The 283,553-nt window shown below is 48.7% G+C and overlaps 7 protein-coding genes and 2 long non-coding RNA genes across 26 annotated transcripts; 6 read left to right on the top strand and 3 right to left on the bottom strand.

Annotated features, from left to right (window-relative positions):
- The first annotated feature begins 9,944 nt into the window (after window positions 1-9,944).
- Window positions 9,945-32,500, top strand: hs6st2 (heparan sulfate 6-O-sulfotransferase 2). The gene is made up of 2 exons (XM_069193680.1): window positions 9,945-11,015; window positions 30,465-32,500. Exons 1-2 carry the CDS (start codon window positions 10,450-10,452, stop codon window positions 31,234-31,236), a joined length of 1,338 nt encoding a protein of 445 aa, XP_069049781.1. The 5' UTR covers window positions 9,945-10,449; the 3' UTR covers window positions 31,237-32,500.
- Window positions 32,501-40,035: 7,535 nt separating this feature from the next.
- mbnl3 (muscleblind-like splicing regulator 3) lies at window positions 40,036-86,106 on the top strand. Of its 11 annotated transcripts, none has more exons than XM_015351635.2 (11): window positions 40,037-40,461; window positions 58,343-59,700; window positions 70,552-70,716; window positions 72,174-72,371; window positions 74,170-74,409; window positions 76,707-76,760; window positions 78,714-78,864; window positions 80,704-80,739; window positions 83,688-83,782; window positions 84,644-84,666; window positions 86,016-86,106. In XM_015351635.2, exons 2-10 carry the CDS (start codon window positions 59,527-59,529, stop codon window positions 84,647-84,649), a joined length of 1,119 nt encoding a protein of 372 aa, XP_015207121.1. In that variant the 5' UTR covers window positions 40,037-40,461; window positions 58,343-59,526; the 3' UTR covers window positions 84,650-84,666; window positions 86,016-86,106. The 11 variants fall into 11 exon arrangements, 10 of the variants coding, with proteins under 10 accessions (XP_006632937.1, XP_015207121.1, XP_015207122.1 ...); XM_015351632.2 differs by having other exon boundaries at window positions 40,038-40,461; window positions 84,593-84,666; XM_069193677.1 differs by having other exon boundaries at window positions 40,127-40,151; window positions 84,593-84,666.
- Window positions 86,107-96,520: 10,414 nt separating this feature from the next.
- Window positions 96,521-106,245, bottom strand: LOC102695397 (uncharacterized). 2 transcript variants are annotated; one of them, XM_015351522.2, is made up of 11 exons: window positions 106,118-106,245; window positions 104,091-104,242; window positions 102,144-103,613; window positions 101,733-101,825; window positions 101,454-101,558; window positions 100,312-100,421; window positions 99,789-99,983; window positions 99,078-99,240; window positions 97,922-98,087; window positions 97,669-97,763; window positions 96,521-97,184 (listed from the first exon to the last, which is right to left on the bottom strand). In XM_015351522.2, exons 2-11 carry the CDS (start codon window positions 104,239-104,241, stop codon window positions 97,084-97,086), a joined length of 2,649 nt encoding a protein of 882 aa, XP_015207008.2. In that variant the 5' UTR covers window position 104,242; window positions 106,118-106,245; the 3' UTR covers window positions 96,521-97,083. The 2 variants fall into 2 exon arrangements, with proteins under 2 accessions (XP_015207008.2, XP_069049775.1); XM_069193674.1 differs by lacking the exons at window positions 96,521-97,184; window positions 97,669-97,763; window positions 97,922-98,087; window positions 99,078-99,240 and adding an exon at window positions 99,252-99,340.
- Window positions 106,246-116,540: 10,295 nt separating this feature from the next.
- On the top strand, window positions 116,541-127,038 carry rap2c (RAP2C, member of RAS oncogene family). The gene is made up of 3 exons (XM_006632871.3): window positions 116,541-118,043; window positions 120,645-120,967; window positions 125,648-127,038. The coding sequence occupies exons 1-2, from the start codon at window positions 117,771-117,773 to the stop codon at window positions 120,921-120,923; spliced, it is 552 nt and encodes a 183-aa protein (XP_006632934.1). The 5' UTR covers window positions 116,541-117,770; the 3' UTR covers window positions 120,924-120,967; window positions 125,648-127,038.
- Window positions 127,039-130,374: 3,336 nt separating this feature from the next.
- On the top strand, window positions 130,375-147,736 carry LOC102695203 (heat shock factor protein 1). 2 transcript variants are annotated; one of them, XM_069193672.1, is made up of 13 exons: window positions 130,375-130,635; window positions 133,414-133,522; window positions 134,004-134,128; window positions 134,529-134,659; window positions 135,590-135,665; window positions 139,125-139,186; window positions 139,410-139,515; window positions 140,151-140,284; window positions 142,834-142,989; window positions 143,755-143,854; window positions 144,350-144,415; window positions 144,800-144,857; window positions 145,470-147,736. In XM_069193672.1, the coding sequence occupies exons 1-13, from the start codon at window positions 130,543-130,545 to the stop codon at window positions 145,628-145,630; spliced, it is 1,377 nt and encodes a 458-aa protein (XP_069049773.1). In that variant the 5' UTR covers window positions 130,375-130,542; the 3' UTR covers window positions 145,631-147,736. The 2 variants fall into 2 exon arrangements, with proteins under 2 accessions (XP_069049773.1, XP_069049774.1); XM_069193673.1 differs by having other exon boundaries at window positions 130,381-130,465.
- Window positions 147,737-150,888: 3,152 nt separating this feature from the next.
- On the bottom strand, window positions 150,889-253,964 carry LOC102695009 (connector enhancer of kinase suppressor of ras 2). 4 transcript variants are annotated; one of them, XM_069193667.1, is made up of 24 exons: window positions 253,657-253,964; window positions 226,456-226,619; window positions 217,135-217,337; window positions 215,492-215,579; window positions 211,885-211,926; window positions 209,061-209,180; window positions 207,978-208,037; window positions 203,189-203,257; window positions 193,447-193,593; window positions 185,290-185,420; window positions 184,633-184,844; window positions 183,857-183,943; window positions 178,667-178,917; window positions 169,069-169,106; window positions 165,235-165,283; window positions 163,683-163,731; window positions 163,114-163,289; window positions 162,215-162,288; window positions 161,310-161,381; window positions 156,014-156,084; window positions 155,670-155,770; window positions 153,584-154,064; window positions 152,501-152,697; window positions 150,889-151,893 (listed from the first exon to the last, which is right to left on the bottom strand). In XM_069193667.1, the coding sequence occupies exons 1-24, from the start codon at window positions 253,718-253,720 to the stop codon at window positions 151,672-151,674; spliced, it is 3,168 nt and encodes a 1,055-aa protein (XP_069049768.1). In that variant the 5' UTR covers window positions 253,721-253,964; the 3' UTR covers window positions 150,889-151,671. The 4 variants fall into 4 exon arrangements, with proteins under 4 accessions (XP_069049768.1, XP_069049769.1, XP_069049770.1 ...); XM_069193668.1 differs by having other exon boundaries at window positions 163,114-163,286; XM_069193669.1 differs by lacking the exon at window positions 193,447-193,593.
- On the top strand, window positions 236,179-238,143 carry LOC138241062 (uncharacterized). The gene is made up of 3 exons (XR_011190276.1): window positions 236,179-236,485; window positions 237,470-237,615; window positions 237,913-238,143. It is a non-coding gene; the product is annotated as an uncharacterized lncRNA (long non-coding RNA).
- A 133-nt stretch (window positions 253,965-254,097) lies between the features above and the next one.
- Window positions 254,098-278,759, top strand: hdx (highly divergent homeobox). Of its 3 annotated transcripts, none has more exons than XM_015351617.2 (10): window positions 254,098-254,283; window positions 263,065-263,211; window positions 264,364-265,578; window positions 266,596-266,649; window positions 268,343-268,489; window positions 272,855-273,056; window positions 275,191-275,273; window positions 276,002-276,097; window positions 277,805-277,927; window positions 278,434-278,759. In XM_015351617.2, exons 2-10 carry the CDS (start codon window positions 263,065-263,067, stop codon window positions 278,572-278,574), a joined length of 2,208 nt encoding a protein of 735 aa, XP_015207103.2. In that variant the 5' UTR covers window positions 254,098-254,283; the 3' UTR covers window positions 278,575-278,759. The 3 variants fall into 3 exon arrangements, with proteins under 3 accessions (XP_015207103.2, XP_015207101.2, XP_015207104.2); XM_015351615.2 differs by lacking the exon at window positions 254,098-254,283 and adding an exon at window positions 259,835-260,068; XM_015351618.2 differs by lacking the exon at window positions 254,098-254,283 and adding an exon at window positions 260,889-261,081.
- LOC107077914 (uncharacterized) lies at window positions 256,132-260,755 on the bottom strand. Its single transcript, XR_001478893.2, has 2 exons — window positions 260,216-260,755; window positions 256,132-256,437 (listed from the first exon to the last, which is right to left on the bottom strand). It is a non-coding gene; the product is annotated as an uncharacterized lncRNA (long non-coding RNA).
- Window positions 278,760-283,553: the final 4,794 nt, after the last annotated feature.

Here is a 283,553-nt window from a genome sequence, read left to right as displayed (position 1 = left end):
GATCAGATCAGGAAGAGCAGCGGTGCAGCAAATCAGCAATTCAATCCCGGCACATCTCGGTCCTTCCCCTTCTCAGTCAGCGTCTTCACTGCTGATGGCTTCGCCCCAGGAAAGTTTGCCCATCTCCTCAGAACACGGGTCACCGGAGGGCCGCAAACTGGCTGTCGGATTTTCCTCGGGCCTCTTCTGCCAACACGAGCTGTTGGAAGAGGGCTCTCGCATCAGGTCTTCTTTCTGCCTGTTGTGGTATTCGGCCACAGGCCCGTGCTGAAAGAGTCCAAACAAGCAAAACTTCAAATACAAGCCGCAAACGTTTTGCACTGCCTTTCTAATGTTTTATACCAGCAAAGACAGCTCTTTTATGCTTCTGGCTTCAAGTGGGCTTGGTATGCACAGTGAGGCCAAGAGCATCAGGGACTTTGTGCGTGAGGTTGAGGTGACTGGTTAAGGGCAGTCCATCCTTGCTCCAGCCCTTCCGTTTATCCTAAAGCCCAGCAGGGAAATTAAATCTCAAATCAGCTGGTGAATGTTCCAAAATGCTTTCAAATGTTCATTTTTTCTTTGGGGCAATCTCTCTCAACTCATCTGAATCCCTAAACATTCCTAACCTAGCTTCCCCTACCGTAGGAACATGAGACATGAACATGAGTCTGGGGCTCCCCTTCAGTGCACTCCATGAGAGTGTCCCAGTACTGGAGTGAGTCTCTGGAGTGCTCAGAGAGGATGTTTGTTCCAGTACAGTTCTGGAAACCGTAGCAGAACAAGAACAGACTTCCTTTGTTTTTTCTTTGCGTAATCAATATGTACTTAACGAAGCAAGTGGCTCAAATAAAAAATCAATATGGAACAAAATAGCAAATCAGGCTTTGCTTTATAAATTGAACAAAGAGGAACATTTATTTAAACTTCTCATGGAACCTGTTCATTTTCTCTGTTTTGTTCTGTACCTTTTTTATTGCAATTGGACCAGAGAGAGAAATTTCACTTTTTAGGTAAGAGTGTGTTTTCTCCTATATAGACAGGTTACAGCTGAAAAGGGAATTTCAAGTGCATCAAATTGGCAATTGACATTTCACAAAACTCGCAATTCCTATATCAGCAGGTAACACGGTTGTTAAAGCGAAGCAGATGCCTTTTCCAAGGTTTCTATCATTGTTACATGATGACATTGGACGAGCTGTTTTTTCGAAGGGAAAGACACAGTGATTCTGTAAAGGATCAAATAACTAGGAGATTGAAAATGTGCCCAGACCAGCCTTTGCCATGAACTGAAAACAGTACAACTTCCATGAAAAGGAAATTTCCACACGTGATGTTTTGCAAGAATACAGTCAGTAAACAATGGCATTTAGGATTCTTTTTTGTTATTTTTGTTCCTAATAGCTTCCTTCTCAATTTCAGTATGCACCAGTTGTCTTTTACAGAATGCCATGTGCTTGAAACCAAACATGGGCCAGATGGAGGGATATAATTTTTGGAGCTGGGCTATTTATTCTTTGACATGAAACCTGCAATTGTCTTAACGCCCAGGCACCAGTCTGTGGTGTCGCAGACAGTGAAATTTTACACTTGTCATACACAGCATATTGAGCAGAGACACAAGCCTACCCACTTGTGTGCCCACTCATATCGATTGTGAGTGACACTGCTGTCTGAGATGCTCTGGGCAGAGGGCTAAACTTCTCCAATTGCACAGCGATGAAATCTCATCTTGGACAGGCCTGGAACGCTGTCTGACCTCATGGCTAACGAAGTACCATAAGCGCCCCCCCCCAGTGTGCAATGTGGCCAGAAAGACAGGAACGCCTTCTTTGCAACAGACTGATTATTTTCACCTTGTCAGAATGTTTTTTTAAACATTTTGATATTTCTTTCCCAAAATGAGTACATTCGCAAAGTGCACTGCTTTGGTGTGAAAGCAGATGCTTGTATTGAACCAGGGGACTGGTGTCTGTGGCTGTTGGCCTGTGACCGCTGAGGAGCAAAACCGATGCCCTCCCGTGTGTGCTGCTAATTTCCACGTTTCCACACCTATTTTCCATCCTTCGTGACATTTGTATGTGTTCCAAAGTTCACTGCAAAGTCGTGCACCAGCAGGCACATGTTGGACTGGAGGGGCTAATTCCATAAACGTCCCGCGTACACGAGCAGCACAGTGTGCTGAGGTTGTGGGAGGCAGAGCAGATGCCCCCCCCCATCAGAGTGCAGGTCGCAGAAGGGCAGGCGCTCTGGGCTGCTCAGAAGTTCTGCTGCTCATGAGGAACTGGCCCAAGACTCACACGTGTGCAACTCAGGACTGACTGGAGTTTTCAGTTCCTTCTAATCAGCCTCCAGTACGTCTGTCTCTCCACTGACCCGGGGAAAAGTGTTTCGGCACATTTGAGCGACAACCCCTACACCACTGGGACATCAATACTCAGTGAAGGGAAAGAAATAGATGGGTTTAAGCTGTCAAGGTCCGAAAGCTGAAGGCTTAGAGGAATTTCAGAGTGTTAACGATTTTCTTTGAATAGATTTGACTTCAGTAGCTAATCTTTTTTTTAATACATTGTCATTGCTCTTTTCTTCTATCACCTTCCCTGGCTGCGAGACATGGAAATATAACTGTGCTTCAGGGTCTGCTGAAATGTCAGGGAGATATGAAAGAGAAAGAGAGTTCTCTCGGGCTTTTAACCCTGTGAGGTCTGGGTTAGAAAGAAAAAAGTCCCAGTACGTTGTAGGAAAGCTTCCTTTAAAAGAAAAACGAAAGTTATCATTGTTGTACAAGATACTTATGATGAGAGAGCTACAGAACAGCTACAGCTACAAAAAAACAATTTTGTGAAGTGGAAAAAAAAAGTTATTTTTCCCATTCGTGCTGATTAAAACTTTACAGCATGTTTCCCTTGACCGTGGAAAAGATCCTGTGGGTTTTTAATGGTGTGCAATTCCCCCCTCTCTCTTTAGGAGAGGAACTCTGGCTGGTGTCCACCTGGATTCTGCAGTCTGATGTCTTTAGGCAGGACCCTGCTGTCCTGCCAGGCCTGGAGCCCAGATTCAAAGCTCATCATCTTGACCGTACTGGCAGGACATTCAGGTGTTAAATTGGTCCAGTTGAGCTAACGATGAGCTCAATGAGGCCGTGCACTACAGAGATGATGGAACACAATCCTGCAGACATTTTGGTCCTGAATTCCTTGGGACTTACAGGAGGGAAGAAAGCAGCATGAAATTGTTATGCCTACATATATTAGTGCATTGTTCCAGCACCACATCATTTCATTTTTTATGTCGTGACATAAAAATGCCATTTATGGAGCAAGACGAGAGCCGCAAGATGGACGCTAAGTGCTGGAGTGAGTGGGCGAGCCCGTCGGAGGGCCTGTGGGATTTTGTGTCTGGAACAATAAAGCCGTTGCTATTGTGTTTCCCATTACAGGACAGAGGATGGAGTCGTGTGTTGGTGTTGATGGATATCTTGAAACCCCGCGTGTGGCGAGCTGTGTGTCAGGCGGGGGTTTGGTGGCCTGCTGTCTGGCGTACCTGGAATTGCAGTGCAAAGTTCACTGGTGATGCGGCACCGCCGTTGTTGTGGGAGACTATAACCTGCTGCCAGACACCTGTGACTGCACAGGTCTGCAGGACGATTGCAGTGAAACGTCAGAGCAGAAAGTCCACCTTTCCACGAATCCCTCCTTTTATCCCAGGGCTGGGCGGCGGGACGAAATGGCGATGAATGTTGTGCTAAATGGGTTATCAATTAGCCAGGCGACGCCGGCACGTCTAGACACTTTGACAAAGTCTCTAATTAAAAATACTGGCACGAAACTCGCAAACTAACGGGAAGAGGGAAGATGGAGATCAATAGCAATTTATTTATCATTTCAGAGCCCCTCGTAGCTTTTTTTGTTCTTCCAAAGAGCGGACCGCCTGGTGCAGGAAAGCGAGGGGCGGCGCGGGGCAGGTCCCAGGGGGGCCGGGCGCGGCGGCGGTGAGGTGCGGGACTGGGAGGGGAGAGAGCGCTCTGCTGAGGAGGCCCACAGGACGCGCAGGCTCCCTTTCCAACAGCGTGACGGGGGGCGAACAGTTCACAAACCCCGTCTGCCCGTGAGCACCTCTGCCCAGGCTGGCATGGCCCTAGCGCGCAGACAGCCCCCCGAGAAGAGAGTGTTCTGCAAGTGAGCCCTCCCTGGTGGGGCCAGGGGCGCCCCGGTCCCAACCTGGCCTCGGAGACGACATTTCTACCTTCCGGTGGCCGCGCCGGCAGACGCCATCGCGCTCCGCGGCTCTGGGCAGCCCCGAGAGCAGTGTGCCGCCGCACGGCAGGGCTGGTGGGTCACCCTTCGGTCAGCGGTGTGCCGAGACCTGGAACTCCGGCACACGGGTTTCGATCGATCCACAAAGAGAATTGGTTCAATTACTCCAGAAATGGTCAGCCGTGGGCCCTGAGAGCTACGGGCTTTGGGGATTTAATTTTAAACCGTCTCCAAGCTACTTATTCAAGTGCTTAAGTGGTCAAAAGGGGAATTTTCCAACAGTTTAGAATTCAGTGATTGAACTTGGCTAATTGACCAATAAAAACAGCTGAATTATGGTGCTACAGGACCAGGGTTAACTACCCTTGTTATGTAGTATGCACACAACTGATATTGTATTCGTGCAAAGCCGTGTAATACACATGCAAACCCATGCATTAGGGCCGGTCTGGCCTCTCGTGAGGTACCCTGTTGTCTATTTTTAACTTTCACTGCCATTCAGATCAGCATAGTAGACTTGTTGTTAGACTGGGGTTTGGGTATGTCTACCTCCTGATCATTTTGCTACCTAAACAGCAGAGGTGTGTGATTCCTGGAAGAAGGAGTTCCACGGTCTGGGTTTACTGGATTTTCAAAATGAATTCAATGAGAGACGTAATTCTTCATTTCTACTTTCTCTCACGCAGTCGGCTGGGTACTGGAGCTGACGTGCATCAGCCGGGAGGAGGCTACGCCTCTGGAAAACCCCTGTTTGCAACGAGGAAGCACTATGCAGATGCAGAGACTTGTTGGATAATGAGAAAAGGAAATGGAGGAGACGGGTGAGCCTCAGTCCAGTGCCGTGCTTTCTCCTCTGAAGCACGAATAGGGCGAGTCGTGTTGTAGGAGTCCAAGTGCGGTGCTCAGCCGGGTGGCCCTGGCACGGAAAAGGCGAATGGACACGGGATCAGAGAGGGCGTGGCAGCGTCCGGAATCAGAGCCGGTGGGTAAGTCAGTCAAAGACGGGAGCAGCCTCAGCTTCCCCAGGGTTTCTCCAGACGGCATCGTCTCCCAGGTTTGCAGTCGTTTCCTGTGATTTACATGACCTGACATCTCCTGTAATGAGCTCCCCTGTGCAAAATGCCACTGGTGATGTGTGGCGCTCAGCTAATCTGTCAGCTCGTGACCCCTCAAGTGCTGGGGTCGTGGATTCAATCAGGTAAATGTTACAGGATGTAAATCATTAGACTCTGTACCTAACTCACCCCACCCCTCAGCAACCCTCCTCCCTCCCATCCCATCATCACAAACCTGTCAAACACACACAAACAGATATCCAACCCCTGCCCCCCCCTCCACCAGCTCTGACCCCACCCCAGAAAATGCACTGCAGCTCCAGACTGCAAGACTGCACAAATATTAAAAGCACCCTGAAGTGTGCTGCATTCTGCCACACTGCCACTAATCATCATTGATTTAATTTACTGCTGTCTGGCAATTTACATCTCTCTTCTCAAGCATGGTTTTTTTTTTTAAACCTCTAGATTATTAGATCTGTCTGATGTTTGGGGTGAAGAGGTTATTAGTCACAAATGCAAGCCATGTAATATAATAGTTTGTTTGTCTGCAACATTTAAAGTGATTTGTTTTTTCTAAGCCCAAAGAAGAATAGATTTCAACCACTTGCACCTGCAAGAGGATTGTTCTCATGCTCGCCAACGTCCAAAGCAATCTCTTCCCCAAACATGGGAATGATTCTGCAGCACCTCCCCCTCTGGACTCGATTTGGATTTTATGGCTTTGAGTTCATGTTCTTTCGCTGTCACATTTCAGCGTCTCGGAGAGACGTTCTTTGTCCCCGTGCCTCTTCGCCAGGGTGTCTGTCTCTTAACGTTTCGGCTGACGTGACAGAACAACAGTTTGCTCTGTTTTCTTGAAAGCAGCAGGTGTCCTCAAACCCTCCGCCCGGTTACAGGTCTTCTTGCAGAAACGCCTTGTAGCCGCTGCTTGCTAAGGAATTGCAATCTTTGTCCCCGGCGCCCATAAATATTTATCAAATCACACCAGCGAGCTGCGTAATTTTAAGGGCTCCCTGATGCCACTATACATCAACCCGAAATGATTATGCAACTGCTTACCGAGAGCAATTTCAGATGCATGCCACGTGCTTTTTTTTTATGGGGTGGCGATGACAGGGATGGTGATGAATGGCAGGGCTGATGTCTCTGCTCGGGCTGTTCCACAATGTGCTGCGTGGCGCAGACAAGGGGCAGCCCGGGGCAGCAGGGCGCCACTCCGGACAGCACCTGGGACAGCGCCTCTTGGCCTCATGCTTTCCTTAAGGAGGGCACAGCTCCCTGGGGACAAGGCTGAAGCCCATCCACAAAAGCAGATGTCCTTTGTGGGCTGTTGGGGTTGAAGTCTTCCCTGGTTTCTGTAGCACTGAGATGGGAGGGGGGTGGTAGCTCTGTTCCCAGAGGGCCGCTGTGTCTGCAGGTTTTCATTACTGCTCGGAGCTTAACAACTCAGTGGAATCGGCTACAGCCCTGAATTAAGGCGGTTTAACAGCTTTCATCAGCTGTGGAGATGCTGCTGATTCACGGAGGCCAGTAAAACTGGCCGGGCTGCAGCCTCCTGAAATGGGTCACCCCCTCAGCTGGATCAAGCAACCAGCCGCTGGCCTGACCACCCAACCGAACCGGATCTTGCACGACGGCACAGCAGCAGCTGAGGATGGTGACAAACGAGGGGACACCATTCAGTCCATCTAGCTCGTTTGGCTCGTTAGTAGCTAATTGATCAGAAGATCTCCTGTAGCTGTTTCTGGAGCCGGTTGGACTAACCCAGTGTGTCTCTTTTATCATGTGTTCTGAGATGCTAGACAGTAAACACACTCTGTACTCAAACATGTCGTGTGGTGTATAGTGCTGCATTGCTGAGCTTGGGAGAATATGGTGAAATATGGCAATTGCTCCCATCTCCAGGCTGACATTTTGTGGGTAGAATTCCACTATGGGCTCTTCCACCATGGTTTAGAGATGACGGCATGATCTGAAACCTCACCGCCCTGCTAGTCGGACTCTGCTGCTCCTGACAGGCGCCCCTGTGCTGCCTCTTGGGAACGCGTTTTGAAACGCTATTTTTCTTGGGGTTCCCTAACCTGTCTGCCGTTGTGTTGCTCCAGCAATCTTGTAGCTCTGAGAGTGTGAGAGACAACTTCACGTGAACCACATGATGTTCATCCCAGCACTCAGGTCCGGGGCCAGTGAAATTGGGCAATAGTGACCCTTGCACCACTGTGCCACCCCAGTGAAGGTTGATTCCATGAAGAAACAAAATCTCTTTCGCTGTTGAGTCTTCAAGAGGCGCATCTTCACACTTGCATGTCTGAAGCAGGCTCAACAGCCAAACCATGGTTTCTTCTTGCTTATTGACACCGGATGCCACTGTTAGGAGCACTGGTGGACCAGTAGGTGTCACTCTTACATCCAACCAGACCAGAATGTCCAAACCAGCTCCCCAGTATGGAGACGTTTTCTGTGCTGCATTTCATGATCAAATATTCAGATCGCAGTATGACTGCAGTGTGTGTGTGTGTGTCAAGCTACAGTCTTTCCTATAATAATCATTTTAACCTTTCAGCACATCACTGGCTGCGAAACATGTCAGTACAGGTTTGCAGAAATCAAGTGCACAGCTCACATTTAAAAAAACCCAGAGCCCTTAAACTGCTCACTTCTGTAGATCAATACCTCCCCTGCTCCGAACAGAGAAATAGTCTTTTTCAGTCAGTTATTGACCTCTGGATGTAGTGTTCCCTGTTGATGACTTAATATTGAGGTAGGAGCCTGTTTTCTATCTCCTGCAGGGATTTACTCAATAATTCCCTAATAGACACCTGAAGATCCATTCTGATGAACTAATTGTTTTTTTCCCAAGAAAAAAATAAAGGTCTTTTATTCCTGGTTTACAAAATAGCATGATGGAAACGACAAAAACTGAATCCAAGTAGAATTAGAGCACAAAGCAGAAACATAAATCGTTTACTGCCACATTTTGGTTTAAACGTAATAAGATGGTTATCAGTCATAATAATAATAATAATAATAATAATAATAATAATTGCTTACACTTATATAGCGCTTTTCTGGACACTCCACTCAAAGCGCTTTTACAGGTAATGGGGATCCCCTCCACCACCACCAGTGTGCAGCCCCACCTGGATGATGCGACGGCAGCCATAGTGCGCCAGAACACTCCCCACACACCAGCTCTCAGTGGGGAGGAGAGCAGAGTAATGTAGCCAATTCATAGATGAGGATTATTAGGAGGCCATGATTGGTAAGGGCCAATGGGGAATTTGGCCAGGACACCGGGGTGACACCCCTACTCTTTTCGAGAAACTCCCTGGGATTTTTAATGACCACAGAGAGTCAGGACCTCGGTTTTACGTCTCATCCGAAGGAAGGTTATCAGTAGCCTACGTTTATTTTTCTGTTTTCTTTGTATACAGTTTTGGATGTTAGTCTGTTGCTACCATTCTGTAGATAGGAGTACATGCATATTAGTTACAGAGCTCTGTGAAAACACATCTGCAATTTCTCCCCATTAAAAACACCGAAAGGAAGGGGTGGTCAATTCTAAGTGAAAGCAGCCTCCTCACGCCGGATAGGAATGTACACTAACTAGTTTTCATCCCAACCTGGAATTCCCACGGAAGATCCTCATCACTCCTAACACACCCAGCTGCTGTTGCATGTGTCAGGGTAAGGTGACCCCTCCAACAGGAATTACTCTTGCTTTGTGCACGACTACACCACCTAGCAATTATAAAGGGTGCTTTATAATCGCTACCCCCAGAGGGTATATCATTTTTTTACCCCTTTTGTACCCCTATATTTATTATAAAAGTAGAATTTGTACCCCTCTTTCCTGGCCACAGGTTCTGCTCATCTCCCAGAATCACCGCCAGAAACAGCCACTCCCAATGGCTAAAGTGTGCTTTTATTTCCTAGTGGTTAACAACATCCAACACCCAGAATACATTATAAAACAACACACACCCCTAAAAGACACACATTCCAGACTGCCCACAGGCACCCTGTCGGACCCCAGTGACCCCACACATGTCCCAGAATACTGCAGTCGTCTGTGTGGCTCCTCTGGCGGCTCTTGGCTCTCTCCTCCGGTCCAGGCTGTCCCAGACAGTGTGGTTCCTACTTGATTTGCACAAGTCCAGTGTCGAGGAGGGGGGCGAGGAAGATGATGCCAGAGCCTTCCCCGGTGTCCGTGTCCTCTCCTGGGTCCACCAGCTCTCCTTCTTCTCCAGGTCTGTGGTGACCGGGGCTTTTTCAAGCCTTCTAAACAAAGGCTCTCGACTGACCCCCCCAGGGGGGGGGGGCGTTCGTGCAATGGTCAGAGCCATCTGGCCAGGGCTGGTTCAGGCCAAGGCTGTACACAGATGGTCAGAGGTAACGTGCATTGTTCCACTGCTCACCAGGGCGACTTACAACCCGAGACACCTGGTGCCCCGACACCCGTTCTTTTCGCTCGGTGACCCTCGGGGGAAAACCGATTTTTGCACGTTGTCTTTGTACGCGCAAACGTGCATTTTTATGATTTCAAAACACTCGGGGTGTACACTCATACTGCGGCTCAGATGAAATGAGAAGAAGATCATTCGCAAGCGCTTATGTTTCTTTATTGTGGATGCTCATTCTCTGAACCTATTCTCAGGTTTCAAGTGTCAAACGACAATTTAAAACAGCCTGAGCCCACGTATAACCCGTGTCCGGCTGTTAGTTTTATCCGAAACAGTGTGCCGCGATGAAGTCCGCCTGTAATTGAATTACGGCGATTGGACGCATCGAGCGGCGCTGGGGGCAGCCGCGAGCTGCTCGCGCCCCTTCCTTCCTCCAGTCACGGCACGAGCTCTCGGGCTTCGGCAGGGGCTGATGGGATAGCACACACACACACAAAAAAATTGGATTGGCTCAGATCATGGAGGTACGAACGGGAGAAAGAGACTGCAGCGGTTAAACAAGTGGGGGACGGGGAGGGGGGGGGAGAGGCGATTTTTTAAAACGGGAAGGCAGATCGGCGGCACCACCCTCGCCTGCTTCGTGTTTTTGTTTTGTTTTCGCTGTTGACGAGGAGGGTTGCAACAGCTAGCCCGAGTCAGCGCTGGGGGCTCCACGGCAGCGGCGAGTAATGCGTTTGGATCTTCCCCGCGAACATGGATGAGAAATCCAACAGGCTTCTGCTAGCCCTGGTTATGCTGTTCCTCTTCGGGGTGATCGTCCTGCAGTACGTATGCCCCGGCACCGACTGCCAGCTGCTGCTCCGCCTGCAGGGAAGCTGGGCTTCGTCCCCGGCTGCGGGCGGCGCTGGGGCTGCGGGCGGCGGCGGCGGCGGGGGTGGGGACCCGTACGTCTCGGAGGACTGGACCCCGGCTCGCTTTGTCCCCCGCTACAACTTCACGGCGGCCGAGCTGCGCCGCGCCGTGGACTTCAACATCAAGGGGGACGACGTGATCGTCTTCCTGCACATCCAGAAGACCGGCGGCACCACCTTCGGGCGGCACCTGGTGCGCAACATCCAGCTGGAGCGGCCGTGCGAGTGCCGGGCCGGCCAGAAGAAGTGCACGTGCCACCGGCCCGGCAAGCAGGAGACCTGGCTCTTCTCGCGCTTCTCCACGGGCTGGAGCTGCGGGCTGCACGCGGACTGGACCGAGCTCACGCGCTGCGTGCCCGCCGTCATGGGCGACCGCGAGGCGGCGGCGGCGGCCGAGAAGACCCCCAGGTGAGTCCGGGCGAGAGAGCGACACAGACGGGGCGGGTATTTGATGTAAAACGGGTCAGGAGGGACGGGGGGACCCCCATAATAATTGTCACCCGGTTTCAGGCGGTAGGTAAACCTCGACTGGTCTCTTCAGAAATCCTTTTAGGAGCCCGCTTCATATGAGCTGTGTTCCGCCAAGTAACTCTCATATTATTATTATTATTATTATTATTATTATTATTATTATTAGCTATTAAGCGAGTTATGGACTGTGGCAGCTCGGTGGTAGTTCTGCGCACACGGGGATGCGTCGATCAGGAACTTTACAGTAGCTCTCCTCCCGCGGCTCTCCTGAACTGCAAGGAGTCGCGGCTCTGTGCGCCAGGTCCTCCGAGGTGCAGTAAGCGTGTCCCGCTGCGCTCGGAAAGGCCACGGTTAGGCTTAGGAGTGCATCCTTTTAAAATCACCGTCCCCGTGTACATCGAGAGCAGTGGCCGAAACTGTCGATGCCCTCTGCGTAACGCTATACAAGACTGCTCGTGTGGTTCGGGGGGGGTAGGGCTGTTCTAGAGGATTCGGGGACATTGGCACACTGCGCGTCTGTGCTCCGACCTGCCGGCCGGCCAGGTGTGTTCACTCTTCCGACTCGGTGGGAACCGCGGGCTTCAGCCTCGGTACTTGAGCCACAGCAGAGCTGTCGTCCAACAGACGAGCGCGTCCATCTTCTATCTGAACAGGGCTCTGCGGGAAAGTAAACCGTTTGAAGTTTTGCTTCTTCTTCTTCTTCGGCGACTCGATCTGAGCTGGGGTTTTATTTTCCTGTGTTAACCGAATCGCAGAGACTGTTCCTGTAATCGAGGCGGCCGGGCGCAGCCGTCGTCTGGCAACGAGGATGAGATGCGTCGTTAACGGCGCCTCCCAGGGCAATGTAACCGCTGAATGCACGGTAAATGTTTCACTTCGTGGAATCTCCCCGTTATCCGAGGCTCCCTGAAGCTGGACCGCCATTTCTCCATTGAGTGTTTTATTTTTACACCTGGGTTCGGATTGACAGAGCCTAGTGTGTTCAAGGCTCTTTGAGCTCGGCACCGCTCAGCTGTGTTTGCTGAAACGACAGCCACAACTGTGCGCCGCTGGCGCTCTCCGGTCCTGAATTCAGCGCTGCAGCGGACGGACTCGGGACCCCTGTGATGGCAGGGGCTCGGTGTGAAAGGCATGCGTGAGGCCTTCCGGGGTTAAAAAAAAAACCCCAAAACAAAACAAACAAAACATCTCTGTCATTTGTATTCCAGCAGACGAGCGTTTTGGACTCGTCTGGAAACGACACGCGCGGGGGGGGGGGGGGGGGAACTCATGTCAGGAGCCTGCCCCCTCCTCCCCGGCAGATGCAATTTAATTTGAATGTATTCACTCGCTCCTTCCAGGTAGGCGCAGAAGGACCGGAAGGAGCGCTCGAAAGGTTTCTCTCGATACTTGGAGTGACACGACCTTCCTGTCCTCGCACGCGCGCCCCCGCCTTCGTGCTGTGAAACCGCTCGCGATGTCCGCGCGGAAGGTGTGGAAATCTCCCGTGACTGGCCGCGCCGGCCTCGCTGCTCCGAACAAGCCTGTTAATTGCTGATGAGGGGTGATTCAGGTTTTTAATTGAGCTGCTGGCCGCATCAACGGCAGGGCCTGTACCCGTCTTTCCTTAGTCCAGGGCTTTCCGAGCCCTGGTGCCATTGGCTCCGGTATCCGTTTGCGTTTTTCATCCCTCCCGAGCTGTCGTTTCAATCGAATTAATAATGCCTCCGATTTCAACCTTGATCATATCTGGAAGGAGCGGTACCTCTTGAAGTCTCGCTAAAAGATCGCCGTTAAACTTGAAAACCCTTTCAAAATTAACCCTGGAGATGATGAAACACTTGCTGGCTTGGTGGTTATCAGTTGGGGTCCGTAACTGGGAGCCTGGTGGTGATGGAGACATAGAGATGATGGGGTCCCGGGGACCCCAGGGTTCTAGAGTTTCCTGGTCTGAAGCAGGTGGTTCCCTGCTCTGGTCCTCAGGGGATGCAGGAGGTCTTCTGGGCCTGCTTGTTACAGACAGACCTCCTTTGACTGGGAGAAGTGTTCAACCGTTCTCAGCAATGTGTCTGCTGATGTAAAGCAATCCGCTGTACTCTGGACACCCAGACGTAAAGTTCTGGCAGCGCATATAGCAACTGCTTTCAGTCCAAAGAAATTGTTGCATCTGGTCTTCATGTCCCAGACACCTCTGTCCGTGCTGCGGTAGCCCCCAGCTCACCCAGAAAAGAGCCGCATGCCCTCGATTTTCAGGGGAAGTCCAATGCAGAATCCCCCCTCTCCTCTGTTGCGGTATGGTGACATAACCAGCAATTGATTGCTTGATTCGTAAATTGAGTATTATGATTAAGGAGCTTGTTGGACTGCAGGCAGCTGTGCTGCAGTAAGTTCTTAGTGGCCCCAGGACTGACCCAAACTGCTCCTAACTCTGGCCCTGCCAGAACTGCTGTGTGGGTGTCCCTGATGCTACACCTTCCTTGTTCCAAATACAAGCCTGAACGTCTTGAATGTACTTTGCCGCGGGGTTGAAGTTAGTCCTCAAGTTGCAAACGCGCCTTCCTCATTCCTGGTCCTGGATGTCCGCTTTGCCTGTGGGATCCTGGAGTTGTGGGAACCGTTTCGCATCTTGAGGCGGATCTTCTCACCAAGCTTCCCTGCGATGGGGGCTGAGGAGAGGGAGCGGGTTTCGTGCTGCTTCCAGCAACAGGCTGGGAAGAAAGGAGATTTCATCCTTGGCAGAGAACGGGCTGGCTGAAAGGTCACTGCTGCTCGCTTCGAACTTCCTGGTCAGGAGCTGTTGGTGCATGGCTGGCCGACATGCAGAGCACACAAGAAATATTGCCTTTTGCTGATGCACAGCCTAGAGAACATTGCTTTCCCTTTCCTGTTCCCTCTTCAAGAGGCACCGCCAAAAATGATTGCTCTGTAAATCACATCTGTTCCCACTTTACAGGAGTGAGTCGGGACTTCGAGCCGGCTGACACGTCGCTGAAAGTTTAATTAGGGCCTTGTCATATTTATATGCCATTAGGCACTGGAGGGCAGGTTTCCTCTAATCTAATCAAGCTCGCGTCATTGCCCCGTCTCATAGGGAATGTTAAAAGAGGCCAAATCTGCATTTCGGGCATTTGTCTGGGATCTGTAGCGTTTGTAAACAGGATGCGTGTGGCTGAGGATCACTGCGGAGCTTCACGTCGTTTGGCTGTGCATTGGCGAGGTGATGGGACTGCTGTGTGTGTGCCTGCCTCTCTCTGTGCAGCAGCTCTGCCTGCTCGCCTGCCTCTCTCTGTGCAGCAGCTCTGCCTGCTCGCCTGCCTCTCTCTGTGCAGCAGCTCTGCCTGCTCGCCTGCCTCTCTCTGTGCAGCAGCTCTGCCTGCTCGCCTGCCTCTCTCTGTGCAGCAGCTCTGCCTGCTCGCCTGCCTCTCTCTGTGCAGCAGCTCTGCCTGCTCGCCTGCCTCTCTCTGTGCAGCAGCTCTGCCTGCTCGCCTGCCCCCCCCGTTCCAGCTCTGCGGAGCTCGCCTGCCCCCCCCGTTCCAGCTCTGCGGAGCTCGCCCCGCATTTCCTCCCTCTCGGCCTCCCCATCCCACCAGAGCACCCCGCTGAGATCTGTTCCCCTCCCTCCCCCCTCGTGTCCCGTCTCGGTGTCCCTCTCGTTTCTGCAGCTCCGACAGACGGACCCTGCATCTGGCGTCACTCGCTCGGCGACGTTTGTAGTGGCAGGGCACCCAGTTCCCCCAGTTTCTCAGCTGTTCTCTCCCCCTCCTGCAGACCTCAGCCGGCTCGCGTCTTCCAGCGGAGCGCTCACTGACACAAACACTTCGTACAAAAGTTGTAGCCGCCGCAGTCGTCGGTGTGAACGATGGCCGTCATCGCCTCCTTATGAATTTCCAGCTGTCGGCGCAGAGAGCAGCACCCTCACGGAGCTGAGCCAGGCGGGGAGGTGGTTTCAGGAACGCTGTCCCCTCTGAACCCCAACTCTCCCCGCCCCCCCCCGGCAGGGAGGCCAGGACAGGTATCACAGTGGGCAACAGTCAGGGAGAGACTGGTTACGCCTCACGCTGGCTCTATTTCTCTTGTGTACTACGTCAAAAGTCAAATCTAAATGCCTTAAACTTACTCGTTGTGTGCAGAAGTCCCGGCTCGTCTGAGGACTTCACCGTGTGCCGAACATTCGGATGTTTTCTCTAAATTCGTTTGTTCCAAGAGATGTTGCACCATTACAGTGCACGTTCTGGACTGATTCCCGTCCGCTCCTGATTCAGAAGCATGTTTTATAACTTCCCAGTGGCGAGGGGGTGTGCTTCCCCTCCGTCAGGCTCCATGTAAAGTCACATCTGGGCTGGAGAATCTGGTACTGGGGTCACTGGGATCCTGGTGGGGGGGCGCTGCAGGAACATCTGTGTGGTTCCCAGCAGAACAGCGCAGAATCCACTGAAGTGTCGTTTTCGGACACGATGAAACCACGTGGGTGAACACTGCTTTCATTTGTCATCCTCTTCTCTCATTCGAGATAGCTGGACTTGGCCTGTCCCTTGCTTATACAATGGTGCATTAATGAAAGGAAATTGCTTTCAAGGCTGCTGAGTCTCGCTGCTGCGGTAGATGGCGGACAGTAGATATTGAAGTGATATTGGAGTGAAACTCTGCTCTTCTTTAAATGGGTGGTCTGGAGGGCGCTGAACTTTTGTACGGGTCAGGAGGAGCGTTCCTCGCCCTCCGCTGTTCTCGTCTTTCTCCGGCTCGGCCGGCAGCTGCGGTTAGCGGCGTTCCGGTCAGCGGGCTTCCTGCCGGAACCCGGGACCTGGGCGACTGCCCGCTCGCTCGCTCTCTCTCACATCCTGTGGCTTTGCGCTGAAAGGGCAAGACAGGAAGGGTCGATGAAGCAGCGCGATGTTAAAAGCTCTCTCCATCTTCTTGGCGAATTAAGCCTGAAATTAGGTTATGAAATGAAAAGAGAAACTTTTCAGCGATTAGGTTGCGTCTGTTTTGTTTTGTTTCCCCCCCACCCCCCCCGCTGCCCTTATCATCATTTCATGCTAATGTGTGTGTAGGGAAACAGTCAACACGTCTGTGTGCAGCAATGCCTGTCTGCGCTCAGGAAGTGTTTGCTGGCGTGCGCTGTGCAGTCTCGTCTGCTGAAAAGCTGTCTGACTTTTCTCTGCTTAGTACTTCCTGCCCTCGGCCGTCGCCACGCTGTTCTGGCCACCTCGCACTTGAAGTCTGCTTCATTTCGCTGTCTCCCGTTCGCACGCAGTCTGTCCGTCAGCATCTCTGTGTGCTGCCCGTGTATGCAGTCATGCACCGCAGGTATGTTTTGACAGGTCTCCGGAGTTGTACGTCAGACGTGCTACATGCCTGGAGCCTCCACTTTAAAAGACGAAAGGGGAGGCATCTGGCATATCGACAGACCAGATGACCCAAGAATCGGAACTGTGCTGCCAAATTCACAGCCGGGAGGGGTGAATGGGGAATGTGGAGAAGCAGTGTGCCTGCCCGTTTCTGTGTCCAGTCAGTGTACGGGAGCCCTGTGACAGGGGCTGGTTACTTGGTGTCCTCTGTGTCATTTCCCCTCGACCTAACACAAGCACGCTTTTCCGAGAGAGAAACAGAGAGAGAGAGAGAGGCAGTCTCGTCAGCCAGTGACTCCGCGCCTAATGAATCAATTCAATGTACCATCTAAAGGAAAGCTGAGCCATTTAAATAAGAAGCACATTGATTTACATCAAATAGATTAGGCCTTTGTGTGCAGCCGAGCTGCGTTCGCTTAACTTCAGCAGCAGCAGCAGCAGGACGGAGTCTGGCCTTGCAGGAGGATATGCTGAAGTGAGCGAGTGGGTTTATTGGACAAATGGGAAACTGATGGGTGGTGGTGGGGCTGGCGTATGTGTGCTGGAAGATTTAGAGGAGCCCCTTGGTGCAAAACGCAAAACATCAACTTCGACTAGTGTTTTATCTGGGCGGACATGACGGATGAGTAAAAGGCTAGCACCAGGTGGGCCTCTCTTATCTCCACAGGGGACATTGAGATCCTGAAGCCTCTGACATCTCGTGAGAGCACCAGGTCCTCAGATCCACATGCAGCTGGCTGGGGCTGGACCAGCTGAGTCTGGACGGTGAAGCGGTAGCGGTTCTCTGCCAGAGGTCCTGCACGCCTGCATGCGTGACCTGGCTGCGCAGAGGGTTGTTGGCGTCGTAAACCTTTGACCCCAGCAGCCTCTGACCTTGGAGCATTCGCATTGTGAGAGCAGCAGGGCTCTTGAGCATCGCAAGCTTGATGAGAGCATGACGCTGGAGTTGTGATTTGGCTGTGTGCAGCAGTGTTCCTTAATTAACCCAACCGTTCAGGCTCCTTCCTGCGCTGCACAGGTTTCTCCAACCCTGGGCACACGTCTGCGTAGGTTTCCCTGGAAAGAACTTGGGAATCATCTGTATTTACGCTCCGTTGTGCTGCTGAATGAGTATACGCTCTGGGGGCGGTCTGAGCTCCATCATCCAGATGTCGCAGGTGCAGGACCCCGTTGTCACATCGCCGTCTGCCTGCGGCTGGGATTCCTCAAGCAGCAAGGCGCTGTTGGGCTCAGCGCTGCTGTGGGTCAGCTGCCATACCTCGGCCCGGGCACTGGCGGCTCCCGGTGAAATGGCGACTCTGGCGCCAGCAGGTCGGTGGTGACGTCACCGGGGGAACGTGCCGCTCACCGGGAGAGGCGTGTTGCCGCAGCACGCCGCGGGGCTGGAGTGGGCTGGTGGGTTGGCGGGCTGACAAAGGCCGTGTGCACGGCCCTGTCTACTTTGGGCCATTTCCTATTGGTTGGGTGCAAAGCAGTCGGTTTTCTAGTCGTCTGTGGAGCCCCTGGAGTGTGCAGCCGTACCCTGGGCTTACAGACTGGCAGGTGTGCTCTCGCTGGGTCTGGGGGTGGGGACGAGACCTGACGAGACCTGACGAGACCTGACGAGACCTGACGAGACCTGACGAGACCTAACGAGACCTAACGAGACCTGAGAGAGAGAGAGAGAGAGAGAGCGCGGGCCTTCTCGTCTTACAGTGGCAGGGATGGAAAGGCATTAGTGAGCGAGTACAGAGTGAACTGCAGCACTCCATAGCAAAGGCAAAAGAGCGGCGTGGGGTTGCAGAAGAGTGGGAGTGAGGGGAATCCCTCTCTGCCCACACTCTGTGCAACTACTGCTTATAGTTGCCTCTGCTTTGCAGCAAGCTTGCAGATGTAGTTCCTCTTATTATGACTTAGGACACCAGTGGAAAATCAGCTCTAGGCTGAGTCTGCACGCGCTTGGTAATGTTCCTTTTGAGTTGGGCTGGAAGCAGGAGCTCCGTGAACACCTGCGTGAGGGGCAGAGGGAGACCACCTCAGGACGTGCTGCACAGCTGACTTCCGGGGCACGATAGCGGAAAGCTCGAATTGGGGGCGGGAAACAATCGCACCTCTGCATGGCTCCGGGGACACGAGGGGGCATCGGGAAACGGGGCACAGGTGCAGAGAACTTCTGGTTGTGCCTTCGAGGAAGGAAATGAATTACAGTGTCAGTGTGTGCAATTCAGTTCGTTTATCGTCTCGGGGTGACAGGAAATTAGCGGAGTTCGCAGGAAGGGGAGGTGTGTGCACTGTTATTGGGACGGTGCAGAGGTTAATTGATTATGCTTGGGGGGGGGGGATTCAGCACTTCAGTTGAATCGATTTAGTAGGTAATTACTCTGACTTCCGTTTGTGTTAAATTTGAATGCGGGGTTGCGCACAGATTCCTCAAAGCTTCTAATGAGAAGAATTTTAATTAACACTTTTTTTAACAAGTTTTTATTTCCTTTTCTTGCCTGTTCCTGTAGTGAGATAGAGCCACGTGCTATCAGAATGGAAAATGCTAGCCGGTGATTGAAAAAGCAAAGAGGGTATGTGCAGAGGTTTGTTTTTTATTCGGTACCCAGAGCCTTAGCCAGCCACTCCATGCTGCTCTGCTGGCCCCCCTGACCAAAGATTCTGGATGACAAATGCAGTTGTTGGGCGCCGCCAGATGCATCATTCAGGAAAGTCAAGGACAGCTGAGCAATTTTGGTTTTGATACGCAGATCCCCTGCTCAAACATTATCGTTTGGTGACATTTGCAGCTCTTCCATTGGCTGTCTGTACTTGACCAGTGCATCATGGCCTGTAGGGTTTGCTCTGACCTCCAGACGTACACCTTTAATGATTGAGCTGCTGTGCTCGGTTAGAGAGCAGGTCACTGATCCTCCCTGGTAATATCCAGCACTGCGGTTCTTTTGGCACAATGAGTAGGCCCGTACAATGATAGTGTGTGGCCAGATTGAGAAGCGTAGTTGCTCTTTCTTGCCCCACACGCAATCTCGGCTGGAGCTCACAGCTCTGCCCCCAGATACGCCATCTCCCCTCAGCACAACCTTGACCGAAGGCCAACCTTCCTTGGGGATCCCCAGCGTTAAAAGGACTTCAGCACCTCGGGGAACGTGTGTTCACATTGGACCTCGTCCAGTCCCAGCTGTTCCCACCGCCAGCAAGGGTGCGAAGCAAGGAACGTCCCCGAAAAATTGGTCTGTGGCGTGGGCAATGCACTTGCTAAAAATGAATATCCAGATTGGGAAAACAAGCAGAATTCCAGTGGTCCGTCCTTTTGCTGTCTTCCGAAATCCGATGCAGAGGAATCCCGGTCGATGGCCTGGGGTGCGTTGGGTGGATTCCAGGCTTCATCATAAGAGCAGGAGGTGGGATTGCACAAGCCGCTGGTTCTTCTCCTTAATCTTGTGGGGAAGATGAAGAATTAATTGTACGGAAAGTCATTTTTCTGCCATGAATAATTCAGGGGCCTTTCAAGAACGCTGTCTCTGAGGCTTGTGCCTCCCAGCTAGATGTAGTCCTGTCTAAACCAATCCCTCTGCTGACAAACATGTGGGCCGATACGTTCTTTGTCTTTCGTTCCCCTCCCCACCATCCATGCATTCTTCACATCTGTTTCTGCCGGGGCGAAATCGCTATGCCACTGTGTGGGTTGTAATGGAGTTAATAAAGGGCAGTGATATGGGATATGGTAGCATTGGTAGGATACGGTAGAAAGGTGCAAATGACAGACTTTGTGTTTTAGTCCTTTGTTAGCAGCTAAGGTGAAACTTGGATTTCCTCTGCTTCAATCAGAGCCATACATGTGAAAGTCATGCTGGTTGTTTTATTGTTAAGTGTAGGCTATAATCATCGTGGGTCCTGAAGGAAGCTTGCTCTGGGTATATCATCTTCCATCGTCCAGGCCGACAGGACATCGGTGCCTGACCTTGAGTTTCCAGCGATGTGCGGTTCTGCCAGTGACAGCAGGCTTTCTCTCGGCCACGCGAAAAGTGGCCGAGAGGTTTTTCGGCTCACCTCATCGCGCCACAGAAAGCTGGTCACGGAACAGCACAGGAATTTGAGACTTGCATCCAGCTAATTGCTCGACAGCCGGTTGTTCCTCCTCTTCTCCCCCCGTTTTCGGTGCTGTCTTGAGGCCCCGGCAGCAGGTGCTTCCTGTGCAGTGCCGCTGTTTCGATGTCTTTTTCTGCAGGGCCTCCAGTGCAGCGCAGCACAGCCTGCGTGTGGACGGGCTGGTGGACCAGGCGGGAGGGTGTGGCTCTGTTCTTCAAGCCCTCGGTCAAGGTGGCTTGTTCCCGCCTTTCAGAAGAAGCAACGTTTTATAGTTTGCCCTGGAAGTGGTCTTTGCATTGCAACTGTTCGGTGGTGTAGCTGGCGGAGGCGAAAGACCCTGTCTCCTTACTTCCCCTCAAAAATGAAGGCCTTCCTCTCTTGCTGAGGGTGTGATCAACTTAAATCGTTTGGGTTCTTGGGTGTTGTGCTGCGATATAAACCCTTTGAAGCCACACGCGGAACGGGAGAGAGAAAGGTGGATGTGCAGCACACGGCCGTGTTTCTGTACAGAGGCTGGCATGATCAGCGCCTAGATGAGCGATGCCACGCTCAGACCTTCATGCCCCACAAAAAAACCTGTGGATTCTCAAAATAAGTGCAGGTTACATGGAGACAAATCTCGCATCTTAATCATTCCAGCATCGTTCTTGCAGTTCTTTGAGCTCCGGCACACTTTGCTATTCACCGTGAAATGATCGCGTCATTGGAGGTGGCTCTTTAGGTGATGGCTCTCATAGCGAGCTTCTCCGGATTACTGCAGCACATTGAAATATTTATCCCATGCTGGTTGTGGAGTGGAGCTTGCATGTTCTCCCTGCGTTTCCTCTGGGTGCTCCGGTTTCCTCCTCCAGGCCAAAGCCATGCTGGTGGGTTAGTTGGCTTGTGGGAAAATGGTCCCTATGCGGTCGTGTGTGTTTCTACCCATCTGCCCCTGCAATGGAGTGGCCCTCTGTCTGGGTTGTACCCTCCCTTTGGCCCTTTCTTGCCAGGATAGGCCCCAGCTCCCCGGCACCCCTGGATTGGAAGAGATGGTTAAAAATGGAGGAATGGTTGTGAAGCAGCGCAAATGTAGGAAAGATGCTTCAAAAAAACGAATGGGGATGCAGCAGCAGGCTGGACCGGGCAGCCAGTCGTGAGGCTTGGTTCACTCGCGTGTGAGGAGTGAACTGTGGGCGGCCCCCTGACCGAAGCGCACTCCCCGGGCGCCGGATCATCTGGCTCGCGAGCGGGCCCGGGTGTTAACGAACGCGTTTTGCGCCTCGCCACCCCGTCGGGAGCCGGCGTGCTCCTGAATTATACACGCTGCCCTACTTTCCCCTCCCTCCGCGCGCGCTCCGCTCCCTGCCTCCCTCCCCTCTCGAGCCCCTCTCCCGCGAAACGGCCGCGGGCAGCGGCGGAGCCCCGGGGCGGTTCTCGGCGGCGAGTGTCATGAGTTCAGTTTCTGTGGGCGGGAGGGAGGAGGGGTGGGGATCCCTGCTGTGAATTAAACATGGGTGGCACTCTGGGTGAACCCGCTCTGAGACGGGACGTGGAGGGGTCAGCAGTGCCTCTCCGTGTTTCCAGTCAGACGTCGGAGTGGAACAGAGGGGTTTAAGACTCTTCTCTTTAGCGGAGTTTGAATAATTCAGACCCGGACAGAAATCACTTAGCACTTTCTCCGAGAGGCTGAGCTGAGAGTCTCCTCTCTCGGTTAGCATCCTGGAATCACGTCGACGCCAGTTTGTTTTTTTCCTCCCCCCCCCAACGTCTTTTGCAGAAAGGAGGCCACTCTGATGGAGCCCTCCACACAGGCCGAAGTAAAATCATAACAGAAAAAGTAACTGGCAAGAGATGGTCAGGACCAGTGTAGTTGTAGAGATCTGATTGGCAGTGAAGTGGATGTCGCAGCGGGTGACATACAGAGCCTGGATGGGATGGGGGGGCGTGTCTCCAGTCTTGGTCCAGATGGGCTGGAAGTTGAAGTGTAGTCAGCTTCTGAGAACCGTGCTGTGTCATCCTTCAGCGAGCTGGTGGACAGGGACAGAGGGTGTGGAGGGATGTTCCCAACCCTCAGTCAAGTCTCCCAACCTGGGTGTGGCATGTCCGATAACGCCGGGCAGTCTGTCTGCCCGAGGGGCCAGGGGGTGTCCTTCTGCTGGGCTGGCTGCGTCCATCTGTCTGCGGGGACGACCAGTGTCCTATTTCTACCTGTCTGTGTGTCTGAGGGGGCGATCGGTGTCCCGTTGCTGCTCTGTGTGTGTGTCTGAGGGGGCGATCGGTGTCCCGTTGCTGGGCTGCGTGTGTGTCTGAGGGGGCGATCGGTGTCCCGTTGCTGGGCTGCGTGTGTGTCTGAGGGGGCGATCGGTGTCCCGTTGCTGGGCTGTGTGTGTGTCTGAGGGGGCGATCGGTGTCCCGTTGCTGGGCTGCGTGTGTGTCTGAGGGGGCGATCGGTGTCCCGTTGCTGGGCTGCGTGTGTGTCTGAGGGGGCGATCGGTGTCCCGTTGCTGGGCTGTGTGTGTGTCTGAGGGGGCGATCGGTGTCCCGTTGCTGGGCTGTGTGTGTGTCTGAGGGGGCGATCGTTGTTCCGTTGCTGGGCTGCGTGTGTGTCTGAGGGGGCGATCGGTGTCCCGTTGCTGGGCTGCGTGTGTGTCTGAGGGGGCGATCGGTGTCCCGTTGCTGGGCTGTGTGTGTGTCTGAGGGGGCGATCGGTGTCCCGTTGCTGGGCTGTGTGTGTGTCTGAGGGGGCGATCGGTGTCCCGTTGCTGGGCTGTGTGTGTGTCTGAGGGGGCGATCGGTGTCCCGTTGCTGGGCTGTGTGTGTGTCTGAGGGGGCGATCGGTGTCCCGTTGCTGGGCCAGTGTGGGCAGCTGCGGAGTCCGGTTACTGGACCAAGCAGAGAAGCCATGAAACCCAATGAGGTGAGCATTCCCCAGCACAGGAGCCTGGCAGACAGGCTGCAACCCGCACGCTGTCGGGGGAATCCCCTGTCGGCTCATCATGTCAGCAGTAACATCAGGTCAAGTGTAGAGATAGGACACGGCGAACACGAGTGGCCCTTGTAAATCAGTGCACTTGCCGGCACCACAACAGGCACCGAAGGAGAGGTGTAGCTGCACGCTTCACTGTGGTTCGTCCTTGCATGCTGTGCCTAAAAACACATAATAGTGTTTTTTTAAAGCAGAGTTCATTGTACATTTTTAGTAGTCGTGGCTTCCAGCTTGTTAGCTATGTTGTCGGTTTTAAGAGATTTTGCAAAACACGAGCGAAAATTGGCCTGAGTGGTGCCAGTGTTGCTTGCTTACTTTGACTTTTATTGTCCCAGATGGGGAAATTTGCTTTGCAGGCAGGTAAAAGACACAACAGAATCCACAATACATTGAACACACCATGGACCCATTAGCAAACATGTATGTTGAGAAAGAGAAATATATATTAAGTAAAATGTGCAATCAGTTGTCCAAATTAAGCTGGCTGATTGCTGTAGGAATAAAAGGTAACCTGGTCCTGTTGAATTTCAGTCTGGGCAGTCTGATGCCCGGGTGGAAGGAGCTCAGACTCACTGTGCTGGGGGCGATCATGACAGTCGGTGTTTATATTGGCCTTCCACACTGTTTGTTTCACCGTACAGTTCTGAAAGCTGTAGCTGTTGTGCACCAATAATTTTGCTGGCTGCCTTCGCGGTCCGGCACAGTCTGTTTTTATTGTGTGTGTGTGTGTGAAGGTTATCACGCCAGTCTACCGCAGTGAACACAGTGACGGTGAACGTTCTGTAGCATAAAGTTATCGTTGTAGTACACACATTAAAAGTTTTCTTATGGCATCTGTGTTTTCCTCAAAGGGTAGTTTGTAGTCAACAACAATGCCAAGATATTTGGAACTGTTGACAATTGCAGTTTCTCGCTCCTCAGTGGCTGTTGTCTGGAGCTGGTGGGTGCTTTCCATAATCACAGAACATGTCTTTGGTTTTTGACACACTAAGTTGAAGGAAGGAGTTGTTACACCATTCAACAAAATAATCCAATACGGGCCGATGATCAGTGTCTATATCTTGGAATTGTGAATTTTTTCGATCTGTTTTCTTGTTATTTTATTGTACTTGTTGAGCAGTTTGGGTGGCACCATGGCTAGTGCTGCTGACTCACGGGTCTTGGGGCCCGGGTTGGATTACTGGTTCACGGTCTGTGTGGAGTTTGCATGTTCTCCTCACAGTAATGTGAGTCTTCTCCAGGTGCCCTGGTTCCTTCCCAGCTCCCAGAGGCACTCTATCCAGTATAATTGGTTCTTGAGGGTGTGGTCCTGCCCTGATATCTGTGCTTCCAGGTCAGGCTCCAGGTTTTTCCAACCCTCACCAGGAATAAGGGGGTTGAAAAAAACATTTTAATTGGTTTATTTAGTATTGTTCATCTGCACCTGAAGAAGCTGGACAATTGTATACCTTTACAGCCTTTAGGATTGTTCAGTTTAAAAACACATACAGGTATGTGTCCCTAAAGATCAAAACACTGCTTGGGGCATTAAAATAAACTTCAAGGTACTCAAAACACAGCACGTGATCATTGCAAGCGTTTGTGTCGTTAATATTTCTGTGTATAGTTATACATATGCATAGAAAAACATCCCTAATCACTGAAAATAGGTCTGGATATGTTTATCCATTTTTTTGCAATTGTTTGACTTCTACAACAATATGACATAAATAGCCCTATTTGATTTTCATAGTTTTCCACAGTGTATCACTTCCACTGAGAGACTTTGAAGAATCGATACAAATGCTTATCTATTATACCGAGTATAAAAATAAATCCAAGAAAAATAGGGTCAAATATTTGTAGAATATTCAAAGTATTCAACACATTATAGTGTAATTTTTGTATCTTCCGGATATTAAATGCATTTCCAAAATGATATACAGTATGAAGTCTTTTTAAAAACATAAAAGTAGTCTCAATTTAGTCTGGCTTACGTCACAGTTTGTTTGAAAAAACACTTTGAAGCAAAGAAGAAAGTGTTTCGACTTCTGTGATGAAAAATTTCAATTTAATACTTTTCACGGCTGTAACAGTCAAGTTGGTTTATATGTAAAGTTAATCGGTTTTGTTGGGCAGATTTATTTTGGAAGGTTATCTGAAGTTATTTGAAAGGTTATTGGACGTAAAGGCTTATCAGAGCTGTAAAGATGTACTGTAGTTTTGCATTGAAGATTGTCACTTTTTTAGCTGGCAATTTCCCTTGTTCTTGTTTTGAACTTTAAAAAGTTTCATCACCTTGTGACGAACGGAGTGAATTTGGGCTCCGAGGGTCTAATTGCACTTTCAGCGAAATGGGGTGAGAAATTGTCAATTTCTCAATTGCGCGAGCCGACTATAGCAGCGACATGATCTTTCGCATGGCTGCTCCCCGTCAGATTATCGTTCAGAAAGACTCGGCTGCCTTTCGGAAAGTCATGACATTAATTTGCAGCAATGCAGTAACTATAGGTCATGTGAAATAGACACAAACCACGAGAAACATTCTTTCCAGTTCAGATGAAACTTGTCCGTTTCTTTTCATTTTCCCTTGAGTTTTTTTGTTCCCCTTTTTGTCTCGGGCTCTGTTGTTCCCAAGTCTGATCCTGCTGCTTCACGTTTCTGGACCCTTCTAGGAGTTTAAAAGCCTCAGCCCTCAAAGCCTGAAGCTCTTTTCATCTGTGTGCCATTTCCTCTGCAGTATTTCCATCTGATAAGGGAGGGAGTGACACAGCTCTGTGGAATAGAGAGAGTGACAGTCCTAATATGTAGCAGCACCAAATCTACAGATCACTTGGCCCAGATACTTGATCTTTCTAGCCTATCATGAGATGCTGTTCCAAACGCCAAGCTAGGAATTAATTTTGTAAGCTACCCAAGAGACTAGAGGCTCGTCACTTTGCGAAGGCTTTTGTAATGCTGAGCCACGATGGAATTGGTCATGATTGAAGTGTCTGAACAGGAAATCGTCCAGTTTCTAACAGGGCACTTTATAGAGAAACCAATCATCGTTGGTGTGCCAGTATGCACTCCACAGAATGAATAACATGTTTTATTTATGACTGATGTGGCCTGTAGAACTAGAATGTGACCTACTATCCTGAGGCGGCCTTGAGTCTGGTTTCTGGGGCTCTAAAAGTGTGGATGCCTATCTCGTCTAGCACATTTAAGGTGTCTGAAAGGCAGCTAATGCAGTTGAAATGCATGGAATGAAAAGGGCCTGCATTTTTCTGTTCCCAATCCGTCTTGACCAAAGGTGTATTATTGTTTATTCCAACACAATATTGTGTGCTCGTCTGTGGCCGTGCAGTTTCTTGTAATATGCTTCTATGTTCACACGTCTGTTGTTTTGTACGTGATTTGACACATTCTGTTTTGGCAGTGCAGTGTTTGTGTACTGCTGTAATGATGAACTGAATGGACACGTGACTAGTGTCTGCAGTACCTTGGCATTCTGCACGATGCAGGGCCTGGTGCAGATGCTCGTCCAGAAGGCTGATGTTTAGACCGCTGATGTGAACAGTTGCAGCAGTGCCTGTCCTCGCGCAGACTCTCGGCTCCTTCTTTGGATTGTTGGTTTCTTGATTATTTTAATGACACAACTTCAATGTTCCTGCGTCTTTTTTTTTTTTATCCCTTCAGTCCTTAACCCTGCTAGAGCCCTCTGTGGTTCAGTTGTTGTCTGATAGACTCAATCCCAAGCAGCCCCCACCCTCTGCTTAAAGGTACGTGAGCGCCCCCTGCTGCCTGTGGCGAGTCTCTTCAGCACCTCCTGGCTCTGCCTTGCCTGGCTGTAGCAGTAAAAGGTGGCCCCCCTGGCTGTGCACTGAAGACCGCCGCTGTATGGAGCCAGTATGGTGCAGCTCCCAGGCTCTTGTAAGTTCTCTTGGACACCCCCCGTCCCCCCCGTCCCCGGGGAGAGAGCGCGGAGGGGGAGCGGGTGTCCCGTTCCAGAGAAGAACAGTCGAATCTGACGGATCTAGATGGTCCCTGGAGGGATCGAACACACAGCTTTATTTAGACATGTCAGCATTGTTTAGCGTTTTGTTTTATTTGTCCCGTAAAACCATAAATATCGATGTCAGGGGTATTTACTGGCTTGTTTTAAGACTGCTTACATGCCTTGTCAAAACGCATTCCTTGACCGCACTCCCAGGAGGGAATATAAACTAGGATTGTGCCACTGTCACGCTGAAATGCGAGTTTTAATACCGGTGAGGTGCAGCTGCTGTGACTCTTTGCCACTCTTCCTGAACGTGGCCTGGAATCGATCAATGGAAAGGCTGTTAGTGGGCCCGGCTCGTACTGTTCCCTAGCAGAGTGAAAATACAGAATCAACGCTTTTTTCGAAATCGCTACGGTTTTGATTGTTTTACAGCTCGAGAGATCGTTATCCCATATCCCGCATGTCAGTGCAAATCCCGTTTTGTTGCATATAGCATATAGCTTTTCTGGGGCCGTGGCTGCTCGGAGCCAGTAGGAATTCCGTCCCCGGATCGATGTGGATCCGATCAGCAGACAGGCTCTTTATTGTCCCCGGCACACGTTTGTAATTCCCTTTCTCTACCCAGAGACGTGGCTACATCGCGGATCGGAAAATCGATCCGGCAATCAAGGCCTAATAATACAGCGGCCAAAAACGCCTGATCAAGCAGATTAGTCCCAGCTCGAGCGCTGTGGAGCCGGCCGGGGTTTCAGATTCACCTCAGCAGACGTGTAGATTTTGGGTGTGTTTCAGCAGGTGAGCACACGGACCTGTCCGACAGGAAAACGGCAGCACAGCACAGGGGAGCTGATGTCCTAGGAGGGCCGTGGTCAGGTTAAAGAAAGGTGTAGCAAAGTTCCGAGCAGCACATGCTGCTGTGTCCTGCTGTTGGGGGAACCCGAGAGAGGCTGGGGGCGTAGGTGTTGAGGCATTGAGTCCATCTTGCTCATTTGGTAGTTTAGTAGCGAAAGCAATCTAAATTTTCCATTATCCTGTAAACTACTGACCTGAGCTTCTACACTTCCATCGCTATTGTCGACCTGCATTATTTTTTGCCCGTGTTGCAATATTCTTTGCTCTCTCTCTCTGTGAATTTAATATCTTTGTCATTTCTTCCTGTAGCTGGTCGTGCTACAGTCGTATATACACTATGCACAGCGTGCTCTTCCTTCCAGTCGATTTGGCTTCATTTTCCCTTTAGGCCATATGTTCCTATACTTCAACTGATTTTTTGAGGACTTGGTTTTGAGCCTTGAACATTGTTTTTGATGTATAACCATGCTGCTGCCTCTAAATCCATCTGTTCCCAGTTCACCACCTGCTCTGCCTCTTCTCAAACCATCCTGCTCTATCCTCAAACCTTAGGGATTTAAAATCTACTGAACATCAAAAGCTCTCATGCTATAAGCACGTTTTTTATGGTTCTCTCACATATCCTCTGTTAATTATTTCCCGGTTCTTTGGAAAAAAAAAAACATAAGGACTTAAGCGATGAGACTATGTGGCATGATTAGCCTTTTTGGTTGTCAGTGGCTAATTAATTCCAGATTCTCATCCACCTTTTTCTTGAAAGAAAGCATGATACATGGCTGGGTAGCTTGTTCCACACTCCCACAGCTCTTAGTGTAAAGACGTGCCTCCTGTTCGTGGTCTAAACTAGATCAGTAGCAGCAGGATTTTCCCAGTAGGTTCCTTTTCCAAGAAGCTTTAATAAGGTCAATAAATGTCCCATTTCAGCCATTTCAGTTTCAGCATCTGTATTTCCCATCCCAGTGTCCCAGCATTTGTGTGGCACATTGAAATCTTTCAGTAATATCACCATCCGTGTCGTTAGACATTCATCCTCCCCGATTCCACAGTTGGCTGAGTGCTGTTGAAGGGAGGGTGGGATCAGTCCACCAGAGGGGTCTCGGGTCTTGGGTCCTGGTGCAGGACGAGCCTCTGCTCCATTTAGCGCTTTGGAGCCTGCGACATCTTAAACGATGACAAACAATGTCTTAAACATTTTGTCTTTCGCTGCAGCGTAGCGCAGTTTTCTTCTCCGACCAGAACTGGCCTGTTGTGAGCTCCCCGCTCCCCCAGTTCCCTGGTGTAAAATGAGGAAATTGCTGCTAGTTTTGGCTAGTCTCTCTGTGCCAAAACGCTCCGTTTCTGCAGTTTCACCTTCGCCATTCCTTTGCGCTGACCGTCTGTCTTTCCCTATTTGCCCGTTTTCCCCTTTCTGTGAGCATCTTTGCTCAGTCTGATCAAAGCTTCACACCCCTGACAGCTGACAGCGGATAGCTCACACCAGAACGAGCTCTCAGCATGACAATTGTTCCCTTCGCAGCCAGATCTTTTTCAGTAAATGCAGCAGCAAGCCCCTCAGTTGGTCTCCTCCGGTATCATTATACTGTCTGTGCTGCCCCCTAGTGCCTGACCGAGGCATTACAGGACGACCATTTCTACCAGTCTGTACTCCCGTCCTGGTTCTGATTTCGAACTGTGGAAGGAAGCCGCCCTTAGGTCTTGAGACTGGTTTTTATACAGCTTTAGTGGCTTTAAGTGGGTTTGCCGCCTCTTAATAACACCCATGAGAGGGAGTTTATATTGCCTGGATATATAGTGTATATTCTTTCACAAGAGGGTGTGGTGCTGTATTGAATGGTCAGTGGAAGCCAGAATGGCCAATCACTCGGAGCAGAACCGCTCGTCTGCGGCACCTGTGTATTTTTAGTCTGGGGTTTGGAAAATGTACCTCTCCAGATGTTTCCAGATTGCATGATACTGCATGATCCTGCCCGGAGAGCTGTCAGCGCAGGATTTGTAAATGGGTGTAATTGCATCGTAGAAGCAGAAGGGTTGGTTTCCATCACATCTCTAGATGAACAGGAGTGGCCTCCTCGGCGCTCTTCCTGAACCGCGTCCTTCGTTGGGACAGCAGGGTCCTCCCAGGAAACCGGTGGCGCCGGCTGAGCCCAGCCTTCCCGCGCCGCCCTTGCTTGTGGTGGGACTGACTCTCTCCCTGCTCTCCTCCCCCTCAGGAACTACTACTACATCACCATCCTGCGGGACCCGGTGTCGCGCTACCTGAGCGAGTGGCGCCACGTGCAGCGGGGGGCCACCTGGAAGGCGTCTCTGCACGTGTGCGACGGCCGGGCGCCCACGTCCTCGGAGCTGCCCAGCTGCTACACGGGCGACGACTGGTCGGGCTGCACGCTGGAGGAGTTCATGGGCTGCCCCCACAACCTGGCCAACAACCGCCAGGCGCGCATGCTGGCCGACCTGAGCCTGGTGGGCTGCTACAACCTGACGGCGATGAGCGAGGAGGCGCGCGGCCGGGTGCTGCTGGACAGCGCCAAGCGCAACCTGCAGGGCATGGCCTTCTTCGGGCTGACGGAGTTCCAGCGCAAGACGCAGTACCTGTTCGAGCGCACCTTCCGCATGGCCTTCATCTCGCCCTTCACGCAGCTCAACAGCACGCGGGCCTCCGGCGTGGAGGTGGCGGCCGCCGCGCAGGCCCGCATCCGCCGCCTCAACGGGCTGGACGTGGAGCTGTACGACTTCGCCCGCGACCTCTTCCTGCAGCGCTTCCGGTTCGCCCGGCAGCAGGAGCGGCGCGAGGCCCGGCGGCGGCGCCAGCGGGAGAGGCGGCAGCGGCTGGCGGGCGGGGGGGGCGGCGGCCGGCCGGGTGGGGGCGCCCCCCCCCGCGGACAGGAGGAGGCCGGGCTGGCCCTGGGCTGGTGGGACCAGGAGGAGAACGCCACGGAGCTGGGGGGCGACTACCTGGGCAACGTGGCCCAGTGGCAACGGTAACGAGGGACCCGGGGGGGCTGACCCGCCCCGCGGGCCCGGACCGGCCAGGAAACACCCTTCTGTCAGCACTGGACCGCAGCGTCCTGAACCGGCGTTTTATTTAAAGATACTGAGAAGACCTTAACGCTAGACTTCCGAGTTCCCCTCCGGAGTGTGGAAAAGCCTCCCGACCGGGGTGGTGGTGACCTCGATCGCCACGATCCCCCCCCTCCTCCCCCCGACAGAGAGGGCCGAACTCTGACCTCCCTTTCCTGCGCTCCACCCACAAGGAGACGCCTCTTCCCCTAAGTTATTACCGCAGATCAGTATGTGTGTCGTGCATCCTGTAGGTGTCTGTATTCACTACAGTACGTGTGTGAAGGTGTGAAGACTGGTTCATGCAAATTACAAAATGTTGGGGGGGGGGATTTTGCACCCCCTTGTTTCTGTCTTTTCCTCTTGCTTGGATGGGCCGGGATCTACAACCTGCTGCCCGATGAGTGTGGCTCTGCTGCCCCGGTCATCGTGTGCCAGATTCTCTCTGGGGCGGAGCAGTGGCTCTCTGGTTCAGGATCGGCGCCCGTGGCTGGAAGGTTGTCGCGGCCGGCAGAGGAATCCTACTCTGCTGGGCCCCTGAGCAAGGCCCTGAACCCCAGCTGCTCCAGGGGCGCCGTATAAAAATGTCTGACCCTGCGCTCTGACCCCCAGCTTCTCTCCCTGTCTGTGTGTCTCATGGAGAGCAAGCTGGGGTCTGCGAAAAGACGAATTCCTCATGCAAGAAATTGTATTCGGCCAATAGGATGATCTTATCTGATCTCGCCCCCCTTGTCCCGTCGCTGCACAGCGACAGAGCCAGCGATCTGTCCCTGCAGCCGGTCGCCGGTGCGGGGTGTTCCTCGGCGCCCTGCCCCCGCGGCGGGTCAGGCCATGTGGCTTGCGTTGGGACCGCTGGCCCGGCGTCGCCTGTGCGGGTTTGGATGATGCACAGCTCGTGCCTGCTGCTGCTGTGAGCCGTGGATGGTTTAGTGAAGCTATTTTACGACACAAGACTTTACAAAGTTTTAATTTGTGAGCCTTAACGACGAGTCTTAACTGATACAGGTGCTCGAAACCGGGGCTTATTCGAACACTTTTACTCTGTGTGCTTTTATCTTATTTTTGTACACTGTGGCGCGCATGGATCCCATCTCGTATTCTGTCTGTAAATATATCATTTTTTGTATATAGGGAATGGCTGGGATGAAGTACGCTTTGCCATAAATAAAAAATGGCTTCCGCTTTAAAAGAGTCTCCTGCGTGTTGCTGTCCAAGCTTTTGTACAGACTGGTTTTCAGCCACCGCAGTTTGATTTGATCTTCGCACAGACAAGCGGCCTCGCGTTTTGCATGCCTCTTTGTGAGGAATTCCCAAAACTTTCTGATTTGCACCCACAAGATTGAAGGAAAGGAAAGTTGATGCAGGACTACAGTAGGATCCTGCCCGCTGTTCCGGAGCTGGTCGACAGGTGGCGCTCAGGTGCTGCCCTGTGACGTCCTTCCGGCCCTGAGGAGGACAGACACTGGAGACCATAGATATCAGGAACAGCAGACAGAACGACTGTGACGCTTAATGCTTTTAAACACCAGAGGGCGCTCGATACAGGGTAAATGCTATCTTGACTTTGATATTTTGACTTGATACCTCAAATAAGTTATAATGTACAAGGTTCTAATTAGTTTTGAATTTCCTTCCCCAGTGCCCAAGTTAGATTTTCCGACAGGACGGTGTATTATAATAGCCCTTCTTGAATCCCACCTGGTCTTACTTGTGCAGTTAGACGATTTCTCTCTTCATCTGCAGGCCAATCACACACTAGTCAGGAGGACAGAGCAGTAACGGGTGCCCTCTGGTCCTGAGGGACCGGTGAGCCGGTGTGAAAAACTTCTTTAATCAAACCGCCAGCAGAATTATATCATAAACTGGCAGATAAACTGTAACAAGTAGATGTAATCAGTGGTTACCGGCGCTGTGGGCTGGTTTTTGTTCCAGATCAGCTCTAAAACTCTGCTGCTGATAGATGGCTTTAATTGATCAGCTTACTTGTTTAGACTTGTGATTTACTTTTGTTTTGCACTCGGTCTCTAGTTTCAGAAAAAGCCTACTTCGAGCGTGTTGTCTTCTGTAAGTTAGTTGTACAGTTTTAAAATGTCACTGCGGTCTCCCTTTCCTGCGGTGCAGAGGGGGCAGCATGGTGTCACCCAGGTGGGAGCTGACACGTCCCTCCTCCGTGCCCCCAGGGATGAGGAGTGCCACATTACATAGAAGGAGTTTTTAGGATTGTATGCCCCAGACAGAATAGCAGAGTCAATTATCCTGGAATTAAACACCCAGTGGAAACATTAATCAGGACATACAGCGTTCCCTTCGGATCGGGAAGCACTACTTTAAGGTAATGTCTTAGTACTTCATATATATAAAGAGAGAGTTGTCCTTTCACAATCCCATGGTTTAACAACTGTTTTTTTTAAATTAGAGCTCAACTGTGAGATCTCCTGATCAGATCTCTCTGGGTCTATGAATGCTGACCTCTGGTTGCACTCCTGCTCTGTTTTACATATCTGTCTAGTTCAGAATAAGCAGGTTTTGCATACTGGGATGTAAATCTACAGCACTGCAAGCTTGTACGTGAGGTTGCTTGTTTTGTTTTTTTTGGAATGAGAGGGAAAAGCTGTTTCCCTTGAAGCACTGGAGGAAAGAGGGCCCCGTGCTGGAGAACACATCCTGGTGAACTATGGGGCGTCGTTCAGCGCCTCGCTCCGCAGACTCCAGAAACAGTCCGAGCCGGGAAGGGGTCAGCTGGAAGTGCCTGGAAGTGAGCTTCTGGCCAGACCTCGGGGCTGGGAGGGCTTGTGTCAGTAGGTCATCCCAGGCTGGGACAGAGGGATGGGTCTATGAGGGCTCGCAGGGGAGCTTCTCAAGACCAGATTCTGCTTCTCGATGCACTCGGAGAACTACTGACTCCTGTTTCCTTTTGTTGCCATTTCGCACAGTGGAGGCTCAATACGGATTTTTCCAAACCCCTTATGATGCTGGAGCAGGATCGCTCGGTTTACAAGGGCCTTCCACACCTTCCCGAATCCCGGCACAGCCTGCAGCCTGTAACACACTCCTGCCTCATGGTGAATTTCAGGTGCTTTGCTTCTAAAGAAAAGTGAGTGGGGTGGGGGTGGGGTGGTGAGGGGGCAATTGCTGCTGGAGGCCGTCTGCTTCTGGAGTTGTGCTCCATGGGCACACGTGTCCTGCCCAGCGGCGGGGGGGCAGGAGGGATCCTGCTCTCCCATCTCTCCTCTCCTTCCCTGACCCTCTCCCCTCCTCCAGGAATGTGGCTGTGTCCGGGCAGGCCTGGTCTTGCTCCGGGAGGGGCTCTGAGCAGGAGATGGCCAGCTCTCCGGCCGCACGGGGACGCGATCGCATTCCACCCACGCTGGCCTCCGCCCTGGGGGCGGTGCTCAAGAGGCAGGTGCGAACCGCCTGCCAGCGAACAGCCCAATTTGAATGGAGAGCTGTGGATCTTGGGGCGATCCCCTGCCCATTAGGCCCGTGGGTCATTCGTGGCTGCAAGGGTGACTGGAGAGAAAGACGGGGAGAGGGGGAAACGGACTGCTGGGGGACACGCAAGGCGGGATAAGAGATTGTGCGGTGGAGGGGTGTGAGAGGCTGCAGGAGGACAGGCTGTGTGCGAGAGCAGGAGCGCGGAAGGAGCCCGAGTGTGTGTGTGTGTAGCTGGGGTGTTGGAGCAGTGGCTCCCAGCTGAGCTGTCGGCACAGCTGCTGGCCCGACTGCAGGTGCACAGAGCGCTGGCTTCCTGTCAGCACACCTGCGCGCTGTTGTGACATTTAAACCTCACTGACGTATCCTCCTCGCGTTCTCAATCAGAAATGTAGACGGACAGGGAGCTCCAGCTATCTCTCTCTCTTTATCTGTCCCTCTTCTCTCCCACTGCCCGTCCACCCCCTCGTGAGAGAAGGAGGCAGTCTGCCCTGACCATGCAGCTCAAGGGCAGGGAATGCTGGGAATGAAAGTGAAGCAGGATTCCTCTGTGGCACTTTTCCTGCTGTCCACATCCCAGCATGGGTGTGCGTAAGAGGGCCTGTTTGGTCCAATCTTGAGAAACTGAACAGTCACTGATCGGTTCAGAGGTAATGCGCTATTCCCCAAAATAATATTGCTGACATCCACTCATACTGTTTCACTGGCCTCGGTGGACAGGCTGAAATACAGGACTGCTTGACTTTAACACTGCAACCTATCAGGTAGGATGATTCTGGTAACACTACTGATTTTAAAACACACCTGTGCGAGTACTGGCACAAAAGCTGTGTTTTATCACTTTCTCTCCAAAATGACAGTAGCTGTCAAGGGTTTCTCCCACGAAGCTCTAGTGTTAAATTCCATTCCCAGGCGAGAGCTACAGGGCTGGGCTGTGGCGGAACTGGGCCATGGGAAGGGGGGGCACCCTCTCGGTCATGTGCTACCAGCTCCTAACGCAACCTTTGACCTCCAATCAGGCTGTGCAGGTTCCCTGAGCCTCTGGGGGGGCTCAGTCAGCAGTGAGAGAACAGCGACTTTCCTGACATGTGTCACACTGCAGGCCTCTTCAGCACTCACAGGCTCGAGTTTTGGCCGGGTCTGTGGTGACAAATGCTGTTCCCTGCACTGCCACAGGGGGGAGCTCCTACCGGTGATTCTCCAAGAGCTCAGGGTTCTGGTCGGCCTTGATACCTCCGTCCCATCCACTCCCCTGCACGTCTGTGCTCCAGCCCATCCCTAATGATCATGGCGATCTGCAGCATCCGGGTTAAATGAGCACTTAAGTTTCAGCTCTGCAATTTACTGGCACTGAGTGGATGAGCTAAGGCGGGCTTCCACAGAGCAGCTCTGTGAGCGAGCATGCACACCTACAGACAGATCTCTCAGTAACACAGCGTGGCGCCGCTGTGCATGTCTGTGATTAATGGCCTCGAGGACATTACCTCATTGCACTGGGCTCTGCTCTTTTCATGTAGGTATGAAGCTGTTGGTTACAAGCAGTGCTCTATCTATCTAAAAGGTCACTTTTCCATCAAGAGCCCCTGCACTGATAGAAAAGAGCAGGCAGGTGGGGCAAGGGCAAGATATCATTATATTATTAAAAGGACAAATCACTCACCTGCCAGAGCCCCCTCCCTGCCTGGCCCCAAGACCCTGCTCGTCTGTGTGAAGACGTGCCGGATCCTAGCTGAGCACATTGTTTCGCCTGGCGTGCAGGGGAACCTCATGAGTGTTTTCAGAGGAGAGGGGACGGGCCTTGCACACATTCAGAAATATCTGCAATGCAAAGGGACACAAATATCCACTGGCAACAGCCTGTCTAGGGGGATACGTGTCACTCTCCTTTGCTTGAGGACAGAAGGGGGCAGCAGAGCGCTCAATTGTTTAACTGAGCTAATTAGAAGGCTTAATTGAGCAGGTCATATATCTTCTCAGCAGTATTCTGCAGAGGATGATCTGAAAATATCCCTATAGGCGCGAAGACTGCTGCTGCCATTGCTTCACAATAGGGAAAAAAACAAACATACAGTAAAGACAAAACGTTATTGGAAATTATGCAGAAAATGATTTCCTTCTTTCTGCTTCTTATTTCCTTTAATTGAAATCTACGCCGGGTGCAAAAAGGGGAACTTGTTTGTTGAAACTATGATCTTCTGAAAAATCTCGTGAAGATCGTTAATGCAGATGTGATCTTGTTGCAAACAGCGCTAAGAAGAGGATCGAACAGTATTGCCTGATTGTAAACTGAAAAACGGGCAGGGTTTTGCAGGGCTCCTATAGCCAGCTACTGCTCCGGTTGGTGCACCATTGATTATATGGGCTCTGCGCATGCAGCCGTGATGAGCTGCAGTCAGCTGGGCAAAACCCAGAGGATCAGGGGCCGGAGCGGAGGGGTGTGGAGAGAGGGGGGGGCTCACAGTGGACCGAGTGCAACCAGCACTGATGGCGGCCTCTGTGAGGACAGATAACAAGGCTGACTGAGCAGAGAAACGGACATATTGAGTTAATGAGCACATAACTGGATAAACAGCCATTAAAACCAATCGCTGTGGTGCTCTTTACGGTTGGGAGCCTCGGGCTACAGAAAGAGAGCTACAAAGGGAGCGTCCGCGAGAGCGGATCTCTTTCTGCAAAAGGAGAAGCGCTTCTGCCACGGGCAGCAGGTCCGGGGGGGCCGGGGGACGAGCCGTTCTGCCCTGGGAGGAAAATCCGGAGCGCGAAAGGGAGTAATGGGCTGACCTCCCTGCTGCAGGCACTGGCGCCCGGGCCTGGGGGAAGTCCTGGCCTGACCGATCCTGCTCAGGTCGGTCTGGGTTTAGCCGAAGAGAAGGCGACAAGACGCCCCCCCCTCCCCGGGAAAAGAGCAAACGTTCCTCTCCAGAAGCGCAAGCTGCACCTGAGAGGAGGCCGTTCTGCCTGTGTCGCCTGTCTGGTAGCTTCATGGCTGAGCGAATCTAAACGCTTGTCCAGGCGTTTGTTTTTGTTTCAAAGGGCCCACTTGGGTCTGAGCACTTTGAAAAAAAAAAACCCTTTACTAGGAAGCCTGTTCCAAACACCCACAACTCTTTGTGTAGAGACTCATTTCCTACTGTCCTTCCTAAACTGACTCCATTTCAGTTTATAGATGTGACCTGATGTCCCTGTTTCGCTACTGGGTGTGAAATAGTCCCCTGAGTTAACCCTGACTGGAGCCTTTAGGATTTTACATACAGTACAGTACTTTCATCAAATCTCCTCTCTATTGCCTTTATTCTACACTGAAGAGCTTTCACTCCCTTAACCTGAATCTATATGACATGAGACCATTCTTTGAGCTGTTGTTAAGGATGTAATATCATTTTGTGGTAAGATCACATGCGTTATGGTGTAATATGGTAGTATTCTAAGTGAGGTTGCGGTGTTACATTGCAAAGTCTACGTATAACTGCCCTGAATTTCAAATCTCACACACATGTGTACTCTGAACCCCAGGCAGTCCGTGTGGCATTACAATCAGAGTGGTGGATGGAGATCAGGAAAAGCAACAGGCCTAAAACAGATCTGTGGTCCTAAACCAGACCCCCTGCTGACCCCAGCTTGGCACCCTGCTCTGAAACTGTGTGCAGACATTCTCTGGGATTCCTGTGGCTTTTAACTGGAGAATCAACTGGTATGAGGAACCTTATCAAAAGCTTTCTTAAATAATAAATATCCCACATCATTTACTCTGTTGTTATCTAACTTTTGTCCTTGTTGCTTGCACAAGGAATTCTAGATAGTTAAACATGACCTTCCATTTCTAAATCCGTGTCAGCTGTCTCTTTAAAATGCCATCTCTTCCCGAGTTCTTCTGATTTAGCATCGTCATTTCCATGGCTGTACCGGTAACCGAAGACAGACTGAATCTGGTTTTTAACCTTCCTGGCCCTGTAAAACCTGACTGTAAGTTCTGATAGTTTCGCCCAGTGCTGGTGGAGTTGGTGGGTGGGCATTTAGAACAGAGGACAGCAGGCTGAGGGCTATGGGAGGGAGGGACAAGCCACTCAGCCATGTTGTGAAAGCCAGCATCCTGGTTTCTTTCAGGAAAGAGCTGCGTGAGATCCTGAGATCAATTAACTACCAAATGGCTTCCCCATGCTTGTAACCTTCCCGACATTCCGACTCTCTAGCCCTGGTCCTGAAGGAGCTGCAGTCCAGTGGATATAGGGACACTTGTTCGGACAGAAGATCAATTACGCAGTTCAAGCTGGATGCTGAAAGATGTCCTGATATCTGTTCCAAATCATCTTTGCATTACTCAGGTGAACAAAGCCGCTGTTGAGCTGATCAAGGTGAAACTGTTCCAGGTCTGTAAACACTGAGGATGTCAAGACCTACCTTAAACTCATACCCCCTGTCTGTATAACAGAGCCTGTTATTGACACCTTCTACTGTACAAAAATGGGTGCAATACTCATTTATTTGTTACTTCATCTTCAATTATTAATCCCCATTTCTTGTTTTCTCCCAGTTTAGACATGTAGAGCATCAAGCTGTTTTGTAAAATAAAAAGTCAGTAACAGACTGTTGAAGTATTGGGTTAAACGACATCATATATCATACAACACATCTCCCGTGGAAAGCGCGATCGGTTTCAAGAAGGCTCTGCCGGACTTTCATCACCGCATTCATCTCTTACAGTACGCTGTGCCACTGACCTCTATAGCTCAACGACTTCATGAAACGTTTCACCTTTTTTTTTACTCAGCACAAATCAACATTCACGACGGATGCCCTTTCCATACGGGTCCGGGTCGACTCGTGTCTCCTCGCGGCCGGCCGGGCCGGGCCGGGGCGCGTGGGTGGGGTCAGGCCGGGGGGTTGCCATGGCAGCAGCCGCCCTTCCCCGGCCACCGCCGGGGCGCAGTCACGCGCGCTCGCGGAGTGGACTGAGCGGCGGGGGGGTGTGTGTTGGTTGTTTTTCGTTTTGTTTTTTGTTTCAATCGATAAGGTGGGGAGGGGAGGGGAGATTCGAACAAATCAAACAATAAGAGAAAGCCGCGCTTTGATACACCTCCCAGAGAAAATGATCAGAAACTTGCATCTCTGAATATATCTAGATCGGTTCTGTCACGGTTTAAGGTCCCGGCTGACGACAGCCCCGGCAACCCCACCACACCCCCTCCCCCCCGATCGGTAATCGTGACGATCAGGAATCGGCGGGCGGCGGGGATCAATGGGGACCGTCCGCGCCGCCGCCGCCGCCGCGCGCGACGGGGCTGAGCCCAGGCTGGCGCTCGCATGGCAGCCAGCTCGTGCTCCCTGGAGTCCCCGCCCTCGAGCCGCGCGCAGAGAGGGATTCCCCTAAAATGGAGGCGACTCGTACTGCGTACTAGCGCTATGAAACGGTAACTGACCAGCGTTTCTCCCCACCGCTCGTCTAGACTTTTTAAAGGGCGTTTCCCCCCTCTTCTTTTTAGTCAGCTTTATAGCTACGGTGGTTGCTCAGTTTCAGCGCGGCCGTTTTTATATATATATATTTCTTTTCTGGTGCGGTTCGCGAGAGCTCCAGTTTTTTTTCGCACGGTGTAGCCTGGCTTCGACAGCCGTGACGTCTCGACGTTATTATAACTAAAAACATACAAGAGAAGAAGTGCGGACCGACCGCCGAAGACTGGCTGAGGAGTCGGTTGGATTCTGCGGGCAGGGAGGATTCAGGTGAGGGTTTTTTGTGGAGTTTTATCGCGCGTCGTGCTTGGGTCCATGTGATTTATCCGTGCTTGAGACATAACGCGAGCCCTGCGTGTCATTTAAAAAGCACATTTTCCCCTTGTAAGCCGATGCCTTTGGACGTGTGTTTTATCAGCGGGCAGCTGCAGTGATGCGTTGCCAGTCGGGTTATATACAGCTGTGACAGAGCCCTTGGCTCTTGACTCTCGGGTCTTAATGGAAGATACGTGTTGCGCACCAATTCGTACATGTGACAGCACGCCGACATCGCACTGCTTAGAAAACCTAATAGTTCTGGGTTTTTTCCACCCCACATAGAATTTCAGTTAAGGTCACATCTCCAAGTTCTGATAAGTAATAACTGTCCTGAGCGTACGTTAGAGGTGCATCTTAAAATGCCCCCAAAATACAGCATTTGTGCTGTTTTTATTATTTTTTTTAAACTTGGCAGTTTCAGCCTGGACTGCGTGTTCTTCAGGGAAATGATCTCGGCTGTAGCTGGTGTCATAGCTGTTGAGGTGTCATGGTGGTTAATCCATATCGTGTGCATTTCTGTTCTTTATACAGTAGAAATGCACTTTTAGCGCTGATTCTTCCCTGTCAGGTTAGCGCACTGTTGCAGATTTTGAGCTGGTGGCGGGGGGAGGGCAGCAGGCAGGTTGCAATTGAAGGAGCACTGGTGTGCGGCGGTAGGTGTGACACTTCGGCGATTTGGCCGTCGAAGTGATCTCCACTCTCCTGCGGGGGTCGGGTCGTGCCGCTGTCGATATCTCCGCGGGAGATACCGTTGCCTCCTCCCGCCCCCTGCGTGGGCTGGAGACGAACATATCCACTCCAGCCCTAACCCTAATGCCCACGGTGGCGAAATCTGTCTGAAACTCTCCCCTGCTTGTAAGCCAGGGGTGAGGAGCTCCACCCCTGCTGCGCTGCCTTTGTTCCTGGCTTACAGGGGCACCTTGATGTCTTAATTGGACGAATGAATTGGACGGGAAGGTCAGTGAGCTGTGCTTGCCAGCTCTTAACCCTAAAACCAGGTGGAACCTGACTCCTCAGGCCAGGGGCTGCTTGTCCGGAGGTGTACTCTGCAGCACCAAGGTGGATAGGAGCAGCTCCTGCGATTCTGGCAGGAGTTTTTACTTTCAACGGGGTCTTTTTTTTTTTCTGCATGAGTAGGGTTGGCTTCCCAGATTCCCAATCCAGTCCCTGGGGGGGGGATCCCTCACAATCTGGGATTTGCCCCCCCACCCAAGCTTAATGACCCAAATTGAAGACTTAATTGGATTAATGGTTCTCGGTGGCTCTGGGTTACGGGGGGGAGGGATAAAAAGAAAAAAAGCATGCTAGTTTCTCAAAAGTTTGGGGTTTTCGGCGGCCGACGTCCCGGAGCTTGGGAGGGCCGGGAACGGTCAGGCGGATCCTGTTAGTGCCCAGTCGGCTGAGGGTTCGATTGTGTGACGGAGGGCTTGGCTGGAACCAAAGCCAAAGCAGGTGTGTGTGTGTGTGTGTGTTCGGGCCTCCGGGACGTTAGGCCCAGGGCGGGAAGCCCTTGATCTAGGGGACAAGGGCCCAAGGACACCCTCAGTGTTTGTGTGTCCCGAGAGCAGACTCCGAGTCTCGGGCCGAGGTAGGCCCAGCCGGTCTGTGGCAGTGTGCTCAGGCTCTGCGGACGGCCTGCCCTGTTGCGGCTTGCTGCAGGTCTCTCTGTCGCAGAACAGGAAATCGGCCGCCTGGTGTTTACCCACGCAGGCCTGTGGGGTGGGGCTGCTGCGTTGTGCTTGCTCCTTTTTACCTGGTGACCCGGTGGCTGAGCTTGTAAAAAAAAATAAAAAAAAACAAGGGGCAACGCGTACTCGACTAGACCAGACGTTCTCCCGGGGTGTCTGCCACTGAGAGGAGTGTGCTCGGCTGCCACCGTTCCCTTTGTGAAAGGAGGGTGGAGCCTGTTTGTTTTACAGCTCGTCCGCTGGAAGGTCCCACCTTGCCGGTTGGGTGGGTTTACGGAGTCTCTGACCTCCACGAGCAGGACTGCATCGGCCGTGGCAGTGCGGTTAGGTGCTCCCAAACAGTCTGCGCCGCTCCTCTTGTCTTTTTTTTTTTTTTTTCCACTCCAGAGCTGAGCTACGGTCTGCGTGCTCTGGTCTCACTTCGTTGTGCGGTGGTTGAAGATAACTGTTAATTCCTTTCGGGGATGTTTCTAAATCCGCGGGCTGGGCGTTCACAGCTGCCGAAATGACTGACTGACTGACTGACTGACTCGGTGCCTTGTTTTATTGTCTTTAATTTATATGTCCGACACTTTTATCCCAAAAAGATTTACGGCGGTTGTATGGGTCTGTGCTGCTGGGCGTTTTGCTGGCACAGTCTCAGTAAAGAAGGCTGCTTTACTCAGGAGTCCATGAGCGGTGTCCCAGCTGGGACTTGAACTCGTAACGCTCCAGGTAGTGTGAGTCCAGGACACCCAATTAGCCACCCGGGCTGCCTAATTCGGGAGTGCGATTTCCGGTGTTGTGACAGAGGCGCGATTGATACGGCAGCTATGAAGTGGGAATATAGGACCAGCACGCGCAAAAAAAAAAAAAAAAAAACAGTGTTGAAAGGTATACAGTATGCTGGTGTCCGAAATGAATGCTGAGTTTTATCGGGCGAACAATTAATGATGGACAGAAACAGATACGTGTGGGGTTTTTGCTGTGTGATTAAGGGATTGCAGCTGACTGGCACGTGAGAGCATTTTGTAAATGTGGCTGAAATAATATTCCTCAGGCATTCTGCATATCAGTTTGTTTACGCGTAACCCACAAACAAAGTTTAGAAAACAGTGCAATGAAAGGCTTTTTTTTTTTTTTTCTGTGTGGTCATCTTTTCACAGCAGGGAGCACAGGATATTATTAAACGGAACAAAGATGGCTCTTCTACGCATAATTGGAACAGTATATAGGGTGCTTACTGTGCTGCCTGCTAATAGGAGATGTATTATCACATTCACGGATGCCACCCTACAGCACTGCTTCTGAACAGTCACTCTCAGGCTGGACCAGTGCACTGGGCCTCAGCCTGCGCCTCATTTATCACAGTCAAACCATCGCGCCGCTAAATCTTTTTCAGACGAACTCGAATGCCGGACTGCCTTCCACCTACGTAGCTCTCGCTAGGAGACGAGCTCTGGCCCGGCGGCTTCCCCGCCAAGATCCCGAGCGGCACTGCTTCCGGGATTTGCCACTCATTCTTCCCGTTTTCCGCTGACCCTCTTCCGCCTTCTTTCCCGGGGGGTTGGGTCGTGTTGCTGTTCCGGATTTTCACCGCTCGTCTCCCCCGTCCTCGAGCACGCCAGGCACCACGCCCCTGACCGTGTCCTCGCTTGGTCTTTCAGTCTTAGCTTAGGGCTACATGGCGGTTAGCTGTGTTGACACCTGTATGGTAATAGGTAATTAAGCTGCTGGAATGGTGTATTCCTATAATTAGAGTCTGAGCTAACAGGCTGCACGGCGTTTCTCCTGTATCGCATGTCCGCCAGTGCTCTCAGGTGTGACGTGTGCTGCTAGCCTTCTTCTCTCGGCGGGGGCTCGTAAGGGTTTCATGAAATGCGCGTTCGGTATTTCTGCGCTGGGTGTGGTTGGGGTGGATGGCAGTGTCACTCATAGACCTGGGTTTCCTAACTTTCACTGTCAGCCGGGCAGTTTGAAGGGGCATTGCTTCCGAAGGTATTTCAGCAGTACTCTTTTCTGTGTTGTGAAATTGGGAAACGCTGATATAATACCAGACAATTATTGCGACAGGTTTAGTGGAGAAGCTGGCTCATGTCTGTACAGTGCGAGATGGGCAGAAAGCAGTGTATTTTAATGCAAATGTGCAGAGTTGCCGGTATGTTTCTAGGTGAAAAGTGCTCAGATTAATTTTAATTAAAGCTCCCTGCTGTCCTGTGTTGTTACTTTTTATTTCCTTTATGTACACTGTCAGCCTAGTCTGAATTTCAGATGCTATCGAAAGAGAAATTAAAAACAAAGTAGTCTGTTGCTATATTAATGAAAGAAATGGCTTTCCTTTTTTTTTACAGTTATAGTTGATACCTTTATTTATAACTAGAGGTGTCAATGCCTTCCTCTGTAGTGCAAACCAGTGCTTGAGAAACCGTCTGACTTATGAATATTTATGAATAAGCTTGAAGTGACACACAGTTAGGAAATATCTTCCCAGCTAGCTTGACTTTACTTTCACAAAGAATGGCAGACATACAGCATGTTTACTGGTGTCAAGGAATATCTCTGCAGAAGACCACATGGTGAGTTAAGCTAAGGGCTTGTATATGACAACAAACCAGCATGGTAAGAGGAGTGACTGTGTAACTGAATTGAGCGATTGATTTGCACAAATTATTGAGGCTTGCCACTTAAAAAGCAAATTAAGCCTTGCAAAGAGGTGAAGTAATCTTTGCCTCTGTTCGTTTGTGTAGCGTTAATTAGACTGTACAGTTAAAGATATACAAACTATTGGGCTACCCAGCCGCTTGCCTGTCATTTTAATAAATTCTGCGAATGCAGAAGCTTTGTCGCTGCGGAAACTGCGGCACTGTAATCGATTCTACAGGTGCGGTGTATGAGATCTGCCCGCCATGCTAATCGCTCAGGTATTGTGTTGTATCGCTAATGCAACAGCATGGTTTCCCATGAGGTTTGTCTCCGCGCTGGGGAAGTGGAGCGAAGCTAAAACGTTCTCCTGGAGCCGCCTCCGAGGCAGGCCTCGTGTCGCTTGAACTCGCAGACGGCGGGAGTCTGCGGGAGCAGAGGAGCGACCGAGCAGGCTTGTGGAGTCATTGCTCGCCGTTTAAACCGCCGCCGTGTGGATTAAACGGTCCTCGGGGCTTGGTGTGCCATGTGAGGTGAGAGTGAGCACGAGCTGGTGGCACACTCGGCAAGCTGTTCGTGCAGATACCCCCCCCCCCCTTCCCCTCCCCCCCCCCCCCCCCTCTGTGAAGCAAAGCATGTGTCTGCTGCCGAAACCCCTGACTTCTCTTATCTGCACTTTCACTTTCCTGGCCCGGGAAAAAAAGAGAGAGAGAGGGAAGCCAAATGCAAACACATTCGGGTCCAGGAAGTAGGCAGCAAACACGGAGAAAAGCAGGCACTATGTATATAAGCAATGTAGACGAAAAGAGGAAATGCGAGGGGGAAGCAGTTCAGGTGGGGAGCTGCGTCAGCAGGCGTAGGCTGCAAAGGAACGTGTGATAGGTTTATTCCCTGCTGAAAAAAAGGAAGAAAGAAAACGCAACGTTTCGGCCATGGAGCCTTCTTCAGGTGTGAGGGAGACAAGGCAGTAGGCAAAGGTAATGTAGCAGGAGAACGAGGGGTGATGCAGGCCCTGGACACACAGGTGGGAGCAGCAGAGAGGCCCCTGAGCACACACACTCGGCGCCTGTGCATCCAATGAAATTGCGCAGACAAGGGAGAGAGGCGTGTGCAGCTGTAGTCCTTGGCATCGTACAGAAATAACAAATGCATGTAGCATGGTGTCCGTCAGTACAGTGTTGATAATGAGCTGGAAAGGTTAAGGGCGCAGGGAGCCTGTGTGCTGTGCATGCTCTGTGATCATGGACTCTGAACTTTCCAAGCCATTTTGTTCTAGCTTGGCAAAGATAAAACGCGATATCGCAGGAGCGTTGCTGTGCCCACTGGCTATGGTTATGCATGGACACAGTTTTATTTTTGGTTACCATTAGAGTTGCTGCGCGGTCAGTTCTCTGCCAGCCGGCCGCAACAGTGTCTGGCTTAAACAGAACCTGTTGCAGCTTTTAAAAACACAAGCATCTTTGCTAGAAATGGTTGCAGAGCTGCAGAGTTGCATAATAAGCCCCATTGTCAGTACTCTGTACAAATACACTTCATGTCCTTACGGAGAAATGGGGGTGGATAGTGTTGCAATAATATTGCACGCTGTTTTACTGAATTAAGAAAAAATAGATGTGCGACTGGAGCACTGGGGCACACACCCTCACATCCCCCTTCCTCTGCGTGGTATCTGTTATGGCTTTGGTGAGGCCCCAACAGAGATTTCATTGTGTCTGAACCCCTGCATTGAGATGTCACCTTCAACATCTGCGCGAGTACGGATGAGACCCAGATTACTGTAAACCCACCTTAAGCCTGAGGCCAACCGTCTGCCTGCTTTCTGTGCTAGTGCATTAATCTAATGTGTTGCATCTAGTTTTACTCTGCACAGGTGAGTGCAGATTTTAGCATGATTCCTGAAAAAAAAAATGCATGCAAGCAGTGGTCTAAAGAGCACATTACTCTTGAGGCTACAGTATTTCTCTGCCTTGTAACGCTGTGAAAATGGTGCTACTTTTGATTAAAGCTAATCGTGTTTATATATTAAGCATTTGAACACTTCCTGTGTACAGCCTTTTGCACCCTTGAAGGATGAGCTGGCTTTGCAATAGTTGTTATTTTCCACTGTGAAATTTTCACAAAAGATTGAAATAAGTATGATGCTTTATCCATTGCAGCATGAACTTGGGTATGTGTATTGGATGAAATAGGAAGGACAGGTTTGTTGTTTTTTTTTTACTAAAATGGAAAATCACATGGAATATGGAGGGCATAGTTTAAAGACAGAATGACTTCCTCAAAGCGTAAGGCCCTGTTGGTTTATCCTGCAGCTTGGAAGGGCAGAGAATGTCTGGTGTTCGTGTGCATCTTTAAACACACACGAAAACTTCTGTTTTTGTTTTTGTTCATGCATGTATGATCGGCATGTTAAGATGTTTTTTGAAAGGCGTTTGTATAGGCATGGAGTCCGTTTGAGTGGGAGGGGAGTGAAAGTGTCAGCCTGAGTGTGTGTGTGTGAGGGAGTGAAAGAGAGGGTGTGTGGGCGTCTTTGCACTGTGGGCTGCGTGGTGGGGGCCTGCGCTGGTGCTGGAAGGAAGGTGTCTGTGCATGAGAGCGGGAGAGACGAGCAGGCGCAGTGCGGTGATCATTAGCAAGGAGAGAGAGTCAGAGAGAGAGAGAGTGAGCAAGCCTTCTCTAACCTTCTGGCTGCTCAGCCTTGTCATCCTGTTTGGGAGGCGGGCCTTCCCCCCTAGACTGTGCCCGGTATTTTGGCGGCACATCTGAGCGAATGACTGGCTGGCGGCACTAGCAGTCATTACCTTTCGCAAGCCCCCGGAGTGGGTGTGGCTGTGATTTTTTTTTAAAAGAAAACTTCTGAGCGTGAGCGTGTGCGCGTGTCTGTGTGTGTGTGTGCGCGTGTGCGTGCGCGCGTGCGTGCTTTCTCTTTTGAATTTTTCCACGCACACGGTAGGTGTAAAACACAGTACCGCAGTCGAGGAGGGAGAGGATGAGGCTTTCCTCTGCGCGGGTCTGAGTGTGCAGGCAGATGAGCTCGAGCTGGGCGATAGGGGAATAGGCATGAGAGAGGCGCTGCAGCTGTTGCTACTCTGGGCTCCCTTCCTGCTGCATCCCAGCATGGTCTGTGGCTTCTTATGAATGGGACACGGGCACCGGCAGTTGCATGAGGTAAAAGGATTACAGTAATTCCAGTCTTTCTCTGTCACACTGTCCTGTGCTTGGCTTTCCTAGCTCTCTCTCTCTCTCCCCCCACCCGACCCCTATCTCCCTCTTTCTCGGGATTTTCCCTGTGCTTTTCCATGCTTCCTTTTCCCCCTCTCCCTCGTCGGACACCGGTGTGTTCTCAGCCATGCGTTTGGCCATGGGGGAAGATGCTTCCTTTCCCCACTCGCCCTGCGGGGGAGTAGGCGGAAGTGGGTGCGCCGCAGCTCGCCTGTTTTCTCCGGGCTCGTTCCGGGTGTAGAGTTTTGCTCCGTCTCGTGGCTCCCAGGGAGTTCTGCTGGCGCGCGTGCACTGACCAGCCTTGAAAAACGCGGACAAAAGGGGAGCGCTTTTTTTTTTTCTTGGACTGCACAGTGTTTATTGTTGTTGTGTTTTCCTTCTGTTGCTCCGAGACCCTTAAAAAAGGAGATTTTGGCTACGTACCGGAAGCATCGTGCAGGATGTGAGGGAGAGAGAGAGAGTAGCAGAGAGCTGTTTAAGTAGTGGGGGCCGCGGCCATTGCTACTAGTGCAGAGGTGTCCAGCCCAGAGTGACAGTGTGATGGTGGGAGACTCAGCTTTTTTCCCCAGAAGCACCACTCCCCTGCGCTGTTAAGTGGCAAACCCCCCCTGCTCTTTCTCCCAGCTCAGTGCTGCTCCGTCCTTCTTCCTTGAGCGCTTAGGTCTGAATCGATTCGTAAAAAATAAATTGACAAACGGTAGTTTAATTTTCCTGAACGCAAGGGGTTGGAGTGAAGAGTCCCCTTTCGTGCAGTAATAGTTCTGCTGTGGTGCTCAGCGAATAGAGGGGACTACTGTGTCAGTGTGGCTGTTTTTTATTTTTTTATTTAGCAAGGCAGGCCCAGATGAAATTAGACTGCGGAGACTTTGAGAATCTGTAGACCTTCCTAGTGATATTTACTTCCTCACGGAGCAGAGAGAAAGGACTGCATGGAACTTCTTTCTTTCTCAGCTTGTATTTCTTTTTCTATGGTCTCATGTGCTCAAGGCATACTCACTCTGAGTCATTTCCAGAAATGTGCTGTATGGGGACGGAGTGGAAATTCTCACATTGGTGGGAAAGTGCCGTGAAGAGGGAGACCATATTTGTCCTCGCATGGTTTTTAAGACGTAAGGTCAATGCTGTGTGAATTGCAGAAACACCCCCTTTCCTTTTTTTTTTACAGAGCTGCAGTAGCTGCTTGTGGCGGACTGTATGAGATCTCTTTTTAAATTTGTTTTCTTGTGGTTTGTGGTGCTTTGTTTATAAAAATAAAAAAGAATTCTACGTCTATGAACAGGAACTGATGCTTTGACATGGCTCCTGTAATGAGAAAGTGAAACCAGAGTAAATGAGAGTTTACAAATGAGAGGAGGCCTTTCTGTCACCTAAATCATTTGGTTTATCGTAGCGCATCGATCTGACGATCTCGCCCAGCTGTTTCTTCAGTGTGAGGGTGTCCGCTTTGACAGCCTGGCTGGATAGTGTGTTTCAAATGCCTGCCACCCTTTGTCTAAACACGTGCCTCCTGTTGTCGGTTTTTAACGTAGTTCCCTGCAGCTTCCACTTTGTTTCACTGTTGACTTTGTGATCGTGTTTCACTATGGACTCTGTCAGAAGTCTGCTCTTTTTTTGAGACAGATTTGGGGGAGTGATAACATAACTCCTCCGTACCTCTTTTTAATAGGCCTTCTCCCGATCGAGCAAGTGACATTTAAAAAAAACCCTGCATATTTTTTTTTTTCCCCATGTGCAGGCTGCGTATTGGCACACAGCAAGAGAACAGGTTAAATAAGTCCATGTCTGTATTTGCCATGTGAATCATCGCTGTTAACCAGCTCAGCACTGACCTCTTGGTCTTGCCCCCAGAGGCTTGTTCAAACATGGCCAGGATAGGCCAGTAGGGGATATGCTGGGTGTGCAGAAAGCAGCCATCTTTGTCAGGCGCTTTCTGCAAAAGGCAGTGCTCTGAAACAGTCATCTTAAAATTTAGTGCAGGTACGTGTTTTTACATGATACAATTTTTTTTTCTTTTTTGGAAGAAGTATTGAAGTTTGTTCTTGGAAGGCAGTATTCGTTATCAGAAAGGGGAGAAACACTGGTATCATCGTAGCGTGTCAAAATAGTACTATATTTAGCATGCTGTCTTGAATCAGCTGTTGTTTTGTTATATTTTATTTACCTCCAGATTGTTAATTTGTCAGCTCAATTTCTGTTAATATGGTTCGGCCCAGAAACAATTAAAATCAATAGTTGTACAAAGCTACAGACGTCTTTGACTTGTAAGAAAATATTCAAAGGTTAGGTGACCTAGAAAGTTAGTTAGGTTACGTTTGCATTCTTCGAGGTGAGATTTACAAAAAGAAGATTGCCTTCTGCCTAATCTTGCGGTTGTGATCTCAAGTATCCCTTTTAAGAGCTCTTCCGCCTTTGAGAATTAACCTATTATTATAACGCCCAGTCGAGCAAAAGGCTTGTCAGCTTTTTTTTGTTCATTTCAGCAAACGCCAGAGAGCTTGCTTATGCCCTTACTGCTGTACGCTGCACCTTACAGTTTTGACTTCATGGCCCAGTGTCACCACTTATCTAGTGTTTTTCTTACTTCTACAGAAGTGCTGAAGTCCTCTTTTGCACTGTTGATTGGGGAACTGAAACGGGTTTTGTTAATCGTGTTCTTCCCCTTCTGTTACAGCTGCTCTTTCAGTGGAACTCAACATTAAAATGAGCTGTAGAGACTTTCTAATCTCTAGTGCTAAACTGGTTATACACCTTTGCCTACTAACAATACAGACTGCCCCTCCAGCGGCCATTTGTCATTTAGCAGACAGCTTGCAGTCTCTGTCAGTCTGTCAGTGACCTGAGTTTCAAATATCTTTCGAAGGCCAGAGCACGAAGCAGGGCAGTAAATTGATCAGGGTAACACGTGGCGGGACTGTGCAACGTTTATTCTCGAACCTGGAGCCTCCTGGCACCTAGCTCACCCGTTTCGTCCAAGGGTCTTCGTGTTGGATGAAGGCCACGGCACCATGGTACCAGTGAGGTTGCACAGCGCGCGTGCCGTGACGTGGGATTTCTGTTTTGGGTGAATACGGCGAACAGGCTTTCAACACCTGGGTTTAAAAGTCTGGCAGCTCCTCTAGTAACCCTCTGTCTGCAGGCAGAGCAGAGTGACATTTCCTCTTCGTTACTTGTCCGGCCGAAAAGGTCCCGTTGATGAGGCCGGCTGCCAAGGCCAGCAAGTGGGTCACCTGGGCTGCTGTAATCACCATTTTGGTCGCGGCGAGGAAAAGTGGCGGGCAGCAGTTTTTGCCAGGGCTGGCTTTGGCCGAGGGCGTAGCGCTTGCTCCTCGCGGCGGCGTGTTAGAATAATAAGCGCTAGTCAGGAAGTGCTGGTCAGTAGGGGATTTCACTCCGACTTAATTTACAGTGAGGCCAGAGCGGGGTGTCTCAGTCTCACTTCCTGCCCAGAGTCCAGCTGCCTCTTGATTGGCCTGGAGAGAGCGGTGGGTGGGGGTTGGGAGTGGGGGGGGGGCCTGACGTGTTTGTCTGAACGTTCTAGAATCATTAGACTTCTCCTTCTGTTAATCTTTAAACAGGAGGGCAAGTCAAACAGATCTGTATTTATAAATAGCCCGTTATCTGTGAGCACCATCTATATACAGCAGGGGAAGGCAAAACTCTGTACCTCTCAACCAAACTGCATGAGGGTTTTTCGGTACATAGCAACTGTGCGCTGTGCACACCTTCGTGACGGGGGGGAGATGCATTTTAATTTTCTCCCGTGGGAATTGAAATGCTTAATAGGATCTAAACCCTTATTATTTGCATTTCTGTAAGTCGTTTGCGGGCACAGTTGAAAGCTGCCATACGGTGCTTCATGTCCTGTGTCGGGATATGATTCATACCAGACAACATTTAGGATTCAGTGCATTCCTACATTTTTAATTATATGGTTGCGCTCAACCAAAAATATAACGTAAATTTTAGGAGAGATGATGGTTTTATTTTCCCTCCCTCCTTGAGCAGTTCCAGGTACGTTGATGGCAGGTTCAATCTGAGTCTTGTCTGGTCTCCCACTGGAAGGACCTGGGGCCGTCGGTATGTCTTTAAATCGTGAGTGGCCAGTGGCCTGGAAACTGTGGAGACTTTAGGCCGCTTAAGTGGACAGTTCGTCCAGTTAGGAAAATAAGGCCCCGGAGTGGACAGAGGGCCAGAGCTTGGTTACCCCTGCGGTATGATGCACTGCAGGGCGTCCCAGAGAGAAGTTTTCTTTGGTTAACCAAGATACACATTAACAGCTGCAAGGCCGTTTTGTAATCAAATTTATTGCTTAACAGAAGGAGGCCGGAGGTGTGTAATTCTATGGATAGACAGAAGGGGTGATAAGCTGACCTTGTGATTCTAAAAGAAAAGGGCGCCCTTAATATACACCGTAAATATGTATTTCTTTCTACCTTCTTATTGACTTGCCTGAATGTCGTGTGGGTTTCCTTGCAGATGCATGAAGGAGTATGTGTTCCATGCTCTGTTTTAAAGATGGCCACGTGGTGTTAACTTTCACTTTCTTGCCCGAAGGCCTTGATGTGTTCGTGTGGCGCGGCTCTTCCCTGGACTGGGGGACCAGTATTCCTCAGGCGCATGTGTGTGGTGTGTTGGTGACCACCCCCCCCCCCCCCCACAGGAAATCCACTGTCCTGGTGCTCATCCCGCGGTCCTGTCCGCCGGCTGATGCCGATGCTGCAGCCGCCAGCAGCTCCAGGCTGGCGTCCCGGAGCCAGGACCGGGGGGGTGTCTAGAGGCACGTCTCCACCTCTGCGTGCCCTTTGTTTGGGGCGAATGGGAGGGAGGGAGGGAGGGAGGGAGGGAGGGAGGGAGGGAGGGAGGGAGAGAGAGAGAGGAGAGAGAGAGAGAGAGAGAGAGAGAGCGAGCGAGCGAGCGCGAGGGCTGCAGAGGGCTGTCGGACGCCGCAGGTCTGGGTCGCTGCCGTAGCCCGGGGAGCCGAGCGACAGACCGCGCGCGGCGGCGGGCTTGACCCACTTCTCTCCTGCAGCAGTGCGCTGCCACTGCGGGCGCGGAGATGGCTGACAGGCCTTATTCCTCCTGACAGCTGGAAACGTGTGCCGCAAGGAGCCCGTTCTCCTGAGCGCACTCATGTCCGCGCCGCGCTCCGGCTGCCTCCGCGGCCACGTGCCTGGGTCTGCGTCGGGTCTGCCCCCCCGTCTGTCTGGGTCGTAGACTTTACAGCACTGTCGTTGATAGGTACTGCAGGAAACCAGTTGTTTCTTTTAACTGGTGGTATGCTGTATTGGGGTATTTTTTAAAAGTGGGACTCAAACTTTTTTGATCAGTTTTATACGCAGTTGCTGTTGTTATTGTTTTGTAAAAAAGGGGGCTGTTCACCTCTTTATGACAGGCGATGCATAAGTTCTTTTCCAGACCTTCATTACTTTATTAGTGCCCTATTGTTCTGCTTTGGCGCCAAGCGGGTTCCAGAGGGCTCAGTGCAGAAACGGACAGTGTTTCTATACCAGCGCAGGTGATTGAAACGCCTAGCTCTAAATATCATGCTGGGTAAAAAAAAAAACTCCACAGTCTGCCCCTTTCTCACATAGGAGTGATAGCGCCTACGTGCCAGCCTTGTGCTGAGCCAGGCTGGAAGCCGTAGGCATTTAGCCTCAGCTCACACCCTGCAATGGATCCTGGCCTGCCTGCCTTGACATTATTTACAAGGAACTTTTGACTCCTGGCGCTGGTAGGGGAGGGGGGAGGTGGGTGGGTGGCGGAGACTTTTGATTGCTGCTGATGCAGCTAAAGCCTGTTCTGGCTCTCTGTATTTTAGGGAGACTGGTGGTGGTGGTGGGGGGGGGGTTTATGAGGGGTTTTGTTTTTTGTCGGGTGGCTGGGGAGTGGGGGTGGTAGCGGCGATGCGTTGGCTCGCCCCTGTGCAGTGAGAGCGCTTTCTCCGAATTCTTTGCCCGAGATGCAGGAGTGGTTAACTCGGCTACAGAGCGTGTCATGTCTCCCGAATGCAGGGGGGGATTCTAATGCAAATCAATATGGAAATGCCGTGGAATCCTGTACCGCGCTCTCTCCAGGGTTCCAGGTATACATGGATCACAGCCCTCCTCCTGCTTGCTCTCGGCCAGGCGTGGATGCGCTGTAATGCTCGCGCGGGCTGACAAATGGCGAGGCGCTTTAAACCGGGGAGATTCATGTGTGGCGTTAATCGCCGGGATTGCAGCTGAGGAGGCAGTTTCGAAACCCGAAAAGTTCATGCGCGGGTGGAGATGGGAAGGCACAGGCTGATTTATTGAAGCGCTAGCGCCATTGCAAGTGAATTAAATGAGCTAATCCAGTGCCTTGTGTGGTGGTTAATGTTTATTAAACAGGGGCAGCTAAGTGTAAAATTTCTTATATATCTAACCACTTGGGTTCAGACAGAAGCCCACAGGAAAGCCTGGCTTTCACTTCCCCTGCAGACCCAGGTACTCGAGTTCAGGCTAGCAGTCACGGTTGCTGAATACTGTTTCTAGCCCATCCCCTGGAACTGAGTGCATGATTTGCAGGACTGTAATTATCCCCCCCCCCCCTCCCCCCTTTTTGAAGCGCTGTCCAGTTGCATAATCCCTAGGTTGGTACCACCTGAATCAAGAACTAGGAACAGAGGGGCCGACCACATCACAGCTCCTGCTCGTTGCTGTTGTGAATGAAGCAGGAGCTGGGCTGTGTTGAGAGCCGTAGAGACACTGTCAGCAGCACTGCGCCGCCTGCTTTGCCAAGGACTGCGTATCAGGAGTCCAAGATCGCATCCGGTGACCTTGCACAGCAGGCGTGCATTCTCTCAGGCTTATAATTTGAGGCTGCTCAATGGTATAGGAGTACTTCGCTTTGCACTGCAGTATTGTTCTAGAATACGTTTTGCTTTCTTTGGCACCAGCAGGTGGGATGGGTTTTGGTGTGCGGTTTTATGCCGGAGGTTCTCATCCCAGAGTGTCCCAGAATTGCCTTTCCTGTAGGAGACCCACTACACCCAGCGCAGAAGCATGGCCCCCATCTGGCAGGAATTGCACACCTGCAGCCCCATTGCACAGCAGATCAGGTGGAGAAGTGAGCAATTGCTTCATCAGCTGAATTAAGGGGGGACTTTAGGTCCTGTAGATCCAACTGTACAAGCCCAGAGTGGAATTTAGCCAGGACATCGGGGACAATGACCCTGCTGTTATGAAAGGTAACATGGGATCTCTAATAACCTGGTAGTCGGGACCTAAGTTGCCATACTGGGACGTTATTTTGGAAATTCTGTTTGAGGTTCATTTGTTCATGTTGTCAGATCGTACACTTCCTGCGATATGATATTCTCATGTATATTTTGTTTTGTTCCTGCGTATCCTTTCATTTTTGTTTATGATTAAAAGATTATGTATGATTATTATTTTCTTCAAGAGGGGGAGTGTTGAGGATAATTCTGTGTGTGTTCACTAGAACGTGTGTAATTTGTAAGTCATATCACTTTATGTAAATTAGCATTATGGACTGGCATGTGCGGGTGAGCGCCACTTTGTAGAAGAAATGTCCAATTCGGTTGACTTGCAGTAGTGTTGAGCCAAGCTACTTTCCCCGTCGCAGAACCAAATAAAAAATGTTACCCTGTCTTTAGGCTTCCTCATAGCAGGCAGTAGCTACTAGCCTACGCCGTCTGCTAGGGCAAATAAAACTGCTTCCTAAAGTGCTGTGTCACATTAGTTTGAAAACTGTTTGAGGGGCGAGAGCCTGCAACAGCAACAGTCTGCTTTTTCCTTTGAGGTCCCTCATCCCGGTACTGACCGGGTCCAGCCTTGCTTGCTTGACCTTCTGCTGAGGTTTAAGAGGGTGGTGACACTGATGATTATAAGTGGTGATGGACCAGCCATCAGCGGCAGCATTATGAGCCAGTGTTATCCAGGTTTTCTTTGAAGTCTCCATGGTACCCACTGCTTCTGTCCTCCCCAGTCCCAACCAATCAGTGGGCCTAGCAATAACTCTTGTCAGAAGCATTAATCTTACCTTGAGATTAAATAAGTAAAACTGCTTTTTTGGAAAGGCACATTCAGTAGTGCACAGAAGGAGTGTTGAATATTTCCAGCCTTCTCCTTAAATCTAAATAGACCTTAATTCTACGCCACTGGAGAGAAGGACTAAATTGCCTTCTGTATTATAGCATTAAATCATCCATGTGTGGTTATGGTTTGGGACCTGTGAAAGCAAATACAGTACAATTTTGCATAAATTATTTGGATTTAAAAATAAAAAGCCTTCAAAACATAGACAATTTGATTTAGTAACATTGCAACTAGTGCTGTTTGTAGAGGTTTTCAGCAGGAAATCACTCATTTTCTCTGCTGTTGAGTGCGCATCTTCAGACTTCAAATTCTGTAATTTGTAAAAAAAAACACATCTTTGTGTTTTTCTTTTCTTTTGTGTTTATTACCCCTCCCTTTTCTCTGCGCTTTGCATGATCCAGATTTTTGTAGCTGTTTACACAGGAACAGAAGCAAATGCACCTACACGCGCTCTGTCTCTCACAGACACGAACTCACACCCACACACACACATGCTCAGCCTTTCTCCCACACACAAAACACACACACACACTCTCTCTCTCCGAATCTCGAATCTCGCAGGGTCAGGCTGTAAAACCCATAGCTGTGATGAGATTGCAGATCATGGTTGTGCTCTGGTTTAGCAGAAGTGCTGACTTGGGGGAGGGGGGTGGTGATCAGACTGGTTGTGTCAGGATTATATGGAAGCTGCATGGAGGTCTTTTAGGCCCTTCTTGTTCATGCATATTGAAATGATTTATTATATTCCTATGTGTTTCAAATTCCAGTCTCTGGTCTGACGCGGTGGTGATGACACTGTGGCTCCCATGAGACGATCTCTATTGATCAGGAGGGCCATAAAAGCTGGTCGTTCTTGCTTCTCCTTTTTTTTTACTTCTCCCAGTGCATGCCTTTGTTTCAGTGTCTGAAAGTGGGCTGGGTATTTTATCTAATTCCACCCTCCCTTTACTGCAGTGCTACCTTGGGGCATCTAGTGCATCTCTCTGCTCCCTGCTCTGGGGGCAGATCTGTCTGGCTCAGATGCCACCTTCCTGCTCGGCTCTGCTTGTTGTGTGTCCTCTTTATACCCTTGGATTGTGCATTTTGCAGTGTTTTGCTTGTTTATCTTTTCCTTTCTTTCTCCCAACGTTTAAAAACAAATTGGTAGCTGTTGTTTCACAGGTGATAAATTTTGCCCTCTACTTTCCAGTAGCTCTCACCTGAGCTAACATCTCCACCCCAGCCCTCCCCCCCTCCTCGCCAGTGTCTCTGACAGCCTCTCTGTCTGCCTCTTCTGTCCTTTTCCCCACCCAGTCTCCCACTGTCTGGCTCCCTTAATCATTCCCTTCCTCTGTCACCCCCCTCCTCCCTTCTTCCCATATTACTTTGTTCTGAATCTCCTCTCCTCTCCACTGCTGTCTTACTCTCATTCAAGAGTTCTTCCAGGCACTGTCAGCTAAAGCAGCATTACAACTCGACCCATCCCTTCGCCTCCGTTTCAATGACACAGTGTCTGCAGTGAAGCCCCATTACAAGCTGAGTTGCATAGATATTTGTCTAATGCACCAGAGAGAGACAGAGAGAGAGAGAGAAGTCTGAAGCGTCAGGCGCATTTTTTTTTCGTGCAGCGGGCATAGCAATGAGAGTGTCTGCCAGAGGAAAAAAAAAAAGATCGATATGAGACGACCCCGTTGATTGGTCCCTCTGCCCAGACGCTCTCTGCAATGGAGCTTCTGATTGGCTGCAGACGCGTACCATGCGCAGCAGCAGCTGCATGTGGAGAAATGCCCTTTCTCTCTTTTTCTTCTTTCTCCCCCCCCCCCCCACCCCAAACCTCTACAATGGCTGCAGACTCCCGTGAGCCGCCAGCTCTGTACTGCCGCCTGGACCGGGGGCTTTCCTGCTTCTACTTTAGATAACAGGTCTACAGCGTAGTCTGCAGCACAGCCAGCCTCATCTGCTCCGAGGACGTGCTACAGGGAGGCTCAAACTGCCGAGAAGCCGACTTCCCTGCCTGCATGCCCGTCTGCTGCTGCTGCTCTCTCTCTCTTTCTCCTGCTTCACTTCATCTTTTTACTTCTCTTGCCTTTCTCTCTCTCTCTCTCGCTCTGTATCTGTAAAATGTTATCTTTCTTTGTGGACCTTTGCCGCCGATCCGTAGTTGCCTGAAACGACCCGACTGCTGCCAGGGCCTGTTTTGATTGATTTTTTTTTTTATTTCTTACACTCTTCGTTGTCTTTCCACAACAGATTGCTGACGGGAAAACAAAAAGGGAAAAATCGGAAGAGAGAAAGTCAGAAGAAAGAAAAAAAAAAAAGAAGTGCCTTCTCCAAAAACGGCAACAGTCACAACTGCCTGCGCCATACAGCTCTCCCGTCTCTCCTGGCCTCCCAATTTTTAGTACCTTTTTTTTCCCCCTCTGTGCGTGTGTTCAGTTGGAGAATTTGGCCTCGTTTTGCAACCATCTTCTCGGCCAGACAGAGAAGTCATCCCTTCTGCCTCTGGCTTCGTTTCTCCTCCTTCTGCTGAATCCAGAATCCAGCGTTAGAAGACTTTAAAAAAAAATCATTCTTACTGGACTGCCTCATCTCTTTTTTTTTGTTGTTGTTGTTGTTGTTGATCATTTTTAAAAATATAAATATATATTTTTTCCTCCCCGATTCTCCTACCGGGAAGGAGAACAAAGTTGTTTTTGGCTGTTATCGTAGCACTCCCTATTCCCAACCCTTAACCACTCCCGACAACCCCCCCTCCACCCCACTCCTCTCCAGCACGCCAGCCCTGCTTTTCTGGGATTTATTTTTGGTTTCGGTGTTTTTGGACCGCGATTCCGCTAAGGGAGTTTTTGTGGGTTAAAGAAAAACCAACTGGAAGACAGTAAAAAAAAAAGATCTAGAGGAGATTCGGAGAGACTCCTGGTCGTCCGGGCCCCAGACAGTCCTCCGGCCAGCCAGTCGGGCACACAGACACGAGGAGGAAGACCGCACTGCTGGGACAGGGAAGCCGGGGGTTTTATTAACCCTCCTTGTTCTTTCCCTCTCTGTCACCAAGGTTATCAAGGTGGGGAGGGGGGGGCCTCGATCCCGGAACCACCCCAGCTCCTCCACGGAGCATGTGGGAGTGACTCCACCGTAACTTTCCCCGGATGCACTTTTTCGAAAGAGCTGGGCTCTGCGTTTTAATCCTCTCGGGAGATTTTATCTGTGACCAGTAGAACTGGGATACAGCACGCATTTCAGAAGAGGAAAAATCTATATATTTTTTTAACCAAAGTGTGAAAATACAGGCAACAGGTCATTTCTTCTGAAAGACTTTGCTGTTTTTTTTTTAACCTGACAGTATTTTTGGCTTTCCTGGCTTGTCGAGAGGGGGGCTCATCGATTCGGTCCCCTCCCTGCTCTTGGGGCAGCGCTTGCCACTGCAGTCCCGTACTATGGCTGTGAATGTAGCCATGGGCCGTGACACAAAATGGCTGACGCTGGAAGTTTGCCGGGAATTTCAGAGGGGCACCTGCTCCCGCTCGGACGCCGAGTGCAAATTCGCCCACCCGTCGCGGAGCTGCCACGTGGAGAACGGGCGAGTCATCGCCTGCTTCGACTCGCTCAAGGTAAGAGGAGCCCGTCTCTGCCCCCCGCGCCTCTCGGTTCTGCAAACGCACGCACAGACGCGCGTGCACACACACACACACACACTCGCTCACGCACCCTGCCCTTCAGCCACATCCTTCTGGACGGCTGCGTCCCTCCCTGCGTCCGCCACGGTGACTCCTGACACGCCTGGGCAGCCAGGTGGGGGAGAGCAGCAGCACGGAGGCTCTGTCCTCCTTCGCCTCACGCGCTTCAGAATCATAAAGACAGTGTCCTTTAGAAAAATGTGAACCGCAGTCAGCATGTGTGTAAATGTATCGCAACAGTTCCATGTTGTCATTTTGTTTCTTGACCGTGCGCTCCTTCTTTTTTTTTATCTGTGTAGTGATCTGGCAGGGCAACTTGCCAGCTTTGGCCATTTCAGGCATTGAGCTTTTAAGACTTTGCACACGCAGGGAGGTTTGCCAAGGGGGCGCTTGTTGAGCCAGGTGAGGCAGGGCTGATGTGGGTCACAGGAAATCGGGGTCGGCCTCGGATCGCACCGGTTGAGAAGCCTCGTCCTGCAGTGCACGCAGGGGTGCCCTGTTGAAGCCCAGACCCCCTTTTTTTTTGTTGCACTTGACAGCGCCGCAGACTTAATTCAAGTCTTCGTGGACAGGCTGAAATACAAAGCCAGGCTGTTAGCTGTCCCACGAGGCCCGGGATTTGCAAACTGCTGAATCACATCGTGCCCAGTGATGTCAGTGATGACTCTGCATCTCGCAGTTTGCACTCTTCCCTATCCTCATCTTCTCCGGCGTCACCGTCTGAATGAATAATAGCCGTAACAGTAAAAGAAAAAAGCCCTTTATTGTCAAAACTAAACTGCTTGAGTTAATGTATTGGTCTAGCAGTTTTTTTCATTCTTAAATAATATTCTGGCAGGTACCACTGCTCTTAAGTTAAGGCCTCAATGTTTATTGCCAGTCGGGCTATATGATGTCTTTTTGCCTTTTCCCTTCTCCCGGTGAACATAGGCTTATATTCATGAGAAGATGGGCTGTTATGAATCTACGCATCTCCAAGGGGGAAGATTAAAAAAAAAAGGTCATGGTTCTTTAAGAGGTACTGGCGAAGGGACCACCTTGTTTTGGGTGGTGTACAGGCCTGGCTGCTGAAACCTGTGGCATGAACGGAAAAGGACATGAGTGGCCTTGGTGTACGTGGACTTCGTACGTGGAGCTCCAGCCCCCTTCTGTATTGCGAGATGAATGTTATTGTGAAACACTTGGCTTTAGCACCAGGCAGAACATGTGTCTGCTCGTCTCCAGAAAGAGACAAGGGATCTACTGTCTCTGCGAACCAGCTGTCACGTTGGTAATAAATGATTAGTTTTCTGGTGGTCTGTGTCTTTATGCCGTGTGCTCTCTCCGTGTTCATGCGTAGGTTTTTGCTGCATCCATAAAGTTTCGTCGGTCCATTCACTGTTCCGTGTGCCCTCTGCTTCCGGTGTAGGCTCCATCCTGTTACTGGCCTTCCCAGAGTGTGCGTCGTTCTGATAATGGATGGATGGCGTCTATTAAGAGCGACAGCAAGAGAGGGAATAGGTCAAGCTTTCGGCAATCGAAATAGAAATCTGACAAGCAACAAAAACCCTCCTATTTCATAGCTCATTAGTCCATTCCCACCTGGAATTATTAAACCTTTTCCTGATGGAAATGACGGTAAAAGCACCATTTCAAGATCCTGCACTTTGAAGTGACCGGCCTTCTAGCTTCATCCTGATTTTTTTTTTATTATTTTTTTAAAGCTGTGCTCGCATGCCTTTTGTGCTAAAAATGAAAATGCTCTCTAAAACTTTGTGATGGCTTTGTGTTCCCATGGTCGTGTACTGCATCACCTGCGCCTCGTGAATCCAAAGCTATAACCCTGATCAGCAAGACTGTGGCTACAAGGCTGCCTGTCTCAGGTGTAGTCTCAATTGGCGTAGGTTTACAGTTTTTGCGGTAATAACAGAACAGCTGTCCATTACGAATAATCCTCACTGCAGTGGTAGTCAGTCTGCATGGAAGTATTCATTTACTATTCTATATTGCCTTTAATTTATCTGGCAGTTTCTGTGAAACAACCAGATTCTACCGCTTCATCCTCTGGAGAGCAGTGACTTGAGTTGTTAATCGTCTGCAACAGCCAGTGGGTATTACTCGTCTGGCTGTGTATGTCTGTCAAGAGTAGCCAGTCTCTTTACAGCCCTTTTTGGGCAAATAATTAGTGTAGGAAAGAACAGCATGGAGACGACTGAGGAAAGAGCAATTCATGGTTTGACTTTTTTTGCTGATCTCAGCCAGTTGTGTAGCTGTGCTGTATTTCACGCAGGTGTTACTCTCTTGAGTTTGACACGGTGGTACAGGTCATCTCAAAATCGGAGAAATGGCAGCCTATTGTACATTATGTTTGTAGATGTTCCTTCTTTTCCTTTTGGCAGTGCTGTATTTGAATATGGGCTTATGGGGAGAGCAGAGCACTTTTTTTGTGGCGCTGCCGTAGGGCAGAAGTCCTCATTTCCTACCGTTGTCCTGGAAGACACGGCAGGTGCATAAGACTTCATCATAATACCCAAGATGTGCGTTAGCAACAGGCATAGCATGCGTCAGGGTTGGGTGTTGATCGGTGTTCGCGTGCCATGCGGAAAAAGTATCAGAATGGATTATAAATTGTTATTATAAGGTCATATGCAGCCTCTGTGAAGGTGCTATGCAAAATACAAATGGTTGGAAATCTGCATAGCTAGTGGCGTCACAGTAGCTTTCAGGCCAGGCCTTCCTCATTACCCTGGTAATATATGTACGTCCTTGTACAACACTGGGAGGAAATTGATCCCAGGCAGGCGGCCTGTTTTGCCATCTCCTCCTAATTGGCGTTTGGGGCGATAGCGGTGACGTGTCCTTTTTCGGAGGTGTTGCTGGCGCGGCCTGTGATGCGCGCTGGCGTCTGTCGTTGTCGCCTTCGTGAAAAGGCCCGCTGGAGGCAGTTAACCTTTCGGCAAGGGGGAAGAACATGAATTATACGGCCCTCTTTGTGGAGCTGCAATGACGGGAAATTGATTCTAATGAAACTCAGTAGACAGAAGCTTTCAGGCGAGATCTGCAGTGAGCCTGGATTTGACGGGGCCGAATCCATTATTGTGGTTGGGGACTTAATTATTTATAGTTCACTGCTGATGAGGCAGAGCAAGACATGGAGATTTGTTCAGATGCTCTGAACTTTTCTGTATAAGCACGTTTTGCAGTTCTGAAGGCTGTGGTACTAAGGCACACTACAGTCGTGGCAGGCTGTAGTGGTTTAGTACAATACAACTGATTCTACAGCTGTCAGACACTGCATTTACAATGCATTGTCTGATTTCTTACTGTGATTGGCTTGGGGACTGTGCCAGATATATTGTACTCCAGAGATGTTTCTGAGACACCTACACACTAGCAGTTATTTACTCGAGTGCGGGGGAAATTATTACATGATGTAATACTTCACCAAAAAGCAATGTGCCATTAAAGCTGCATTATTTTGTTAAGGCTGTAGATGATTTTGACACATATTTATGATTAGATGCTTATATTGTAGTAACGCGTTACATCTTCAATGGCGTTGAAGTGATCTGATCTAGAAGGGGCCTTAATGCATGGAGGCCCAAAAGCCTGTTGCTGTCTTTTCGGGGCTTAGAACATCTTTTTTTTTTTTTTAAACTGTGAAGTCATTATAACTTGAATTTTAATGCTGTGGAGAGTTAAGTCCATGACCACACTTCTAACATGGAATGCAGCAGCTTAATTTCATTTAAGTACAAAAACCTCGTCAGGTGTCAGTGATGCCCTTATTGCGTCTCTAATTTCGCAGGATAGAACTTTGCGTGTGTGTGTGTGGGGGGGGGTTTAATTAGTGAAATGTCCAAATATTTTTTTATATATAGGTGCATTGACTAAAAAAGAATGAATCCCCCATGAAGGTATCTGGCAGAGTGATTCCGGAGAGTGCCTTCCCCACAGGCAGGGTCCGCTCAGCGCAGAGTTGGGTGTGTGTGTATGTGTGCTTAGCCTTGCTTTCCTGTGATGTATAATTACTCCGGGCGGGTTGGTGTATGGATTGAAGACTTTATTCACTTTCCGTCTCTCGCGCAATCTAATATTGCTTTCAGCAGCTGAGGACGACGCATGAAATCCTCTTGTAGCTCTTGCGTTTCCATGGCTACCGGGAGGAGATCCCTGACCTAATCTGCTATACTTGACATGACTGACTGCTTTTAATTTCTTTCGGCATTGGAAAAATAAAAGTGTCGGCGAGGAGTTGGAACGGTTTCAAAATTTCGTCCTCTACCTTAATTTTTCCTGGGACGAGTTATTCTTAAAGTTGGAAATCACTAGGATCCGTTTTGTTCTCGTTGCAGCCGGGCTGTTTGTTTAGTCGCTTTTGGTCAAGACTTTTTTTTTTTTTTTTTTGCATGTTTAACATCTTTGTTGGCTTATTCATCTCCATGTTTTTTTCCTGTTCGGTTTTTTGGTAGACTTTAGGAGCGCGTTACCTGTGTGGTTCACCTGTGTGGTAAATCCATTTTTGATGTGCTGTACTGCGTAACAGTAGAATAACGGAATCTAAAGCAAAAAGTCTCATGCAGGGACTTTTGGGGAATATTGGCTGAGCACCATGGGTCATCAGCGGAGTACGTTGCTTAACTGCCTGTGGCCTGTTTATCTCTCTCTGTGGCGCACTGCAACAGTTTTTCCAAGTGCCAGCCTGCGAGCCGTTCGTTTATACCCCTGGCTCCGATTTGTTGTTGCCTGGTTTGAGGTCCAGTCCTCTTGGCCTTGAAGGTCACGAGTCTGCTCTGCCTCTCCTTGACCACGAGAAAGCTTTCCTGTTCTGTGCTGACAAATGCAGTCTAGCCTTTCCTTGACAGGGAGCCACTCCCTTCAACTCCGTACTGCATTCTGCACGGCGTAGATTGTGATACCCGATGGTTGGACGAAAGGCTGTGGAGGCACTAGGTGAGGCTACACAGGGTAAAGACTCTTGGGGAGTACGGGTTTATTAGCCGCAGTTCCCTGGGCTCCTATGTGGGTGATGCAACGTGCGCAGTGCGAGGCATGTTTGCCGTTGTGTTGGAGACCGTAATGCCCAGGGATCGCATTATCTGAATGGGTACAGTTTTCAAGAACGGCGAGGATGATCAGCTCCTGCAGAGGCTTCTTTTTTCATTTCCAGCTGAAACTGGGCACTTCTGCGTAGGCCACAAAAAAAAAAAAAAAAAGCTGCTCTGCGTAGAAGGAGCATATATTGTCTAAATCCCGGTGGGCCGAGATCGATCAGTCACCAGTTCAGCCTCATTTCGTTCTGGTATTATGATGGAGAGTGCTTTACAGCCATTGCAATTGCAATTAGCGCCCCTCTGTTTTGTGCGGCCTGCGGGACCTGTGCAGGTATGTGCAGCCTTTGGAAAAGTGTGCTGCAGCTGGTAGAGTCCCAGCCTGCCCATTTGAGTCAGTGTCCTCCCCTGTGAACCGTGACAGTCTTCTTGACCACCCTCGTTCTGCTGCAGACCTGGCAGTGTTACAGCCCTGTAAAGTCAGCAAGTAATAGCTATTATGTTGAAAATATACCTGTTTTGTGAATTAGGTAAGGAAGCCACATGTTTAGGCTGAGTAAGTCAAAACAATAAAATAAAAAATAGTTTGTTTGAGGAAAACAAACCCTTTTAAATAGTCCTGGCACAATTGTTTTGAATGCCTGAAATTTTTTTTTTTTTAGTCTTCAAATTCATTGTCTGACAGCTGCTGTATCAGGTCTAGTGCTTCACTTGTCAGTGCCCCAGGGAGTTGATCCACATAGATTACAAAATTTCAAACTTATTTTTTTTTTGTCAGTACTTAGTACTGTGTAGAATGTGCTATACATAATGTATATAATGTACCCTCTGTCAGTAGGGTCACTGTGAGGTGAAATAGATTGTGTTGTTGTAGCTGATGGCCTACAGTGGTGGTTTCTGTTTGCTGGTTAACAAACTGCTGGTTGATTTGTATAAATGACCTGGCGCGATCCTGTTGAGATTTAGTGTGATTTAGTATTTGGCAGTTCATCTCATTCCTTGCTCGATTTGAATGGAACAGATTATGTTCAAGCAAAGTGAGGGCATATGGTGGTAGTAAGGATACATTGAAAGATCATTTGAAAAGTGAGCCAAAAATTAGAATTAAAGTATTTGAAGGACTTAAGGAATTATTTTATAAGGCTGGGCGGTGACGATGGGGTCTTGGGTGTCTGGATCTCCAGATAACCTCTTGAAACCCAGCACAACATTTCAGATTTGCTTTGAGGTATGCTGCAAGCAGTGTTAAAAAAAACTGGCAGCTGAGGTAGATTTCACCAAGATTTCACTGTGACACTGGAGCGCTGCAATCCTGACCTGTGAAACAACAGGGAGCCCAACTCTCCCGTTAATAAATACCCTTTCTAAGGGTCGCGATGCTACATGAGATGCAAGTGAGACTGTTTGACAAAAGGCAGCTCGCGGGAGCAGTGCGATAGGTAACCAGATAACTCCTTGCCAGTTACGTTGCGCTTTACATACAAGAGAGGACCCACCTCAGTTTCCAGTGGGGAAGGTGGCTATGCCATCCGAGTGACACATGCCAGTGGCCCCCACTTCTCCCAGGTGGAAAAGTGAGAATCTGTCTCACCAGTTGAATTAAGGGGGAGCTTTAGGGATGCCAGACTGTGCAAAGTCTAGACTGGAAATTAGCCAGGACACCGGCTAATTAACACCCCTGCTCTTGTGAACAGCGCCATGAGATCTTGAGCGACAGAATAGCAAGGACCTGGGTTTAATGCCTCATCTGAGGGACAGTACCCCACTGCAGCACAGTGTTCCCTGTTACCATTGTGAGCAACTGGTTTGGCAATTCTGGGACGGAGTGAATGGCGCCACCTACTGGTGTAGTGCGGCACCTCCGCTTTCTGATGCGAAGGTTGGTTATCTCAGCATAACTAGTTTCGTCCTGTGCCTTTGGAATGCGGGATCTGAGCTCGGTTCCTTGAGGAGAGACTGTTGTTAAGACCTGCTTTAACCTGTGCATGTCCATTGTTACCCTTGGCCAGGGGTGACTGGTGAGGTGAAAATACACCACATTGTGGCTTACAGAGAGACCCTGCTGATCTTGTTCTATTGAAGAAGAGGACATACAAAGCTGTGCTATGTGCAAGCCCCTATAACTGCAAACTGTTTAAAGAGTCCTGGGAGTTTAAAATTAAAATGTCTAATTATTGGCTCAGAGCTCAAATAAGAGTCTGATTTTTTTTTAGAAGAAAGGAAGAAGCATGGGCTTCTGTCCCAGCCTCGACTGCGGTGGAAGATAAGTCTTTAGACTGACTCCCAAAGGGATCAAGGTCACAGCCTTAACACACAACAATCAAACAGGCAGGTTTTTTTTTAAACTGTTTTTTTCCCAAGGACTTGCTTTCTTTGGCACTCAAGTCAAGTGCATTCATCTAAAAACAAAAGCAGCTCAATTTCTGTTTGAACTTCCTCTCTACAGAGAAGATAACAGCAGCTCCGTGTTGTGAAACGCGTTTTGGAGTTTTCAGACAAACCTTTTGTTATATTTATAAACTGGGGTGGGGGGTGGGGGTCTCAAACTCAGTTCCTCGAAGGTCCAGGAGTGCCTTCTGCTTTTTGCCCTCCCCAAACTCTTGAGTTGCTTATTTAATAAAATGCAGCATTTTAGCACTTCTGACCAGACTCTTGAGGTGTTTTACAGCAGTACCTGGGGAGCCTGAATGAAGTGAGCGATTTTGAGTCATCAGCTGTAAGAGACAAACATCCTTCACGTGGCTAACAAGGCAATTAGGCTAATTATTTAATAGGAACGAGGGAAGATGTGTTCCATGCTGAGAAGAGAAGGAAAGAAGCGTTTCTGCTGTGGACCCTTCTTCAGGCGTCGCACCTAAACCTTCACTTGTTCCTTTGCAGCCGACGCATGCTGACGCAGCTCCCTGCTGGAACTTAATTATTGAATAGACATCCTGCCCTGAATCATGAACCAGAAGACACCGGGCCCACCTAGGAGCTGTTGGAAAGTCAAAGTCATGTTATGAATGTTAGAAATGTGAGCTGTGCTTTAAGTATGGCGTCGGTGTCGGCACTAAAATGAAAAGGCTGCGCAGAAGCGCCGGAGCCGCAAGATGTAAGCTTATATTAAGTTTCAGCTAAAGAAGGTTTCTTTTCATTTGATAAACGGTCGGATGCAACCTTGGCCCATTTACAAGATGGAAGCAAGAACGTTTTTTCTCATTCTTCTGGCCACTCAGGCCAAATAAACTCTGCAGGTAGAATAAAGAGAGCTTGTGATTTCTTTGTTTCAGGTGCATTGGAGGACTCTGCTCGGCACTCTTACTGGGGTGTACCCGTTTTCTTCTTAAAAGAATAACCTTCGAAAAGTCTGCAAATGATAAACTAGTACTAATCTCACAAGGCCCTTATTTACAGTGCATTCCAGTACTGGATTATTACCGGTAAGGGTCTGCTTTTAACTGCTGTGGAAGATGTCCCATACAGTACTGTATTGCAACGGGTGATGCTTTAGTTAATTTGTATAAAAAAGGGCTTAGTCAATGATATGTTAAATGAGGGTGATATAATGTTATTAAAGCATCTACACATACTGTACATGGTCGTGCTCATCCTAATCCTAAAATTAACTCCATCCTGTATATCCGTGGATCCTTTATTAATTATTACGTAGACACCCATTTGATGGTAACTTAACTGATATTCTGTTAAGTCTTTTATAGAAATTAACTCTACCCTGACAATGTCATGCTCTTCATACTGCAATCTCTGGCACAGTCTGTTGAATACGTAGATGTAAACAAATTGTTCTGTGAGGATGTAAGTCCTGCCTGCCATGCATGCCAAATTAAAAACAGAATTAAGTCTCTTAGCTGGCTTTGAAAGATGGTTAATCCGATGTGTTCCCTTTTTTTCTCCGCCCTTCTCCTTTCTGCAGTTACATACAGTAGTACTTTTTCACCTTCGACAGAGAGTGCATTCCCAGGCCAGCCCCGGTGTACATCTGCACCAGTGCTTTTCTGTCCTGGTCCTGGGAGTCTCTGTGTTTTCTGGTTTCCATCCCAATTGGACTCTTAATCACTAAAGGCTCACAGAACGTCTTGCGTGACTCAGTCATCATTCTTTGATTTCATAAATACTCTGCTGCAGGTGTATTGTTGATAAGGAACTAAGGAACTAGGGAAACAGGTCTCCATCTGCTCTCTCTGGCTTGCCTGTTAAGTGCTTGCTGGCTTATTTTCGTCCCTAAGCAGCTCTTAAAATGTGACCAATTAATGGTGTCCAGACACAGGTGGGAGTGACACTGTGTCTGACAACTCTTCCGAAAAAAGCCGCTCCGTTACATATATTCCTCACACCTGAATGGTGAATGGTGTTTAACTGGGAAACTGGATTAATCAAGATCAAGATTAATTAATTAATAATTCCTTACACTTGTAGAGTGAGTGCTTTACAGGTAATAGGGACTCCCCACCACTACCACCAATGCGCAGCCCCCACCTGGATGTGATGGCCCGTTCTGGCTGCCATTATGCTCACCACACACCAGCTGTCAGAGGGGAGGAAAACGGAGAGAGGAAGCCAGTTCAAAATGGGGATTATTCCCATGATTGGTAAAGGCCAGGGGGAGGGTTGGCCAGGACACGGTGTTTCTCTCTTTGAGAAACTCTCTGGGGTTTTTAATGACCACAGAGAGCCAGGACCTCGGTTTTACGTCTCACCCGAAGGACGGCCCCCTTTTTTCCCCCAATTTTGTTTATTAAATATCACAGCAGAGACATCAATTTTTACACTTTTTAAGAGGATAACAATGAATGTAAGAAAAAGAAATGAAGAATGGAATTAAGGGGAAAAAAGTGAAAGAGGAAAGAAAAAAAACAAACAAACAGGAACAGGTACAGTCGCAGCTATATCGGAGTTTACCATAAAAAGGCATAAAGGTCATAGCATAATTATACATAATGGCTTAGGAGTATATACTGAGCTCCTCTTTTAAACCTAGTGCTCTCAAAGGCTTATCCCACAAATCTTTAAAATGGTCCAGTTCACCTTTTAGGATGAATCTGAACTTTTCCAAAGAGATCAAGTCTCTTATTAGTAATTCCCAGAGGGCTGGAGAGGGAGGCTCGTCACCCACCCACCCACCTGGTCACGATTGCCTTTCTTGCCAGCATCAGAACCAGCTGGACTACTTCCCCGTGGTTCGGCAGCTGAACAGCCAAGACTCCCAAGATGCATGCGAGAGGATGAGGATCTAACTGTCTTACAAAGATCAAAGATATTTTATTACATACCTCCCACTAGAACTTCTGGATATATGTACATTCCCACAGACAGGGGAACAGTGTTCCAACCTGGGTTTTACATTTAGGGACGGCCCCTTTTTAACCAGACACAGAACACAGGATGAGCACCCGCTACTGGTCCCACTAACATCTCTTCCAGCAACAGCCTTGGCTTTCCCAGGAGGTCTCTTATCCAGGTTGTGGGTTGCAGGGTGACGTACAGTAGGTGCTGGCTGCTAGGATTGATGCTAATGTTCGAGAACTAACACTGTGTTCAACAACAAAAGAGCCCACAAAAAGGTCTTAATTGACCAGTGAAGGGTGCACCTAAGAGCTCAGCTGAAACAGAAACCAGAAGACACAGGGGTCCTCCAGGGTTCGGCTTGATAACCACAGGGACCTCAACGTACCGAAGATGCATCAGTGCTCTGATTGTGTTTCTGCCGCTGTCAGAGTGGTGTAACAGGTGTGCTCCTATTCTCCTCCCGCAGGGTCGGTGCACACGAGAGAACTGCAAGTATCTCCACCCACCGCCACACCTGAAGACTCAGCTGGAGATCAACGGGCGCAACAACCTCATCCAGCAGAAGACGGCTGCAGCCATGCTGGCGCAGCAGATGCAGTTCATGCTGCCCGGAGCTCAGCTACAGCCTATAGTAAGCTGGGGTACCGGCTCAGTGCAGCGCTGGAAAGCCGGTCGTTCTTCTGCGAGTGTCATCGCCGTGACCTTCCCGAACGCGAAAGCTTTATCGCCTCTCTCTGACGCCACCTGAAAAAATGCGTCCGCGTCCGTATAATCAGGGGAACAGTTGGTGGTCTTGAATGTCTTGTTGGGACAAGAGGTGGCCTTACCCTCTTAATTGAGCAGGCGCCTAACCTTTCTGCAAGTATTTTGATCAAAGGAAATTGCTCTGTATGTTCTGTATAGCTGTAGCCAGTAATCCATGGCATAGCCTCTTGGGCTGGTATGGTGGATAGCAGGTTACAGCTCTGCAGCCAGGGAGGGGCGAGCTGGCGTAACCACCCCGTGCCCTACAGTGTGGGAAGCCCCAGACTGAGACCTCAAGAAGGCCAGCTTTGACTTTTCTAACACGCCCTGCAACAGCTATTCATGCAAATACATGTGTGTTGATCCCGTGTATACGGAGAGGCTTCAGACAGTGGCTTGCAACTGTATCCTGCTTATTAGTCCTTGACCGCGTCATTAGGCTGCTTTCTTTGCTTTGTCTCGTTATGGCCAGCTGCAATCCGTGATTATTTCTTCACTCAACATGTGCATCACTGTGGCAGCACGGTGGGGAAGGGGTTGGCACGCAATACAGGGGCCCTGGGTTCAATTCCGGTCCAGGGGTGCTCTGTGTGGAGTTTGTATGTTCTGTTTCTCTTGTGTGTTTATGTGAGTTTCCTCCAAGTTCTCCGGTTTCCTCCCACAGTCAAAAAACATTTGGGTGGGTTAACTGGCTTCTGAAGCAACTATTTAATTTTAAGGAGGGGCTGTGATCACCAGTTAGTGGTGCAGGAGAGGCCCTGTTCACCGTGGCTCACCCTCTTGACATTTTCCCTGGCAGGTCCACACCGCTGCTCCACAGCTCTCTCTTGGCTTTTAAGGTGTGGAAGTGTATTCTGTGCGGAGTTTGCTTGTTATGCTAGCGTTCACATGGGCTTTCTCTGGGTTCTCCCTTTTCCCCAAGGTCTCCGAGACACCCCTGCTAGCTTGAACAGTCTCTCTAATTGTGCCCCTGTGTGTAACCTTGTCCTGCGATGGGCTGCTGTCCCCCCCAGGGTGTTGTCCGGCCTTGTGCCCTGTATCCTGGGATGGGCTCCAGGTTGCCGGGCTGCTTAACTAACCCTGACTAAGCGGCTGCATGATAAAGGTTGGATGGTAAACCCCCGTGCTTGTTGCTTTCTTTTTTTAAAGCTTGTAGCTGCTGCATCATCCTTTTTGCAGAGACTGGATGAATGCTAGCCAAAAGTGATCACAATAAGAGTGTTCCTTCTGTTTTTGGCAAAGGCTACGGACTGTATGTTGGATGTAAACGACGCAGCTCAGACATCTTGTGGCTCTTTCCATCTGGCTCACTGCCTGTTTTTTTTTTTTTTTGTTCTTTCACAGACCACGTTTGCTGTGACGCCCTCCCTGGCCACCAGCCCCAGCATGGCCTTCAGCCCGTACCTGAGCCATATGAGCCCTGGGATGGGCCTGATGCCCGAGCTGCTGCCCAACACTCCCGTGCTGGTCTCGGGGAGCCCCACGGTCACCGTGGGGGGCAGCACGGCCGGACAGAAGCACCTGCGCACTGACAAGCTGGAGGTATCCACACTGTCCTCCTCCCTCTCTCTCTGGCCCTGCTCTCCCGCGGCGTTCCGTCCTGTTCGCTCTTCCTCTCTCAGCAATTATCGCTGTCACTCTCAGCCATCACCCCTTTCACAGTGTGAGGCTCCAGGATGCGCACATGTGTTTCTCACTCTCACACGCCCCTGTCTCGCTGCAGACTTGTCTTTTCACTGCAGTTCTTTCTGCGTGCGCTGATGCTCCAGGCACTGCATAGACATCCATCTTCCATCTGTTGGTGGGGGTCACAGCCGTTAAAGCAGTTAAAAGCATATGCAGTTAAAATAAAACATCTAAAATGTAACTTAGCAATATTAAAAAAAGATACTGTGTCACTACTTGCATGCAAAAAATGATCTCAGAATTCAATGCATTATTAATTGACTCTGTAATAAATTAAATAGCCTCTCTTACATTGCTGTCTCTCTGGAATCCATCTTTTTTTTTTCCTTTTTCCTTTATTTTTCTTAACCTTTTTGTCATTTTTTGTCCCTTTTCTATTTATGCGCATGTGATCCAAAACAAAATAATCTAAAAAAAAAATCCTTCTTTCAAAAATGAAAAAGAGTGTTTCTCAGCCTCGTGGTGGCATTGAAATAACATTGCACTAGGGATGGAAGGGTACGGTACGTGTCCCCATCATGGGATAGCACTAGTCTCTTCCTGGCAGCAGGTAGCTCACCAGGGTGCTGTTTTTGCCTGAACCGCTTTTGGGATGTGTAAAGAGCTTACATCACTTGATTTTGGTTAATACTTCCCCTGGGCACGGATACATTTTTTTCAGTTCTGAACGAGCATCCATTGGGACAGTGTGCTCCTGACATTGCAGTGGGCCTGAGAAAACACCTTTTGGTGGTTGTACTATAAACTCAAGACAGTCCAATTTCGTTACTTACATGACTTTATTTTTGTGGCAAATCTTCTTTAATGCTTCACCGAGCTACAGTCTGGTAGCAAATTGGCACAGCTGCTTTCTTTTGTTGGTTTTTCATTGGGGACAGTAGTACTCTTCAGGTACCCTGTGTGGTGTGCATTCATAACCTTTGTGTGGAAAATAGCCCCTGCTTTTTAAAGCCTTCAGCAACATGTACTAAACACTGGTGATAAATGCTCAGAAGCATATCTGTGTTGCTGTGGAGTGATTTGGACCCTGCATGTGTACTTTGAATCCTGCATACATGTGTTTCGGCCCTTGCGTGCATGTGGTCTGTGTGTGTGCTTAGGGCAGTGTGTGTCCACACTTGTGTTTTGGGCCTTGTGTGTACCTGCATCTGTGCGTGTGTGTTTCGGGCCACGCAGTGCACGCGTGTGTGTTTTGGGCCTTCCGTGCGTGCGCACGTGTGTGTTTTGGGCTTTGTATGCGTGTGTGTCTGTGCGTGTGTTTCGGGCTTGTGCGCGCGCGTGTGTGTGCTTCGGGCCTTGCGTGCAAGTGGTCTATCGGTGTGCTTAGGGCCTTGTGTGTCCACAAGTGTTTCTCGGGCCTTGTGTGTACCTGCATCTGTGCGTGTGTGATTCGGGCCACACAATGCACGCGTGTGTGTTGTGGGCCTTCCGTGCGCGTGTCTGTGTGTTGTGGGCCTTCCGTGCGCGCGTGCATGTGTGTTTTGGGCTTGTGCGCGTGTCTGTGTGTTGTGGGCCTTCCGTGCGCGCGTGCACGTGTGTTTTGGGATTGTGCGCGTGTCTGTGTGCTTCGGGCCTTGTGTGCATGTGCGTGTGTGTGTGTATTGGCCCCTGTGCCGCCCTGTCTCCATGCTGACCGCGCCTGCTGCCACCGCAGGTGTGCCGGGAGTTTCAGCGGGGGAACTGCACGCGGGGCGAGAACGACTGCCGCTACGCCCACCCCATCGAGGCCGCCATGATCGACGGCAGCGAGAACTCGGTCACCGTCTGCATGGACTACATCAAGGGCCGCTGCTCCCGGGAGAAGTGCAAGTACTTCCACCCCCCCGCCCACCTGCAGGCCAAGATCAAGGCCGCGCAGCACCAGGCCAGCCAGACCGCCGCCGCTGCCGCCATGGTGAGAGCCTCCCCAAGCCCTGGCGCCGCGGCCCGGCAAAGGGAGGGGTTACAGCTTCTCCTGTGCCAGTTGTACCCACTTTACCCGTGAAAGCACCCCCCCACACACACACACACACACACTTCAAATAGATCGTTTCTCCCCTCCTTCACTCTCCCTCTTCTATTGTCTTTGTTGTTGTTTTTTTATTTTGTTGTCAACTTCCTGTCTTGCAGAGGCCCCCTTCCTGTCTTGGGCATCTCTCTTTCCAAGACAGGTCGACACTGGTGTTTATCTTTTTTTTCGTCCTTTAATGATAGTAAAAAAAAAAGTGGGTATTTAAGTGCAGCTGAGAGCTGCGCAGGGTGTGTAGTTGGGATAGTCAGGGCGATCTGAGAATTTTTCTAACATCACTTGCGCTTGTGTTTGGCTGGAAAAAGAGCTGCGTGGTTGTATCTGTAAGCTGCAGCGTTTTTTGTACGTAAGCTCAGCCCCTCGCTTTCGACACTTCTCCACTGGGCAATGTGATAGTCCTCTTCCTCTTGTGTATAAAGACCCAGTGGCATTGCCAGCTAATGTTGGGGGGAAAAAAGAGTCGCTGCTGCTGCCTTCTCCAGCTCCTTGCCTCCAGACTCTTCCATTCTGAGACGTGTGACTCTGACCGGCCTGCTCGTGTGACAGTGCTGCACGTCTCCAGTCCTCAGGGGGCCACAATCCAGGATACATGACCAATGTTTTGATAATAAATCTCCCAGGTGGTTTGGAAGCGCAGGCCGATAGGAGGGAGAGGGGGGTGGTCATAGCTCTGTCACGTTTACTTTTTGTCCCATTTAAAGAAAATGAGAAATATTCAGTGACAGTTGTTCACCACTGACCCCGGACTCTTCCCGTTGATGTCTGGCACTGTCGTCCTTCTCAGGAGAAACCCTAGAGGCTCGATAAGGAAGGACGCCTGACTGGGGCAATGCTGTGAGCCACAGGTTGTCAGCAAAATAACAAATGCCATTCCTGCTGGTGGTGTCATGTCTTATTAACGATCCCCGTCAGATATTACAGCCAATTAGGTCCCATTGTCTTTTCTGAAGTGCATGATGTTAAGTATTAATCTGCGATTTGCCAGTATCTTTTTTTTTTTTGCAGTTTGTTTTTTTTTTTCTTTCCAAATCTTCTGCATCCTGGCTTTTATAAAGCATGTTAAATAATACATAAGGTCCTGGAAGGGCTGTGCGAGGGCTTTGTCTTCCCTGCCATTCTTAAATAATGGCAGATCTCTGACGTTGCAGTGTCACGCCATCCGCAGTGTTGTCGCAGGATGTGAGAAATTAGGCCTAGCAAGGGAAGGCGTGGAGCTTGATACCACAAATGGGTGGCAGTGATGCTACCTCATGCATTAATCAGGCAGAGTGAAGTGGAGGTAGACATCCTTCTGTAGTGTTACACTGGGCAACTGATGAGGCTTTTCGTCCCCTTTCAGTTAGATAAACATCTCCTATAGCTGGAAAATGTTAAACAATAATCAGCTGGAATTTATTGTGTTTTTACCGAACATGGAAGTGTTTGTCTGCTTTTTTCGGAGTAAAGAAAAGTTTACAAAGGTTACAAACAACAGAAGGCCATTGAGTGTGTTTGGTTCGATAATGTTACTTCATAGAAACATTACCAACAGGTTTAGAAATGTAAGTTGTTTTCTGCACCCGAGAATGCTGTATTTAACACAAATATTTCTTATGTTGAGGAGCTACATTTAGCTGGAATTTCCAGACATGGCACAGTCCGTTTTCCCGCTCACTTCAAAGCAGAGACCCTACTGAAGTGCATGGTGTCAGTTGGAGCCAGTGTACATAAGTATTTCATTCCCTGGTCGTTTCTTCAGATCTTACACGAATGCACTTTTTTTCTAGTTTCGTTCTCGGTTCCAAAAAATGAGCAAGAGGTGTTTGGGTTAAAAGTGAATAACATGGTGGATTTTGAAATTAAACAAAGCCATAAATCGTGACACTCCACAGCGCTGCCAATCCTCTGGTTTGCTCTAATGGCTGTATTTACCTGCCTTCCTTTAGGGTTTCTCCCTGGGGGTTTGCTTACTCATCATGCTGTAATTTATTTTGATTTGATTTTGTTTTGTTTAAAATAGTAACCACCTTCATGTTGTTTAATACATTTTTGTGTTTTTTCCCCCCCTCCCTCCTTCCTTGTCCTCTTCACCTTCCCCACAATGCATTGCTCTCCCTCCGACGCACCTCTGCTTGCTGTTTCTGTTAATATGCTTGAACCCCATTGGCTCATTGCCATCATGTGCTCGCTGCCTGCTAACCCAGACCCAGCCAGCTGCTCGACCCCTGAAGCGAACCCTGCAGCCGACCTATGACCTGGTACTTTGACCTTTCACCTTCTTGCTTTGCATGTATCTGTGTGTAGTTTGCATACCAGGCTCATTGTGTGTTGTGACCTATTTATTGCCATCTCACCCTGTTAGGACACTGCTTGTTTTTCCCCAGAATCCTTTGTGGTTGTTGCCATAGTTGGTATCCCATCTTTTTAAGCTTGCCAAGATATTTTGGATCCATGAAAGAAATATACAGTATATATTCGTTTTCTAATAATTGTTTTTTGAAGAAATCATCCAGAAAAGATTTACATAAGATTTCAAAGAGTTACTTAAATATAAATAATGTAATAACATAGGTGAAACTGAAATCCCCATTGACTCATCTGGCCTGTTTAGTTGCTAGTAGCTAATTGTTCTGAGGATCTCATGCAGTTATTTCTTAAAAGAACCCAGGTATTAGCTGGTCTGGTAGCTGCTTTCACTCCCCTACAACTGTTCATGGAAAAAAATGCCTCTTTAAAGCAGCCACTGACCATCTGGGACATGTAAACCTAACCTGTTTCCAAAGCTTAATTAGGGTCTGATTTTATTTCTTAAAACAGTTGTTTTTTTCATATCCTTATATATACAGCCAGAGTGGATGCGGTTTTATTTTTTGTGTTATTTTTTGCCATTTTTGTAGTTGAAATCAAATAGTTCGTGTGAACTTTCGGGCTCAGATATAAATTCACAAGCAAACATTTTCAAGGAGAAACATTTATTATGTTTGGTATTGTCTGTTCTTACTAGACTGCTAGCAGACGGGAGCTACAGGTGAAAATTTCAGACCCGTGTTGCAGGTGGTTTAGATGAGACATTATGATTAATATTTTTGCATGGAAAAAATGTTTTATAATATTTTTCTAGCGAATCCTAGTTGACGAAATCTGAAAACAGTTGAAATTTAACGTTTAAGTGTTCCACCAACAGGTGTGAAGTGAAAAGGACTCTTCCTCTTTCGATTAAGCATTTTAATGAGGAAGCTTGTTTACAGCCTTAGTCTGTGCACACAACTCCCTCCTGTGGGCTTAGAAGCTTAGGACTTGCAGTACTTTTTCACCAGCTGACTTTCAGCTGTTGTATTAGATATGACTGCTAAAAGGCCTGGGGCCTTGTTATTCTTGTGAGCAAGTTCATTTGTTACAGATTGAGCTGAAGGGTGTGTTCACATACCCTCCAAGGAGAAAGCCAGGCCAGCAAAAGAAAGTCATTGCAAGGCTGAAAACACAGCCTCAATTTATTCTGAAATATATTTAAATTATATGTAAGAGAAAGAAGAATTACAAGGAATCTGTTAAGTGTTTCTTGCAAGGTAATCATTTTAGGCTGTTAAAATATGAATTTCCTACATGCCAGATTAATTTTCTCTCAATGACAGTAAAATATGGGCTCTTCCATATGTTACCTGGAGCAATATTTGTTCCTGAAATGTCTAGTATATTCGATTCCTTGTTAAATGACTTTTCGAAGGACCTGCACTGCTTGAGGCTTGCTTTTAGATGTTGATACTTGCAAGTTTTGAGTAGCTTAAATATTTTTAGCCTTTTCTAAAACGTATTATATGTGTCATGAGTAATTTGCACCTATTTTTAATGAATGTTCTGGGGAGCTTAAGCAAAGACATCTTGTTGGTACTTATTTCTAGCTTTTAAGAAGGCTAAATAGTAGGGAAAACAGTCACTAAACAGTCTTAAGGTTTTACACTGTCCAGATTGTAGCTGAAATGAGTAAGTTATGCTTCTGCTCTGCAGTTACATAAGATGTTAGCACCAGCTGTTGTATTAGCTACATTACAGACACAAAAGTTTAAAGCGATTTGGTCACATCCCGATAATTTGCCGTTCCGAGTGGCACTGTGGCTGTGCTGTAACCCTGTGTCCGTGTCTGTGTGGAGTTAGCTGGCCTGTCTCTCACTTCTCTGCCTCTCACAGCTGGCTCTGTCTCCCCCCGCCCACAGGCCCTGCCCCCCGGGGCCCTCCAGCCAATACCAAAGAGGCCCGCGCTCGAGAAAACCAACGGTGCCACCACTGTCTTCAACCCCAGCATGTTCCATTACCAGCAGGCTCTGGCCAACATGCAGCTGCAGCAGCCAGCCTTCATCCCCACAGGTGAGTGAGGAGCAGGGAGCCCCGCGCCGCACCGAATCCTGCTCGCCTCCGGCCCCCTCCGTCTTCCTGCATCCCCGCTTTCCCTGGCTCCTCCTTCATTGCCCGCCAGACAAGGAGCGCTGGCCACCCGGTTTCCCCTCCTTTTTCGTTTTTGGTGTCGTAGACCGCGTGAAACAGGGATGCCAAACTCCGTCCCAGGAGAGAGCCTACAGTGCCTCCGAGCTTCTGTTCCGTTCGCGCTCTCGTTTGCCTAAGCGGTCCGATGTCCCGCAGTTCAGGTCAATCTTGAAAATCGGGATCTTCTGATCTGAATCTCCCAATATTTTTTTTTTAACCAAATAAAAAATACCCTCCGCACGCCTTACTGATCAGGTTGGTCATTTAATCTAGAGCTCACCATTGAGTTCGAAGACCCTGATCAAATGAAAGAACCGCGGTCTGGACTAAACATGCATTAGTACACTGTTTTCATTTCAATATCCCATCATAAGGATATTGGCCCTACAGGCTGCTGATAGGCACAGTATGTTGCAATAGATGTTTTGTTGAATTTGTTGCTAGTGTGCAGCTTGTGTTTTCTTCATAGTAACAGTGTTTTGCATGAACGGAATGTTGTTTGGATATGGGTTTTTTAGCCTAAAAGTTTCTAAATGACTGGGCTTTTATATCGCTTCACTGAATCACTGCTGAAAACATCCATCTTGTAAAGAGGGTGCTGTCAGTTTCACATACGCTATAGAGCTTCTTGCTAAACCAGTTCAGTATTAGACAGTATTCCCCGTCTTCCTGCTGCAGTTAAACTGCTCAAGAATAATTTGCTTAAAATAATCGGCAAATCCACAAGAATTCAAGAATTAATAGAAGTATAAAATATTTGATAGTATAGTCATTCTGTAATTGGTAAGATTTAGACTTCCTGAGGTCTTTAGATTTAGATGGAGTGTCAAGAGCAAAGAGTGTCCTGAATGCTGTACACAGAGGCTTGAGTGAAGGGAAGTCATCTAGACAGACTGTACTGGGAGCTCGTATTCACTGGCTCTGCAGCCTAGTTTGTAAACTTGAGCTTATGCCCTTCCCGGAAAAAGGAGCAGGTAGGTACGGTGTTGGGATGCAGGGTAATCTGGGAAAGAGAGAGTATCACTGAGTAACATTGTCTGATCTAGAAATCACACTCTCTGCATGCACTCTGGGTATGGTCTGACCTTCATCTGGCTGCTGTCATAGAAATGGTGTACAGGGACACAGACCCCTAGCACTGCCACACTGATGATGATGATGATGATGATAATGGGTTGCTTGCTCACTTTAATTTTAAACACGCTGAAAATGCTGGAAGTGAAGACTTAGCTGAATGCTGAATTAGCTGAATTTCTCTGTATTTCTGTACGGGTGATGTAACAGTATGTTTTTTACCTGTGCATTATATTAGTTTAAAAATTATTCCCCTTTTATTGAAATGAGCTGTCCCAAGGGAATGTGCAGATGCTAAAAAACGGGACATACGTGCTCCGTACCTCTAACTGCGTCACCCCTTTTGCTGCAGCCTTGGGGTGAACGCGGATGTACGAGACCTTCACAGTCTGCCGTAGCTGTTCTTTAATCCAGCCACCCAGAGCCTGAGCACGTGTAGCTAACAGACCCCAGAGCAGCCGTGACCGAAGACCGGTCTGTGCCTTTGACAGCAGCCTTTAGACTCTGTGTTCTTGTTTGGGAGGGGGGGGGTTGTATTGTTGTTGCTTACACTACTTTAGACTCACTAACCAATATATTTTTGTTTTGTTTTTTTGTTTTTTGTCCTTTTGAAATCCATCTTTCCCGCCTTACTGCATGATGTTGCAGGCTCTGTTCTGTGCATGACTCCCACTGGAGGCGTTGGTAGGTTCCCTTCTTCAAAGTCTCCAGCAGAGATCGCTGGGCTGTAGCTGGGTGCAGAGGTGGTGAGAGGCTGTTGCTTGCTCATAGCTAGGGCCAGGTCTAGGTAAAGTGTTATGCAGAATGCAGTCCATCACATTGCAGAGTATAGATGGAGCCAGGGCTTCCGTTACTCTGATCAGTCGACAATCGGGACCTTGCTTTTATGGATAACTCTACAGGAATGGATTAAAATGTATCTTGAAACACCTGTAAATCCTGAGGGACATAATCAATTTTCTAAAAACTACATAGTGAAAATTCAGAACAGAACACAGCTTACTGTTCTTTCCAGTAGGATAAATAAAAAATCCTCACAAAACCAAATGATACCGAGCAGTAGTTACAGCAATGCCCAGCTGTAGAAGCCCTACAGCTCAGCATGGCCCAGATACAGTCCTGCTGATCCTCTGTCTGTCTTTGCACACTTGTACAGTGCACCTCGTGCCCTGTGTGTGTGCTACTGAGTGTGTATTGCTCTGTGTGCCTGTGTAGGGGATGGGCCTGGTGTGCATACTGCTAGCCATCACGTGATCGCCTCCTGATTCACATGTACAGTGTACAAAACAGTCTTCCTAAACTGCTGCCTGACAGAGGCCTTCCTGTTCTTGCTGCAGTTTGGCACTGCCTTAAAAATCATGTCCTCTCGCTCCTCCTTTCAGAGCTCAGCTTGTGGGGGAAAAAAAAAACCCTCCCACGTGTCCCTTTTTCGGGGCGGGGGGGGAAAAAAATTAGCAAGGAGACGAGGTCTTTCACAAGCGAACTAACGCCCTCTCTCTTTATTCGAAGACTCGCAGCCACCAGCAAGGATGTGCCCAAGTTTGTGTAACAAATTCTACCCCCAAATTAAGCAGCTTAGACGAACACGAGGGTTTGAGCTGCAGCTTGAAGGTTTCAAAACTTTAACTCTTGAGAACAGTTAAAGATTTGTCCTGTGCAAATCAGATCACACAAGGAAGTCTTTGAGGCCTATAATGTGCCACGGTGGGCTTTGTGGAATTCAGCTTTCAGTTTGTTTTGGCCTGGTCCTTGCAGTGCCTTGTGCTTGGACGGCCCCTCAGGGTGTGTTTGCAGGAAGGAAGACTTGGTGTGTAGGCTGTATTGCTCCCCTCCACCTCAGCCTAGGGCTACTCAGATCCTCAGATCCCCAGTGCAGTGAGCGCCACAGGCAGAGGTGGGACTAGACGCCCAGCCGCTCCCTGTCAGTGCCAGGATTAACTGGTGAGGGGCAACTCGCCAGGTTCTCTGTTTGCACTGTTGGCAGGCGACAGAGGAGCCCCACCCCACCCCACTAAAAAAAAAACCCCACCGGTCGGCAGTACTCCCTCGGGCAGAGGGGGCAGCCGGGTTACCCTCTCTGGGCTCGGAACGAGGCTTGGTCCCTTACGGGCAAAGAGAAGAAAAGGAAAAAAAAGTTGCCATTTCAGTGCCGACAGCAGTGGCCTCTGGGAGTGTTTCAGTTTCCCCCAGCCAGCCCGCGAATGTGTCGAGAGCTGAGAGCAGTTCTCTCAGTGCCACCACGGACCCTGCCCGACTGTGCAGACGATTGTCTGTTGTGTAGACACTGCGTGGGCGTGCCATGCATGGTCTCACCCCGTTGTGCCATGTGCTTTGTAAACGCCTCATACAAAACCCCGAGCTGAGTCTGAGAGGTGGAACGTCTAGTCTGTCACGAGCCAAGGCTGCTGTAAGGTGTGGTGTGTGATGTGTGTCTGTGGTGGTATGTTGCTACTATTGGGGGTATTTTTAAGATGGGCATTAACCTCTGTGGGCAATACATTACAGAGGGAATGGCCATCGTATCATATAGACAGAGGGTAGTGATGTTGTAATGTAAGGGACATTTGCGTTCAAAAGATTAACTACAAATTAAGGCGGGGTCCTCCCGTGCTGGTTAAGATGGTTTCTGTGAGATGAAACAGATTGGGTCATAACTGTTCTATTTAAAAAATATGAATATTGTATCATCAAGGGCCATCAATGTAATTTTTACGTATTTTAACTTGCCAAGTTTCATTTGAGAAGTTTACGATGCTAACCAATGTTCAAATTTCTCCACATAGATCATTTATTTTTTTTATAAAAAGAAATTCCCGGATATACTACTTTTGCGTTCAAAGCCAAAAGAAAGCTGTTTTGATAACGCAAAAGACTTGTGGAGGCAGAAGGGCACTGCTCATATGCTGTATGTACTAATGGAGCGAACAATAAAGTGCCCGTAACGCTCATCATGAGAAATGGGACCTGGATGTCCTCTTCAGAAACTTCAACCAGCATCAGAGACCCTGGCCGACAGGCGACGGTCAGCGTCCAGTGGCTCGTGATCAGCTGACCTCGACCACAGTCTGTAACATCAGGCTAGACCAAGGGCTGCCAACACGCACTGTCTGGGGCCTCGGAGAGGAACAGTGTTGTTCACTAGCCTCCTTTCCTTACAAAACCTTCATCCCCCCCTCAGCCAGGATGATGGCTTTATCTGTCCGTGTTTTTGTGATACAAAACGACATTATTTTCCCCCTTTTTTTAGTTCTGTTTTTAATTCCTCCATTGGGTTATTTTGGGATTTTGCAACCATCCAAACTAAACTAAATACCTAACTTTCAGATGTACATCATTATTGTGTGCTAATGTACTAAATGGTTTCAGTTCCTTTCTTATTATGATTGTAATCCGCTTTTCCCTTTTTTCTCTTTGTGTTTTTTTTTGCCTTTTTTATTTTGGTGGCTCTGTTCTGTTTGGTTTTTATGTTCATTTTGCATGCCTGTGCCCTTCGTTAAACCATCATGGCGGTGTCACGTGACTTGTCGCTGCCAATCCTGCCACGCCTCCTCCTCCCGCACCCCACGCGTTGCCATGGTTACCATAACGCTCCACCCCTCCTGTCTCTCGCTCCCATGGTTCCCTTCTGAAAGTTCCCATGATGCACGGTGCTACGCCTTCCACTGTTACGTCGGCAACAACACCTGTCACGAGTGTCCCTTTCGCTGACACTGCTGCAGCCAATCAGGTTTGCCCTTTCATATGGCTTTGTTAGCGTAGAGCATTGTCTGTCTGTCTGTCCTGTCTGCTGTGTTAGATGCTGTCAGAAAGGTAGAAGCAGCAGGCGCTTCTTCACATCCAAGGTGAAATGAAAGCCATTAAGACTCGGCACTGCCTCCTCGGTCTTTCTGCTGTTTTAATTCGGACTCCCTTCTGTCTAATAATTCCCCAGATAACTTGCACAAAATTTAACACATTCACGTGGAGACTCTTACTACCAATGATAAGGTTTCACTGCAAAGCTTATTCCTGTTGAGATTTCCCTCGTCTCATGCCTGTATTATAGCATACGTGACGGTGAAAGCGACTCTTCCTTGTTTTCAAGATTTTGTGATTCCGGCATTAGGTATCTTAAATTGCCGTCTCTCTCAAGCTGAGATGGCTTGCTTGCAGGATGCTCGGGTTTCCTGGACCACGTGCAGTACCACTTCATACCTGCTAGATGTCGCTGTTGCGTTGCTGCTCTCCCACTATTTTAACGGCAATAGTGGAGGTGACTGGTCTGTGGTATTTCAATCAGTGCCTTCACTCCATCTCCAAGAAGCGCTTGCTGAAGTTACCATTGTTTGCTTGTGTGGAAGAAACTGAAGTACATGTGTTCTTATGAATGCAATGTAATGAAAAAGTAACTTAATAGAACAATGTGATTGAAATTATTATTTTATCTTGATGTTTGAATGCCTTATTCTTGTCTATTTACAATAAGCATTGCCATTGTATATCTTTAAATTATTTCTTTAGAGAACCTCATTTTAATATGAAGTCTTTTTCACTGTAGATTTCCCAATTATCTGTAGATGAACTGAATAGCAACATGTTTGTTTCACAGATGTAACCATTGCCAATAGAACAGTAAGTTATATTTTATATCAATAATAAATTGTTGAATTGGAGTGTATTCCCTGCAAGGCTGTCTCATGACAGGGCTGTGATGTCTTGGTCTGTATTAGCTCAGGGACTGATTGTAAATTCAATCGGAAAAGCCAGATTTAAAAATAAATACCTAATCGGCAACAAAAGAATGCATCATGCATCAGATTTCTTTTTCGTTTTAATGAGATTTGGATGAAAACACGATTTGTAACTTTTACATTTAAATTAAACAGCTGAATCCGGATCTAAAAAAATCAACCGTCTTAATTAACAATTTCTTTTGAGAAATTCAGCAGTGATTTGTTGTTCAGAAAGTGCGACCCTAGTTTAATTATTCCATTATTCTCCTCTCAATTTGCTGTTATATTTGGCTTCTCTCTTATACAGCAACACTCTCTTGTCATTAGACTGCCGCCAAGAGAATCCCTCTGGGTGAAAATGTTACAACTGCTTCAACCTCAGAGATTATTCTGCCTGTGACTAGATTTCTTCCTGGAATGTGTTGCTTTGCTCTGCAAAGAGGGTATTTGGGAGGGGGCATGTGCTTTTTGAATTGCTTGCTATGATGTTTGACACCCTTTTCCCCTTTGGAATGTTCTCGGCTTGCCTGCCTGCCCTTTGCCTCGTCTCCTCTCCTGCAGACGTGTGGAGCAGGTGCCCCCTTTACAGACCTGCAGGAGCTGTGTCAGTCGCAGCACCTTCAGACACGCATGAGGAGTACATCTGTGGGCCTGCGTGTCTGACACGAGCGTTGAGCAACAAAGCAACATTAAAAAAACAAAAACATGTAATCGTTGCGTATGACCACGCAGTGCTCCGTTACTCTCTCAGTGGAATGTTAACCGTTCCACGCTACCCGTGTGTTTTTGGATTTTCATTATGGACCCCCTGGTATGAACACACAACATGTACAGGAGAGGCATTAAACATGCAGCAATTGCTGCGGGCTCCAGTTCTCATTTCGTGCCGTGTTAATGCCCTCCAATGTTGTAGCTGAGATTGAATGCCCCGTCGAGCATGAGAACGGTTCGAGGTCACAAACCCGATTGTATGAAACGTGTCTCTTGATATTGATGTGCATGTGCCCCAAGACTGGCAGGGGCCCAAGCCTTGAGCAGTTCAAAACATCATAGACGCAAACAGCCTGTCGGATTTAAATGGGATCACCGACTTTTCCCTTGTTTGAAACCCGCTTTGTGCACTGTCCCAGTCGCCCAGTGTCTAGCCGTAGCTCACAGTCACGCTAGCCTTGTGTAAGACGCAAGAGCAATCTGGCCTGTACTCCGGAGGTCGCCTCGCCTAACCCCTGCCCCCCGGTGTCTTTCCAGTAGACCCCCCCGAGGTTCTGAGTGGCAGCGTGATGGACCTCCAGTGCGTTTCCATGGAAGCCCAGCCCAGCCCACTCCCCAAGCTCGTGCCAGTGGGCCCCACCGCCGTCTCCACAGTAAGCCTGGTCCAGCCCTCATGTTAGTCGGAGCCGCCCACTGGTACGGTAGTGCAAACCCACCCTGTAGTCTCACCGCTGAGCAGACACGTTTCCCTCACCAAGCGGACCTGAATGTTAGCAAAGGAAGCCAGCGACAGAGGAGACGGGAAGACTGGACCTTGTACTGTGCACAGAAAAGAAAGAGACTGTTGCTTTTTAAGAGCATTATTATACGTGGGTGGTTTTTAAACGTGCTGTATCTATTAGTTTTGATTTTTAAAAAAAAAAGTGTTATTATGTTATGTTTACATTGAAAGTACGTTTTGTTTCATGGTAAAAAAAAATCCAAACATGTATAGGTATATATACTAGAGATGGGGCCGATGAGTGTGGCCAATCCATTTGGTATTGAACTGATTGGAAAGGGAAAACAATGTAGATATATAGGATGCACAGGTGAATCACGAGGAGCACACTTAGCACCTAAACAGCATATATTTCTTAGTGTCCACGGAGTTCATTTGAGATAGTCATCACCAAAAAGCTCCCAGTGATCAAATCCAGCGTGCGTCTCACTACTGTCTCCTCAAGTGCTTTATCACTAGTGATGTGGGTGCAGGCCACCACCTGAGATCAACACCCCCTGCCCTGCTCTGGCGATCGTTTCCGTGACGCCGCGTCGTGAGGGGGGTGGCTTCGGCAGGGGCCCTGTGCTGCTCGCGGGATGTCTGCGCTGGCCTGTTAATGAGCCGCCTGCCCCCCTCCGTGCTGCCGCAGGGCCTGGCCTGGGGAGGTGGGTGCAGGGAGCAGTGGTCCGGTGTCGCGTCTTGGGAGGGGGCGATGCTTCGAGCTAGCCTTCTGTCCAGAAGGGTGGCTTGTTGTCACCCGACCAGGGTTGTAGGAGTAAAAGCCCAGCCTTAACCACACATGTGATTGGGCGCAGCTGATAGTCGAGGGTTTCTCTGCTGCGCAAACCGTATGTCTGTATATTCTAGCGTTGGGACTCGAAAGACGAGGACTTCTGCTCACTCGCTGCCTGCGTGTTGGTCTCGCACTCTCTCGCATTCGCTCGAACGCGTATCGCTAACGCACGGGTCCAGCTTGGTGTCTCATCTCTGGTTTATTATAGAACAAGGGTTCCCCTCACCTACCTATTAGAAGAAAAAAAAAACTACAGAAAAGGCAAATGGCTTTGAAATAAAAAGGCATCATGCCTTTCGATTCTCTCATGGATCAAAACATTTCTGCAGACTAGCAGATCAGCTCCCTTCTGGTGCTGGACATGGAGAGAATCCCAAACTATGAAAAAGGTCCCGTTTGAGAAGAACGGTCCCACGAGTGATATTACGATTTTGTCGGCTTTTTCTTTGCCCTTCTTCCTTCAGCACCAGTCACCGTTTAAACCTGTGGACACGAAACAATGTGGGTAAAAGCACTGTACACGTTCTTTGAGTGTGCCAACACTCAAACATGTGCCGTTTGAGCAGAAGCCCTGATGTCGCGAGCCCATGCTTTTCAGCAGCCTGTTTTAGTGCCTGAGAAAGGAGTGACTTAAAGATAATACGCAAAAACTGTTTCTTGTTGGTTATGGTAAAGGGTGGGAGGATCTGACACTCGCTGTCCCTTTGGACACGTTCTCTACAGAAAGGAAGTTTTATTCGTATCTTTTCGCTGTTTTTCCCTGCGGTGCTTTTTCAGCATTTTTGGTAAATATGGGGGGAGGAGGGGGGGTTGTTTAGTTGTTAATCTTTTTAAGATGTCCAAAAGAATAAGAGAAAGAAATGTATAAATCTTCGGTAAAGCAGAAATTGCTGTGAAAACGCACCTCGTGTTTCTGTCATTTTGGCTCAAGCTACTATATTGTATGATGAAACTTGATTTTGCCTTGGAGCTCTGAACAGTGACAGTTTTTTTTTAATCTCATTCTCTAACCTTAAATTGAAACTTAAATGAGGTGCGTGCAGAAAGTCTGCCTGACGTTGTTTTTGCAGTACAATCAGAGGGAAGGTGAAGATTTGTGTGTGTGTGCTGTACTGCTTGAGTGCTTTGGAGTGTTGATAATGCTGTAGAGGTGAGCTGTGTGACTGTGCAGCTCATCTCTAGGAAAACAGGGCTTAACTTATTTGGGATGGGTTTGCTTTTATCCCCCTCAATGCCCGTCTTACCCTTTCTCCCTCAGGGATGTCCTGTGGGTTGGTAATGTTAATGGGAATAGGGGTGTTCAGGGTAGATCATCCATCTCTTTACTGTTAATCTTTAGACAGCTTGGGACTGGACATCTGCGGCCAAATGAGAATCAGGGCAGAAAAAGAGCTCTGAAGTACAAAAAATGAGGTGTCCTCACATCAAGAGCAAAAAAATTAATTTAAAAGACATTACCTGAACTATCATCTTAAGGTCGCACTATTTTAATTGGTTGTGCAATCACTTGCTACACTTTCTTGTTCCTTTTGTTTTCTTTGGCTTTTTAATTATTAATTGTCTTCAATGTTATGAAGTCATCCAGACTTTAAATTGGATCTTAATCTTTCGTGCGTTCTTTTGCTTTCAAAAGTCGCCCAATTGAGACGGCGACTCTAAATGGCCACCGCAGGCTGGCGCTGTGCAGGTCCGGCGAAGCCGGACTGGGTGGGAGTGTCGGGTGGGGGGGCTCAGCTGAGCAGAGTCGCAAGGCCACAGAGCCAGGAATCTGTAAGCAGAGTCAGCCTGGGCTGAAACTCCCCACGTGTGTCACTGCTGTAGTCTGCTGTCCACTTTAATACCTCTGTACAAGACTTTCGCCCCTAGAACTTATTGCTTGAGTGTTTTTTTCAGGAGGCTCTAAACTGAAAGCCCAAAATAAAATATTTACGTGTCTTTATACATAATAGCCTAATTATCAGGCTCCCTCTGCAGCTGCAGTTATACATAAATCTTCCTGAGTTTTTTTTTATTTTTTTGTATAGCAGTTAGTACAAGGTGTGTATAACAAGCCTTTCCCTGCTTTCTGAGGGGTATGACAGACGTTTTTTTTATCCTTGTGAACATTGTAACGTGGGCTGCATCCAAGTGAGGGAACTGCTTTAGTTTAGTAGCTCTCCCCTCTTATATGTTTGCAGCAAAGGTTGTGACACAGACAAACTGATCGGAAGAGCTTTTTGCAAGGCCCGTTAATACATGAGTACAGCAGACTCTTGGGCAGCCTCCACATTTTTCAGACCCCTGAGAGCCCTGGAGAGGGTGGTCTAAGATGGGATGTCCTGTCGACGCCTGACAGCCAGGCCTCTGCTCGGTCCCTCCTGACACAAACACAGCCAGCACCAGCTGCAATGCCCGCTCCTGCAAAGATAAAAGACATAAATATATTTAACAACGTATCAAGGAATTAAATATTTACTGAAACACTGTCCGAAGTGGACATTATTATTTTTGTAAATGTTTTTTTTTTTTAAGAAAGAAATCCGATTCTTACATTTCATGCTTTTGAGTTTAATTTATTGTTTTTTTTTTGGACATTGGTATTAGTATTATTATTGTTGTTGTTGTTACGTTTCTTATTAATAGTCATTTTGTTGCTTTGATTGATCTCTTTCTTTCGGCCTTATGCAAACCATATATTCAAGCCATGCGGATCTGCAGGGCGCGTTACAGCCAAGAGGCGATGGTGGTGACGATCCGTTTTTAATTTCCTCAGTGAGTGCATGTCTGTGATGGGAGGGATTACAGTTATTTTTTTAAAAGTACTTGACAATAGATCTGCCATTCTGTTACTGACAGTGTGCCACAAGATTCTAGAAGGGAAGAATGCACATCTGATCAGAATAGTTCTGAAATAAATAATATTGAGTTTTGATGCGGCAGCAAACATCCTTCTGCAAAGACCATTTTGCTCTGTAACGTGAGACTCCCCACGTCTCGTCTGGGGAATGTGGGACCAGCTCAACAGCCAGCAGAGGAAAACAAATCCTGCAAATTGCCAGGCTTAGACGGTGCCCTTTTAATGATCGCATGTCCGTTTTGGGTTGTGATTTTAAGAAAACAAAAATCACTTCCGCTTCAACAGTTGAAACAGTTCTGTATTCTGGAGACAAGTACCCACAAAACTGGCGGTGAAATGCTCAGATCATCTGCTTTTGTAATGTTCAATGAGGAAACACTGGCTCCCAGTGAAGATTGGTACATCACGCAGCAATCCTCTTTCTTTATTTCACAATTTTTCAGTTTATTGATTTTTTTCTTTTTAAGCAAAAAAAAATGTTGGTTTTCTTAAGGTAAACTCTCCGGAGCTCAGATATTGCCCTTTCACTAGTGTGTCGGTCGGGGAGGTTTGCCACTGAGCGTGGAGGGCAGACTCACACACGCAGACACTGTGTCAATTATCCCAATTAAAAAAAATGTTTTACCTTCACCTTCATGTCGATGTTCATGTCGGTTTGGTTTTTTTAAAGATTTCGTTTTTTCGTTCTGGAAATGCTATTCCATCAGACTTGGTAGGTGGAATCTCACTGCAAACCATGCCTTTCTAATCCTGCAGTTTTGCTGGGAATAAAATTACTTGATTTTAACCATGTGCCTCTCTGGGGGCCTTAGATGTTCAAGTACAAGTTTTTAAAAATGTACTGTCCTTCATGAGGAGTTATTTAGCTAGAGTAATCCAAGTGTAAATACAATTATAGCACACTTATAACTGTTCTAATCTTTTGTCACCAGGTTCTGAATTCTACTTTCTGTAATTCTTCTTCTTTTTGTTTTGTAGCCTTTTTCATTATTTTCTAAATTGGAGTTAAGTAGTGACTAATATTTTGGAAGGAGTGTAAGTGATATTTTAGGGGTTTCAAACAATATGTATTTCTAAACAATTATAGACGTTTTATTTTCTGAACATCATAATATCTGAAAGCATGATAATGAAATATTAACTAAGTTCATACGTAGTTTGTGTAGTTTGCAGTTTAAGAACAAAAAAAAACAAAATTAAAAAAATAAATTTGTATGTTAACTCTTTACAATGATAGATTCATTGTTAAGTATGATATTAAGTTGTTGTTGCTATGGCAACAAAACTACAACATGGCTACCTTTGTATACCTTAATTGTGAAATTTTTCACATGTAAATTTAAATAATGTACAACAGCATTAACTTATTTAAAAGTAAGGGTACAGTTAGACAGTGTCAGATAAACAGATTGAATATTTTGTAAGAAAACAATCCAAAGGCCCTCGTGAGAGATCAGGTGTGTTTTATTTTTATTTTTAGCTTTATTGTTTTTGGGTTGGTTATGTACAAAACCAGGAGTTTTCTGTGATTTGGATTTAGCATCTGGGCTTTTACAGCAGCAAGGACCAGTCGTGGGGGTGAGGAGACTTTTTTTCCCGACGCTGGCCTTTGTGCTTGTTTAGTCTCTTGACACCAAAGCATTCCGGCTCCTGCCACCAGTTTCCGCGGAAAAGGCCTCGCTCGGCGCTCCTGCAGAACTGGCAGCGAGCGTGCAAGCGTGCACCAGGCCACACGCCCCCCCCAGTGGCACTGAGAGCGGGCTTGGGCCTGGTGCAGTCGTGCGATCCCTATTGTGTGGGCTTCAGCCAGCTGGAGTGAGGTCATCCTCCCCCTGCCTCCCCCTGTGTTGAAGACACTGGCTTCTGCTGAAGCCCAGGTGACTCAGATAGTGTACGAATGTGTGATATTCACCCTATTTGCACTTATGTACATAAATAATGAAAGAAATATTCAGAACTTATTTTGAATATTGAAAAAAACAGGACTGTATTGTTGTTAATACAGGCAAAGAGTTTGTAAAAGAGATAGATGCTACTATGGCTTTTGAGGGTTTTGTTGTTTTTTTTTCCTTTGCTATAGTCCTTATCTCAAAGCATGACATTGCTTTGCTGTTAAAATTTAAAAAAAAAAATCTTAATAAATAGCTTTGTAGTTTGCCATAGCTTAAAAATGTGACTTACAGGTCCATTCACACAGAGTCCTACTGTCACTGATGCTCGGAACTGTCCCTCTTTAAATTTATCTGGGTCCTTTTCTTTAGATTTTCCAAGGAAAGGAACTTGAAGGTGTCTCTGCCCAAAACCTTGAGTCTCCTCCTTTACTCGTCGTGAAAGGGAGAGGTAGGGTGTCAGCAACCTGCTCATAACTGAGGCCAGCCTCAGTCAAAATCAGGCTGCTCCATTTTCCTCAGAATTGGGTGGGTGTCTGTACTGTATGAAGGTCCTGCTGTCACCGCAAACCACGTTGTTTAAAAATCTAATCGGGTTTTCCCTAGGAAAACGATATGCTAATTTTATTACTGCAAAAAAAAACCAAACCTGAGATCATGCTTGGTGGTACTACATTAGAAAATTGTAATGCACACACACGTGGGAGGGAGACCAACTCTGGACACGCTGCTTGTGAGATCCCTGGGCAGTGTGTTCAGTGTGCATCGCGCGACATTGGCCTGAGGCCATTCCAGGCCCCCGTACGCAGATGTATTTCAAAAGCGCCACTGTTGACACCCATGGCAGCGAGTCTTAAGCTTTAATTGGGGGAAAAAAACGTGGTTTTCCGCAACGCGGACATAATTGCGCTTCATCATGGTAGTTTAGGGTGAGGTTCTCCTTTTCTTCGCGGTGTGATCGTGCATTTTCTAAAACAGACCCTGAAAACGAAGCTCGTTTTAACAGTTCATGGGGAAAAGTGGAGAACGGGGTGGAACTGGGCTCTGAACCTTTTAAGAAAACCTTTTTTTTTCGTCTTACTTTGTTTTGGATTAAAGGCTGGTGTTTGATCGATAAAGTAGGAGCAAGAAAGTAAACCAGAAGCCGAGATGGCCATTTTGGTCATAGTACGACTTATTGTAGGTGCGCCATTTTGGGGGGAAAATGAGGTGAAAGAAAATCGATTTGCACAATTTGATATGACTTCTGAAAAAGTAGTGGCCCTTGCCATGATCTCACAAGCACGGGTAAAGGTAATTCCTGGCCTTGATTGTGGTGCATTTCAGCCCAAGCGGCCTCCATACAGGAGGGGGACCCACTTCCTCCACTGAAGTGCTGCCCCCAGGGGGGTGATGCATGGTGAGGTGGAGAAGTGAGAAGCTTCTGACTGTATTAAAGGGGATATTTAGGAACTCCAGACTGTACAAGCCAAGGGAGGTCTGTAACCAGGATTAACACCCCCACAGGACCTTAATAACCAAGTGGTCCATTTAATGTCAGCACCTTCTTCAACACGGCGATCCCACTCACCGTACTATGGCATGGGTTTGGAAATTCTCAGCTAGAGGGAAGAGCGCCACCTACTGGTCTGCTCCATTAGAACGTCTCGGAGTGGGACCCCAGAGGCCTTATGCCAGACCCTTGCCATGTCTCGTCTTCACTGAGCATTGGGTAGTGCCTTTTGAACCCCCTTGCAGGTGGTGTGGAATTAAAAAAAAATCTACGCTAACAATCTTTACCAGCATCAGTGTGCAGTAGAGAACTCTTATACGAGTATTCAGGCAGTGAACTCATTTATTTATTTTCCTTTTTTTTTTTAAAAACCATAGTTTTTGTGCTTTCCGGTCAAAACAACAACAAAATCAACCTGAACACAGTAATTTTTTAGTCCTTATAAATTGGAAACAAAACACACACATACAGAAATAAAACCCAATCCAGGAGACAGGCTCTGTTTGTGCGATATTGTACATTTGATGCTATTTGATAGTGTTGGAAGCCAATAATTTTGTTGCCATGGCGCTTGTGTTCTATCAGAGGAGGAGAGGAGTCTTCTTGGGTTGCTAGGGGAGAGACCCCTGGACCCCAGCTTTTGGTTCACAGCCTTCATACAGTCCAAGATTGTAGACTAGCAGAGGCAAGCACTACATGTATGAGTGGACAGCTGCGTGAGGAATGAAAAAGAGGGACAGTGCATTACACTCTCCTCACATAGATGCATGCGCACAGCAAAAATGCAAACTTAGCACTTTTCTCCCACTGTGGCTGTTCTGTATGTTAATACTGTATGGAGAAGATGAATCCAGTAAATCCTCGTGTGCCTAAAACAATTCACTGCAGCGTGAATAACTCAGTACTGTGCCTCTGTTTGTCTAGTGCAAATACTTACACCAGTGGAAGTCGAAGGGGGTCCTTGCAAATTGCTGGGCCCTACAAGCCGCCATCCCTATCCAGGATGCCAGTCAGATGTAATGAAAATCGCCCATACCAGGCGAGAGAGAGAGAGCACATCGCTAGAAAATGTTTTTAGCAGAAAGTCTGTTTGCCCGGAGTCACGCGACTCAGCAGGGCTTCCCTGATGAGCGGCCAAGTGGTCAAGTGTGACTGGTAAGGCAAGTCAAGGACAGTTAGGATGACAGTTACACTGTATTCTATAGAGAAATAACTGCTGGTATGGGTAGTTATAAACACAGCCCTGGTGCCCTTCCTGGCTTGCTGCTTATCATACAGCAAGAAGAATGTCCTCATTGTCTCAAAGCCATATCTGACCAAGACCCCTCTCCTCCACTGCAGACAGCAAGAGAACTAAATGCTTTTGAGTTTTTTCTCTACTCTTTCTCTGTTATTAGCTGTAGTGCTTGTATGTGCTTTAGAATCGTGCTTCATGCTAATCTTTTCAGTATATATAAATATAAATATATATAAATATATATATTACTTCTGTTATTTTTTGACCTTTTAATAAAGCACTAAAGTACAACTGTTGTTCAGAGTCATTTTTCTTTGTCGTTTGCTCTCTGTCTGTCTAGGATATTTGCTTCATTCCCCACCAGTGTGTGTCTCTCGGGACGTCCTGATAATGTCTACTTTCCCCCGACCCCGTCCAGCATTCGGTCTGGTGCGGCTGTAAACAATTGACATCCTTTTTACGACGAGGCAGGTTTTTTTTTTTAAAAAAAAGGAAAACCATCCCCCTTTGACTGCTTGAGGCTGCCGCCGTTTCTATGGGGTTTTCCCTCTCCCCTCCACACGCTGGGAATGTGTGTTCAAGGGTGCTCTTTTCCGTAGCTCCTCTTTGGACACATTGACGTGTGCAATGAAGAAGACTCCCGTTGAAACGTATTTACTGTCTTGCCAGAAGAGGCTGACCTGCACATCGCAGGGGGCATGGCACTCAGTGGTGTACAGAAGCCCATGTGCTGTAAACTGTGGTGACATCGTCACCTTTAGTTATGCCATTCTGAATTTCTCCAGTTCATGGCGGCCCAAGGCTGTTTGTAACACACTGTCTGATGAGCATTAATGTGCAAGGGCTCTGGGTGGACACGGGGCGCTGGGCTGTGTCTGCAAGGACCTCAGTGGTTTGCGACCAGTTTTAGGGAACACGTCTAAAACGAAGAAGACGGCGCCTCAGAGGGTCAGACCCGAGCGAGACCGACAACGAAGATGTATTTACAATCTGAGGTGGACAGAGGGAAGGAAGTGACTGGACACGGTCGGGAAGTGAGTCAGCCACACGTTTCGACACTATATGACCCCCCACCACCCCACCAGTCCTCTTTTATTTCTTCCTCTTCTCTTGAGAGGTTTTCTTTATCACGGAAGAAAAAGATTAGAATATGCCAAGAGAGCACAGGTTAAAAATAAACTCCCACATTACAATAGTCCCATTTTATCCAGGGCAGATCCAGTAAACCGGAAGGCTGGTATTTTTATGAGTCTTTGATCAGTGGATAAAAATTCAGCTTATGTGTGTTATAAACTATGATGTTTTTGATGTGATTTAAGATTTCATAAGGGTTTTTTTTCATTGCACACTTTTTAAATGTTATGCCTGTTATGTAAGTTCTTGGTACAGCTAGGAGAGTTCCATTCTCTTATGATATCCAGTTTCTAGAGGTGTGTTTTTAAAAATATTTCCTGTGATTGTTATGGAGGTTAAAATTTATCTCCTTTTTGCCGCAATTTATTTTATGGTAATTACTATTACTTAGTTATTTGTATATAGTAGGTACATCATTGCTGTATCTGGGCCAAATTGGCTGCCATTAATTCAATCCAGATACAAGAGCATTATCTGCAGCAGGGACTTGAACCCAGAACCTGACAGTCATGATTACAGACTTAACTACTACCCTATGCCACCTCTGTTTATTGTATGAGTCCAATAATTTGAGAATTGACCAGTTAGAAATGCTATCACTTTCTATTCTTAGTGGCTAATAGGGATCAGGTCTGTTAATATTTAAGAGGAGCGTAAACAAGTCCGTGAACTTAATTCTCTGCTCAAGGTCTCAGATCAAATCAGTTGCTTTCCAACTTGTCTGATTGTAATGCAAGTTCTGCATATCGTTGTGTAGTAAAGCCTCAGATTGTTAAACAAGTCATTGGTCAATCAGCCATAAAAAGTTGAAGTGCCTACAAATGTTTTTATTTTGCTTAAATAACATATTTTTAAAACTTGTGCAGTAAAATCCCCTTTCAAGATATTAAGGGTAATAATTAACATACACAGCATGTTCGTGTTGAAAACATTTATTTAAAAAATACCCAGTTCCATTACTTTAATCACGTTTGCAGTCTCAGTCATTTCCCCATTATCTGAAGTTTAACCTGATTTAAAAAAAAAATATTGCACACCAGATACATATTAACACTTACAAAAATACTAACTGCATATATTTACAACGAAAACAATATATACATTTCTAAGGCTCCCTGACTCCAAAAAAGCCCCTTCAAGCAGATCCAATAAATTAAGTGAAGTGGTTTTTAAAACACTTTAAACAATTGCGTGTAGTTCAGGCGTGAGGTCTAACAAGCTGCCCTCTGCAGAAGGAACTGCAGTCTAAAGTTGTCGCTCTCTGTGAATTTGTGAAGGTACTGGGTAAATATTTCCTTCGGACGTGCCTCCTCTTTAGGAAAAAATCCGTCTTTGTTTAAAAAAATCGCTGTCTGCAGGTCTAACGCTGCGGTGCCTCTCTCTCCTCGCGGCGGCGCCTTCCTGACGCCGGGCTGCTGGTCAGGGGAGGAGAGAGGCACCCTGTCCTCCGGCTGCGGGCCTTCACGCCGCCTCGGTGGCGGCCATCTTGTTCCTGACGCGCTCGAAGATCTGCAGGACCTTCGCCGTGGGCACGGCGCCCTCCCTCAGGAAGGACAGCTTCCCTGCGAGGCCAGAGGGGAAGGCAAAGCAGCGGGGCTTCAGTTCGTTTCGTCTGGCTAACTAATAACGCAAAGGGTGGGGTGGGGGGGCTCAGAAAGTGGCTGGTCTGAGGCCTGGAGTCCACAAAACACCTGCTGGTTTTCTTTCCAGCCCAGCCTAAAGGCTTCATTGAGGCCTTAATTGATCTAAGAAGGTGTATGATTGGAAAATTGGCGAGTTCCCCCTCCCCCCATTCGGTAGTTTGCAGCTTTATGGTGCTTGTGACATGCAGCCGTTAAAAGGACGACGAGCCCTGCGTGTCAAAGAGCTGAGAACGGACGAAATCGATCCTGTTATTAAGTCAAGTGAGGGATCAACCCGCACACCTGTGGGACTCCCGCCCCAGCGCTGGGAACCCCTGGGTGAAGGGGAAAGAGAGAGAGGGAACACATGCTGCAGTGAGAGAGAGAGGGGAGAAGAGAGGTGGCGCCCAGCAGGGGGCAGTACCTTCGTCGATCTTGGTGCAGATGACCACCGTGGAGGAGACGAGCTCTGTGGAGTCTCCGTCGCACAGGACGCCGTCCAGCTTGTGCCCCAGGCGCCTGCAGGGGCGAGCGGAGACCGGCCGTCAAGTGAGTGGCTCGCACACCAGGGCCCCGCGGGTGCCGGCGGGCAGCTCTGGGCTCACATTTGCAGTAAAGCACATGACAGCGAAATCGGCCGCAGGGCTCTAGATGTCGGAGGGGGGGGTGGTACTCACGTGACGACCATGTCGTGGTGCGTGCTGTCGGGCTCCCCGCTGGGGTTGGCGGAGGTGATGGCCAGCGGCCCGGTCATGCTGAGCAGGTGGGTGGTGACGGTCAGGTCAGAGATGCGGATCATGATGGTGTCCTTGGTCCCCACATAGTCGTAGGCTGGGCCCACTCCTGCTCCCCAGGGGGTAAGAGAGAGATTGAGCCGTGTGACTTTGAACAGCAGGGTGCCACACAAAGGCCATAGGGCAAGGAGTTGGATTTCAACAGCCTGTATCGTTAGAAAAAGTGTTCTGGGGAACATCTCTTTATATGCCTGCATAAGACCTGGAAGATGGGTTCAAGGGGATAATTAGTTCCTTTGGTGAAAGGAAAGCCAGATGACTCTCTGGCCCATGAGACACGGCCCGTAGAGCACAGCTTTAGTGGCTGCAGGTCTTGGTGGCTATAACGCCCAGCGACACCCCCTTCTCATCGCGTGGTTACACTGTCCCCCCGGTCTGCTCTGCAGCTTGAGCAGACTTCACGCTCTTGCCCAACTTGAATGTGTGCAGTGACTGCGCAGCCATAGGTCTCATGTCCACGCGTGCCTTGCCATCTGTGCCCTGCTGGGCTGTGCCCTCCTCTCTATGCTCTGCTGCGCTGTGCCCTGCTGTGCCCTGCTGTGCCCTGCTGGGCTGTGCCCTCCTCTCTATGCTCTGCTGCGCTGTGCCCTGCTGTGCCCTGCTGGGCTGTGCCCTCCTCTCTATGCTCTGCTGCGCTGTGCCCTGCTGTGTCCTGCTGTGCCCTGCTGGGCTGTGCCCTCCTCTCTATGCTCTGCTGCGCTGTGCCCTGCTGTGTCCTGCTGTGCCCTGCTGGGCTGTGCCCTCCTCTCTATGCTCTGCTGCGCTGTGCCCTGCTGTGCCCTGCTGGGCTGTGCCCTCCTCTCTATGCTCTGCTGCGCTGTGTCCTCCTGTGCCCTGCTGGGCTGTGCCCTCCTCTCTATGCTCTGCTGCGCTGTGCCCTGCTGTGCCCTGCTGGGCTGTGCCCTCCTCTCTATGCTCTGCTGCGCTGTGCCCTGCTGTGCCCTGCTTTGCTATGCCCTACCGTTCCTGCCGTCCGCGCTCTGCCTACTGTGCCCTACTGTGCTCTGCTTGCCCTGCCATCCCGCCGACAGGCGCTCACCCAGTTTCCTCAGCCAGTCGCCCTTCCTGACGATGCAGCCGATGCCCCCAGGGTAGATGTTCCTCATGAACTCCCACAGCAGGGGGCTGAAGGGCGGGTTCACCTCCTCCAGCTGCGCCAGGCTGGCGATCGTCAGGCAGATCGGCTTTTCCAAGGGGCGTTCCTGCCGGAAGAGCAGCTGGTTAGGGCTCGGCCCCAGAGCACAGGTGCGGGAACCCTGCACACGTGTTCTTACTCTCTTCTTCAAACCAGGATTTGTGAAGCTGAAAATATTCAATGGTTTTCAGCTATCAGTATTGGAGGGCTGTCATACCTTCCTTGCTTCTGGCCTGTTTATATTTGAAGTGCACTTTAATTATGATTTCAATGGGCAGAGATGCTCTCTTAACAGTGCTTAAACACAAGTTTAAGAAGTGATTCCCAACCTCAGCACTTCTATTGCCTAGCATTAAAAAGCAGAATGTTTTGCCGTATGTAAACTGAGCACACTTGGACATACAGCAACAGAAAGTGTAGTCTCTTAGTTACACGCTATGATTCCTTCAACTAACTTGTCATAAAATTCAGTTATACGGTACAAAATGCATTTTAGAGCGAGCGAGAAAAGATCAATCACTTACTTCGAGTAACATAATCCTCTCTTTCAGACTTCCCAGCTGCGGACTTGCCTTTTGCTGCGGTTCTAAGAGTAGCCAGGAGGGCGGCGCTCACCTTGATGTTGTAGATGCGCTCGATGGCGGAGGGGTGCTTGCAGGAGGCGGACAGAGTGTAGACGGTGTCAGAGGGGATCCCACACACCCCTCCGGACTCCAGGATCCGTGCGATCGTCATGAGCCCACTGGTCTTCTGGGAGCTGGGGCAGGGGCAAGGCAGGGCTTCTGCGCTGGTTTTCTTGCTCTTCCCAGACTAGGGGAAGCAGAGGTACACAGGACATCACCCACTGTGGAGAGAGCCTAGGGGCATGCTGTTCCACTATTTCCACTAGCAATTTATCTCTCTCTTTCTCTCTCTCTCGGCCGGCGCAAACAAACCACAGGCAATCTTTGTCACTCGATCCCTCCCTCCATTAGAATCCATCACATGTTGAAGTTAAGGAAGAGAAGGCAGGATAATGATTTTGCTTTCAATTCCGAGTGCAAAAAAATAAAAGCTGCCAATCCCCATCTCAACTGATCTTTTTTGTTGTTGTTGTATTAGGCAGTAACCCAACCTGCAGTGTGTTACAGGACCGTACCTTCATCAGCTGTGGTCCCATGGGAATCAGTGGTTTCTCAAACAGGTAGTTGGCGAAGGACGCAGTGGCCCCATAGACGCAGAGCACAGTGAAGATGGCCAAGAACACACCTGAGAGTGCGATAAGAGGGTCGTCAGACGTCAGTCGTCTATGAATTGGCTACATTACTCTGCTCTTCTCCCCACTGAGAGCTGGTGTGTGATGAGTGTTCTGGCGCACTCTGGCTGCCATCACATCACCCAGGTGGGGCTGCACACTGGTGGTGGTGGAGGGGAGTCCCCATTACCTGTAAAGCGCTTTGAGTGGAGTGTCCAGAAAAGCGCTATATAAGTGTAAGCAATTATTATTATTATTATTATTATTATTATTATTATTATTATTATTATTATTATTATTATTATTGTCAGCAGTTCATGCCTTTCTCCCCCTTTCAGAATAGCGCTGCTCTGTAATCAGCCTGGAGAAAGAGCAACCAAACACGGTGGCCTCTTTCAAGAACTGGAGCAGACCCCTGCATCCCTTATCTGCTAAACACCAAACAGCACAGATGGGGCAAATGGCCTCCTCTCGTTTTGTTTTTACAGGAAAGTTAGAAGACTAACAGAAAACAAAGGTTCGCCAGACCACACTTTTTCCAAACTATTTCTATAAGGTATTTAGAATCAGCACGATTTTATAAGAACATCAACTGCGTATAAAAGGAAGATGGTTCTCAGATTGTCTCTGTAATGTATCATTCAGTGATAATAGCTTGCTTACTATGCATTAAAACAATCATTCACAGCCCCTGAGTTAAAAGTGTTGTGTTTCCAGCTGTCTGTAGAATTTCATCAGACAGTAATGGCTTCACACTGAGGTTACCCAGTAGTCCTAAAAAGCACGGCTTCGCTCATGTTATGCAACAAGACCTAGCTCTAAAATGGGCCCTTTTCTCAACTCCATTTTTTTAACTGAAATGACGAAACTCCTCTTGAACGGAAAGCGTTTTGCTTTGTTATGTTGCAAGACACCTTCCACAGAAGCCTGATTTCTGGCAGGGGCTTTGTGGAGCCCTGTGCCTTGTGAAAGTGTGCTCGTGGGACACGGTGTGGTGGAGAAAAAAAGGAACAGGAGGATCAAATCACTCGATTATCGGCCCTTACCTTCGAGAGGAAGTGGCAGTTTGTTCAAGGTGAACAGCAGGAAGCAGACAATGAGCACCTCCATTGACGCAGTGAGGGCCAGCAGCACAATATTGGAGTACGCAGCTGTGAGGGGGAACAGAAATCCTTTTACTCATGTGTGCCAGGGGGACCACAATTACTGAAACACCTCGCCCTCGCTCATTTCAACTGGAGGTCCAAAGGGAGGCATGTGGCGGCACAGGTATCCCGCGCGCATGCTGTAGAATGGAAGGAGGGTGGCAGCTTCCAGGGACCTACCAGTGATGATGATAAAGGCATTGATGATGAGGAAGGCCACAGCACCAGCAGTGAAGGCATGGAGAGAGGGCTCGGTGATTCTCAGGAGAGGGCCTGTGAGGAAGAGGGGGAGGGAGGAAGACTGAGGTTAACGAGGGCACCTGCACGCATTAATTGTGCACGAAACACCATCAATCCCACCCACTGATCTCCTTCACTCTTCCCTCACGGCACATATTGCACACTGTGCAGCGTTCATACAACACTAACATTTCCGTTCCATATCTGTATTGCTTTATAACCCTGCACATCATTGTTTTGCCCTCATCAGAACGTGTGAATTGCTCTGGGATGTGTGTTATAGGTGGGACCTGCAGACTGGCAGCCCTGCCTAGAACAGCAGGAGTGTTCTTCCAGGTGGAGACGCTGTACCTGCAAACCGCAGCCAGGCCCAGGAGGCCCAGATGGCCGCGTAGCAGAACGGCACCGTGGGGCCGAAGCGGCGTCCCCCTCGAACCTGCAGCCGGGCCACATAGAGCTGAAGTATCACACCCGGGATCAGCACCCAGGGCACGGAGAGGTGGGAGCGTGCGAGGTCCGGGCCGGAGAACTGCAGGGCGGACAGGGCAGCCAGGCCGTTGCAGAAGAAGAAGAGGGCGTCGGACAGCTGGGCGCGCAGCTCCTCCACGGGCGAGGGCGGGGGCAGGGGCCGGGCGTAAGGGGTGAGGCAGCGCTTGAAGCCGAACAGCGCCTCCTGCAGCTTGAGGGGGCTGACGAGACGGGCCCCCAGCGGGATCAGGGCCTTCTCGGCGATGGAGTTGACCAGGCTGACGAAGGAGATGCCCAGGCTGAGGACGGCGTACAGCACGCACACCACGCCGAAAAACGCGTAGCGGCCCTGCCCGCGGATCTGGGGCAGCGTGGAGACCGTGAGGCCGGCGAAGGCGGCGTTGTGGAGCAGCTCCACCCTGTCGCGGCTCAGGGAGAGAAGGCACAGAAGGAGGGCGGCGGCCAGGAAGAACCAGCCGCCCAGCATGGCCGCCCTGGAGTCGCCCACATCCTGCCCGGCCAGGGGCACCGTCACCACGAACTCCTCCCAGCTCTGCACCAGCCAGTAGGCGCTGTGGAAGGCGAATTTGGTGCCGTGGAAGACGTCGAGGCGCAGGTAGGCGTAGTAGCTGGCCAGGAGCTGGGCCACGCAGTTGATGCTCACCCAGAGGGTGCCCACCTGGAAGGAGCGCGGGTAGCCGAAGCAGTGGAAGGCCAGGATGGCCGCCGACACCGTGTCGCTCATGTTGCCCAGCGCCAGGGGCTCGGCGTACTTGCTGTTCTTCTTCTTCTCCTCCTCCTCCTCTCCCCGGCCCACCATCTTGCGCTGGGCGGGCTTGATCTTGGCGCCCAGGAGCAGCACGTCGAACAGCGCGTTGCCGAAGCCGGGCAGCACGTGCCGCTGGTACAGCCCCTTGAGGAGCAGGGCGGCCGCCCCGTAGAAGCCGCAGGCCACGATCACCAGCTGCGCCGCGCCCGACACGGCCAGCGCCCACTCGGCGACCAGCCCCACGGCCTCGAAGGCCAGCGTGACGGTGATGGCGCCGAACACCACGGGCATGACGTAGTTGGCGGTGGCCGAGCAGAAGGACACGATGAAGGCCACGCTGATGTAGGCCACCAGCCCCGCCACGGCCGACTCATGCACGGGCGGCGCGCTCGCCGCGGTGCCGTTCCCCGGCTCCGTCAGGTTGGCGGGGCCCTGCGCCCCCAGCACGATGCGCGTGGCGCCGTAGCTGCTCCACAGCGCCGCGAAGGCCAGGAACGTGGTCCCGGCCAGGTGGTCGTACTTCCGGAAGGTGAGCAGGCCCGCCACCAGCTGCACCACGCCCCCGATGAGGATGAGGTGCACCCCTGGAGAAAAAACACACACACAAGAGCCCCCCGTGAGACACGGACACGCACCAGGAAATCCGCCAGTGAGAAAACCGTGCCAGCGTCTAGAAACGACATTTTCTGTTTCACCCAGTTCGGGGTCGCCGGGGAGCCGGAGCCTATCCCAGCAGGCAACAGGCAGGGTACACCCCGGACAGGACGCCAGTCCATCACAGGGCGGACACACAGACACACGCTCACCCCAGGGCCCGTTTTCCCCAAAGCCTATTAACGTGCCAGCCAGCACGCCAGTAAGGCACCCAAACACACAGACGGCGCCCCAAGCCTGCAACTGAAGCCATGCCGCGGCAGCAGTGCTCAAACCCCAAACGAAACCAACCGCATTTAGGTTTCGCGCACGCCTTCTGGCGCGGGTTTAAAGCGCCTCTCCCGGACCTCGCTCCCTCGCGTTCGCCCACCTCCGCCAACCCCCCCCCCAACCCCCGCGGCGCTCACCTGCCAGGGTGTTCTCCACGCCTTCGGCTTCCCGGTGGGTGGCGACGTGGGCGAAGTTCTGCAGCGCCACGTAGAAAGCGCTGAAGACGTTGGCGAGGAGGCCGAGCACGGCGGGCTCGCTGTAGAACACGGCGGCGAACCCCTGGGCCATCCTGCACAGGCATAGAGACAACGTCCGTTACAGCTACAGGGGGGGGCCGGAGGACACGGCCAGGTGCACAGGGAGACAGCTTGTGCAGCTCCGTGTTTCGCCCAGGTGTCGGGGTGGGCGGGGGTCGTGAGTGCTCGAGTGTCATTAATAAGAGAGTTCGTGTGGACGGATGTGGAACAACCAGTCCGGGAGCCGACGAGACTGGTTGAAGACTGGGGTTTAGGGGGCGAACCCGGTGTTGTGAGCAGTTCCGGGTCCCTCCCCGAGCGATACCGGCGCCGGCAACATCGACCCCCGCAGCTTTCTTCAGGGCGAACGGCGGAGCACGGACCTCGGGAAGGGCAACTGACAGGAGAGCGGGAGGCTCTTCTTTACACAGAGGGTGGTGGGGGTGTGGAACAACGTACCCAGCCGTGTTTGTTGAAACCGATGCCCTGGCTTGCTTCAAGAAACCGCAGGATCTTGGGATCAATTTGCTACCAACTACCAGCCGGGCAGGAGGGGCTAAATTGCTCCTTTCGTTCGTAAGTGGGCAGTTATTTCCTCTGTCTTGAAACCTCCGCACAAAGTGAAGCAAGGGTTTCAAAACCGCCGAATTTCCGCTTTTTGGCTGCGCGGCAGTTCCAGTGTTTGTCGTCGCAGTCTTATTCAAGACCGTTAGTTGTCAACACGTCAAGATTGACTTAAGTAAACGTATCGCACTGCTTTTTAAGTGCCCAGATTTTTTTTTCTGAATTCGAATAACGTGTTATAAGATTATTATTATCATTTATAAAAGTTTCAAATCTGTAACGTCGAAGACGTCAAACATTTTCGCTAATTCTGCAACCGGTTTTGTTCAAATTTGAAGGCGCACTTCTAATGGAGTTTTGTAACTCCTGTACTTACAAAGTGCACGTACTGTAGCAAAACTCTAAAACACCGAATTATTTGACCAACTCGTAAATGTGTATCCCCAAAAGACTTGTTTCTTAGGGTGTTTTCTCATAAGGATAAACGGGCATTAAACGTCCCCGTTGTGTTAAATTAATGAACGCGTTTTTCAGCCGCTCAAGTCCGCGGGAAGCGAAGAGGGGCTAATTGCCGAAGAGTTTAAAATATAAAAGTCCTTTGATTACAGCAGCTTTCTAGTTTATTGTTGTTCACAGCTGGCTGATGAAACAAATTCAGGAACGTAAGCAATTCTTTTCGATTCACACAGCCCAGCGCTGTAGCAGAATGAGGAAAATTTAAAGCTTGGATTATACAGTACCAGACAACAGAGAGTCCTGTGGAGAAATGATTTGGATATTGTTATGTAAAATGCCTTGCGTGTGTCGGTTCTGGTTACGAAAAAAGACATTCTGATTTCTGGTTTTGATTTCTTTTAATAACAAACCCAGACAGCATGAATAATAATAATAATGCGCTTGAAAAGTTAGGTCAAGAAAAAAAAATAGCCCCCCTGTGAGCGCTAGACTTAAACTGTGAGATGACATTACTCAGAAATTCATCGTGCACCGAACGTCTGGTGCCATTGAGTCTGCAGCATAGTGTGAATATCAGTGAAACTAGGTGATACAATACTCTATTGTAGTGTATCACAACTGTACGTTTTTTGAGGTACCATAGTTATTCATAATGTAAAAAAAAGTAGAAATTTAATTCATTAATAATGTAAACCCTTTAGAATTCTACAATTTTAACAAACTGCTGCGATATCACATTTGAATTAAAAAATGCTTATGGAGTGTAGTATTTTATTTAGTGCCACAAAGGTACCAGAATGAGTTTTCAGGACTTGGTTGAACAAGCCTGGCTCACAGGGAGAGAGAAACGACACGTCTGTCACAACAAATCCGAGCAGTGATGCGAAGACAAAGGTAGGGACACTTACCTGGCTGTCGCTGGAGGAGAGTGCGGGGATGTTGCTCTTTGAAAGATCTGTCTTTTGATCTGGGCTGCGTTCTTCTGTTTCCTGGCTCGCTCTGCTCAGGCTGAGTTGTGACAGTCTTCTCCTCTGTCTGCCTCTGCAGCGTGTGATGCTCTGTGCTCCTTTGCAGGCTGTATTTATAACAGGGTCCAGGAGGAAGCACAGACTGTGAATTATTTCCTCAAGTGGATTACCAGTCCCATAACTATACTATGCTAACATTCCAGGTGGGACAGATCATCTTCTGAGGTATTTTTTGTAAAGGTAACATTTTTCCTTTTAACAATAGTAAGAAGAATTTACAAAGTAGGGTAGGAACCTTCATCACATCAAACCCTTTGGTACTGTAGCTAGTAGTTAATTAATCCCAGGATCTCATCCAGCTGTTTCTTGAAAGATGCCAGGGTGTCGGATTCAGCACGGCTGACTAGCTTGTTCCAGTCTCCCACCACCCTTTATGCAAAGAAGTGCTTCCTGTTCTCAATTTAATGTCAATGGGGACTCCTCTCCACCACTCCCAGCAGTGTGCAGGGCCACCTGCATGATGCGATGGCAGCCATAGTGCACCAGTCTGCTCCCCACACATCAGCTCTCAGCGGGGAGGAGAGCAGAGAGATGAAGCCAGTTCAGAGATGGGGATTATTAGGAGGGCATGAGTGGTAAAGGCCAGAGGGAAATTGGGCCAGAAAAGAGGTGTGCAGAGCCACGTACAGCCAGAGAGTATTCAGAATTTGACCTCCTCCTGAACTTCTGGTATATAACACCCATATACTCGGCATACCAGCAGTGTGAGAACCGTATAATCAGGAATCAGGAAAAAACCTCCACAAGGATCTGGGGATCACATGACTCTGGAGTCCTTGTACTGTGCGTCCAGTCTTTACCTCTGTTGCTTCACTCTTCCGTGTCCCTATTGGACTGTGGCAGGGCCTTGGTTGGTGTTTTTAAATCCAAAATTGAAAAGGTTTTAGACAAAGACTCTTACTGTTTGATTTATATTAATACTTATCTATCTCAAAGATGTATTCCCCATTCAAAATATTCTCTCTTTTTTTTAAAAGGAACTGCAATACATATCGTAAAAATGATTAGTATTATTAATAGATTAGTAATAAATCGATGATGATGAAAAAGATAATGTAATGTTTGGAGTGGTGAATATTCATTGGTGGTGCTCATAGCACATTATATGAGACTAAGTGGCACACAACTAGCTCCGGTTAGGTGCTCCTGTGTCCAAGCACTTCGTGCCAATGGGCTCAGAGTCTTAGCGGCGTGCCACTGCAGGGCTGTTCTCAGGTATGTGAACCCCCCCACTGCTGGGCTACTGAAGGGCTGTTCTCAGGAATGTAACCTCTCCCCCACTGCGGGGCTGTTCTCAGGCATGTGAACCCTTCTGGACTACTGCTGGGCTCTTCTCAGGTATGTGAACCCCCCCCACTGCTGGGCTACTCCTTGGCTCTTCTCAGTATGTGAAATCCCCCCTCCTGCGGGGCAACATCAGGACCTCGGCAGTGCAGGACTGTTTACCAGCTTTGCTTTGCTGAGGAGCTGCGGTGTGTTGTCGGCCCGGTGGCCCTCCCCCATCTCTGGGGATCCTCTCCCAGGGCTGGTCCGGCTGTGCTCCAGCTCAGGGCTCCTGCCCTTGCAGTGGGGATGGGGCGTACCAGGACTCTTCGGTGTGGGAGGAGTACTGAGGTGTTGCAGTAACTTCTCTTCACGGGTGGAAGTGCCTGGTCTGGCCTGTGGCGGTCTTGGGTTTAATGATACTACCAATAAGTGTAATGTAAAACATATTACTCCGTGCAAGACAAATAAAATGAACAGGACCAACATTTTAGAAAGAAAACCTGTTCCCGATACAGCCACTGGCTTTACAGCCCAGTTGTAAAAGTTAATGTTTACCCACGCCCGAGCAGTAACAGGTGTTGGCACCGGGCTCCTTTGTTTACAGAAATGAGGTAGCCAAGTCAGAAATAAATCTTCGAGTTAAAAATAAAAAAGTACAGAAGCACACATTGCCTAATCGTATGTAGAGTAGATTACAGAAACTGCAGGTATCTGGACCCAGCCATTAACGGAATAAGAAAACTGATTAGAATTAGTGAGGCTCCAACTCTGTAAAGGAAATGGATTCCCAGGTTCTTACAATGATAGAAGACCCTACTCAGGACAAAATCATTCCTTCAAAATATGGTATCATTAGCCTGATAGATATGACAAAAAGGAACTTGCAAGCCCCACAATTATAAGACAACAGACCCTTTGCTAAATCCTGAGGTCGGTGGCTTCAGCGCTCATATGACTTGGGAGATCTCTGTGGTCTGGTTTGCCATGGATGAGCCCACTCTGGATTCTACGCTTCTTTTAAGCCTCTCCTGTGCAGTCTTAGTCAGATTCTTTTAGAGCCCATTTTATACTGTACTGTCCCCTGAAATGCTGGCTTAATGATCTCCCAGGGATGGTAAAAATATTGTTAAATACCACTCAAATTTCCTTTGGCCATTGTGGCTGCCTCAATAGACCTTAAAAAACAGGTCCTCCAATCAGCCAAACCCAAACACTCCAAAGAATGACCACTGTCCTAAAGTCTAAACTTCAATAGATATTGATGACTGTAATAACCTCTTGAAAACCCATAATACTATACAGTATGCTGTAGTTCAGGTGGGCAGACTGCTGATGTCTCACCCAGTTAGTTCTGCACTGCAGTGATAGAGGATGGGGTGTCCCTTCATATATGTAAAGTGCTTTAGTATCCTAGTGGTAGTAGTAACCATCTACAAATGCACTAATTGTGTTAAAGAAAACAGGAATAATGCCTTGAAACCGCTTGGTGTAAAAAAGTCAAACATTTTTTGTCAAACATTTAAACATTTTTTTTGCCTTTCATTTCTCTGCCTGGGTGTGAAACTGAACCAGTTGTGAGTCAGTCTAAGGCATTATTTCCTGGTAAGGGCAAAAAGTTAAAAATAAACCTGATGACGTCGTAACCCACCGAACAAAAGAATTCTGAAAGATTAAGAATTTTAGATTACCCTATGATATTAAAAAAAACCTTACATGAGAACAATAACAAACAAAAAACTTTCACCAAAGCCTGAGAGACAAAATATTACCCCTCCAATATCTAAAAACACCAAGTGATCCTTTGGGATAGAAAAGCACTATGTATACAAAAATATTTTTAATTGGTGTTGCTATGATGATAAGGGTGGTGAATCATAGAATTGATTCTAGTAAACATAATAACGTGCACAATTATGGCTGCGCTTTAATGATTCATGAGATGACACACCTCAAGAAGTGGAAATCAATACAGATGTACTACAAAAATGTATCCTAGGCCAGAGATCTACATCCCTACAGATTCCAGAGGGAACTCAAATTAAGAGCGAAAAATAGGACCAATTACTGTAGGTCAACTAAGAGCTCTGGCAGAAAGACTGAGAAATATGTTAGGTTTGGTGGTCAGTGGGTCAGTGAGTTCAAACCACTGAGAAATATCTAGCTCCTTGTGTCCACCCTTTGGGAGAAATGTAGAACCCAGGTCCATTTATCCTGCTGAAGATGTGGAGTTGGGCACAGAGAGCTGGGGATGTGGAGATGGGTGAAAGTGACATAATTGACTCATTATTCTTGTTCTTCACCTGGTTCCTGCAAGTCCAATGCCTTCTGAGGGCTCTGATCCCATTGTCCTGTGGTTCTTGTGTTGCATCCTGCTCCATGGTTTTGTTATCGAATGGCTCTACCTTACCTTAACCTAGAGATCAAAAGGCCAATTCCTGCAGAGTCCCTGTAGGTGACCACTGAGTCTCCAGTTTCTAAAGATCAGGAAAAATTGCACTGTGACCATTTAACCAGGTAACTTGTTAGATTCTGTCATTAAGAGATAATTTAGGACTCATAATTACTTATGAAAATCTAAGTAAGGTATGTACTAAGGGCTGGGGTGTCTGCAGGGGTTCTAGGCCTATTCAAAGAAGCAACACCTGAAGACCTGGGAGAAATGATTGAACTGGTCTCACTAAGCCAATAATAAGCAAATTGATCCTGTCAATACATGAGTTAGAATGAAAACCTACAGACACAGCGACTCCTGCAGGACGAGGACCGCCCACCCCTGAAGGACCAGACGGCTCTTAGTTGAACAGATTGCTTGCTTCAAGCGTCACGCGATTACAGGTGGTGCCAGGCTTCAGAGAGAGGTGACCTGTCAGACTCACCGGACTGGGGCTCTCTAGGACCAGGGCTGGACACCCGAGTCCCCCCGAGGCTATGCAAATAAAAAAAAAGAACCTGGCACACAGAGAGAGAGAGCCCTTACCTCATTTACACTCATCACTGGTGGCAGCACTTTACCTTGTCCTTATTATCGGCTCTTTCTTCTCATTCATTCTCAACGTTTCAAAGCCTTTTAGTATCTTTGAGGGTTGACCCACAATATGAGCACCCTGTATGCTGCTATCCTGAGCTCTGACGTCTTTAAAGAGGGCGAGAGGCAGCTGTCGCCCCCCGTCTCGCTGGTGTGTCCTGGGCTCTGCGGGAAGAACTGCAGGCGGCTGTAGGGGTGACAGTTGTGTAACGAGCACACAGCGCCGAGTTGGTGCACCGCTTGGTGTGTGTTTCTTTCCAGGGGCAGAAATGGAAGAGCAGAAATGGAAGAAATCTGGTGAGCCTCTTCAAGAACGCAAATAAAGAGATAATTCTTTGGTAGTACAGCGTTTCGCTTCCTGCTACATTCATTGCGGATAACACCACCGCCAGTGGCAGCAGTCTCGCCATGCCTGTGCTGTAATCCAAGTCTTGTGTTAAACCGAAAGCACAAAGAGGCACAGCGTGTCGTACCGAGAGGGAGGCTGAGAGTGAAACTGTCTGAGGACGAACCCCATTCATGACTTGTGGACAGAGAAGACACGTTACATTAGCAAGCGGTTTGCTGCTGATAGGCCGGGCTGGCAATAATTTGAGAGGAAGTGCTCAAATTAATTTTCTCTTTATTGAATCCGGCAGCGTAGAGCGCTTTAATAATGGAGGATTCACTGGAACAAAACTGGAATGGAATTTTATAAAGTATTTCTTTTTCTGATTAGACATATAGCCAAAACACTACCTTGGCACTGGGCGAATTATTGTTCATAGGTGTGTGTATTCCCTGAGTTGTGTGTGTTCCAAAAATATTACTGAAGGTGCGTTTAGTAATATTTTTCATGAAAACCCACAGTCTAGTTATTCCTATAGTTCTCCCCCTAACTACATGTAATTTAAATATTAGGCACCATTGATCCATTCAGCAAGTAATGTTTCAGTGAAAAGAACACTGGTATTTAACGGCTGAACTAAAATCACATTTTTGTTCAAAATGATCACTAAATTATTTAATTGAACAGCACCTGTTTATTTGATAATAGTTAAGTTGCTCCAGGCCTTTAGAAATTGTGGTTTTAAAGGCTGCCCTTTAAAACTTGCTGGACTGGGTTGGAGAGGAATAATCTCTGAGTAGGACCCTAGTGCCTTATAGGTTTTGCCTGGCTGTGCTCTCAGTAACTTAAGCACGCGACCCTCACCAGGAGAGAGGGGTTATACAATGAGAGATGAGAGAATTGAATCTAGTTGCTCAGTTAGACAATGAGGGTGTTGTGGGAGAGACCATGTAGAAGGAATTGCAGTCAGTGATGCACTAGGGTGGGGATATATCTTAGAATACTATGCTTTCAAGTTTTTTTCTGATACAATGGCCACGCCTGGTCTGGATAGTAGCTAATGGTTGGTGATTAATAGATTTCTATCATTCCACTACAACGGAACAGTAAACATTTGTGCCAATGCAGATCACATACTGATTTATTCCCTTGCCCCCACCTTTCCAGTGCAAAATACCCTTTTTTATCCCTGCAAGGGTGTGGTATAACCCTTTCTGAGGAAAAGAGCAGGGAAGGAAGTCCACAGAGCTGCAGAAGAATGAGGAAGTGTGAGAATGGAAAGACCATAGCCTCAACCAAACTTGACCTCTGCCGTCTCCCTTTCTGTTTTGCGATCACAACTAGAACTCAGACATTTTTATTGTCCCCATTTCCTTATGCCCCATTTCCTTATAGGGGTTTCTTATGCAGGTTAGGTAACTGTTTATGCGCGTATCATTTACTGTAACTGTGCCTCTGTAGTTAAAGGAAATGTATGGTGAATCGGTTTTGTTTGTCCTTTAACCGTCTGTCCAAGCCCCTAGGAACAATATTGCTATTGGAAAGTGGCAATATGGCTGGAAGACAGCCATTTCCTAAAGCAGCCACGCTGTAAGGACAAGGAAAGAGGAGCCATGATACCCTCCCAGCCTGTTCGGTAGTTTATTGATGCAAAGATCTCATGCAGAGGTTTCCTGAAAGAAAGAGCAGCGGCTTCAACAACCTGGCGGGTGCATTTGTTCCACACTACTTTCCACGTGTGCAAATAACCTTAACTTCTTTCTTTCCAGCCAGCACACACTGAGAAACTCCCTCTGTGATAGCTTTACTGTACACGAGGCCAGGGAGGGCAGAGGAAGATCAGTGAAAACATTTCAAATGAATACAGGAAACTGTGATACAAGCGCTGCTGTGCACGTTCAATATGGTTAATGTCTACAAAACATCCCTCTAATTTTTATGGAATTACATAGAAAATCAGCTCTGTTTTCTTTCCTTTGTTTTGCATTCATTTTGCAATCCCATCGTCTTTCTTATATACCCTCCTAATTTGAGATTGCCAATTGATTTAGAAGTCATCAAGCTACAGCTCCCTGTGTACAAGTCTTGTAGGGGAGAATGTGGATGTGACCATATGCTCCTCTGACGATTGGCATCAGTCTGCCTTAACATCCAATGAGCTGCAGAATTACACCTACTGGTCCTGTAGCCAGTGCTCTTGTGATGATGCCTACGCACACAAACTGACTGCAGTGTGATGTCAGCTCCCTCCCTGAGTCTCTGCCTCTTCAGGGGAACAGGAGTGTGCAAATGTTCTGTTTAACCTACGGAGATGAATACCAGCCCATAACCAAGCCTCTTTCGGTTGCTGGCAGCAGAATGGCAGGTATAAAGAGGAGGAAGTATCCACTTATTCAGCTGTTAAATATTTTGACGTCTGTCATAAAATTCAAAAGAAGCCTGGAAGGGAGATAACAGTGACAGAAGAATTCATTGTTTCCTTATCTTGGAAAGTGCGTGTCATGTAAAAGGCAAAGAAGAAGGAAGTCTTCGCAGTTGTTAAGACTCTCCAAACCGGGAACACAGAACCTGGTTTTAGCATAATACTGTTTGTAGTACTACTCATCTTCCCTTAAGCAGAGGTGGGAGTTGGGAGTGGTCTGCTGCTTGACAGACAAGGGTCAGGAATTTTCCTGTGAAACCTACTGATTCTTGAAAACGGGCTGCACGTCACATTGCTACCTGTGCTACAGACTGCCTCCGTGGCACCCCAGTCCCTGATATGTCTTATATTTACCCAATACAAAACAAATTAACTGACTCCTGCGCACCAGGTAACTTAATCCAAAATAACTGATAACTACATTTCTCAAAAAGAGTAGGGGTATTACCCTGGTGTCCGGGCCAAACTTCCCATTGGCCCTTATTAATCAGGGCCTCCTAATAGTCCTCATCTCTAAACTGGCTTCATCACTCTGCTCTCCTCCCCACTGAGAGCTGGTATGTGGTGAGCATACAGTACTGGTGCACTCTGGCTGCTGTCGCATCATCCAGGTGGGGCTGCATATTGGTGGGGGTAGTGGGATTCCCCATTACCTGTAAAGCACTTTGAGTGGAGTGTCCAAAAAAATGCTATATAAGTGTAATTATTATTACTGTGGTCAGCATAGTGCAAATAACACACTGTATAGGCTAAATTGATCTGCTTGCTCGTTTAAACGTTTACGTAACTTGTTCTTTGCGAGTCTTGAGTGTCAAAATACCTTTCTCCCCATTCTCAAATCACAACGTTTCAGTACTATTGAAGATTTATCCAGAAAATGAACACCCTGTATTCTTCTGCGCTTTAACATCCTTAAAGGGTTTGCTCAAAACTACTTCTTCCTTCAGAAGTTTAGGCACGCTTCAGCACCTGACTGTCATTGCTTCTGATTAAACAAACCAGTTTACTAGTTGACCATTTCCTGCCGAACAGACGCAGGTGAATGAGACAGTATCAGACAGGCTCACGGTGGGCGTGACACAGAACTACCAGACGCGCCCAAGAGCAGTATTATTCCCTTCTGCTGAGCTCCAGTTGTTACATTTCAGACAACACCCCCGAGTGAGGGCGTTCTGAAGGGCGCATATCATTTGTGAGGAATAAATCTCTTTAAGATGCTGCATTCCACTAACACGTTTATTTCTTCTGGATATCGAGAACACAATTCATACTTAAACAACAAGTAATACAAATAGCAATGTTTATAGCACGGATTTCCTTTCGCTGTAATCAGACACAAAAAAGAACACCCCACAAACTTCACCATTCCCAAGTCCTTCGTAATTAGAGAACAAAGCCAGTGGTGCTCTGAAATTAATAATTCTCCCCATCCGCATATGAAAAGGTGAAACATGCAGTAAGCTGTACTGTACTGTACTGTACTGCATTTCGCTAGAGAAGGCTGTACACCGGCAGTGCCCTTATTTCACGCTGACGTCAGCAGTGTTTTGGTTTGATCTGATTGGCCTAATATTTCAGGGGGCGGGGATTTGAATGAGTGAGTTCCCGACACGAGGGAGACCCGTAGAAAGGAGCGTGGATCTCTCCTGCTGCAGCCGGACACTGACACCTACTGGCCAACGGTATTAAAGCACTTACTCTATGGGCTAAATTCTAAATGTAATTTTGCTTGTCGAGTTTAAGAACATAAATATCCAGATTTAACTGTCCTGGAAGATCAAGTCGATGTTATAACCCAGGGCTTACCAACCCTGGTTCCAGAGACTCACACACCGGATGGCTTTATTCTAGCCGATCTTAATGCCTTAATTAAAACCTTGTGTGAACGGCTAAATTGCTTGATTGCACTATTTGCAAGTTATTTTTTCTCCTCTCAAAAGCTTGTAATCTTCTGCCACCTGTGAAATACGGCAGATAAAATGTGAGCCTCTTGTTTCAGAGCTGAACGCAGTTCGAATGACTCCTGTCCCGAAATCAATCGATTACTTCAGGGTGCAGTGGTGTATACAGCGAACAGCCCAGAACAGCTGTTATGTGGCCTTACAGGACTGGGAACCCTTGCTTTAGACATCTCTTTAATATAAAAGGTCTTGGGTGAAGCCAAAACAAGAACTATGTCATTCCGGTGAGCATGTCCTCCCTGAACCTTGTTGAACCCTGTAGTGACACGTGCTGTCCAGCTACTGGTTACCAATCTTGTTACCACGCAACATCGCTGTCTCAGGCGTTCTTCATTCATATAAATAACTGTATATATGGCCCTTTTTTGATAAGGCTAAACTTATCAAATGGAGGCTTTCAGATTCGGGTGTTTTAAGAATCACCTCAGCAGGATAAACTTTGAGGAACGTGGGTCTCGCTCAGAGGCAGTGAATCTTGAAACCCGGATCCCATCTTATTTCAGGACATTCCAAATAAGCACTGAATTCATTTTTTTTTTGCTTAATGAACCCTGTAACCTTCAAAGCACTCCAATAATTAAGATTTATCTGGAGCAGAGAGTAACAATAGCCTAGAATCCAGGTGCCATTTAAAGCCGCTGGTGACGAGAAAGGAACGGAAATGACGCATCCTTGCGCTAACCGCGTGTTTCAATGACGTCACGCAGTGGACTCTGTATGAAGCGGTTCCCTTTTGGTATCGGTGTTAAATTCTGCGGTCTAGAGCTAATGTGGCGCTCAGACTGAACAGGTTGGGAAAACAATATGTATCGTACCTAAAAAATACATTCAGCCTCTGTTGTCTGACCCGGTTTTAACGCACAGCCTGGTGTAAACGACACACGTTATTGGCCACGACTGTACCAGGAATGTAAAATGTAATCAACAGCTGCTTGTTAAGATGCAATAAAACAGCGACCCGTGAAACATACAGCCACAGCGGTATCATCCTTGACAAAAGGTAGTATATAGCCCCCCGTTTCCTCTTGTCTCTCGGGAAAGTGGGGCAAGGGACTGTGTTCAACAGTTGAACATGTAAGGCTTCACCCCCTGCTGAAAAGTGAAGAAAAGAAACACAACGTTTCGGCCGTGGAGCCTTCTTCGGGTGTCGCCGTGTTGAACAGTGGGGGCAGAGCTCGAGAAGCCCGTGCGATGCCCACTGGGGTGCTGTGCACCTTAGCCGCCAGAGGGGGCGCTCGCATTCGTTCTGCTCTCGAGTCCGTCCTATCTAGGCGCGGTGGGGGGATGTCGTGGGCACGTCCATTCGCGCGCTGCTTCCGGTTTCAGGCCTGGCGAGCGTCTTAGCTGCTGCGGCGAGAGAGAGAGAGAGAAAAAAAGAGGGGAGGGAGTTTCAGTTTCATCGCAAACGGAGAACAAGGAGGAGGGCAGCAATGATCTGAAATTAAACCTTTTAAATGAGGAAAACTACACATCCGCTCAGGCGGAAGAGGGAGGGCCGAGCTTCAAGCCAGCCGTCGTTGAGAGCCGACTGCTTCGAAAACCGGTAGCACAAAATTTTCAGCCCTCGTCTTTTTTTTTTTAAAGCCCTGCTACATTTTCTTAATTCGGAATCAACCGGCGTTTCAAACATATAAAGAGGGGGCCGGATAGCATTAGTTTTTATTTCTTTATTGGCACGTACGTCTGTGAACCGGACAGGATACCAAAAAAAAAAAAGAATTTCTTGCCCTCTGCCTTTTACAGATTGGGACAGGAAACGTGACTTAAAGGGAGCTGAAAATATATGCGGTGTATTTTATATTTCCTGCTCGGCAATCTCGTAGCTGTTTATCCTGGTCCGATTTCTTTCATTTCTCGGCAAGGAATCGCGATTTTAAGGGATATTTTCCGCCTGCTTCTCGCGGTAGCGGGAGGTTAAGCCCCACTGCGGTAGAAAATCGCTGAGCAGCGAAGACTGTGCAAAGGCTTGCTGCTCCTGACAGTATATATATATAATTATTAGAATCAGGTGAATCTTAGCACTTTACTTTGTTTTTCAAGCAGTCGATCTATGCTTTGCTATGGTCTAATACGCTAGAGAACCCGGGACAGCAGTTTCCCTGTGGGCTGTGTACTCTTGCACTTTTTTTTTCCCGCTGGAGAATTTTTACTAATTTTTTTTTTGAAAAAATGAAAACCACCTGTTCCCTTTCGGGCTCTGTTCACCATTCGAAAAGGGCGTTAGACGCTTTCTGTGGGGGCGTTTTTTAAGCGGTTTTTAAGTTTGTTTTTCGGGCTGCCTCTTGTGCGACTTCGCGCTGGTCAGGAACAGAATGAAGGGGTGTAGGACTGGCACGGTGTAGGCGTTGGGTGTCTCTTCTCGAAATTTATTTTTATTTTCAAATGTGCGTCTACACACCCGGACCCGCTTGAAGGAGAGAGCAGCCTTTTTCCCCCTCGGTCTCTCTCTCTCTCGCGTGTGTGTGTGTACATCTATTTTTTTAATTTTATGTTTTTGGCTGGAGGGATAGCTAACTCTCACTCGCACCCCAATGAGGGAGTACAAGGTGGTCGTGCTGGGCAGCGGGGGCGTCGGCAAGTCGGCTCTGACCGTGCAGTTTGTCACCGGGACTTTCATTGAGAAGTACGACCCCACCATCGAGGACTTCTACCGGAAAGAGATCGAGGTGGACTCTTCGCCTTCGGTGCTGGAGATACTGGACACGGCCGGAACCGAGCAGTTCGCCTCCATGCGGGATCTCTATATCAAAAACGGTCAAGGATTCATTTTGGTCTACAGCCTGGTAAACCAGCAGTCATTCCAGGTAACGAGAGATAAAAAAAAAGTATTGTGACTTGTGTTATTGTTGCTTTGATGGCAGTACAGGAAGCGCACGGGTAGCTCGACCTGTACTGTAGAAACGAGTTACCTTTCGTTACACTTTTCCAGTTCTCCAGTTTTAAATCGTTCAGGATTACGCGTTTCGGCGACTGTTAAAACTTTCTGTCCACAGACGTGTTCGTGTGGTGTAGTTCAGCGACTTTCCCTCCCCCTTTACTTTAAACGTTTAGTTATGTTCTGAGTATAGTAATAGCTGTAACTGTGCTTCCACACGCGTTTCTACCGACCCCGACTGAATCAGACCCCTTTTGAACGCTGTCATTGCAGAGAGTGCGCTCCCGTGCCTTTGGGGGCAACGTCTTCGTGATCTGTACCCTAGTGTGGGAGGTTCGACTCCAGCAAAAATAGGGAATGCGTCTTCTTTTTAGATGCACACACCGTGGCACGTTTTCATTTCCTTGAGGCGGTTCAGCTCGAAAGGTTTAATTGCGTGCTGTTAACCTCGCCGAGTGCTATATCTAGAAACCACCTCGCCTTAAAGAAGGTGTCCCGTGCAGGGTGGGGCACGTCCACAAGCGCGCTTTCATTCCTACAGACTGTGGGAGAGAGCGAGGCTGCCGCCGCTTTCCTCACAGAGCGCTCCGTTAAATACGGTTGCCATGTGAGCCGTTCTGCAGGTGATTGAAAACAGCTGTGATCCGAGGTTACCTGGCTGCCTCGCTCAAAAACACCCTATAAAACCCTGGAAGGCATTCGAGGAATGTGACGTCTTTTGAGGGAAACGCACGGAAGTCGGTACGCCAGACGTCCCCTCGCATTCCGGGAAGCGGCGATAGAGACTCCTGTTTACAGGGGCTTGCTGGGTTCCAGTGGCCAGTGCCAGCCCACCGCGGCGGTCTCGGGTTAAAGTCCACCCGTTCTCGTTCCTAAAAAGCAAAGGGGTGCAGGCGCCCACGTTTGGCTGAGGTTTTCAGTGAACTTTCCCTGTCCACGTGATGTGGAGATCGTGTGCATCAAAAAGTATAAACTATGTCCCGTCCCCTGTAATAATAATAAAAAAAAATCACTTTCAGATCCCTGAAGGACACGACAGGATGTGCCTGGTGCACGTTTTGTAGTTTAATTCTAACGCATGTATCAACATGGAAAGTTAGATAGTTCCTTTTGAGAGCTGCAAAAGGCACTGATTAAGAGTTTGTGTGTCTGGAAGGGGAGGGTATTAATTATTCTTGGCGGTGAATTGGCTTTAAACCACAACCCCTGTGCTCAGCAAGGTGGGGGGCCCAAGTGTACTTTGTTCTGCGAAGCAATTTTCCCCCAGTGGCTGCAGCCTTGCGTCGGTGTGGCTCCTGGCTCTGGTGCCAGTCAGGCCAGCTGTGAAAGAGCACCAGAAACCACAAGCCTGTAGTGGGGCTGTGTCCCAGTTTGGAGAGCTCCCACAGCCTTTCAGAAGAGGGAGTGCGTCGTGTTTTACCCTCCCCAGATCACATGTTTTCAGACTGTAGAAACCTCAGTTTGTAGCCCTTGCCATCAGGCAGGCCCTGGACAGGGAAGGGACAGGGTTAAGGTTGATTTAAGCATATGCCTGTGTCAAAGACAGTAATTATAATTGAGAGAGTTATGTGAGAAATGCTGACTTATGGGCAAGTCAGTGCTCTACATTGGCCACGTGGTGTGGATGTACACCCATACCTCTTTTTTCAAATGTCATTTGTTCCCAGAAACCCTTTTGTCGAGTGAAAATTCATTAAAATATTTTTTTCCCGTTATTTCTTATGGGGGGAAAAATTATGATCCGTTCCCTACCTCAGAAATTTCACCCCTACATTAAGTTTTGTTCACCACAAATGACAAAGGAAACAATAACTAACTAACATTCATACTGTGGTTTGTGTTTTTAGTAATAAACTGCTTACCTAGTTAGACATAATCATTCCTAAGTACAGTACTGGACAGTACCACTTCATCTGCTGCTTGTAACTGTTTTCTTTTTCTTAGCTTTAGGGTCCACGATAAAGTCTAAACCACGCATATTCGCACAAAAAGTAAGCGCCCAGACAATAGTGATCACTGCACGAAGCAAGACGAGGCGAACTGTGTCGCACATCTCTCCTGCCACTCCGTAGGCTCTGTGCCCGCTCACCCAGGCCAGTCAGTGGGATGTGATGCGGACATGCGCTTCGAGTCGTATGACGCCTTCCTCTTCACTCTCTGCATTTGGCGGAGGTTTCCAAATTATTCTCCGTGTCGCCCGTTCGTGGTTTCCCCAGTGTGGCTTTTGTGATTTGGAATTTGGGTAACGGCTCACAGGCTTCATAGCGGCGAAATGACATGGAAACCAGTTGTGAAAAGAGGTCCGGGTGTAGTTCAATTATGGGCCGCGTGGTAGGTTAGTCCCCGGAGTTGCAGGTGTTGATCGCTTCTTGTCCTTGCATCAGAACAGGTGTCGTGTCCCCTGTGTGGTCCCACACGTCCGGGAAGAAGTGTGTCATCTGTTTCCCGGACGGCCTGTGTAAGCGCTTGTGCCCCCCCCCCCCAGTGCTGGCTGGGCAGGCCCTGACCCCCTCCCTCTGTCCCCCCCCAGGACATCAAGCCCATGCGGGACCAGATCGTGCGGGTGAAGCGCTACGAGAAGGTGCCGCTGATCCTGGTGGGCAACAAGGTGGACCTGGAGTCGGAGCGCGAGGTGTCGGGGGCGGACGGCCGCGCGCTGGCGCAGGAGTGGGGCTGCCCCTTCATGGAGACCTCGGCCAAGAGCAAGACCATGGTGGACGAGCTGTTCGCCGAGATCGTGCGGCAGATGAACTACGCCTCGCTGCCCGAGAAGCAGGACCAGTGCTGCACCACCTGTGCCATCCAGTGAGGGCGGCGCCGAGCGAGCCGTGTCTGGGGCCGGCGCTGAAGCAGGTGAGCTCGCCGCGCTTTCTGAAGCTTGAGCCCCACAGGCGGGGCAGTAAATCCCGGGGCAGTTTCAAACCATCCGTCCTGCTTAACCGTGGCGCCTGAAATCACGGGAAAACATCTGGAGCAGTCGCTTCTTTTAGGCACCTGGAACTTTATAGCCACCTGTTTTGGAAACTCCAAAAAATGTCGTCTGCCCCACCTGCCGTGAGAGGCGCTCTTCTGACCGGCTGCCAGCCTTGTGGTGCCTGATGGGGGAAGTTGACAGAGCTGCCATTCAGCTGCAAGCCCGCAGGTGCCGGGGAGTCCCAGGAGTCAGGTTCTTGGTGAGGACGTTGGAGCCCTGGCGCCCCATCCCCGGCCCCATCCCCGGCCCCATCCCCGGCCCCAGCCCCAGCCCCAGCCCCATCCCCATCCCCGGCGGAGCTCTGTTCCCCCGGGACAGCTGGGCTAGTGGCCTGACCCAGGCTGGGCCTCCCGACATCGGGAGCGTCACCCATGCACTGGGCGCACTGCTTGAGTCGCCCTCGGCTGCGCGTTTCTGTTACACCCAACAGAACAGCCCACCGCTGAGGTCCCGCCACCTCCGCGTGCGTCTGCCAACCTGAGACCAACCTGCCGCCCGGGCCCAAGCCTGGCTCTCCCCACGCAGATGTGCCCTTCTGCTTGGTCAGCAGCCCACTGGCCGTGGTGGAAGTGCGCACTGCTGGGGGTGCCCTTCTCAACCTCTCCTGGCCGGACCTGGGAGACCGCAGTGTGGCCGCATGGCCTGGGCCCGATTCTGCGGGTCGCTGCTTGGTGCTGGGGTGACCTCGGGTTGTGGTGTCTGAGGTGTGGAACGCAGACATGTTGGTCAAGATGTGAAGTGGCATAAGGTTTTTATTCACCCCCCCCCCCCGTTGCTGGTTGCCACTGATCACCGGAATATTAATTTAAAGCTGGCCCACGGGTCAATGTTGTGTTAGGTGCTCTAGCACCAGGTGCTGGGCGTTCTGGCGGGGGAGCTGAGATTACTGCAGCCCTTCTAAAGTGCTCAGTGCTTTGTGATTCAGGCCTTGCTTGGGTGTAGATGTGAAAAGTGTCTCTGCAGGGTTGGCTCTGTAATTTTGTCCTGCTTGCTTACTGCTGGGAGAGGCTCGTGGTCTGCCTTTAAGTCTGGTGTTCCTGGCCTGTTGGATAGATCTTTGCTGGGATTTTTTTTGCTGCAGATTCCAGCCATTAGCCTTTCCGTACCGTTTGAAACGTCTTCTGCCTCTGCTGTCCGCTGTGTGTGTCCTGACGTCGCTGTAGAGCTCGCAGTGGGGGTGTTTTGAGTTCTCAGAATCTCTTATCCTCCCTCTCACTGTGAGTTTCAAGGTGTGCCTTGCTGTCCTGTTTTTATATCAAATGCATCATTTGAAACTCTCTTAAAAGATTTCCTGAGGTATGAACTACAGGGCAGACTTTTTCGGTCCTTGTCCCGAAGACCGGGTGACATTCTCAACCCCAACCCCCCCCAAACGGTCCAGCCGTCTGGTTGAAGTTAAGTCTGCAACCATGCAAGAAACAGCTGGAGGTGATTTTCAGCTGATGTGCTGAATGGCTTCCGCTGTTTTACAGCCTTTCTTGTTTTGTTAAATTGGTAAAATGAAGTCCTGGGTGTGTAGTGATGGTGGGCAAAGTGCTTTCTCTATAGTCCAGTTAGGTGACATCTGGATCAAAGAAGTGGATCTGATTCTCCAGCTGGAGGTGGGGGACTGTTCTAGACAGGTGCCTTGTGCTTCCTGTGAGTTTCCCCAGCCCCCTGTAGGTGCTGTGCTGCGTGTTTCTAGGGTTTACGCGGGGTGCCTGGCTGATGGTTTGTCGGCTGGGCCGTTATCGGGCGATCACAGGAAGAATGTGGCACGAAACAGATGCTGTCTATACAGGCGAAACCTGGAGGGAGGGAGAGAGTGTGGAAGTGAGAGGAAACTCAGAGCTCACAACATCCTGAGTGAAATTGCTGCTCCAAAACAGGAAACACATTTCTCTGCTGCTAAAAAGTACCCCCTGAGTGTGCACAAACATGAGAACACACACGCACACATATGCCCACCCGCCCTCGGGCCCTCTCTCCCCTGAACAGCTATGCTTGAGGTAATGGTGTGTGTTCTTGCCCGTCTGCTTGTGTCAGAGTGTGGAAAGGCCTACTTTGGTGGCATGCACTTCGCAGAGCTTGCTGCCTCCTCCTGCCTTGCCACTTCTTCCCTGCTTTCCTAGGAGGTTTATAATAATGCGAAAGGCCGTGTTGTAATAGTGGATAAAAAGCAATTTTGCTTTTCTTCAGACCCCATACTTGGCACGGTTGTTACTTAGCTCCCTCAGAAGGGATGCAAACCTTGCATGTTTCCTTTTCAGAAGCTTGTGGTTTTAAGAGTCGGTAGGTGCCAATGGCAGAGCTGGTGTGAATCAGAGGTGAGATGCAGCTCTCTCTGACAATGCTGTAAGCACATAGGAGCTGCTCTTGGGTGGCCAGCCGATGATACCCTGCCCAACACCTACCCGACTCATAGCCTATCTTGCCATCTCATTTTGAACAGGACCTGTTGAACAGGAAGCAATTCAGTGATAGCTGTGCCGTTCTAACCCTGGGTGTGTATAAGCTTAAAACCGACAACAGGAGGCATTTATTTATACAAACATAGTGAGAGTATGGAACAAGCTACTGTTGAAGCCAATTCTGTGGCTTCTTTTAAGAGATGATGGGATCAGTGAAATTAGCTCCTATCCCCCAAACAAGCATAGACTGAATGGTTTATAACTGTTCTTATGTTCTTAGACCCATTACGTTTGTGATTCTTGTCCAACCTGAATATCTGTGTCATGACACATGTAGTATAAGATAAGATCACTTTATTGGCCCTATACCATTTCTTGCATGAGGAATTTGTCTTGTCGCAGACCCCAGCTTGCTCTCCATGAGACACACAGACAGGGAGAGAGAAGCTGGGGGTCAGAGTGCAGGGTCAGCCATTTATACGGCGCCCCTGGAGCAGTTAAGGGCCTTGCTCAGGGGCCCAATGGAGTAGGATTCCTCTGCTGGCTGGCTGGGGATTTGAACCGGTGACCTTCCAGCCACAGGCGCAGATCCTGAGCCACAGAGCCACTGCTCCACCTATGCCAGTATTGACTGGCTACTGGCAGGAGAATGCGAGCATGGGTTCCTTCTTCATTTGCCCAGGACTTAAAAAGCTGTAATGTCTAAATCCTGCTAATGAGTTTCAGAAAGTTTTAACATGGCAATAAAGTAGGAACTTGGTGTTCTCTTTAGAGCAGTAAGTTGTACCTTGCTATGAAATATCTTCTCATCGGCTGATCAGTTTATTTCTGGTTGTTTATCTGTGGTGCCCTTTAACATTGTGTGGTCATCAAAGGTCTGCACTCTGAAGCACCTTAGAGCACACAGGCAGCCTTCCTGTTTATTCATAGGCTTCCTGTTTCAAACTCTTGTCAGCTCTTTGCTTCACGAGCAGTATCGCGCCGTTGGCTCGTATTGATGCCTCTCTCCGCCCCTGCATGCTGATCCTTAGTCCAATTATAGACTTTTTTTTTTACATGGCTCTTCATTTATTAGCCTTCATCGCCACTGTCCACACAGTCGACATAAACTTGGAACAGTTGTTTTAGTGAAATGAAACTATACAGAATGTAGATCTTTGTGGTTCTGTTGTTCTGTTGGTCATATTGCTTTTGTTTTTTAGACGGGGAAGTTATTGAGGAATCTGAAAAGCAAAGGCTTCTTAAAAACAAGTCAATACCAAGCTTGCTCATGCTGAAAACCCTGATGGGCAACAGAGGCGAAAAATGCTTCTTTAAAGGAATTAATTTCCTTGAAATCATTGCTTCTGGGCTTTGAAGGGGTTTCCCAGAACCGCAGAGACGTATGTGCACCTGTGTACAAAACCGAATGGGCAAGGCCAGGAAGAGCAATGCTCTCTTGAGAGCCCCTGTTTCCAGTGTGGGTCTCCGGGCCTTCGTGGACATGTGTGGTGCCAGCTCAGCTGTCGTTGATAGCCCACCGTCACTGTCAGCAGAACCCCCCAGCGCCTTGCCATGCGGGGGCGCGGTCGGGGTGTCGGCAAACATTGCGATCGGAATAAAATTGGGATATCCAGGATCAGCCGATTGAGCTCGGAGGGCTAACGGATTCGGAGGAAGGGTGACGCCCTGAGGGTTTGTTCTCCTGCTGATACTCCAGGGCAGAGCGCTGAAATCCACAGACCAAGAAGTGACATCTGGTGTGAGCGGTGTGCCCTCAGGCTCCTGCAAAGGCATATGGTGACTGTTCTCTCCCACGGCAGGTGTTAGGTGCTTTAGTAGATGAAGCCTTTAAACCCACTAGGTGTTTTTCCCTCCCATTACTGACAGACTCCCCCTCCAGCCATGGTGATTATATTTGCAAATTTTTTGTTCCCAAAACGGCATAAGAACTCGACCGACGAGGCCAAAACGCCCGACGCGGAAGCCTTTGTGTCTGATCTGTTTTTCTTGGTGCCGAAGTAGTAATTTTACCACCACGCAGCGTCCCATCCCCCTGTTGGGCAAGGGTGATGGCTTGTGGTGTAGCATGTTTCCACAAGTAAGGTCCCTGCCTACAAAGCAAAAGTGAAAATGGAGAAGATGGCTGATAATCTTTGTAACCTTTGTATTTTGTGCCCTGTTTTGTAGGAAAAAAACAAAACACGCTGGAGGACGCCGCGCCCACCCATTGCATTGACGACCTTGACCAGCTCACGGGCCGCTGAGCTGAGCCTTGTACCTTGACCTCTGACCTCTGCACCAGGGGAGGCCAGCTCCCCCGTGCTTACTGACAAAACAAGCCTGTCAGGTTGGCCGCCAGGCTCCTGGGCCCAGACTCAGACTCCAGAGCACACCTGCTGTCTTCGTACGTGTGACATAAACCGTGTAATAGCATATACACTAGTTTAAAATGATGCTTTGGGGTGGGTATTGCGAATTTGTAATTGAGGTGTGGGGAGGGGGTGTCATTTGCTCAGGACGTTTCAATATGTCAACCATCCTGGAAGGTGCTCAGTCAGTATCTCCATTCTTTTTATTATTTTTTTTTTCTTTTGCTAAAGGTAATATCTTCCATGGTCGATGATAATGGCTATTATGCAAGACTAGTTGCCCCCTTTTTAATTTTTTTATCTCATTTGTTAATGCTTTCCCTCCCCCCCCCCCCTCCTAAAATATTTATTAAATTCTTAAATTCAGTATTAGATACTCATTGCCTTTTTAATTTTGCTTTGTGAATATATATATATATTGTTTTAATGGAAAGTTAATTGAGCCTTAAAGAATTGTTACAGACTTTATCTGTGTATTTTTACTGTGTCAGTGCTGCTTTGTTTTGATTGCTAACAATCAACCTCTTCTTCGTTGTTGGCTGGGCTCTGCTGTTTCTTTCTGTACACCAGGGCATTCCAAAACGGCATGATCCAGATCGGATTTACTCTTGGCAGCCAGGAATGACGGGATACCGTGTTGAGCTCTGTTGGGAATGAAAGCCTTTTCTCATTGAAGTCGACAGAGGATATTGCCGTGATTCTGGCAAGTTGTTGTTTGGAGAGGGTTAGAGACGATCCGAGGTAACTTTGCAGGTTAAATTTTTACGGAATGTAGAGTTAGTATAAGTTAGAAATGAAGGTTAGTATAAGTTTCCCGGTGTATGCCCACTTTAATCCGATTCTGTTAAAACTGCAGTGTTAAATTTTTGAACAGTCTCTCCATCGGGTAGAGACAGAATTCCTCGACACATTCCGAACACAGTTGAAACGCTTCTCGAGGCTCATGTAAAAACCTGCGTTCTGCTGAGATCGCCCCCTAGTGTTTTGGCAGCCCATGCGCAGCCTTGTGCGCCGGTGAATGTGGAGGTGGTGGGAGACTTTTACTGGCTCTGCACTAAAGCCAGTCTGGATCATGCCTGGAGTTGCTGCCTCTGGAAAAGTGAACCAGCTGAGACCGTGTTGTGTGTCTGCTGGCTACTTTTGGTCAGGTCTTGTAGATTACTAGTTAGGTTAGTGTAAAGTTTCTAATAAAATTTAATTTTATAGCCACTTCTTTCCCTGCTCCGTTTTTTTTTGGCAAATGTATTTCTGTCAGGTGGTTGTGATCGAGGTTTGCTGACTTTCGCGGGTCCCCATGACCCTCGAAAAGACTGCGGGCGTTGAAGAAAGCATGCGATATGCAGGGGTGTCTCATCACAGACCCTTCACCAGCTGCATTATTTAGATGCAGTGGCCCAAAGAAGAGGAGTTGTCTTGCGCAACAGTGTGTGTGATTGGTGTCGCTGAAAGACCGTGTGCTGTGTTCCCAAATGAGCTCCAGTTGGATTTACAATAAGACACCGAGTCAAATAGGAGTATCAGTGACAGCCTGTGAGGACACAGCTTTTAAAAATCAACTTGCTTCTCTCCTCTGACAGTTGTAGAGAGAGTTGTCTTATACATTATTGCCTTTTGGTGATGTGTATACCTGAAGACCAACCTGATTTAACAGTAAAAAAAAGTCTCTCTGTTAAAGCTGTTTCCTTTAGAGTGCAATTACTCCTTAAAGGGGTGTGGTGGGGGACTTCCTTTACTTAACAGCATTGCTACAATCCTTGATTAGACAGTGGTCAATCATTACACTGTTAGAGCAGGCAGTCATGCTGATCCTGTCCTCTTAAAACTCCTGGAATTTCTCCACTTTCTACTTGCCTTATTTTTAAAGTTTGCTTCATTGTTTGTCCCCAAGGATGAACGTTATGGTTGGGCTTCAGTTGTAGCAGTGGGCTCAGTGCCAATGTGAGGTGTATTTAAGATCTATAGCGGTATATCTGTGCACTGTGGGGGCAGAGTGTGTGCGCTTGTGCTTGCAAGCACTGCTGCCACCTGTTGGCAGTCCTGTGTTGCTCCATTGAGCTTTGCAGGTGGCCACCAGCATCAAGCCCTCCTGTCTCCTGCAGAGCCGTGCTGCCCGGCTTGCCCCCTACACTGAAACGGGCTGCTCTGTCTGAATACCCTGCAGCTGTCGTTTCTCTACCTTTTTAAAGTCATTCAGCTCTTCTGCTGTGCAAAAGATGTCTCCAGGGTATGACAAAATCCTCCATGAACTTCTTCACCTGGGTGCTGGGACTCCACTACAGCTGAAGGTTGGGTAGTGAAACAGGGGAGCGTAGTACTCCCTGCCTGACAAAACGGGGGTCCTTGCTTTCTCTGAGTGCTTGGCTACTGGGTATCCAGGAGGGTGGCTTTCCATCACCGACAGCATGGCTGCAGTCCACACCTGGGGCACGGAAGACGGCCAGGTGGAGCAGAGGCGGCACCTGGAGTTCAGGGTGTTCCGGAAGAGCGCAGGTGAGGTCAACCACGCCTCATAGCCGGAACAGCACAGATGGCATAGTTTATGTTCTGTGTAGCCAAGTTCCACAGACCTGATCTCCAAAAGAAATTGCTGCATCGTGCTGGGTTTTTTTGTATTTTATAAGAACGCGAGAGGTTGAAAATGAGAGGCGGACATTTTTTCCCTCTCCTCGCCTGTTTGCTCGTTAGTACTTAAACGTATGAGGTGTCTTTACCAACCGTATTGATCCAGGAAGGTCATGTTGAAAAATGCTGTGAATCTGAGACCTGGTGCACTAGATGGGCCAGACGGCCTTCTCTCGTTTTGGACCTTTGTTTTTCATGATGCCGGGTCGTGCCCCAAAGGGTTTAAGCTCAATGCATCGCTAAGGAAGAGCCACAGCTCTGTGGATTCTCCTGGACAGACTTGATTCCTCCTTGAGCTGGGCCTGAGAAAACTGCGGTACTGCGAGTTATTTACAAGGGTACAGTCCTTCATTTCTCATGGAAATCAGTGTTTCTCACACCAGTGTTTGTCAGGTCAGGTTTAATATTTCAAACCTTTTGCCCTGGGGAATCCCAGGGCCGGTTTTCTTTACCTAATAAAGGGTTAAAAAGATCCATGTGCCAGACGTGTTTTTCCCTCCTCCAGGGACTGTTCCTGTGCTTGGGGCAGGATTAAGGACGGAAACAGGGCTGCTGAAGGGAATTAGTTAAGTGTCTGGATGCTGGGTTCCTTGAGTGTCATTGCAGCTTTCAGCTCTGTAGAAGGGAAGGGGAAGAAAAGGAAGGAAATCATACTTGCTACTCGAACATCACTCTGCAGGAGGAGTTCTCACGGGCTGAAACCAGTTTAACTACCTCCACATTTTATTGTTGCAAATGTGAAACTGATGTTCTTGGGGAGGCATTCGGCATATTTCTAAGACACACACTTTGAAAGAATATCCTTTTAAAATGAAGAGAGGTTTGTGAGAAACCTCAGTCTCGAAGTGTGGGGGCACAGCACACGGCCGATGAGGCGAGCGGCCTGTACCCCCGAGAAACGCGAGCTGAAACGGGGGAACGGTGGAGGCCGTGAAAGACTTACGTGTTACGGGGCTTAGGAAAAAGTTTTGATTAAAAGGTTTTTCGTTCATCGAGTGAAAAGAGCGCCTTGCACCGACACATTTTCACTATTGTTGACCACTTAGTGCACCTGCGCACGACAGCCACTAGGGGGAGACGGACCCTGCAAGAGGCGGCTCCACTCGTTGGTCTGCAAATTGTTTCTGAGGCGCGCAGGAGCGAGATCTGCCCAATAAGCTGTTGCACCCTAAGTCAAAAAAGAGGTAGCTGCAGCCGTTACACAGCTTTTTGAACATGTTCAACTTGAGCTCCGGAGTCAAATGTATTGAATCGCAAGATTAATCCCCCCCCATGTCATCCTGGAATTTGAAAGTTAAGACGGACAGAAAACAAATATCGCCGGGAGGATGGACTGGTTGGCTGTATTCGCGGTCTGCTTTTCCGTCTTCTAGCACATTCTCCCCAACCTGTCGGGTCTCTTCCTTTAAGGAAACACAACTCCTGCAGGAGCCCTTTCATTCACGAAACCAATCCGGTACAAATCCGAGGGGACGGAAATGTTAGGATATAACGCGAGGCACGTCTGAGCGCATGTTCACGGGAGCCTAGGTGAAAAAACAAAATAAAAGACTCGATTGTTTTGATAGTGTGACAGCGCTGCTTTAACATACAAAGCCACAGAGCCCCGGGTCTTGCAGTCACAGGCCGCAGTCGGGTCCGCACCGCCCGTGGGCGGCTCCCGGAGCCCTCCGCACGGCGGCTTTCAGAAGGGAGCGAGTGTTTTCCGTCACTCGCTCGACTGCCCATTTCAACCCCCTTTCCCAGAGCGCCCATGCAACAGTTACCTAACTCGCGGGCTGGCCGGGCAAGCCGCCCTGCCGGCCAGCACGCCGCCAGCCACGCGAGTCTCACTTTAGAGCCTCCCCCCCCGGGCGCCCATTGGCTAGCGCTGCCAGCGCCAGGCGGCTCCTGATTGGATGGCGCGGGAGGGGGCGGGCGGGGCGAGGTCGGTCAGCGCACGTTGTGCAATACAGCTGTACCCGGGCAGGTTGTTCTGTAATATACATACTGAATCCAGTGGGGCTCTGGTCAGGTGAGGAAGGCTTTGAAACGCCAAGCGTGTACGCTTAAAGACTTCAGGACGATAGAGGAATTTCCGGCGAAATAATAATGAAGCAGAGTTGTGCTGTACCTGCATTTCTGAGCAAGCTCTGGACGTTGGTGGAAGACCCTTCTACCAATGATCTGATCAGCTGGAGCCGAGTGAGTCGCCTGTTTAAGTCCGTGACTGCGGTGCCGGGGGTGTGGGGTGTGAAGCGGTTCTATGGCCAGTCATGTCAGGGGGTGTTGAACTCGGATATTTCAAAAACGAGATAGATAAGACTTTATTGATCCCGAAGGGAAATCGATGTGTTGGAGAGTATATTATTTGGTTTTGAATGGTATACTGGGGGGTGCGATCTGCAGTGGGGCCAGTGGATGACTATTCTGCGTTCATATAAGACAGCGTACATTCTGCACATGCATTAGTCCTTGGGGTGTTTACAAGCGGTGTAGTATTCCAAAACTCCGCACCCCGGCCGAGCTGTTTGCCCAGAATACAAACTGCGTCACAGATTCGCCTCGGAAAATCTCCCAGAGGCTGCAGCGTCTGAAATTGCGTCTGACATTTTTTAGGTCAGCATAGATGAAATTCAAAAGGTACTTTGTCACGTTTTTTTTGTTCTGCTCCCGGGGGGGAACAACAATATTGCAATATGGAAATATCTGATCTTCTAAAACCTTTGTTCAAACTTCTAGGATACCGTGTTTTTCTTTGACAAGGAGTGTTGAAATTGAAAACATTACCGTGAGTCGGGATATAGTCCTAATTTCAGACAGGGCCATCAAGACTTGTCAATATACATTTTATTTTTTTTAAATACCAGTGTCGTTTGAAGGAATGAGTTTGACGCTGAACTATTTTTTGTTGTAGAACTGCTTAAAACTGCGTATTAATTTCACAAAACAAGATGTGCGAGGTTGAGTCGAACTTGTAGTTTTTCGTGCTAGAGGAAGACGAACTTTAATAAAATGTGAAAGGACAAATCTCTGCAGCTCAGCTCACCTCCGTGAACAACAGTTCCACGTGGATCGTAAATGTGCCCCTGAACCGCTGCCTCGATTGGTTCTTTTTCTGACCTATCGGTGACCACATTTCAAGGGACACCCCGCCCCCACCCTCTACGAGTTGTCTGATTGGTTCACCGTGAGCCTTAGGCTCACCAGTTGGAATACCAAAGGCCCAGAGGGAGGAACTCCAGGGTGCTGTTATTCATTATACAAATAAGATATGCATGCAATTCAAATAGTACAGTATCTTAAAGATGTATACAGTTTACAAACGCTTTGATTATACACATAATACCTACAGTATTTAGATTTTACAATGGCCGTGATGGTTATTTGTTATTGTTATTGATGTTGTTCAAGCTCACGTTTATTTGTCATTCCAGCCAGATACAAGTATACAGTGAAACGAAATATCGTTCCTCCTGGTCCACGGTGTCAATACAGACAGGACACTGATACAGACATTGTAGACAGGATACACACAGTGCAAATTACAAGGCAGTACGTAATACAATCTGCACACCCCACTGGGGGGATTTAAACCCTGTCTCTGGAATTGGGGTGGGTGCAAGTAGATTCCAGGGGGTCGAGGAGCCTGACAGCCTGTAGGGAGAAGCTGTTCCAGAGTCTGGTGGAGCTGGCCCGTACACTGCGATATCTTCTCTCAGATGGTAGGGGGGCAAAGGGTTTATACAATTGCCCAGATGTTGTTGCTGCTGTCGAGAGAAGAAGACTGCAGTGGTATGGCCATGTCATGACAAGAGGTCAAGTCCTGATGACAGAGGTAGTAGAAGAGAATATGGAGGGAGAGATGGCGACAAGGCGGAAATCGCTGAAGATGCCTGGAGAGATAGGATGCGATGGAGGAGGCTAAGTGGGTGAGGCAATGGACCAGCTTGGGTTCGAGACGCCACCTCAGTAGTAGTAGTAGTAGTATTAATTGCTGTGTTTGGCTTGGTTTTCTGGGTGCGGTCAGTAGACATTGGCTGAAGATACAGTCAGGTAATGTTTTGAAGAGAGAGAGAGAGGGTCTCTGAGCCCAAGCGTGCGGACCTGACCCCTGCTGTGCTTCCCAATATCCTCGCCGTGAGCCTCGGCGTCTTCACATCCAGCCCTGGCAGTGGTTTCCCAGCGCGCCTCTCAGGGCAGTGCCAGGGAACGTCCTGTACCGGAGGCTCGGTGGCCTCAGCGAGGACCGCGGTCAGCGGCGCTCGGCTGGGCGCTGGGGATTGACCCACTTCCCAGAGCCCCAGGGGATCTCCGTGCGCACGGAGCGGCTGTGGCCAGCCCTGGAGAGGCCATGAAGCGTCCTGGCGGAGGGTGAGCGGAGAGGGGTCTTCCTGGGCTCGCGGCCCGGGACTTCAGTAAGCTTTAAGGCCTCTTCAGCTGGAGAGTCAGGAGGACCGTTTGTGAACGAGCGATCGCCCGAAGTGCTGCTTGGATAGCACTGCTGTTCTTGCAGCAGGCGGCTTCCCTCTGATCGCTGGTGGCAGGCGCACGAGGTGGCTGTGCAGCCCGGTGATTTCTAGGGTGGTTTAGGAACAGGCCCCCCGAGAGGTGTGTTAAAGAATCCTGGCTATATAATCACAGTAGCACAATGGTCACGGATTAGAAATAAAATCTCGGCCTTATGTATGGGTTAGGTGACCCTCCGGCCTTCAGTCCCACAGGAGAAACTTCAGTCAGACCACGACTTTAGTGATGTGATCGGCTCTCTGACGTTCATGAGTTCGAGCAGGGAGCTGGGCAGCGCAGTGTGGCGGGAGGGCAGAGGCTGCCAGCTCTGCAGTCTTGTCCTGGCCGGAGCGAGAGCCCAGCTGCTGGACGCCTGGCAGTGAGCAAGTGAGCAGAGCAGCCAGTAGGTCCATAGCCCCCCTCCGCTGCCGGACCGCGAGATAAAATTCTCGCTCTCTCTCCCTCTTTCTGCAGAATGGCTCCTGCTTCCAGGTCTCCAACGAGCGCCGCTTCGCCAAGGAGATCCTGCCTCTCTACTTCAAGCACAACAACATGGCCAGCTTCGTTCGGCAGCTCAACATGTGTGCGTCTCGCCGCCTGGGGTGCTGTGGGCTTTGGAGGGGGGGTGCAGTATACAGCCATGGTGCACTGCTGATAATTGACCGGACTGCCGATGCTAAGCCTTCCTCCTTCGACGTCTGCATCGGAGCGGTTTGCTCTGAAGCTTGGGCTGCCTGTCTGTTTGCGGGGAAAACCTGAAAAATGGAGTTGTTCTAAGGGCCTGTGTCGCGGCAAAAGCGGAACACGTTTTGTCCTTGCGAAGAAGCAAATGATTTAGCAGGACGTGCACCAGAAAGGTCCACTCCGCTGCAGTGCATCCCTTTGGGACCGCTAGGGACTAAATTTACACGTGTGAGCTACTTACCTGCCAAGTAAAAAAAAGTATAAGCAGGCCCATCCCTCCAATAGAATGGATCAGGAGAGATGGGTTCTTGCAATATCCATATTATTATTAATTAATATCCGACTTCGTCTAAACCGGTTGTCCTCCCTTGTTGTTGCAGATGGCTTCCACAAGATGGCGCATGCGGATGCAGGTCTGCCCCGGGACAGGGAGGAGAGTGTGGAGTTCCGGCACCCACACTTTCAGTGTGGGCAGCTCCACCTCCTGGACCGCATAAAGAGGAAGGTGGGTAGTTGTATGCGCAGGCGTGTGTTTCAGCAGGCCGGCTGCATGCCCACGCCTGATGGCTCCCATCTTGGTTAGAAAACTCCGAGGGAGCTGTCAGGGGGAGCAGGGACGGCCGTGCTGCAGCCCCCAGCGTCCACCGTATCGGCTGCGCCACTGAGCAGCCCTGGAGTTGCCGTCGGAAATGAGAGTCTTGTCGTGGTTCTGAAAACCTTTAGATAGGCCCACGCTGGTATGGGACTGGCGTTTAAATCCAAAGCATTTATGAATTCAAGATGCCGTAGCTCCCTGCCCTGCAGATGGGGGTGTTAATGTACTGTTTGTTTGAAACCTCCCCAGTCCTAATGCGTGTGCTCACTCACCCCCCCCCGGGTTCTGCCTCACTGGCGCCGCCCTGCAGGTGTCTATTAGCCGGGGAGGGGAGGAGGGAAGGATGAAGCAGCAGCAGGAGTTCTCCCAGATCCTCCTCGACATCCGTCAGGTGCAGTGCTGCCAGGAAGTGGCGGACTCCAAGCTTCTGGCTATCAAACGGTGAGCTGGTCCGCTTCGTTCCCTGCGCGGCCCCTATGTGAACTGCCCCCTGCCGTGCCGGCTTCCTTTGTGCAGAGTAGTGCTGAAAATTCACACAGCCGGCCATCAAGCCCATCGCTCTTAAAAACAGTGCTGACGTGCATCTTCTGCTTGCTCCCGTCGGATTTATCTGATTGGTTGTTCACTCTTGTAGATCGCCGCAGGCTTTTCTCAGTATGGTATGCGGTCTTGTGTTTCCGGTCTGGGGAAAACGACGATTGGCGTAATAAAAAGCACTGCCTGAGTGAAGCAGCTTAACACCAATTTGCTCCAAATGAAGTTGCAGATTCCTGAAAGGAGATTTACGTGTTTTTCAGTATTTCGTCTTAACGCCACGAGTGGGAAAAGCTTGAGGGCTTCTCTTAGTTTCAAGGGCAGCAGCTGAGATGGCCCAATTAATACCGGCATGTTTTGACGGCCACAGTTTTCATAAATAAGACTTTTTTTTCAGGTAATAAGACTGCTAAATCAGGCAATAAGGCTGTTAACCTGCAGCTCCTTTAGCAAATCACCTGTAATGGCTACATGGACACACAGTTTTCACTGTATTCAGCATAACTGCACTACTTGTATATATTGCATACACCATGGACACATAGCAGCTCTACTCATATTGAGTTTTATTCCATTTCTATTACATCTATTATTATGTTATCTTATTTTCGTAACCTTAATTTTGTGGATTTTGTGATTGTTGTGATTCTTGTGATTTTTGTGAGCTCGCAGAAAGGACATTTCATTGCCAGCAACTACTGCTGCACGCTGTATTTGTGCATTTGTGCTGTGCATTTGATAAATACACTTTGATTTGATTCGATTTGAAATGGCCAGCAGGTGTGTGACTCGTTCAGCCGGAGGTGCGACTGCTGTGTCTCTTTTCCTACCCGCCAGGGAGAACGAGAGCCTGTGGAACGAGGTGGATTCTCTGCGGCAGAAATACCAGCAGCAGCACAAAGTCATCCGCAAGGTGAGGAGCAGCCCGTGGCTCCTGAGTGCAGGGTGGCAGTCGGCTCACAAGGAACTCTGACCACGTGATGCACATCCCGATCTTCCTGGTTTGTCATTTTCAAGCTGTCCGAGTGACCAGAGCAGGAAACAAAATGACATAGGTTTGGATGCTTTTAGCTGGATGGCAGGGACTGGGCTTGTAATTGCACTGAATCAACCACTGTTGAAAAAAACTTTGTAAAATTCTTTATATAGACTTTTACCAGGCTAATTTAATTTTTTGATTGCGTAGACATATCTTTAGAATTGTGGTCTCAAAGTCAGCGATTTTTATTTCATGTGTGCGTCTACAAGGATTCCCCGAAGGCTGTACCTCTAAGAAACGGTAAGACTAAGACCGTTATAAAAGCCTTGATGACATTTTTCACATTATTTGGACTTCCTAAATCAGTTCAATCTGGCCAGGGTTCTGACTTCCTGTCAGTAAGGCATGAGTTAGGCATTAAGCAGTATAGGTCTCCTGTTTACCACCCTGAAAGTCAGGTGCTCTGGAGAGGTTTCACCAAACTGTTAACAACGTGATTCGGACTTGCTTTGATGCTGAAAAATAGTGGGATGAAGGAATTCCTTTGCTTTTATTTGCTGTTAGGGAGACTGTTTAAGAATCGCTAGGTTTAAGTCCATTTGAATTCGTTTTCGGACCTACGGTCAGAGGGCCACTTGAGCTCCTTGTAGAGAAATTCTTGTCTGATGACGACGAGCATTTGAATCTCCTTGAGTATGTTTCAGACTTTCGCACATGACTTAAAAAGGCATGTGAAGAAGCAAGAGAAAATCTTAAATCAACTCAAAAATCAAAGCACAATTGAACGTAAATTTGCACCTGGTGAGAGCGTACTTGGTTTACATCCTGTTCCTAGAAAACCACTCGAAGATGGGGATTTTGGTCCTTTTGTTATTGACAAAAAATTAAGTGATTTAAAATATGTTTTAAAAACCCCTGACAGGCACAGACAGAAAAGATTGTGTCATGTGAACATGTTAAAAAGCCTTATGCAGACAGAAATAGTGCTAAGAATGTACATCCTGTAAATTGAGTTAGTTCTGACCCTGCCAGGCTGAAAATGATTTTTGTGAAAACTTTTATGTTCCTTCCGTCTCAGCAAAGCTGGAAAAATCAGAAATTCTTTGAAATCTGGACTCAGAATTGTCGCATCTTCCACAATATGACCGGGATCAATTGAAACAGATTCTTCACAAGTTCGAACATTTCCAGATGTTCCGACCAGGACTGACAAAATCTTTCACGATGTTGACGTTGGCAATTCTTTACCAGTGAAACAACAATCCTTAAAGACTGAATCCCATTAAACAAAGGTACATGATGAAATTCAGTATCTTTCTGACAATTACCTAATTGAACCTATCAAAAGCAATTGGAGCTCTCTGTGCATCATTGTACCAAAACCTGATAGAAGCTACCGGATGTGTACCAACTACAGGAACGTTAACAGTTTGACTAAGACAGACACATTTCCAATCCCTCGCATCGATGACTGTATTGATAAGATGGGGAATGCCAAATTTGTAACCAAATTTGATTTACTCAAAGGATTTTGGCAAGTTCCTCTTACGGACTGTGCTAAAGAAATCTCAGTTTTGGTTACACCAGATGGACTCTTCCAGTATAAAGTGATGCCGTTTGGCATGAAAAATGCACCGGCAACATTTCAACGTCTCGCCAACAACATCATTTCTGGTCTCAGTGGTTGTGAAGCCTACATTGCAGACGTACTGCTTTACAGTCATACGTGAGAAGTGATCTCGGAGGATTCTCGAACGACCGAGTGACACCAGGCTTACGATCAACCTCACCAAGAGTGAATTTGGATGTGCCGGTTTAAATTATTTAGGACGGGATTATTGTCGGCCAGGGTCAGGTTAAACCTACTGATGCTAAGGTCTGTACTATTTCTGTTTTCCCTAGTCCTGAGGGTAAGAAACAACTGCTGCGCTTTCTTGGTATGGCTGGTTATTACAGAAAACTTTGTCCAAATTTCTCTTCTATTACTGAGCCTCTGACTCACGAAGAAAAAATATTACACTTGTGTGGTCAGGAGAACGTGAAAGGGCGTTCGGAGAACTTGGAGCCATTCTGAAAAGCGCTCCAGTTTTGTCAGCACCAAATTTCAATTCACAATTCAAAATAGCTGCTGATGCAAGGGACGCTCCGGCTGGTGCCCTTCTGTTGCAAGAAGGCAAAGAAGGGGTGGATCATCCGATTTGTTACTTTTCACGAACAATCTTACTTTCAACAACAATCGGAGAAATGACTACCATTGAAAAAGAATGTGGATCTCTGATTCTAGCCTTGCAGCACTTTGAGGTGAACGTTACCTCTTCAAGTCTACCCATCACTGTCTTTAGTGCTCAAAACCCCCTCGTGTTTATTGATAAATTGGAAGATAAGAACCAAAGATTTTTGAGGTGGAGTTTGATATTCCAGGAATATAATCTGGACATAAGGCATACTAATGGGAAAGACAATTTAATTACCGACTCTCTCTAGAATATCATTTGTTCATGTTGTCAGATTGCACACTGCGTACGATATGATAGTCTCATGTATATTTTGTTTTGTTCTTGCATATCCTTTCATTTTGGTTTATGGTTTATGTAAGTTTTCTTGACAATAACTTACTTTTCTTCAAGAGGGGGAGTGTTACGGATAATTCTTTGCGTATTTGCCAGAACGTTTGTCATTTCTAATTCATATAACTTTCTGTAAATAATTACTACTATTGACTGGAATATTCTAGAACGGTCACATGAGGTGTCTAGAAGTTTCTAGACTCGATCCAGGTATAGAAAAGGGGGATCGACTGATTGGCGGGAAGAGTAAAGAAAGAGAGAGAGAGCAGAGAAGAGGGATTCAGTACTCTTTTTAGATCACCTCACTTATAGATCAGATTCATATTCGGATTTACCGTTCGTCGAGGGACTTTGGCCATCGAACTTGGCCACTGGTGTTACTTCGCTTTGGTGAAATTTCACAAATTGAAAAGGAAATCATAAGAACAGCTTAATCTACTGAAAAGTCACGGAAGTGCATTAATGGACAAAAGCCTTAGATACGCGAACCTTTGTTGTTGTTGTAGTTGTTGTTGTTTTTTTACTCATCATAAGTATTATTGGTTATTATAATTATTTTATTTTTCTTTTGTGGTTATTGTAAATTTGTAAATACAAAAAAAAAAATGAATCGCTAACTACCTTTACTTTTCTGTACCGTAACAATATACAAGTGTTCAGCTTATGCGTTCAACATCTGATTAAAATTATTCTCTGTAAAAAAGTGTATACTTCATTTGTAATGCCACCAAAAGGGACACCACAGGAAAGGGCTGGATAGTTTCACCAGGCACTTCACGTGCACGGAGTGATGAGGCACCAATGGTTCTCTCTTTTCTTTTGTTAGATTATTCATTTCATTGCCAGCATGGCCCAGTCCAAAGGCATCACAGGCAGAAAGAGGAAGCTGTACGTATCTTCACCTCATACCTGACCTCCGTGCGCGTTGCGGCTCTGTCTGGGCGTGTGCTCTCTGGATCGAGCGAGGTGTGCATGTTCCTCTGATCAAGAAGAGCCCCCTGCTTGCCGGGATAATGTAGACAATGTAGCCATGCTGAAAGAAGTATCTTCTGTGGCTTTGTTTCATTGAACCTGAGCAGCCCTGTGTGACTTGTCTGCCTCTCTACCGCAGTCCTTTAATGATCGACAATTCCGGACTGTCCCACTCCCATCCCAAGTACAGCCGGCCAATCACCATGGACTCCAGCCAGGAGACCTCAGTTTTCCACGGGATTCCGGTGAGTGGGGACACAGACTTCTCTGGAGTTGACAAGCATTGGTTGTTCAGTGTTCAACGTGAGCATTTTCAACCCCAGGAATACAATATCTGGTGTCTTAGGCTGCTGTCTACGTCTTATGCACTTGTTCAAACTTATTGAGCACAAAACATCTCGGGAATTTGCTGACCTTTGATCTATAAGAGTTAAATGCTAAAACACCTCGTCCCATCCTTGTTTCAGTCTTCTCTGTGTGAGGGTGTCTTCTACTTTAAAAAAAAAACGTGAATTAATCATTATAATAGTTGATTTTAATGAACAATGATAGTGTTATTTTAAAGATGTGCTTTCTTGTTAGGTCAGGCACGCTATCCATTATTTAAGTAAAACATACCCCAGTGGTATTCCTCGGAGAGACATTAATATCACAGATTTGAAAAATGTAATTTTCAGGCACAGATCTCTTCCTGATGCTTAGTTAAGTTTTATTTAATAGCAAAATACTTGTCACATTCTCCAAAGAGTCCATGACACAGCGTGCAGTGTCTTGTAAATGAGATGCGAGGGGGCGTGGCTGGTGGGCGGGGTCTTTGCTTTGTGTGCTCTGTGTGGTTAGCAGACTCATGGGCTCAGTTCCCTGTGGGTTGTGTCCCCAGCTGGGCTCCAAGACCCTGGGACCCTTTGAAAATGGCAGCGTGTATCCGAATGGCATGGTCATCTCGGACATCACAGACCTGCTGGAGCAGCGGGAAGCTGATTTGTGCCAGGGGTCTTCTCCCGGGGGCAGCAGGTAACAGGAGAGATGGTGTCTGTGGGTGTCTGTGGGTGTCTGTGGGTGTCTGTGGGTGTCTGTGGGTGTCTGTGGGTGTCTGTGGGTGTCTTTGGGGGTGCTGGATTTTCAGCAGAGCCTTGAATTAAAAAACGTGTCTGAACATGATTGCACAGCTATTCACACCCCTGTTCTTTAATAATTCAGAGCTCTACAGCTTGTGGGCAAAATTAAAAAAAAAAAAAGATAAACCTGTAACAGCACATTATTTGTTCATTGATCTAAAAGTGATCTAAGCTGTGCTCGAACGAAGTCCTTCTGAAGTCAATGAATGACTTTACCCTGGTTAATAACTTGGTTATATTCCAAGACACTGCATTCAGTGTGAAAGGAGAGGGAAGAGAAGCCTGATAGGCCCTTATACCGCTGCAGTCCTGTTGTTCCGGACTAGATGTAAAAATCTGAGACGAGGGAGGTGTGATCGCCTGCAGGCAGGCAGTCTGACTCTTGCAGTGGTGCCGGGGTTGTGGAAGAGGGCCGAGGATAGGGATGGTTTCCTCCCTTTTGTCGGGTTGTTAAGAGCTTCCTCTGTTCTCTCCAGGAGCTTTAAGGAATTCTGACTTCTTTTTCGCAGCAGAAATCAGCAGCTGCGTCTGTAGCAGGGCCTGGAGATTTGCTCCATGCACTCCCCTCTCTCAGTGTAAAGGCGTGCCTCCTGCCCTCCCCGCAGTGCTTGTTCGTCTTGCATCTGGCCCCAGTCCTGGTCGGATTGTCTGGGGTGGCTTTCCTGCTCCCACTGTACTTGCTCTGTGCATGTGCGCTCAGGGACACCACCGGGATCTGCCCCTTAGTCTTCCCTGAGTCTTGGTCTCTGAGGTTTAGGTGGGTGCGTGAGGTTTTTCTGCAGCCACACAGCAGTTCTGTCTGTGTTTCTCCCTGAGCCAAACACGCAGAACCAGGTCACCCGAGTTTACAGTCCAAGAGCAAGGCTACGTCACCCAAGTGCAGCTCTGCCTGGGTTCTAGTGCCGCCCATGAAAGTCTGCAGATCTGGGAGATGATGTTGAAGGTCACCACCAGTGCGCAATATGGTATTGCTATCTTGGGAAATTCACCATCACCAGGTTCATATTTGGTGTGCTTTCTGCATTGCTGCCTTTTGTCCTTATGTGTGTGTGTGTGTTTATGCGTGCTTGCTACTGAAAACCAACCTCTGCGGCCTTGGGAGTATAACTCCGTTTATTTTCCAGTGTCAGACATAAAGTAAAAGATTTAAAGGCTAACAGTGAGAAAACAGCTGTGTAGATAAGCCCCCTTTTTTCCTGCGCTCATTCCTTTCGAAGAGTCGTCCTGATGTGGTAAGTGGGTTTTCAGTTCTTCTCCCCGATCTTGTTAAGGGCTTTCCTCCCAGTGCTTTCAAAGGGAGACCCAGAAACCAGGCCGTGAATTCTTCCTGTCGCTGCAGCTGCTGAAAACCATCCAGTGCATCATGGGAAGGGTGATCTGGACAGGGCTTTGTGGGAATCTGGAGAGTTCTCCATCGGGGGCAGCTGGGGCAGTCCATGCCCATGTTGATTTCTTTTCCATTTGAAAGACCTTTTCCACACCTGTACAACTGGGATGAGAACAGTGGAACTGGGCAGCAGCTGTCCTGTGTACACTTGCCTGCTCCACTGCTTCAGTGTTAAAACATTTTATATCGTTTTTTGTGTGTGCCAAAAACCAGTCCTGTCCTGTGTACACTGGGGAGTCTTGGGAGTGCTTAGAGCAGATTCCTCCAGCCACAGCATAACAGTCATGTCTGCCTCAGGCCTCTGCTGCTTTTCACCCCTGTGCTGATGCTGGTTCTGTGTTTTTTTGTGTGAACCTATATACAGTGTGGATTTCTGTTACATTTCCCTTGAATTCCTTAATGCTCTCTGCTGGTCTCCCTTATCCTATATCCTATCCCAGATCCTATAGTTCCCTACTTAACACAACTAAAACCGCAACCTCATTCTCTTCCTGATCCTGGGTACTGAAATTGCACACGTTCCGAGCTTCTCTCGGTTAGGGACTGTCGTGTCATGTCTTCACAAGGGGGCTGTGTTAAGGTAGCGTGGTGTAATTCTGGTCATTCTGTGGTAAGCTGATGATGTCAACAAGGACTGTGTCACTAATGTTGGTGGGTGGCAGGGGGGTGAGATGTATGACGTAAGAACTTGTAACATGATCACAGGGGGGTCAGATCTTTGTGGATTGAAACCAGGTATTGTATAATTCACTTCAAAAGCTCTTAGGAGTCCTTAGAAGTTTCTCTGATTCTGTCATAGCAAGAGCTGCTTCATCAGGAAACTTGTAAATCATGCTGATGGCGTGCAGGTCTCCACTGAAAGACTGTGGCCAGGAAGCTGTTATAGGTTTCCTAGGCACGTTCTTACATGTTTTCCTGCTCCATGCCCATCCACAGAGGGGTTTGTCTTGCTTTTCCTGTGCTCACCTGGCCTTCAACCAAGGTGTGCATGTGGAAGTGTGCCTTGAGTGTTGTGGCTGTGTTTTTATATGTCTCTCCTCCCTCCGCTGTGCGGACAGCCCCCTACACGTGAGCCACAGGCCCTTGCTGACGGAGGCCATTGTCCTAGAGGGCTTGGACAGCACCCCGCTGTCGCCCCTCAATCCTGTGGACCTCTGCAGTGCGCTGCTGGACGACTGCATGCCTGGTGGGCCAGAGGAGAGTGCCAGCGAGAGGTAGGCATGCTCCTTTTCATCTCCGCTGCCCAAACTGCTAAAAAAATGGAGGTTGTTTTCCTGGGAGAGCAGACAAGTCTGTCGTGGCTAATATGAAGATTCTGTCACACAGGTCAGAGTATCCGCCTTATTCTAACCCACAAGCCACTAAGAACAGCACCGTTGCAAACAAGACGAGGCCGTCTGTCCCATTCGGTAGTTAGTAGCTAATTGAACCTTTTATTGAAAGGATCCATCCTGGGCAGCTTGTGCCACACTCCCACTTCCCTTCACGTAAAGAGAGCCTTTCTTGCTCTCATCTTAACTCTCCATCTGGGAATGTCTGTTGTCTAATCACATGTAGCAGAGCTGGTTTGGACACGGTGACGTCATCGCCCTCCCTGCATGTGGCAGGGACCTCAGCCGCCTGGGCTGGGGGAGGTCTCCCTTCAGCTCACTCGGCTGGTTGCCTGTTGCGTTACGCCGGAGACCCGGGTTCGCGCCCAGGTGTTGCGGGACCAAGCGGCGAGGGCATGAGCCCGCGCCGAACCCCGACGGTCACACACGCACCCACGTTTTTCAAATTCTTCAGATGTTTTGGACTCGCATCTTGAGCGTGGGACGGAGCAGAATGCCGGGCAAATTTAGGAATTTCAGAAACGGGCCTACGCGAGACTGGGATTTTAACCTGCAGTCGTGCGAATACTAATCCAGCCTTCTGCAGAGATGCCCAGAGGGTGGCGGGTGTGACTCTGTGCTCTGCTCTCCTCCCCCTGACCTCTCCAGGGCCGAGCTGACCGATGCCCTGGACGCGATCGACTCCAGCCAGCCGCAGGTCCCCTCCTCCCCCGACGCCTCGCGCCCCAGCCTGGATCTGCTCCGAGAGGCAAGTTCGGCTCTCCTGTGTAAAAACGGCGCGCCTGTGTGGCTGTTCGCGCAGAAGACCTACTGATCCGTGGCCTGGAGTCTCAGGATCTGTGCGGGTTTTTGCAAATGGACAAATGGCTATCGCCCTGACTAGCTCTGCCAGGCTTTGCCCACTGTGTTACTTCAGTCCACCAGCACCTGAATTACAAGACTGACCCCTAAATCACCGTGCCATTGCTCTGGATGACTGGCTGTTCTAGTTTCTTGATACCCTTATTAATGAAATAGTTTTAAACTTCCAGTCTGATAAATTCTCCTCGGAAAGCATGCTTTAAACTCGTAGGCTTCTCATGATAGCTGGGCCTCTGTGTGGTTTTCCGTTTCAGAAGACAAAAGACTGCCACTTTGGTTAAGATTAAAACTGGCGCTTGCTTTTTTCCAAATGCTGTTCAACGCGAGGTGATCATTTTACAGCAGCATGAGGATTTATTCTTTTCTCTTCCCATCCCCTCAGCTCTTCAGCCCCACGTCCTTCCTGAGCTCGGCCTACCTGGACGCAGAGGAAGACCAGCTCCTCAAGGTGAGTGCGGGGTACGGCTCGCCCAGGTGGTCCCCGCTCCTGGGAACTGCTGTACAGGAAAGAGGGATTATCGCTCGCCTGGCAAAAGACCGGCTCAGTCACTTCTCAGTCTGCTGTACCCTTGACCTGAGCGTCTGCGGTCATTAAAGGGTTAAAGGATTCCCACACTGCAGCAAGACTGCTCCTGCTGTTCCCGATCTTAACCGCTGCGCGGGCTGGGGAGAGCACTGTGTTGTCCAGGGTGGGAGCGGTCTTGGCTTTGCTGTGTAAGAATGGCACACAGTTGAGTACTACACTGCACTGCACGGAGCTGAGGACAGGAGGAGAGTCTGTGCTAGTGGTCCGCATGGGCAGCCCCCTGACCCCAGTGTTTCCTTTCCCCAGAGATGCTCTGAGAGTGCAGAGGAGGACCGTGGTCACTCACGGCCGCAGAAGATCAAAGGTAACGGAGTTTAACTCTGGTCTTCAGCCTGGGGCTGCGAGACAGTCGCTTTCTGATTGACGCAGACCCAGACCAGACCTTTTGTTGTGTTTGTTTCAGCTGGGGTCACTTGGTATGTTTTTGATTGGTTTGAACCAAAGTATTAGATTTTATTTATTGTTAAAAGAAATCATGTTCGCATGGATTCGCAGCACAGTCCAGCGAAGGTTGGAAATGAGTTTTAATTGTAAAGAAAACTGAATTGTAACTGAAGGAGACACACGCAAGGTGTATTTCCCACAGAGCCCTGAATTACAGCTGTGTTATAGAGGGTTTTTAGTCTGAGTCCAGCCATGTTATTGGCATGAATGGGTGTTTATCCACTTGTGGCCCAGTGGCTCTTCCTGAGGCGACACAGACAACAGCAGGCGTTTGTTTAAACTGCCTGCAGCCAGGTCAGGAGTAACGACCTCAGGACAGAGTCAGATCTCTACCATCTGAATTGCACAAGCATGGGAAAAGAGCGTGGTCGATAAGCACCAATCGGGCTCGAAGCCGAGTGGACGAGATAAGGCAGCGATAGGAAGGGGATGGAGTTCTGAAATCCTGCTCTGCTGGTGCTCTCTCTCCTAGCGGAGATGGTGCAGTACGGAGCCCCGCAGGAGGGCTGCGAGGAGGAGGACATTCTGCCCACACTGCTGCAGCTGGCACAGGAGGTGTCCAACACTGGCCCCTGCCCTGGCGAGCTGACGCCGGGCCCCGCGCCCCCCGCGCCCGGCCTGGCGTGCAGCTGAACGGGCTGGCTGGAGCACGAGAGAAGAGCGCTGGCGTCGTACAGTCGATTCTCCGCCCGCTGTCTCCCTCGCTGCTCACTGCTCACCGCACAGGCAGAGGTGTCTAGTGAGCAGAAAGGACTAAAAACGGTAGGGGTCTGGGAGCTGGTGTTGGGATTGTATCTGTCATCATGTGCACGGTTTTCTGCCCTGAGAAATGCTCTATCCTGCCCTCCAGTGGTAGGAAGGAGTGGAACAGCCCTCTGGTTGTGTTGCAAAGACGTCCCCCCCTCATGGGAATTCTGTGAAAGTGCATGTAGGCACTTCCCCCCTCCCCCAAAAAATGGATGGACAGTATGTCCATTTTCTAACAATGTGTCTCTCTGCTGGTTCTGGAGAGCCCTGAGGGTTAAAGGCCTGAAAACAGCTGTGATTTTGACCAGTGAAGTTGCACATTAATTCAGCTCCTGCTGTTCTTCAGGCTCAGGACTAATACTGACTAATAATACTTTAGTACTATAGTAATATATGTGCTCTTTGAGGTTAACCAACCAGAATTGCTGTTTTGCTATATGGCCATCTAGTGGTAGTTCTGGGGAATTGCATGTTGCTAAAGTCCTCCCGGGTCGAGCCTGTAGTGTGCAGCAGTCCCCCTTGTGGACATGCTTAGGAATTACATGCCGGTTGTCTCTACTGTGTGTCAGTAAAAAAGGTAAAAAGTAAAAAAATTGACTGTATCTGGGAAATGTAGCGCTCTTCTCCCTCTTGGCTTTCTCAGTGGTACTGTGAAAATGGTAGATCTGGTATGTTCTGAACATGTGGTGTGAACTAGAAGGAATTCGTGATATTGGCCAGCAGAGAGGCATTTTGAGGGTTTCAGTGCTAGAGCTCCTTAGCATGTCTTAGGAGAGAAAAATCACACAAAATGAGTGGTGTCCAGAAATCGTGTAACCCTGCGACATTATTCTGTACAATGTGTTGGTGGTGGTGGGGAGGGGGGTCAGGGGAGAGGAAAAGGGGTGTCTAGGACGTTCAGCTCTGGCCCTTGGAGTCTCCCCGTGGGGCGCACAGGTGTTGCTCTGAAGTGCCATTACTGCACACAGGCTGCTGTGTGGTAAATCCTGCCAGTTCTGGGCAACCTTGTTCCTTTTCCTGGGCTGCTGAGCGGCTCTTAACTTCATGGGTGTGTCTTGGGCTCCCAGGGCAATCTGTCCTTGTGTTGAATGTGTCCCTACACATGCTGCCATGCAAACATCTGAGACACCGTCTACAGGAAACTGCAACACGCGTAGGTTAACTGAGCAATGCAAATATGCTTGAAGCCCTTGCGATCATTCTCTATTACAACAGCTTTGATATTAATGCCAAATCTGTTGATTCGTTTGGGAGAAAAGATTACAATCTTGTCATTTAGGAATCTTTAATGCGCATTTATCAGAAGCTCCCAAAACCTGACCTCACCAGCTGAATTGAACCCACACGCGAGTGGTGAATGAGTGTAGTGACCCCCGAGTCATCTCATTCACCCGGCAGGGCTGATTGAATCGTTGTCAGGTGTTCCTCCCCGGTGCCTCCATAAAGATAAAAGCTACTGCTGGCTTAGAACAAGCTGACTGGCACGTCAGGAGAGAGTCAACATTGAGTTGTGTCTGTGCAGCGCAGGCGAAGGGAGTGTGCACAGTGTCCAAGATGTTTGTGTAGCAGCAGGGTTGTATGCAGGTATGGTCTGTGACCTGCCAGCTAACTGGAGCCAAGCACAGCTGCAAACCTTGCTGACAAAGGCCAGATGTTCTTGGCAGCCATTTAGCAGTCCAGCTGTTTGTTTAGCCTGGTGACCAAGAGGAGAAAAGACTGTAATTTGACACTAAAAAGATGTAATAAAAACATTTAGTTTTGTTTTATTAATAGCACTTTCACCCAAGTGTGATGTCTAGCATCATCTGATGTTTTGTTCAGTTTGTGTTTGTGATCCTTTGTGTGTGAGGGTGTAGCTCACTCTTAAGTGTTATTCCACTGTTTGTGACTGCTGCTGGCTTTTGTAGGCATTTGGCTACTGACCGTTCTGTACAGCACACATTGCACTTAAGAAATATCTTGTATTTTATTAAACAAAAACTTTTGGAAATATCCAAGGCTCATGAATAGACTATTTTATGGAGTGTCATGTCTTGAGTTCTGAAGTAATCTCATTTACAATACAATGGGCGCCCCAACGTGTTCCAGTAGACCAGTATAACCCTTTGCATTTATTGGGTCTTTGTACATTCTGAAACATTTAATATCTAGAAGAAAATGTTATGCTGATCAATAACGCCCACTGTCACCTCTCAGTTCTGCAAGAAGCCAGCTTTCACAGTGGTAGAGCTTAAAATCCATTTACTGGCAGGCAAGCGCATTGGAAACTAAAAAAAGTTATATTTGTTTTTGATGATGGTATGTTTATAGTTCTGAACTAATAGTTTGTAAGACTTTGCATATTTTCTGTACAATATACTAGGCGTTACAGTACAACATCAATATAACAAAGTCTATAACCTATCAGATGTGCCTAATGCCACATGATATTCACACAAGAGTGTGAAAATGTTGGGAGTTTATATTTCGAAAACAGGTGTTGAGTGTTTTTTTCCCAGTAGTTCCTCCCGCAGCTTCAGTGATTGAAACGCACCTTGAATAATAACAACTGGCCGTTCGTTTCAGTTTTATTAGTGCAGAGAATTGTTTGTCGAAGTCAAAGTTTACAACCGAAGTTTTACAATCTGTAATTTATTCTTAAATATTTCTGAAAACAAAAGAAGGCTACTTTTAAATTTTAGGAAGAATAAATGTCATTTACTTTCTCTCTCTTTTTTTGAAATCAGTTAATGTACAGAATAACAGTTAATATCTTTGAAAAAAGAGCAATATGTTCCTTTTTTTTTAATGTCGCAGTGCAACTTACATCTTACACATCTGTGCAATGTACCATGAGGTGTATACCCTGGAAATAGCACACAGTGGAGTCCCTTTCGGACAGTTTCCTAAGACACACAGACAGAGAGGAAGAACGGGACAGTCTGCGCCTAAAATGCAAATCTATGCCTTTAATAGATCGTCTTTTAAAAAAGGAAAAATAGAATGTCACTATTTATATTGGGGGGGGGAGAAATTGAGATCTCTACAAATGCAGGACGTGTGCCGATCACTATAGCAGGGAGGTTTCCTTTTCTGATTGGCATGCTCTAAGCTCCGGGCCGGTTACGGCAGCGCTACTGGCTTCTGGGTTGGGATGGAGGGATGTCAGGGCTGGGGGGGGGGGAGGGAAGTAAGTGGATTGAAACGGGCGTAGCAACGCAGCCCCCCCACCCCCCCCAAAAACAAGCAGCGGGCGCGCAGTCCACAGAGGGCAATCTCCGCCTCGGTTGCCGACAGGGTCCCAGTTATCAGGTGAGCAGAGTCTTCATTTACCTTTCCATGTTCTCAGCAAGGCTGAGCTGGAACACGAAAGCTCGTTCGGCGGGTCAGAGGACCACAGAACGAGCCCTGCGGTTTTGGGCCGTGTTGCTGGCCCGTCCAGGGCTGGCGGGGCCTTCAAGGTCCAGTGTGCGCTCCCTGTCATCCTCCTTCCCGTCTGATGTCTGATGTCTGATCGGCTTCCTAGCTACACCTGCAGGGGGTGGGAAGAGCCGGCTGGAGAAGAAGGAGGCTGAAGGTTGAAAGGAGGCTCAAAAGCACACCTCCGTTTCTTCTTCTCTACAGCTGAGCAGCCTCAGGGTCTGGGAAACTTCTCGCCCAAGGCCTGGAGGGGGGTGGTGGTGGACGCTCACAGAGGAATGCTCATTGTCCCCTTAAGCTGTTCTTTTAAGATTGGCTGCTTGCGCCTAGGGGCCCCTAGCCCTCACGGTGGAGTCCTGCAGCGCGGCAGCAGCTCGCCAGGAGCCTCGAGCCCGAGCGAGTGAAACGCGGGCCGGCGCAGGCCCAGACAAGCAGCGGAGCCAGCTGTGGCTTGTGCAAAGACAAGAAGGGCTTTTCGTTAACTGCGGCACCGAGGACATCAGAGCTTTTTTGGACCCTGAGGCTGAGGCTGTAGCCAAACCCATCCATGTGCTGAGACATTAGCCTCTTCCTGCTCCTGTTCCTGTTTTTTTCAGGCCGTAATGAATGACGCGTTAAACCGTTCTTCAGCAAAAGTGCACTCCAGCTCTCTTGGCATCACAGTGGTATACATTTTCACATATATACACATATATTATAGGTCGAGATATACTGTACATGTATATTTTAAAGCTGCAGCTATTGTCTGAATCCAAAATCTTGCTAATGCACCGTAGTACTCGCACGGTCAGTTCCTAACCCCTGCCTTTCTGGCGCTTGTACTGCAGAAAATATGAATCGGACAAGACGGAAATAGGGTTAAGTCTCTTGCACTTATTCAAACTACTGATTAACATAACGATAAACCTGTCTAAAGCACTACCCCTGTTTCACCACAGGGCTGTAGCCTTGCCCCAGAAATGACACCTCAGCGGAGGTCAGAGGAAAAAGAACCAGGCAAGCGAATAAGCAGGACCCTGTGTCCGAGCGCGTGTGCTTATTCGTCAAAGGGGGTCCCCCGAGTTCTCCTTCCTCATTCAGCGGAGGGGACCCTAAGTGTGTGAGACTGTTGACTGGGAAGTAACTGGGGGGGGGGTGCCCATATTTTCCGTGGCTCAGAGAAGGAAGTGAGACTGGCTTCTGCTCCCCTCAGCTTTCTGAGTGCGTTCAAAGCCGTGCCGAACATCACTGGACAGACCGCTCCTCCACAGCCAGCCCCCGCCCGACTCCGAAGGAACTGCACAACGCTCAACTACTTGTCTTCCACGGTGCTTCAATTTTTTTTTAACTCCTAAATTTCTCCGAATCCAGGTGGGGTTCAGCCCCACCGGGGAGGACCTCGGCCAAAAAAAAAACAACCAAATCCCTAAAAACGGAAGAACGCGAAGTTGTCTCCACAGAACCCAAACCTGAGTCCGGAGTTCAGGCTGAGGCCAGGAGGGCGCCCCCTAGCGCAATGCACAGGCAGAAGCAACAGTGACCTTTCAGGCAATACAGTGTTATGTTTTTTTTTGTTGTTATGTTTTTTTCCTCCAGATTTTGTAAAAAGTTTTTTTTTTTTAAGGATTCCACCAGAATCTGAAGATTGCATTCACAAGGGTAGTTCACAGTTTTAAAGAGATGCTTAAAGGCAAATAAAAATAACACTCCCCCCCCCCTCTCTTGTGTAGTTATATTTTGTCCCCCTGTGGTGCTCGTTTCATGCATTACTTTGAAATGTTTTATTTTACTTCAGAAAGCTGTCCAGCAGATAAGGTGGTAACTCTAGGGATCCTCGGAGCCCTGCTGCTCCCTTGAAACCTGCACCCCCTTGCTTTTCACACTGGGCCATCTCTCATTTCTGTCTACAGTATTTAAAAACAATGAATCCTAGCAGTCGGAATTGTATAAATATATATATAAAAATCTGTCTTAGTTGGTGAGAGCTGTTGAACTGCAAGCTTTAGTACAGTGGTACAGTGACGTGGCAGGAGAGACTCCCTTCTGTATTGCTGCTACATTGCTCCCTCTCTTCTACAGCTAAAAAAATACTGATTAAAAAAAAATAAATAACAGAAACTGAAGAAAATTGAAAAAAAAAATGCACATAGTGCTACACAACAGCAGAACCGAAATAAAAAGTACTTTTTTGTTCCTTTCTTCAGAAGACAAAAGGGAGGATAATACTTTCTCTTCAAGCATGCAGTAGGCATCCTGTGGCGCGATTTATCTCCAACCTATTTACAGAATAACTTTTTTTTTTCCTGTTTGTTCTGAATACATTATTTACAAATATTACAGTGGTTGCTTGGTCGGTCAGCCTGGTGTGGGGGGGTTGGGGGTTGGGGGGTGTTCGTTGGTCTTTTCAGTTTCTCTCGGGGGAGGGGGTGTTCTGGGGGTGTTGAGGAGCAGGAGCTAGGTGGGGGTGGGGGGTTTGTTAGGGGGTTTGGTGGCGTTGTCTGGGAGCTGGCAGCAGGCCCGGTGACCCCCTCTCCCCTCCCGGAGGTGCCTCAGACGTGCGTCTCGATGAAGGAGTGCGTGTGCGTCACCAGCAGGCTCAGCGGCGACAGCTCCGGCGCCCCCTCGTGGCCGTCCCGGGGCGGCGCCGAGCTGAACTCGCAGATGTCCATGAACAGTTCGTGGTGCCGTTGCTTCCACTCGCGGAACTTCTTGGAGGTCAGGTGGGGGTCGTCCAGGACTTGGCTGACGATGGCCAGGTCGCCCTCCTTCGCCTGACAGGACAGAGAGGTGGACACCGATAAAACAGGTCAATATCCCACCGCGCCCACCTGCGCTGACATATCTCAAGACTGGTGAGCACATAAAGGGAGAATTTAAGTTTCTTTCAGTGGACAGGAGACACGTGCAGGAGCCTTATACCTAATTAAAAAATGTATACTAGCTAGCTAGACATTGGCTTTTTCTGCAGGAACTACAGATTCGGAGCCCGAGGTACTTATTGCCAAATGCGTCGTTTTCAAACAGAGACATCCTCAGTAAGCAGGGGCATCCTGCAGCGTCAGCTGTACTTGCAGGAGCACAGTTGTTTGGGTACGGCCCCACTGAGACTTACAGATAACCTAGCTCTCTCTTACAGGAGCTCTTGCGGCTATTTTGTTTTCAACTGTAGCTGATCAAAACTGAAAAGCCACTTGCTTGCAGTAGTTTTAACTTCAGATATTTCCGTACGCAGCTCTTTGCTGCCAGTCTGAGTACAGGGCGGGCGATTTGACCCACCGATGGGAAACAAGCCCCTCTTTGGGGTCCGCATGTCGAGCTGGTGTGTCCCCCCCCCCTCCGGCCCCCCGGCCCCCCGGCCCCCCACGCCCAGAGCCTTACCTTCAGCGTGCTCCGCAGGGCGCGGACGCGGTGCAGCTTGTCGTTAATGACGGGGTCGTTGCAGCGCTTGACGAAGGAGCGGCGGAACTCCTGCCTGGTGGAGGGGCGCTGCTCTCCGAAGGCGGACAGGCTGGCCTGCTCCAGCGTGCGGTAGAGCTCCTGCAGCTCGTCGCCGGTCTCCCCCTCGCGCCGGCTCTCTGGCAGGGGCAGAACGAGAGGAGTCGGACACGCGGGCGGGGGATTCAGCTCTGACGGCACTGGCGTCTGGAGTTATTGCCCCGACCGGCTGACCGGTTGACCGCATGACTGGCCAACTGACTGACCGGTTGACCGCATGACTGGCCAACTGACCGACTGGCTGGCTGACCACCTGCCTGGCCAACTGACCGACTGGCCGGCTGACCACCTGCCTGGCCAACTTGACCGACCGCCTGGCTGACCGACTGCCTGACTGGCCAACTGACTGACTGGCTGAACACCTGCCTGGCCAACTGACCGACTGGCCGGCTGAACACCTGCCTGGCCAACTGACCGACTGGCCGGCTGAACACCTGCCTGGCCAACTTGACCGACCGCCTGGCTGACCACCTGCCTGGCCAGCTGACCGACCGCCTGACTGGCCAACTGACCGGCTGACTGCCTGGCCAACTGACCGACCCCCTGCCTGGCCAACTGACCGCCTGCCTGGCCGGCTGACTGCCTGGCCAACTGACCATCTGACTGACTGCCTGGCCGACTGACCATCTGATTGACTGCCTGGCCGACTGACCGGCTGACTGCCTGGCCAACTGACCATCTGATTGACTGCCTGGCCGACTGACCATCTGATTGACTGCCTGGCCGACTGACCGGCTGACTGCCTGGCCAACTGACCATCTGACTGACTGCCTGGCCAACTGACCATCTGACTGACTGAACGATCGGCACACAAGACGATCTGCAAACGGCGGATCTGGCCCACCGGCTTCGTGTAGCTGATCCACCCGTCAGCCTTCCTGAAAGAAGTCCGGCATGAAGAGCGGGCCGGGCCGGGCCGGGCCGGGCCGGGCCCCGCAGGACCGACGGGAGAGAGGCGGCGCTCACCCTGCATCTCGCCGCAGCTGTGCTGGGGGAAGGGCACCTCGTCGTCCTCGGACCTCTCCTCGGAGGGCCCGCCCGGGCGCAGGCTGCCCTTGGCCTGCACCTCGCGGTTGCGCGGCAGGCTCTGGCTGCGCTGCTTGTGGGCGCGCCGGTGGGGCTGCAGCCCGCGCTCGCTGTCCGCCAGGGGGAAGGGCCCGTCGCGGTCGTGGCGGTGGCGCCGCTGGACGGGCAGCGTGGCCTGGCGCCGGCGCTCGGGGGACACGGCCGGCCGGCCCGCGCCGTAGCCGCCCTCCGCCTCCGCCGGGACCGTCTGCAGGAAGTGCAGGCCGGAGCTGGTGAGCGGCGTCTCGATCAGGTCCTGCCAGGAGCGCCGCTCGCGGTGCGAGGACCGGCTGCCCTCCTCCGTCGAGGAGTGCGAGTACGTGGATTCGCTGGAGAAGTGGCGGCCGTGCTTGGGCTCGGGGAACGGGCTGGACGAGTTCACCTGGCCGGGGGGGGAGCGAGAGGTCTGCTCAGCCCTGCGGCGGGGGGCTCCCAGCTCTGACCCCAGCACCTTGGGCAGACAGCCGAGGCCTCAACGGGTCTAAGAAGCCACTTCGCCTGAATGTTGTGTTTTGTTTCTGGTTGCAAGTCCAGGGTCTTATTTCAATGCCACGGTTAAAGCTCGTCTTATTGATAAACTCTTAAGTCCACGAAGGGCTTGATTGTGTCACCCCGGGCTCTGCTGGAACATAAACCAGCAAGCGCGTGTGTGTGTGTGTGTTTGTGTGTGTGTGTGTGTGTGTGTGTCACCCGGGCTGGGACTGGGATCCACTGCTTTAGAGCCAAACCTGAAAATATTGCTGTTAAAGGCACCCAGGAACAGACAGCAATCATTTAAATGATAGTTCTATCATGTGTACGGTCTTTTCATCAACAAGGATCACAATACGCTTCACATATAGGAGGGACCCACTTCACCAACCACTGATGAACAGCACTAAATACACAACAGGAATTATTTCATACATACGTGGAATTTAGGAAGAAATTTAAGGAGGCCAGACTAAACAATTCCTGAGTGGAATTCAGCCAGGATGTCTGAGTTATTGCCTTTACAGTTAAATGATAGTTCTAGCATGTGTACGGTCTTTTCATCCCCAGGGATCACAATATGCTTGTCAAGACGAAAGTGCGCCACCTACTGGTCCACAGCAACAACCTATTTTTTCCTTAGCGGTCTCTCTTTCCAGGACTGACCAGACACAACTTTGCTTTGCATCTAAGATCTGATATGATCTCATGCCTCTAGTGTGAGAAACACAGGAAATAGATTCAGTATGTGTGTAAAATATTTTTCATGAGTTTGTCTGTGAAAAGATGGAACGTTTTTCTCTATCGATATTTATGTTTTACTTCAGTACACCAGATTAGTCCTCACTCTCACTGGTCATACAGCACCATCTAGTGGTATAGATGCCCAAAACATCTACAGATTGCAAGTAGGTTAAAAACAGGGTAGGCAGATAGACTGACCAAGATGTTTTATTCAAGCTAAAAGCTGCAAGCGCTTTTGGATTATCAGATGATTGGAACAAAAGCTGGAAAAAAAGTACATATCACGCTCCCATGCCGTATGCCCTTATCAAGCTGAAAGCATTACATAATAAATAATAAAAATCTGAATTTCAACTTTTCTAGCAGAACAGCTGATACGCTGTGCCATACTGTGAAGTAGTGAGTCTCTGTGCACCTGTGCGTCCGTGTGTTTATGTTCAGACACAAACATATGGGCTGCGGTGTGGAGCAGAGTACTGGAACCATAAGGGGGAGATTCTGTGTTCTGTATTCATGCCGCAGGTGAGACACTGCTGTTGTACCTCTGAGCAAGGCACTTCACCTGAACTGATCCAGTGAAATACCCAGCCGAGTAGATAAATACAAACGGAAGCAGCTATGGATACAATGCCAGCCTCATATATGTAAATATAATATGCAATATCTGCAATGTCTTTTATACACTTGCTACATTACATTAAACGCCAGGGTGCAAACCCTTATTCGGACCCCAGCTGTGTGTGCTTGTGCGTGAGGCGTGAGTGGCACTCACAGAGGACGTGCGGTGATAGGTGTCGCACAGGGAGGAGGGCCCCTCCTGTTTGAGGGTGAGGGACCCATCGATGTCGTCCTGGTCGCTCTCACTCCAGTAATCTGGAACACAGGGTTCAGGAATGACAGCGGTGAGCCACCGAGAAAGGAGTCGGGCCGCCAGCAGCAGGGTGAAACATCAGGACATTTCTCAAACACCTCAGGCTAATCAGAACTCGCAGCATATATAGAACATCCACCCATCCATTTTCTAACCTCTTTATCCATAACAGAACTGAGGTTTTTTGGGGGGCTTGGGGGGGGGGGGCGATTTTCAATCCCCGGTTCGTCTCACGCAGTGCTCACCTTCATCGGGCCGTGGGACTTTGTCGTCGGGGGTGTAGCCGATCGCCGCCAGGCCCAGCCGGTTCATCCACCTGTGAGGAAAGGGTTCGACAGGTGAGCCGCATTCAGAACCCCCCCGAGGTTCCTGGGAGGTGGGGTTTCTGTCACAGGCGGGTCGGGGACAGGAGCTTCCAAAAGCCCCTTCAACAGTGAAATAATGAGAAACAACAGCCCTGTCAAAGCTGTGGGAAACATCGGTAATGGTGTGATTAAGTGAGGACAAGCGTGGAGTTTTTCAGCGCCGCTCACAGTCACAGAGACAGCAGCAGGCCACCGCGTTTCACTGCCGAGGGAACACAAACACTCATTCCCCTCCCGCGGCTGGAATGAGGCTCCCGGATGTCTGCCGTGCTGCACTGCTGAACAGTCAGGAGCGCTCTGCTGTACCAGCCACCCCTCCTTCCCGCTGGCACAGCTCTCTGACGCCCCCCAGCTGCAGAGGCTGGATCCGACACCCCGTTTGGTGGCCTGACAGCGGCCACACGGTGATTAAGGGTCAGAGCCCATTTAACTAATAATAATTCCTTACACTTTTGGTAGTGCTTTTATGGACACTCCACTCAAAGCGCTTTACAGGTAATGGGGACTCCCCTCCTCCACTACCAGTGTGCAGCCCCACCTGGGTGATGTGACAACAGCCAGAGTGTGCCAGTATTCTCACCATTCACAGTGGGGAGGAGAACAGAGCGATGAAGCCAGTTCAGAGATGGGGGTTATTAGGAGGCCATGTCTGGTAAAGGCCAGAGGGAAACATTTGGCCAGGATGCCAAATTTCTGATGTTTATTAAGGGACGCCCACTCCTGATGTGTCTGTGGGCACACCAGAGCAGGGGGAGTCAATTTCTTCAAGCCTGCAACTCTTCATTATTAACTTGTCTGTTCTTTATGATAACTGCACCGGCATGTTGACCTGCACAGACTGTTCGGAGTGTTAGCGTGATGGGGCTCTAAAGAAAGCAAGACAGACCAGCCCATGCCTCCAGCACCTGTATGTCCAGCTGAGGAAGCCAGGTAATTATTACGAGGCACTGCTCTTGGCTACTGCACTGTGAACAAAGAGAAGTTTGTTTAGAACGTGCGCTGTAAGGCTGCTCCATCACAGAGAACATCAGAAACAAGGGGAAAATCACATTTCTTCTGCTAAACTAGCTCCTCTCACAACACATCTCTTTACCCTCTCCCATCCTCTCCTCTTTCCTCGTCAGTTATTCCTCGGCCTCCTTCCGTCTCTCCCTCAGTATGACAGAACAAAGGGAATTCTTCATCAACCCAAACACGGTACGGCAACGCAGTAATGAGGAGAAATCCATAAATTATAAAGCAAGAAAAGGACTCAATTAGAGCAAAAAGAAAGAGTAAAACAGAGAAATGTGCACGCACAAAATCGTAACTGCTGACCTAAATGATTTTTTCCATTTCTGTTTTTTTCTTGCACTGTTCTTTGCAATCATATCTTTGCAGAGCGGCATCAAAAGAACTCTGCTTTTGATTTTATATTCATTTGAAGATGGAAAGATGGAGTGTGGAGAGAAGGCACGCTCCCAGCAGCAATCTGGGGAGACCTGCTTTTCTGGGAGAAAGTGATGATGACCCCTGGAACAGTAGTGCTGTACTGCACCTTAAACACTCGTGAGAACAGATATCAGCCAAAGGGAGGGAAAGAATAGGCCATTCAGCTTATCTAGCTCATGTGGTAGACAGTACACAGCCAATTCTTCAAAGAAGCTGGGGGATTGACTTCAACCACATGGCTGGGTAGCTTGATCCATACTCCCACAACTCTTGGTGCAAAGACATGCCTCCTGTTCTTGGTTAAAAGAGCACTTCCACGTAGTTTCTGCTTGTGTCCTCTGGTTCTAAAGCAAGCGCGTAAAATTCCCATTAATGGGAAACAAAAACGGTAGGAAAAAAAGCATCGGCGAAGCAGCTACTGAAAGGGATTGAGTAAATCATTCGGCAAGATAGTCTGCTCGTCGACTTTTTTCCCCCTTCATAAAAGAGTGCTCAGCTACGGCGCTGATCATCCACCGGTAAAGGGAAGGAATGAGAGGAGAGAAGGAATCACAACAGGAGGAATGCCAGCTGTTTCCAGCTGCAAGGGACAGGTGAAGATTTCATGGTACGACGTGCCCGGATGGAGGCCTGTTTGTCAGCCAGGGCAGACCGAGCAGCCGGCTCCTTTACTACACTGGAGCACATTTTTGATTTGAAGCCATATTGATTAACATGAAAAGGAAAGTTAAAAAAATGCCCGACTTTGAAGTGGAGATGGACAGGATTTGTTTGGAAAATCTGAAGTATACTCGAGGACTGAATTGTCTTGGGTTTTTGAAGACTGACTAGGTTGTTAAACCTCCACCCGAGTGAGAAACAACATACTTAATGAAATATGCTTTATTTAAGGTCCAAACACCCTGTAGTATTTCTTTCCATTATGAACTCCCCCCCCCCACCTCTCATTTTTAACCGTACCTTACAGTTCATCACTACTGGCACAAACAAAAAGATGCTCTTGCCCTTTTTTTAATTTCAATTTTCAGGCAAACGTTGATTCTATGTTCGAAAAAGGGCAACACAATCAATTTTTCTTAAGGAAGCTCAAGCCATTTAAGATGGCTAATTCACTGATGATCATGTTTTATCAGTCTTTCACCGAGTCTGCCTGAACATTTGCCCTGATCTGCTGGTTCGGGAAGGGCTTGAATCCGAGGAGCAAGTACAAACAGGGTTGTCTTGTCTAGGTATACCAGGAAGTCATTTGTGCTGATCTTTCTCGTCTGCCCCACGTCTCTGAACTATGAGTCTTACGTAAAGTCTATTCCATCTTAGAGGACCCTTCACACCCTTTGTTTAATGATTTCCAATTTCTCCCATCAGAACAGATACAGACTTCGCGATCTAAAAACAAACATACTTAAGTTCTCATTCATACCTGCAGCCATAACCCTGCTCGGCAGAGGATCCCCTTGTGCATGTATACCGTGTATGTAATGTTTATTTGTTGTGTGGTCTTCTTTATATTGTCAGCTGCTGCAAAACAAATTGCCCCCTGGGGATAATGAAGTCTCTCTCTTTCCCTCTCTACTCTGCTCAACCACTTTCAAGCCTGGCTTGATCTGCAGTCACACTAAAAAATGATTTTTTTTTTTAATGAAGAAAACACCTCTGCTGAGAACCAGATACATTCTTGTACCTCTCACAGCTTTCAGTTTCAATGTCACCGCCGAAGGAAAATGTAAAAAAAAAATACATAAAGGTCGATTAGCCTGCTGTCATGAACAGACATGAAACAATATCATTTGTACCAGATTGTTATCCTTCTAAACTTCACCACACGGATACACAGAGCTGCTGTAGCTGTCAGCACTCGAAAACGTGGCTGAGCGTGTGCTGGTGGGCAGGGAATGTCTTCTTTTCTGATTTCAGCACCGCGGAGAGCTCCACGCGCCACGGGCAGGCAGAACAGGGAGCAAAAATCGTAACTGTGGAGGAGAGAGTGTGCAATCTCCTTTGGCTGAAGCTGGTTTATCGGGTTTACGGCTCAGGCTCAGAGCACTTAATGCCAACGGGAAAACATGGGGCTCTCGGAGAGTGTGCTGCAGTATCGACTTTGCTCACAGGAAGTCCGGAGGGCCTGCCCAGATCTGCAGGAGCTCCGAGGCAGACAAGACCGGGATGGAGCGTCAAAGCACTCTCCGAGTTTTATTTTCCTGGAGCGCTAAGCCCGAAATTAATCTTTCGTGTCACAATCTTCAAAGATCTTCCGGAAGCAGAGTTTGTTCCCCTTGGACGGGCTAAGCCACAGGTTACACGGAAGATTCACGAGCTTGTTGGAATAGAGGGCACTGCTGTGAGGGATCACGAGGGAACGGGAGAGCACGAAGAGGGAATCGAACCTATTACTTCTCACACGTGCTGCTGAATACTTCTCCTCGCACTGCTAATGAGAGTTTACCTGGACCTGCAACAATCCCACTTCTTTTAATGGTTTTTAAAAAGTATTTATTAAAGATTGAAGAGATCTGTAATGGGGACCAGGGTCCCGATCGCAGCCCCTGACCTCTTCTTAGACATTGTGAGACGTTCCCAGTGGGGGAGGTGAGGATGAGAGGGGGTGTCATGTAAACGGTGTTTGTCTGATGGCTTTACTTTATTGCAATATTAACGAGCCATCACATGCTTGTGTGCACAACAAGGCAGGCGTCCACACCAGAATACAAACTCCCCTGCATTTCAGAATGAGCTGTTTTATCACAAGACAATAATGTAACTGCTGGCTTAGAGGACAGACTTTCAAAAGCCATCAGCACAGCCGCAAACAGGAATATAATCTGTCTTTCTGTACTTTACCTGTGAGCTGTGAAGCAGAGGGAGCTGAAAAACACCATGCAGTGATGTAATTGTAATTTAAGTGTTTGTTTTCGATCCTCTCAGGTATTCACCTAGCTGAACAGTGCTCTGCAAAGCAGGGTGTATAGAAATAAATTATTATTTGCTTGTCAGTTGTTTTTCCTCTGGCCTCGGGAGCACTGTGCACATGTGCTCCCAGGCTGAGCGTTAATTTTGCAGCAGGTTTTCCACAGCCTGCGGATGGAAGAGAGTGCACCCTGCGAGGGTACTGCGACTGGAGTGCTGGGGCAGCACAGCTGTGGCATCAGGATGTGTCCCGTTGAACTACAGCAGCTCTGCCAGAAGGGGGCACTGTTCCCGAATGGCCATGGGTGTTTTAGGTTTGCAACACACTGGAGTTCGGTGCCTATTGTCCCACTGCTGCAGATTTTTTCAACACTCATACCTGCTGAGTTGAGGAAACTGGTTCGACATGGGATAGTTGAAATTAAGTGGGCAGTCAGCACTGACTCAGCCTTCCTTCTGGAGACAGCGGGGAGCCAAGTCCTCTCATGGCTCTTTGGCATCTGCCAATCATGGAAAAGTATCCCAGCAGGAAACCCAATCTTCTGTCTCTCACAGAAGTCATTTCACTGAACATCACTTCAGACGCCTATCACTGTGCCTTTCAGGTATAGACATGGCACCATCCAGGAGCTAAATGAATTAAAAATCTACAGGGGAATGGACACTCTTTGTATAGGACCACCTCCATTGTAAACGATACTACAGAGATGTCATGACTTTTAACAAGAGTGATCTCTCCTTTTTTTATATGTTGGTGGTGAAACAGAGCAGATCTGCAGCAGTTTTTCCTGAATTCCACTCTCCTGTCTGGGAATTAAGGGAAGGAAGAGCACAGCCTCACCTGTTCATCTCCTCCAGGCAGTCGGTGGCGAAAAAGAAACTCTTGATTTTGGGATGACAGGCTTTAAAGGCACTGCAGAGGAGGACGAGAAGGAGAGAGAGAATCAAAGAGGGGCACGTTAATAAAAAAAAAGCATTGTCCTTCTTTTACATCACCCTGCTTTCATAACATGTATCCCCACTCAAAAGGTTTTGAGCCAATGTGTTCTTCCTCTGTCGCACCATCCCTGCTTATTCTACAACTTCACTGCTCCTGATAACAGCCACAGGAATCTATTAGACCATAAGCCGAAGCAAAGACGTCTATGTCTTTCTAATCTCTAGAAACTGAACAGGTATAACGTTTTAACCTTCTTGCTCGAGACGTCCCTGTGCCAAAGTCCCTCAAACACAGAGCAGAGAAAGGCACGCTCTGTGAGTGCCCTGCCATTCAGGCTCTGACGTCAGCACTGGCCCTCAACCCCACGGCCAGCTGCTCTTGTGTTTCTGGTTAAACAGCCGCCAATCGGCGCCACAGCTGAGTCTGCCTGCTCCTGCCAGGGAGACAGTGCACTCTGCCCATCTGTCTGCAAACTGACCCGAAACACAGCTTTTAATGCAACCTCTCAGGTGGAAAGATCACTCCGGGAGAACACAGCTCTCTTACCAAAATAAGCAAATACTATATTTAGCGCTCATCACAAAATAAAAAAAAAAAAAAGAAAAGCCTGTCTGATCTTCTCTCTGAAATACTCCTGCGCTTACAGCCCTCTGAGACAGCCAAGGCAAGAAAGGTGAAGCAAGCCTCTAGATAACCCTTTCAGAGGGATGTATACAAGTAGGGCAGAGTCTCGTTAAACAAAACCAACTGTCCTGTACTGTACTGTATATTCTACATCAATAAACAAAAGGCCCCAGAATACTTACAATTTCCGTCTGCATTCTATTGCTCTGTCTATCCTGAACTCCGGCAGGCTGATGAACCCTTCAGCCTTCTCGTCCTGGGGAAGGGGGAGAGAAACGAAGAGCGACAGGGTTAAAAAGGGTCTAAAGCAGAAAGGGAGCGCATCTGTTCTTTTGCATCACAGGAACTTTCAGATTCCTTGACCGCACCAAAAGCCGCAAGGCGCTTAGTATTGGTATCTGATGGGCAGTGTTGTGCAGCCAGACTTCCTTCATCATACAATAATTCTCAAAAGCATTAGCTTCTTCCCAGGTCTCATGATATTCCAAACCACAGGTGCCAGTTGTTTTTTCTCCCCTGTGAGTAGGGCTTGATCATGGAGTAAAGAAAACCACGCACAGCTCAGTCTCTGTGGTCTGGGAAGAGAGAGTGTCACCGACATAGCCGGTGTAGCCACAGATCCCCTGTGCATGAATCTGCTCCTCCCCGAACTGAGCCCTCCAGCACTGAGAGCTCTTCTTGAATCATGCAAAGGAACAAGTACTTGCTGAAGGATCTGAACTTGCTGAAAGCAAAAGCAGACAGAAGAAACTCAACAGCAGGTGTGTCCCCAGGTGTGAGCAAGAAGGCTCAATGGCCGAATCCTTACATGTTCTTACACGTGTATAGCTGACACAGCTGCCCGCTCCAGCCTTTATAAAGCATCCCCAGCAAACATGATTAGAGATCAAGCAATTTAGTAATTAATTTAGTCGTAGTTGAGAGCTAAACTGAACTGAGGAGAAGTGAGTGGCCCCTGAGGAAGAGTCAGGACCCCTGTGCCCTTATCTTCAAACCTTAGGGAAACAAAGCTGATGGGCAGGTTTGTCTCCAGTTTGCCCCCAGCGGGGAACCGCAGTCAGGGTCAGGTGGGCGGACTCACGTTCTGGTTGGTGTACCAGTAGAGAGAGGAGTCCTTCAGGATGAACCAGTACTTCTTCCACTTCTGCGTGAAGTAGCCCTTGGCATCCTTCTTCTTCCAGAGCCAGCCCTCGCAGTCTCCATGCCCCAGGTCCTTGCAGGAGATCCTCCGGCGGCTCCCGCTGGTCAGAGAGCCTGCTTGTGGTGGGGGAGAGACTGTAAACTATGAGAAATGGCCGAACCCGGAACAGCCACTTTCTCCTCTGTCGAACCCAGCTCCCAGCACCAGGACCTGGGTTCCTCCTGGTCTCTCAGCTCTCCATGCTGAGACACACACACACCCCTGCATGGCCCCCACAATCAATGTGCTGCTGGGCTGCAGCTTCCTGGGTTATACCTAAGACACATACCCCCACCCCCCTGCAGCCCTGCAGGGCCCCCACAATCTCCGCTCTTTCAGCCTGCCCCCCCCACTTCCCTTGGTTATACCCGAGACAGACATCACCCTCCCCGCCCAGCAGAGCCTCGGTCACACACTCACACTGCCACAGACACACGGGGGGCTCTCAGAAGCCCCCCACTCTCGCGTACCTTTTGTCCTCTTTTTGGTTTTAGTCCTTAAGGAGGCGTAGTGAAATGACTGGAGACAGAAGGGAGAAGAAGAAAAAAAGAGAGAGAGAGAGAGAGAGACGAGTTATTCACTTGAGCCAAAGGCAGAGATTTTGTAGTCAGGCTCTGCCACCCTGCAGATCATGGACGATATCCGCTGGACTCCAGAAGCCTGCCGGCTGCCAAGCATCCCTGGCACTGCCACACCAAGCAGTATTTTCCATGCCCTACTTTTGTACTTGTAGTGAGTGTTCTAGCAAAACAGGCCACTGCACAGTTACCACACTGGGCTGGGTGTGGGGGGGCAGGGGGTATACTTCCGTCTCTGCGGGTTTTTTTTTTACAAGACCCTGGACAAAACTCCTGTTCATGTTGTTCATCTGATTTCCAACATACAGCCTGGGCTCGATGCTGTGAATGCAGCTGACTGAATGCATTCTCCAGGACGCTGAGACTGCCCTGCGTAGCTACAGCTATGTGCATATGATGGAGCTGGTTTCAGATTTTTCACTCGTCAGCTTAAAACCCCTTTTTTCTCCTCCCCCTGCGAGCTCAGAGCCCATTAGACCAGCACAGGAGAGCAACGCAGAGTGAGGAGTCATTACGATACAGGCAGAGACCCCCAGAGACCCCTCTCCCCTTACTTCTCTTCAGCATCACCAGGGTCCAGCCTCAACAGCCAATTAAAGGGTTTAATAAGGTTTGGGCTGAGTGGGATGTTAAGCCAACCTTGGCTGGCATCTGTGATCAAACCTACTCGTTGCTTATCCGAACTGCACGGCTCTCTAACCGCAGGCCAGGGCAAGGAATAAACCGGACAACGAGTGCATGTCCGCCTGTCCTCTCAAGCAAGTGCTTTTTAAAAGACGAAACAATTGCTTTTCAGGTTGCCTGCCTGCTGGGCTCTTGAAGCATTTCAATATCTTACTATTATGTAAATTTTAAAGATATAATAAGATAAGATCACTTTATTAGCTCTGTACAATTTCTTGCATTAGGAATTTGTCTCTTCGCATACCCCAGCTTGCTCTCCATGAGACACAGACACACAGACAGGGAGAGAGAAGCTTGGGGTCAGAGCGCAGGGTCAGCCATTGTACAGCACCCCTGGAGCAGTTGGGGTGAAGGGCCTTGCTCAGGGGCCCAACGGAGTAAGATTCCTCTGCCGGCCGCGGGATTTGAACCAGTAAACTTCCAGCCACAGGCGCAGATCCTGAGCCACAGAGCCACTGCTCCGCCCCTTCATAGCTGATGGTCTAATGATCTTTTCTTTGTTGATATTTGTTACATTCCTTCTGCATTTTTCTGAATTTCTGTTAAAAAAGGAATTCTGGTCCACTAAATATGAAGCTGCAAGGCTCCTTTGACAGCGAGTGGTTGTCAAGTGTCTGTTTTCAGTGAACGCTTGGCTTTGTGCTGGTCAGAAGCAAATCCGAGTAAAACAAGACCTTTCCGGGAGTCTACAAGGCATAAGCTCAACACTCAGCTCAGCTGGTCCCTGCACTGTGAATGCCAGCGCGGGAAGAGAGCTCACCTTCCTCATGGATGTACCTCCTTGTCGCTCTACGCCAGAACTAGCATACCTGCGGAGAGCATGGAAAAGGGAGACAGGTCAAAAGAGAGGAGGAGAACGCTAGAGGCTGCCAGACAGACAAACGCAGAGCACCGCGTTTCGACCCACCCCCTCCCTGCAGAACGAAACCCCGAGACAGTGCTTTTGGACAGATGAAAGTAACCTCTGGGTGCTGCTACCGGGAGACACATCTGGAATTTGGCCGGAGGACAGATGTGCTAGTTTAAGCACAACCAGTGAACAGAACAGAAATAAAAAAACACTTTTTTCTTATCCTGACCTAGGTATGTTTTTTTTTTTTTTTTAGCTGTAACCTTTAAAGTTTTTATAGCAGGGGATGCGTTTTGTTGTGGAGTGACACCCAGATTTTTAAGCCTCTCTCTCTCTCTCTTTGGAAATCGCGTTCGGTACCAACAATCAGTGAAATTCTTCTCAGAACGAACAGGGGTCAGGAAAAAAAAAAAAGCTCCCTTGAAATGAGCCCTCCTCTCAGTTTCCTATCAGAACACACGGCGCACACAACAAGCCTTGATCGCGAACAGCCTGAGCCGGAGCGCTGTAAAATAAAGCAAATACAAACGTATTTATCGGCGCTCGTCTTTCCAGGGACTGTTGCAGCAGAGAGGCTTGGTGTCCAATTAGATGCCAGACAGATGGCTTCTCTCCTGTTTTGCGAGGATGCTGTGGTAATCTCTCTAACACATCACTCCATTAACTCTGTGGGACTGGCACACTGGCAGCGATTCCTCTGCCCCGTGCCTCTCACCGCCTCCAGAGCGCAAACAAGAGAGAGAAGCGCGCTGTTTCGGATCCCCCCGCCTCGCGCCGGGCGAAGGCTGCTGCCTCGCTTCCTCGGTCCCGCCGCCGATCCCTGGAATTCTCTCCCGGGGGGATATCGGAAACATTCATTCCCGCCCTGCCAGGCCAGGCCTGCTCCTTGCCAGCACCTCTGGAGGGCCTGCGCTGAGATCCAGCTGAGCCAGCCTCGGCAAACTCGAATGCCACAGGCGGACAAGTAGGGGGCACTCTTACCTCTGAAGGGGAATTCCCGAACCGGTGACCCCACAATGGTGTGAGAACACACTGGGGCATTACACTGATTTATTAGTGGTTGATCTGATCATAGTGTTTAGAAGAGTGGGGCTGCGACCCCTGGTGATTAAATTCTGCTCTGAGCTTGCACACAGTTCCCCCTTAACTCAACTGGAGAAGGAGTGTCTCACTCCTCCACCTGAACTGGAGTGCACTGGGGCTGCTGGGGCACAATGTCCACTGTGTCACCCAGGTGGGGGCTCCTCTGCAGTGCTGGAGGAAATGGGTCCCTTCCTATATGCACTGTACAGTGCTTGGGGGGGGTCCTTTAGGATGAAAATCACTAGGCAAATACAAGCAATTCTCATTCTAATTATTTATTAAGACAGCGTATTGAGATAAGAATAGTCATTAGCCACAGTATGGAGAAAAAACTGAAACAGGATCCATTTAACCTCTGAATCTGCACACAGACAGACATGCAACAACCTCTACAACCTCTTGGTTCTATATCTCTCTTCAATATCCAAAGGGCTTTGGAATCCAGTGGTATGACGAGTGTTACAGTATAAAGGTGCAATCAAAAGGATAAGATCTCTTATTTAAGATCATTGCAACCTTGGAATGAAATGAAATGCCATCAGAAGAAAAAACATTAAAAAAAAACAAAAAAAAGGAAATACTTTAATGATTTAAAAAAGACCTCTTTGGAAAGCTGTGAATTAGAAATAAAGGGCTTATGGCACGTAGGAAACCCTTCAAAACTGCTTGTTTCCTCCCCAGCCAACATGACATCATTCGCTTTTCTATTTTTGTTGAAAAAGGAAAACGTTCCTCGCTTTGTGTTGTTTGTGCTGCTCTGGTGGAAACTGAACAAAGTCAAAGTTGCAACAAAAAGGGAAAAAAAACTCCAAAAATGACATTCAGGAGAACCCACGTTGGAAACGATAAAGTGGTTATCATGGTTAATTCTCTTAGGAGCCCAGCAAAACCCACAGAGGGTGACAGGAAGCAAGAGGCAGCTTTTTCAGCCACAGACAGAAGACTCAAGGAGATGAGGATACTGCGCTGAGAGAGACAGTCACGAGCCTCCTTGACCTTAGCACCCGCCATCGCTGTCAAAATAGCTGTCAAGTTTTTTTAAAAGCAATACCCCAAGAGGACATCCAAAAGCTCAGAGGAACACCTAATTACGTCTAGGAGAACATCCTTTATTTTCCTTGCTCACCATAAAACCAATTGTATTTTCATAGCTGTAACCTTCCAGGATGCCTCATCTGTCTTATCAACTTCTTTGTCCCTACTCTCGATGTCTATATACACTGAGAGACATTGAAAATGCAACACATGAACATTGGAATCCAACATCTTTTTTTTTGTTGCATTTTTAAGGACTGTCACTACATGCTGTATATATCCAGTTTCTTGGTCATTAACTGTCTTATTCCAGTCTCTGTGGTCAGATGATTTTCGGTTCATCAATCGGCTCTTGTCCGATCAAATGTCATTTAAGACATTTGATCGGACAAGAGCAAAGTCTTGCGCACAGAGCTGACGAGAGACCAGGGGCCACAGATTGCTGTGATCACCTTTCAGTGTGTCAGCAGCTCAGTGTGACTCAGCCACCATGCTGACAGGAAACAAGCATGCTGAAAAAAGAGAATTACTGTGTTTCTCTGGAGTATGACCTCCAGACACCAATATTTGATCTCAGTTCCTGGCAGGAGAGAATTAGCAGGGGTTATTTCAAGGATTAGCAAAGGTAACCCCACAAAAGACATCCGACAGATTGTTTTTCAAAGCTTTCATTTTTTGCAAAACCTATCACAGTTTTTTCCGCCAAAATGGATTTTCAGCAGAAATTTTCAAATACATTCTTATGAGAACACAAATATTGTTTATCTGTCCAATTTTCACTCTGTTGGCAGATGTGTTTCTAGATTACATTCAGAGAACAGAAAAGGGATAGAAAAATTCATTCAGGTGCACAAAGGTTTAGAAGTCCACACACCAACTGTAAGCCTGAATCCTCACAGCACAGCACACTCTCACATCAGTGTCACTGTCCTCTCGCTGGTGCCTTGGACACTAATGACAACATCAGTCAGTGTAATATCAGTGTCTCATCCAGACTGTACATCTCACAACATATTCAGATTAAAACATCCATTCAAGTCTCTCTTCAAAAATGACTGGGCTCAGCCAGATGAACAGACCTCAAGCCTCGGGTTAGTCATAAACGAACAAGCACTATGCACAAGCTCGGCCTGACTCAAACGGAAATGAATAAAGATGGTTACAGAGAAACACCCTCCTGTTTTCCTTTAATGATATCAAAAGAAAAACCTTTTTGTTGCCTTACTTTTTAAGGACAAGATTCAACATTTTGGGGGGGGTTTATTTCTGCCTGAAAAAAAGGGAGATAATATTCTGGCTAACTTTTGTAAAATAACACACTTACTGCATATCAACACATTTGAATTTGTTGGACTGTATAGCTTTTAATAACACTCCATCAGCCACACTTGCAACTGGTTCTATTCCAGTCTGTCCCCATTCTACAGCTAATAAAAATATGTTCAATACCGCAGAGAAGCACCGCAAACCAACTCGAGCCAGCTGCAATTCACAGTGGGTTCTCAAGAGGTTGATCAGATCTGTCACGAGCTCTGTCCGGGCTGACGAGCCCCCTCCTTCTGTCTGACTGCTTCCATGCCCCCCGTTCTCACTCAGAGAGGACCCCCGAAAAAGAGGCGCGCTCACCTGTCCGATTCCCCTGCGCGCAGCGTGTCCCCGGCTCTCTGCGAAAATAAAAAAAAAAGACAGAGCAGAGGATGAAGGGAGGCCGAGACTGGGGTGGCAGTCGGGTCACGGAACGCGAGCAAGCCCACACTTCCTGCCTCTCGGCGCGCAGGGGAGTGATGTCACTCTGACACCGGGGATGTGGTGAGCAAAGAGATGGGTGGCGGTGCCAGTAGTGCAGCAGGAACAGCCCCGTCGCAGGCAGCTGGGGGGCCTGTTATTTAACCGCGGGGGTGGGGGTGGTGGGGAGCATGAGAAGGGGTGGTTTTCGGAACACCTCGGTAACTTCCACGCCAATAAGTGACGAGTAAACAAAAAGCTATCAGTGTGCAAGCAACATTTCCATCTGATCACTACCCCCCCCCCATCCAACTTCCAGTCCAATTCAGGGTCGCGGGGTTGAGCTGGCGTCTATCCCAGCCAGCAACGGGCGCAAAGGCAGGGTACACCCTGGATGGGACGCCAGTCCATCACAGGGAAGACGCACGGATCTCGCACATTCACACCAGGCCCAATTTTCCCAAAAGCCTACCAGCATGGTTTTGGACAGTGGGAGGAAACCAGGGCAACTGGAGGAAACCCACAAAAAACACGAGGGGAACATGCAAACTCCACACAGATGGCATTCTGTGAACTGAACCCAGGGCCCTGGCGCAGCGAGGCAGCAATGATGGCCCAATATCCCTGCCATCCAGTAGGAATATAAAAAGTGCTCAAGTAGAGCACAGAGCAGTGATCTTTAAACGAAGGGTCAAGTCCTGTCAGCCTGAAAGTCGCTTCACACTGAAGACGGCTCCGGGCTTCTCCCCCCTGAGGCAGGAACCTCTGAGAAAGCTAACAACGGACATGAGCTATCAGCGCAGAGAGACTACCGCGCTTATTTCACACAGAAGAGCAGGCGCTCCTAAAGCCGGGGTCTCGGGCTGAGTTCCTGGGGGAGCTAATCAGGGTCTTCTGATTTTTGTTCCAGCCAAGCTTTCAGTGAAAGAGTTAGTCTAATTATTTAATTAACCGCATAATCATAAAATACTATTGGTAACTGTATTTCTAATGAAGTGAGTAGTCTGCTGCAAGGTATATTGGGAAAAATCTTGTCTAAAGAAGAAAATAAGAAAGTTAGTTGTCTAATTGACTATGCAGAAGATACTAGGCCTTCCAGGAAATGAGCTTGAGACCCATGATCTAAGAGACACACAGGGTTTATGACATCCAAATCTGGAAAAATGCCTCTATATAATACAATACATATTGTAATACTGTATAGTACTGATATGCTATTATTACGTTCTCAGTATGTCTCATACTGTGTGTTTTTTTAGTACTGTATGTATGTGCTATTTATTGGATGGGTGGCTCCAGGTCAGTATGATTCCGCTTCTGAATAATTCAGAAACTGCACGCCCTCTGATCTCTCTCCACGACCTGCAGATGAAGAGAGGCTGGCAGCCGGGGGGTCCGCACCAGACTCCCACCTCAGCCAGCCCTCTCCAGCTGTGTGGAGCAGAGTAAACGACTTCTTAAAGCCGGGGTCTTAAAATAGCCCTCCTTAACAGCCTGGAGCATTCGCGTTGTTCTGCTGGTCGTCGTGCCGGGACCCAGCGGGTTACATAACAACCATGTATCCTCCCAAATACCACCGCACTGCCCTATTTAAAACACAGCGGAAACCTACAGGGAAAAGCATTTCGTACATGCTACAGTAAGCATGTGTATTCATGCATGGCCTAACGGCCACCACAGCCTAAAGTTTCCATTAGTGCAAGATTTCCATCACTCATAAAGCAGAAATGAGAGAAAATTGTCAAGTCGATTCGTTCCACCTCCAAAACTGGATTCACAATGATTTAGTCATAATGAGGTTACTGCATAACGAACCTCTAAATTCAGGTGACAAATAATAGTAGGTACAGCACATATATGTGTTATAAAAGGTATACGTCTCTCACAAGGAACACCGTTTTTAAAAACCATTTCAGAAACAGGCAAGAACATACCATTTCCATCACAGTTTCAAGTTCCACTATTAACACCCCATCCCATTACAAATCTACCAGTACTCTTTATTTTAATTAATTTCATTATTTTCATTTATTATGACTCATTATTGTCATTTACTGTATTTATTCCAGTAAAAATGCCTCCTACCCAGGGGCTCTCCAGGAAATTCCACATTTCCTTATTCTCAGCTTTTAAGACTCAGATGTCATTGCAGTGAAAATAAAGACTTTCGAAGCAAAGGTGAGGATATGTGTTGCCGCTTTTGTAAATTGTGGTTGTGCACAGACATAATTCTGAGTACTGTAACAGTAAACAGCTTTAACCAACAGGAAGAAACTTACAGACAGCAAATTTCCTTTAATCACTAATACACCAACATAAAAATACACAGATTGTGCAGAGGAGCTTCAAAATTCTAAAGCACCAATTGTTTAAAACTCCACAGCTAATTTCATACAGAAGGGACAAGAAACTAAAGTAATACTTAGTCTGTAGCAACATTTATCATTCTGGAAAGGCACTTTATCATGCATTAGACCAAGATGTACCATCAGCAAATACATCAATACCTGTGCAAGGATCAGACGCCCTAAATCATGAGCTGTCATTTACCAGGCCTCTATGTGCAAATGCAAGGGCGTACTGGAGAAACTAAAAGATGATTAGCTGATCACTTTGTGGAACATATTCTTTACAAAGCATTCAAATGAATGCCACAGTACTTCCAGATGCCTGACACTTCAATATCAATAGTCACACTGCTGTATACATTGTTATCAGTAGAATGACCCGGACCTTTGACCCGGGGCTTCGAAACCCCTTGGAATAAATATTCTATTATGACACCATCAAATAATCATGCACAACATTCTGAGCAACGGGTTTGTTGTAGACTGGGTACATTTCCTTCTCAACAGCTAGAAGAATTCTGTCCAAAATGTCTTGAAATGTACATTTTGACAAAGAAAATCTAACAAAAATCTATCTAATCTAAAAAGCTCAAGTCTGTGTACATCACAAAAACTTCTCCCTTTAAAGGTATGGGAAACACTCAGTGATTCAGAGACAAATATCCTGATATCATTTTAATGTCCCATTCTGCTTTGTGCCCAACCAGGAATACAGAGAGTGGATGCACTGATCAAGTCCTTTCAAAACGTATTGCATGCATCTCCAAATCTTTGACTGCCGACTCGTGAAAGGCACAAGGGGAAAACATGAACCAAGCAATTATTTCCGCCTGAGGAGCGTGACTGCTGCCTTACCCAGAATGCCTCCCACACTTCCTCCGTTCACTGAACTCCCATTGTCGGGAATCTCCCAGTGTCCCGGAGGGCTCTGGGGGAGCCAGTCTCCCCAGAGCTGCACCAGGAGTCCATCCCTCCAGCCAGTCTACTGAAAACACACAGCAGCTCAGCAATGAATCAAAGCTGGTGGCTGCGGGAAATAATTCTGTGCTGCCGAGAAATCTGGCCCCCACAGAGGGATGTGTGCATCAGCCCCGCCGAGAACGGCTTTACTGATAGCCTGCATCACTGTTTCTCTTACACTCTTCAGCACAGCAGCCCTTGGTTTCACGGACTTCAGAATTAACGGAGAAATTCTGCTAAAGGGGATTTTTCTCTCTAAAATGTGACATTTTTTTCCCTGCAGTAATGGGGAAATGCGCCAATTAAAACAAGGTAAAAAGAACGACTACATGGGTTTAAAATTCAGGGATTTCAATGGTGCCCTGAACCGGCAGGTCAATTTCTTACAATGGGTCTTTGTTGCATTTTGTATCCTTGAGTTAATTTTATAGGGTGTTTTTACAACGCATGAAATAAGCAACTTGTATATTTATGACAAAAAAGGCACAGAAACAATTTCAATTGAGTGTGGTAATAACCATTGTTAAATATGTTAAGAGATCCATAAAGCTCATATACAGTACATATATGTTTAAGCATAAAAATATTGTGTGGGTGGACAAGTGGTGCAATGGTGAGCACTGCAGCCCCTCAGCGCTGGAGACCTGGGTACCGTTCTGGTCCTGGGGTGCTGTCTGTGTGGATTCTTCCCACAGCCCAAAGTCATACAGGTAGGTTAACCGGCTTCTGGGAAAACGGTCACAAGCGTGAGTGTGTGTGTCAGCGTGTGCCCTGTGATGGACTGGTGTCCTTGCCCAAGGTGTACCCTGCCTTGTGACTGTTGCTTGCTGGGACAGGCTCTGGCACCCCTGCGACCCGGAACTGGTTGAAGCGGTAAGACAATGGCTGGGATGGGTAATATTTTGCGTTTGGGCTGAAAATACTGCCCGAGAAAACTCTTCCGCTCGATGAGTCCGTTAAACCAAGGGTTTACTGTATTCTGACGCTGCCATTCCGACTTTTTCCCTGCTTCTCTCTAGAGGCTTGAAGCAGTGGTTCGCTGTGACCCCACTGTGGGCAAAGATGAGGGGCCTTACCCTGATCCAGGGGCCTCACCCCTGCGGCAGACCGACCCCGACCGACAGGGGCTGAACCCTGAAACGAGCGCGGCCCATTTTCCCGGCTCTTCCGAAGGGGGCGGGGCCGGGTCAGAAACGGAGCTGTGCGGGAGCAGCTTATGGAAACCGAAGCCTGGTGGCTTCAAGCGTGACGCGTGCCGACAGCGTTCAAAACCCATCCGGTAACTTTTCGCTCGCTCCACATCTTGCCCCAGCGCACTCAGCAGTTCTCGGGGGGGCCCAGACCGGCGGTGGGGTGCCAGGTCGAATCTTACTCCGACGCCAGTGCCCACCAGGCGGGGGACTCATCGGGCAGCAGACTGGCTCAGCCACTCCCTGCCCATGACAAAAAGGCGCTGAGGCCACACTGGAAAGAAAACAGGATGTTCCATTCCCTGTTGTGGGAGTTATTGCTCGGTGTGTGAAGCCAATGGCGACGTTCATGAATAAAAATCACATTTTTAAAAATCACAACAAAGGTTGGGAGGGAGGAGGAGTGAGAGGCAGGAGCAGGGGACAGAAAGAGAGGCCAATCAAGAGGTGTGAAGTCAGAATGGGTGCAGAGAGGTGTGAAATGAAACTTCCAATGAATGGAGAAAATTTAAAAGAACAGTAATCTGTCGTTAAGGGAAGGGAGAATGTGTGATCCTAGCTGCAGAATAATTTTAGTTTCGGTGGTCTTTCTGATGTATGAGTTCGGAAAACCGTCTTTGAGAACACAGACGGAGAGATTAGAGTGGTCGTGGCCGTCAGAGCTGAAATGAGAAACAATGGGCTTGGAGAGATCTTTAATCTTCACAGCTCTGACGTGTTCTCTGACACGTATCACTATATATATAGTGATATTAATGATAATTCCCTCCCTTTGGGAGATTAAAGTGGTGCTCACGGGGCACAAGGCCATGCCGAAGGACTATGGAGCAGAACTAGTTTAGCAGAAGCGACTAGACCACTTTCTCCCTTCTCCACCCCTCACCAGTTTAGGGCTCCGGACAGTGACACAGGACTGCGAGTGCTTCCTGAGCTTCGGGGGATGATGCTGCACAAAGCGATAGGCCTGCCATGCGGAACCTGAGCCCCAGCTGCGAGGAGGGGGGCACACACGGCGGCCCGGGAAGACAGCCGAGGCCGAGACCTCCGTGACGCCATCTCGGCTCCCCGCCGGGGAGAACGATTCCCGGCCCGGTCCCTAACACGACGCAGGCGTCAGAAGTGCTGATGGGGAGTGATTAAAATTTAAAGGAGGACGAATCCAGAGCACAAGGCAGACAGCTCCCTCCTCTCTAAGCCAGTTAACATTCTGGAAGCCTCTGCCTGCTGGGCTTGCATCAGTGTCTCCAGACCTCACCGTGGATCAGGCCTGCTATTCAATATTTAAAGTAGGACTACATTTACTTACTCAGAACAAACAGCAGTTAGAAATGAACTAGCTCAAAGCTCAGCTGTCTGTGCCTTCGTTACTCACACCTTTGTGAGACTGTTCTCTCTGGGTGCCGAGAGACCTGGAAGACAGGACCCAGACGTTTCGAGGGCACGAAAGCAGTTGTCTCGATTTTCTCCATTACTTTGAATAAGATTTAAAAAGACCCCTAGTTACCCTGCGAGCATGCCTGCAATCACCCCCAGCCTGCAGAGCTGATGTCAAAGCAAGAAATAATTTAGAATATTGTGTGCAAGTTTTGGTAAGATATTGCTGTTCTGGGATGAGTCCGGAGAAGAGCCATCAGATATATTAAAGGGCTTAAAGGCCTACACTTTGTTTTAAGATTAAAAGAACTGAATGAGCTGCGCTCAACAGAAAAGACTATGAGGGCACTTTGATTCAACTACTCAAAATCCTTTAAGTCAAAAGGCCTTGACTCACATCCCACTGGACTTCTTAAGGATCGACCCTGAAACAGTTTCCAGAGGACACAAGCAGAAACTGCTTGGAAGTTCACTTAACACTGAGGCCAGGAGAGACACCTTTTTCTAACTTTTCTCTTGTTCTCGTCGCCCTCTGCCAGCTGAGTGTCACCCCTGGGGCTGCCCCAGTCACCCCGCTATCTCGTGGCCTGAAATATTTATATGAAGAGTGCGGGAGATTGCTCTGCTCCTCTGCCTGTTCGTTTTAAAGTTATTAGGTCATAGTGGAGAGGAACGGGAGGCTCTTTGGCTCAGTTCATCTGTTTCCTTACTTGTTATTAAAGGTAAAGGTTTATTCCACGAAGAAGGCTCCACAGCCTAAACGTAGGCTCCCTGCTTGTCTGGCAATGTGCTCTGAGCAGGGAAAGGGGGTGTGGCAGAAGGGAGCATCACTGGAATAGACCAGAGCTGCACTCTCCTGTTACAAATATAAAGCCAGAAATGCCCAACTTACAAGCTCCTGCCATCCACACCCCACCCCTCTGCATGCCTCCTGCATTTCCTGGTTCTATTAGGAGGAGTAAGAACGAGTAACCTTCACTTCCAGGTCACAGAGTTTTCTTCCATGGTTGTTCAACCCCTGGGATGCATCAAAACCTCCCAGATAGCTCACGGCAAGGTGTGGAACTTGCACCATGTGGGGCCATACACAGACGATCACGCAGGAGGCTCATATTTATGCCACAGGGTGCTGTGTTAAAACTGGGGGATTCCACTTGGGGGGGAAGGGGGGGAAGACCTCCTTTTAGTTCTCACCCATTCCTCCTCTGAGCTCTCCCCCTCGTTAATCAATTACTCGTTGCCTCGCAATCACTGGTTGTACCAAAGCCACCATGTGGCTGCACGGCATTAGGAAACCCCCACTGTCAGGCCTTCTCAGCTGGGAGTCCCTGCCTTGCATGGCTGAGCCATGCCAAGCACCCAGTCCTGCATTTCCACAGCCAGTGACACAGAAATAAGTGATTACAGTAAGGTTATTACATAGGTGTGCTTTGCCCATGAGCACATTGTCGGCTCAGTACTGCTCTCAGAGTAAAACAATCTCATTTTTACATCCATTATTAATGAATCCAAAAGGTTTGCACCTCAGAGACCAAGTGCTTATTTATAGGCCTTATCTCACAATGTTGATGAATAAATGATGACACTCATTATGAATTCAGATTTCCTTCTTTATCTCTAACTTCCTTGATGTCTCGTCAAATGTAATTTCCCTTGACAAGCTCACCTTGGGCTTCTGGGTCTCAGAAATGCTGGCAGCTTCAGGATCACAATAAACTAGAGCAGCACTGTCGTTTGAAGAAGACTCTCTTAATCGGAATTCTGGAAAACTGAGCTTCTCCTGAAATGTTTCCCTGTGCACGCTGAACTCTGTACTGTAGTCTTTACATTACTGCCCTACGAGGAGATCGATGGAAGACTTTCATTTTGAACACGCGCGTCTAGGGATGACAGAAGGGTCTCCTTCTTGGGGATGATGCAAAGACACATACAGTATAAACCATGAGCTTGATCTTGTTGGAGAACGATGTCTGAAATGCTCCCCTCTCCTATAGATTCACAGCACTTTTTTTCAAGAAAACACTTTGCATCGCCTAGATATGAAGCCTAAGATATATCAACGCAATCCCCCCCATGCACTTTCCAATCTTTGAAGAAAACGGTGCACAGCGAGGGATGGAGACAGTCAGAAAAACACAGATATGCATGCAGACATCTAAAAGTAGAAAGTCCAGATCCTTCCTTTAGAATTTAAGCTCCCTGTCACTGCTGATGTAAATGACCGAACACCATGTTATGATTACAGGTTTCTGTCAAACAATGAGTGCAGATAGATTGAGGGCACACACAGCTAACCTGTCTTCATCCTAGGAACAAGTAAGGGTATATTCCATGCTGAAAGGAAAAGAGACACAGCGCTTTGGCAGTGGAGCCTCCAGGTGTGTCCTGGGACCATTACCCGTTCCTTTGTAGCCTACACGTGCCGATGCAGCTCCCTACTCGGATCTCTTCATCCTTTCTGTGCTTTGGCCCAGAAGGAAACAGCTCCTGCCGGCAGAGGATGCGCCAGTGTCCCTGGCACAGCTCTGGAGCTGCCCACTCGTCCCCGTGCCTGTCAGCGCCAGGCTGGAGGCTGGAAGCCATAATCAACGAATCAGGAGCCAGCAAGGAGCTTCCCCGGGCCCCTGTGCAGAGCTGACATGCGAAAACGGTAATTTCACCACCCCTGACTGCGATGAGTCAGGAGGGAAAATTACTCTGTAACAATGTGTGTTTTTGTAGAGGGAGGAATGGTGGAAGGGGGAGCAGGGGTACACCAAATACTAGAAAGAAAACAGTGATTTTAGGCTCGCACGCCGTAGTAAAGAATCCTGAAATGACGTCTATTTTGCTGGGAGACAAAGACGGCACGACAGCGGTTGATGGAAAGCAGCCTGACTCAGAAAACACTTTCTAGTTTCACACACAGGCAGCGGCCCACCCCCCTCAGCTCTTGCAAGAGCAAACCCGCAGACTAGCAGCTCTCACAGCACAACCAGGGTCTAACCAGTATCAAACGCATCTTTGAGTTAGAGAGTGGACAAGGGCGAGACTGACACAACCGTCCATTTCCGTTTAGGTCACGCGGACGCCAGTTAAAGGTCTCGCTTTCTCCTGCAGGGCCCAGGCCTGGCCGAAAGCTCAACCGTGGGACACTGCCCTGAACGGAGTGCAGCAGCAATGGAGATGAGCTCACAGGTGAGCTCTGAAAAAATCTGGCTTGCAGCTCAAAGAAACAGTGGTCAGCAGACCTCAGAACTAGACTCAAAGCAGGAAAAGAATTCAACCCATTAACCCCCTCGGTCAACTGACCATTCTAGCGGTCAGTCATTGCTAATGTTGGGCAACAGCAATCCCCTTCATGCACAAGCAAACCCCGATTAATCAAATTACCTGAACCTGATTAAGACACATCTAACTACGGGGCAACTATCATGGGGCAGCTTTCAAAGTCTTTTAAAAAATAATCACTCTGCTTTTTTTTTTTTTAAATGGTCACATCAGGCTAAATTTTTAAACCCACGTTCAGGGGCAGAATAAAATCGCTCCGCTCCTTTGCGGTTCTGCAGCTTGACACTTTTACAGGGACTTCCAGCTATTGGGCAGGCAGGCCGCCGCTGGAAGCAGGTAGAGGAAGAGAGCGCTCACGTGGTACAGCGGCACGGTGTTGCTCTCGGGCAGCGGGAAGGGCAGGCTCTCAGGGGGACCCGAGTCCATCCTGACAGTGGGGGCCAGCAGGGAGTTGGGGCTGATGGGATAGCTGGGGCTGCTGGGATTCTTGCCCTTCTTCCGGGACCGCCGCCCCGTGTCCCTCTTGCACTCCCGCTGCGTCTCCGGCTCCTCCTGGATCACCAGGATCTTGTCGTCGCTCAGGTAGCGGAGGAGGGAGTTTTCCGAGTCTGGGGGAGACAGAGAAGGGGGAGGAGGTTAACCTCACCGTCGCTCTGGGGCCGGGAAACCAGAATCTCCCGACAAAAGCCCAGGAGACTGGTTTCATCGGAATTACTAGAAAAATCTGGCAATAAACTAATCACTGACACTGGTCGGAAACCTGATCATTCTTAAAGGACAGGATGTAACTCTCTTGAAGGAGCAACTTTATAACTCCTATAGGAAACTGACATTTAATCTACTACACCGCTGTGTTTCTTTTGTTACAGAGCAGGTCCAAGACTGCACTCACCCACACATTGTTCCCAGAAAATAGCCAGAGTACTGGAATCCAGTATCAACGAGAGGATATGAAAACAAACACCTATCATTTACAAAATGATGATAAAATGCTAGTGCAGTGCATTACGTTCAGGGTAGCTCCCAGAGAAACAGAGGGAAGCTGGGAGACGTGTTGGAAAGCTACAGAGTGCAGGCAATACTGTGTTTTCATGAAGCAGAACCAGGTCTACTGGTGCAGTTCACCATGGTCACACTTGACCACCATCTGCAGATAAACCACAAATAATCTGTATCAGACAAGGGAAGAGGAAAGTTGAAACTGTATTCATTTGTTAATTTTAATAAACAACCTATCAATGGATAGATTACATTTATACAGCACCTTTCATCCAAACTGCTTCACATAGAGGAGGGGACCAATTTCACCTCCTAGTGCTGTTCTTACCTGCGTGACACAGGGCAACTGCACTGCACAGCAGAGCAGGCAAAGAAGTGAGACATTGCCTCATTAATTAATTGATCAGCTCCAGCATGAAGCTCTCTTGTAAGCATCGATCTTTGAGCAGCTCATATGGCCTTTCCTAATCCAAATCCCTACAGGCCACAATCTGGGAGGTTTTCAGGCTTTTTCAAGTTACCGGCCGCTGAAGACCTCTGAAGAAAAGAGTAAATAATAATAATTTTGACCCACGTGACGTTGGATTATAATCTCTGAGAACTAGAATTGAAGGCACATGAAATAATTAAAGGGGCAAATGTTCCTTGTTTCACCATTGCTCACAGGCAATATGTGTCTGTATCTTGTTGCTGAGGCTATTTGGAGACAGTCTAAATTTCAATAATGTCATGGGCTAAACTTAATTTACAGTCAGAGACAGCAATGATTCCAGTAACAAGTAACAATCAGACGCGGTGCATCTCTCGAATCAACCTTGTCAACAAGCCACACTGCCAATGCACTGAGTAACCAAATGATTCCCATGCATCTGGTTCTAAGAACAGCAGACCTGGCCGGCCCATTGGACAGAGAGGTCTCCCTAAATGTTTCTCAGTAGAACATGCGCCGGCCTTCAGAGCTGTCAGAGCAAGCTCATTTTGTTTGAAGGGGGATCTCTTCCAGGCGATTACAGTGGCGGCGCAAACAGAGGGGAGCGAAGCAGGCTGAGGGCTGCGCAAGGCTGAAAACACTGGCCGTCTCTCTCGCTGCGGGCAGCTGCCCGGGGCCGTCGAGGGGAGAGCATGGCTGCCGGCAGAGACCAGCGCTGCTCCCTCTTAGGTGGGCGGCCTCTATATTTAGCTCCTGTGCGTGGGAGTGCGGCGCAATCGCCCCCACACATCCAACAGGAATCACTTTCTTTAATGCTATTCATGGGCTTTTCACGATGGCTCTCCGCTGCCGACATGCCTGTGCCAACTGAATACAAATCAGGGGGCTCTGCAGTGGAGGAAAGCTTTCAGAGCGGAGGACTCTGTGAATGTGTGTGTATCGTCTCGGGATGCGGTGGCTACATTCGTACAATTATAACAACAACCTTTTGGCTTCTCACATGCTATCTGCTCTAGAATGATAAATACTGGTTATTAGGAAACGTTACAGAGGTGTGTTTAATTGATTAAATAATTAGCACCCTTGTGCACATATAAAAACACATCCTGTGTTATCTAGGGTATCATATGCCACTGGGGTGCTATTTTGTAACTGTGCGGTTTCCTGGTTTTACTTTTACTGCCAGAAACTAGGATGTATAAAGAGAAGAAAGCAACTAAGAACCCTTCCCCTTAACCTGCAAAAAATACTGGAAACCCACTAGTCATCCTGAAACTAATATACCATCAAATTCCAAATGAATGTACTATCCACTGATGCCTGATCAGGTGCTGTATTTTGCTCACACACTGTATACGAACTCTGATCTCTGGGGCACCTTGACTGACTAAGTACTGCTATACAGCAAGCACGACTGCCAGGCAAGATGTCAAAAAACGTGGATTTAATTATTTATATTTAGTTTAGTGAACACAGGATACATCTAATAAATAAGCATGAGGGACAAAAAGCGAAGCAAACAATGAATCATGAATCCATCTATGAATTTGTCATGTTCAACGTGTGTGTGTCCAGTTGCTTGTGGAGCAGCACATGTGCCGAAGAGGTAACTACAATGATGAAGACTATTTAAAAAAAAATGAAAGAACATAATTTTTTCTAAACCCATGTACTTCAAATATTTAATTAAGATTTTTGGCACACACCTGTGTGCTTTTTCATTTTTGGCGGAGCGTAGCACAGGAAATAAGTATAAATAAGAAATAAATCCCAAAATAGAATGAGAGTCAATGGAGGCCTCCCCCCCCTCCCGCTGCCCAAAGGCAGGAGTGCAAAGATGAGCTGCACAGCTGTGTGCTTGTGCAGCAGATTGCACGCCGTTGTGTCGTGGGGAGGGTGTGTACCAGTGGGTGAAGGGAGCATCAGCTGCACTGGGGGCGTGCAGTTCAACAATTCTCGAATTTACTCGCAGTTGTGTCGTCAGTGCCACACAACATGAAACAGAATATGAGCAGGAACCAAGGAAAGGATTCCAGTCCAACGTGGGTCTGAACACTGCAAAAAGCCCATAATGGGAAAAAAACGTACCCTGATCACGTTTAGCCAGGATAAAAGCAGTAACTGCCAATAAGGTTGGATATCAAGAAGAAGACCGACAACACTCGAAAAAAGATCCATTTTTGTCGGATTTAGTGTATGTGGCATTCATCTTTACTGGGGATTCCCCCACTGGGGTTTGTGTCAGACTCCTGCAGGCCGATGACAATAACCCCACAGCAGTGGAGCAGGTCCGGGCTCATTTGCATCGCCCCGTTAGAGAGGCGGGTGTGTAGATGGTGTGAGGCGATTGTGACACGCTGGCTGAGCCCGTGAGGGTGAGGCCGTCTTGTGTGTCTCTGCACAAGCATGCCGCGGAAAGAAACCCACGCAGGCCTGCCAGGAAGTGGTTAAAAGTGGGGAGCTAGAAAAACATTAAATATAGATTTCGAGGGACTATTTTTAGACCGCTTCGCTTGTGTGAGCAATTTCTGAAACGGCTTGAAGAAAAACACCAGAGGCTGAGATAACAGGGGAGATATTCCTTCCCAGAATCGATGCTGGTGTGATCTGCAGGACAGAAACCCAGAGCCTCAGCAGGACCTGAAGAGGAATTCATCGGAAAAAGCCGAGTGAACAGCTGTGCCAAGATGCTTTGACGTCACTATCGCCAGAATTCCCAAGCTCCTTTGAGCAAGATATTTGTGCTTCATAATCTTGCGGAACTGGGGAAGAGTCACGCTGCATTTCTTTTCCGTGTCAATTCCTGGTTCCTCATTGGTCTACATCCTAAAATATCTATCTATATCTATCTATCACAATCAGGAAAGTTAAGAGGGTGACTAAAAAAAACAACTCAGAATAAAATCGCACTGAAATATTTAGTGAATTGTCTACATTTCTCTCTCTCTTCTGCCGTCTCCGTCTCCCTACAGTATCTTTCCAATGTGTGACTTGTAGTCTTGTGTACAGTCAAAGCATTTAATTCATCTCTGAAATTTCCCCCAATTTTCGAGCAGGTGCTCCCTCTCCTCTTTCTGATTAATGCACTCTGTCTGTTTCAGCTCAGTGTCACTCAGTAGACAGATAGGCTAGATATTACAACCGAGGGGGGAGCCGGAGACTGATGACAAGCAGGTTGATGGATGCTTTTCTGAGACACTGGCTGATCAATCTTTCTCTCTTTGCCTCTTTGCATCACACCTACTGAACATTCAAATCCCTACACACACACGCTTCTCAGCAAACACAGGCACTGCTGGAACAGGGTTTCAGAGCAGCAGCAATTCCGATCCCTGTGCACAAATTTGCTTCACCATTCACAGGTCATGAACCTTGCGTTTTGGACTACTTTTGACCAAGCTGAGGGTGCAAAAGCTGCTGTAATTTCAACAATGTCCCAGCAGTGGACATAGAAGTCCCCCAAAGACAAGGAAAGGGTTTTGGGAGCACCTGCAGCAGTCTCTGCCAGTTAGACAGCCCTTGCTTCTCTACTCCCAGCACAGGAAAGGCTCAGAAGAGGAATCAACATAGCAGGAGACTCAGCAGCTGAACTGCTCACCACAGCACGCATTTGATAATGGCAGGAGGATACCCACTCTCTCGAGAGGCTGGGCCATTTTTTAAACAAATATTTTAGTGTCATGACTGGGGCATTAGAAATTGTTAGCCAGGTAGTCCGAGCTGCTTCACAATACTGAAGGAAAGCTGATTAATTCTCTTTAGGCCTGTGGTTCAGCTGTTCAGCTCAAAGCACTACAATCAGCAAGTAACAGAAAGTTTATTTCCATTTCAAAAGCATGCCAGACCCAAGAACACTGTTCTGCAGACAAATGGTCACACCACAGAGACCTGGACTGTAACTGAAGGAATACGCAAAAAAAAAATGTGATCACCGTTGCAAATGAGTCAGCCGACACCTCTCAGAATTAAACATATCTCCTTTACATGGTAATGCTGAATTGAGAAAGTTATTTCCCACAGCGTAAATACAACAGTGGAAAAATACATCTTTAATGGAAGCTCGTCCTCTGAAGCCAACGGCTTTTGGATCGTACCACCTCTGTTAACGGGGAACCCACCTCTGCTCCCCCTCTTGTACATGTTGGGCTCCTTGGTCTCACCCATCCAGCTGTACTCCGTTGGCATGGAAACCGGCCTTAGGTCACCTGGAAAGAAGCCCGAGGAGCACATCAGCCGCCATGTAAGAACAGAGGGAGGGTGCCGGGGGGGGGGGGTCTGTTCTGCTGCACAACATGCTTCCCACAGATCAGATAAGCAAAGCCGAAGCAATTACTGCACTGGAATCCTTCCACCACTAATTCCCTGGCAGACTGTTACTGTGGAAAATGCTCTGGCTTCAGTGGCCAGTGCTTTATCTCCACCAGCAGGCTCGTTCACTCCAGGAGGAAGTCCATCCCCAGCCAGGGGAGGAAACCAACGCGCCCTTTATTCATCTTTCGAGGACAGTAAGCATGCCAGGACTGGGCCCAACAGTGTGCGATGTCCATTTTCTCCATTCCGCGTTAAAGGAAGGGAAGGAGAGTGCTAACTGACCATGTGCTCAGAGCACGCAGACACGAGGAAGAGCTTCCTGTCTGTTCAAAACGAAGGGTTTTTTATCTATGCTTCCATAATAACGTATACTTGGAATTTTGCTTCCCGGAGAAGCGATCGTCGTGCTGCAGTGGGGGGACCCCCGTGCGAATGGGGTGCAGTGCCGAGATTTTTCAGGGGCACCACCCGCTCACGCACAAACCCACGCCGACGCCAGACGTGTTTAAGAAGGGGCGGGATGAAAAGGCGGCGCTGCCGAGGGCAGTGGTGGACGGCGGTGCAGGCTGGCGTCCGGACTCACCGTGCGTGGGCGTCTTCTCTCTCCGGCGCACCCCGGTCGAGCGGCCCCTCTCGTACTCGGGGCCCAGGGGCACCCCCTCCCCTTCCATCAGCGTGTAGTACTTCCCACTCTCGTGGTCCAGGAAGTAGCTGGGGGACTCGGAGCCTTTCATGCCCGACTTCCCCATATTGTACTTGCTGATGTCATCGCAGGACATGATGCCCATCTCGTCCCTGCACGCGTGTGACAGGAGGGGGAGGACAACAGACACAGTTTTAACGTGTGCTTCAAGGGGAGACACACCCATGATCCTCGGAGGTATGAGGTCAATTTAACCAGGAATCTCCAGCCCTGGGCCTGCAGAGCCTTAATCCGGTAACTGCTACTGGTCATCCTATAGGAACTGCTTCTAAAGACTGGGCAAAACCCTGAAAGTTACTGACAAGTTGAGCAAGATGTTTGATAAGTGGAACTCTGGTGTCTGAGGGTGAAAAGGAGGAGTTTTTAGATTTTTGGTATGAATGATCTTTAATAAAAGCATGGCCCCAAGCCTTGAGAAATTGATGAGCAAATGCTGATGGATAGAACCTGGTGGATTGATCAACAGATGCACAAGCATAATGTGTGAACCAGTGACTGGGGGATGCACCAGTGCTGTGGTCATCAGCGGGTCATTACCTGGGTCCATAGAGTCCAGAGACGGGCGACAGGATGAAGACATCGTGCATGTTGGAACTGTCCATCTTGGAAGACAGGCCCATGGTACTGGTTGGTGTGGTAGAGTTGCTGGTGGGGCTGGTTGGAATTGGCTGTGGAGACATGGAGCCCAACGGGTTAGGGTGTTGCACAGCATCCTGCTCCACCAAAAATGAAAAAAAAAAATGCGCAGGATGTGTGTCCATGAGAGTGTGACTGGTCAGGCCATCAGGGACACTGGCCAACAGAGCGTGACCCTTTCCAGGGATGATCCTTTGCATAGCAGCTCACATTCAATGACCTCAGGGTCATGTATATACAGTAGCGTACTACAGGTCACAAGCTGGCGCTGACATTTTAGGGTTAATCAGTCTGATTTTATTCACCTCATGCAAATCACATGTTCCTGCTTCATCACTGCAAAGTGAACCTGAAACCTGAAATGGATCCAACTGTTATGCAACAGAAACTGGATTATTATTATTATTATTATTATTATTCTAAGAATTTGCATCCTCCTGAGGGTTTCAAAAGATGATTAACTGTTAAAAAAAATGAAATTGTCTTTATCGGGAATTACCACAAACATCAGTGCATTGCTCTATTTCAGCAAAAGCAGTAGCTAAACTCAAATGGACAGCAAACATCCAAGTTTCCATCTGAGCTCAGAATAACATTTAGCGCTGTTCATAAATCAATGCCAGTTTCCTTAAGACAGGGGTACACCTTACTTTGGGGGCTCCTAGCCTCCCCCCACCCCACAACCTGATGCGCAGCCTGCTTCCCTCCTGCAACATTGTATTTATCTAACGTGGCATCTTCTCTTAGCATCTAAGCACAGGTCCTTAGCAACAAGGAAACACTTCACCGAGGTCTCATAGTGACAACAGTTGGGGGGGGAGGGGGTACTGTTAACCAGCCTCCCTAGCAACCAAAGAGAATCAGAGATTGTCAAGAATCCCCTTCTGACTGAAGCAACTTCACAGAGACCAAGACCGTGTTACATCTCAAGTCCTTCTAATGAGTATTACAGTCTGCAGCTTTTGGTGCACCTTTATTGTGCACATTAGAAAGGTGATGACTGAACCTCGCACCACATGCTGACCAGGAAAAGCAGAAGAAAGCATTTTAGAGCAGGAATGTTCCCTTGTACCCCAGAGAGTCTCGGGCCTTCCCAGCTTCTGTATCGCTCTTAATGACTTAACTCAGATCAATTATCGCTGTCTCTGGGGATGTTACATTAGCCAAAATGGGGGTTCTGACATTTTTTTTTAAGCTAAAAGAATCCTTTTAAAACCAGCCACACTGGGTAATGACTGCCACAGTGAAACCTAAAGGCACATTGTTTGTATATAAAACTGAATGAAGAGCTCCAGGACCAGATCAGAGGAAGAAAGAATAAAAACATACCTGTGGTACTTCTAACAGCGCTGGAAGAATGAAAACCCCTATTAAACCCTATACTGCCAGCAGCTACAGAGCCTGGCCAATACCTGGATGGGAGACCTCCTGGAAAAGCTAAGGCTGCTGCTGGAAGAGGTGATAGTGGGGCCAGCAGGGGGCGCTCACCCTGCAGTCTGTGTGGGTCATAATCCCCCAGTATAGTGGCTGGCACACTATACTGTAAAAAGGGGCCGTGCTTTGGATGTGACGTAAAACCGAGGGCCTGACTCTCTGTAGTCATTAAAGTTCCAGGGGGTTTCTCGAAAAGAGTAGGGGTGTTACCCCGGTGTCCTGGCCACATTTCCCCCTGGCCTTTACCAATCACGACCTCCTAATAACCCCCATCTCTGAACTGGCTTCATCACTCTGCTCTCCTCCCCACTGAGAGCTGGTGTGTGGGGAGTGTACTGACGTACTCTGGCTGCTGTCGCATCACCCAGGTGGGGCTGCACACTGGTGGTGGTGGAGGGGATCCCCACGACCTGTGAAGCGCTTTGAGTGGAGTGTCCAGAAAAGCGCTGTACAAGTGTAAGAAATTTGTTTCAGGGCCTGATGTTCAGCTGGTATACTGCACTTGCATCCATGGGTCTGGAGACCATGTGGGAATCAGACAAAGATATTAAAGACATTAAAATGTAATAAAAAAGACAATAAAATGCATTCATCTTCATGTTGAACTCTTCATTCTGTTTGATAACGTTTCATAGCCCTCTGGTTGTGGGCGCTGCAACAGAAATGTGTGTTCAGTAAAAAGCAACGTGCAAATTTCGATTTGCTTTCTATGAGTGCCCCCTCCACCTTTTATTTTGTACACTGGGTATTTTTTAAATGGAGTACCAGTTGTTCGAAAGAGATGGATAATTTGTTCCTGAGCAGCTGAAAAGCGAGAAAGAATTACTGATGTTATAGAAGTGCGGTGCTATGGATCTCTTGCCTACTTAAAGTCACTCATTCTGCACCAGTTCTAACCGTTTCAGAACATAGGATGCACAGTTAACTTTCAGGTGAGGTCATCCGGCCCAGCTAGCACATTGATCCAAGCACCTCGGGCAGCTGTTTCTTGAAGGATGCCAGGGCCTCAGCTTCAGCCACACGGCTGCATAGCTTGTTACACATTCCCACAGCCCTCTGCTTCCCGTCCCGGGTTTTAAATGCACTATATGCCTTTGATGTTCAGCCCTCCCTCCTGGGGGGCTGCAGTCCACCAGGTTTTTACAGGCCATTTGCAAGCCTTAACGAGTCCAAACATGGAAACAATTAAGCGCACAACTGAATCTAGAAAGGTCATTAGGGACTCAGGGTAGAATGAAACCGGGAAGAAACCCAGACCTCCAGCACCAGGAATGAATAACAGTGGTGTCATGCGTAAAGGTGCGAAGATCTAGTGTGCCTAATTGGCAATATCCTAAGAATTGGGGTTGATCTCATACCTAAACACGCTTCTCCTTTCACTGTGCTGACAGGTGAAAAACACTGTGGTGCTCTGAAAAACAACCAAAAACAGGCTGGTGCTCAGCTTGCCCGGTCTTGGGCCAGTCTTGGGATTAATCTAACCTGTAAAGAGACTGTGCAACCAGTTTAAGACTCAGTTCCAAACCCAAGGAACAGCTGAGCTGAAGTTGGCTGCACTGTGGCTCCCTGGTACTGACGAAAAACGCTGCTCATCACAAAGCAAATGGAACAGCTTAGAAAGACCTGTGCGGACTCTGTGTGGTGGATACCTTCTATTTGATGACGCTCATTCCACAGAAAAGGGAAAAGAATGGGGTCAGCTGTTTTGAAACCTCAAAATACCCACTTTAGACCCCCATGACCTTTCAACTGCTGTCCAGGTATCATTATTTGCCCCAATAATTGCCTCTGACACACTTTTTGCCCATGTCCTTAATCCAGTGAGGGGCTTGCAGCAAATGAAAAAGAGAGAGAGAAGAAAGTGCTCCCAGCCTCCCAGAATTATGACATCTAATGAGTGAAAACAGTAATTTGCTAATTATCACAGCCGCCTTCCTGTCTTTGTCGCCTCCTCAGCCCTGACAGTAGGCAAGCAGCTCTGACAGCAAGATTACACGCTGAACGCAACTGAGAGGAGCTCGGGAACAAAGAGCTGGCAGGATAGTAATTTTATTGAGATAAAACAGCATTTAGAAAAAAAGACAAAGGGAACTCGAGCGATACTCCAGGTATTTCCTCGCGATGTGACTCCGGGCTGTGATGTGCGCAATCTCCCATCTTTCAGTTCTGCTCTGGCTTTGGGTGTTCACTTTCTGCTCTGCACTGTGGGGGGCTCCTCTCCCACTCAACACCAGGGCTCCCACTTTCCTCAGCCCTGCAGCTCTGTAAGCTGAGCTTCCGAAAGACCAGGGCGGGAGATAAAGACACCCTTCGCGTCTTGTTGGACCAACGCCTCCTTCTGCAGCAGCAGAGATGCAGGAGGTACAAGATGCAGTCAACACGCTTGGGTACATGAGCAAAGCGAAGCAAAAAAACCATCAGCTTTTTCACAGGAAGGGCCAATTTGACCAAACTGTTCATTGAGAGAGCTTTCCGTGAAACGAAAACCAAAACCGGCTTCAAAACGAAATCGGTCCCCTTTCAAAGACCCAGAGGCCCCTGCAACAGCTCGCAGACTTACATCAAAATTAGAAAGTACTCAGAGCATCAGCCACCAAAACAAAACCTACCGAGTCAGGAGTTCTTCAGACATCCAGACTGCTACAGACGTACATGTACAGTGTCATTGTTTCTACATTAATTACCAGACCCTCTTTCATTTAAAAAAAAAAGTCTTGAACGAAAACAGCTTCACACTTTGTGCTTCCGAAACATCTGCCAATTCAGAAACTGCAGTTCCCGAAATCTGACGTGGCTCTGTTTCAAAACGCTCCTCATTCCTGGCCCAGCTAATTACAAGTAAAAAACAAATAAAAAATGCGAAAGGCTATTTACTCGTGCAAAAACAGACAACATGCATGCCTGTGCATTCAGATGGCTTTCATCGGAGCTTGGACAAATGTCTCTTCACCACAGAGATATCGTCACAGCTGTATATGAGACAGAGGGGACAACCAGAGTCTTTCCCCAAGGTTTCCCAACTGTGCAATTTGCATTTGGCAGACAAACGCCTTCGCTACTGAATTGATCCAATGTGAGACACACACAGCCCAAAGACCGCCCATGTACCCCAACAGAATGAAGCACATGTGAGTTGTGGTTTTTGTACCTTCAGTACTGAAACTCTTATCTGTCACAATCTTCACACTTAAAACCCCCCACGCCACCAAAGGAGAGATTGGACAGTGGGCAGTTTCAGACTTTCTGTGTGTTTACTTGGGCCAGCAACATGAGGAAAAAAGGTAATATACCAAGGCAAATATTTACAAAAGCCAGTATTTAAAAGAGGCTACTGATTTAATCAAATTAACAAAATTCTCAGCAACACCGTTACTAGTTTTAACATCACCAGCGCCAGCTACACACACACTTAAAAAAAATGGAAACAAATATATCGAGATTTTTTACTTGGCTGTTGTAACAGTCTGGGAACCTTTCATCGTCTCATTCAGATCCAAATCCTGGAAAGGTAAAAGGGGGAGGTTTGGCACCTGCGATTGCTTTGCCAGTGTAAAGAACAGAGAACAGATGGCAGCTTCTTCCTTTGCATTTTACTGTTTTTTCTTTTTTTACAGTCCTCATTCACTAAGTACTGGGTATTGAGGAAAATATTAAAGTACACAGCACTAGTACAGAGCAAGTCAACATCAGGATGCTGTGTGTACAGACACACAATACACACCAGATGAACCATGAAAAAGCTGAACGCATAATAAAAAGAAGCCATCACTTATCATCCAAATACGCATACACATTACTCAATACAAGATGTGACTAATGCATACAGCTGTAAATGCAAATACAACTATGCAAAAGCAATGCAGTCCATGTTTTTTTTTTCTGTACCGAAGTCTATGGGTATGCACACAACAGCTCAGGCACTGTGTAAGGCATGCACTTAATATTCTGTGCGCATATGGATTTTTCTGTTGATGCTTCAGAAATGGAACAAGAGAGTGCTTTGCCACATCAAGGCAGGCAGGCGTGCCGCATGAAAATGAATTAGCCTTAATACACTACTAAAAATAGACGCAGCTGTGCAATCGAGGGCTCCCCGAACGGCAAACCACACAGCTCCCTTCAGCAGAGCGGCAACCCTGCCCCACCTCCCACAATTCTCTGGACCGCAGCCCACTGCTTCGTGTCCAGCCCGTTACACCCCCCCGGCTCCAGCGGTTCGGGGGTTGAGATAACAGGGCGCTTAGGATTTTAGGGAACCCCCCCACACACACACACACACCTCTGCTATTATTGCCCCTGTCTCTCGTGAAAAAAAAACCCAATCGCCTCGTGACAAAGCAGGAGAGTTATCTCACAAGGTTTATTGTGAGTCCAGGATTCGGTCCCCTCTCCCAAACTGTATGCCGCTTGTTAACAAAGGCCAAAAGTACAGCTTAAGAGCACACATTCTCTCTCTCATTCTCACACACAATCCTGTTAAGGTGTTTTGACCCGACTGAAGCCAGGGGTGCCAGAGTGTGGCTCAGGACTGGGATGGGAATGGGTTCGAAGGACAGGGGGTGGCGGGTGGCAGGCGGCAGAGGAGTGATGGGGTGAGGAGCCCACTTGATCATGCCACGCCCTCCAGCGATCAGGGCCGATCAGATCACCGTCAGTGGAGTAGCTGAGTCACGCCATGAGCAAGCCAGTAGAACGGGCTCTGTCAGCACAGGGCACGAGCCCCAACACAGGATTTCCTCTATGGCTTGCAAAATGAAATTGCTCATCAGCGGTACTGAAGGGCAGATGAACTACTGCTAACCACCAAAACCGGTAGAGCAACTTACTTTTACTTCTCCTAGGTGTGATTTCAATAACATCTAAAAACAGCACCATGGCTAATCAGGAATGAATTGGAAAAATATTAATAAAATGACAAAGCACTGCAAAGACCAAAGGCCTCAGAGCTTAGAATCGTGCTGTACAAAAAGCTTCCCTAGGAGGAGTCTGGCCAAAGCATGAGGCAAATCCACACCAGCTCTGGCCTGGGTCGAGGAAGAAGACGATGCTGGCAGCAGTGACGAGTGAAACGAGTTTCATGGTTCTCGGATACATCGAGAACCAGCTAAGGTTCTGGATGGGTTTCTCTTCCCACATCTCTTGCAAATACTGACTTTGTCAGCATGAATCGTGGGAATCCGGAATGCAATGAGCACATTTTTATTAACGACCAAGTCATCCGTCATTTCTCACACAGTACCTACCGACGTTTCTGTTTGCGGTTTTAAGGAGACAAACCCTGAGAGCAGCTGCCCTTCCTCTTATGGTTAAGCAGCCTGAGAGCAAGCTGCCAGGCATGAGAAAGGCATGCTGGGAGAACCGTGCTCTTCCTCACATGCAGCAGGGAGGAACTACTTGGCGGAGGAAGACTTCGGAAAATTAGGGAACACGACCGGGCAGACAGCGTGGGATGAAGATGGGAGATGGGAGATGGGGTTTCTCCTGCCTTCTTGGCTGCTCTGCCGATATTTGAGATGAAAGTAACATTACGCACGACCAGCTGACCCACATCTAAGCCCTGTACGATTTACCTTAAGCGCGTTAGGTTCCATTATCTCGTAGATCTTTTTTTTAAGAAACATAAATCATATGGTACACTGCGCTGTACAAACATGTACTGTATTTGAAAGTGAATCCGATATTCCAAGTTTAACTTTCGAATGCTTTTTATGAAACGGCTGTCTGTCACAATTAAGAAATATACTGCCACAAATAAAATGTATATATATATAATACTAGTTCTATGTGTGATGTGTTTTTTCTTACATTTGGTGGATTATTCAATGCCTGTCATTGCATATAGTTCATATAAATTATATGCATACATTTTTTATATATAGTACATACATGTACAAATTTTCACAAACACCTCAACATCTCAGCCCTGGAGAGACTCAAAGGATGAAGACCAAAAATATCTGGGCAGTATGTAAAGGATGGCTTAAGCAGATCTTGACAGTCAGTGATAATCTACTTCATATTTATCTATTGGTAAAATGGCAGAAAGTTTTCAGAAGTGAACAGCTGATTACTTCCCAGTCATAAAATCTTCAGGATTTATTAATTGGAGCAAAGAAGCAGATGGACATATTTTTTCAACTGGCCTTCAGTGATCAAACGGAAAAATAGAGATGAGTGCTGTAAATAATGGTTTCAGCCTGCACTGCACTTAATAAATATCAATTATCTCCCAGACTCTCTCTGCAATATTGCAGGCAGTCCTGCTCACTACATTATATGAGACATTTTGCCTGCTAGCAGAAATTGCCATGTGTATTGAATTAAATTGAGTTTAGTTCTTGATATCTGCCCATTAACCTGGATGTAAATTGTATTCATTTTATTGCTGTTTTAATTTTACCCTTCTGAAAGCTGGGTGTGCCTGCAGTGTTTAAGTGGTGGATTCCAGCCGGAAAAAGGAGCCGCTGAAATCATGAAGAGACCTGAAACGTGCATCTTGTTCCTGCACTCTGGAGAGGCTGGTGGCCATTCACAAGGAGCGCAGAGAAAGAAGGTGGGATAGGGGATACATTTTTTTTTTGGGTGGGGGGGTCGCTTGGTGGATCAGGGAGTGGGGGGGGTTACCTGCAGGGCGAGGGGTTTCCACCGCACATTCTTGAGCAGGGCGGGGGCGGAGGTCAAGGTATTCTGCGGTCTCTTCTTCAGCGTGAGGATGACTCCGCCAGGGTCCTCTCTCAGGGCGTTCACCAGGTTCTTCAGCTGCCAGCCCACCTAGGGAGCACAGACACAGGCCACAAAAAACACAGACTGTACTCCTATTCACCTCCGGCATGCAGAGCGTGGCGTGCAATCAGGGGGTGTTCGCACTGGACGCGAAACTCTTGACTATGAGCCACAGGCACGCCCAGCCCCCACACTCTGGTTTACACCGTGCCATGTGACTGCTTTTCTTTTCCAGCTTGCAAAAACATCTGCTAACCACTATGCCACTGGTGCTGGGTTGCCAATCAATAATAAGAATTATCTTTATTCTGTGCAGTGCCTCTCATGGCTGGGGCACTGAAATTAAAACCGAGGTGAATACAAGTATAAAGACACACAGACTCAGCCCAGTCACACTCAGGATCACACAGAGCCCCCCTCCACCTGGGGGATTATAGGACGTCCGCCACTGAACCTCACAAACAAAGAGGAAGCATTTCGGTTCAGTTGTTCATTATCTTTACTGGAAGGCAAGAACGCCGTCTTGTCTCCAGCTGCCACTGAGAAATCGAGAACCTTTTCCGTTTTCAAATTTTTCAAATTGGCCCCAGCCTCCGCTTACCAAAGCCCACCTAAGCGAAATGAGATAGCACTCTACATGGCAGACAGGAAATGACAAACAAGGTTACAGTCAGAGAGAAAGCACTCAGCTCCAGCAGGCGCTTAGGGACGAAGCTGTAGTGACATCATCTAAAAGGTCTATTTTAAAGTCCGCAGGATGTATAACTGCATTGTTTTCCCCAGGTTTGTATGAACATTTTTGCCACTCAAAATTCCAACAGCTTTTTAAAGTCTACAGCGGATTGTTTCAATTAATCGACCCTTAGCAGCTAATAAACGAGTCCATAAACAGTTGCCACCAGTCTGGTTTTACTCCCCACACATGGCAATGAATCTCGCCACCAAGAAAAAGGCCAAAAACAACAGTTTTGTCTCTGCAACAAACAGGAATTTCAGACCGGAGGTCAGTCATCTTACACTCATGCACCTTTGCAGCACAGGTCTGGCACTGCTGTTCGAATGCACTGAAGCACAGTGCAGCAATTTTGTTATTTGCTCTACAGTTCACTTGCCAAGCAGCATGAAGCACACCTCATAAGCAGAGCTATTGTTAACTCATCAGCCCCAGACGCCAGGCAGAGTGGCACTCAGCTTAGACATTGACAAACAGCTGTGATTAACTGACACTATCCTCACTACCGCAGGTATGCCTTGTCTAGTCAGATGCCACCTGATTATAAGATGTGCACGAACTGAAATATTCTAGTCATCTGGTCATTTAGCTTTTGCAGAAGAGCTACCGCATTTCCTGTATCTTTCTGCTGGAGGAAGAGGCCAAGGCCTATGCAAGGACTGCCCTTTGTCCCTGGCAGACTGCACTAAATATGATGGACTCAGATGCCATCCAAGCACTCAGCAATGATCTGGTTTTCTAACTCGCTGCAATAATTCGGCTCCCTCTTGCACACCCCCTCTTTCTTCAGGCAGTGGAGAGGTCAGGACAAAACACATTGCAGAGCCTTTGTGAATGCAAAAACCGTAACCACACAGGGCAAAGGGAGAGGAAAAACAAAGGCACGCGCATTTCTGTCTCTCGGGAACAGGGGTTCAGCTGTGCAGAACATCTTGGAGGAGCCGAAGGAGAGATGTGGGGGCTCTTTAAAACTTAAGAATACATCTTGGAGAGCCGTGGGGGGTATTTGTGTCCAGTCTGACCCTGCAGTTCAAAGGCTGATCAGCTATCACCCGGGTCAGACGTGCCAGGCTCCATCATCAAAGCAGGCAGACAGAGCTACATATATATATGCACACTGAGGCCTGCTGACTGGGAGTTCATCTGTTCAGTCTGATGTGACACGACCGGTCCCAGGGTGCGACAGCTTGGCGTGGAAGTCGATGGAAGGGAGATGATTTGTGAAACAGCAGCTGTAAACAGATCAGTCGCTTGACGACAGCCGATGGAAACTTCCTAAGAAGCTGTGACAGAGCATTTCACCTCTGCGTCCAGTCAGCTCCTGAAACCTCTTTTTTTTTGTTCCTCACACGGGTGAGTCTCTTGGAAGGTACGGGATACGAAAAGAAAAAAAAACTATAAAGGACTGAGCTGTATATCTAACTATCTGCCATCTATGAAAGAGGCTCAGTGTTAAATACCACCAATGCGTCACGACGTGCCCCCTTAAAAGGAACAACAGAGAGGTCACGTCAGGATGAGCATCTCCCAGCATAATGGAATGACCCAACTTCCCCACGCAAAACGCGTTGATGACAGTCATCTCCATGGACCTCTGCACAGAAATAATTATTGGTCATCCAAGCACGAAGCCATCACTGGATAGATGGACAACCAACAATTATCAGGGCCGTTCAGCATAACGTGTGAGTGCTTGCTGCAGTGATGGCCACTGAGGACTGAAAAATCTCTCCTTCTGAAGTGAGAGCAATCCCCCAAGGTCCTGATTATTTCTAAGACAAAATTAATTATGCATGGGTGCGTTGTTACTTTTTCGATTGTATAATGTATGTATGAATGCGGTTTTATTTGCAGAATAATTAAAATCAGCCTAATTAGATTTTTTTTTTGTCACTGCTCCTGCACTCTTGAGAGTTTCTGAAAAGAAAATCTGTATCTACCTCCTGTATTTTTGTTTGTATACTTTTATATGTTTTCTAATTACTGCAGAGTGTAGGGACTTCAAACACTTTGATTCAATCCCCAGCACATGTCAAAAGCAGGTGAAGAGGTCTCTTGCTGCTCTCCTAAGTTGTGTAATTTAACCAGCAGAGCAAAGTTAAACACAGGAACACTCATCTCATCAGATACCTGGGAAAAAAAAATCTTCAACGGACTAAAGCACAGCATAACCCATGTCCATCCTGTTAAGTGCAGACTGCTGACAAAATGAATGGAATGAAATGTATTTTCAAAACGCAGCCCGAACACGTGAAAAATGAAGCTCTGCACTTGTGTACTGAACCTGTGTCAATTCAATAGGTGCCAAGAGGTGCTTAAATCCTCACATTCACACAGTGAAGACTCCCTCATGAGCTCACACAGAAAGCACAGCTACAGACTCGACAACGTATCCTGCACGTGGAGCTGGATACAGATGCTGCCCCTATCCAGATCAGGCCCCACTTGGAGAGACATTACATGGATTGAATATTGACAGAGCCAGAAGCCAGCGCAAACTTAAAAGGAAGGAGGGAAGGCGATCCAAGCTGTCCAAAGGAGTGTAATACTGCAGTATGAACTGTGAACTCCTGGCGTGCCAGCCATCATGAACCCCAGCTCACGCGACGCACTATGCCCGCCTACTGTCAGCATGGTTCTATGGACAAGGCCCAGTGCTGCACAGTGGGGGCTCGATTGCAGGGCTGCTCCAGTGATGCGTGGCTCATCACTACACTCACATGATACCAGGGGATGGGAGGTGACGAGGAACAAACCCAGTGTACTGACACCAGTTCGTATGATATATAACTGCGTAAGCCAGCCACAGAATTAATACTGAGCCTCTTCTATTTTTTTCTCCCCCATCAGCACTGAGGGACTTTTAAGTCCCTGGACTGCCACAGTCTAGCATGAAGTCCCCTAATTTATAAAGGATCCATTTAAAATGGGAAAAAAAATGCTGCAAGTATTAAGTGCTCACGGAGGTGGTTATAAATGATAGCTCTATATGAAGAACTCGCCTGTCTCTCTGTCTATACATCCATCCACTCATCCATCCAAATATGAACTGGGAAGAGCATTATCCAATCAATGTGAAATCCAATAAAATAATTCCAGTGGGACCAGAAAACTCGGCTGACAGATGAACAGCAGAGCATTTAAACATTGTCTGCACGAGTAACAGACACCAGTTAAGACACAAACTCATATGTATCCAATATAGTTTCGAGGAAACAACCCTCCTGACAGCAGCTAAAAGCCCTTGCTGACATATCCCATTCAAAACATAACACATCAGCTCAGTGAGGTCTGAAACCGACCACGGTTTCAGGGTCTTGAAGAGTGCAGCCCATGAGTGCCTTCTTGAGTCTAATAGCTCCTGAAAAAAAAAAACAGAGATTTCCAGGGGTGGAAACAAGTCCAGTCGCATAGCAGTTCAAGATGCTGAGAGTCTGGAGAGCTGTGGGCTTTTGTAAGTAATACAACAACAGATGGTGGATACTGTACATTTGTTACCTTTTGTTGACTAGATCTGAGTAAGATCACATTATAAAAGCCGTTCTGCTCCACAACAAATATTGCCTGTACAAGAGCCGAGAACATCATGAAAATCTGAAACGGCTCCAAATGCTCTGCGAATGGGAGTCTGATTTATATGAGTTTATTGTTACAGATCAGATCCTGTGCTGCCCTCCCCAAAGCTACAGCATAGACAAGATGAGAAATCCCTGAGGAGCCCATCGAAAGCACCGTCATCTTCCCGGAGGAGATGTTTTGTCAGTTTCGAAATTTTATCTGCAAGCTAGATCGAATGGGCAGGTGGGATTCAATACAGACTATCAGCCCCCCCCCCCCACCCCACATCCCCCATCCCCCTCATTCTCTCAGCCCCACTTGCACTAATGCACTGTTCCTGGGTCGCTGAGACACCCATGCTTTTATACGACATCAACACAGGCTCTTCATAATAAAGAAGGGGGATCCGTTAGCTTCGCACTTCAGAGGGGAAAAAAACCCTCTGTGTCGTCATCACGGCCAGCACAGTGGCCAGGAGTGTGCCAGAGCTACATTTCTACCGTCCCTTGGCCCTGATCAGAAGCCACTGACAGGGAACGCATTGTGGAATACTTTGCGTCTTGAGCCTGCGCTTTCATTATTAATATCTGCGTTATTGAGCCAGCAGCCATATCGCCCTGCAACCCACCACTGGCGGCCCACTGAAGCCCAGCAGGTGTGAGCCTGGCCAGTGCCTGGATGGGAGACCTCCTGGGAAAAACCTAAGGTTGCTGCAAGAAGTGGTGATAGTGGAGCCAGTAGGGGGCGCTCATCGTGTGGTCTGTTTCGGTCCTAATGCCCCGGAACAGTGATGGGGACACTATACTATAAAAAAAAGGCGTTGTCCTTCAGACGAGACGTAAAACGGAAATCCTGACCACACACACCATGAAATACTGAAGACAGGGTTGTTGCAAAACAGCCTGCAAAAATGTACATTTTCCTTATTGCTTTGTTTCATTTATGTGTCTGTGCCTCCCCTGTCTTCATCTCCTTTCCCTTTGCTTCAGCAAATAGTATTCATTTTGTTATGTGGTTAATTAATTTGTTTATTGTCTGAGGGGAGAGAGGCAGCTGGGATCAAGGACTCATTGAAGAAGGGTGTCCTGGAAACTGGCGAGTGAGCCCCTATGTCTGGGCGGACACGCGCGTCTGAGTGACTCTCCAGAGTGAGCTGATCGATTGCACATGTTCTTCAGCATGGCTGGGTTGAGTCGAGAGGCAGCTCCGGCAGAGAACAATCGATAAATAGATCAGTTTTCAAGTCCGAGCTACAGAGCGGCAAAGCGCCCAGGACTGTTGTACCCTGAGAAAGAGATTAAAATTTGATTTAAGTTTTGAGCTAAAACTGAAAAAAAAGACAGAAAGAACATAAAGGTCACTAAAGAGGAGAAGCCGTTCGGCCGATCTAGCTCATTTGGTCGTTAGCCACTAATCGATCTGAGGATCTCATCCAGAAGGTGGAATAAAAAAGGGCAACGAAACCAAGATAAGATGTTTTTTTATATTATCCAGCACAGAATGGTCTTTTTTGCTCTGCGGTACTCCTCAGTTATGTCAGGTTCTCTCTGTGAAGACACTGAAATTTCATTGCAATCCACCGTGCGTATCCGAGAGTCCTGACCGAGCTAAAGACACTGGACCCGCTCGGAGCTAACGAACTCAATGGCCGATTTAAGTCTTTGAGATTGATTGCTATTCTCCGGGGATACCTGATCCACTGAGCCCTGCATTAGCACAGGCAGTGAGAGACCCTATCTCCAACCCCCAAACCCCCCCATGCAGACAAGTGGCACCCTTCTTCTTAATTAACCCTATTAACCCTATTATTAACCTAATTAATTATCCCATTCTACCTTACTCCAGTACACATCCTTAACAGGTAACTGCAATGCCTCAGAGTCGGTGCGTGTCTGCACTACACACTTTTCACATGGTCTACCATGCTTAGTCTTTCACTACTCCATACTGGCTGTTCTGGTTGTTATTATGTATCATGTCTACACTGTGTGGTGTTGCCTGCTGCACTGTGTGTGTCCAGAGAGATCAGAGCGGATAAGAATTCCAGTGTACGTGTAAATACAGTATGGCAATGAACTCCTCTACTCTACTCATTGACCCCGCGCCAGTGCAATTGAAGAGGTCAGGACATCGGGGGGAGGTGCAAACCCAGCAGAAGCAGCAGTATGCTGTGCCTGGCGCATTAAGGAGTGAGAGGATGAATATCACAGTGACACACAGGCAGAGCGGGCGGCCATTCTCAAGAACTGGAGTAAATGGAGAGTTGACACGAGCTCAGCAGCACAATATACAGCCTTTTTAATGATGTGCAGAAGCACCCCCGGCACTAAAAATGTTTTTCTGCCTTCTGTAGAGCAAGCTCTATATACTGTACTGTAATACCAGCAGCAGTCAGATGCCTGGCAGCTTTAAATAAGTAAACCTAAGCAATGCAATATTCAACAATCTTAAAAGGCTAACATTAGCACAGAAACGAAAAAACACAAAACCATAGGTTTTCAATAATTTTTCCCTTTCTAAGAAACACTCACATACAGTACGTACTGTAGAACTATGGTCTGTGCACAGGTAGTGTACAGCCACGTGTCCTTGTGCATTACAAGAAGCGATACCATGCCTGAGTGACATGTTCAGCACAGACAATGAGACCAGAATTTAGTGGACGACATACATCTGCTTCAGGACCAAATGAAACACGATTTCCAAAGGAAGGCCCAAGGTAAAATAGCATTACTTTCTTCTGGAGGGGAGCTACAAGACCTGTAATTTAATTCCAAGCAATTAGCACCATGCAAAGTAAATGAGTAAAAACTCACAACAGACATGTGGCCTATGTAGTGACGTGCATCATTTTAAATGACTCACGAATGAAAAATGTGCACTTTGCATACACACTGCATCCCTCTGCGAGTTACAAAAACAAAATTTCGAAAGAGAACTTTCAATGGAAAAAATCAGTCCTTTGTTCTCCATGATTTCCAAGAGTCTCTACTCACTGCTTGCAACTAGGTAAGGATGTAAGGATGAAAGGATCCTACATCTTACATGACAAAAGTAATTTATTATCCTCCCCCAGACAAACTCATCACACGTTTTGTTTTGTTTACATGAAGTGACATTTTCTTGAATGTACTGTAATGAGAGTTAATTGCAAACTCACCAGGCTCTTAATTACATCATCACTGCCTCCTTCGGCTGCTCCAGCCCCAGCCTTGCAGAACTCTCCCTAAAAAACTTAGCAAATTCCGTCCCGACACCTCCCACTTCAGCCCCAGTATCCAATGCATCTGGGTATCTGATAAAGTCAGGTCAACATCTGCTGTTTACCCATCACGCACGAAAGAGGAATTCCCGTACACCCAAGCATATTACAACACTGTACTACTGGTTCAACAGTGGGATTCTACATGCTTTGGAAAAACGACCTTTGCTATAAGCACGGTCAATTTCATGAGAAAACATCAACGAGAAATTTTCCCGATTTAAATGTCCAGTATTTGTGGGACGGGAGCACAGCCAGTTGCTCTTGTGTCACTTCCTATAACATTTGGAAAATTTGGCTCCTGAAGTCCGAGAAGGCCATTTGCCTTCGGATCTGCCTTTTCACCCGGCTCGCTAGTACTGGGTGTCTTATTGTCAGGAGGCTATGGCGTCGCGCAAGGGCACCGGGACAGTGGGACAGCGAGAGTGCTCATCCGCCTTTGAATCTTCTCGGAGCGGACCGGGACATTGAAAGAGCCAGTGGCCTGAACACCAGTGAAGCCGCAGGTGTCGTGCAGTTGTGCTACAGGACACAGAGAAGGTGAGCTAAAGGCTGTCCAGCTGAGATTGGAACCATTCTTTCGAGCCTCTAGGGAATCCAATGAAAATGTACATACAGACAGGAGCACCACAACGCCTTAGCGCTTGTGTGCTTGCGATTACAGGCTTTGCAGTAGCACATCACAAGCCAGCATGGAAAAACTACCCAGTAACTCCCATTCATATTGCACCATTGGGCTTAACATGTATTTCTATGCAATATAATAACATGCTTTCATCATAACAGAATAATATAATTCCTTTAAAAACCCTCCATCCTCAAGTAAATATAAACGACATCTCAGACACGCAACAAAAAAAAAACACCTATTTAAAAACTGCTTCCATGTAAAGATATTTGAAGTTATAATAATTTACACAAAGTTACACAGATTGTTCAAGAAATCTGTCTGACTAACCAGCCACCTGTCCAACTCATTACCAAAGCAAATATTTGTTCCTTCTTTTGCAACATAATTAAAACAACCCACTTAAAAGGAGCTGGGCACAAGGCAGATTTGATAGACTCACTCTGTTTCAATACAGCGATCGCTTCTGTCACTTTGCTTACAAACAGCTTCCTCATCAACAAACTCTTTAACAACGCTGACAGAAAAGCTGTGGACTGTGCAGTGCTGAGCAGGTGCCTGGTGTAGCATATCCTCTGCAGCAGCTACAAAAAAATGACATCTAATTTCATCTCCCAACAGATTGTTTTTTGTTTGCCTTATAGTAACTCTGAACGAGCTGGCTCAAGGGTCACAACCACGTAGTTCCTTCTTTGTAAACCAGAAGAGACCTGTATACACAGCAACCCAGCATGAAATGAAAGACAATAATGGGTTCCATCCCATTCAGAATACCTGCCATTTAACAGCAGAAAGGGGCTGAGGCAGGACAGAGAAAATGTGTTTTGTGTTCAGAGCTAACGCTAAATCATTTCTTTCCATAGAGCTTTTTTTAATAAAAGGTACTTACCCCTCAGTGGTACTGTGTAAATTTCTACAGTGGCTGTTCAAAGATTTAATAGCAACCATGAAACACAAAAGGGTAATTCATGCTGAGCATTTCTTTAGACTATTTTAAGTCAACACTTTTTTTTCCTTTTGTGCAGACTCTTACATCAGTCTTGCATCATTTAAAAAAAAAAAAAAGAATCTGTTTCTCATAGTCGTGAAAAAGAGACACGGAACAAGTAACGAACTACAGCATGCAGCCCTCCGGCTGAGCCCAAGTTTGCTGGGGTCCCTCCAGCAGGACACGCCGCTGCTGGACCTGCGGTCAGGCACTTGGTTCCTCAGGGGGAGAAAAGAAATTCTCAGCCAGGGCTGGGAAAGGGCTGTTTTATCTTTGCAAAACTTGATTGTCTTTTGGACAGATACTACAAGGTGCCCCGCGCAATCGAATCAGGACTTAAAGCACCCGTGAAGCGATCCTGGGGGGCGTGTCGGGTGTGACACATCGGGAAAAGGGTGGTTAATAAGCAGAGCAGACCAGACCCAGATCTTGCAGTCGGGGGTGCATGGGGGGGGCGTGTGGAGGCAGACTCACCACTGTCTGATGATTGACCTGGATAACCTCGTCCCCAGCATGAATCTTCTTGCACTGGTCAGCAGGGGACTGCAGACATGCAGAGAGAGAAACGGAGGACATGTCAGACAGGCAGGGCGCAGGACACTGGACAGACCACAGACCTACGCATGAAAGAGGGGGGAATGTCCTAGCGGTCACTCTATACAAAGGAACCTTGAAATGCCCAAGCAGACCACACAGAATAGTCCATCTAACCTCCCTCTTATAACAAAGAACACTGTCATTTAACAAGCATTTACAGACTGGTGGGTTATGAAGCTAAAGGTGCAGAATGTAAACCAATGACTCTTGCTTTCTTTGTAGCAAAATGTCTTTTTATCTTTTTTTTATTCCTTATATATGACGTACAACTTGGCAACCCTGTTACCAAAACGGTGCAACTGTGATGGAATCAGTCAAGAACACAGAGGAAAAAAAGATGATTTCCTGGACTCAGAGGGATGACCTACACTGACATGCTTAAAGAACTACTGTACTGTGTATTTTTTTAGTGTTGAACAGAGAAGACCACGATGGGACCTGATTCATGTATTCAAAATCCACAAAGGCATCAACAAGGCCAACCCAATTATTGCTATAGAATCAAAAGTTAAACATTGAACCAGAGGACACAAGTGGAAACAAACACATTAAAAACACAGAACAGGAGATGTTTTTTTACCCAAAGGGTTATAGAAATCTGGAACAAGCTACCCATGTTGCTGAAGCTGATTCCCTGGCTTCTTTTAAGAAATGACTGGATGAGACCCCCAGATCAATTAGTAACTACCATCCAAACGAGCTAAAGGGATCGAATGGCCTCCCTATATAAAGAATGTAACCTTTATATTCTTGGAGCCAGTAACCACAGGGGCTTTTGCATAATTATTTCTGATGTGCAGAAAAAATAAAAAAATGACAGTTGTAAAATTAGCTGGAGAAATTTCCAGCTTTACTAATTTATGAAATGTGAAACTCCAGTCCAATTTCTCTTTTTTTAAAATTAGATTTTTTTAAATGTTTTTTCAAAAGAACTTAAAATATTAAGGAAGCTTTAGAAAAACTAATCAGGGACCTGAAAAAGGTATATGTAACATAGTCTGGTGCTCTGCAGCTGAACCACATGACAGACGTATTTCTTTACCAGGACACGTGTTCCGACGTTCGCTTTTGTATTCAGAGCCCATTGGAACGCGGTGATCTGGAATCACTGCATGCACAGCTGGATCTGTGTGCAGCAGTCTTCACTACTGAGAGATCCACAGTGTTCAAAATTGGCAGGCTCATTGGAGGGATGGAGGCTGAACCTGGTGCAGGCAGCAGATCTTCATGAACTTTGCACAGAATTATCGTGGGCTGCAAACTGCACTTCTGGTGCAAGGTTGCTCACTCTCCAATGACTAGAGTCAACAGTGAGGCAGCACATGTCCGTGCATCTAATAGCTCAGTTCATTTTACTTGTGACTAATGAGAAAGCTATTATTCTGGAGGTGTACAGAAGCAGAGGTTTCCAGGTTACTTGCCACAGTACAAACCAAGCAGAAGCTAAGAGGAGCTGACAGCCTCCTGTATCACTCCAGTGGACACTGCATGACTACCGACAGCACACAGGGGCAGCCTTGCATAAATAACTCTTCGCTCGGATATCCACAGCGTGAATACAGAGCCTCACAGGAAAGCAAACCTACTCAAAAGGCAGCCTCTAGTACAAACAGGACAGAAGACTGCACACACACACAAAAAAAGTTTAAATCATGAAAACCCACATGCTGGAGTGCTTTCCTGGCTAAAGTTCAGCTTGCATGACCATAAAATGCTGCAAGGAGAAAAAAAGAACCGAAGAAAGCAAACAAACCGCTCTCCTAGCTTTGAAAAATATCTAATTGAAGGGGAAAACACAAAGCGCCACCATCTGCAATTAGGCAACCTTCCTCTGCAATCTTGGTGGCAGTCCTGGAGCTTAATAACCACAAAGCCACCAATTAGAAGGGACCCCGTTTTAAGATTAATTGGATGCTTCACCAAAAAAAAAAAAAAAAAAAAAAAAACTAGTTTAGAGGCTTCCTCTTGGCCCAGTGCCGGCCAAAGCCAAACAGAGCAATACAGAGCTTGCAAAGGCACACAGAGAGGGACAGATTGTCGCTGCAGGGATCTGAACGGCACGGCCGCAGGGCCTTCAAGCCAGCTCGGGAAAGGGAGAGAGAGCAGGAGGGGCAAGGGGACTGGGGCTGGCCCTGGGAAATGGGGCAGGAGGCTTCGCGAGGCAGCATATCGAAGCAGAACTGGAAGGATCCGAAAGTGAGAGAGGTGGGCCAGCGCACTGCCCCACTTAAAGAGCTCCGCATCCAGCTATGAACTGAGATAAGAAAGGACTCCTGGTCTTGGCACGACATGCTTGGACAATGAGTTTGCCGCCACCACCACACTGAATTCTTGGCAAGGTTTTGTCTTGCTGGGATGAGGCACATATACTTTATCTCTGATGCCCCCCCATTTCTGTCCAGGGGTCTGGGGGGACTGGGGACTGTCGGGATCTGTTCTTGCAACACGTTGGAGCCAGTTGTGCCCTTCCTATCCAGCGCGTGACACCGGAAGCATCTCCACACCGTCGGTGGCTCATTGCTCACGCGCTGCTGGAGATGACACACCCCAGGTGTGCTCCAGCCTCCGTGGGTGCCGGAGAGCGACTCCCATCGCTGGCCTGCCCCACAGGACAAGCTCCTCTGGCAGGAGGCTTCAGGGACAGAGGTGCCTGGTGGTACAGGCACAAACTACCCCCCCACCACCGCCACACTTGCGTTTCCCATTCCCTTCGACTCTTCCTCTCTCCGTCCCTTCGCCTCCTCTGCCCAGTCACTGCAAGGGGTTCAGTCTCCCAGGTAACGGCAGAGTTGCATAGCAACAGGAGTCGCTTTCACATCCAATCAGGATCACCAGGGAAGCAGCAGCTGAGTTCCCTCAATGGTGAAGGAGAGGTGGACAGCATGGAGAGGGGGGGGGGGGGAATTTGGTTCTTTTCTGTCAGTGATCCAGGTACAGTCCATCACGTTCGTCAGAAAATACCAAATTGCCACAAGAGGAAGGGGGAAGCAAGGAGCTTCATGTGTTCAAGCTACCTACAAACCAGGGAAGCTGGCTGGGACCACACTGCCCAGCACTGCAAGGACTCACTTCAGACCTTGTAGGAGTCAGAGAGCTGTGCAATACATATGGACGATTCAGAGTATCAAGCATATACCAGAGCGTTTCATGTTATTTCAACTCCGGGTGTCCATCGATGCTGATCTACACACACCTAAAATGCCCGAAATCTCCAGTGGCATCCTGGAGCTAAGTGCTACGCAACAGGAGTCACTCTTGCGTCCCTGCAGCATCCTCACCCCTAGACCCAGGTTGCCTGGGTGGAGGAAAACACAGCCTGCAATGATGTGCTGGCTGTGCTTTACTGGGAGAAATCAGAAGATATAGAGGCAAACTCATCACCTTCTGATCACTGCTGTTAAGAAAAAAAAAAAGTTGAATGTAACGATTCCCTAACAATAAATTTAAAAAAAAAGACAGAACTTTTACAATGCTATCCTCATTTTTACTGCATTTTAACTGGTTTGGATCCTCTCAGTGTTTTATTGCTGTGTGCTTGATTTATTAACGTCAGCACGTTCTCTCCTTATGAAACCGCCTGCTATATAGCACGTTCTAGCTTGTCGGATCGTCTCTGAAGCTGCCGACGAGGAAAGAGCAAGGCAGAACACAGACTGGCACTGCAGATTAACAGATTAACTTGCTCTTACTGACAGGACGGCCAGCCTTCCTAACGCACAGGAGAGCACCAGCGGCACACCGGCAGACACTTTTAAATGTCGCTGCTGCGTGCTGCACACCTGCCAGCGCTACTATCGGTGCCCACGCGCAAAATGCAGGGAGATCCCCGGCATGGCAGTCTTCAGACAAAACTGGAGAGGTTTCCTGGCAAAACCAGCCCTTTCATGAGCCAGCACGACATGCGTGGCTACACTGAAAGACTGGCAGGAAGCGCTGGCTGTGAAAATGTGATACAATGAGAGGTCGTCTGCCAACACCAGAGGGGAACTGAGAGGTGCATTGTCCTTACAGGAGAGAGACATGGGGCTCAGGCTGGGCTCTGCAAGAGCACGCCGAATGTACTTCCACACAGGCTGATCCTGCGGCTAGCAGAGAAGGAGCTGCAAGAAAACGGCACAACTACGAAACTCTAATGAAAAGGGAAGGGTCAGAGGGAATAGACCTGCCCAGCTGGCAGGTGAGACAACCGGGTTTCAGCGCAGTTTGTCTAGCATGCAAAACAAGAATCTGACTTAAACAAGACACTTGAAAGTCTGATTCTCAAACAGGACAAACAGACCCAGGAAGGACTCTACATAACATTGTGTAAATCCTGACCTACATCTCTAAAAGCTTAAAAAACAGTTTTGCACAACATTTTACTTAAACCACACAAGACTCTTCAGACACCTAAATCCCTAGTTTGTATTATTACAATACGAAATGTATAACACTAAGTGCAGCCCTAGCCTTCACTCTAAAACCCTAATTTGAACAACATCGCTTGTCCTTAAGCCTTGATCAGGGCCCTCTACTCATCTACCTATCCCTAAACCTAACCTTCTGGGCTATGACTCCACCGAAGACTCAGGGTTAAGCTTAGAGATAGAACTTGCCAGCTTGTTGTTCTAAAAAAAAAAAAAAAAGAGAGATTCCCACCACAAAACGTCGATAAGCAGAGACTTACATTCTCCGTCGTCCCTGTGATGACGTGGAGACCATCATAGGTCGACTTGATGTACATCCCCTGGTCAGGCGAGGAGAAAAGGAGGAGAAAAAGCATGGGCATCAGCATGGCACAACAGCTGGTCATATGCTATAGTTGTAGTGTTATTTAAAAATGAATGACATTAGCAAATTGCCTTATTGGACTGCGATGGTTCTTTGTCCAAACTTAGTGGTCATGGTCAGCATGATGAACTTGTCACCTGGGAAAAGCACACCCACGCAAACACCAGATATTTTCATTTACTTACTTAGCATTTAGATCAACCCGAAGGGATACCTACAGAGTGCAAAATCTATGGTCATAATGCAGAGGACAACTGGGGGCTTGAAGTGAGAAGTGAGCATTCAGTCCTCTCCCCAACTCCTTTAACAGACCACATTTTATTCCAACCCCCTGTGCGAGACATCAATCATTTATTTTAAATTTTAATCAGCTCTCCACAATACTTCCAACACGCGCATCTTCCAATTTGTAATCAACGGACATGGATGAGCACTGCGTAAACAGACAAATATATTTCACATTCTCGGGAGAGAGACAATTGAGACACTTCAGGCCGACAAAACCTAAAGTGCCTGTCGCCGGGACAAGGACGGAAACTGAAGCACCCTATGAAAACCCACACAAACAGGCGGACTCTTTATATTACTGTTAGATTTACACAGTTTGTTTAGGTACCAAGTCTTTCATGCCATGATGATTGTTAATGATGATAATAATAATGATTTATTCATTATTGTATATGGTACCAAGTCCTATTATTCTTTCCCTGAAAAACCAATCCACAAATTGAACATTACATGCAGGCTCCAGACACACAGATGCCCCACACAAACATCAAATCCATGTCCCAGAGGTGGGTGTGTGTGTCTCCTGTGATGGACTGGCCCTGGCGTGCCTGCGTGCCTGAGTGCCTGCGTGCCTGCGTGCGTTGTGATGAACAGGTGTCCCATCCGGGCTATACCCTGCCTGACACACGTTTCTTGCTGCGAATGGGTGCTGGGGTCTGTTGGGGGAGCAAGTTGTGATAGTTGCTCTTACCAGCCCTTCGCTGGGCATGACATTGGTCAGATGCACCACCTCCAGATGGGCAGACTGCGAGACGAGCGAATCGGAGGAGAGAGAGATGATGTGGTCACAGATTCCAGACAGGGTCTTGCACTGGAAGGAGAGAAGGTGAGACTTACAGCAACACTGAGCTCATTTGCCACACTCTTCAGAACGTTGTTTAAATCGATACAGCATGCTTCTAAAAGTGAGAAAATGATGGTGCACAGAGCCAGAAGCTACACTGGTAAAGAGTTAAGCAACTTTCTTGTAAGGTCCCATTTTAAATAGAGTGTGTAATCTTATTCACCACGTTCTAGAAAATACATTGCCGCTCTAGGAATCACCCTTCTCAAAGGCATCTGCACAGTTAACCCAGCAGATGTCTTCAGAATGAACAGAGACACACGAAGCAGAGGACAGAGGCTGAAAATGTACAGAAGTGCGTTGGTCACTGAGAACAGCTGGAATGTCTTTACCCAGAGGATTGCAGGAGTCTGCCACAAGCTACCCAGGCATGATGTTGAAGCCAATACCCTGGCTTACTTCAAGGAACAACAGGGTGAGGATCTTGGATCAATTAGTTCCTAACCGGTGGGCTGAATGGGCACTTCTCATTTGTAACCATTCTCTTCAGACACTCTTAACACAAGCTATAAAAACAAATAAAAGATAACCCTCTGGATACAGCCCCTGCTCCCCCCGCCGAGTGTATCTGTGAAGTAGCTCAATTTTCTGACGCTTGCAATGAGTGTGGTTTATCAGCAAAGGCAACAGCCTTTCCCACATTAGAAAGGGATGATAAAAATGCCACTGCTGTGCTTTTCTTAGTCTTCTTGCAACAGGGTGACAAGAGTGCCGTGTGATATTACCTGGAAATCTGACCTGATATTTCATCACTTATCGTAGGACTAACCCTATCAGAGATGTCACCCCTCTTACTTTCAGTAATGGTCAGCAATAGTCTAGCTGATCCTGGAGAGAGGGGAGGATGTCTCCCATACAGTACGTGCAGGGAACAAAAGCTCAGGGAAAACCAGACACACCGGGAAAGGATCACGGGACCTGGGGAGTCTCACTATCCCTCCCTCCCTCCCTCTCTCCTGCGATTCCCCGTCCTTCCCACTCTTCATCCGACTGCTGCAGGCAGGACTCCTCAGAGGGATGGGAAACAGCAGCGCGGTTTTGCATTATTGAACACCAACTGCCAACGGAAGAGCTTAAAAATGCAGTTTTAAAGAAACGCGTAGCCGGGCTCTAATAAATATCCCATGTACCCCCATTCAGCGCGCTTCAGAGAGCAGATCGCATCAGGCTCCGTGTGCCAGTGAGAGCCCAGCTGACGGGGAGAAGTGCCTTCCTCTTGTTCCGGCACACTTCCTTGCTCACCTGGGCAAACGCGCCCGCGAAGGCCAGGCCGAATGTTACATCGAGAACGCGTGGCCTGACGTGAAGGGCGATCGTCAGTGCTATTAGGCTCGGCTTGCAAAAACAAAAGAAAGCCCCCTTCTCCGTGAACGTGCACGAAGGATTAAAAAAAAAAACTCCGCTGATTAGTGGGCTTCACAGGGAATTTTTTTAAACAGATTTGCGCAACGGCTGGAAAAATTTAAAATGCGTGGCACAAAGACACCATCACAGATACTTATGTAATGCCACACAGCATGTAGTAATTATAATACACTATATTTTTACACAGCTCCTTTAAAAGCTGTCATCTTAGTGCCGAACAGTTTAACGCTCCCACAGGGTCCTTTCTCTACCAATGGGGAATAGCAATGCTGCTCTTAGGCAACGCTGAAGGGCACTCCAGCACAAAGTTCTCCTAAAGAAAGAGGCATATGTGAGATCCCACCCCCCACGGCCAGCAGCATGGCTCCGAGGTTTAGCCCCCGACCAACGCGCTTCAGATTCCCGGGCGCAGAGCGGCACAGGGCTGGGGTGCCGGCGCAGCGAGGTGGGGGACAGTTCGGTAAACTGGGTCAGGTCTCAGCTGGCCTCTCTCTGTGCGGGAGATGGGGATCAGGTGGGCACGCCGAGGAGAGAGGGTGAGCAAAAACAAGGACTGCATCACAGAGACAGAAACAGCAGGAGGTGGTGAGCAAGGCACCTTTCTCTAGAACCCCCTTATAACGGGCAGCGCATGATTGCTGTTGTTTTTTTTTACGTGCATGTGTAGCACGGGGCTGAGATGGAATTTTACTTTCCATTAAGACACTTTGCTTTTTATTTCTTCTCATTAGCCAGAGAGCTTTGATGACGAGAAGAAATGAGTGTTCCGCTTGGGACTGGAAGCACCGAGGAGCTCGCTTCTCAATAAATTAATAGAGCTGTGCAAATTGATTGCGTGCAACAGGCTACTGCATGGGGTTTGTTTTTATTGCGGTATTTTGCTCAGTAGGAGAAAAGTTTTAGTTGACCTCTGACCTAGCCGGAAGTGTTGTTGTACTGTATGTGAACAGGTAGAGGAGAGAACGGCACAATACTTTTTTTTCTTTACTTTTCCCAATGAAGTTTGATCATCGGCTAGTAAAAGCTCTGTTTCCCTTTATATAAATGCCTGCAACCTTAAACAGAACCTCGGATTTTGCACTAATAATACATTATAACCTGTTGATGCTCAGACTTAATTGACAATCAAATCCTGCTACACTTATTAAAAAAAAAATCCGGGGTGAATAAAAATTTACATCAAGGAATATTTCAGAAAGCTGTTTGGACGGCACCGCTAAACAAACAAACAAGTTAAATCAACTTCATACCATTCATGACGAGAAAATGTGTTATATATCTTGTGATAGACAGAACAGCAACTTACCACATGAAGAATCTTGTTTTCCGTTTCGTAGACGGTACAATCCTGAGAGAGAACATAGGCAAATTCAGACGCTAATTACAGCAGCATCTTCACAGAGAAAGAGAGTGAGGAGACTTTCGAAAACAAACCGACCTGCTTCTAAAACCAAAAAAAACAAACAGTTGTGCAGTCCGTTAGTATTTCACCTGAGCTTCAACAACAGGTACCTCGGCTATCATGCTTTGCGTTGAAAGAAAAGTAATACCGCACATAAAAAAAACCAATTACCACAGAAAACCAACGAAACCCTAGGTGCTGTAAAATTTAACGTTCCCATTTTCTATGTTGCTAATGTCCAAAATATTATCTTATATACAGAAATCCCCGACACAACTGTGAAACCATGTGTATTTAATGTGTGCTAATTTCAAATGGAGTATTTAACCTGAGTTGACATTTTGCCATGCGGCATTTTTGTATTTATGTTAATACGCAGGTTTATTTTTTTACAGTGATATTTTTTTGTAGCATCAGAAAAGCTTTAGTTGACCTCTGACCCAAGCGGAAGTGCTGTGGTGTGTGGACAAGTGTAGCGTGGAGCACAAGTCAAGAGGACGCGTCCACACGGTGCCGTCCTCTGTTCAACTGTGTTTTTTTTTCTTTATTTGTCCCAATAAAGTTTGATAACCGGCCAGTGGAAGCTTCGTTTTCCTTTCTACTAATGCATGCAACCTTAAAACCGAACGTAGTATTTCACCCAACTCATTTGCAGATACATCTTGGCATAGAAAACAAAATGTGTTCCGTTTTTTTTTGCTCGGGCGATCCGTAGAACTTGAAGAGCACAAGGTCCTCAATGTAGATTTCAGTACGAATCTCGGGAGCCTCTTCGAGGAAATGAGTTTCCGGGCTTTGCCGGTAACACAGCGCTGTCTGGCCTCCGAGCTTCGCGTTTGAGTGGGAAGGGGAAGGGAAAAAACATGACTGGCTCCCTGCGAGCTCTGTTTGAGAAACATTAGAGGTGGGGGAAAAGCACCGAGGCTCACTCCTCCCTGATTTGAAATAACAGCAGAGAGGGGGGCAGCCACAGGGCCCTGTCGCTTCTCTCGGTGCAGAATCAAGTCGGGGTCTATCAACACCCTTCGAGTTCATTGGCACCGAGTTATCCTGTGCGCGCTGCCGTCTGACCACATGGGTGGCTTTTCAAGGCTGGTGGGTCGCTGACAGAAGCCAGTCAAGTGTATTCTAAACCTCCATTTCTCAATCTACCAACAGGCACGGAGAGTATTGTGGACTAAATCAAAAACTGGGGGGGAGAGAGAAAAAAATATTTACATTTGACAGGAAAAGTCAAAATGTTTCGTGTCTAACATACCAGGAAACACCACGGGACATCTATTATTATAATACACTACATGAATAGTATTATAATGCAAAGTCTGTTATAAGTGGGACATGCAAGGATATATAATTAAACGTGTTCTTATTTCATGCAGAGAGCCTTCTTTTGTTATTCTTTCTGTGGGTAAATGCTCTTTTTCACGCAGCCCCTCGGAGGTGGAGGAAGAGGACGAGTAGAGCCGGTCCGATCTTGCCTCTCTCTCTGCAGGAAGCAGGGAGAGTCCAGCGAGTCCGATCCACTCACGTCAGACATGAGCGTGCACCACGTCCCATCATGTTAAAGCACGGATCAAAAAAGAGAGAGATACGCTGTTTGGCTCTTACAGTGCGAAATGCTCCCTTGCTGAGGTTTCAGTGTTTACGAAACAGCCTAGTGCACGCTTGTACCTGGAATAGTTCACTAGAAACACGTGCATCCGGTTATAGAGCATCTGACAAACACACACCAGGTACCAACCCAGCACTGTAAGTGTCGTACGAAGTCAATCATGTAAAATAGATGAACTAGGTCTCGCCAGACCTAAGGCCAAATATCAAAGCTAATAGCTTTGTGTAATTAAAAAAAAATCTTTTTGAAAAGACTCAAATAAATATCGTATTCGATTGAAAATATTATTATGTCTTAAGTGCACACTACAGTTGCAGGCCAGCCTGCCTTTTGGCCGGTGTGCTGCGGTGTCATTTAATAAAGTTGCTGTGCAGAGCGCCCAGAGTCCGGGCGCAGTGCCTCTTGCTTAGATTAGCTGGGCAGCCCCCAGCCTCACACTGCCTCTCTCCACATCGCCAACCTGGCGGGCCGCTCGGAGGAAACAGCGGATCTCTGGATCTCTGCCCTTGGATCTCTGGAGAGTTGCGGCACCACGGGAGACGCTAACGAGAGCCCTGCGCCTCTGGGTGGGGGCACAGGCGTGTGCGTCTGCGTGTGCGCCTGGACAGCAGGCAGGACCTGCTCTCTCAGCGAAGGCAAACCCGGATGAAAGGAGGGCTGTTCCTTTAAGTAGAATCAAATAAACACATGAAACCAGGGAGAGGAATTGAGCCCTGGGCCCCTGGAATGAAACGCTATTCTTTTGTAGCCGAATTCTCTTCGGGATGAATTCAGAAGCAACATCAAAGCGGGTTGTTATCAAAATAATTGAGCATGAAGGTGAAACATGAAGTCAGCTCCTGTCCCTAATCCCCCCGCTGAATTTCTCCGCACGGCGAGAGGGATCGCTCTCCTTTCTCTTCTTCTGTGGGCTCGGCCCCGCGAGAAAAATAAAACCACAACCTCCCCCCTCCCCCTCCTCCTCCTCCTCCATAACCTCTTCAGCCTGCAGCGCCAGTGGGGGTACGCCCTGATTAACACCAGTTAGCCTAGATTAATTCAGTTTACCGGAGAAAACCCACATGGACCCCGGGGAAACACACAGACTCCATGCAGAAGGAGCTGTGGCCCGGAACCAAAGGTCCAACATGCCACTCTCCTTCCACCCTCCTGTAAAGTTATTTTTCCCTTTTTTATTTGGGATTGTGTTGGTTTCCAAATTGCTGGCCCCCAGAGCACGATTACGTTTGCAGATTGCACCACCTCTCGGCTCCCACAGAGCAGCTCTCCAGCCTCCATGGTCCTCCTGACACAGAGCTGCAGGGCATAGCGCAGGGGACTGACTCACGAGCCAGGCTCCGCGTGTGCTGCCTGCACCCAGCTCTCCCTGCGTGTCACTGAGCATTGAGCAGGGAATCCCAGCCTCTGGAGAATCAGGAGAATCACTGCTCCCTCTCACGACATCCGATCTGCATAAGAGGCCCAGGAGTTGCGGAAAACTGGGACCGGGGAATTAAAACTTTCCCATGGCAAAGGGAAAACCTGATCTCCATTTTCTCCCAGTGATGTTTAAAAATGGCAAGAGACGATGTCAGCTTGGAAAAGAGTGCTAAAATATACATGTTGTTCGCTTCAACGGGACCTTGGTGAATGTTGCTGGATTTATGTGGAGAATCGAAAAAAGAAAAGAATCTTTGGATAGCCATGCCGGTCGGACAGTGGATCCTAACTACCATCATCGGTGCACTGATCCCTGATCGGCAAAGAGCGGATTTGTAATCTCTGGATAAAAAGGCAATTTCCTGTAACCTAGCACTCTAAATCACATTATATTGACTGCTCGTGTAAACGTACACGCACAACGAGGTTGCCTCTCAGCAGCCTTGATAAAAAAAAAAACTTTGTCTTTCTGACACCTACCTGTTGCACCATTGTTGTTAATTCCAGGCACAGTTGAACGATATTGTTTTTGAGTAGCGAGTACTCTGTCACGCTGACAAATGGAGACCTGGCAGAGAAGAACAAAAGGGTTATTAGATGACCTCATCCATCGCTGCTTCAACGGGAGACTCACAATACAGCCAGTCACTAATGGTCCTAATGGACTAATTAATCTAAAGGAGGGGCTACCAGAAATACTGCATATCTATTCCTACAGTCCACAGATTGTTTTCACTTATTCTTCCCAGGGCCCTGTTCTGTATAGATAAAAACAAACACACAGAGAAACTCTGTCCCACAACCTCTCCCAGCGCAATAGCATCGACCACTAGCCCACGCTGCAATACAGAACAATTTCTTCTCGCCTATGACACTCCACAATGGCAGACAGATGAACAGATTTTACACTGATCTTTTGTTTTCATTCTCCTCAAACGATACATTCATAACCTATAACGCATCCATATTGATACGTTAATACACTACCATGTCAAACAGGAATACCTGCCTATACAACTATTTAAAAAAAAACACCTATACACAAAATACTTTCACCAATTCATCAATAACATCATCTCCAAGTTGCAGAGCACGCCACCTCTCCTCTTTCCAAACCCACTTAAACATGTGCAGTGGGTGTACTGGTTTTTAAATTCTGAAACCGTAAATTAAAAGCACATCCCCTGTCATCAACATCCTCTCCTGACTCTTTAATTTAAAAAAAATAGCCATCTTAGCATGGCCTAGGCAAAGATTATCCAGGGACACCCAATACTTATGTATCCTACTGCAGTACCTCTAATGTATTGTTTGTTTGTTTTTTCACTTTATTGGCCATATACAATTTCTTGTATTAGGAACACAAGAAATACCCCAGCTTGCTCTCCATGAGACACACAGACAGAGAGAGAAGCTTGGGGTCAGAGCGCAGGGTCAGACATTTATACGGCGCCCCTGGAGCAGCTGAGGTTAAGAGCCTTGCTCAGGGGCCCAACGGAGTAGGGTTCCTCTGCCGTCCGCAGGATACAAACCAGCAACCTTCCAGCCACAGGCACAGATCCTTAGCCAGAGAGCCGGAGTCCGGCTCAGCAACAACCACACAAGAAATGAATGTATACCAAATGTAAAAATCAGCAAACACATTTAGATTGACAGAAGGAAGCCGAGCGATGAAAAACAACAGAGACTAGTGAATGGACATGACCATCCACAATCCACACAGAGACATACAATTCTACACACAGACACAGATCGACAGGCCTCTCCAGCCCTGGCCCCAGAGAGCCCCAGTCCAGCAGGTTTCAAAGTAGCTCTTAGATCCTTGATTTCCAAAGGCCTGGAACAACCTACGATCAACTAAACAGGCCATTGAATTACGTAATTCAGAGAACATTTGGAACAAAGCTCGGGTGTCCATTTCACTGAAGCAGAAGCATTGCTTGTTGAGTCCATCAGTCGTGGGTATACAAGTGTTCCTCGTCTCCCGACAGCAGGCGATGGAGGGTGACCTGTGAGGAGAGCGGGGCTGGGGCTCTCAGGGGCCAGGGCTGCCGAGGCCTGATCAGCACTGGTCTACTGACGGAGGAGTACGTGGCCAGAGGGACAGGTGGCTGGTCCAGTACCTGTCCAGCCACGCCAGCAGGTTCTTCGCTGCCCCGATGAGGTCGACCACGGAGGTGAGGAAGTCGTTGGGCAGCCGGCGGGAGGTGCGCCCGTCGTAGTGGCCGCCGCGGCGCCGGCCGGTGATGAAGTTCTGCAGGTTCTTGGCCGAGGCGTTGAGCTTGTGGGACAGGGTGCGCAGGTTCTCCGTCTCCAGGCCATAGTTCTGAAACAGGAGTGTGCAGGAGGGGATTAGTGGGAATGACTTAAAAAAAGACCCGTCAGAAACACCGACATGAAACACAGAGTGAGGCGGGCGCTGTGAACGGCAGAGGACAGCCAGATGCCCAGAAATCTCCGATGCACCAAGACACAGGGTTTCAGTGCTTGAATATTCTAGCACAGTCTTAATACCTAAGCAGGTGTTCACCTCCATTCTTCAGATCATGCATCTCCTGTGAGGATTTATCTTGTTAATTGTGCAGGGCAATTGTTCATGTTTCCAGAAGATTTCACTCTTGCATATGCTTTGTTGCGTCATGTTTTACCATGACGTGCAAGGTTTTACCACACCTCGACAGGTGTTTACCCAGATTACTCCCTGTTTTAATCCACCTGACACACGGAGAGATCTTGCACAGGCAGAGTTTGTTCAACGTGTGTCCGAAGGACTACAGTTCCTGCTTAAATCATGTTGCAGTATTACACCCCGGATACAGGCGAGCCTCTGCTCAAAACTAGTGAATTGGCGTTTTTGTATTTATAACTGGTGCGATGAATGACTAGAATGAACAGCGAGGTGTCCAGATAAGCCTCAGATTTTCCCGCAAAAGCCCGGAGAGCTCAAGCACAACAAAATCTACTTTAATGTTAAGTCTATTTAATTCCCTTCATCGCCTAGGCTTCATAGCAGCACTGGAGCTTTCCTATAAGAGGCTGCAATAAACCAGCCAGGCACAATTCTGTATTTAGCGTGTGTAGCACAGGGGAGGTCAGAACAGCAGATAATGGATAACTTCAATGTTTTTAATTTAAGACTCAAACAGACTGGTGAGTCATGAACTCTCAAAGCGGCAGTTTTATACGATTATTTGTTTCTAGATTTATTCATGTGTTTTCTTAACCACTCGTTGCCAAGCAACCGGACAGTCAGCGCAAACTTTCCAGCCGGCAGAGGGAAAGTGCCGTGCTGCGTTCAGAGTGCCGGTGGCAAGCGCTACCCTGTCCGTGTGGCGGGAGGGCGCAGCTCTGGCCACGAAAACCCCGAGCTGAGCCGAGCCGAGAGAGCTGGAGAGGCACTTGAAGATACACTTGAAGCATCGTGATACTGTTAGCAGCGGCGCGATATGCTAGCAGTTAAAGTGGTACCTTCCAGATAGTGAACGGTCTTACACCGATACGGTCACTCGGGCACAGCTGGCATCACCCACCCCCACCCAAGGCAGCAGGAATGATCCGATGAGTTTGACAGTCCACTTCAGGGCACCCTCTGCCCTCCTAACGCAGCCCCCCCCCCACTGCCACTCCCCCCCCAGGAGGATGCACACAGACGCCAACGCCTGCAGCGCCAGCGGAGGGTGCAGCTCGGCATTGTGGGAGCATGGGAGCGCGCGCTAGTCGGGCTGGTGAATGCCGACGGAGAGATTCACGTCCTGGTGCTCGGAGCGTCTCAGCTATGCCTGCTTGTTTGGCGGCACTGTCATCCTGTTGCCCGGCCCGTTTCACCATGAGCCTAAAACTCATCACTGGGTGTTCCTGAAGCTACCTGACTTTATTCACACAACTGCACTTGGTGCAGGTACAAGTGGAGCCAGGAGAGAATTATTCCTGTGCACGATGGCAGTGCCCACCAGCTTTGTCCGTGATGTCCTCTGTCATTGCCCATGCAAACCTGCATTGCATGGTACCACTTTTATGTATGAGGAATTTCATTGCAGCATCGTGCACAGATATATCTAAATAAGAGGAAGAGTGGAGCTCAAAGCCCAGCAGGGAGAGCTGAGAGCTTGCAGTAGCCAGATGAATTGCTGTGCAATGCCCTTATGTTAGTGCTCTGCTGCTTCACACCGAGCAGACTGACAGAGCGGCTCTGACAGAGTGACAGGCATCCCGCTCAACTACAAACTGCACCTCCAGACACAGCACCCCAGCAGTGACTGATTCCCGCTGACACCTGCCACGCTAGTCAGACACCTCCTCGCCCCCCAACAGGCCCTCTCCATCCCCTCCTCAGTGTCCCACTTCCTCAGCACGTGTGGCATCTCTGCAAACTGCCAAATGTTGATGAATTGCTCCGTCAAAGGCCTTAGCCAGCAAGCAAAGTGCATTCTGGGAAAAAAAACACACTGCAAGGAAACACTAAGTAATAAAGATCTTGACTTTTGTCTTCCTGGCTATAGACAGCTGAGAGAAAGAGCCAGTTCGAACCCAGGAAATTCTCTCTCTCTCTGTTAAACAAGGCTACTCCAAAAGAATCATTTAGACTTGATCCAATTAATCCAGGGGCAGTGTAGTGTAGTGGGTAAGTGGGCAGACACTGCTGTTGCGCCTGGGTGAGTTGCTGTATGAATGGAAGCAGCATTACTGGGGGGTGACCCCTGCAATTGACTCCTGTCTTGCCCAGGTGGGGGAGTCTTATGCTCTCCTGTCTGCTTATCACCCCCGAAACCTGCGTGAGCTCTCACCCTGAAGAGCTGCTGTGGCTCATGGAAACTCCCTGAGCAGACACACTGCTCTTGAAGTGAGCTGTGCTGTGCAGTGGATTAATATGCATGTATTCAATTTAGCCACAAATTCTCTTCCTCATCGACAGTCCCCGTGCGGAGTTCTGGGCCCTGTGAGCTTCATTCTGGAGAGCACGCTTCCTGAGCTCCTTAGACTCCGGGGTCCTTAAGGAGTCTTAACTGTAGCTCCCCCTGCTGGGGAGAAACTAATGGGTACAGCTGAGAGGCGGTATGGGCAGAGAGGTGCGAGACGGTGGAGTGTTCCACAGCAAGGGAGCTGAGATCAATGCACGTCAAGCTCTGAAGCTTCGGTGGTTTTGCAAAGTTCCCACAGTTCACCTCTTCACCACTTCCTCCCCACCTGTGGGGTGGGTGCAGTGGGCAGGGTGGAGCTGGGCGCGGGCTGTTGAGGGGTTATTGCCAGTGGGGGACAGCCTACCCCTCACCTGGGCCACCCCACACCGCCAGACACCGCCCTCTGTCAGTCAGCCCAGGAAGAAGGATGCTCTTTTGTCTTCTCCATTAACGTGCGTGTCGGCCTGTGTTGCAGGTTGCCGTGGTAACCTTCTACTTTCTGCACGCCGGGCTTGAGGGCGACAAGGCTGATGACTCAGCCTCTCCGCTCGTCTCTCCCGGATCCTTCCTCGTCATCTTCTCCTTCGCTCAGAATGTCAGGGCGTTACCTGCCGAACTCCAGGGTGGGGTCTTGGTTCTGACGGCCTTTCTTTGCCGCAGAGAGCAAGAGGGCTCAGCAAGCAGGAAGAGACATTTCTGGGGTACCAATCCCCAGTGCTGCTCGCGGTGAGGTGCCAGGGGCTGAAGAGGATGGTGACCAGAAAGACCGAGAAGACGAAGTGTTTCAACATTAAATGCCAAACAAAGGGAAAGCAAAAAAAAAGTCGTATGCTGATGGAAAGTCCACAGTGAATTTTTACAACAAGCCACCCTAATGTATCCTAATTGTTCTGTTTGCGTTAACGTGTGTGAACTTTAGCTAGATCAGTGGTGTTGGTGGACCAGTAGGTGGCGCTCTTCACCTCTGGCCAATAACTTCCAGTCGGGTGCCCTAGTCTGGTGACCAAGGATGCTATCCCTATGGGAGGTGCTGTCCCCACTGAGGTCGTGATATATCCTGAGGCACAGTTCGTAAGAGTAGAGGTGCTCTCCCTGGTGCATGCTGGTTCATTTTCTCTCTGGGTTTGCACAGTCTGGCCTCTCTAAACTCGACACGCCAAGCCATTTCTCACCTCTCCTCCAGAGAGGGGTGGGAGAAGTGGACTTCCTCCTGAATGGACAGCACTTTGCTATCCTTTGTGAAAAGTGTTAAACGCATGCAATAATGACTTCTTCTTCCTCGGCTGCAGCCCATCCAGTTTGAGCCTCTCCCGGCCTAGCTGTGACACACTCGCTGTCTGTACTGATCGCCTCCCCACCCTCCCTCCGCTTGGTCCCAGACTCCCCTATGGCTGCCGAGAGCAGGAGGAAGCGTCAGGCTTGACGTAACTCGCGGTACAGCAGCTAATCCTGCCATGTGCAGCGCTGAGATAGCGCCACTGGCTCCCTCTGCACCGCGGGCCATGCTGAGCCCTCCAGCTCCTGCTGGCGGAACAAGTACCCCATCGCCTACCCCCACATTGGATTTCCCAGATGCCTTCGCCACCTGGGTATCCAAGAAGAAATTAAAAATGGCTAATGAGACTGAAAATCATCAAGAATCGGAAGCAATCCATTTTTCTGATTTGCCGATTGGCTTCTATTCACCTCAGGGGGAGAACAGAGGGCTTCCCCTCTGTCCTGCACGGGGGGCTCCTGAGCTCTTCCGTCTCAGCAATTCAGGGGACAAGCAGAAGTCCACTGGTGGCAGATACAGGAATTGTGCGTTGATTTTCAGCCTGGCACATGCGAAATGCAAAGATTTCTGTGTGGGATTTTCATGAAAAAAAAGAAACGTGAGCCCAGCCTATAAGAAGGAAATCCCGCTGCCTTTGAATCCGATTCAGCGTATTAATCCAGAGCACTTTGGCGTAGCCTCTGCATGGCTTTCACCCCAGCCTTGATCGCTTCAGAACTGCAAACCCTGAAGCGTCCTGCAGAGACGGCAGTCGCATGTCCAGGCTCTGTCACTTTCGGGTTATGGCCTAGAGCCAGGTTACAATCACTCAAGACTTCCCAGCACTAACCCACTGAACCTGCAGGGAAAACAGTCCGATCAGGGATCCTAGGCCTGCTGTGCAACAATGGATTATTATAAAGCCACAGGTGGCAAAGCCCTCATACAAACCCACCAGCTACAATCCCTTGGGAGTCCTCTCTTTAGCAAAGGCCATGCATGTCTCCCTCATGAGGTGACAGCTCCAGATTGAAGGCCCTGATGCTAATTTAAATTATGAGACCGAACATTAATCCTTCATAACATGTCATGCGCCCCGTTCATGGAGATTCAGAGAGGCATCAGTGGCAGCGGTTTCTGTCCTCCACCTGGCACATACTGTACCTGTAACTCTGCTGTGTCCACTCTGGGATCACAGTGCAAATAGGCACAACCCTGCCTGCATTTCTCCCACAACAGAGCAGTGAAATAGCACTGACAAGTGTTATCCCATGGACTATTCTAGTCCATGTGACCGCCTGTATTGTATAGTCCGCATAGGTGAAACATGCCCAGTTTCGTGCCTTTCTCTGTGTGTCTTCCACTCCTCTTAAACGTCCAACACCAACAAGCTGTGACTGGCACGGTGCACTCCCTGAACAGTGAGCCATTCTCTTGCCGGGGCTCAGCGTGTGTTTAACAGAGCCAGCAGCTCAAGCTCCCTCTTGTTTTCCCTCTGACTTCAGTGCACAGGGGCGCTGAGCGAGAGACAGAGCGAGAGACCTGTGGCTCAGCCAGCTCCAGCCCTCGCTGCCCAGGCGGCCGGGCCCTGCCCGTCACCCTCCTCGCTCGCCGGGCGCTCCGCGCATCCTTCCCCCGGCCACGCTGACAGGCGCGCCCTTTCCCCAGCGCAGCAATTACTCATGTCAGCCCTCCTGCCGGAATGACGTAATGCCTCTACATGATCTGACTTTGAAACGCTCTGTGCAAATCGATAAGGGCTTTGTAAGCGGCCGGGCATGAGTCATGGCAGGAATCGGGGAGTCTGAAGACGCTGCCGTGCTCCAGATCACAAGGATGCCCTGAGAGGCCCGTCCAAACCCAAATGCTGCATGGCTGACCACTCAGATGCATGGTGCAGCCTACTGTACATAAGATCTGAGCAAATAAATGGAGGGTAAAATCCTAGTATTTGTTTGTACGATACATTGCTCAGATCAGTCATTCCTAATAGCAGTGCACAGAGCTCTACTCAAAATGTCCATGAAGAACACGAGGTGTCAGTCCCATGTTAATTGGGGATTAACGTGCAGCATAAGGGACAAGAGTCTCAGATGATTACAACTCGGTCGAAGTCGAGGACTGGAAGAAGGGATGTCATCTGGAGTTAGGCATTCCGGAAGGATGTCAAAATTGATGTTTAACAACACAGTCACTCTCGCCCGTTCGCACAGGAAGAGGCTTTCTTAAGAGAGGCAGGTCACTCATGACCAGTTCCCAGAGGGTACCTTAAAGAGCACAGATCCAAACCTGGAAAAAAACCGGGATGAGTTTCCGTGGGCCAGCAGGAATAACAAGACTGGGAAGACTGGGACTGGGAATCTAAATGCAGAGGAATCCCAGTGCGTTTGGGAGCAGAACGACTCGGCCCACAGGAAATCAGCTGTCTGTCTGCTTCCCACCTACTCAGGAGATAAGAGGACGCTGCAGAGGTGACCTTCGTCCAGTGCCATCGATCTGCCTGGTTCTCCTCTGTGCTCTGGCCCTGCAGACACACGCAGACGGCCACAGACCTGGGTCATCTTTCCGCACTCCCTCAAACAGCAGAACCCTGTCACACCTGACAGCAGCTCCCTCCACAGAGACGTTTCTTTCACCTCGGTGGCTAAGCCACAGTCATGAAGCGGGCTTGGTCTTCGTCAGCTCGTGGGCCTCTCAATATTTAGGCTTTCAGAGCGGGAGATTCAAGACAGCTTGGAAAATAAGCCAAATTCAGTGAAACAGCTGCTGAAACCATCCCTTCCCCCTTCTTTATCGTGGCACCTCAGATGACGGAAGGGCTTTCGGACATTCCTGGCGTGCGCGCGCCGCCCCGGCTCTGTCCCGCAGCCTGTTGGCCAGTCGGGGCACGCCGCAGCCCCGTCCCCCCTCCTGATCGGGCTCCGCAGCGGGGCTGTCTGTCACGGAGAGGCAGAAAGGAACGCGCCGGAGTCTCGTAGCTCCTGCCGTTGTGCTGCCTGCACTGCGAGCCGGCAGCCGAGAAGCCGAGGAGCCGAGGAGACGGCAGGCGGGTGTGAGGGACGCTTTGCGACGTGACAGTTCGGGGGGAAGTTGGTTTACGCTGTGGGAATTGTTTCTTTCATCCCGCCTTCCATTTCCGTTTTCTGTCCCCCGTAGACACCTTCCAACATCATCCTTACGGATGCCTGCACTTTAACACCTAGAAACTGTTTACCGGCTGGTGGCGAGCTAAGCCAGGAGCAGCAGAGAACCGGATTCTTACTGTAATATGAGTTCAGCTCCAGTCCCTCCAGCACTCCTACCTTCTGAACCACCAAATTCACAAAGACGCCACATCTCTCTCTCACCTCTGAACCCCAAAGTACATTTTCTCCTCCCCCCCTCTTTGGTTATAACGCCTTGCATTTTCTCTGATCTGACCACTAGATTCTCAGTTTGGGGTGCTCAGAGACCCTCCAGGGGATCCCCCCCCCCAGAAAAATCCAGGCTTTGTTGCCTCCCATGGTCTCAGCCCCACCCGGGAGATAAATCCCAGAGCTGTTCTTCTCCTCCTTGGATCACAGGGTTGTTTCCTGCCACCCCACCCAGCAGCTCCGCCGTGTACATGTCTCCTCTCAGCAGGCCTATACCCCAGGACAAGCCACGCTGAGATCCTGCTCCCCTGACTTCCCTACTGCTCCTCTTGCTCATCTACAGCCCTCTTGAGCTGCTGTTGGCTTGGGAAGCTCAAGTGTAAAACCAACCTCTGGGTCTGCACTGTCTGCACAGGGAGTGGGCCCTCACTGGGTGAGAGATGACAATGAAGCAGATGCAGTAAAGGGGAAAAATCATGGGGTGTCACGGTTTTTCATAGATCGCTGTCCTGTGGCGTAACTTCACAAGAGGCGATTGCAGGTCCCCCGATCAACATCCAGAATCACATCAGCATACTGTCATCAAATTAGTAAACAAAAAGCAAGGCCACTCAGCTTATTTCGCTTCTTTGGTTTCTAGAAGGACCTTGACTCCAGAATGGCATCCAGTCTAATAAACTCAACTGGGCTGTTTATTCCAGACACCCAGCAGAGCTCTCTCGGTGGGAGAAGCTGCAGTTTGAAACGATCTGCTCGCACAGCTGGCTGTGTTTATCCTCTCATGTGGAATGGGCTTGGGTTCTGGCTTCAGGAAGAACTGACAGGGTTAGAAATGAACATCTGCACGCTCAGATAATTATGCATGTACACTTTTACACTAGCACTTAATTACCGTCTATATGTTACCTCTGGGATTCATTGTTCAGTGGTGTGGCACAGGTTTTTATTTTTTTTATTTTTACACTGATGAACTAACTGTGTTAACATTTACAGTAAAATTCCTAGAAGTCAGAAGCAATTTTGGTCAGGTCTTTGCTGTTCAGTAAACTTATTCATACGTGATATGCAATATTCTTGTACGTATACTGTCCTCTGTATTCATGTATATTTATGCGCTGTGGATGGTTTTCTGCTTATTGCAGGACATGTTCGGGTAATTCCAACATTTTCTTTGTCCCCAAGACACGACTGAATAAACCTGGAGTTAAAGCTTTCTGTTTTGACGGACCAGTGTTCGTTTTGCTTCAATGCCTTTGAGAAAGCGAGAGAGAGAGGCAGAGATGAGCTCATCAGCTCGGCAGCCTGACAGTATGGCTTCCTCCTTCAAACAGCAACTAAAAATAAGACTTTGCATTTAAATGCCATGTATTATGCCAAACCTGAATGAAAGTGCTTTATAAATGAGTAAATAGGAACAGTAAATTCAGCCTGGCAATATCTGTTGGACACATATGCTGGCAGAATGAGAGGCTCTGGTGAATTTATGGGCATCAGTGTTCATGGGGCAGCAAGCGCAGCAGAGCACAGTCAGTCTGAGTCACCAGGGACTCATGGCGGCCACCTAAGAGTCCATCTGACCTGCATGATGCCAGATTGGAGACCAAGATGTTCCCAAGGAGAGCCCTATGACAGTCTTAACCTCCCAATACTGGGCTTGGTCTGGCTTGTTTAGTAGGTCAGTGAAACCACTGTATTGGATGGTGCAGCTACAGTATTTGTGCCAAGTCACATGGCACAGTATGCAGGAGCATTGCAGTGCCTGCGTGGATAGTGGTGGTCTCACTTCAGGGTTTCTGAGCCAGTAGGGCATGGACAGGGGACAGCTCTGGAGTACACAGATGGAAGAAAGTGGGCTTAACTGCACGGTTTGCCGCCGGCAGCGCGGCGCGAGTGCAGCGCCAAGAAAAGGCCGTCTTACGCGTGGCGCGCGACACTGACCAGGGCACAGAGGAGGTCCACTGCTTCCAGGATGAGCTCCTGGTGCCCGATGCGCGTGACGCCCAGCTCCTCCAGCTCCTGGTGCGTGATGTGAAGCAGCTGTTCGCCGTTGATCTTCTCCCTCTCGAAGTTCTTGATGTACTGCTGGAGGCAGTCGTCCAGCCCTGCAGGAGAGAGGGAGAGCACAGCTGAAACCCTGGACCGCCATGCAGCCGGAGGAGCAGACGCAGGCCCGGCCGTGGGACTCGCGTACGGACCGCTGACCGAGCCCCGCAGGTACTGTAGGGCTCAGGGTAGTTCCCTAATCAGTAGTGACGCTTAGGGTGCTGTTTGGATTGGATTGTACCCTGCCTGCTGCACTGTCCTTTTCTGCGGTGTCCTAGGGTCCCCATGCAAGGCCCCCATTCCCCTCCCTGGGCATCACATCACTTCGGCCAGCAGGGGGCGCTCACCCTGCGGTCTGTGTGTGTCCTAAAGCCCCAGGATAGTGACGGGGACACTCTACTGTAATGAGACGCACAAACCAAAGTCCTGACTCTCTGTGGTCATTAAAAATCCCAGGGTGTTTTTCGAAAAAGAGTAGGGGTGTTACCCTCATCTGTGATGGAGCCAGTTCAGAGATGGAGATTATTAGGAGGCCATGATGGGTAAAGGCCAAATTTCCCCCTGGCCTTTACCCATCATGGCCTCCTAATAATCTCCCTCTGAACTGGCTCCACCACTGTTCTTCTCCCCACTGAGAGCTGGTGTGTGGGGAGTGGACTGGCGCATCATCCAGGTGGGGCTGTACACTGGTGGGGGTGGAGGGGATCCCCATTACCTGTAAAGCGCTTTGAGTGGAGTGTCCAGAAAAGCGCTATATAAGTGTAAGGAATTATTATTATAATTATTACTTTTGCATAAAGCATGGAAAGTGGAACCCTGTCACCACCCTTCTCTTTCATGCAGGGCCCCCGAAGAACTTTCAGCCTTTTCAAGAACTTTCAGCCTGTTTTAGAGCAGAAACCCCCCCCTGTAAGGCTGCCCTGTACCTTCAAATGCTCTGTCACGTTCTGGAGGCTGGTATAGAAACAGCATTGTTTGCACTTGTTTTTAAAAGCCCAGCCCTGTCTGCCCAGAGTTAAATGTGTCAAAGCCCCCCCTGATTCCAGCCTCCTTCTCCTTTAGGAGAAGTCTTTGCTTGCTGGCCGTGATTTTCACCCATGTTTTGGGGCATGAGAGCCCACGCCTGTATGCTTTCAGCTACCAACTAGTGCGGCATAACTGCATTACCCCATTTGTTCAATGAGTAATCAACTCTGGACCGATGCAACCATTAATCAGCTCTCCAGAAAACATTAGAGTAAAGCTCAGAATCACCTCCGGTAGCAGCAGGACAATAAAGGTACTAAATACTATGGGCCAGGGTGTGGAAACATTTACACTTATAGCCTTGCCATGAGACATGATTTGTAGTTCTCAGCTACAGACTGCAGCTGCTGCCACAAGTGCTGCACCAGGAAGCTGTGGGCTGCTTTAATGCAGGTGTTTTCCAGTATCCCCGAGGGTCCCAGTATAACAGTCCAGCAGACCAGTATACTTGGGCGCAGGTTGGTGAAAAGGCAAAAGCAACGGAGACGTTTACAGACCAAAGGAAAAGAGCCGAACACCCTCAATGAAAGTAAAACATTGTTTTGGTCAGTGAAGGGAATTAGCCTACTGGCTGGTAGTTAAGACTTGCGGTACGTGTCAGAAAGGAGTTCAGAAAGGAACTCCACTCCAAGGATTACCATTCTTTCACAATTTGTTAACCTTTTTACATGAGACTCCCCCAGACTTGGATCTTAACTCCTCTTTCATACTGAAGGATAAGTGAAAGCATTTTCCCATAGTGACCAGAACCTCCCCTCACAAGGTGTCACTATAAACTGTATATCTTTATCTGCATTATGGGAGCATAAATATTAATTCGTTCTCACCTTTTCACCACTCTGAAAATCGAATTCTGCTTTGCGTATATGTAGTCCAACTCCACAGCCCAGCACAGGTGATTCAACCGAGCTCTTATCGATGCTCATGAGTGCGCCAGAGCTAGCTCTGACCAGTGAAACTGATGTTGCTCTCTCTCTTAAAAGGAACGCCTCTCAGATTTATGGTGCGTTTGCTGTGAATTATGGGAATGTAGCTATTAATTAGTTCTCGGCATTTTACAAGGTTAGAAAACAAAACAGTCCCTAACAGACGTCAGATTCCACTTTGTATATATTGATGATGTATTGTAAATTAAGGGAGCTCTAGGGTTGAGGTGCTCTCAGGTTTTTTATATTATTTGTTTTCTACCTCTGGAGCTTTGCGGGAAATTGCAGCAAGAGAAAGGATGAGGCTCTTGGACCAGAGATGCAGAGCTGTGTGCAAAAAAAAAAAGTGCAGTTTGAAATCCCATGGAACGTTCACGTGGTGAGCTGAATCAGCATGTCTTTTGTAGGTGAAAATGATACCACTACATCCGTGTAGTTTTTCTCCTCCCTGGTTAGCAGCAGTGCTGTAACCTGCATCCTCCTAACTGTCACAGCACTCCAGTCCTGCCAAGATCTGTTCTGCGATAATAATGATGCATCTTGCAGAAAAAAAAAGTCAATGCAAATACACTACTATATTAAATTCAATAGGCAATCAGTCTTGGTATCTGAAGAGGGCATTTCTGGAGCAGCTGAGATTAATTGCACCTTTTCACACTCCAGATAACCCAATTATCTGCATGGTAAAACAAACTACAGGAAGAAACTTGTGCTTGTAAACAAAAACAATCCGGATTGCTTCCAAGAATCCCAGGTTTTTCCCCGGGAAATAGATAATAAAAGTTAAATTCAGTTAAAGGTACCAATCTAGAGGCTGCGTGACCCTTGATATTTAAGGTGATCCGTGAATGGCATTCACATCCAAAAAACCAAGGCATAGCTCCATCTGACTTTTCAGCTTTTTCATGACGATGTAGCTAATAAAAAACTTCAGCAGTTAACTTCATGTGTCGTCATAGAACCATACTCAGCATTATGAACCCTTTCTGCCTCATAATAAAATCTTTTCATAGAAAAGGTTTCAATACATCTGCTGATGTGTTGATGAAGTTTGGATACAGACGGTGCCCAATTCCCCCAAAACTTAAAAGCGATCTTGAAAGAGTTTAGGAAGGGAAGAGAAAAGATTCTGGCAATGATAAGATACTTCCATTACAGTAAAAGCAGATTTTTTACACTTAGGATATCTTTATCGATCTTCAATTGAAATGTTAAAGTAATTCTCCCTCAAAATGTAGGCTGAACACGGATCAAGTCAATATGCAAAATGGAAAAAAAGTGAGAGAGCTGGAATAAAAGCTTTTCTTTGATCGTCCTCTATAATTCAGTAGTGAAAAAACCCAGAGAGATCTGCAGCTGAACCTAGAGAGGGCTCACAGAGGCATGCTGTGGAGTCGTAAAGAAACATCATTTCCTGTTACCCTCCCTCTCCCATCTCTCTGTCGCTCCCCGCTTGCCTTTGATCACAGAGCACACTCCTGCCAGGCTCACACACATCACTGCTGCCAGAGTTGGCTCCTTCCCCTGGGCTCTGCACCGACTCACGCCCACCTCTCACTCGCCAGCAAGGGGCTCGTCCATGAACCCTCCCCCTGGAGGGCGGTCACCGTCTCCCACACCGACGCCGCGTCTAGCGGGGTGTCATAAAGCAACCCCCCTTTTTAACCAGGTCCTGCATCATACACGAGGGGAATGTGGTGTTGGTTCCTGCTCGGTTTTGTGCTTCGTGGTGGGTGGCGTTTCGAGACGGCAGGACTGCATCATCGTCGGTGAAACTGTAGCACTGCAGCAGAGCAGTTTTCGTGAGCTCAGGCACTTCTGCTTACTGTTAACAAAAGACAAAGCCTGCGCACACTGATTGGCTGTTTGTGGTGCATTTCTTACTCTGCGTGAATATCCCTGATCTTCCCAGTGTTGAGTTTAACATGTTTTTGTGTCACTAGATGTGATGAACATTCAAACATCCTACACAGCCCAATTAGCTGGTAGTTTTCTCACATTTCTAGCCTTGGTTTGCTGTGACTCGTGGTGCTTTATTTCAATGGCATTTGTGCTGTTCTAAGGATAGGTCTGATAGGCCTTGTGCTTTGTTCCAAGTTTTTACCACACTACAGTATAGATGCATTGCTTTAACTACTTTATATGAGCCAGACAGTATTTCTGCAGCACTATAAGGCACTGAATAGCAAAATTATTTAATACAGCTGAACTTTTTTGCTGGTTTCGATTTATTTTTTAAACTTTGGAGCACATTTTGAAGACCTCTCTGTTGTAAAAGGGTGCTTTTACAATGTTACACGTACCTTACTGCCAATCCGAATAATCACTGAATAACTGAAGAAATGCGCACACAAGTGCATTACACAGTTGTGCTCCTTACCAAATCGGATTTCCCTCTGCAACTTCAATGAAAAAGTTTGGAGAGGACTATGTGTGTGTGGGAGGGGGGTTCATAAAATTGTACAGAATGCAATGAAATCAGTTTATGTTCCTGTTTCAAAAAGTTGTTTCTCATATACTGAAACTCCAGGCTGGCTGCTGTGTTTGACATGTACACTTTTTTACAATCCTAGTTCAAATTTCTGAAAGCATGCAATTTTAAATTCCAGCTTGCTTTGCCTAAACAATCAATCATTTTTGGGTCCTACTTTATCACACTTCTCTTAGTGTGCACAGCGCCACCTGGTGGAGTGATGGTGTGTGCAGACACATTAATTTGTTCTACACTGCAATTCAGGAGTGGCCATTCCTGATCCAGAAGAGCCTCAACACAGGCCGTCACTCTTCAACATCAGCTGGCATATAACCCAGGAAATACAGGTTTTTGATCAACTGGGCAAATTTGTTGACTTTCTTCAGGAGTGGATAACGCTGGCCCTGGAGAGTTGCAAAATGTACACTTTAAAGGACCTTGAATGCATGCCTTTACAGCAGCTTAAGAGAGACTTATGAAAAACCTGCTCTCCAGCAGCAAGCATGACCACTCCAAATATCAAATATTGATCTCATGGATATGTTAACTACATTATCATTCTTCAACTTTAATTTAAATTCATTAATTGGTGTGCATGCACCCAATTGAATTCATCCCACACAGCACCTCTGGGGTGGCCATCCCTATACTGCAGTAGTTACAACTTCCTCGCTCAAATGCCATCTAACAACAAATTAAGGAGATGCCCAGACCCCTGGCATCCGCAGTGACTTCTCGATTTCGATTTAATCAGTCAGGTTTTCGCAAACGAGCTTCAAATGAAATAATCCCAAAATACAGGCTCTCTGCTTATCCTCACGTTTTGTTCCTTTTCTGTTATGTCAGGGTATGAGAATCAATACTCTATTACCGTGTCATTGCACAAGCTGTCTCAGGCCATCACAGGCAGTGCTCGACCCAGTATCTCTCTACCCCCTGCCTGCGCACAGATGTACACGTGCACACATACAGACACACACCCACACGCGCGCGTGCACAGACACATGCACACACATGAACACCCCCCCCACACACACATGCACGCGTGCACAGACAAACGCACATACACACACACCTGCAGACACGCACATACATGTGCATACACGTGTATACACACATATATATACACACAGACAAACACACACGCACACACACACACGCACACACCTCCTCACCGCCCAGATGCAGAATTGATTCTTCAGCACATCAGCTGCAGAGGTCCATGTGGTGCAGAGAGTTGTCACCACATGAAGAATGGGGACTGGATCCCTTGCCTCCAGCTCCCTCTAATAATAACTCATCCAGCCACCCCAGCTGCCTTCCCAGCATCCCGCAGGACACCAGTGCCGGGCTGCTCTTGTTTTGTTTTCACTCACCGGTTCAATAAAATCTCACGCTGGGGCCCTCTCTTTGCCCCAAAAAGGGAAAAACATCCAACCCCACTTTTAATGTGGGATAGGAAATATATGAGGGCAATTTAAAATATTTCTTCCGGCCAAGATCCGGCCGACCTGCTCTCAACAGCCAACGAAAAAGGACGTCAGCATTATAAAAGACTGCACGAAGTGCCAAGCAGCTAGCAGGTCCTCACTCAATGTTTGAAAGCCAGCAAGTCTTTGTGTCCCAGTATCCAGAGGGGCGGCCTAGGTACAGGCAGTAATGAGCGCCGGGCCTCTGCATAGTCATTAAGAGATCCCCATGTGTGACATCAGTCAGGCTGCGTGCCTGCTGCCTCGCAGCTCCCAGCTGTCCCAGGACAGGATAGTGAGGAGTCCTGCTCCATCACGAGGCACTCAGCACGCGGCCGGTGAGGAAGGCGAGGCACTCACTGCCGAAGAGCTCGAGCCGTGGAAAAAAGGCCTCTTTTGGCGCACGTGAAGTTTCTCCTTTGTTAAAGGAGATAAAGAAGATATAAAGATATCTGCAAGGGGGATGAGTCTGAACCAAGCTGGAGCGTCCTAGTTAGCCAACACATTCCATATGTGCTTGGTAAATTAGACATGTGTATGTGGTCATTTGGACCCAGGAACATGCACATCTCTTATTAGAGACTTTTCTCTTGTTGTGTATTGGATCTAACTGGTTTTGCAGTCAGCTGGCTGGGCTTTCTAGTCTGTGCACACTGCAGAGTGTGGATGCATTGGTGGCGTGACAAGGCTGTGATGGTCAATGCAATCACTAGTTCTTGATCACTCACTTATTTTGCTGACACTTTTATCCAAAGCAACTTACGTTTGCACCCATTTCTAGGGCTGGTTATTGTACTGGAGCAGTTTGAGTGAAGTGCCTTGCTCCAGGTACAGCAGCAGTGCCTCACCTGGGATTTTAACCCACAATGCCCCAGTTACAAGTCCAGACCCCTGGCCGCTCCTCCACCCTGCTGTATAGCATGCTGGCCCTTTGCCCTCATGAGCACTGAAGCCATTTAAGCACAACTTGCAGATGTCAGGCATCATGCGTAACCAGTCCATTAAAACCCACCTTCACCTCTCCTCTTCCCAGAAAGCCCACACCGTCACGGTACAGATTCATGAGATGCTCGAGATATAGTGCCTTGATGGTGGGTAAGGGACCTCTTAATCAATCCATCTTGCTAAGAGGCCCTGAGAGCTCTGGAAATAACTAACCCAGGATTTATACAGCCTGTATCTCAACAGGAGCAGGAAATTTACTGTCCTGTGAATGTAGGTCTTCGCCACTGTTCGTGCATTTCAATCTCCTCCGCTGCCTGTTATTTTTCTATGCTGTTTGAAAAGAAACAAATAACTAATATTTATTGCAATAGATTGAAAAAACAAGTCTTGTGTTTCAGCAAACCAGTGTGCCCTCTGTGTGGTCCCCTAACCCACAATTTCTTTGCACAAAGCAAATACATAGAACCTTAAAAAAACAAATTGATTTACGGCCCGGTGGTACAGTACTTGCAGCAAATGCAGTAAATTATCTTTCGTCTAATAGGTTTGACTGCTGAAGTCGGTTTCAAGCACCATCTCAGTGCCAATTAAAAGTCAGTCCCATCAGTGCTGCTACCTCAAGAGATCAAAATCCTTTCTTTTTCATTGCAAACCAAAAGAACGACAAAAGTTAAAAACTTTGCCCGAGGGAATGTCTCTACCAACTTGCCAGTCAATGGCCCTTTAGCAGGTAATTTGCCTTTGGTTCCGAAAAGACAAATTGAAATTGCTTTGTAAGGGTCTTAATGCTGTATGGGAAGTGTGTGCAGAAGCCAGACAGATTGATGACCGTTAAGAGACTAGTTTGTAGGTAAAAGTGTTGAAGAATGAGGTGTAAAGCATGTGGACGTGCACTTCAGATTGAGAACAGGAGTCTCTTTACCCAGAGGGGTTGTGAGAGTCGGCCAAGCTGCTGAATCCGATACCCTGGCTGCTATCAGGAAATGGCTGGATAATATCCATGGATCGCGTGTCCACCAAATAGGTTTGATGGGCTGAAAGGCCTTCTCTCGTTTATGACCCTTGTCAAACAGTTCTTTCTTGTCAAACTGGAGTGAAACTGGGTCAATGCCTGGATTGTAGTTTCAGCAGCCCCTTAGACTGGAGAGCTCTCACTCTTTCTTCTTCTTCAGTGCGGCCTTACGTAGATCGAGCAGACGGAGCATTAATTTTAATTAAATCAGCCCCTCATCTATGATGGAAGATGGAAATATGGGCCTCTACAGAATCAGGTCAAGCTGTAATCGCAGTTTCCAGTCTAAATGTGGAGCACTGGGAGAAATATCAGTCCCCCACCCTGCTCGAAGTTGCTATTTTAGACATGACGGAGTGCCCTGCACATGCATAAAAATAGACCAGGGTTGTCATTGACAAAGACACCTGATACCGAGGCACAGCACTTGGTCACAAGAATGATACGCTCGTGCTCACGTACAAAGAATGCGGCAGAAACTCAGCCCAACAATTTTGAGTTTTATCTCGCTAACCACCCAAGAGACGATCACCTTCTCCGACAGGTCTGGAGTTCTTGTGACTTCCAGCACGGTACTAATTTTGCACGTTCTCCTTTTTTTGCACAAGTTTTAATTGCAAATAGGAAAACCAGCTGGTCTTATCATGGAATTTCACATAAATCTCCTAAGACACTAAGTCAGCTTACCATATCTTCTGATAAGTTATGTGCAGTCAGTAAAAATAATATTTGTTTTTGCTTCCACACCAAAAAAAACTTGTGCAAAAATGGCACTGTGCTATTATTTCTTTACCTACTGCATATTGTAAAACCTGAAGTGCCTACAACACACTGCCAAAGAGGCACTTGTGAAAAGGCGATTTCTAATCCACTCAAATGCTGGATACCTTTAACCACTGGCTCCTTAGTCATTTATTTATGAGAGCTAATGAGCTTAATCACTTAATTAGATTGTAGCTCCTGTACCAAAAAGGATGGGATGATCTTCCTATGGGGAGCTGCTCACCTGTGCTGCATTCTTGGTCTGTATTCAGTCAAGAATTACTGTTGCACAGCTCCTCTCTGTAATGGCTGGTGCTGTGCCGAAGCTCTGAAAGCTGTCCAAACATTGACACAGTGTGACATTTGATGTGCCATCAAATACATATCAAGTACCGTTCGGACAGCTGTCCACTGTCTATGAGAAACAAGGCATCATCCATCTATTTTCTAACTGCATCTTCCAAACTAGGGTCGCAGGAGAGCTGGAGTCTATCCTGGGGAATCAGTGGGCGCAAGGTGGGATACACTCTGGAGGGGACGCCAGTCCGCTGCAGGGCAGACTCAAACACACAGGCACGCTCACTCCAGAAGATAGCCAACCCACCAGTATGCCTTTGGACCGTGGGAGAAACCAGAGCACCTGGAGGAAGACCACACGAGCACGGGGAGAACATGCAGACTCCACACAGACAGCACCCCAGGTCCAGAATTGAACCCGGGGCCCCAGGGCCGTGCCATCATGCCACCCAGAAATGATTGCAAGATGACGCCAGGGTGCAAGGCAAGGCCCTTTCCCAGCAGCGCAGCTCGTTTCCATGGCGCTGTCACTTTGAGCTCACATTTGAGAGGATGGAGAGTCAGCCCTCCAAGAAGACGCCTCTCCCACGTCAATTATCTTCGTTAACACCAACGATCGGCTGACAGCTGGGGCTGTGAAAGGACTTGACGGGGGGGGGAGGGGGGCTGGCCCTGAGGGGGGATGACTCAAAGACGTGCCGCGATCCTTCTCTGCAGGAGCGGCCGACCCGCGCGGAGCAGACGTGGCCCAGCCAGGCTGGTCCCGCCGTACAGGCGCGCCGGCCTGGCAGCAGCCAGGAGAGCCGGGGGACTCTGGGAGGGCCAGACGCCATGCGTGAGTGAGCAGCGCGGAGGAAACAATCCGCACAGGGAGGGGGAGAGGTACTGAGTGATCCGGGCCTCGCAGCGTGTGGATCGGGGATGAGAGACGCTCGCCCTGCAGTCTTCTCACGGCGAGCAGCTGAAGGACGTGGGGGACAGGGTTAAGCTGCGCACGATCAAAGCAGCTGATCAGGTGAACTAAGAGCTCAGGGGAAAACAAAGACAGGAATCCGAGAAAACGGCCGTGGGGACACTGTGGAAGCACCCTGCTGCTCTCTGATTAACGTGAAAGGAGAAATCAGCGCTGCTCAACCAGCAGATGTCAGAATAAGGGGCAGCCCAGGATCCCCCCCTCAGTCCCTTGTCTCCCTCTGTCAGGTCAAGCTCAGTTGGGTCTGCTCCCTGAGAAGGCGGGAGGCCAGGGTGGGGGGTACAGGGATAGTGTCATCGCCCCCTGATTCGTGCACTTCTGCGTCTGGCACTTTCCACATCGCTTTGAAAGAATGTAATCGTGTTTTAAATAAATCAGTTCTCTGTAAAAAAAACAACAACACTGTTCTCAAAACCACCCCAACAGCCAGACAATAAAAAAATAAATCATTCATGTGACACTTTGCTGTAGTCTGTTAATATCTCTAATTCTTTTTCTTCAAGTCACCCTTTTAATAGTATCTATTTTGTCATGCAATCAGTTCTATTTTATTTGTAATTTTGATCATGTCTGTCCAATGTGCAGTCCTTCATGTCTGTCTGTCCAGTGTGCAGTCCTTCATGTCAGTCTGTGTGTCCAGTGTGCAGTCCTTCATGTCTGTCTGTCCAGTGTGCAGTCCTTCATGTCTATGTGTCCAGTGTGCAGTCCTTCATGTCCTTCATGTCTGTGTGTCCAGTGTGCAGTCCTTCATATCTGTGTGTCCAGTATGCAGTCCTTCATATCTGTGTGTCCAGTATGCACTCCTTCATGTCTGTGTGTCCAGTGTGCACTCCTTCATGTCTGTGTGTCCAGTGTGCACTCCTTCATGTCTGTGTCCAGTGTGGAGTCCTTCACTGACACCAGGGCCTCCAGCCCTCCCTGCCTGCTGACAGCGAGTCCTCCCAAACTGTCAGCCGCTGCTGCCTGCTGCTGCCTGCGGGCTCTGCTGTGACGTGCAGTCTGAACAACATCTGCTCTCCTCCTCAGCTCCCAGCCAGGCCTTTTGCAGTGCCAACACTGCGCCCAGATGTTTCCCTGCCACGCGGGCACGTCAGCTCTGATTGCCGTCTCTGGATCGACTCAGCAGGGCACAGTGACGTCAGCGCCACCAAGATATTGGCCATCGGGAAAGGGTGAGAGAAGCAGAGTTCAGGCGGAAATGTTTATCGACGGGCAGTTAGATCAGTCTGCCAATAAGTCTCAGAAGGGCAAGTGACTCAGACGTAGTGATATTTCCAAGTGGATCAATGCCATCGCATGGCAGAGGTCACAGGGACCATGTCCATGTGGCCTCAAAGCTGGATGTCCCAGCGATACCAGCAATCAGCAACAGCAACAATCTCCTCATGCAACACCCGTGCCTTCTCTCACTGTCCCTCACCAAACAGAGTCAATTTCCATCCATTTTCTACCCACTTTATCCTGTACAGGTGGTGCCTATCCCAGCAAGTGACGGGCACAAGGCAGGGTACACCCTGGATGGGACACCAGTCCATCGCTGAGCAGACACACCCAGAAGCCATTTAACATACCAGTATGCGTGGGACTGTGGGAATTCCAGGAAAATGAAACACCTGAAGGAAACCCAAGCGAACACAGGGAGAAAATATAAACTCAACACAGACAGGACCCCAGATCATACCCAGGGCCACAGGACTGCGAGACAGTCCTGTGGCCCCAGATGCGATTTAACAGATTCAATTTCACACGGGTTTCACAGCTCGAAATTAAACGAGACAAAACACAGGACAAGATCTGTAACCTTCCACGTGGGGATGTACTACTGCAGCCCAGTTCGCCCCTGGAGACAGAGAGACCGCCTGCATTTAAGAAGCTCAGTCCGCCGAGGCTCAGCAGAATTACACAGCCGCCCAGGTCTCATCCTCTGCACTAACAACAGGAGTCCCCCAGGTCATGATGTCTAGATCTCTTTCATCACCTTCTGCGCAAAAACTCAGAAATACTGATTCATTTGTTCAGCACAGGAGGACTGAAACTCTGAAGGTCCGATAACCCTGCAGGAGGAGGACTGTTCAGAAAAGACCTGCTACATCCGGGCAGATCCTCTGTTAACCTGGCTGTGCAAGATGCCTAACTATCCACGTCTCACTTGGAAGCAGTGCACTCAGATTAAACTTCCTACTTTGGGAGTATTGGTGACTCTATTGGCTGGCTAGATCTATCATTCACTTGGAATTTCTTGGCTCCAAACAGTGGTTTAGCTTTTAACCGTTGTGTCTCTGTGGTTAATGCGGCAGGGTCTTTGAAGCTCAGCTTGTGTGTTTACAGCTAAATTTCCTATTAGCGCCGTCTGTGCCAGAGTTCGTGTCGCTCTGTCTCTCTGCGTGCAGCGTGCCTGCTCTGATAATGTAATAATTACGAGGGGGGCTGGGTAGCAACCGGGACAGCAGGATAAATGACTGGAGTTTGGTGCATGTGGCCATTTTTAATACTTGTGTAACTGCCAAGTCATTTCATAATCATGACTAAGAACACAATGGCATTTTAAGAAATGCAAAGGGTCTTTTTAGTCCTTGAAGATCAAAAATAATCTTTTGTTTGTGTAAAAACCAAGGGAAGCCAATCTGGGATTATTTTTATCTGTATTAATTTTGCTTCAACATATGCCAGTGCTTGCTATCACAGTCCCTGGTAAGCCACAGGTACTACTGTAGGTAACACAGCAGTCCTCACTAGTTTGGGGGATCCTTCATGTCTCCCCCAGTAAAGACGCTCACCTGGGGAGCAGGTTCAGCTCTATGGCCCAGGTGTTGCTGGTTTGAAGCCTTTTCACGTCACTAGCTGTGTAAGACCAGGGAGCCCAGGAAATTCCACACGCGTGGCACAATGTCATCAGGAAAAGTTGGGACCAGAGCATCCCAGACTCCTGGAACCTTTGTCCAGTGCCTGGCAGACTTGCAGTGACGTCACTTCATCCAACACAGGGTCGCGATGGAGCCGGAGCCTATCCCAGCAAGCAACAGGCACAAGGCAGGGCACACCCGGGACGGGACACCAGTCCATCACAGGGCAGACACACAGACACACACACTCAAACTAGGGGCCATCTCTTTGCAGTATCCAAATTAACTACCAGTATATTTAACCAGCATGAATAACCTACTCGGATATATTTTTGGACTGTGGGAGGAAGCTGAAGCAGTCAGAGGAAACCCATGCGAAACATGGGGAGAACACACAAACCCCACGCAGAGAGTACCCCAAGTCCGGAGGGGGTGCCGCTCCCCACTCCTCCAATCATTGCTCAATCTCCCACAAGTCGCCGTGTTGCATTAGCATGACTGGGTCTGGCAGGCGGGCGTGTCGGAGAAGCACATCTGGAACGCAGAGTCTGAAGCTTTTCTCTGCTCTTCACCGGGATTTCAAATCTAAAATCCTCAGCAGCTAAATGCTAGATTTGGTCATTTAAACCATCTGAACCCTAAAAAGATTCCCGGAAAACCGCAGTGTCCTAGGGCTCCCCACTCCACGACTCTGGTCAGAGCACTGCTGTCCCGGACAGGATGAGCGAGAAAGGGGGCAGCCGACCGGGGGAACAGCCAGAGGGGGGGTGCACAGCACGGCCCGGGCAGAAATCTACCAGGCTGGGGATTAGTCAGAGCTGGGGAGGGGGGGCAGAGCAGATGAGTCCTTTGCTGCTGGTATCAGAAGATCTGAAGTGAAAGATATTTTGCGGAGCAGCTTGTTTCGCAGGGATGGCGGCGGTGGGGTGGGCAGGGGGGTGACACAACACTGATGAGTGCATCACTCTGGGCTGTTTTTAACAGCGCTGACATTTAAAAAACAACAACAACAAAAACATGGCCGCTACGCTAAAAAACAAAATATCCTGTTGCATTTTATGTCCGCTTTGCCTTTTTACATGTCTGTCTGTGAAACAAAACCCTATGTGTTACGTGGTGAGTTAACAGTCGCAGTTAATGCAAAGTAATCCCTCCATCAGAAACTCCATCATCCTTGCTTATTCCCAGTAAGGGATGCAGCAATCCAGAGCCCATTCTGGGAGCACAGCCAGGACGCGACCCTCCTGTGTCCCGGGGGGCGTGCACACTCAGACACAAGAGCCAGAGCAAGCACACAGGGACAGTTCAGGGATCGCAATTAACCCAGGCAGCTTGCCTGTGGAGGAAGGTGGGAGGGATCGAACCCAGGGCTGCACCCAGAGCCACCTGAGAGTCCTCTCCTTCCCACATGAGAAAGATCAAGATAAGAGCTAAGATCACTTGATTGGCCGTATACAATTTCTTGCATTAGGAATTTGTCTTTTCGCCGACCCCAGCTTGCTCTCCAAGAGACACAAACGGCGCCCCTGGAGCAGCTGGGGTTCAGGGCCTTGCTCAGGGGCCCAGCGGAGTAGGATTCCTCTGCCAGCCGCGGGATTTGAACCCACAACTTTCCAGCCACAGGCGCGGATCCTGAGCCACAGAGCCACCGCTCCGCCCCTGTTTTCGGTTGCTATATCCTCCTGCCTCCATATCTCTCTCTCTCGCCTTCTCTGCCTTCCCTGCCCTGTGTCTGTTGCTTGCTGGGATACCCTATTTCGGAAGAAGAGGTTAGAAAGCGGGTGCGTGCGTATCCCTTTCATTCTTGCACCCTTCCAGTCTTTCTTCCTGCCGACTGCTCAGGGCTGGTCGGTGCCGCCAGTGTACCTCCATGTATACCCAGAATTCATTTAGAGCCACGCCTCTCCTGGCTCCCCTTGCCGATGCCTAGCTGCAGTCTCCCCAATAGGACGTGCAATAAAGAGACTAATTTAAAAAAAATATATATAAACATCCACCCATTACAGGCGGCTTCATCTCCAGGAGCCAGTCGCTCAGCTCCTTGCTGGGCCAGTGCTGCCAGGGTAACTGCTCTGTATTATCCAGACAGCCCTTGAGATGGGATCTCCCTGCCCTAGCTCCGCAGACTGATTTGCTGTCAGACTGCAGCGCGCTCCATTGTCCCGGCTGCTCCAGAGCCACGTTTCCTGGCGGGTCTTGCGTTTGTGCTTCTTGGTGTCACGGACGTCCAAAGGGACTAACCGTGGGGAGCAGGAGAGCGGAAAAAGACCCATATGCGTAGCGGCGAGACGGGAAAAAGGCCCGGGCTCGTAGTGCAAAGAGTTCAGGAATGCCGTATAGAAACCTATGCCCTCAGGGAGCGGACGTGGGGCGCCCTGGTGCTAGGCGGGTCTCAGGACATCCGAACGTCAATGCTGAGCGAGGACAGAGTGCAAGACCCGGAAATATATAGCCCAAGGGAAAGAGAAAGACCGGAAGGACAGCAGACCGGAAACTAGGGACAGGACAGAGAAGGAGCGCCCTCTGGCTGCAGAGGGCGTGACACTTGGGGGGAGTCTGGGAAATCTTGCCCTCCCTCGGTTTGCGTTTTTTTTACGTTCTAAAAGTGGAGCGCATTTATTTTCACCACAGCAGAGACCAGCGGGCAGCCCGTGCCACAGGACGCCACCAGGACCCCCACGGCAGTGTGCTGCTCGCGGCCACATCGGCTTGCCCTGGTACCAGTCTGGATCTACACTGGATGATACTGGAATTCCAGCCCGGTCTCTGAGGTCCGAGGGGCTGACTGCTGGGGGTGAACAGCCTTTGACAAATCATCCCATTAGCAGCTTCCTCAACGATAAAACCCATTCAATCATCCCATTAAAACCGCAGCGTCGCGTCTTGTTTCTGCCTTCTTTATACTGGAGGGGCTCGGAGCGCGACTCTCGTCATCTTTGCTGGTGCGCAGGACTTTGCATCCTGTGTCCTGTGCGTCCGCGGGCGCCCCCTCACTGTAAACCGGTCAAGGGTGATGGAGACCCTCCCGCCGTGACGTTGCTGTGGGGCGTCTGTCACCCTGGCTTCGCCGTCGCGCCGAGCGGCGGTAATCCAGACGCGAGTCGGGCCCTACCTGGGGGCTTCTCTTAACTCCACGGCATTCGGCCAGACTGCTTGGCAACGGTTGCTTAGCAATCCGGAGGAAAGGCAGCCGCTTCTCGGCGGCGCTCCCGTTCCTCGGGAATCGGGGGGCAGCCCCCGCGCCCGGTGACCGTGACGTCTGCTGTTCGCGTGACGGGCTTTTCTCCCGGGCGGGTGGTCGCCCTCGCGCCACTGCGCGTCCGCAGGATTGCAAGCTCAAAAAAAAGGGGGGGGGGGGGTCTCTATTTTCATCACCGCAATATCTGTTTGCACTGTATATCACTGACAGCGGGCAAAGTGCGTGCGGGTGGCCGGTGTTGCAGGCGCGTGCGGGGTTGTCCGAAGGGGATAATCTGAGTTAAAATGAATTAAACGAGTTTCAGCCCAGGATGATTCTCACCCCGAGGGGATTTCAGCAAATGGGTACCTACAGTAAAACCAGTCCTCATCTTCTAAAATAAGTTTACCGTTTCATCATTGTATTTTGAATCTAGTTGTATAATTTCAATTAAGGGAGGTTTAATCAAGCGGAACACTGCTGTATGTTAACCTACTATAAATCTGATGAGTTAATGGGCATGCATTCGCAACAAAACCTCCCAGTGGGTAACACTGATAGATTTGTTTGACCGTCTTAGTATATCAGTCATGAAAGGACGTTTGCGCGTTTCATAAAAACAGGTATTAGACGACAGGCTTTCTTCTATATGTCGCTAAACATTTCCTTACTTGACGAACTGAAGTCAGAGAGGCACCGGGAGTCACACCTCCGAGCTTCGGTAAACGATTCTGCCAACAGGTGTCAGAGGCATATCGGCAACTGGGATCCCCGTCCTTGACCACACTGCGACAGCACCTGGTCAGCGACGCTGTCACAACAAGTATAACTTACACCAGGGGCCGCGGCGACCCGGCAGAGCCGCGCTAGGAGAGGGGAGAGGCGTGAGAGGCACAGGCCGCTGGGGCTGCACCAGGAAAGGCAGAAAAATAACCGAGCCGCACCTGAACAGGAAAATAAGAGGGGGCAGAGGGCACGTACTGTGTGCAGCCAGGGGGGGAAAAAGGCCTCTATTTTAACACCGACACGGTCCTACTAGACTCGTCTGGAAGGAAGGAAACTGGAATCATCCGGACGGTAAGGATTCGAATTCCGAACCCGGTCCACAAAGGCTCGTTCCACGATCACGGGCCGAGCTGTTCTCTTTTCTCGTGCGGGCGCGCCGGCTCGCCGATGTCAGCTGAGAAATCGCTTCCGTTCTCACGTTACGTAACTCACAGAGGAGCACGCTCCTTTGCTACCAGGGGTGTAAAATCACAGTCCGCCGCTGCCTAATTAGCGCGCACACAGACGTCATAAAAAAAAAATTAAAAACACGAATGCGCGGCTCTTGTTCATAGTTTTTATCGCCGGTTGATCTGGTAATATCGCACATACCTTAGTTCTATTTCAACAACGAAACTAAACGAAAACTACCCTAACCTTCGTGATCTCCTCACCTCCAGACCTCTGAGACGTGGAGTAGTCACTCCTTCAGGCCCGGGAGTTAGCCTAACCCTAACCAGACCTGCGAGACTCCAGACTCCATTGCGAACAGACTGAGAATCGGTCCTGTTCATCAGGCTGAAGTCCGTGGAGAGTTTGGGAGCGACGCGTCTGTTTTCTGCGCGCACGAAAGACCAGGGAAGTCCTTCTCGCTGCGAGGATTGAGGGACTGAAAGCCCCTTGCACATGACACTCGGGTCCGCCTGAATTTCAATGTCAAGAAACAGAATGAACTAAGACTGTGTCCACTCGTACCTTGACAATGTTACTCTCTTCTGCGACGAAGCCACTCTTTCCTTGCAAAGGAATCTTGCGCCTGTTCTTGACGAAGTGGCGTCGTTTTGCAGTGAAGAGAAGTGATACACTTATTTTTATACTGTTTACTACATTTAGAGTGGAAGGCGGCTAGGAGTTCTCCTTTACAATGTAAAATATACAGTTGTATTCTAGAGAGCATTATCAACACGGCCCTGGTGCGGCTCTGTGCTCTTGTGAAAGAGGAACTCATCCTGTTTGAAGCGGCCGTGCTAGGGATGAAGGCGCGCCAGAGAGAGAGAGAGATCAGTGAGATGGCAGGATTAAAGAGAGAGAAGGAAACGAGAAGAAGGGGTGGGGAGTTTGAGGCACGGCTTGCAGCGCGCCGTGAATATGAAGGAGATCGCCAGGATTCCCACTACACAGCGCAAACCCCGCGGCGAGCGCAAATCCAGAGGCGCGGAGCTCTCCGGCTAAACGTGCAATTACACTTAACTAGATCCGCGCCGCTCGACTAATCCGTTTACAGACCGCGCTAGCTTTCATTGCAGAGCGACATTTCCTTCACAGACCGCAGAGTGCCAAACGTGCCAGAGGGAAAAAAAAATCCCAGTCTCCGCCGAATTTCTCGGACTGCACCCACAGCCTCGGGCCTGCCGCTGAGTGTATTTTCATACACGGCCGAGAGGTTTACCGTCAGACAGGTGCACGATCGGGAGAGGCCTTAATAATAATAATAATAATAATAATTGCTTACACTTATATAGCGCTTTTCTGGACACTCCACTCAAAGCGCTTTTACAGGTAATGGGGATCCCCTCCACCACCACCAGTGTGCAGCCCCACCTGGATGATGTGACGCTCCCCACACACCAGCTCTCAGTGGGGAGGAGAGCAGGGTGATGAAGACAGTTCATAGAACGCCTTGCTTGCGTTCTGACGACACAGCCTGCATATTCACTACGAAATATTTCAAAGTATGTGTCCAAAGCGAGGGAGAGAGGGGGGGGGCGCCGACATACAAATTGTTGGAAAAAATATTCTCTTAAAAAAACTTTTTTTTTTTAAAGAAAAATAGCAGGGATTCATTTGCCACCGGTGAAAGCGACACATATTTTGGTAACGGGAGGAAACGTTTTAAAAAAAAACTCCTGCGAGGGGATTCCCTGACGCAGAGAGCAGGGTGCGCAGCCTTCTCGGGCGGTTTAAAAGGACAACCTGACGCGCCAGAGGGGCACAGCGCTGTTGTGCTCATGAATATTTAGAGAGCTCAATCCGCCCACTGCGTTTCTGCGCTAATTCCGCATTCCCACAGTCTAACGCAGTGCGCCGTACTCTCCTGTGCCTTTACAATTATTTTACAGTACTTGCATTTTCAATCTGCCTTCATACGACATACTACAGCAAAATTCAGTACGCCCCGGGTCAAACTGCCCCAGTCTGCCGCTTATCAATGAAGGGGACGGTTCTGGGGTCGCGGTTATTCTGAAGTGGGACAGCTGGGAGGGAGCAACACCAGCAGCGGGGAGCATTTTCTAGCAGGAGTCTCGCCCAGTCCCCTGAATAAAAGCTTTAAACGCGCAATCGAAACGCAACAAAGACCATTTACTCAGCTTTTAAAGTTACAGCACCCTTGCCTTTAAATAAATACCTGTAAGAGTACAACTTAATCTAATAGATACTAGTTAAGGCATAATCTCTGAAACCAGAGTGATTTTGTTTGCATGTTGCAGAAAAACGGGTGGGGTTTGATTGATTTGATTGAGTTTTTAATTAGCGCAATATACCTTCCTCTGAATCTCAGGACCTTGCCTGTTTCACTAGGCCAAATGCATGCCTCTGAAGACCTGGGCAGACACAGAGACACAGGCCCTTCTCCTTGGGCATACACAGTGATTTGGAAGTTGAAGTGTCCATTTCATCTTTTTCTGCAGTATACGTGTGGTCTGTGGTCACCTTGTGCCGCTACCAAGCAATATTTTCAAGGGCAAGCAGATCCAAAAAGCCTACAATGACCTTGGTTTATCCTAAATCGCTGTTGTGTTTAGTCCTTACACAAGCTGAAGTTTACATGAATGAAACATTCTGGACTGCAGGGAACATTTTCTCTGCAGCACACTTATGTATTCATAAAAAGCAGGACACTTTTCAGAGCTGCAATGCCTGTATAACAGAGGTCTTTCAGCCCCGCTCTCCATGAATTTCCTCAGACCTTGCACCTCATGCTTGAAATGAACAGGAGTAAATTAAAAAGCCGAGAAAAGTACAGTAATGGAAAAATGCAGGAAAGAATTGAGACATTAAATTTGGGGTTTTCATAAGGTCTGTATCCCTAAGGAACTATAACAATGAATGGAGTTTCCTGGGAGGCACCATATTGGGCGTTTTGTCAATGATCTTTTATCTCTTTTCTGTCAGTTGAACTTTGGCAAGTCTGGGTACATCCAGAGTCAACCAGGCCGAGAGCAGGAGACCACGTACGGCTCATTGAACTGGGAGCCTGGAGACCAGGTCCCCCCTTCTCACGCCAAAATTTCACACTCGCAGCCGCCACGCAAACCCCCCCCTCCATGCCACGCACACTAAATTTATCTCGCATTTCCACGCCAGGCTGATGCGTATCCTAATGGCTTTTTAATTCTTGCCTAATAAACTGTTGCAAAAGGAAAGACCCACGACCGCAATCCCCGCGCCCGGCTCCAGGATAATCTGATTAGCGAAGCCCCGTGTGATCTTCCTGCTGATCACTCGAGACGACATCGCTGCGGCTGGGGATTACAGAGCTGGCACCCTCTCCTGCACCATCATTAACAAGCGCCTTGTTGTCCCTCCTCTGTTACTCTGGATCTGCCTGTATTGTACAGTACGTGCTGTATACGGCACTGGTTTTATCGTCTAATTTATTCGAAGTGCCTTGAGAATGGTCTGTATTGAAAGCTGCTATATATGAATACAATTGATTGATTGATTGGTTGGCTGGTTGGTTGCACTCACACAGCTCATTCCTCCTACCACTTAAAGCGAAGTCTGGAAAGTTATTATTAGTTCATCTACCTTTATCTGTTCAGTCTGTGATACCAGCCCCGATGTCAATTTTTTATCATGCAAATTGACTAGAATACAGTCTCAGACTCGATAGTCATTTGCAAATAAAATGGATAAGATTTCCCCACCCAGAATATTTCATTTGAAACAAACGTTAAGACCAACGAAAGACGTGTCCTAGAGCAGTTCTATGCATTTTGTACCTTTGTGTTTGACAGTGTCCGTAGAGTGAATCCGGGAAAATAATTATTCCAGAACTCCTGCCGATCACCTGCTCAGGAGGGTGTTGAAGCACGAATGTTCATCGCTCTGCCCCTCATCCAGGTGCAGCTTCACCACTGCCAGGGCAGCAGCTGGCTGGCCTATTCCAACGGCCCCTTCGAACTGCCAAGTGCAGACGATCAAGCTTTCGAACCTTGAGCCAGGGGGTGGGGGGCTAATGGGTCTAACGCCAAATGCTCACCTGTCTGATGTCAACCTCGCCGTTTGTTTGAAAAACCTTTAGAAAAACCCGTCTATGCCACGACACCAAGGGTATCTGCGTCCATTCTACCTGATGCTACCCCTTCGTGCAGCTGCCCTGCTGCCAGTGCTGTTGTTCTTGAGTCTCGCCATCTCATAATCAGTGTGTTAAAGGAGGAGCTGGGTCAGGGGCACGACGATGAGTTGTCTTGTGTAGGTGCTGGCCGCATATTGCTTAGCTCCATGTTCAATATTGGTAAAACAGCACTCTTAGTAGCTCAGCCATTAACGATGTTCATACGCTAGACGTATAGTAGTAGTATAGAAGCCCTGTAGTGTGGATGAAGTCAGCCTGACCCTGGGCTATGTCATTCGACCTGGGACTGTCCTGGTCCTGGGAACCTACCCACCTGCTGGCTCTTGTTATAGCTCAGCTCTTTTCTCACGGTAAATGAATCCTTATTGGACTTAAAAAGTCCCTTGGTTTAGAATCTTTGCTATTTTTTTTACTTAAGAAACGCAATAGCTAAAAGGGAACCTCCTACATGTTTAGGAACTGCAAATACGGGAGTTACAATTGAGAGTTCAAATTGGCTGCAATTGTGATGTTGCTCAGCGTGCCATCGAGTACAGACGTGAGGGTATCACAGACCCCAGGCTGAAGGTGTGTGTGTGTGTGAAGGAGGGAGAGGAAGAGGGCAGTGAGTCATCTTGCATGGTTATGGTCTTCATTTTAATTGGAGATTCGTCAGGAGCTTGTGTTTCTTGGGAGCTTTGGCACCAAATGAGTCACAGGGAATACAATTCAATTTCTGACAAACGGAGTCTCTCCAGTGCTTGTCCCTTCCGTGCCAGACTGATGGCTCCTAATTGAAATCATTCAGGAAGAAGGGGGAAAAAACTCACACCCTGCCTCTGTCGCAAGAGGCTCGGCTTTGTTGCTCTGTCATCAACACGAGGAAAAAAAACAGACAAATATGGTTCGAGCTAGACAGGCAATGCGTTCCCGAAAGAATTAGGCAGAAGCTAAGAAAAGAGGATAAGAACAGAGATGGGAAGCTTTGTTCCTTGAAAGGACGGAATTCTGAAGTCCTTGTTTTAAACATCTCACGGTCCACAACTGCCTGGAACCCACATAGGAAAGTATTCTCATTTAATCAAATGGTCACTTCAGTTAGGTTTCAGGTTAAACAAGATCCACCTGCCAACAGCAACTCCAGAGGTGTTTCATTTGCCAAAGTCTCCTTGTGTCCCAGATATGATCCTAACGGAAAGCTGTCTTCGAGCAGCAGTTTTGGAAACTTTTGGCATGCATGTTAAATCCGGGATATGACCTGGGCCTGAATTATGGAGACATGAGAGGCTCACAGCTTTAGAATACTCTGTCCCTGGCAATGACATCTGCTTTAAGAACACAGGGCAGTGACTGCAAAGCACACGAATGGATTATCTCAGTACTGCAGGGATTACAGGGCAGCTTTTAATATCTAGTGACTTGAGATCTGGAAATAAGGTCGATATGGACCACTTAATTGAAGACTTGACTCCATTAAGGAATCAGGGGCTCCGTCGGCATGGCAACTAAAGGACCCGTATCTCTTCGGGAATCAGTACTCGGGCAAGGACTCACGGGAACCCGCGAATCTAAAACCTGCGCCTACTGGGAAATGGAAAGCAGTGGTCAAGGGAAGTGCATCCGGACTTCGCTAGGACACAAGCTTCGCGCTTTGCCCGGTTCTCCTGTCACCTGGGCCGCGAGGGATGGAGGAGACCGGGCCACCAAAAAACGGGACAACATCTGCAGCTCTAGTTTTCTGTCTCGGCTCTGTGCTTGCGCGCGCGGGAGGTCATGCACACCCGCCAGGTCCTCTGTGGGCTCCCGGGCTCATGTGTGGGTTGAGCCTTCCCCACGGCTTCTGCTGTGGAGGGGATGAGAACTGAGTAAGGAACATCTGAACCGCTTTTCTAAATAATAATCGGATGTTTTTAAACTTCTGCAGCACTTTTCTGGGCACTCCACTCAAAGCCCTTTGCAGGTAAACAGAGTGATGAAGCCAGTTCAGGGCTGGGGGTCATTAGGAGGCCTTGACTGATAACAGCCAGGGGGGGATGTGGCCAGGTAAGACCCCTACTCTTTTTGAGAAACACCCAGCGATTTTTAATGACCACAGAGAGCCGGTTTTACATCTCATCTGGAGGACGATATGGAGGGTGGCTGGCCTGCACCCTTCCCGTCGTGACTGAGGCGGGCTCCGGCGGCGGCGCGCTCCGCTCGTGAGGAGTGCTCTCCCGCGCGAGCAGGGGAAATTAAAAGAGCTGCTCCTCGCGCTGCGCCGCTGCGTGCACCGGGGGGGGGAAGGTAAATCCCCGAACGTGGGCTTAAGCAACAGGCAAACGAGAGAGGAACGACGGCGGGGTTGTCAAGTAAACGGCGCCTTTTGAAATTGAACGTCGGGTTTTTCGTCGGATTTACACGTGCTCGTGTGAACAGAATTCCGGCCTGCAAATGTCACCGCCTGTTTATTAACGCTTTCAGATCGTGCTTCACTCCCGAGAGATGACCGAACCTTACTCGCCCGGCAACTCAAAGCATGAACACAGCCTGCTAAATGCGTGTGGATTTAATAAGACAGTGACGTTGTCTTCTGCTCAGAATTAGATCTGAGATTGTGACCATAGAACATCATCGACTTCATGAATTTCAAATGGCTTGTATATCGGTGCTAAATTTACGTGTATGAAAATGAATCTTTTTTTTTTCACTTATTTCTTCTGAAATTCGTGTCGTCGGCCTGTGATATGCCGAGAAAGCGAACGCTCTTCCGTGTGAAAGCCTCACCTGTTTCTCTTTCAACACGGCGGATCTGTCTCGACTCTGTCCTCGAGAGGGGTGGCCTGTGGTTCCGGGGATCATGATTAGACATGTCCAGGCGGAGACACCCCCCCGATCTGGGAGCACGTGTTTCTGGGTTTCACCCCAGCTCAGGCCTTCACGATTTCTTCGACGAAATGAAAACACAGCCTATGTGCCGGCTTTTATCGAGTGCCGATTGGAGGGTAGGGCTCCGAGGAGCGAGACTGACCGCCAACTGGGTCTCCTTCCGCTCTCTCCTCCTGACTCGAGCTGAAGCCCTAATTGAACCATCGAGCGTGCTCGACCGGAACATCTGGGGTTTTGTTTCTCGACTCCAAAAGTTTGGAATTTTCTGTCACTTAGGAAACGCGACGGAAACGGTCCGGCAGTTCAAGATAATCCTAAAATGCAGTCAGTTAGGAGATCAATGGCGTAACTGACTGCTGTTCTGGAACAAAACCAGGCAGGATCTCTCCTGGATCAGGATTGGGAACCGCTGGAATTACATATATGAGTGGTTTCTAAAATAAAGGGGTTAATGAAGAGAAATGTGTGGAATCAAAACAGCACTGTTACTGTTTTCAAACGCACGAAAAAAAAACAACGAAATTGGCTTACTCTCGACGTCTCCATGGCACGGAATGACGTAATTAATTCTCATTTGCCCGGGGGGAGTCTCACCCCACGTGCTTTACTACAATTAGTCCAACACATGTGTGCCTTCACGCAAGCAGTTCTGTTGCAACGTTCCTATGTGCAATGTAACGAAGGCAATATTGGGCTGCTCTTTCATCAGTTCGTACCGGGACTGTTTTAATAAAATAAAAGGAAATCGCGTCGATCCCTACGCTGAAGGATCAAACTATCAGAAATTAGGCCTAGAACGTTCGATTGAAATCAAGGAGCCCTCCCTGGGATTGTGACATTGTGCACAGGATCACAAGCGGGACTGCTTCTGTGACGTCAGGGCTGCCTTCAGCTGATCCACTGTAGGCATCCCTGGAGCTGCGCGCGCTGGCGCCGCTGGCTAAAATCGACGTCATGACATTCACACACACACGCCGTGGACTGAAAAGGGATTTTATTCTGGAAATCACAGGAATGTGAAAACTATAACACCCGGGGTTATAGTTCAGATGCGAGTGAGGCTCCGTAGTCAGAGAATTTGCCCAATTTAAATGACAACAGCGGCGCGTGTTGAGCTCGAGGGCTTGCGCGTGCTGGACTACAGCGCAGGCCTAACAGCCATTTCAGCAGATTTGAAAAGCCAGAATTTACACAGACCGGGCTGCCGTTTCTCCGCCAGGCAGCTTTCCGTGTGCACACTCGAGCAAAGGGCATTTATCTTTCAGCTGGGACCAACAACCATGTAATTTTCTGCTCAGAAAGTCTTTCCCTGGTTTCATTTGACCTAGCCAACTGATCCATCTCGACAAACCCAAGTATGTGAAAATATATGCTTCTATAACTCCCCCCCACCGACCCACGCTTTTCATTTTCTGTTACAGTTTAATTTTCACGGGCCGCAGTGCACTTCCGCTCACGAGCCAGGGTCCCCGCGCGCTCCAGGCGTGACAGGGAGAAAAGACACTAAGACACTACGACAGCGCCTGCGACCACAATCTCGTCAGAGCCATCCCTCTTAAACCAGATCAACACGGAATCTCGTTACCGAAGGCGTCGTCAGCCGCTGAAACTCGAGAGCCGGAGCCCACCGCACGCGGGCACGATGCGGGGTGTGTGTGCACCCCCCAACCCCCCATGTGTAAAGAAATGTGTTCAATAGCAAAGACCGTGTGCCCCCAGACCGCAGTATTTTAGCATCTTACGATCATCATCACCAACATTACCATATGACCTACTTTGCATAAGGTGTATTGAGACCGATCTGAAAGCCGAGGGCGACCGCTCTCCTCTTCACGACTGAAAAAAAAAAACCTCGAATCAGCCGACGAAACCGAAAGGAGTCGGTCTGTCGTTGCAACAGTTCGCCAGCGGGAGGGGAGGAGGGGGGGACCAGCCAGTTCGGGGTTCCCCCGAGAAAGACGAGAGGGGGAAAGGGAGCGAGACTTCAGACAAGCGGAAAGAGAAGATTGCAAACTGCGCTTTCTAAAAACATCCAAGTTGAGGAGCACGACGCCGTCTCCTCGCCGTTCCCCCCCAACACTCCGGCACCGCGATCTCATTTTATTTCCTTTAACGCGGAGTGTCGTGCAGGAGTCGACACTTTTTAATGCACACATGCCGTAATTGAATCCTTCAGCGACAGGCTGGAGTAATTGCTGCTTAATTGGGTCTGTGGCCCAATGCTAAAGCCTCTAATAGGAAAATTAGGATGATCTGTCTCGGCTTCCATATAAGGCGAGCCTGCTGCACTGTCCGTGGTGCTAAGGCTTAGCTAAATAGGATTGCAATAAAGGAGGGAGAGAGAGGGCGAGATGCAGGGAGAGGGAGAGACAGGGAAGAAATACGCTCAGCAAACTAAGCGGATGAGCCCAAAGCAGCAGATTTCGTATAAACACACACACACAGAACAGCTGCAGATGCGTCTCTGTCACGAAGCCATTCGTTCTGTAAATGGGTTGAAAGAAATGAACGCACACTAAGGAGCATCTCCTGGCGAGATCTCATCACCGTTTCCCCCAGCCCGGCGAGCCGCCGCAGCAGCCCACCTGATCTGCCGCTCACGGGGAGAGAGGGGCGCTCATTGATCGAACCCCGAACAACTCCAAATCACGCTACGCACACACACACGCTCTCTCTCTCTCCTCTGATTTGCACAATCGTATACCAGCCAGTGACTATAGTGGTGTACTACTGCCAAAACCATGTACTTCGAAATGCAAGCAGGGCGCCGCACAATAGTGTGCGAGGGTCTGAATTTAACCCCGCCAGCGTGAGGGCTACGCGTCTCTCTGTACACAGCTGGCCAGGGAATAACAACCTTTCACCTGTACCGTGCACAAAAAAGAAAGAAAAAAAGAAAGAAAAACAGAAATGCAATCACAGTCGAGCGCGGTACAATACATCGGAGGGAATTCATTTAACAGCATCCTAAGAAAAATGAAACCATAATTAAAAATTCGATTACCTTTCATCCAGTCCAATACCTGCTTGGGTGTCCATTTGCTTATAGGTTCCATAACCAATGCCATAATCGATAGCCACTGTTCTCGTGAATAAACGCCAAAGCGAACGTCTTCGTTTAACAAGCGGTTCAGACGCAGAAGCCGATTTCTGGGTAGATAACCATGTAATGCAGAGATAGCTGGAGCCTTTCAAAGCATGGCTGGTGCACTGGGCGAAGGCATGTGATGGTGCAATCCACGCGCGCACACACACACGCGCTCTCTCTCGCTCTCTCTCTCTCTCACTGGATCGCCGCGGCTCAGTCCCCTCCTGCCTGCCGCCCCGCTCGCCGATGCTGGAATGAGGGGAGAGGCGCCTCGCGAGCGCCGGGCGCGTCTAGCACCTCCCCGCTGCACGAGACGGCATCACACCCCGCGCAGCCAGCCGCCCGCGTGAGGGGAACGAGGAAGTGGCGCTGCAGCGCCGAGGCGCACGCGGACGGGCGCGGGCTCGGGCTCCCCCCCCCCCCCCGCCGCTGTGGGCGACCGGGGGCGCACGACACCCCAGGGCAGACCGGCCAGTTTACCCCGCCCCAAGCAGCGTTGAAGCAAACACGCGAGAACAATACCTTTCGTCTGCGATTGGAAAGGTTAGCATGTAGTAACGATTTACAAACCGTCAAATCTTTTTGTAGCGAGAACTAATAGCTGTCTGCTGGTGTATTTGTGTTTTTCCCCCCAACCAGACGGTCCACGGATTTCAGAAGCGCACGGATAGGAGGCCGTCTGCCCCTCATTCAGCTCCAGCAGCCACGTGTCTTCTGCAATGCTCTCCCGTCTCAGACATATTTAGTTTGCCCCTCTCCTGTCCTGGTATTGATTGTTGCAGACAAGTCTAGCATCAACAGTATTTAAAGTATCACTATAACTGACCACATACAGTACAAAAAACGGCAACGCTGAAGTACAGTACTATATATTAAAATACGGTTTACTGATACCAAATATTCTTTTTAATGTATCTATGTTTTGCTTCTAAGCTTTGAAAAATGCATTTCCACTCCTGGGTCTTTCATTTTTTAAGCCGCTCCTTTTAGTTTATTGTTTCTATTTATTTTTCATAGTGTAGTGTTTTACACGGTACTAAATCCAGTCGTTACTTTGACGTAACAGTTTACTGACATTACTTTGTAAAGCGTATGTGCACAGCGAAACTGTTCTATTGCTTAGAGAACATAACACCAGGGAGAACTGAGAAGAGACCATTCCAGCCCGTTCAGTAGTTAGCTGTCTGTTGTCTCATTAGGCGGAGCGGTGGTTCTGTGGCTCAGGATAAGCGCTTGTGACTGGAAGGTTGCCGGTTCAAATCCGGCAGAGGAATCCTACTCTGTTGGGCCCCCTGAGCAAGGCCTTTCACCCCAACTGCTCCAGGGGTGCTGTACAATGGCTGACCCTGTGCTCTGACCCCAAGCTTCTCTCCCTGGCTGTGTCTCCGTGGAGAAAAGCTGAGTTATGTGAAAAGACGAATTCCTAATGCAAGAAATTCTATAGGGCTAATAAAGGAACATTATTATAAAGGAAGACATGGCGGTGCAGCTTGTTCCACACTCCCACACCCCTTTGGGTAAAGACATTGGCTCCTTTCTCAGTCTTCTGCTCCACGTGGTTTCCCTTGGCTTCTTGTCGCCCGTGTTTCACGGTTTAATATGAACAAACCCTTCTCCGACGAGCCGGCCCCCCCAGACAATGTAGAAATTGAGAACGTAACAAAATACTCAGAACCGCCCTTTAAGGCAGTGGTCTGCGCTCTTAAAGATGTTTTCCCCCGTATTGTAGTTTATTCCTAATTATCCACCAATGAGTGACTTTCATCTCGAGTTGATTCGAGCTATGAAACGTACTGAGTATTGAGTACAGCACCAATAAATATCAAAGCGGGTGTCTAGGTATGTGGCAATGAGATAAGGGCACACCACTGCGAAATAAAATTAAGTTTAATCGATTCGTTCCGATATCTGTAGAATTATCACCCTACCACGGCCTTCCCTCTTATTCTTTTTCCAAAGGCCGTCTGTGAATCAGGCGTCTCAGCGTGTGCGTCAGCTCTTTTTGTGTCACGACTGGCTCTCATACATAAGATTGCATTGTAATAGAATTGTTCTACCACTTTTGCAGGGACGGGTTTAGAATATACTCTTCCTACAGGCAGGTTCCCAGTGTGATGGTGTCCTCACTTTGTTTTTTACTTTTAAAGCTCCCCATTCTTTTTTTCAGTGTAATCGCGGTGGAGAAACGACGCGAAATAGTTTTTACGAAGTGAACGCCACACTCTGTTTAAACCGGAGCCGCTAGAAGCAGAAACCACGCAGTCCCCCTGCAGATGGTGAAAGAGCAAACCGACGGCCCACCCAAGCTCACCAAAAAGGAGAGGAGAGCACAGGCGACCGGTCCCCTCCCTCGGGGTCACACACGTTATCATGACGCGTTACAGTTCAGGAAACTGGAAAAAAAAACGTGTTTTTATTGAATTCAGTTCCTTTTGGTGCTCGTAAAGTAGAGCTACACGCACTGTTAAACATGGATCTTAATCCGGCGAGCAAAGTGAAAAAAGAATAACAATAACAGGGTATTCTTTCAAAGATGTTATGAAGTACTGCATCATTCGGGGACCTCTTAATGTACGTTGCAGCGACCCCTGCTGGAGAAATATACACCTTCGGAAAATGCGATGACCATCAGGCTGATAGCTCGTATAGTAGCTGCTCCTACTAGATGCGAGGTTTGATTTTAAATCTTCATTAAATCTGCAATGAACGAAAAATACTGCTTCATGTTACTTGCTGGTAACTGTTACATAACAATAAATCCTAACAAATTTCACAATATCTTAAAAGAACACATAAAACATACCCCAGATAGTTTTTTGCAATTTTATACACGTTGTTCCTAACTTTCATATTTACCTTATTGCTGAAATGTCCGTGACTGATTAAAAACTTGTTTACAATCTAAACCGAAAAACGGAGAGAAAAAAGCATCGTCATATAATTTAATTAGAATTCCTTCTAAAAAAACACGGTGCTGTCATGCTGTCAGAACTGTAATGCTCTCTGATCTTTAGTAAATCTACAGCTAAGAGACACCCAATCTCCTGTATAGTTTGCATAAAATAATTACCCTCTGTAAAACTAAACAAAAGAGAAAGAATAATCTTAAACTAAGACCAAAAAACTTCTTCACATCAAGGAGAATGTATGGTTTTGAGTGTATGCATTAGACCTTAGAACAAGTCAGTAAAGGAAAAATCGATAGTGACTCTCTTTATTATTATTTTTATACATTCATCAATAGTTCTATAAGTATATAAAAATAAAGATGCCAGTAAAACATTTAAATTATACCAATATACAGTTCATAATTAACCTACCTCCTATGTATTTTGGTAGATTAAGGTCAACTGTGGGTGCTTAAATCATTAGTACACTGTTCTTAATAGTCTTGGCATTAACTTCATACCACTGGCTCAGTCACTGCTTCTAGTCAGAGCAGCTATGTGGTATACTGAAGTCTCCCAGCACTAATGCTGCTGTTGTCCCTTTTTTAACTGCTTTATCCCATTCGGAGTCACGGGGGAGCTGGGACTTATCCAGGTAAAAAACAGGCACAAGGCAGGCTACATCCTGGATGGGACACCAGTCCAGCGCAGGGCACACACAGGCACAGACACAGACAATCACACCACGGCCAATTTTCCCCAGAAGCCCATTAACCCACCAACAAGTTTTGGATCTGTGGGAGGAAACCCACGTGAACACAGGCAGAACATGCAAACTCCACACAGACAGCACCCCAGGTCTGGAATTGGACCCAGGGCCCCAGGGCCGCCAGGCAGTTGTTCTGACCACTGCGCCTCTGACGCGGCTGCCACGTCTCTGAAAGTCCTTCACAAACTGTGTCCCATCCCAGAATGCAGTGCTGAAGCCACGCCCCATGCGAAAATGAAGACAAATAATATTTTGCATTGTTTATAGGGACAGCGAGGAAACTAGATGATCACTAGACTAGATCACACAGGTTCTCTTTCGCCTGAGGGCTGATATCTAGGAACGGTCAGGGTTCGGGATCTGTAGCTCCCAGGCTGTGGGGTCAAAGCCCAGGTGGGACACTGCTGTAGAAATGGAAATCACCTTGGCTAAAAGCGACAGGATTAAAACTGCTCGTCACAGGGCTCCCGCGTGTTAATAAGGTGTAAATCAATGTGGTTGATCTCCTGCAGAGAGAAGTTAAATCACTGAGAGGCGTGTTCATGACCCAGGAGCACACCAGGGAAGCAAGGAGTGTCCCAGAGGAAGAGAAGACTGCTCTTTCGGGTCCTTGGGCCAACCTGAGTAGGCAATTAACCTAATTATATTCCAGAAGGTGACATACACAGGATTTTAAGATCCGTTACAGCTGATTATTAAAAACATTAACTTCGATATTTATAAAAGACCCCAGAGCCAGGTCAGATGTATTCGCAGCTCTGCGCTTAATTAAACAATTAGAGCATCGGAGAGCTCAGGTAGAACAACGCCCAGACGAGACTGACCAGTCCAGGGACTCTCCAGGATCTACGTTAGAGAGCTCCAGTGCAGGGTCTCCCTGTAACAGGTACACATGGGTTAAGAAATGACATGCTCACAGTAAAAAAAAAATCAATCTCTACTTCTAAACTAGTCTGGTAGAATTTGGGCTTACAAGTGTCAGTCTCTTCATTTTTGTAGGATAAGAGACACAAAACAGTGCTACAGTGCCACAGTCAAGCCCCAGACACATTAAGATCTTTTATATATGTTCAGAACCCAGAGCTGTGTGCTCTGTTGTTTTAAACCCCACCAGAGCCAGGTAGAGCTGTGAACAGTGGTGAGTTTCTGAATTCTAACAGTAACGTACCATTGTATAATGTTATTGTGGATTCCTGAAGTGGCTGACACGTTGTGAGTTTTTCTTTTCTCTTTCTGCTTTTCAGCATGATGAACAACCCATGATGTTGGAAAGGGATATAAATAGTTATTAACCTTTTTATAAATAAAAAGGATTTAAATCTGTTTCTGCTCATATGCGCTTAAAAATACTGATAATATTTTTATCACCTCTTCCCTCTCCAGAATGAGGTCTAAAACTTATTTAGAAACTACACTGGAAGTATTGCATTGAAAACCGTGAACAGTCAGTAAGATTCAACATCTCAGAAGTGAAACGGAGTCAGTGACGATCAGTTTCACAAGACATCACAGAGCAGCAGCGTTTACCAATTTTAGAAAGTCATTTTATGTTTGCAAAATGCCTTCAGTTGAAAAACACTGAGCCAGCTCCCACAAGCTCTAAAACGTTATTGTGTCAGTCTGTTGTGTGGGAGGGGGCATTATTAATCAATTAAAATATAAATTCCAAAGTTCAATACTTTGATAAAACCCCCGGTACATTAAAAAAACAATTATTTATCGATCAAGTGATCTAAATATACCAAAATACATAGGAGGTAGGTTAATTAGGACCTGTCTGCACACACTGTACATTGGTATAACTTAAATGTTTTACTGGTATCTTTATTTTTATATACTTCTAGAACTATTGATGAATGTGAAAAAAATAAATGTAGCCAATGTCGATTTTTCCTTTATTGACCTGTTCTAAAGTCTAATGCATACATGCAAAACCATACATTCTTCTTGATGTGGTGGTTTTTTTTTTGTGGCTTAGTTTAAGACTATTCTCTCATTTTTTTTTGCTTATACAGAGGGTAAGAATTATCTTATGCAACCTATACAGGAGATCGGGTGTTACCTATAAAAAGCCCCACTCTATGTAAAAGGCTGAAAAAAAACGATTATTCACTGGTCAGAATTATAAAAGGCTTCAGAGACAATGCGTTGCCCATTGATGCAGGATAATCAAATATCGGAGCATTTTCTTAAACCTCACTTCCATCCCCTCTCCCCCCAGTAACCTTATGAGACTACCTCAGGCACATTCACACTGTTATCAGTTTGAGCACACGATGGGCCCCCCCATTCATCTTTTAGTACACAGAGCTACAGCTTGTTGCGAGATCATTCCCGCGGTTTGCAGGGGGGGTGAAGAGGGATCGGCCTGAATCAGAGGGCCGGGGGGGTCAGTAACTACAAACAGCCACAAATTGTCTCCCTCGCTCTCCCTCCCTCTGTCTCTCTCCCCGACAAAGTCAACGGTGGGCGGGCTAGGGGCGCTCGGCTTTCAGGCGGCTGCGGCTGTCACAGTCCTGATCTCGGGCCGCCATTGGCTCCTGTCTGCCGCCACGTCACAATCATGATTAGAATTGATGATCGGACGTTTTGATTTCATTGTCTGGCGCAGGGAGTCGGGAAGAAATCTGCTGAATTCGAGCGTTCGCTTGATTTCTCACCAAAAAAAAAGGTATCTGGCAAATTATTTATCTCCTCGCTTTCCGTACTTCTCGGCAGGCGGCCAGGCGGCCCCCTGGGAAAAGCAGGGGGCTCAGACTGCAGCCCAACTTAGGACGGGGAAACCGCAAAAACACATTTAAAGAAAAAGTTTAGTTACATGCAGGCGCATGGCCTCCAGGGCCTTGCGATGTTTTCCTTATCGGCACCTCGCCCGGTTTTCCATCCACACAGTCTTCGCCTTGGAAGTCGCGGCGCGCCGCTCGCCCTCACCCGGAGCTATAAGTTCGAAAGTTTACCGCACTGGTTTCCTGTGCGAGCTTTCTATTCCGGCGATCAGTTTTGCCCTTGTCGTGAACTGGGTGGATGTGTGTTTTTCTTCATCATCAGCGCTCTTTGTAATGCGATCAATAGCGCGCACAGCGGCCATGCGCACTGAGCCGCTAGATAAAGCCCAGCGAGGAATGACGTAACCCTTTCCTTGCCTGACCGCGGGCAGGAAGAGGGGTTGTCTGAGCCTTTTCCGTCATTAATGAATTCGCTGGCATTTATTTTTTTAAAGTAAACGTTTCCTATTTCGTAAGCTTTGAACTACCGTCTGTGATCGCTAAAGCGCGGTGCTGAGAAATCTACCCAGGCAATGCGATGTTGTTTTCCCCCGTGAAAGTGGTCTTTTTGAGGGGGCGCCTGCGAAACCGCTTCTACCAAATATAGCTTGTTTATTTGACTTTTGACTTGATGCCGTCTATCCATAGCGCCATTAAGCTTCTCAGACAATTAAATGAACTGTTGGTGATACGGCGCGTTTCGATTTGTGTCTTCGGCGTCACAAAGCATTGATATTACCTCGTCTCAAAATGCAAGATCACTTGTTTTTGTGTTTGTTGGCTCAATTCTGAATATTCCTGGCGATCCAAAAGGAATGCACGAACACCGATGCTCTCTGTACTCTTCTCCTTCTGATGATTAACATATCGGCTGTTTTTCAGACCAAGTTTTAAAATAAGAAAATTGTTATGTCATTAGGTAGGGTTTCAAAATAGTGTATTTTCTTCGGCAGAAACACGGGGGATTTGAATAAAATTTGCATGCCAATTGTATTTAATATGCATCGTTTCCTGTTTTGACGTCAACCTGAAAGGATTAATGTGTGTTGAAACTCCTGCTCCTCTCGAAACTCGGCTTCTTTTTGAGCTTTGCACGGGCTTGCGATTACTTACGTCTTATTCACAGTTTTTACGACACAGACAGGAGCGGGGGTTTTTTTTTCTTTTAATTTCCTCCTTCTGAGGCAGTTCCGTCAGCCTGACAGAATGACAGGTGGCGATAACTGGTCGCTATAAATAACCACACTGTCTCGGCCCCGGCGGGCTGAAGGCCCCGCTTCCGATGTGGAAGCAGAACAAGCCGCAGATACCGATGTCGTATCCCGGGGGCTCCCTCTCCCTGTCCGGCTGACCGCACACCTGGGGGTCTCAGCTCCAGCCCAGCCTCCACTGACACCTTCGAGCCCTCCGTTGACTTCATGAGAACAAGATGCATGTGCGCTGTTGGGGTCCCAGCTCTTACCCGGGTGGGAGCTGTTTTGTTGTTGTCGTTTGTCAGTGAAATAAAACCCCAGACTTGTGACTAGAAACAAAATGTAAATATTCCAATGAAGCAACTGCTTAGACCCTGGAGGGCGTCAGCGATCTAAGAAGGGCAGAATGGGGTGCCAACAGCAGGGGTGGGGGTCACCACGACCAGGCCGGGAACCCTGTTTTATCCTGACTTTCTCTGTCCTCTCCTTCCTCGGCCTTGTGGCCCCCGAGAGCGCGTTTTCCTTGAGACTCGGCTCCTCACGAGATCCATCAGCTCCTGGTGGAATGTGAACGATATCTGCGGATCACACGAGGTCTCTGTCCCGGTCATGGAGGGGCTGGTGTGTCTACAGGTCTCCCTTCCCACTGACAGTAGCTCCTGAGCTGCAACCACTTGTTGTTGGTTTAAGGGCACCAGCTGAGCAGAGCCTCTGGCTCTTCAGCTGCTGCTGCTTTCCAGAGACCCCAGAGCTCCTGCAGATACCCTGCCTCTCCACGTCCAGGATCAGACAGCCTGATGCTTGCAAGCTTTTCAGTCCTCCTTTGGCCTAAGGAGTCTGTAACCCAAAAGCCTTTGAACCTTCCAGTAAGTCAGGGACTGATCCTTAATTGCTCAGTTATCCCGGGTGCTGCAGATCGCTGTGTTGATTCAGGATTATCTGCAGCCAAGAGCTGAAACTTTTAATTCTTTTAAAAAAAGGTTGCCATTTGACCATTTTTGCAATATACTACAGAGCAGGGAAGTCTTTCCAAATTCTTCATTCTTCTCCTCATAGAGGTTGAAGATTTGTCAGCTGTGTTGCTGTACTCTGGAAGGATGGACAGCCATTTTCTTTGACGTATATATGAGTTTTCAAGGTCCTTTATAGTGGATTACTTAAACTATTTATTTCACTCAAGGTACAGTTTCCTGTTGTTAGTCTTCAGAGGGATTACTAGTGTATATGTAGTTCACCTGGGTCATGAAAGACCGAACTGGAATGAAAACCTGCAGATAAAGTGGTGCCCTGTGACTAGAGCTGGACACCCTTGGACTGAAAGGGGAAGAACGCTGCAGGGTTCCCGGGAGTAGGGTTAGGGTTCAGAATCGTTGTGTTCGGGATGGGGTCTGATGTGGGTTTGGAAGACTGCTTGATGGGGCTGCAGGATGGTGACTCCCATCCTTGTCCCGGGAAGAGCTGGCAATGTGCAGGAGGAATGTCATCTTGTGCAGATGAGCCGGTAATGGGGAAGGAATGGGAGTTTACACTTGAGTTTGTGTTGAAGCTGTAGGTAGCCTGCATCCTTCAGCACGACTCCCTGAAGAGGTATTGTCATAGTGTGTCACACTGCAGAAAGCAAAGGGACAAAACACACGTGCAGAGCAGGCCAGCCCCAGTTTACTTTGGGAGTTAGGAGGATGCCACACAGACATGTCTTCTCCCTGCAGATGAACTTGCGCTCTGTCTTCACTGCCGAGCAACAGCGTATCCTGCAGCGTTACTACGACAATGGAATGACCAATCAGAGCAAGAGCTGCTTCCAGCTGATCCTGCAGTGTGCCCAGGAGGCCAAGCTGGACTTCAGTGTGGTTAGGGTAAGACTCCTAATTCACTGCTGCCCTCTCACAGGGTGCACTGTAGGGGTGCGCGGGCTGACTCCCATCCACCGGCAGGTGCGGGTTTACCCGCGAGTCGGGTGGGCTTGGGTTAAAAAAAAAAAAAGATTTTAATTCGGGTCGGGCGGGTGCGGGTTCGTTTCTCAGAACCGCGGGCAGGTGCAGGTAAAAAAAAAAAGTCGACCCCCGCATCCCTGTTGTTCGGTCTAATTTCTAATGGAGCGGGTTCTGACCGGGTTCGGGTCAGTACTTTTATCATTTTAAATCGGGTCAGGTGGGTGCGGGTTTCGTTTCTCACAACCGCACATCACTAGTGCACTGCTATGCTGTATAAGAACACTACTGCCTTCTCACTATGTGCACTATTTTTTTTATCTGAGCGCACTTCTGGACTCTCACTCTGTGCACTGTAGCACTGTCTGATCACACTCCTGCGCTCTCACTGTGTGCACTGCTGTGCTGTCTGAGCATACTACAGCACTCTCACTGTGTGCACTGTAGCAACTGTCTGAGCACACTCCTGCGCTCTCACTGTGTGCACTGTAGCACTGTCTGAGCACACTCCTGTACTCTCACTGTGTGCACTGTAGCATTGTCTGAGCACACTCTTGTACTCTCACTGTGTGCACTGTAGCACTGTCTGAGCACACTCCTGCACTCTCACTGTGTGCACTGTAGCACTGTCTGAGCACACTCCTGCACTCTCACTGTGTCCACTGTAGCACTGTCTGAGCACTCTCACTGTGTCCACTGTAGCAACTGTGAGGTGCAGTCCATACACACTAGAACCAGTATGAGGGTCAGACTCTTCTGTTTCTGTAGTACTTTACTAGAGTTTATATTATTAGGATACAGAAGACCTAGCTGGTGAGACTTAAGTGAGCCTTTAACTAAATGCTCCCTGCAGCCTCAGAGTTTGGTTTGAAGATCCAACCTTTGAGTTCATAGAAAGAATAAAACTTTCTGGAGACGAACTCCCCATCGAGTTCTTTTGCTTTGACTGGGCAGTTCTCTCTCAGTGGACATGCGGACAGTAGCAGTGACATCTCGGATGAAGGTCAGAGAAACAAAGGGGGTTTGTGGCAATGTGTGGAGACAACTTTTCTCATCCCTGTTGTCTTCTCCCGGCAGACCTGGGTGGGGAACAAGCGCCGGAAGCTGACCTCCAAGACGGAGCAGAACGGAGTGGCGCAGGGCCCGCCCAATCACGGCCTGGCGGGAGGGGGCGGGGGCGGGGCCATGGCGGGGGCCGTGCTGGCGGCCGAGATCGCGGCCATGCGCGGCGTGTCGGGCATCCAACGGGGGGTGCCGCTGGCGCACCTCCTGCCCCCCACCTCCTCCTCCTCCCCCTCCTCCTCCTCCTCCTCCTCCTCCTCCCCGCCCTGCAGCAGCAGCAGCACCAGCGACGTCATCGTGACGGGGGTCTACACCCTGGCGCCGTCCTCCAGCCGCGTGGAGCCCGCCCAGCACGCCAAGACGGCGCCCAAGCCCCCGCCGCAGACGCACGCGCACACCCCCCTGCGGGGCGCCGGCTCCCCTGTCTACAGCAAGCCTGCTGTGCCACCCCGGAAGGGCCTGCAGGCGGGCCCCCCCAGCACTGCCTACTGCCAGGTCAAGAGGTCCTTCCCTGGGGCCGCGAGCCCTGGGGCAGAGCCAGCGGGGGCCCCCCGGACTTGGGCCAGGCAGTTCCCCGCGCAGCACCAGCCCTGGGGCGTCCTGAGCGAGCCGCCCCCCCCCGCCCCCTCCTCTGGCCCAGCTCCGCACCCCAGCTTTGCCCCCAGGCCCCGCGGGGCGCAGGCCGGCGTGAGGATCCAGCAGGTGTTCACCCTGGCCCCCAGGGGCGGCGGGGAGCCCCAGCAGAAGCCCGCGGGGCAGCGGGGGGGCGGCTGCCGGACGCGGGCGCCCGACAGCACGAGCTGCTTCTCCATTGCCATGGAAACCGGGGACGCGGACGACGAGTACGCGCGAGAGGAGGAGCTGGCCAGCATGGGGGCGCAGATGCAGATCTGTCCAGCGGGGGGCGGCAGCAGCCGGAGCAGCAGCAGCAGCAGCTCGGAGCCAGGCGCCCTGCGGCAGAGAGACAGTCCCGGGGGGCTGGTGCCGGGGCACAGCGGGGCAGGGGCCGGCGCGGGGAACACCGCCGGTGTCACCCCTCCTTCCTCGGACTCATCGCCCACAGCCCCGTACCCCGGCAGCAGGGGATACCAGGCCCCATCTACCTCCTCTCACTACCCTCCCGGGCACAGCGCCCTCTTCAGCAGCACGGCGCCGCGCGGGGGGTACCCTGGCAAGGTCCACGGCGCCGTGCCCAGCCACGGCTCGCCGCAGAGAGTCGGCAACTACCAGGTGAGTGCGGCCGCCCCCCCCCCCCCCCTCCGTGCCTGTGCCCGGGCGCGTGTGTGCGTGTGCTCAGCATTCAAGGCTGGGAGCCAGCGGAGAGGCACGAGCGGGGCGCGCTTCCACGGGCCTGACAAGCTAACCGGCCAGGACTCCCTGAGAGCACCATCTGCTGGCGCCTCCGACCTCCTGGAGATGTGTGCAGCCATCACACGGCCAGGCTGGGTGGACGTAAGGTCTCTAAGGCAGGGCAGAAGGAACGGGGGAAAGACTGCTCTCCTAGTGAATGAGCCGGCTTTTGGAAAGGCCTTGGGATTTCAGACTCGCAACATGTTAAGCAGCATCGTAAATCGCCCACTTCACCTAAATGTAAAACAAAAGACTGAAAAATGCGATGAAGTCAGCTGTTTGCCACTCCACAGCGTGCTGTATGTGTGGGTGTGCATTGTTTTATACGGACGGGACACCAGTCCATCGCAGGGCAGACGCACAGACACAGAGAAAAACACACTCACACCAGGGCCACCTTTCAGAGGAGCCATTAAACCTACCAGCGTGTTTTGGGACTGTGGGAGGAAGCGGGAACACCTGGAAGAAACTCATGCGACCACAGGGAGAACATGCAAACTCCCCACAGACAGCACCCTGGGTCTGGAATTGAACGCCGGACCCCAGCCCTGAGAGGCAGCAGTGCCAGCCAACCACAGCGCCAACGTGTCGCCTTAATAAGAATCCTGAACACTTTTCAAAACGCCTCTGACAGGGCGTGATCCTCCTCTTCCTCATCCCTTGCTGTTATTCAGGGCCTCTCCAGGCCGAGCTGCAGTATTAGTTGGCACTGCGGCTCTGGCTGTGTGGGGTGCAGAGGGCGCCGAGCCAGGCTTTAGCTGGTACCACTGTGCCAGGAAGTGGTTTCGACTGCCCACGGCCTGTTCTGTGTGTGAATTTGTCTCCCGCATATTCCAGGAAGAATATGACTTCCTGGTGTGAAGTCTTACGCCCCTCTCCTCTCTGTGTTGGTTGCAGGTATCGGGCAATCTAACCGTTCCCTGGATCACGAGCAACTCTCGGAAGAGGACAGTAAGTGCCAACAGTGCCCGTCACCCCGCGCCCCCCTTCGCCTTGTTGGCAGTGTGCTCTAGTGCGCAGGAGATCTCTCTTGTGGCCGAGCCCTTCTGCTGTGGTTGCCTGTGGTGTGAGGTTGCTTTCCGAGCATCGCAGGCTTGTGCGACGCGCAGTTGCGATGCTGTGCAATGATACAACTCCGCACTGTAGAAATTGGAGAAGTGAGGGTCAGGAAGTAGAGGATAAAGTCAACAATCAACAAGATTCTGCAGAGGCACAGCCTGGAGAGGAAACGCCCTGCCGACTGTATCCAGGTGGTGAGGGTACAGTTTCCTTTCAGCCTGAATGCACTAATCTGGACTTGGCTCTGTATCTGGGCGATTGGCAGCAGTTTTCTTCTGACCCCTACTTGTCACTTGAATACTGGCAGCATTTAAAAGTGCTTTCCCCACCCCATAGTGCACCCCGAAATTCTCTCTAAATTTACAGTTCGCCCCCTTGGTGCCAGTCAGGACCGGGCTGCTGTTGTTGTGGCTGTGGTTAAGAGTGCATTGGCATGACTTTGAGTGTGGATCACAGCGCGATGTAGTTAATATCATTACTGCTGTCCAGAACGTGCTGATGGTGATGATGGTAACACCAGTCTGTGTGCTTGATTGTGCTTGTGGCTGGGAATGTGTGGGTGTGGGTGTGGGTGTGGGTGTGGGTGTGGGTGGGGGGGGTTGGTAAAGCTGATGTTAGGCTTTGAGGTTAGTTGGTGATTTTGTGCCATGCTTCTGATTGTTTAATGAGCACAATGTACTGTACTGTAATGGACTATATCCAGGTCGTAATGTGCAAGGTTTTCCTTTGAGTGCGCTAACCTTGACTCGACTCTGAACTTGAACACAATGACTTTATTAATCAATAAGGGATCTTGATTGATTGATTGGTTGAGAACTTGGCTGAACTTGGGAGGATGGTACAAGGCCCTCCATGAGGAAGAGCTGTGTCCCGCAGGGGTAGGACTCCGATTAGGGTTGGGCCCGAGTGGATCGAAGCGGTGGGCGCGAGCTGATTGTGGGGGCTGGGAGGGTATTGATCTGCAGCTCGGCCGCACGAACGAGGAGTTTGCCAGACCAGGGGGGCCCTAGGGGGGCTTTCATATGCCGTGCCGAAGGGGCGGGGCTGGAGGGTGGCAGCAGGTGTCGCTTTGATCCCAGCCTGGAGCGAGGGTGGTGTGGGATCTGTGCGTGAGAATGTCAGACACGCTCGGGTCCGACAGAGCAGCACAGCCCCCCGCTGCGTGACTGTGAGAAGCTCTCTGGGGGGGTAGGGGGTCTGCACATCAAAACGATGAACACAAAATCTTTCTCAGGCAGTAAAGGCTCTCTGTCATCCTAGTTCTTTCATCCGTTATAGGTTTTACAAGCTGCACACTGTGGTGTGTGTATGCTGCCAATCGGTGTGAGGTGGTTTTTGTTATCATGTATAATTTTGGAAGGAAAACAGAGGTACAGTTATAACATCATCAACGACTATGGAGATTCCTCTGTTGTCCATGAATGACTTCTACATAATGATTTTTACAAGAACCTGCAGTTTGTAGAATTTGAAATACGTCAAACTGCTTTGCAATGGGAACCTTATGTTCATCTCTTTGGTTTTGGAAGACGCTGTGTTTAGTTGAGGTGCCCCAGGTGAGAGCAGCTCTGTCTGTCCCTTGCAGCTGCAGGACCGGACTCAGTTCAGCGACAGGGACCTGGCCACACTGAAGAAGTTCTGGGACAATGGGATGACCAGCCTGGGCTCTATCTGCAGGGAGAAGATCACAGCTGTGGCTGCAGAGCTCAGTGTGGACTGCGAAATCATCAAGGTAAGAGGACAGAGCAGAGAGGAAAGTAGGAACAAGACCAGGCAGAGGAGTCAGAGATCAGGGAGAGAAGACGGGAACAGGAGAGAGGAGACAGAGATCAGGGAGAGGAGAGAGGGAGTGGGGAGAGGAGACAGAGATCAGGGAGAGGAGAGAGGGAGTGGGGAGAGGAGTCAGAGATCAGGGAGAGGAGAGAGGGAGCGGGGAGAGGAGACAGAGATCAGGGAGAGGAGAGAGGGAGTGGGGAGAGGAGACAGAGATCAGGGAGAGGAGAGAGGGAGTGGGGAGAGGAGACAGGGATCAGGGAGAGGAGAGAGGGAGTGGGGAGAGGAGACAGAGATCAGGGAAAGGAGAGAGGGAGTGGGGAGAGGAGACAGAGATCAGGGAGAGGAGAGAGGGAGTGGGGAGAGGAGACAGAGATCAGGGAAAGGAGAGAGGGAGTGGGGAGAGGAGACAGAGATCAGGGAGAGGAGAGAGGGAGTGGGGAGAGGGGACAGAGATCAGGGAAAGGAGAGAGGGAGTGGGGAGAGGAGAGAGGAGAGATGGAGTGGGGAGGGGAGACAGATCGGGGAGAGGAGACAGTGAGCAGGGAGAGAAGTCCTGAATTGGAGTGGAGAGAGGGAGCAGGAAGGAGCAAGGAGAGGAGAGAGGGATCAGCAGGGTGAGGAGAGAGGGATCGGGAGAGGACACGGCGGAGTATGGAAACATCTAGATGCTGGAAGGCCTCTTGAAACTGACCGCCCTCGTGTTTTTGGAGTCTGGGTTATAGCTACAGCAGCTTTGATTCGAATAACAGGATGTTTGGAAATCTGGAGAGACAGAGCACACTTCTCTGGGGAAGAGGAACCCAGAAATAGATGCAGTACTGCTGTACAACAGAGAGAAACCTCAGGAGCAGCTTCATACTGTATATCTATTTAAACAGTGCTGGGGGTCAATGCGGTATTGATTTGTAACACAGCACAGAAAATGAGATTCACACAGGGGGAGGCTCATCAGTGAATGAGGCCGATGGCCTTGTGAGTGGGGGGGTAGGCTGAAGGAGGCTTTACATAAGGTGACCTTGTTCACTTTTAATGTAAGGAAGAGAGGAAAAAAAGGCAGCCGTGGCTGAAATTACTTAGCAGTAAAATAAAGCACAGTCTTTCAAAGAAGACTGCGCATAAAGAAATATGTACACCTGGCCCTGATCTATTACAAGGGCTGAAATAGAAGCAATGCAATTTAAGAATATAGGAACTGTTACGAAAATAAAAGGAGGCCATCTGGCCCATTGAGCCTGTTTGGTAGTTAGGTCATTATTGAGCTCATCCAGTCATTTCTTGAAAGACGTTAGGGTATCTTCTTTGATATCATGGCAGGGTAGCTTGTTCCATACTCCCACCGCCCTTGGTGCAAAGAAGTGTTTCCTGTTCTCAGTTTTAACTGCACTTTCTTGTGCAGTCATTTGTTCTATGGTTACAAAAACCTGATTTAAAATCAGATGAAACTCACTAGCTTTTGAAAATGTACACAGAGCATGAAGCAGCAGAGAAAGTCCAGTGAAGTGGAATGCAGTCTGAACAGTGTCAACTGAGATGAAATAGCATCAATACATGTACCAGACAGCAGGCTTGTGCCAGGAGAACTCTCATGCCCCTGGGATAAAAGCCTTCTCTTATGTCAAACTTTGCATGGTGATGGAGATTAAGGTGCCAATCAACAGGACATGTTTATGTCTGCTGCACATTGTGCATGGGATTTTTTTGCAGCTGTGTTATCTCTAGATCAAGGCTGACTGTACTAATTTGACAGAGCTCGGCTAAACGGCTTAATATCTCCCCCAGTACACTGTCTTCCATGGGTCTTTGCCTTGACTTTAAAAGACTGTTCTATTTTCCTACAGATGTCAATGAAAATATGTACAAAGTATGTCCTTTATACTGTATATACTTAATGTCACAATGCTACGGATTTCAGGGTCTGTTAAATGTAAAAAAAATCTTTTTTTTTTCAAGCACAAGTTTCTGGATAGTTTTCTGAATTCCAGAGGGCTTGGGCAGGCAAATATGGATTTTGACCAGATCCACGCTTTATTGATGGAGAACATTATAATCCTTCAGACAAACACAGTTTATCTGATTGTTCATTACAAGGTTTGCTACTAAAACATATACTAAGGGTGAGGGGGGGGGGAGATTTTATCCTCATTGTCATCCAAGTACTTCCTTCCTTGAGGAAGATACAATCTGCCTGAAAACAAGGCCGGCGATCCTGGCCCTCTGATTTATTTGGAGAGAGCTCTTGTATGGAGCACAACACATCCCTGCCATTTCCTGTGCAGAAGAAAAAAAAAATCCAGCGCCCAGCACAGCACATTACATTAATTAAGAAGGCTCCCCCTGGTGCTCATGTTGGGCTGTTGCACGTTTGGCCTCATCTGAGCACTGGCCACAGTGGCCAAGAGGAGCTGATAGAATTGACTTCGGATTCTGTGAATGTGCAGCGACTGGGGTTTGGTTACACCTTCTGGCCGTGACACACCTGCTAAGTGGCCCTTGAATTCCTTCATCCCGGAATACGCACAGGGCGGAGAATGGTGCAGGCACCTGTTAATCTGCGGGAGTAAGCACTGAAGGAGTCTTTCTGGGTGTCTGAAAGCTTGTGCATGCACCCCACAGCCAGGTGGGGCAGCTGAGTACTGTGTGAGAAAATAGACACACAGGAGGGCCAGTTCCCCAGGGCAGGAAGGCGAACTCTTGAGGGAACAATCAATTCCATCCTGCGAAATTCTTAAGAGAGATCATGGTTAGAAGGCAGGCAAGAATCAAATTCATCACGAAATAATAAAAACAAATTCAATGTGTAGCTAGGAACTTAGTTACTGAACACCGGGGGTTTTGTGTGAGAACACAGTGCTGGAACACTGTTCATGGTTTCTGTAGACAGAAATAGGGAGCTCGTTTTCATCTGTGTTGTGTTTACCTGTGTAAGCGGTGCTTTGCTGAATACAGACATTTCTGAATAGTTTCCTTTAGAAATGAATATCTTTGGTTTCAGAATATGTCCTTTTCATGGTCAATGTATGTCAGGTCAGAGAAGGCTGTGGTTTTCCACTATGAGATATTACAGTATAATAATCGATTTGTTTGAAGTGCCCAGTGACTTAAAGGTGTGTTTCACCTCAATCCTGATTTTAAAAGCCCTGATTGGGAATCTGGGGATAGAGAACTTTACTCATCAAGGATTTGTGTCCTTTTTAGCAGAGTTGCATAGTTTAGAAGTTGCAAAAGTTTCTTTTTTCTTCTTGCATGAATAAAGAGGTTGACTGTCTACTGCATTGCAGCTGCCAGACCACATGTTTTATTGGCAGTGTGTCTCCCAGCGTTGGGCCATCTGTCTGTCTGTGTTGGGGTTTCCAAGCCCTTTAATGAAACTGGGTGGAAGTGAACTATGTACTTCTCAATGGGGGATTGAGAGAAGACACCTAATTGTGCAGTTTACAAATGCACCCCTCTTTGGAGCACAATCCATTGGTCAAAAACAAAAATGAAAAGGAGCATCTGTACTTGAGTATATGTGCTGAATGCTGCACGAATGTCATTCCCCAGAGTGTCAATTCATTAGATTGGCACTTTTCCCCATCTCCGCCTGCAGGAAACATCTGGCTTCGGCCTCAGTCCGGCAGGGTGGGAATGCTCCTGAATAATCACGCAGTCCGTGACCTAAGCCGAGAAGCTGAAGTCCATAGACCTGCCACTGTGAATGGCTCTGGCGTCTGTATTATACGGACACAGATTGCTGAAATCAAACAAGAACAAAATCGTTTACCACCACGAGGAGGGTTTTGTCAAATCAAGCCATTCCGCCCGTTTAAGAATAATTTCAATAAAAGTGCGAAGCCTTGAAGCCTTTATAACGTGGTAAGCATCAGCTCAGTTCTCCTGGTTAAGCACTTAATTGCTGTAATTGCCCTTCTCGGCAGGTGATGTGACTTACCTTGAAAGCGCAGCTCAGAAAGCAGGCTGCCGTCGCAATCATCTAGATAATGTGCACCCTCCTCTGAGCTCCAGAATAATCAATAAATTAATCCAGGCACCCCGCTGGCTTGCGCTGTTTAACATAATCAGATTTGGAAGCCACATACTAGTGTCTCATACATTTTGATAGCTGTCATTAGGTTTCTTGCAGGTTTAGCATTGAGTGTGCTTATAAGAAGCCCCTGCTGGGTCACTTCAATAGAGTGTGCTGAATGAGCTGGCATTAGCTGAAGTGCACTTTTACGTTCTTCTTTTTCCCCTCCTCCTGGCCGCCCTGTGACGAGAGCGCGGACTCGGCTGCTCACACTGACCGGCTCCCCGGGCTGTTCTCTCTCTGCTGCCTTTGCAGACTTGGATTGGCAACCGCCGCAGGAAGTACCGCCTCATGGGCATAGAGATCCCGCCCCCAAAGGGCGGGCCGGCCGACTTCACCGACCAACCGGAGCCCGGGTCGCCGGGGGGGCGGACCCCCGGTGGAGAGACAGCCAAGACCCCCGAGCTGGCCGAGGACAGTGACCACAATGACGAGGTGTCCATCTGTCTGTCCGAGGGTGAGACTGCTCTGCCTTCCTCTGCTACGACACTCGGTCTTCCAGCTCGCTCACCCAAGCCGATCGATCCTGTAGTGAGAGACCCAGCACTGCAGGCTGACCTTGAGCAGTGGTCATGGAAGCATCGGTTCCCAACCCCAGCCCTAGTTCTGGGGTACCGCTATGTCTGCTGGATTTTGCTCCGAATGAGTTCTGAATCCCAGGCTAATGGATTTCAGTTTCCCACCTGGGGCAGCTTTTTAAATTGGTGTTCAGCCCTTAAAGCGCTGGCTGCTGTTTGTAATTGGAATCAGCCCAGTTCCTCATTGAGGTGATTCAGGTGTGCTGCCTGAAATAGTAACAAGTAAAATAAACTGTCCTTCCCACCTGTGCCTGTCCATTATAAACCGTTCGCCTGTTAATGGCTGTTTAGTCACAAATAAAGGTAATCCGGTTCAGAACAGACTGGGTAATGACTTGTATGATGAAGTTGTGTGGAAACACTAAAGCAGGAGTCTAAACAAGACAGCAGATCAATTCGAAGCATCGCTTAGCGCTGGTGATTTAGAGCTCAGCTGGGACGGCAGCGACACAGTGTTCCTCCAGGACCAGGAATGGGAACCATGGATTTAGACCAGATGAGTCTAAATCAGTCAGGCCATTAAGAGCCCAGGCGCACCGAGAACTGAAAACTGACGTTGCTTTCCAGGCGTGAGAAATGTTGGTCCAGATGTACTGCTCAAATGTACCTCTTGACCCATCTGGGATTTGTTCAGCAGCAACCAATTAGGCAAAAACGTAACATGTATTTTAACAAAAGCAATTAAAAGAAAGAAAGACCATTGCTAGCCAGAGCTGTATTTCAGTCAGGGGCCTGCTCCTCTTCCCCCAGTCTCCTGATCATACTGGACGGGCTCTCAGCCTTGAGTACAGAGAGCCCTAAACCTCTCTATGGTTTCTGTGGCTTTCTCATCTGCTTAGAAAATCTTTCAGAAATGTACAGTGTCAGCTGGTTTACAAACTTCATTTGTTCACTACAGTCAAGTGGGCCCAGGTTCTGAACAGAATAATTGTGTGATCATTTTAATGACATCTAAATTACTTTTATTGGACACATCACCTGCCATAGGCTTGATAACAGAATTGCTGCAAGGCTTTGCATTAAATGTTTTAGAAATGAATGATCTAAGCGTTCCTCCTCTCCCAGACCAGGGCTGGCCATCCAGGGTTTACTGTGTATTCTGCTGGGGTATGGAGAAAGGAGCTGGACTTGGGTGAGCTCTGCCTCGCCTCTCTATTGGTCGAGAAACAGACCATTGATGAAATCTTGTCCATGAATCCTGAACTCCTGTCTCCTGGGCCTGTTTTGAGTAATACAGACTTCCTGGGACAATTTACTAAAATCAACACTTACACATCACATCCTTAGCCAAAGTCTAGCGGGAGAAAAAATAACTGTTGGTTCCATTATGCACTGCAGAGGATTTCTGATTAATTAAGCTTTCGAAAGCTCAAAGGAACAATGGCCTACGTTCATCACACATCTCTTCTGCAGGGAGCAGTTGGCGCTGTCTTTTACTTGCTCGTTGCTTTTTATCTGGCTAATTAATATTCCTCTAAAAACAAAGACAGCAGACAAAAATGTCCCTATTGTTTCCACTACTGCTGCTCGACCGGTTAAATTAAGCTGTTAAGTTGAAAAAATGCAACTGTTATGGAATTAAAAAGCACAGTGGATCTGGAGATCCAGGTCTGTGCTGGAGTCTCATACCGCTGTGTCCATGGAGCAAGAGAGCAGGAGATGGAGGGAGAGGTGTCAGAGGGAGTTAGTGGGAGAGGGAGGGGAAGAGGGAGGGAGAGGAAGAGGGAGCCAGTGGGAAAAGGAAGAAGGGAGAAGGAGGGAGAGGGAGAGAGAGCCAGTGGGAGGAAGAGGGAGCCAGTGGGAGAAGGAGGGAGAGGAAGAGGGAGTTAGTGGGAGAGGGAGAGAGGGAGTCAGTGGGAGAGGGAGGGTGCATTTCTATAGAAGCATGTTGATCTAGTGCGTCTAGCTTCTTCCTGTAGGTGTAAATCAAATGACCACATGTTTCGGGCTCTCACTGGTCTCCTCACACTGGGTGTCTTTGTGGGTGACCAGATGGCTTCTCTGTTGCTCCAGATGGGGTGAGTGACACCTACCAGCGAGAGGAAGGGGAGGACATGGATGGAGAGACAAACAGCACGGCTCTGACTGACAACGTGGTACGGCTCTCCCGCTGTCCTGTACTCCGCCGAGACCCTCAGGCTCTGGGAGCTAGCAGTCCATTCCCTTGAAAGTTATCAGTTTGACAGAACTGATAGCTGGATAGATTGCCATGTCAGGAAAGGAAGAGCCTGAGTCACAGGGCCTGGCCCTGGACTGGTCATGGCGTTGCTGGTTGAGTCAAGATGGGTTTGACCCATGAAACAGTAGAATCCAATGATAGTAGCGGTGCCAGGGACTGCAGTGGGAGAAAACTGCAGAGCAGGACAACACGCACTGAAAACAGGGAAAACTGGTTTGCAAGCACAACATTTCACAGTTGCCATTGATGGCTTTTCTGTCCACTCACCTTAGTAGACCTGCCAGTGCTATCTGCTGCCTTATCTCCGCACATCCCTTCCACATCTTATTGTCCAGCTTCACCTGCTGTCAGTGGCTGCAGTTAACCACCTGGAATGGGTGTCCCTTTCTGTTTTGAGCACTGATCAGCCATCACCTGTCTCTCACGGAGTTTCCCAGTTCTATAGAACAGGACCAGGCAGAATGTTACTTGACAGCTACCTCTCAATGAGCTCCTCTCGCCCCACTCTCCAGCCTGTCCAGTGCACAGATCCAGCTGTGTGCGAGGACGTGTGCAGGTCCCGCATGTCAAGTGTGAGTGTGCCCGTCCACTGGCCACGCTCCACCCTCCACTCGGTCCTCTTTTAATCCCTTTGTTTTTCAACAGAAAATAGAAATAATAGACGACGAGGAGGAAGAGGAGGACGAAGAAGACGCGAGTGGTTCTGACGTGGAGCAGATGCAGACTCTTCTGGACTACAAGGTGCGGTACTGCTGGACAAGGGCGGACCACCCAAGCGGTCTCATTTCATTGCAAGTTCTCTTTCCAGTCCGTCCTCAATCAGTAAACCGATCTTTAGCAGGAGGTTAATTAAAGATCAACTAACAATAACAGAGGTGTCTTAACCTGGTATCAGAAGACCAGTGTTTCTATAAAACATGGGTGCCTTCAGAACTAGATGGAGTTGTTCATTCGGCCCACTCAAACCAACAATAGGCTGATCTGTGTTGTTAGAAGCCAGAGTTTCTTCTGGATTGAAAAGACACACCAAGCCCCCGTGTCCAGGACTGGATGCTGGAGGGGTGTCATGTGCTCTGTTCTGCGGATGGATTCATGGCCGTCTTCAGTCTCTCACAGAGCTACCCCAGTTATAACATGAGACTGTGCCTCTGCGCAGAGCTGCCTCTTAATGAACGCGTCAAGCCCGTTGAGATCTAATTTAGTCTCCGGCTTGTACAGTGTAGAAATGCGTCCAGCTGCGTTTGACCTGAAACTGCATTAAAGACAAACACGGAGAAGTTGGATACATGCATTTAAAAACAAACAAAGTGTGGAGCAGCATTAACACTCAGTCGTATGGCAGGGTCTGCATAACGCACTGTTGTCCCGGAGGCTGGAAGCCAGTCTTTCTCAGATGCTTTGGAACCATTTCGAGAAAGACTGCAGACAGCAGTGTTATTACTGTTTCTTCAAGTGAGGAGCATGAAACAAGTCTATTAATGCTTTCTAACTGCAAATGCAAAGGCTCACTTCTGCAGTTTTATGGATGCCTCTTTAAGTATGGTATTGGAAATTATTATTATTATTATTATTATTGTTGTTGTTATTATTATTATAATAATATATTTATTTTACCTCATATGTTGCCCAGACCACTTACCCCCCATCTTGAGCCTGAAGAACTCCAATCCTTAACATTTCACATCCTAAGGAAAACGATACAAGTTCAAAAAGAAAGAGGAGACCTTTTAACTGCTTGTTCAGACACCAGTAGCTCATTCATGTCGGAATTTCGTGCATTTGTCTCCTAGAATTGCTCACAGGGAATCTTATACCAGCATGGCTGGAGAGCTTGAGCCCAGCACCCACAACCCTTTTTGTGCAAGGAGGTGTCCCCTGCATTCAGTTCCTGCTGTACACAATGTCCACTTGTGTCCATGGGCTCTTGTTTAAGTCAGCGGCCTACGATGACATGACTCTTCATACAGTAAGCCAGTAAAAGACCTGGAACTGGATCAGGCTGAAAGCAGCCATCACCAGAGCTGGTGACCTGATGACCTGATCTGGCCATAGTGCTGGACAGTGACGTGGCCAGCTGGCCTAGACACCGTCCACTGCAGTGGGAGGTTTTCAGTCTCCACTCAACTCAGTGTTGGGACTTCCGCTCTGAGCTTTTTAAATCACTGAGTTGCATGGGTTAATTGTTAACAGCTTTTAGTGTGACGTTCTTGTTCTGGCTATTTATATGTATGAACTTCCAAAATAAATGCATGGATACGTGATTGGTACCCAGTGAGATGGGATCAGGGCAGGAATGGTGTGATGTGCCCCACTTCCTGTGTTTTGGGGAACCAGTTCTCAGCAGTAGTTTCTGCATCCTTGTTCAGGTGCTCACGCTGGCAAAAAAAAACAAAACAGTCCAGTCATTCAACACGGGTAGATGCTAAGACCTTCCCCTTTCATTTTCAGCACGAAGAGGTCAGATTCTTGGAGAACGAGCTAGAGAACCAAAAACAGAAATATTACGAGCTACAAAACTTCACCCGGAATCTGCTGGTCGCTGTGAAGAGCAACAACACAGAGAAACAGCAGGTAAGGAAGACGGGCTGGAAGGGCTCTGTTCAAGAAGCCCTTTCCATGCCGGTAAGTTGATAAGATGATCAAAAGCCTGTACAGTTGCCTGTAGGGGTTCCAAAACCAGCCTGGATGATTTTCATGTTATTTTCCAGCTTTCCTGCACTGTTTTGTTTTTATTAGAGGGTAAAACGGGCAAGAATGTTTCATATTTGTTAGACAAGGAGGGGTAGCTGGGGTCACTCATCACAACCTTGGCCTTTTGGGGAGAATAGTCAAATACAGACGTAGAAGACAAGGAGACAACGGTATTGAGTGTCTTTCTCCTCTAGTGCTGTTTTCATCGTGCATCTGTATGATGGGCATCACAGAGAAGACAAAGTTTGAAACGTTCCAATAAAAGAAAGAAGACCCCCATTACAGGGCCATTTGACCCAGGCTCTTTTCTAAATAGAGCAATGAAGTGGAAAGCGCACCTGAGGCCGTGTTATTTCAACTCTGCCATGTCTGTCTCTCCCCTGCAGGAACTGTTATCCAAATTACCTCAAGAAATCGAAGAAGACCTGGAGCTGGATCCGGGGCCGGAGGAGTCCAGCGGGTCTATGCTCATGATCCAGGGCTATTCCTCTGTATCAGAGGAGAAGGTGGATCCGGGCCCATTGTGACTCCTCCCCCTCGTCACGCCCTGTCCCTCACCGTGCCTGCTGGCTGACACATCTGACTGTGCTGGGAGCGCTTCCCTGCTGCGTATCACTCTGCCTTGTTAAGCAGGGAAGGCGCCAGCTTCGTTATTGAGTTTTGATGGGTATATTTTATTCTGCAAAAATAAACCGATGAAGGAAAAACACAAGTCACGGTCTCTGTCTTTCGTTTCGAGGGGTGAATAATGGGAGACAGTGTTCCTGCCCTGACACGCAGATCACACTGAAGGTTTCAGTTTTTTTTTTTTACATTTGAATAATAATAACAACACTTTTAAGACTCTCTGTGAGGGACCGGAGCCCAATGTGATGAGCAGTGTCTTGGGTTTTCTTGGCTGTCATTTATTTTTCTGTAGTGTTTTGGTCTCAGACTGAGTTTGTTGTCTCATGAGGTCCGGGGACAGACGCCTCACCAATCTTCAGGACCCAGGGATGAGGATAAGTTAACAGTGCACAGAATTCTAATTTTGGCACTTGACAAACTCATTCTGAATAGAAGGTGGCACAACGGTCCTTTTGACTGACTTTTTCACAAATCATAATAATTATAATAAGCAGTTTTATGTCTCGTCCAAAGGACAGAACGTTTTCACAGTGTAGTGTCCCCGTCACTATACTGGGGCATTAGGACCCACAGTAGATAGACCCACTCACACCTCTTCCAGCAGCAGCCTCAGCTTTCCCAGGAATCTCCCATCCAGGTACTGGCCAGGCTCACACCTGCTGAGCTCCAGTGGGTTGCCAGTGGTGACTTGTAGGGTGATATGGCTGCTGATACAGGAAATGCATTAACTATATATTTCTGGAAGTAAAGTACCAGTATTCAGGCTCAGAACCATAGGTGCACATAGTAATTTTAATAAGTGTAAACAGTACTGTCTTCCCAGACAACAAGGTCTTTGCACGCAAGAGCTCCCTGTTAGAGAAGCACATTTCCTCCTCACATTCACTGTCGTCATGCGCTGCTCACCTGACAGCTTATATGAGCTTGTTCCGTTCCTTTCAGAGTCCCCTAGATGTGCCCCATTATAGCCATCTATTTCTAAAATCCCTGCTCTTGTTTTCTAATAATAGATCTAATCTTCAGTCTCTCCCACGGACTCTTCCTGAGATGTTGTGGCATGCCCGACGTCCTCCTCCCCCCCTCTCAAGGTCATCAGAGAAAAGATTAGAGGAGACATCAGCTGCGGGGAGCAGAGGCTACTGAGAAAAAAAAAGCAGGTGAAAAGAAATCTTCCCTTCCATCCCAGAGCTTATCTCTCCCACACACCCGTCTCTAATGTTCTTTGGAACAAATGTGCTGGAAGAAATAAGAGGCTTATTCCTGTCCCTTCTGTCCTGACTTCGCTGGGGTCATCGTGGTTCTGCATCTTTCTTATTCCCGGCACAGCAGGTAGGAGGAAGCAGAGAGGGCTCCGTGCTCCTCAGCTCAGGGCCAGCATGTCTCCAGTTTGAAGACGTTGTGCCTCCAGGCATCTTTTCAGCTCAAGGCAGGGGGAGGTAAGCGCTGACCCCTCTACTAGGTTGTTAAAACCAGTCGTTTAACTGGGAATGATCATCTTCTTCCATCAATTCATAATCAGGGAGCACCAAAATCCCTTATTTGAGGTGTCAGAGGAATTTTTTGCAATGCAGTGCACTAGTCTAGCAGAGCGAAAGAATTTGAAATCTTTAACGGCTAACAACTTAAAAACAAAGGGTGATTGAGATCGTTATTACAACTTTTATAAAGTTGGGGCTTTCCTGTTCTGATCCTCGTGATGCCAGTGTCTGCTGGTTCTCCTTTGAGCTGAGCTCCAAGTTACTCAACTGAACCAATAAATGGAAATAATAATTTGCTTAAGTGAAACTGTTCACTTTCATTTTCAGCATCTGCTACAAAGCTGCCAGTTAATAAAATGTAATGGCTTGAAATCTCTAGCAGATAAAGCGCAGACAACAATTATATCATTTAAAAGTAATTGCATCAGCGCTGCAGTTAAGGGTTCTGTCACGCAGGTGAGAGCTCAGCTAGAACGAAGACCCAGCAGTCTCTGAGGACAGATCAGATTCCCCAGGATTGGAGAAGTCCTGTATTGTGAATACAGCCTAAAGCCCAGAACTACAGCCACACCATGGGACCTGGCCCTGTTGTCCTAGCAGGTGTGCATGCTGAAATCCTGACAGCCCCAAATACTAACGACCTCGTAACACCCTGAGTACCGTAAGTCCGCTTTGATAAGAAAAGAACCCTCTAGCCCCCCTTCTGATCCTGGGGACCCACACACCTGTTGCTTTCTGTTCAGTCGGAGCTCTCAATCATATAATGGAACCCTCAATAGAATTCATAACAGGTTTCATTTGAATTTTTCAATTTGATTTCAGTTCCTGAAAGTGTAGGAGGTTGTTTTTTAACCATTCCATTTCTCACGTTATTTAAACTCTCCAATCTCCGAGGAGAAAAACAAATCTTGCGAAAGTTCCAGGCAAGCAACCTGTCGGCTCAATAAATGATTCATTTAAGCAAAGAGCTCAGTGCAGGCAGGTGTGTGACCTTAAGGTCAGGAGGAAAAACGCTGCTTTACAACAGCAGCACCTGGGGAGCTGACACAGGCTCTTCAGCTGGACAAATTCAACCAATAATGAGCTGATGGAGGATGTCATCCCTGATGTAGCCCTCCAAAACCATGACTGATGATACCTGGTACAGCTCAGGACCAGGACTGCGGACCCACCCCAGCTATAAGCTGGACTGTAGCTCTCCATCACCAGAACTGGGACTGGGTACGCCAGCTGTAGCTGTCCGGGACCAGAACTGGGACTGGCACTGGGTACCCCAGCTGTAGCTGTCCAGGACCAGAACTGGGACTGGCACTGGGTACCCCAGCTGTAGCTGTCCTGGACCAGAACTGGGACTGGCACTGGGTACCCCAGCTGTAGCTGTCCTGGACCAGAACTGGGACTGGCACTGGGTACCCCAGCTGTAGCTGTCCAGGACCAGAACTGGGACTGGCACTGGGTACCCCAGCTGTAGCTGTCCGGGACCAGAACTGGAACTGGCACTGGGTACCCAAGCTGTAGCTGTCCGGGACCAGAACTGGGACTGGCACTGGGTACCCCAGCTGTAGCTGTCCGGGACCAGAACTGGGACTGGCACTGGGTACCCCAGCTGTAGCTCCCCAAAAGTGGTAACAAACAGTGCTGCTGGCACACTGAGAGGCAGAGGTTTGACTGCAGATGTTTGGCGTTGTGAGGTGCAGGTAGTCTCCCAGCCGTCCTCAGATCAGCTGAGGGAAGGGGACCCACACACCTGTTGCTTTTGTTCAGTCGGTGCTCTCAGTTTTAGGCTCCATCGCATCATTGAACTCGCTTCTTGCTTAACTCAACCTCAGTAAAACCTGGAGGTTTTCTATTCATCTTATACAATGGCCCACCACCAGACTCATGCGGGTGATGAGACTGATTGGGAATTGGTTCAATTAAGAAGCTGAGGGGAAGGATACCTCATGCAGACCAGCTGCCACTCCCACTGCTATCCAGCTGGTCAGTCAGGGCGGCGATGGCTGACCCACCCATCTGGGCATTTTCTAATCTCTTCTTCCAGTTCAGGGTTGCGGGTGAGCCAGAGCCTATCCCAGCAGGCAACAGGCGCAAGGCAGGGTACACCCTGGACGGGACGCAGGGCACACAGACACACACAGACACACACACACACACACACACGCAGACAGACATGCACAGACACACACGCAGACAGACATGCACACACACAGACAGACATGCACACACACGCAGACAGACATGCACACACACACACAGACAGACAGACACACACGCGCACACACAGACAGACAGGCACACACGCACACGCACACGCACACACCAGGGCCAATTTCCTGAAGCCAATTAACTGACCAGCCGATCTTTGGATTCTGGGAGGGAACCCAAGCAGACACAAGGAGGACATACAAACTCCACGCAGACAGCACCCCAGCTCCAGAATTGCCAGCAGCCATATCACCCTGCAACTCACAACTGGCAGCCCACTGGAGCTCAGCAGGTGTGAGCCTGGTCAGTACCTGGATGGGAGACCTCCTGGGAAAAACTAAGGTTGCTGCTGGAAGAGGTGATAGTGGGGCCAGCAGGGGGCACTCACCCTGCAGTCTGTGTGGGTCCTAATGCCCTAGTATAGTGACAGGGACGCTATACTGTAAACAGGCGCCGTCCTTCGGATGAGACGTAAAACCGAGGTCCTGACTCTCTGTGGTCAATAAAAAATCCCAGGGCGTTTCTCGAAAAGAGTAGGGGTGTAACCCCGGCGCCCTGGTCAAATTCCCCATTGGCCCTTACCAATCATGGCCTCCTAATAATCCCCATCTCTGAACTGGCTTCATCACTCTGCTCTCCTCCCCACTGAGAGCTGATGTGTGGTGAGCGTTCTGGCGCACTATGGCTGCCGTCACATCATCCAGGTGGGGCTGCACACTGGTGGTGGTGGAGGGGATCCCCATTACCTGTAAAGCGCTTTGAGTGGAGTGTCCAGAAAAGTGCTATATAAGTGTAAGCAATTATTATTATTATTATTATTATTTTATTATTATTATTAATTGAACCCAGGGCCCCAGCACTGCCAGGCACTCCTTGGGCCACTGTGCACCCTGATGATTGAACCTTGACCTGAAAATAGATTATCTGCATTTTTAGTCTGCCGAACAAGTCTTCTAACTCTGCCGGTTTCCCGCACCTCTCTCTGTAAATAAAAGATATATTTCACTTCAGCCTTCGACGGTTTCTTAGAACTGGAGCCATAAAGATCGATTTACAGTACTTTTGTTTCCCCCGGTAGCAGTGATAAGAATTGCTAACACAAAAGGGACGCTTCACCATCTCGCACAGGATGAGTCATTTGGTATGATAGCCATCGCATCTTTGCGGTTACCAAATGAGAGAACTCAAGCTAGGGG

The sequence above is a fragment of the Lepisosteus oculatus genome, chromosome 8 (assembly GCF_040954835.1).
Source record: "Lepisosteus oculatus isolate fLepOcu1 chromosome 8, fLepOcu1.hap2, whole genome shotgun sequence".
Lineage (NCBI taxonomy): Eukaryota > Metazoa > Chordata > Actinopteri > Semionotiformes > Lepisosteidae > Lepisosteus > Lepisosteus oculatus.
The sequence above is the reverse complement of the archived record's forward strand: the minus strand, read 5'-3'. Positions and strand labels throughout refer to the sequence as shown.

Coding starts and splice junctions, on each gene's coding strand:
- hs6st2 (XM_069193680.1), top strand. CDS start 10,450: ATGGATGAGAAATCCAACAGGCTTCTGCTAGCCCTGGTTATGCTGTTC. Junction 11,016..30,464: donor GCGGCCGAGAAGACCCCCAG/GTGAGTCCGGGC, acceptor CCTCCCCCTCAG/GAACTACTACTACATCACCA.
- LOC102695397 (XM_015351522.2), bottom strand. CDS start 104,241: ATGGCCCAGGGGTTCGCCGCCGTGTTCTACAGCGAGCCCGCCGTGCTC. Junction 101,559..101,732: donor TGCCTTTATCATCATCACTG/GTAGGTCCCTGG, acceptor TCCCCCTCACAG/CTGCGTACTCCAATATTGTG. Junction 97,764..97,921: donor CACCACGACATGGTCGTCAC/GTGAGTACCACC, acceptor TCGCCCCTGCAG/GCGCCTGGGGCACAAGCTGG.
- LOC102695009 (XM_069193667.1), bottom strand. CDS start 253,720: ATGGCATTGGTTATGGAACCTATAAGCAAATGGACACCCAAGCAGGTA. Junction 211,927..215,491: donor TAACAACAATGGTGCAACAG/GTAGGTGTCAGA, acceptor GTTCTCTCTCAG/GATTGTACCGTCTACGAAAC. Junction 208,038..209,060: donor TCATGCCCAGCGAAGGGCTG/GTAAGAGCAACT, acceptor TCGCCTGACCAG/GGGATGTACATCAAGTCGAC.
- rap2c (XM_006632871.3), top strand. CDS start 117,771: ATGAGGGAGTACAAGGTGGTCGTGCTGGGCAGCGGGGGCGTCGGCAAG. Junction 118,044..120,644: donor TAAACCAGCAGTCATTCCAG/GTAACGAGAGAT, acceptor GTCCCCCCCCAG/GACATCAAGCCCATGCGGGA.
- hdx (XM_015351617.2), top strand. CDS start 263,065: ATGAACTTGCGCTCTGTCTTCACTGCCGAGCAACAGCGTATCCTGCAG. Junction 266,650..268,342: donor GCAACTCTCGGAAGAGGACA/GTAAGTGCCAAC, acceptor TGTCCCTTGCAG/CTGCAGGACCGGACTCAGTT. Junction 273,057..275,190: donor GTCCATCTGTCTGTCCGAGG/GTGAGACTGCTC, acceptor CTGTTGCTCCAG/ATGGGGTGAGTGACACCTAC.
- LOC102695203 (XM_069193672.1), top strand. CDS start 130,543: ATGAAGCAGAGTTGTGCTGTACCTGCATTTCTGAGCAAGCTCTGGACG. Junction 133,523..134,003: donor CGTTCGGCAGCTCAACATGT/GTGCGTCTCGCC, acceptor TTGTTGTTGCAG/ATGGCTTCCACAAGATGGCG. Junction 144,416..144,799: donor AGGAAGACCAGCTCCTCAAG/GTGAGTGCGGGG, acceptor TCCTTTCCCCAG/AGATGCTCTGAGAGTGCAGA.
- mbnl3 (XM_015351632.2), top strand. CDS start 59,527: ATGGCTGTGAATGTAGCCATGGGCCGTGACACAAAATGGCTGACGCTG. Junction 70,717..72,173: donor GAGCTCAGCTACAGCCTATA/GTAAGCTGGGGT, acceptor GTTCTTTCACAG/ACCACGTTTGCTGTGACGCC. Junction 78,865..80,703: donor GCCAGCCTTCATCCCCACAG/GTGAGTGAGGAG, acceptor ATGATGTTGCAG/GCTCTGTTCTGTGCATGACT.